This window comes from Sinohyriopsis cumingii, chromosome 11, assembly GCF_028554795.1.
Source record: "Sinohyriopsis cumingii isolate HCF-2022 chromosome 11, ASM2855479v2, whole genome shotgun sequence".
Taxonomy (NCBI): Eukaryota; Metazoa; Mollusca; class Bivalvia; order Unionida; family Unionidae; genus Sinohyriopsis; species Sinohyriopsis cumingii.
Window position 1 is genome coordinate 73,166,672 of NC_142971.1, and position 288,358 is coordinate 73,455,029.

At 37.0% G+C, this 288,358-nt stretch overlaps 2 protein-coding genes and 2 long non-coding RNA genes across 4 annotated transcripts; 2 read left to right on the forward strand and 2 right to left on the reverse strand.

Annotated features, from left to right (window-relative positions):
• Positions 1–10,866: 10,866 nt before the first annotated feature.
• Positions 10,867–44,479, reverse strand: LOC149788729 (uncharacterized). The gene is made up of 4 exons (XR_016424424.1): positions 44,161–44,479; positions 14,110–14,136; positions 13,505–13,531; positions 10,867–11,730 (listed from the first exon to the last, which is right to left on the reverse strand). It is a non-coding gene; the product is annotated as an uncharacterized LOC149788729 (long non-coding RNA).
• On the forward strand, positions 43,800–162,763 carry LOC149788730 (uncharacterized). The gene is made up of 3 exons (XR_016424425.1): positions 43,800–43,903; positions 150,380–150,436; positions 161,348–162,763. It is a non-coding gene; the product is annotated as an uncharacterized LOC149788730 (long non-coding RNA).
• Positions 100,222–101,200, forward strand: LOC149788731 (uncharacterized). Its single transcript, XM_089975758.1, has one exon. The coding sequence runs from the start codon at positions 100,386–100,388 to the stop codon at positions 101,094–101,096; it is 711 nt and encodes a 236-aa protein (XP_089831884.1). The 5' UTR covers positions 100,222–100,385; the 3' UTR covers positions 101,097–101,200.
• Positions 162,764–246,440: 83,677 nt separating the features above from the next.
• Positions 246,441–268,284, reverse strand: LOC149788732 (C-type lectin lectoxin-Lio3-like). The gene is made up of 4 exons (XM_089975759.1): positions 268,145–268,284; positions 255,950–256,198; positions 255,198–255,365; positions 246,441–249,587 (listed from the first exon to the last, which is right to left on the reverse strand). Exons 1-4 carry the CDS (start codon positions 268,224–268,226, stop codon positions 249,373–249,375), a joined length of 714 nt encoding a protein of 237 aa, XP_089831885.1. The 5' UTR covers positions 268,227–268,284; the 3' UTR covers positions 246,441–249,372.
• Positions 268,285–288,358: the final 20,074 nt, after the last annotated feature.

Sequence of the window (288,358 nt, forward strand, 5' to 3'; positions counted from 1 at the left end):
TAAAAATATACCGTCGAAAAATAACCGCCATCGACGCGGTCGTGTACTCGGTGTCAGGTATAGTAGCCGGTACCGGTGTTATTTTATCCACGGTGACCATGATGGCCCCGATCGCTGTTCCAATCGCTATCTCCGCGGCGACAACAATTGCTGGAGTCGCCAACGCAATCACTAGAAAGATATCATCGTGTTCTCAGAAAAAACTCAACGAGTATACAGTAAAACATCAAATAGTATCCGACGCGTACTCGAAATTATCCGGGTTGATCTCGTTGGCGATAGATAATTCGTTTATATCCGATGTTGAATTCTCCACGATGGTCCAGTTGTATGACTCCGCGATGTCAAAAATCGAGGATTTTCAACTGGAAGCTGGAAACCACGTCGCTGAAACCACTTCAATGGGCTTAAAACATTCTCCTGAAAACAAGCAGGTTGTTAATATTCGGTGTTGAAATTAAACACTAGAAACAGCGAATAATAATAATGTCGCTGAACCCCGAAGGGTTTCAATTACTTCAACGGATCGCGGAGAACACCACTCCGGTACAAACAAGTATGATATCGATAACATCAACGAAGCCAGAATTCAGTATAAACTTCCCTTCTCCGATTCCAGTGAAGGAAATAGCGCTGGCAAAATTGCGAATATATCACAGTTGGCCTAATATCCGAGCGGAAGCATTTAACGGACAACAACCTAATAACTAGCTGGTTTTTGCATGGACAAATAAACCCGATGGGACCCCAGACTGGAATGAGGTTACAATACCAACTGGGTCATACCAAGTAGAACAAATCAATAAAGAATTTCAACGCAGGATAAAATCGATCACAGGAAAAGAATCAAAAATCGCTATTACGGTTCATGAACCGACGTTATCGTCGACGATTGAAATAAGCACACCGGGGTATATGGTTGATATTTATAACAGTTCAATAAGAACCATACTAGGTTGGCCCATGAATCCACCTAATGAAATCCCCGCGGACTTGCACACAAATGCGCAATCGTATCATGACATTATTACCAGTTATCAAGATGATTTGTCTATTATGAAAAGCACGTTATTACCCAGTTGGTTTATATTTCAAGACAGGAATGCCATGCAGTGGTATTTTCAGTATAAGGAAACTCCTGAATCGTCCGCCGTGGTCACAGTTAATTTAAATGATACCGCTAATGCTTTTAGCGAGATTAATCATGATTACCAATTTCAACTAAAACAACTATGGAAAACAAAAGCACGAAAACACGTTGAGGTGTTAAATCAACTTATATCAGACATGGAATATATCAATGAACGAATCGTTAAAATAATATCCGCTAACAGCGATGGTAATAAACAAAAATTCCTAACCGAGTATAATATTACAGAAGCCGATTTACCGGATTTCAAGTTTCCAGGATACAACGCGCCAGAACTAAGAAAGTCTCTTAATGATTTTCTCGGTCCATCAATTATCCTCAGACACGATAACGGAGATGGTGGTAGGCATATTGCTCCATACAACGTAAATATCGCATCGGTGATAGCAATCAATCTAGTGTGTGATGTTATCGAAGGGAGTTACCAGGTAGATACCAAGCAACCAAATCAAGCTCAACAGGGGTATATCCTTTATTCATTTTCACCAACAGCCCCTCCCGGATTCTTAATCGTTGAGAGCCCAATTAATCCGGTCTATATGCGATGCCATAATCGGTTTTTAACGAGAATTAATTTCAGACTTACCGATCAGTCAAATAACCTAATTGATCTACAAGAGGAGGAGTTAGTAATCACTCTGTTTGTAAGATCATTGTAAATAACCACTTAGCAGCAGGGGGGAAAATGACATCGACGCGGTCGTCGCTGTGTTTACCGGACGCTGACGACGCTGGGATCGGCGCGCAGAAAGTGTATTAAACCAAATGACGTCACCGTCGTGTAGGATGGACCGTCGTCGTTTTTTTTTACCGGGCGCTGACGACACCGGATCCGCTGAGTGCAGAAAGTATTAATTAAGCAAAATAACGATTGGACAAAATGTCGGATTCGCCCCCCCCCCCCTTTGCTCTACTTCCTACCATAAACAAACAATGGACGCAGACGCCAACACGTTTTATTTGTAATCTAAACATGTACACTCGCGTAAGAGCGCTTTACGTTGTGGTTGTTTAAGGTTGTTTCTGAATGACTTAAATCAGAATTTTTGTGGACTGCTACATACCAGATGCTTCGAATTATTCCGCGTTGATACAATGTTTCGGATTAGCTAGCTACAGTATGCAACAAACACAGAAAATGCTTACAAATAACGTACAAGTGACAAGTCATATTCTGTCTTCTTTAGCTGGTGATAAGAATGTCAAAAAAAAAAAATAAATATACTTAGAGTTTTACATCCTGAATTTCCTCAATATATACTGTCTTAGTTATGCAAATCCGAATCATACGAGCCATTTCCTTGGTTCTCAATCTAGATTACACATTTCGAAATTGTACTGTTAAGTGCAATAACATCTTCCCTACTGCACTCAAAACGAAATAAGCATTAAATGCCATAGCGTCTTTGTTGATAATTGCAATTGAAAGACTTCATATTTATCCCACATTACGATTTGAAACATTTAATGACAGAAACAGAAACACATCTGCAGATGTCAACACGCTTTTCCCTATCTTCTTCAATCCCATGTATTTCATGTCGAATGGTCACATACAAATCCAGTTCATAATCACGAAATTTCGCAGAATCGAAAAAATACTATAATCCATTCATTCCAGATCAAATTAAAAAATTTCTGCAATTCGTACTCATTCACAATATGGCACCAAATCATAACTTTAACCACAGACGCCATTTTCTTTTGAAAGTTATGTCGAGCGCGCGACTAAGTCAAAATTTATCTGGGTGGAGTTATGTGCGCAGTAATAAAGTTGTTGTGCAATGATAAATAAGTGCTTGTGTATTTAGTTTGGAATACGGCATACATTCATTCACGTTGTTTCTTGTGGTGTATTTTGTTTTTATTATATTCTGATTTATTTCCCAGTTAACTTTGCATTGTCAGAATCGTTCAGTATTCCCCGATACTGAACTCGCGCGACAGAAACACATATAGCATTCACGTGCATAAAGGAACTACTTTATATTGTAAACAAACAATGGACGCAGTCACCAGCATTTTTGATTTGTAAACAAATCATGTACGCTAGCGTAGGAGGCTCTCTACGTTGTGGTTGGTTAAATTTGTTTCTGAATCAATTAAAATATGTTTTGTGGACTGCAAAAAGTAATGTTTTGGCAGATTCCGCGTTAATGCAATGTTACGGATTTAGGCTAGCTCCAATATATAACAGACGGAAGATAAGGTCCTTACAAATAACATACAAGTGACAAGGCATATATTGTCTTCTTTAGTTGGTGATAAGAATGGCAAAATAAAATATACAGAGTTTTACATCCTGAATTTCCTCAAAATGCATTTTCTTAATTCTGCAAATCCGAATTACATGAGCCATGTCATAAGTTTTCAATCTGGATTACACATTTCGAAATTGTGCTGTAATTTCGATGATAAGTGCAATTGCATCCTCTTTACTGCATACAAAATGAAATAAGCATTAAATTCCATAACGTCTTTTTGATAATTGCGATTGAAAGACTTCATATTTTCCTCCACATTATTATTTCAAACATTCAATGACAGAAACATAAACACATTTGAAGACGTAAACACGCTTCTCCCGCGCCACTTCAGTCAGATGTATTTCATGTATAATTTGCACAGATGAATCCAGCCCAAAATCACAAACTTTCGTCGAATCGAAACAAAATACGAAAATATATTCATTCCAGATCAAATGGAAATGTTGTTGCAATGAGCATTCATTGACAGTGTGACTGTAAATTTCAATTTGAACTAGACACGCCATTTTCTTTCGAAAGTTATGACGAGAGCGCGATTAAGCGGAGTTATGTGCGCATTAATAATGATGTCATTGTATAATGAAAAATCAGCGCTTGTGTATTTAGTCTGGAATACGGCATTCGTTCATTTACGTTGTTTCTTGTAGTATATTTTGTTTATATAATTAAGCCATTGGTAGGATAAAATAATGAGTATATAATCAAAAGGTTACTGCATTTGTATGAGCAAATATGAACTCGTTTTGTCGGAAGGATATACTGCACTCCCAAGGTCGTGCAGAATTCCATTCTCCCATGCAAATGCAGTAACCTATAAATATAATTAAGCCTTAGGTAGAATATGAAAAAAACATAATGAAAATGTTACTCATCTTTTTTATCAGTTAAATTTACATTTTCAGAATCGTTCAGTGTTTTCTGCTACTGAACACCTTAATATTGTACGACATGTGAGTCTCAAACTAGTATTGGGTATTAGGAACTACTTTGAAAATAAAGCATGTACACTCATGTAATAGACATATGTTTTAGTCCATTAAATTTGTTTGTGAATGAACTAAAGAAGCTGTTTCTCCTATTTGAAAAATGTGGACTAGTTTATTGAGTCACAGAAAAGAAACTTTCAAAGAATAAAACAAATAAACGTGATATTTGCAATGTCCACTACAAATGTCACAAAAGTAGTAACTGAAAATACCATTCGGATCATTTAAATAGTTATTTAGTAGAAATGTTCGTAAGCTTTCGTAAATGGAATGGTTCAGACTATGACTAGGGCTCTCTGGGCTACACACACGTAGCATCGAGAAGCATACTGAAGGCAAGGGCTATCGCATATTTATCACAAACGTATCACTGTATAATTCAATACTGAATTCGAGGAAAAATAATAACTTTTTGGTAGGAAAATAAGCGCCTCAGATCCAATAAGACAAGACAACGAAGAATTCTTATTTTCGCTGGCTGAATGTACTGTCACACACCATTTGCATTTGCAATTTTCTACGCTACAATATTTCGGATTTAGACTAGCGATAGACGCCATAGAGGTTATAACATATCTGGGGTCCCTACAAAGTGTATGCAAGTGATAAGGCATAAACATTTCTTTTTTACCTGGCAATAAGATTAGAAAAATATACTTACATGTTGCATCCTGAATTTCCTCAAAATGTACTTTCTTAGATATTACTACAAATCCGAGCTATATCATTGGTTTGAACGCATGATTACACACCACTAAATTGTACTGCCATTTAGATCGTAATTCCAACAGCAATAAATTCTCCATACTGCACTTAAAACGAAATGAGCGTTATATTCCTTAGAGTCATTTTGATAATTTCTCTTGAAAGAGTTCACGTTTCCCACATTGTGATTCCAAACATGCAACGACATAACAGACAAACACATGCAGCTGCGTCCTGACGCGTGTTTCCTTTCTCAAATCACATATTCTGTGTATGGAATTGACACAGCTAATAAATGCAGTCCATAAACAGCAGAATTCAGTAGAATCGACACCAAAAGAATCCATCCATTCGAGACCAGGATGGACCATTTCAATTTTAAGTATACCAAAACCACAAATCTTTTTTAAACGAAGGTCGGGCGTGCGTTGAAATTCAAAGGTTACTGGGCAGTGCTATGTGTTACTGTGTATTGATTAATCGACGGCTGTGCATTTATGATGGAATGCAGCATAAACTAAACTACTTTCTTTCTTGTACACATTTTTTTATAATTAAGCCTTAAGTAGAAAAGAAAGTGAATATATAATTAAAAGGTTACTACATTTGTATTGGAAAATAAGAACTCCTGTTCTCTAATTAATACTGCAATCTCAACGGACCTATCAACAGACAAGACTATACTGCAGGCCGCACAAATGTAACCTGACTGATTTGAACAGATCTACATTAATAATCCTGAGCAAACAAAATAGTATTTATTGATACAACAAGCCACCAATGAAGAACCACAAAGGGTTATAAGACCAAGCACAACCTTGAGCTTTCATTGTATGTAATTTTAAATATTCATTAACAATATAGCTTAAACGGACCCGTTTGCAAAGCGGCAATCATAAACATGTAGACATAAGACACGTTAATGAGAATTTTCAGGAACATTTACTCCAAATGGCATTATTTTGTTTATATTCCACTATATAACGCCTAACTTCATTTGTATGATCTGCAAGGACACCTACCCACACATTGTTTCTCTAATTTATAATATTTCCTCCTTATCTAAACTACTTGATTTTACCATCATGCGCTATATCTTGTCTATTTTGTTTATCAATTTTAAATAAATTAAAATCTTTTAATCTTTTTCTAAAGAAAAACTTTTTACAATGCTAAAAACTAGAAAAGTGTTCTGGTTTGCCACGTTATTAGATTTCGCATTGCCTTTGTAAAACAAGTATCATTAATAAGGAAAATTTATTTGAATTATGAAATTATTTTGTTGTGTTTGAATTGTATTACATTGTTGATATTTGTTGGAACTGTCTAACACCGCCGGTGTTTAGTTGACTGATATGTTTTGTATATTTGAATTAAATGTCTCTGTTAGTTTTATTTATTTTATTCCATTACATGCTATTGTAATGTAAAATTTTTTACTGGATTTGACATTGTCAAGAAATTTAGTTCCTGACCTTGTTTTGGTTGAAAATCAGTGATAGTTTTGGTAAACAACTTTATTTTTTATTCTAGTTATTCTCTCTGAAGTCAAGTCAATACCATATCTGGCTTATCAATTGTTACAAACTTTTTCTAGAAGACTGATCGTCATCCGGGAATATGTTTTGCGTCCTATTAGCGTTTAACTGTTGTTTCTGATAGAAGTTTGTTAGTCAGGCTTAAGGAACTTGATAGTTTATGCTGTATTATGCTGTGACCAGCTTGAGTTGAATTTTTATTTTCTACAAATTGTTTTGAATTCAAGTGTTTCATTCAATTGGAAATAAAAAGATGCTCTAAATTGATTCTTTGATAAAGACTTTCACTGGAATTTATACATAATTCTCAACTGGAATAGTATTTTCTGTGATTTAACAAGAGAAAACTGAAAAATCGGTACTTCACTGACTACAGCAGACGTCATCACCTTCCGTCTTGAATTTCATTTGGATTTAAACTAAGATTCACTTAGAACCTTTTTCACTATTACTTCTATTTTTAATTCTTGGGTTATTTTTTTAATATAAATTCATAAAACCTTAAGTTCATCTTTATCATTTTCGCTTTCGTTTTTGTTACTTATTTTAAGACCATATACTCGTAACATATCTATTATTGTTGGTGATTATTTGAATTGTCTAATAATATCCTTTCGTCTCTTAATATGCCGCCAAATACCAAATAGCAAAGGGGATAGAAGTAGGCTATACCATGCGTCACTACATTTTAAATTTTCAGACCAGACAGCATCATGCAACTGCAGATGAAAATGGAACATGGTCTCTTCCCAACAAGATTATTACCAAGTCTAGATAGCTAATAAGTAGGAAAGCTCAGACATCAGCTCAGCTGGTAGTGCATCCGCTTCTCATACGTTTGTAGCGAGATAATCCAGTATCGTACCAACGGAAGGAAGGGGCTGGTATGGGGTCTGACGCCACGGCGAAAGAGGTCTTGGCGTGCTAAAACCCTTTTGGACCTTCATCGTCGACACTGAGTGAACTTGGCAAGACCTATTATAACCACAAGGCTTATATGTTTACTTAGCGCGCAGGGAAGTGAGGTAAGGTGGTCACGGACGAAATCATAAATACCGGACAATCATTTTTTTTTTGTACACACGCAAAAATGATCTTGCCAAGGAGAAGACAGACCAGCTAAAAACCGGACAGGTGAGTTTGAAAGCAATAGAAGGACGACCAAAGGGATGAGGATTTTATTATTTCAGCTATGCTACAGTTACTCTGCAATTTTATTTCGCAGCATCAACCACTAGTCTTTGCAACATTACTATTTTTATATTTTAATATCCATCTTGGGAAACCTGTATAAAGTTTCTCAATGAAATCAAAACTTTCAATCTTCTAATTTCCGATTCAGATAGTTTAGCAGGTATTATGATACAACTGACTTGTTTCAGTTTGAAATGTCGTGGATAATGTATACCATTTAAAATAGAATCGGCACCAGAAAAACAAAAGGGAAAAAGCATGCTTCTACGTAGAAACAAACTACCATGTTAGTAGAAATGCTGGCAACAACGTTTGCACTCGACGAATAAGTCTATCAGCCCATTCTACGTTACAATTTTCCGATTCATTCCCCATCCTCTCTGTCCTCCGACCCCGTCCCACATTTCTTCCGGTCCTAATATTTCGTCCTGTAAATGAACATATATATTCAAATTGATGTATTTTGAGATTTATGTTGCAGATCAAGGGTTGCAGGTAAATTATTTCAGCGAATGGTTGACGAAGGTACTCGGTCTGATATCGTTAGAAATCTTGCAAGTTCTAATAAATGCATAATCATATAATTTTACGATACCATGAGTGACTTGATTTTAAAAAGCAGGCACATGCCCACTTCACAGCACGCTCTTCTAACTGCCACACACTTGAACAGGTAAGTACAGCAATTTACATTCAGAAAAAAAAGAGAGTATACTACACCGAAAAATATGCTTTCTTCTCATTTCCTTTGTTCACTTTCTTTCAAGATATAACCTTATAAAATAAAGCTTTTAAATTCTAGCAAAGCAGTCGTATGACAAAGGTAGTTCAATCAACTCAGATTGATTTGGCTTCTATAAGGCTCTTTACCATCACGTTGTCAAAGAGATCAAACAGTGCTGCTATTTAAATATTGTCGTAATAAGTGTATATGTAATAAGTGTATATATATATATACATATATATGTATATATATATATATATATATATATATATATATATATATATATATATATATATATATATATATATATATATATATATATATATATATATATATATATATACTTGAGTCTCGTTTGTTGTGTACCACGATAACCCGAGAGTGTTTTATGGCACTGTCAACGGACAAAAAGTTGCCGTTTTACGAGACATAGGGTGCACTAGTGTAGTCGTGAAACGGAGCCTCTTCCGCGATGACCAATTGCTTGTGTTTAAATCGCCTTGTTTGCTACTGGACCAAACAATTGACTACGTTCCTGTCGCAAGGATAGATAACGAAACATTTTTATTTTACATTTAAAGTAATTCATTGTCGACCTTGACCCGAACGATGTCATGGCAGTGCTTCAAGGGAAGTAAAACTGAATTTACTGCATTATGTGAAATGATATATTCCTTTATTATAAATGGTGTGGGTTTTTTCCGTTGCTTTAAAGGCACTTTTAACAACATACAAGGCTTTTATAACATTATTCAGTTGGATTCAGAAATATATCCATCTGTTTGCTTTCATATCGTTTGAATAGGTCTACTTTATATCTGCCAGACTGGAATTGGTTATGGTTTGGGGTGCTGTGGAGGAGTTTGTGTAGGTCCCATATAGTCAGCAAATTCGTGCGATATGAATGCAATAATCCACTACCCGAACCGTCTGCCCAAACACACTTTTGATACATATACGGACAGTCGTTGTTTCTCTCACTATTAACTCTTGGTTTATCTAATAAAGACGCATTCATAATCTTCCTCAAGGTGAAGTCATAATCAATAAGGAGTTGCATATTTGAAAGAATAATTATTGTTTGAAAGCATGTATTTCATTTATAGACATATCACACATATTAAACCACATTTAATAGATACCAACCAAAACAAACAGCAATACATTTCTCGGTAATAAAAACAAGAAGAGAACAATAAGAACAAGACTATTTGTTTGGTAATAAAAGTTTTTAAAGTGGGGAGTTTTTTTCCACCTTTCAGCTCTAATTCCTGTAATCTAAATTGGAATTCCTTTTCTCCTTCTGTCTGCTTCTGTATTTATCTGTATTTTCTTTGCATTTGCATTTACAAATGCCGATCATCTGTTATTTTTCTCTACTTTTTCTCTTTCTGCAATTGATTTTATCTTTCTGCAACTGCATTTATTTTTCTTTTTAACTTCCTGCAATTGCATTTGCATTTATTTCGCGTTTAGTCTTTCTACAGCTGCTTTTGTCTTTCTCCTTTCCGTAAATGTATTTGCTTCTGTCTTTCCTCTTTCTGCAACCGCATTATCTATCTTCTTTCTATTCTTCCAGTTGTATGTACCTCTCTTCTTTTCTTCCTAAATCTTAAGTTTTCTTAGATCTATTTCCATAACATGTTTCATTTTCAATTCCATTAATTTCATGTCAGAGTACAATATAATCTTACTTGTCAAACCCATAGCAATTTTGTACAAAATATGCTTTGAAATATTGAAGAAAAATAATATTTGTTTCTTGCTTCGTTATAGTAGCCCTCGCGTTAGAGAGACTATGTTGTTTGTCATAAATATAGCATCCCAACCGTTTCTAAGGACTCTAGCCGTTTCTGCGACTGATGCAAAAAGACTTTTGCCAATTTAGATGACATTGTGAAAGGTTGATGATTTCACAAATAAGTTCAAACTCCTGGTACTTATGCAATATTAAAACAAAGTCAATTTAAATTTACAAACCAAAGAATTCTGAAACTTGTTTCAGAAAATCGTATTCCTTTTACATAAGAAATTACGGCTCAACAATAGATCTAGGACGAGAAATAAAATATCAGTACTAGAAGAATCTAAATTGACAGCAAGATAAAGATTATTATTACAATTATAATAGGCAAAAGGGGCACAACAGGTAAACCCAGTTTTTATGGAGGAATACCAATGTCCTTGACTCACATTACGAAAAACATTATTGTGTTTACAAAAATCAATGCGTTTAGTCACGCACACCATCAACTTTATTTTAGGCTACGGTCAATTACCAAAGGCAAATATACGTTTCATGCAATCATGGAGAAAAGCGAAGAAACGTAACACATTAAATCTATATTTCAAAACGCATAACTGTTGGAATATCAAATGATTTGGGGACTATATAAGATTGAACTATATATTTTTGTAATGAATGATGCTTTACTACATTTCTACAAAACAGCATACATCTATCTGATCATGGCACACTAATGGCTGTGATCGCAGGCTCACTAATCGCTGTGATCGCTTGCACTCTAATCGCTGTGTCACTTTGCCTCCTCTCGGGTAGTTTTAGAGCATTAAATAATGCTCCCAGTTTAATATTAACAACCAATAATTCCATGTCATCTATAAACCGTGGTCCGAATTTCATGGTAGAGATGCAAGGGTCTTTCTCCATGGGCCGCTCCGTCTATATAATGTTTAGTTTCATTGTTTGTATAACTATAGTTTCAAGTTTTCACTTCTTCTGATACATCTTTTACTAAATAGCGTCGTACAACAAATAAACCAAAATGATCATCCATTATGAAAGGTAGCACCAGCATACCTTTGATCGATGAATTTAAATTTAATTTTCATGAATATATTTACATATTATGTTATGAATATAATTCTGAACATATACAGCGATTTGAAGTCCATACGTACTTTTGTCACTAATGACTTGTTTAAAATATTTTCACCAAAGAGCTTTTATAATACCAAACTATATTAGGTAACAATTGGAATTATAAAAACAATTAGAGAGCATTTGATATAAGATTAATAAATTGTGTTAGAAGAAAAATTGGAAACTATCCACGAATAGTTCAGGGTATAGAGTCTCTAAGATCATCAACGATATCCCAGTGTTCTTCTATCAACCATGGCCCTGTGGTCTTCTATCATATCTCTAGAATGAAAACAACAGAAAATCTATACAATCTACTGAGTCTGAAAATTTCAACTTGGAATGCAAATTTAAACCACGTTATCTTCAAATCACACTGTGAATTACATGTGAAATGTTTATTTCAGGTGAAATGCGCTATTTATTAGGAAAAGAGAAATGCTATCAAACGTAGGGCAAACATAAAAACATAAGACAGAAAAGATGAACAAATAAAAACAATACCAAACTAATAGCATTAAATAATGTGAATCCGTTATTAATTAATGACTATCGTTCACAATGGAATAGTGAACGATTCGTACATTTAGCACTGTTATCATGATAATACATCAATTTTGAAGCAAGACTAATCGAACACACCCAAATGCATGCTGAGAATGAATTAAAATCATATCCATTTCTATGTGTTTCATTTTGGCAGTGTTGATAAGAATACATATATTTCATGCAATGGAGTCTACATTTGAAACCTTTTAACAGTCACTCACGTACGTTTTAGTGCTCATGCTACCAAAACTGATTTTTACAGGAAAATCCTTTTCGCTGATTTCAACTTAATGCATTTAAAGGCTAAAGCATCAACTGCCCTACAAGATGAATCCAACTGGAATGTGATAAATAATGACATAAAGTAGCAACAATCGAATTTTACCATTTAATTCCTATTATAATTATGCTTTTCCCTTTTGTTGTGCATATATGTATCCATGGTAATGGATATTGCATTACATTGCTGTCGCTAATAACCAAAGGAGATCTAAAAAAGATGCAAACGTACCCTATCATACGGATCATCAAATATTTCGTTCACTACCTAAGAGAAAAATATTTAAATTTATATTCAAAAGGTAACTATATAGCAAGTAGACATAATTACACTCCACGTAATAGTAATGTTAACGTTCAAAGTAATTTAGACATAACGACACTTCACGTAATCGTCATGTTAACGTTCTATGTAATTTGCAGCCAATTGCTATAACTTTAAGTTTCAAGATTAAAATTAAGCTTGTTTGAAAGAAACCATAAAAAACAAATTTGGTTTCGTTTCAAAATATACAACATTTCCGTACCGCAAAAGGTACAAAAAGAATGATATTAATAAAATAACTGAAGTTTCATATATAAACAGATTAGTATAATGTACAATGAGACCTACATTGAAACATTGACTAGTTCATTGAGTCAACGATTTATCCCCTGACTCTACTAATGATTGATGATTGTTGTTTAGGGCAGAGCAGTGTGACGTTATCTTGTTCAAAATGATTTAAATGTAATTTCGTCACTTTCTTTGTAAATTATGTAAACTACTTTATATATATATATACATATATATATATATATATATATATATATATATAAACTGATTAAGAATCTATCCCATTTATCGGTGCATAGTGTTTCTAAATGTACTCATCCGTCTTGTAGCTCTTTCTACAACCTGTGAAAAGCAAATTATATATATATATATATATATATATATATATATATATATATATATATATATATATATATATATATATATATATATATATATATTCTGCGATTTATTCTCCTGCTGGTTGATTTATATCATTTCAACACAGGTGGTACAATTCTTGAAGACATATGTTATAACCTGATATTAGGAGAGGAAATCATGTTTCAGTGTCGAAACAACATGAAACAACACTTTATTTAGTTATTCTCTGATTCAAGAAATATTTTATATTTAATAACTGTTTTAACACTTGTATCGTTTATTTATGTGCATTGTTCCAAATGTACTCACAGCATCTGCCACCTGTACTGCAGCGGCCTGTAAAATAAGAATCTCAGTGTAGAAATGAATCTCTCTCTCTCTCTCTCTCTCTCTCTCTCTCTCTCTCTCTCTATATATATATATATATATATATATATATATATATATATATATATATATATATATATATATATGAATGTACATAAATACCGCATATACATAGAAACTCCAACACTCAGACTTAAAAACATTATATAACTATATATATGTGAGCGTGTGCGTATGTGCAGTACATTTTCTTGTAGTCTGAATCCTCTCTTATGATACCTATAGTCTGAAATTTTCAACAATGTATTAGTGTTGCGTGTAGTAGGTTCAAGCAAAAACGTCCTTAAAAAACGTATGAAAAAGTAAAACAAAATGCAACTAGAGGGAGAAGTGTGACAATTTTTAATTACATCTAACATTTGTTCCTATGTTTAAACTTTATTTTGTTTATGTAAGTAAACCAAACCTAAGGCAAACGCAACATAATGTTTCCCGCCTCGTTTTAATTCATTAGATATTTTATATTTCTCAACAGGTCTAGGTCTTTATCTCATTTTCTAATTTGCATTGTTTCGAAATATACTTACGTCAAGAATCACAGTCTCTATCCCTCCCTATGAAAAAGGAAAATAAATGTAGAGATGAGTCTGGCATTACTAAGATATCTACTCAGATATTGCAGGCTGTGGTATAATAACGAATATATATATATATATATATATATATATATATATATATATATATATATATATATATATATATATATATATATATATATATATATATATATATATATATATATATAGACAGAGAGAGATGTGTGTGTGAGTGTGTGTGCGTTTTCTTGTTTGTGACTGTGATTGATTTTCAGTTGTACTAATGTATTATGTGTTCGACAGGCTGTAACGCTGGATCTGATTTCGTGGCCTAGATCTTTCAACGATTGTGCACATGGTCAAAGCTTATATTTGACTTTAAATTCAACATTCTAATATTAAATCAATAATTTAAAACTTCAATAATGTATCATTGCTCTGTATTGTACGTTGAGAGAAGCTTTTTCGATGAGAAAGATCTGCTAAAATAAAGGTTAAATGTTTATCATTTTACATTGCTCCCATAACCTGGGTAGTCATGGTGTTATGTATATTTAATTTAATTTATATCTGATTTAATTGTTTGATGAATTTTTAAATCTTTTTTTTTAATTTCATTATATGTCAAAATAATGTAGTTTCGTTTAGCAGGAACTCGATACTTTCCAAGAAAATAGTTTGGCCTTGACTGTTCACTTTTTTAAACACATAAGGCTGACCTGATTCCCGACTTTAATGCAAAATTAGTAACAGTCACAGGGCAAGTTTAATTTTTTTTGTGGGAATAATAAGCCTGAGCTCGAGGCTGTGGTGAATAAGTGACCCTCGACTTGAAAGTAAACTTTTATTTATTCTGGGATTAAAATGTTTGGTTCTTATCAAGGACATACAGAGACTACGTGAATTTGTCATATGTAAACATGATCACGTGACCTTTATCCACGCATCTGTCCGACGCTGTATTCAAGTTTTAAACCATCGTTTTAGAGAAATAATCTAAGTTTGGATTCTAAACACTGGGACGTAAAGGTGTTTCTTTTATTGTGTCATTTTAGGAATAGCATTTTAGAGTTTATTTAGATTATTTGGATTAAAAAATATTAATTTGTTTCTCTGAAAATATTTTGAGTGCTTATACAAAATCATTGAACAAAGAAAATTTCGTTAATTTAAGCAATGGATTATTTCTTTTGTTTCCACAAGAAACTGTAGACAACATCATTGAATATGCTCCAGCATACGCCATCGCCTTCCATCTTGGATTCGTCGTCGGGACTCGAACTTGAAATCATTTGACCATTTTATTATTAGAACTTCTAAAATTTTATTCTTGGATTATTCTTGGATTACTTTTTATATTTGATTCGTAAAACCGTAAGTTCTTATTTTTTATTTTTACATTATTTTTCCAGGGAAATAAATAATTTGTTAAAACGTATTTCAAAGCTTGTTGTTTTCGCTCTTTCTTGTGTCGCTATTTATTCGAGCCTAAACACGTAACGTAAGAATGGGTACGTCACAGATGACCGCGACAATCTCCCTCCATTTAGAGCTGTTTTCTACTGTTCTTTATTAAAGAATATTAAATGTTAATGTAGGCAAACAATTAAACCACTAAAGGGAACCAAAAACCTGGTATGATGTTTGTTTATTATTATTACTATTGCAACTAAACATAATAATAATGTTATTAATGACACTAGTATTACTAATACTAATATCAATACCCTTGCTTCCAATAATAATAATAATAATAATAATATGGACTTATGACAACGCCTAGTCTTTAGAAGCCCTGCGCTTTACACTATCAGATTACACATACAAATACATAAAAACAAGATGACTAAAACAAACATTAATAAATTGCAAACGATGACCATTCTGACAATAATTAAGGAAGTAAGCATTACTACGATTTTAGGCCTAATCTTCTAATTGAAATAGGTGACCTTTAAAAGCAGTCAAGAATGAGATCTATGAGCAATTCGTAACACGTAGCCTGCTCCTGTGCACACAACAACGTTGTCTGTATGATTTGGTTTTAACAGTGCGAACAATGAGCATGCAGGGAGCGTATACATTGGTGGGATCAGATTGATGTATTAGATATTATAGACTGGACCTGTCAACGAAATGTAGGATAGTGGACAGATTTTTGTGTCTGATTCTTGGTCAAATTGGTAGCCATTGAAGGTCAAGAGATGGGAAGATGTGTGGTCACTTCTGCCTACTTTAAAGATAATCTGAGGATCCAAGTTTTCAACCTTTTCAAGTATTCGTTGTAGATACTGAAACGAATGGGATATAAATTAATTACAATAGTCCAGTCTAGATTGAGAATGGAACTGATGCGACGCAGCTCAAAATATGCAGCCGCGCTTTATGTTCAGTACATGTTGGTGTAATAGGAGTGTTAATTCCAAGGTGACAGTGTTCGTCGTGACGTGTAAATTTTATGTTTTATCATTATTTATCCACAACTTGTTCAGTGTCATGAGTTCACATCGGAAATGTGTATTTTGCTTGTCATAGCTGAGAGAAGTTACAATGATGCTTGAATGTCCACCAAGTAATAATAGATCGGAGTTACTTTGCTGTGATCGTCATTTTCTTTATTTCTATTCAGCTTGTTTGAGAAGATCCTAATGTGCCTGAAAGGTCGAATTACCTTATGCATGTCAACAACTGTCGTGATAGTCCATTCAAGCCAAAGTTATGCATGATTAGCTTTGACGCCAGTTTTCATCCGTCTTTACCTGTATTTCATACTTAGGCGATGAGTGATTATGCTTTAGCGTTAGTTTGATGGAGAGTGGCGGCTCCATTGATTCTGTATCAGATATATAATCATGTTTCTATATAAAAGATCAGACTGGTGGATGATTGTATTGGAGTGATCAGTTGTGGTGTATGACGATAAATATGATTTTTGCATGGGAACGAGTGATATTTCCAAGCCTGTTAAGTAATAAACGTATTGAATACGGCAGTAACGTTGCTGACGTCTCAGTGTATAGCTTTGTTATGTTGTGTTCATTATTTGTGATTATGGGAGTGGGCATTTTAAAGATATCTCTAAAGGTGAATGATTTAGCAGTTTCCAGAAATAGATGTCATAATGTTTAGTATTCACAATACTTTATGATATGAAGTACTGTGCTCTTTAAATTGACCACCTAGTTTTTAATATAGGGGATTCTCTGAAGGTAGTCTTGTAAGGGATTTAGCAATTTGAGAAGAAAATTATTAGAGTACATGCGCAGTCAAAAACCATTGTGTTGAAAGCGACAGATTTTCAAGTCTTTAGAAATAGGGGAAACAATGGCTTTCAGTCCGGGCAAATGAAAGTGTATTTTGCTTTACTTGGCCCTCTGTGAGAAACAACACAAATTTAGATAAGTTCTAATATCACATGATATATAATAGATGGGGGTTTATTATGATGCATGGGTGATAACGTAAATTTATTAGGAAATAATGAGAGAAAGAAATATGCAAATTTACCGCACATCCCATTCCCTGAAATAATAAGGTTGTAGTCTTGATTAATTTGCATTGTCAACAATGTGCAATGATTACCTTCCACAGAATCATATTCTAGCTTCTTTGAGAAACATTTTACCACGTTATGATGTGTTGTACAGACATGTTTTTTTATATCTGTATCTCTAATTTCATATGCTCTTGGATGATAAAAGAACATATATGGCCTTTAAAATAAGACATCTAAAACTTAATATAGCTATCATAATACTCATAAACTGACATAGAGTCAATTAAAAACAAACTGAAGCACATGTGTATGCTAATAACAAGTGAGAAATTATTTGATAGTATATAATCGAAGAAGAAGATGAAGATGATGTTGACTGGGATGAAATTAAGCACAAACAACATGCTTGTTTACATTTATCTCAGTTGCTATGTGTCTTTTTTCTATTCAGTACAGTGTGATAAAGTGATTTAAACTAAACATGTCAGAATGTGATTGTTGCTTCTTCCTTCTCAACATTTCTTGGGAATATATAATATAGGAAGAAGATCTTGAATTTGCATTCTAAGGATAAACAAGAGTAAATAGGTATCTAATATTGGGGGACATACTTTACAAATCTGAGATGACCACGTTATCGTACATTTGTGCTATGGGCATTGATATCTCCGATTATCAGTAGAATAAATCACTGACCGCCGCTGAGGAAATAATCATGTTCATTGCGACTCCAATACTAAAATCTGGCGCAATACTACGAAACCGTTCCGACATTCCTCAGCTGATTCCCAATCCAGTGGAATACAATACTAAGGATATATAATTATTGACAATGACAAACAGAGTGTCGTTAGCCAGATAAAGAATGACCTAAAACATACTAAACTAAGTCTGAATTGGGAAGTTACAAACGTTGCAGTAATTTACTGGTATAAAGAGAGGAATTGGGTAGAGTGCGATCGATTATTCGTTACAATTTAACCCAAGTTGAAAAGAGAAATGGAAACAGAATTAACAAACGGGAGTAAAGCTTTTCAAGAAATAATACGGATACCTGGGTTAGACAATGAACAATTGAATTAAAACATGGAAACTGAAAGCACTGAAAATATGAACTTGAAAGATGAACTCAATAAAGCTATGTATCTGGCATATAAGTCAATGAAGAAGGCAAGTCACAGTGAACAATATTTGAGACAACATAATGCGAAAATATCTAATAGGCCTCAGATAAAAAAAATGAAAATATGAGAAACAAGATTGCTTATTTGTGAAAGAAGCCGACGATAAAGACATGGACTAGATGGGCATACTTCCTCTATATTGATTTTCCGGCCCTACATTCATGAAATGCATAACATTCTGAAGCCATGATAGCCTTTATAAACAACAAAACGTGGGATCTGAAGTAAAAGCGCCGATTGAAGACATTAACTAACTAAGCATGGCTCTCATTAACAGGTTTCAACACATTCAAAAATAGGATGTGAATGTTAGTTAAATTGGCAAATTACCAGTTACAGATATTGCGCATGAAAAGATAATTTTTCAATTCTAGGGGATTGATGTAACCTAAAAAAGAATGAAAAGTGAAACCAGTCCCGGTTCTGGTCGATTTCCCGTCGAATTTTATATAATCATTACTTACAGAGCTAACGTCAGGTATGAATTTTACTTGGTGAGTCTTCTTCGACGGTAGACACTTTTATCACCTTCCTAGAAAATGTTGTTTGAAGCTAGCCGCGCGATGTTTTATAACGTCACTCGACTCATAACAACTATTCACATTTTGTAGGATCTGCTCAACATATTCTTTGTTGACAGCAATTTAAACGTCTTCATCTAAATATGGTCCTACTTGTACCGTTTACTTCTCTAACACTACTCTCACTTCTACGTCTGGTGCTACTACAAATACTACTGATGTTGCTATTGTTGCTGCTGCTGTTACTATACTAGTCCTGATGTTTATGTTTAAATTATTACCCGCTAGTCTTACTTCTGCTGTAACTGCTGACACAAATGTGTGTGTGTGTATGTGTGTGTGTGATTTTGGTTGTTACGATGTCTGCAGTGGCAGTTTATAGTAATGTTTAGCAATGGGCCATCATGCAGCAGACATGTAGCATCGTCACCCACCCAGCCACATTATCCTGATACCAGGCCTACTAGTCCTACGAAAAGCCTCTTATGCTCAGCACAAAGCGAGGTAGTTGCTGATAGTACATTATTTATAAAGTCGTTGGTATGACTCGACCAGGACTCGAACCTGCGACCTCCCGCTTACAGGGCGGACGCTCAAACTATTGTATGCCACCGGTGCTGTCTATATTACAAATTATTTCTTTATAATATGTGCATACTGATGCGAAATCATTTTCTTTTAGATTAGTTAAAAAATCTATTCGAAATGTGTTTTTATATATTCATACGTATGCAAATGACGAAGAATATAAAGCCGTACATTTAATACTTAATTTTGAATTTTACTAACAATGTTGTTAGATATTATTAAATATGTTACTGCATATAGTCTATCATAAAATCTAATAGCATGCATGTACATTTCTAATGTGTTTGATTTATATGAAATCAGTGTTACCCTAGAATGAATCTTGCTTTATGAAGGTGAAAATATAAATTATACCTTGGAAAATGTTTGAAGTAAATTCTAAAGTTTCAGAAATTCGTGCGCAAGTTATGTATGCCAATCAGAATTACTATTAGAACTATGTTGTTTTGCATAGTTAGTTTTTACTAAATAAATTCAACCTGAAATAAGTCTATGTTTTGTAAGGAATCAAATGAACTTCAGCACTTATGATAGAAGATTTGTGTAATAATGGCATGAAATTAAGAAATAAAGCGAAATACTTTAATTTCATCGACCTATGTTCATGTGTATCTGGCAATTTTATGGTGATTAGGAAATGAATTTAAATAAAATAAAAGCTCGAAACTCAGATTTTGCTACAAAGTTTCAAATATGTTATCGTTAGAGATATAAAACGGTTTGCCCGAAATATTCTGCTTCAATTATTTTTTCTCAGGACACATTTCCAAATTATATGTAATCTTTATTGCTAACGCAAAATTACAAGTTCTTGTGACCAAGTCTGCATATTCACTGTTTGACAGGTACCATGGAAACCTATCCAGAATGCTACACGTTACTACCTTAGGAGTTATCATATTTATACAAAAATTACATGCATAAAGTCAGGCGAAGAAAAGGATGTATATGTTGGCACACAGCGTTTATTAAATCATTCGGACAGATTGATTACAAATCAGAAATTAGTGTCACAATATTAGTCGCACTTCACAATAATAGGTATTATAATTGCCCAATTTGAATAGTGTACTGTGTACCGATATGGAAACAAATTATTTGTCGGACGCACATAATGGAGAGTTCTCTAAACAAGGCAATACAAAGAAAATTCCAACACACACAATCAAACACAAAATTGGGACAAAACCAGTTTAACTAGTAGTAGAGCTACATTTTACTACAGATATGGCATTGCCACTCCTCGTATTCCTTGTGTTAATGCTATTTAAGTTCATACTTGGAATACGATGACATTGATAGCAGGAGTAGACTAATGATTACAACAACCACACCTCTGTTGTAAACTGAAACAATGTGAACGACTGCATTATATATATATATATATATATATATATATATATATATATATATATATATATATATATATATATATATACTATGTGTCTGTGCCAAGAAAGTAATTGTTTTATAATACATATTCTCAATTTTCAGCATTGTAAGTCCGTTAGCAATGCTATAAAGCGTGATTTCATATTTTTGCAGCTACGTAGGTAGGTCGACTTTTTCTTGTCTTCAAATTGATGCTGGTGATTTACGAGTTTGATGAAAAGACGATGGTAAAATACGATAACAAGACCTGACAATAGACGCTTATTATAACGATACAATTCGATAGATTATAAAAATACAGCATATGGGAAAATCGTAAGAAAAAGCACCCCCAAAAATCTAAGTTTTCATTTAGGTCATTAGAATAATTGACATATGACCAAATTCAGTCATCAAAGCTTTGACATATGACAAACTCAGTCATCAAACTTCTAAAGACCGCGATGTGTCCACAACAGTCATCAAAACGTTTAAAGACTGAGGCAACATTAAGACTTATTCATTCCTTCATTACGCCTATATTAGTCTGTTCTCGGAATAAAGGCATTAATCTTATCGTTATAAGGTATTATTGCACTTAACTGATCACACGTGAGTGTGGAACGAGGTAGTACACAAGCAAATACTGCAAATGATTTGTCAAAAAACAATTTAATAAATACAACTTAATTTGCACGACAGGCACATAAGTTTTAACTACCAAATTGTCTTAATGAAATCATATAGCCTAACGTACCATACCCATGACAGAGAATTTTCGAACTTGGTCTTCATGGAAATATCAATAAATTTAAAATATCCATCTTCGCAAAAACAAATTATAGGCATGTTTTTATTTTAAATAATCTTTTAAAGAATATGCCAAGAACTATATACCTATATTTTCTTTGAACCATTATACATTAAACTTTATTTATTTGAACAAGGTTTATTCTTACAACGTGTACTAATCAGTTTCGACGGCGGCTCTGAATTCACGTACTGTGGTTTTTTGAGGTGGTGGAAACGGAAAGCAGTTGATAAACGTCGCGCCCGGATAGGAAACCAATTAATCCTCGCGCATGCTGGTACCAGGGAAAGAACCAAAGACCGCTGATTTGTGAAGTAAATGTGCTACCGCTGTGCTATGAATCGAGACTTATTGGAAAACTAATTTTCAAAACTTTTATTCCTATATGTTCACATGTGAAAAATGTATCGGCATATTTTCGCAAGTGAAAATATAAAAATACCCATCATGCCAGGCGAAGCTTGATTGTGTATGAAGACAAGTTGTACCTGCTGCAAAAAAACGTGTGGTGACTTAGAACAAATAAATAGAAACTGCCTTACATTTCTGACATGGAATTGTTTTTTGAAAAATAAATTAGACCAGACGCCGTTCGCGACTCTCTAAAGTTGTTTCGTTACTTCCTTGACAACAATGACAACCCAGCTGTGATTCATTGCTGAATCATACTTGCATTATCTTCACATAAGGTCCAATAGTTTACAAAACAACTATAATTTAGTGCGAGAGGTTTGATCAACCCAATCCTACCGCTTTCTTACGCCACGTATATTTTCTATGATCAACATTTGATAGTGAGGTGTACTTACGAAAACGGGGTGTGGTAAGATTGTTGTGCCGAAGAGTGAGCTTAATCTGTCTTCTAAACGTCGATTCTGGAACAACTTTGATATATAGTAGACAGAGAAGCTTCTTTACGTACGTTAATACCAGACATACTTCATCTTGAGGCAACAAAAGGATATATATTACATGGAGGCTTCTCCACTCGTTCATAATGTCAGGTTTTTAGTATCACAGGATGAAATATAGCCCGTGTTAACGTAGGAAAAGAAAAGTCCTATATACACCCTCCCAAAAAAGTACATAAATAATAATTTCATTTTCATGCCTTTTTCCATTTGTAGTCCAACATTTGACCATATCCATGTAATGGAACGGATTTTTTCTGGAATACTTTGCGGTTTTCCGTTCCGAATTAGGAATAAATATGAAAATGGTCCATATATTTCCAAAACCCTAATTTCACCTCAAAAATGTATCACTGTAAGTAAAGGTAAACGCAGTCATACAAATTGAATTTAAAGAACAAATATGTATTGCAGTGTAAATGTCTATGAAAATAATGACACCATTGGATAGCTAAACCCTATTGATACAGCTATGAAAAGATATATCCACATACTTTACAAACAGCAAAACATGTTAATTGCCCATACAAATGGAATATAATAAAGATCATTTGCTTCCAAATTTAACACTTAGGAAACTCCCAATTTCTTTCTGAGAATTTTACATAGGTCGGCCAATCAGGATGACATCAGACCGGCTATTGTGGTACATTCTTTCACTTGATTAACTTCTGATGCGTTATGTCAACAATTGGCATGTATTTAAATACACTTACAAGCCTTCAAATAGACCTTTAAAGGATACAAAGCCTTTCTCTCTCTCTCTCCCTCGCTCTCTTTCTCTCTCTCAATATATATATATAGCTCATTCTCAAAATGTTAAGATACCAAATTATGAGTATGTGTGTGAGCGATTTGGATTTGTAACGTAGCTTTAACAATTTTTCATCCATACCGTTACGATATCGGCAGTGTGGCAGTTTACAATGATGTCTAGCACTGGGGCATCATGCCGCAGACATGTAGAATGATGCTCCACCCAGTCACATTATCCTGACACCATACCGACCAGTCCTTACACTAACCTCTTAATAGTGAGCGCAGTTGTTAGTACCATTTTTGTAAGTCTTTGGTATCGAACCCACGACCTCCCGCATCCGAGGCGGATGCTCTAACCACGAGGCGACCGGAGCGGTTATCAAAATATGAAATGTATATATATATATATATATATATATATATATATATATATATACATAAGTGTATGTATGTATGTATGTATTGAAAGACAGTTAGTCCAAACCCAAACCCAAAAAGCCCTATTATTATCCAAAGGTATATCGCCTTCCTTGAACGAGATTCCTAGAAGATACAACATTTCAAATGAAATATAAAAATACCCCACCAAGCAATGTAACCAATAAACCATCTGTACGAGAACCCACCCAATAAATATCGCTTCCCGAATCACTGACCGTTAGAAATTCGAGTCCAAAAATAAAATATATTCAATATACATGGAGAGTCTCCAGCTGAGTTGATTACCTTTAGCATATAAATAAAACACGTTCAAGGCACATAGACATAACGAATAAATCCAATTGGAATTAAACTCAGCGAATTATTTTGATGCATATAACTTATTCCTTGGTATGCTTCTGGTAAATACTACTGACCTTGACATGCTTTACTTAAGGAAAGTCTGAAATGACATATGCAGTAAATATGACACTCACAGTAGCGGATGAACTTGACTAAACCATCCTGTATTATACTCATGTGACCTTGACATGCTTTACTGTCCTGTATTATACTCATGTGAACCAACGACCCGCATAACCACAGTCTTCTCTGGAGAACTGTTCAAATTCACAACAAACACTAAGGACTGAAGTACGTGTTAGAATTACAGTAAATTAAAAATGGGCCACGATATAAGTAAAGGAAATGAGAAGGCTAAAGAAAAGATACAGACTTATTCAAACAGCCATAACCTCTCTCTCTCTCTCTCTCTCTCTCTCTCTCTCTCTCTCTCTCTCTCCAGATAAGGAAGGGAGGGAGAGAGAAACCCATAAAAGGAAGTACTATAAAAAGTCCCATGTTTAGAAATTTAAATGGCATACTGTTTCGTGGGTTGAATTGAATTGAATACGTCTTTATAAATCATATCCAACTTTAGTGCCCTCTTGTGGGTTATCCGGTTTCCTATACTGTACCAAATCGTAGTACTTAAATATCTGAGTCATTGAACCCTCTTATTGTAGATTGTGACAATAATATAATAGAATAGAAAAGAATATAATATAGTATACTATAAACCGAAATATTGTAGGATAGACATAAGGTCGTATTAGCCATTACCCGTATTCAAAGAGGAACAATGAATAATAAGAATAAAAGTAAACTGGTATGGCTACCTGTTTGATATAGAATCAAGCACAACAGATGTTGTGTACCCTACATTTCGTTTACTGGCTCCAGTGCAATATACCTATCTGACCTCACTTATGTGTACACTCCATCTATAAATTTACGCTCCAGTTCCGACACTAGCATTCTCATTGATACAACTGTTAAAACGAAGTCTTATGGACAATGTTCTTTTGTGTACCAGGGTCAGCTACGTGGAAATAATTGCCCATCGATTTTAGGAACAGGGGCACTCTAATCTCGTTCACTAACAAAATATAAATATACAGCATGTACTCATGAAGGAAAATCTAACAAACAAAACAACTTTTATTGCTTAGTAGTACATATGTATGTATGTATGTATGTATGTATGTATGTATATGTATATGTATGTATGTATGTATGAATGTATACATGCATGTTTGTAAGCATGTATGTATGCATGCATGTATGTATGTATGTATGCATGTGCATGCGTGTATGTATGTATGTATGTATGTATGCATGTATACATGTATGTATGTATGTATGTATGTATGTATGTATGTATGTATGTGTATGCGTGTATTTATGAAAGTACGTCTGCTAATGTTGTTTTTGTTAAAATTATACCCGCATCGTTTTCATTTTCATTCCCAAACTATTCTGGTGACATCATGCTTGTAGCCTGCTGTTCAAGGTCGACCCAAACATCTAAATTATGAGCAGAGACCAATGGGTATTCTTTTACTTGTTTTTAAGCATGATAAAATCAGATGGTGTAAGAGTATTCATGCTTGCATGGATTTCAAACTTCAGCCAGATCCCAGGGATCCAAGGGAAGTGGCCCAAATGTAATGGCAAAAGATAAGAATCAGGATATCACATTATAATGTCGTTATTGGCACATAAATTAAAATCTTAGAAACATGTGTAACTGTTATCACATTTATCTTTTCATGATACGTCTTTTAAACTCAGTAAGTGAATCCCGACCACGATATAAATTGCCTGTAACACGCCCAATTCCTTACCAATACATGTTGTTCTCGATCCCCTCAGAACCACTGAAAAGGGTTATAGAGTCAAACTTGCCTTTCTGACCCTTTCTATGCTGCCTAAGTATTTTAACGTTCGTTTTGGTATTATTGCAATATACCTCAAGAAATATCTTGCATGTTATAAGCTCTATTGACCTTCCAGATTATGGGGTAGACTTTTGGGGATTAACACATATAATATGCAATCACGGTTGTCAAAGCCAAGGCATTCGTTCAACGTTCAATCCAGGGCATTCGTTCATTTGTTCAACGAATTCGTTCAAATGCGTCTTTATCTGATATATGGGTTAAGGTCACAATTATTACTTCTCGTTTAGTGCTCACGAAGGTATTTCCGGTCTAGTTAAAGAGCGTTATGTTCCATTGTCGTTTTGGTGGTGATAAAAGAGATTGATTTAGAAATTAATGTTATTGATTTCAAGGTCAATGTTTATTAATTATAATATGAGCGTTATGGTGTGGAGTTTTGTGTGTATTTTGGTGACAGTGTGTGTGTATGTGTGTGTGTTTGATTTGGAATTTTAAAGTAGCTTTAACAATGGTTCAGTCATATCGCTACGATATCTGCAGTGTCACAATTTATAGTGATGCGTAACACTGGAGCATCAAGCCGCATACATGTAGCATGATGTCCCACCCAGTCACATTATCCTGAGATCAAGCCGACCAGTCCTAACACTAACCTCTTAATGCTGAGAGCCATGCCAGGCAGCTGTTAGTACCATTTTTGTAAGTCTTTGGCATGACTAGGCCGGGGAGGTGACAGTGCACAGTAACTAATGAGACACAGATGCTGATCAGGATACAGTCAAAGAAGCGACCTACTGAACGTGTGCTTTGTTTACAGCCAAGATTCTCAAAAGAAGCCCTATAACCTATGACAAAGAACTTCACCGTGAATTGAACGTGGAAGGTACTTTAGAGTAACATATGATTTATTCGTGCTTTTACATAGTAACTTTCTTCACTAAACAAATGCAGACACGATGCTGGAAAACCAAAGTTGTGATCTTTGTCATTATGATTGAAAAAGGAAATATATTTCCTTAATGATATAGTATTGTTTTTTTCCCTTTCGAACAAACAATATAATTAATCATTTTATGTTCCTGTCACGCTTTCTTTGTAGTGCATCTTTTAACCATTTCTCGGTCTTTCCTTCCCCCTGTCTCTCTTGGACGCTTAGGGAAAGGGTTATCCGATAAAATCGAAAGTAATTATGACCTGAAGAGCGGCTAAACGGTTAGTTAAAATGACACATTTGAAATATTTTATAGATGCCCTAAAAATCATGCATAAGAAAACATTTTGATTCCAACGGTAAAGGCAAATTGTTATATTTTCAGATTTATAAGACTGTCACATATATGAGTCCTTTTTATAGCCAATATAAAATAAATATCAACACCCTTTATAAAACGGAAACATATATGAATGATGATTAGAGATCAATAGGTTTCAAATATATTAGCTATACCATTCCCATTTCGGTATGCGTTTTTCACATGTTTCAACATCCAGAATAACATCGGGAGGTATATTTGGATCTTTCTATATATTATTCAGTATGTTTAAGTTCAGCAGCGGGGGGGGGGGGGCGAATCCGACATTTTGTCCAATCGTTATTTTGCTTAATTAATATTTCTGCACTCAGCGGATCCGGTGTAGTCAGCGCCTGGTAAAAAAAAAACGACGACGGTCCATCCTACACGACGGTGACGTCATTTGGTTTAATACACTTTTCTGCGCGTCGATCCCAGCGTCATCAGCGTCCGGTAAACACAGCGACGACCGCGTCGATGTCATTGCCCCCCCCCCCCGCTGCTAAGAAGTTATTTACAATGATCTTACAAACAGAGTGATCACTAACTCCTCCTCTTGTAGATCAATTAGGTTATTTGACTGATCAGTAAGTCTAAAATTGATTCTCGTTAAAAACCGATTATGGCATCGCATATAGACCGGATTAATCGGGCTCTCAACGATTAAGAATCCGGGAGGGGCTGTTGGCGAAAATGAATAAAGGATATACCCCTGTTGAGCTTGATTTGATTGCTTGGTATCTACCTGGTAACTCCCTTCGATAACATCACACACTAGATTGATTGCTATCACCGATGCGATATTTACGTTGTATGGAGCAATATGCCTACCACCATCTCCGTTATCGTGTCTGAGGATAATTGATGGACCGAGAAAATCATTAAGAGACTTTCTTAGTTCTGGCGCGTTGTATCCTGGAAACTTGAAATCGGGTAAATCGGCTTCTGTGATATTATACTCGGTTAGGAATTTTTGTTTATTATCATCGCTGTTATCGGATATTATTTTAACGATTCGTTCATTGATATATTCCATGTCTGATATAAGTTGATTTAACACCTCAACGTGTTTTCGTGCTTTTGTTTTCCGTAGTTGTTCTAGTTGCAATTGGTAATTATGATTAATTTCGGTAAAAACACTAGCGATATCATTTAAATTAACTGTGAACACTGCGGACGATTCAGGAGTTTCCTTATACTGAAAAAACCACTGCATGACATTCCTGTTTTGAAATATAAACCAACTGGGTAATAACGTGCTTTTCATAATAGACAAACCATCTCGATACTCGGGATTAATCTCATGATACGATTGCGCATTCGTGTGCAAATCCGCGGAGATTTCATTAGGTGGATTCTCGGGCCAACCTAGTATGGTTCTTATTGAACTGTTATAAATATCAACCATATACCCCGGTGTGCTTATTTCAATCGTCGACGATAACGTCGGTTCATGAACCGTAATATCGATTTTTGATTCTTTTCCTGCAATCGATTTTATCCTGCGTTGAAATTCTTTATTGATTTGTTCTACTTGGTATGACCCAGTTGGTATTGTAACCTCCTTCCAGTCTGGGGTCCCATCGGGTTTATTTGTCCATGCAAAAACCAGCGAGTTATTAGGTTGTTGTCCGTTAAATGCTTCCGCTCGGATATTAGGCCAACTGTGATATACTCGCAATTTTGCCAGCGCTATTTCCTTTACTGGAATCGGAGAAGGGAAGTTTACACTGAATTCTGGCTTCGTTGATGTTATCGATATCATATTTGTTTGTACCGGAGTGGTGTTCTCCGCGATCCGTTGAAGTAATTGCAACCCTTCGGGGTTCAGCGACATTATTATTATTCGTCGTTTCTATTGTTTAATTTCAACACCGAATATTAACAACCTGCTTGTTTTCAGGAGGATGTTTTAAGCCCATTGAAGTGGTTTCAGGAGAGTGTTTTAAGCCCATTGAAGTGGTTTCAGGAGAGTGTTTTAAGCCCATTGAAGTGGTTTCAGCCACGTGGTTTCCAGCTTCCAGTTGAAAATCCTCGATTTTTGACATCGCGGAGTCATACAACTGGACCATCGTGGAGAATTCAACATCGGATATAAACGAATTATCTATCGCCAACGAGATAAACCCGGATAATTTCGAGTACGCGTCGGATACTATTTGATGTTTTACTGTATACTCGTTGAGTTTTTTCTGAGAACACGATGATATCTTTCTAGTGATTGCGTTGGCGACTCCAGCAATTGTTGTCGCCGCGGAGATAGCGATTGGAACAGCGATCGGGGCCATCATGGTCACCGTGGATAAAATAACACCGGTACCGGCTACTATACCTGACACCGAGTACACGACCGCGTCGATGGTGGTTATTTTTCGGCGGTATTTTTTTATTTTTACACGGTATTGTTCGGAAAGCGTTTTCAAATTCGCGGAGAATTCTTTTACGGTATTGAATCGATATTGATGTGACGTCGGTGATACCTCTGATTCAATTACCTTGGTGGTCATTTTTATTTTAAAAGAGCTAGTGTTTTTAATTACTTAGATCCGTTACAAATTCCACATACCATGTAATGTTTGCCTCGGTTAAATGTCTATCGACGGCATAAATTGTAAACTGTTCAGTTGCGTCCTTGTCTATAATTGTTGATATTGTATTGTTAAACCCGGATGAACTCGACGATAATATATTAAACTGCATCATTGAAACCAGTGTCAATCGATAAATACCCTTAACAATTGCGGTGATTTTTACTGTATTCTGTGTAGGAGTCCAAACGAATGATCCATGATGAATCGTGTATACTGTGTTGATGGTGTTTTCATGAGGGATTTTTATTTTTGTCACCTCCGGTAGTCTGTCTTTGATCGCTGTAACATCAGTTTTGATTGTTCCTATTTCCTGTGTATGCGCGTCTATACCCTTTTTGTTCGCTGCAACATCAGTTTTGATTGTTTCTATTATCCGTTTATGCGCGTCTACATTATTTATGTTCGTTGCAACATTAGAGCCGATTTTTTCTATTATCAGTTTATGCGCGTCTACATTATTTATGATCGTTGCAACATCAGTTTTGATTGTTCCTATTTCCTGTCCATACGCAGTGATATCATTTATAGTTATTGTAATTTCATCCGGTCTGGTATTTTTTTTACCAAAGAATTTATCAATGGTGTTATCAGCCCTGTTAAAATTTTTTCGTAACGTGTAAAATTGGCCCGACAGCGTTGTAAACTCCGAAATAGCATTTTTTATCCCCACAAGATTCGGTTCGGTTACCGTCGGGGTTCCAAAAAAACTAGCAGTAGTGAGTTGTATATCGGTGACAGACTTTTGTATCCCCTCGAACTGATTTGCTTGCGCGTTAAATTTATCATACAAATTTTTTAACGAATCCGACACGGATATATAATTGTCGCCAAGTGTACTTATTTTTCCATTTATCGTCAAGATGGATTCACCTGATTTAAGTCGTCCGTCATCGGTATACAACACGATATTGTTCTCGGCGGCATCACGCTGTCGTATTAAAACGTCATTCAGCGACACATTACTGGATTTCAGTTTACCCTGGCGGTCTTGAAATACAACTATTTCGCCCGGGTCAACACTGGTTAAATTTAACGTATCAGCGATTTCATCCTCAATTAGTTTTTTTATGTCATCGGTGGCGAGCGTTTCCGTGGATTCTTTCAGCGCCGAAACCGGTCGTCCCCAGATATCAATCATTATTATTGTAAAAAAAAACAGTGTTTTTAATTAACCCGCCGGGCCTCTACGACCCCACTAGTGTATTCGTTTACAACCACATGAGGTAGTTTCCGCGATGATGAAATCGTCGCGAGTACGTTCAATACCTCACGGCCGCATATCGGTGGGTCACTTAATTGTTGTGTTGGCAGCGTGGAATAAAAAACCGGGGCTGAACACGCCCGGATATACCGCATGAACTCGTTTGGCGGGGCTAACCCGTATGAATCAAAATAGACGATCGCACGCGGATCAATTGCGTATGCAACCCATTGAGTCCCCGCTCCGGAGGATTTATCGAGGTTAATTATACCGGTTTCAATATTCCTTGGTTTTGTCGGTAATTGATCCCTCATAAAAACACCTCTGAAGTTTTTTATCGCTAACGCGTTTGCGGCATCTATTAAATCAAAATTAGACATAGGAGTTAATAAACGGTTCCCGGTAGTCTTAGACCCTTCCCCGAGTACCATGAATACGGGGTTCCCGGTAGTCTTAGACCCTTTCCTGCTACGGGTCGTTTTTTTTTATAGCCTTTCCCGGTTGCCTTCTTCAATGCCATTCCCGCCGCGGTACCAACGGCTCCTAACGCCGCCGCCTTCGCCACTGCTGGGGCCGCCGCGGCAATCAACGCTGGAATCGCAGCTAACAACGGAAATATCCCACCGGTCTTTTCCATGTTTTTAATCGCTGCGGCTGAAAAATCTATTTGAACACCCTTTTTATTCTTCATCGCATCATTGAAATGTTTTATTTGACGCGCCGTCAACGATATCTTATGATTACCACCTGCCATCTGTGACGGCTTTAACGTTATTGTGGTTCCACATTGTTTAGCCGACTTTGATCGTAATTTCTTGACTTGACCATCGGTCAACTCTACACCGACAACATTATACGACATTTTAATTGTAAACGCGTTTATGTTTTCAATTACATGTTTTCCACTGGTGCATCAACGATTCTCATTCGTCCACCAACACCTTCCAACAGCATTGATTTATCGCTGAGAATGACAGCAACCGCTCTATAATCGGCAATAACGCCGCGAGTTACATTAGCTCGGAAGTGTATATCAACGACGGATTGTCTTGTTAAATCAAGATGTTCCAGCGAAAAGTAATAAATCGGATATAGTTCTTTGAAATCATGGTGTGATATTTGCAAACCAGTGTCGACGTTTTGATCACGACTCATATACGACAGCAACCGATGGTACACGCGTGCAATATGGTTTTGACCGTAATTAAGTTGTATATCCTCAGATGGTTCCTGCTGTCCGTTTATTCTCAGCGAGACGTAAGTAACGCCTAATCGATCAAATATCATATGGCTGGATAGTTGATTATCAACTCTCGTCATATCCTGCAACGCAACAAATATATGACGCGGAGCCGAAATGCCTTGTTGTGATGCCAGGTTCCATGTGAATATACCATTGATATTTGATTGCTTAGTATCTGTTGTTGTTGTTAGCCAACTTAGTAATGATTTTCCTCCTTGCTCCATAAAGGATAGCAATCGTGCCTCTGTGGTAATGGATGGAGTCATTACTGGCATCCACAATAATATTTTAGTTAAAACGACTTTACCAGAGTCATTATTTGGATTCGCAAGATCCGCTGAAATTCTCCAAATTGCATTTCTATCATCACCTTTTCGCACAAGCACCACGGTATGCTTTGCTCCGTAGATAACTTTTCGCACGTTCCTACAAAATCCAAATATATGATGCAGTGGAATCGCGCATGAGAAAGATCTACGCGGCCTTGTTAACATTGATATGCGTGTTGCAGCTCCGATGTTAAAATTAGGATCGCTGTTTATAATCATATTCTCAACATCAGCGTTAGCGCTATCAGCATTATTTCTTGGTCGTCTTACCACAAATTGCGAGTTTCCAGCAGTGTTTCTAGTATCCTTTGCAAACATCATAGATGGACCCGCTGATCTTGTACAATCGTCGGAATATCTTGCTAGCCCGATTATTGTTGTAGCAACATCAACATCACGTTCTATAGACTCGATCTCTCTTCCATCAATGAGATATTTTGCGCTCTCAAATAGCGCCATTACGCCGTTATTGACTAAGCCAACTTTGGTATCATCTGGATACGGTGCTGGTACAGCAGGAGTATCGGCCTCTGTTACAAGTTCTCCTTCGATTTCAATAAACGCTTCACACGGTAAAAAATATTTACTGGTATCATGGACTTGAAGTTCAATTCGCGATCGTATGTTGGGTTGTACTGCATGATAGGAATAAAATTGATAATTACGGACAGAATCATCCTTGTGCACTGGTGCGTCCATATCAAACGCCGGGTCAGCTGTTCGTTTAAACATTTTATTTAATAATACGCTGATGCATCTAAATCATCGTCGTCGTTTTAAATTCTTCGAATTTTGTCGTGGTTTTAAACCACTTCCCGCTATTATGTTTGCGATGTCATCTTGATTATTGTTTACCAACGACGCTAGTTTTTCTTCCACGGCGTTATTTATTACTTTACTGATATTTGCAGGCATCACTGTCGTTGATGGCATCACCGGTGGTTTCTGTTTTCTTTTTCTCACCAACGACATTAGTTTGTCCTTTGCTGCAGAAAACGCCCTTCCGGCGACATCTCCAATAGCGCTGATTCCCTTATCACGAATAACATCAATAGCCTTCATTCCTAATTGTTTGGCTAACGGCGCCACTTTTGGAGCCATTCTTGTAAATAACCCCGCAATGGTGCTACCGAGACCGTCTCCGTACCACGCGCGGTATACGGGCAATCGTGAGTTTACCACGTAGACGCTGACTGGTTTATCATGGTTGTAGTGTATAATCATCTTTATTATAAAAAACACCAGTGTTTTCCAATTAGTGGTTGATCACCCCCTTCCCACCACCGAATCATAAATTTTGTCAAAAACATCGATTTTCTCTAAATGATTTCCTGGGGTTTTCATCGGCGGTAAAAATCCGCGTTTTTTGTCAATTTTTGTCAATTTTTGTCGTTTTTTGTCAGTTTTTGGTCGGTTTTTGCCGGTTTTTGGTAAAAAATATCGATTTTCTCTAAATGATTTCCTGGGGTTTTCACCCGTAAAAACTAACCAAAAACGACCAAAAAACGACCAAAAACGACCAAAAACTGACAAAAAACGACAATTTTATAATTTTTTTAATCATCCACTAACTCGTCTATGAGCGTTCGATATGCATTAATGTCCATGATACCACCGGCAAATAACCGCCTGCAAATATCAGCGGCCTCATTGATTATTTCCGGAGAGTTATTTCCGGCTCGTTTTCCTCCGATTAGTATTTCTAGCCGTGATATATCACTGAGAACATTACCAGGACAAGTAACGTCTTTACCAACAGAGTATCCTTTTCCGTGCTTTGGTCTTTCACTTTTTACTTTATTGTGGAATATTATATAATTATTATCACGCGGTGGTATTTCATTTTTATATTTATTTGCCAAATACACTATTCTTGTCCAGTCCTTTAACGACCTTATATTTTTCTCGTAGCCGCTATTGATATGCTCATCTCGTGTGTCCTTAGTAAAATTTGTAACAGTAAAATTAACTAATTCTTCGTAGCCGAGATTTCTAATTGTGTCTATTGTGCTCTTTTTAAGCACATTACGGGGTATATTCCCCTCTTTCTCTATTTCTTCCGGTATTTCTTCCGGTATTTCTTCTTCTGGTTCTCTTGCGGTGGCGCCTAGTTCTTCTTCATCGGCTATTGTAACATAAGGTTCTTGTGGGTCCGTTATAGCGAGTGGCGGCGGCCTCCGTGTTGTAGCAACCGCTATTTTCGCAGGGAGTGTTTCCAGAGACTTTTTTGTTTGTTCGGTCTGAGCCGCTATCTTTTCAAGCGCACCGAGGACGGGCACAGTTGCCGCCGTAACATCTTTGGTCGCTTTAGTTACCGGAGCAAAGAGCTGTTCGCTTCCAACAGCAAAATCAGTTTGTAGTTGTTGCCGCGTTTGAAGTTGTTTTCGGACCCTGTCTCGTAACGGTATGAACTTTTTAAGCGCTACTAGCCGCTCTCTGGCTGGCCGAGTAGTAAGTGATTCGCCTAGCATTATTGCAATTGCTCCGTAGTTTCTAATTTCCCGCCGAGTGTGGCGGGGATATGTCCCAGGGGCTCCAGGGAGTTTTCGTCTATAATCCTTCTAATGTTTTTAATTTTATTAGAGATTTCTCGACGTCGTTCAAAAGCCTGTCCGAGTTTTTTTCGTACTGTCTCAACGGCAGTAAATAGTCCAATAAATGCATTTACGTCATTGCCATACAAGTTTTCATTGATCGTATATTGTAATCGCTTTATAAAAGAATACTCGCGTGGCAGGGTATATCGACCTTTCTTTGATTGCTCGTTAATAATTTCATAATCGGACAATATTTTTTGGTTATCAAGCTTATCAGATAATTCAATTCCTTGATTTTTTAATTTTAAAATCTCGGTTAATATATTATTGATGTCTTCGATATTCATATTCTTATAAAACATCTTATTTCTAATATCAAAAATAAAATTATTTTACAAAATGAACCCCGCGTATCAATCCCGAGGTGTGTTAACATTCGATGAAACATAAAACAGAATATTACAGTTGTTTGTAAAGACAATTTATTCCATCAGTTTTCTTCCGGAAGAAACAATTTATTAATTGTAATAGACTGTAGCGTTCACACTGTCGGTAACTTTGTCACTCGGTGATATACCATCACGAGTTATTCCCCTTTGATGTTACATATGAAAATCGAATTCTGCGCCCGGTCTTTTTTGAGATCGCTGAATTTTGTATTCCTTCTGCAACAAATTGTACTGCGGGCACACAAATATCAAAATATCTACTGGCTTCATTCATCGACTGAAAAGTTTTTTCTTCGTGCGTTATTGTATCAAATGACTTTACGGGTTTTGCTTTTTTTGAGTATTTACCGGTTCCGCCTTTTTTGGTATTCTGACTTTGCGAGATAGCTTGCAAGTTTATAAGAGAATTATCAGTCTTATTATTATTAATATGATCAATCACAAACTCATTCTCGATTAATCCGTTAAATACTTCAAATACAATCCTGTGAACATAATAGCTTTTTCCTCCCGCAGTAAACATCAAATACCCGCGATTATTTACGGTACCAACCGGCTTCTTCAGTCTGCGGTTTCTAACAACGCCATCGCGAGATGCCTCGTAATTAACGAGCACAGGATGCGGCTGAAATTCTTGGTTCATTTGTATAATAATACTACTTGTCTAATTCATTATTTGGTTTAATTATAAACCTTGCAATGTAGTCCTGAGGAGTTTTGATGACGAAGTCGGCGGTGGGGTCAATGACGGCGTTTTTAATTCGCTTGTCGTAATAACGTTTTAGTTCCCTGTATAATTGCCGCCACAATTGATACATAATTGCGATTTTCCTCTTACACCAACGTGGCAAACCAAGCACGGTAGGGGGCCATTTGAACCATTACGAACGCTTTGTAAATGATACCCGCAGAATTCACCTCTACATGATTTATTGCACGGGGTTATCGACCCAATCATCAACCATTTGCAGTGATTCATTATACTATATTCTTTTATTTAAATACTTGTTTTAATTATATGGAGGAGTTCGAGAGATTAGCAGCAATTAAGCCCTGGAAAAATATTAAGTTCAATCTCGATAGAGCCCTCAAGGACGCACCAAAAGCGTCAATAAACGATAGAACCCTGTTAAATAAAATACGCGATTGTATCAATGAATTCAAGCGTGATGGTGCATCTCATAGTTGGTCAACATTTCAAATTGATGGTATTGTTGATGCTACCATGAACGACAGCCGCGCGGCAACGATAATATCACAACTTGGCTCCAGCAAGTATTTCTTCAGAGTAAAATTCATTGTCCGGGTGGAATCAGATAATTGGATCATACGTGATAAATTTGAACCGGTTCTCAGCGACAAGAAAACAGTCATTGTTAGCCGCGACTCCAAGCCAGGGCTGTTAACCGGAATTGACAGACCATACTATGAACGAGCGTATCCTGAAACAGCAGTTGTCTATGGAATATACCCGTTAAATAAGAAACCTGATATCGGAAAACTAGCGCCGATGAAACAGTCAACGGGGATAAATTGTGTAGCAGAACGAGTAATAGAGCATTTTACAAATGCGTGTCGAGGAAATAAACTGACTGATTTACGACGTAGTAAAATAAACCAATGGGAGGAGACAGTGCGCGAGCGAGGAGCAACCATCAGCGACATAGCGAAATTAGAAACGTCGCTGAGATTTCCAATAACCGTTACAACAATAACCGGTGAAGTATTATATGAATCAAAGTATAAATCAAATGGAGCCCCAATCAAAATTATTGATCATAACGAACACGCGTGGACGCCCGCGGTCACAATATTTCCACGGGATAGAACAGTAAAGTATATCCCGGGGGAATTCCTGGGAGAGGATGGTTTTCTCGCGGAGAGGAAACTATTTGATGCTATTGCCTGCTTGTGTAAAAACGACCCTGTATCAGTGTGGTTACTTCGCAGCGCTGAAAACGACATGGATACCTTTGATCAGTTTGTAAGACCAAACGGTGAATTATATCGCACTGAAGCGTTTCACAACAAGATGAAAAAAACCGCCATGGAATTTGAAGAGCATGATGAACAACTGCTAACAAATTGTTTTACGATTCCATCGGTTGCGGCTCATGTTGCAGCAAGGAAAAATGCGTGGAGACCAACGCGCAAGGAATTTCTACCGGATGTACAATCCAGTTGTTTGGAATACTATCACGGTGGACTATGGAACACTGAATACAACCGCGACGCTATGATTTCCGTTGATATGGTTGCCTGTTATCCAGCGAGTTTTCTCGGGTATGGATCCGCCGCTGAGTACTTCAAACGATTTGGACACCCCAGACATGAAATGACTCGTGTTGCTATTAATGGACCACTGCCTGATTTTGATTTAACCGGATTCGCTCGCATAGTATCATTTGAATTCGCGGCAGGACTTCATCGCTGTTGTTATATTTGGATCGGTAGACACATGGCTGAAAAGAGATGGCTTCCAATAGAGCTGCTACGGTATATGACTGATTGTAGCATGCTTGTATCGTTGATTGTCAGTGACGCGATTATATTATACCGGGCGCAGACTGAAGTCTGGTTACCAGAACCAGAGCGTCTAGATAGCATAATTGACGAGTCCAGAAAACACATTGATGCCAACGAGGAATATATCATCGAATGGTCCAAAAAGATATTCAACCAACGAAACCGCGAGGCAAAAGATCTCGGTAGAAGAATAATCGGTAAGTTCACACAAGGTGGAAAAAACTGCGACTACAAACGATATTGCTCACGGCTGATTATAGATGACGCAGAATATGATTTCGTAATCAAGGACGCAGTGGCAAAAAATAGATACGTGAACTGCAAAACAGCTTTCTTGTCCAATGGAACAAAGTTGGGTACAGTTGTTACCTACTTCGATGGAGACAGCCCCGCGTATCCGCATTTGAGGGCGTCTATGCTGGGTTACGCCGCTATCAATTTATTCTCGATGATAAATAGATTTCCCGACACCGCGGTTAGAGTAGCCGTTGATTCATTTTATATAGACGTAAAGTACAAGGGAAACTTAGCCGAGTTTACTAGTCCGGACGAGAGTTGGGGTATATGGAGAATTAAAAATGAAATACGACGCGATTATTCCCCGTCAGCAAATGTCACCGTTGAAAACAATTACTTACGCGGTGATAATTTATCAGAATGGTCTAATGCACCACCGTGTTCTGATCCAATTTGTAGATATAAAACAGTTTATTTAAGCGGCTGTGGCGGGTCAGGAAAGACGACTCGGGCAATTGAATTATTTCGAACGCGGGCAAGTATAATCGTGCTTACACCGACCCATAGACTAGCGCGAGAGATAAAACAACGAAATGTTGACGCCGTTACTTATCACAGCTTTTTTCGATACAGCGGCGGTGAGTGGACTCCTGATCGAATGGGTGAAAAATTTATTCCTGAGGTTATCATCTGGGATGAGATATGTACTGTTTCGTTAGATGTTTTACAAATGTTTCTTGAGTGGTTGCTGCGCGCGAATACAGCGGTAATCATGTGTGGCGACCATGGCCAACCACCACCATTTGTCGGCGAGGGTCCACATGATTGGTTAAAGGGTTTTGTGGACTATTATGAAGAAACCAATACTGATTACCGAGCACTTGATGAACAACTGCGCGAGGTTAAAAAATTAATTAGATTACAGCCGGATAGAGTTCAATGTGAAATAATCCGCGAGGTGATTCCGGAAACGCCGTTAAATGAATTCTGGGAAACATGGAGACCAAACGATTTGATTGTAGCGAGTAGAAAGATAGTCAGAGACACACTTCAGCAAAAGTTGTTTACGTTGCATAAGGAAAAGTTTCCAACGCGCCCAGTGCCGTTATGTTATAAACCCGCGGACACACAGCGGCAGAACATTGAAGTTGAAATCCCGGGCCCGACAGCGTCAGGGATAAAAAAACAAATTCTTGTGCTGAATGATATTGTGCTCGTTGATATCAGCGTCGTCGAGGACGCGCTACGTGCTGATAAATCCCCGTGGACGCTAGGATACGCAACGACAATACATTCCTCGCAGGGATTAACCATCACGGATACAATTGTTTGGATGGTTGATAATCGCATCGAATGGTCAAATCTAGTCTATCTTGCAGTGTCCCGAGTACGGAGAATAAATCAGCTTCGAAGAATTGTTATTGACGAAGCCACCGACGAAGCCGGCGACAACGATGACATTATTGATGCTAGCGTCATTGATAGAAAACTCTCGGGTTACCGCCAACAGGATAAAAAAAAACAGCGGCGTTTTGATATTGATGCCGAATTAATAATTGCGTTACGACAACAACAGAATAATCACTGCGCGAGTTGCAATTGTGTAATGCGCTGGCGTGATTCTGATAAAGACGCTCGCCAATTTACCGTGGACAGGATCGATAACAGTCTCGGTCATGTCAAAAACAATGTGAGGTTGACCTGTCTTGAGTGCAATAGACGCAACGGCGCTAGTTAAGGCCACGTGGGGGCAATTGAGTATCGTCAGGTATCACTTGTAGTTGCTCGCGAGTAAATCCGCGCTGAGGAGCAGTTGAATCCAGTCTATAGATCGGTGGTCTACCAGTTGATCGTGTTATCGTTGATATGTTATGTGTGGTAACACTCCAAATAGGATCAGTAGCTCTTTTTTTACCGCCTTCAAGCTCTCCTGGTTCATACAGATATCTAACAGTGACATCGCCGAGAATCGGCTTGGAAACGCTATTTAATTTTGATCTTCCGGGTATGTACTCGTATTTAATCGCGTCGCTGGGCTTCATGTTGATTGCTCGGGTAATCTCGTTATTTAACGCTGCAATTACGCCTGGTAATCTTTTAACCCATTCACGAGATCGTTTTTCCTGGATGAATTCTTTCGCGTATTGATATCCAAATAACCGTTCAGCAAGAGTCCGATTGAATCGTTCAACAATTGCCTGATCACGATGTAGCGCAGTATGACCTCGTCGTATCGCGACGCTATGATGTTTCAGCGTTGATAAAACAGCGCCGCGAAATTCATTGCCAGGATCAACTTGTAATAGATTTGGCCAGCGCAGAGGACCCCTTCGGTAAATCCGCTCAAACGCATTGGCTACTTCAGTTGCTGACTTTGTTTTTAACGGCTCCGCTTGTTTGTATCGACTCGCAACATCAACTACAGTTAGCGCGTATTTGTAACCGTTGTCATGCGGCAGAAATAGTATATCAGCTTGATGAACTTCATTGGGTACGGTAACATCAAAGCGCGAAAAGTTGATTTGTTTAGGCGGTGGTAGATAAATTTGCCATATAGCCTGTTTGGATAACCAATTAGCCGCAACGGCCTTTGTTACCTTTGCAGCGCTTGCGAGTTTACCAATTGCGGCCTTCCCCTTCCAGTATCCTCTCGGAGAATAATAGATGGATTCCATGTTGTTATTATAAACGCTAGCGTTTTCAATTACCAGCGCGAGAAGCTCCGCTTCCAATCATTAATTTACCTTTCATAGCCGATTTTACCAACCATGAAGCCAATTTTTCTTTGAATGATTTATCAGGAATAGCATTTAACGCGTGAATTAATTTTACATCCGCGATATGACGCTGTTGCAAATCACCGCTACGATAAGCTATATCATGTATCCGACATGCTTCGTCGATAGCGTTTATTGGATACTCACCGGGTCGCGGCTGATTTTGATCATTGAGTCTGATATCTAATCGTGTTCCGGGGCCACAGTAGCTATATCCTGGGAGGTGTTTTTCTCCTGGATACTTTGCCCACGGTGTTCCGGGGAGTTTTGATAACTTGGCTGCAATATCACCTCCTCGCTTTTTTTTAAAGCATCCCCGGGTCTAGCAGAAATAAATCTAAATTTCTTTGTACCGCATTGTACACACTTACCAGTAAGGGCCGATCTGTTATTTCTTGTTGTAACGGTTGTCATATCATTTGTGCCAGTACGCACTCTACACTTCACACAATATAAATCCATAATTTATGTATAGAGATATGAATATAATTGATTTTTCGGCGACTAAAACAAGAGAACCAGTTAAGCATGATTCAGCGTTACCAAACTCGATCCGGATGATTATCATCGGACCATCTGGATCCGGCAAGACGCAATTGTTACTCAATTTAATAATGAGATGGATGAAGTGGGATAAGTTGTATTTAATCGCCCCTAGCGTAGATGATCAACGATGCTACGAGGTGTTGAAAGATTTTAACGAGAATGCATCAGCGATCGCTGAAAAAAATGTTATTGAGTTTATTACAGATATCAATGATGCACCAGGTATTGATGATATTGATAGCGACGTTAACAATCTAGTCGTGTACGATGATGTAATGTTAGACAATCAAAAAAACCCAGCTAGGATATTTTCCAGAGGCAGGCATAAAAACACCGACGTGATATATGTCACTCAACGATACACTCAGATTCCAAAAGTAATCAGAGACAACTGTAATATTCTTGCTGTATTCAACGGCGTTGATACACACACGCTACGAAATATCTGGCAAACTTGGTGTGGCGGTGACATGGACTTTAATGGTTTTCGAAACTTTTTTAGTCATGCTCAGTCGACCCCACATGGATTTGTAACGATAAATTTACATGATCCTCGGACACGATATCGTATCGGACTTGACCAAATATTCGGTTAAATTGTAACTAATTTTCATTGTAAATAACTTCTTAGCAGTAGGGGGGGAAATGACATCGACGCGGTCGTCGCTGTGTTTACCGGACGCTGACGACGCGGGATCGACGCGCAGAAAAGTGTATTAAACCAAATGACGTCACCGTCGTGTAGGATGGACCGTCGTCGTTTTTTTTTTTACCAGGCGCTGACTACACCGGATCCGCTGAGTGCAGAAATATTAATTAAGCAAAATAACGATTGGACAAAATGTAGGATTCGCCCCCCCTGCTGCTAGTTCAGAGATTATATCTTCTCAGATATTGCCCTACATTTAAATATCTTTCTTAGCCTTTATTTAACATAACTGTGAATTGTAAGCCATAGAAATATATAAAATCTTATAGTTGTTTTGTTATCTCTCTCTCTCTTTCTCTCTCTCTCTCTCTCTCTCTCTCTCTCTCTCTCTCTATATATATATATATATATATATATATATATATATATATATATATATATATATATATATATATATATACTAAGTCTCCACGGTCCATTCTGTTGTCTTTCTGTCCCTCTGTCTGTCTGTCTCTCTCTCTCTCTCTCTGTATATATATATATATATATATATATATATACCAAGTCTCCACGATCCATTCTTGACCTATTGTATATGGCCTTCTTTGAACTTGATTCCAATAAGATTTAACATTTCAAGCGAATTATATACTACCCACCAATTCATTCATTAATGTCTCACTAACAAATTTGTAACTAAAGAAAAAATATTCATATTTTAAATAAGAAACATGCCCTAACTTGACTCCGCTGAGCTATCTAACTTTTTGACATAATTAGAACATGATTTTGACACGTGGAAAGGACGAATAAATTAAATCGCAATCCCAAGGACCCAAGTAAGTGCTTTAGATAAGTAATGCATAATTTGGTATACTTTAATTAACGAAAGTCTGAAATGACATTGACAGTAATTGGATAATAGACACAGTGTGTGACACCCAATATTGAAAGCGCTGGACAAAAGCAGCTTTTAGTTCCTCCTATAAGATATCCGAGCGAACAACGACCCATTGAAATACGTATGATTTAAACCTTTGTTACGAAGATACGATAATATTGAAAACGAGTCAGGCTATAAGGAAAGGAGATGAGACGATTAAAGTAAGCATACGGATTCTTACAATGAGCATCTCTCTCTCTCTCTCTCTCTCTCTCTCTCTCTCTCTCTCTCTCTTCGATCTAATCAGAGAAAAAGAGAGAGATGTATAGAAAGAAGGACTAGGAAATAAAGTCTCATGTAAGTAATGTTAAACAAAATGCATCCTATTTGACACGAACGGTAGTAAACAATACTGGTTCGTGAATTATACATTTCTTTACGACCCATATAACAAAGTTACGCTTTACGTAAAAGGTACCTGAACATCGAAATGGTAGCACACTTGCTTCTCATCTCTACGGCCCGGGTTCTTTCTTCGGTTCCAGCATTTGCTTGGGTAACGTTGACTTTAAAACCAAAGTTGTTTGCTTCCTGTGTATTCTGAGGTTTCCAACATGAACATCTGAGTTGTCGACTATGCATGGCATAAATTATGGTACACTTCGTATTCTCTGATTTCTGACAAGAACATCTGAGATGTCGAATATGCTTCGTATAAATTATAGTTCTCGCAGATTCTCTGGTTTGTTGAACCACAAACGGTTTCAGTGCCACTATATCCATCCAAGCTATCGAGCTGGCTTTGCATAGGTTATTGTCTCTTGCGGATTCTCCTGTTTCATGCACTTCATAATATCGCAGTACTCCAATATCTAAGCCACTGCAGTGGCATTGCTTATGTTATGAGAACAAATCGAGGTAAGATAAATCATGTTTAAATTTTAAATACCGCCAAACCAGCGCAGCGTCACTGCCATTACTTTCTAAGGACAAGAAACTTCGTAGGATAGACATAAAGGCATATTATTCATTAGGCGTATTCATTAATATAAAACGCTAATAATAATACAAGAAATGTATGAATGTACAAACACACTTATCATCTAAACCAAACAAGTAAGTTCTTTAAAATAGAAATGTACAAGTATGTAATCACCTAATATGAAATTAGACCATGTGCTTAAGATAATATATGACCACCTAATTTCTTTGCTAAGAATTAAAGACCGTAGATAATTTGATCACATCTTTTAAGTTTGATATGTGTATAAAAGTTGAGATTTGCATGCGGAGCATATTTGCACCTGCCAATTCATTTTTGCTCTACATAACAAGTTGGTGCAAATTTTGAACATCGCAAAAATTTGGATAGCGTTTAAATTGGCATCTGTAAGAAAATATACAAATATGTGTGAATTTGTATACTGTAGTATATGTTATCTGATGCAGGGGTATAAGACAGTATAAACACGTTCCGTTGTTACGTAATGTGATATGGTGTATCATAGTGGATACACGAATGCCTTTGTACTGTGATATAATATATGGGTATCACAGAGGACGAACTCGTTTTGTACCATATTAATACATGGGGCATGAGATAGAATGAACAAGTCCCTTGGTACAGTACTAATACATGGGGTATCTTATTATATACTCATCTTTTTAATCCGTTAACTTTACATTTTCAGAATCTTTCAGTGTTTTCTGCTACTGAACACCTTAATACTGCAGGACATGTGAGTCTAAAAATAGTATTGGGTATTAGGAACTACTTTGCAAACAGAACATGTACACTTATGTAATATACAGATATGTTTTAGTTTATTGAATTTGTGATTGAACTAAAGAGGTTGTTTCGCGTATTTGAAAGTAGAGATGTTTCGGTGAATAATGTGGACAGTTATAATGAGTCACAAAAAATGAAACCTTCAAAGAATAAAACGAATGAACGTGATATTCGCAAGGTCCACAACAAACGGGTGAGAAGTAGTAATTCAAAATACCATTCTGATCATTTAAATAGTTATTTAGGAGAAATGTTCGTAAGCTTTCGTAAATAAAATAGTTCAGACAATGACCAGTGCTCTCTGTGTTATATACATATAGCATAGAGAAGCATAGTGAAGGCAAGGGCTATCGCATATTTATCAGAGACGTATCATTTTATTAGGCAATAGTGAAGTCGAGGGGAAAATATAACCGTTTGGCAGGAAAATAATGGCCGGAGATCCAATAAGACAAGACAACGAAAAATTATTTTTTCCGCTGGCTGAATGTACTTTCAAACACCATCTGCATTTGCAATTGTATACGCTAGCTATCGGATTTAGACTAGTGATATACGCCATACAGGTTATAACATATATGAGGTCCCTAAAAAGAGCATGCAAGCGATAAGGCATAGAGACGTCTTCCTTACCTGGTAATAAGAATAGCAAAAATATACTTACATTTTGCATTCTGAATTTCCTCAACATGTACTTTCTTAGTTATTTCTGCAAATCCGAGCTATGTCATTGGTTCGAACGCATGGTTACACACCACGAAATTGTACTGTTATTTAGATCGTTATTCCAACAGCAATAAATTACCCATACTACACTGAAAATGAAATGAACGTTATATTCCTTTGAGTCGTTTTGATAATTTCTGTTAAATAAGTTCTTGTTTCCCACATTATGATTCCAAACATTCAATTACAGAACAAACAAACTCATGCAGCTGCGTCGCGACGCGTCCTTCCTTGCTCAAATCACATATACTGTGTACGGAATTGACACAGCTAATAAATGCAGTCCATACACAGCAGAGGTGAGTAGAATCGACAAAACATCCACCAATTCAAGACCAGCTGGAAAGATTGATGCAATGCTCAATCGTTCACAATGTGGGGATACATTTCAATTTTAAATAGAGCAAAACAACAATTCTTTTTTAAACTAACGTCGGGCGTGCGTTGAAGTACAAAGGCTACTGGGCAGTGTTATGTGTTACTGCGTATTGATGAATCGACGGCTGTGTATTTATGTTGGAATAAAGCATAAACTAAATTACTTTATTTCTTGTAATTTATTTTTTATAATTAATCCTTAAGTAGAAAAAGAAAGTGAATATATAATTAAAAGTTTACTACATTTATATGGGAAAATATAAATCCATTTTCTGATTAATACTGCAATCTCAAAGGACCTATCAACTGACAAGACTATTCTGCGGGCCTCACAGCCATAACGTGACTCATGTGAACAGATCTACATAACTAATCCTGGGCCAAAAAGATAGTATTTATTGACCAAGAGCAACCTTGAGATTTCATTGCATGTATTTTTCAATGTTCGCTAACAATACAGCTTAAAGTGACCAATTTGCAAAGCGGCAATCATAAAAATGTCAGATTTAAGACGCATAATTGCATCTGTTTGTTCTCCAAAGAAGCCAAAGCATATATTGTTTCTGTAATTTATAATATTTCCTCCTTAATTAAACTACTTGATTTTACCATTTTGCGCTATTTTGTATATTTTGTTTATTAAATTCTAACTAAACTAAAAACCTTTAATCCTTTTCTAAAAAAACAATTTTACAAAACTAAAAACGAGAAAAATGTTATGTTTGCCACATCAGTATAATAGGTGATGCCTTTGTAAAACAAATATCATTGATATGGAAAATTTATTTGACTTATCAAATTCTTTTGTTGTGTTTGAATTGTCTTACATCCTTGATATGTGTGTGAACTGTCGAACACTGCTGGTGTTTATTTGACTGTTCTCTTACGTATATTTGAATTAAATGTCTTTCGGTTAGTTTTAATTTTTTATTCCATTACGTGCTATTGTAATGTAACTTTCTTTACTGGATTTGACATTGTCCAGAAATTTCTTTCAGTTCCGTATGACATGATTGTTATTTTTGTTTCATTGACAAACAACTAAAAAAATAAACATTGTATATAGTTCCTGACCTTGTTTAAAAATCAGTGATAGTTTTGGTAAACAACTTTTTTTTTCTTATTCTTTCTTACGTCAAGTCAAGGTCATATCTGGATTACATGACAAATAACACGTGTAATATTCGAAGAAAAAAATTCTAGAAGATTGACCCTAATCCGGGAATCTGTTTTGCGTCCTATTAGCGTCTAACTGTTCTTTTTGATAAAAGTTTGTCAGCCGGGCTTGAAACATTTGATATTTTAAGTTGCATTTTGTTGTGAACAGTTTGAGATCAATTTCAATTTTCGACAAATTGTTTTGAATTCAATTGTTTATTTTCATTGGAAATATAATGGTGCTCTCAATTGATTCTTTGACAAAGACGTTCACTGAAATTTATGCAGAATTCAAAACTGGAATAATATTATATGTGATGTAACAAGAGACTGCTGACACATCGGTACTTCGCTAACTACAGCAGACGTCATCGCCTTCTGTCTTGAATTTCATTTGGATTTGAACTGAGATTCACTTAGAACCTTTATTACAAGGACTTCTACTTTTAATTCTTTGGTTATTTTTTTTAGAAATTCATAAAACGGTAAGTTAATTTTTGTCTTTTTCACTTTCTTTTTTGTCACTTATTTTAAGACCATAGACTCGTAACATATCTATTATTGTTGGTGATTATTTGAATTGTCTAATAGCATTCTTTCGTCTCTTAATATTCCGCCAAACACTGAATAGCAAAGTGGATATTAGTAGGTTATACCTCTCGGCTTTAAAATTTAAATTTTCAGACCAGGCAGCATCATGAGACTGCAAATGGAAATGGAACATGGTCTCGTCCCAACAGGATTATTACCAAGTCTAGATAGCTAACAAGTATGAAAGCTCAGACATGAGCTCAACTGGTATTTCAACCTCTTCTCATACGTTTGCTGCGGATTTAAATATTGTCTTAATAAGTACAGGACAGGTGATATGAATGAAATGAATTGCGGTTATTTATAGTGGAAGTGCGGATCGAATGGTATTGAGTTTTTTCATCAATCCTGGCACGTGTTACAAACTGCTGTCCCAGTATGGAGTCTGTCTTCCAATTCAAAGAGAGCTGACTTTGACGTCACACTCCCTATATAGATACGCTAGCCTCTGTGCGCAGTATATCAAAGCGATAAAGGTTTCAAACATGACGGAAACTAAGAAGATGAATTTGGGAGCACCGGTAGTGGAAACGAGATAAAATGTTAATGCAGCGCCTACCAAAGTCGACATAATCTTACTTCCATAAGAGACGGATTTTAATTTTGATTTAGTCGATTTAGAAGATTTGTTCCGGTACCAGTACCGTCGCCACCTTCACATTTTGCCCCGCACGTCGTGGATTTTAAACAGAGACTGAAAGAAGAATTAAGAATTTTCTTACAACAGCAGAAATAAGCAGAATAAGCTTTTCACATTCAACAGCAACAACGAGAAGAATAAAAGGGAAGAAGGAAACGACAGATAGAAGCAGCAGAGAAGACACAAGGTCTAATAGAGAATAAGGACAGTGAACATCAAACGGTGGTGGTACTCGTTGATATATTGGCAGACTTAATGAGTCTGAAACAAATATATCAGACTTCTTTATTAGATCCAAGGGAGAAAGACCTTCCCAAGCCAAAGAACCCAACCCTGGTGCTACACCTGAGATACCACCGCTAGTGATTTCTACAAAATAATTGAAAGGAACAAGTCCAGAAGAAGGTTTTGGTCTTATCAAAGGATTAAGACAGTTAAAGAGGATTACGTCCCGTCGCGGTCCGTTTCATGGCCGCACACTTGCCCTATAATGTACGTGTGTGAATGCGTGAGTGTAGGTCCTTATTCCAAAACAATCAAAACCGAGAGATACTAACGTTTTCTGTCTGTTCTATTCTGATACAAGTTTGCAATCCGAGTCCAAACGCACCACTTTAAAATATTCATAGACTTCCGTTGCGACTTTCTCTCTCTCTCTCTCTCTCTCTCTTCTAATTTCTTTACGTTCAGGCGTTTTTCCCCGTCTTCTTCCTCACTTTCGTCTCGTTTTCTTTACTTCTCTTTTTTCTCTTTCTGGACTTGTATGTGTTCTCATTTTTGTGAGAATACCTCTTCTTCCTGTTCCGAACCCCTCTCTTCCTTATTCTCCTGTTGCTTTGTAGGGCATTCTGAAAACCAGTGTCTGTTCTTTTGACAATGATAACAGGTATCTTGACTTGTATCACTTCTGACACCTGTGCTGCATTTTTGTGTGACGGTCTGGACATTCTGGAGATCAATACCCAATGCCCAATGTCATTTCTTCTTACAGATATAGCAAGTACATTGACTTACTTTTATTTCGAAAAGAGGGGAGCAGTCCGTCGGCTTGTCTGATCAGAAGTTCACCCTGTGTGGGCTCTTCCTATCGTTCTGAGGGTGAAATGAAAACTGGGATTGAATATATTGACCTTTATATAGAGAAGACACTGTTCTGACCCAAAGCGTTCAAAACGTAGTCATTGAACATTTTGCAGTCAAGATAAAACGATCGCATCAATTCTCGGAGAAAGGAGGAGAAAGTAAAGGGCAGAATCGTGATTTATCCCTCACATAGTTGCTAAAGTCCATGCTCAAATTCATGCCAGCGATTTTGAACATGACATGAATAAGCCCGAATCCAGGCCAAGAGAGTCTACACAATTCCAAACTCCACCAGTATACCCGGAAAAGTACTACCACATTCGAGAAACGGAAAAGCGCTGCTCTAGAAAATTTAGAACCACGGACTAAGAGGTGCTTAGCCCGTGCCATCGTGGTGGGATGAACGTATGCCGACAATAACGACAAAGTAGAATGGAAAAGAGAGAAGAAAAGTATTCAAAAATCGGATCGAGCCAAACAACTAAGATAAGCAGAATTCATGTTACAGCAAGCGGATCTATATATAGACACACACTGAGGCATTCCTGAAATGCAAAAATTGCAAGACGTTTGGGGTGCTTGAAAGTGCATCCTCAAAATCCTTTTCTTTATTAAATACATCTGCTCGGGCTTCTGTTTTTTTGTGCAACGATACCCGAGAGTGATTGATTGCACTTTCAACGGACAAGAGGTGACCTTTTCACGAGACATGGGGTGCACTAGAGTAGTCATGAAACGGAGCCTCGTTCGCGATGACCAATTGGTTGGGTTTAAATCGCCTTGTTTGCTACTGGACCAAACAATTGACCGCATTCCTGTCGCAAGAATATATATCGAAGCACTTTTTTGACATTTAAAGTAATCCATTGTTGAACTTGACTCGAACGATGCCAGGCAGTGCTTCAAGGAGATTAAATTGAACTTACTACATCACTTGAAATTATATTTTCCTTTATTATAAATAGTGTGTTTTTGTTTTGTTGCTTTAAAGGCACTTTTAACAACACACTCGGCCTTTATAACACTGTTCAGTTGGATTCAGAAATATATTTATCTGTTTGCTTTCATATCATTTGAATAGGTCTACTTTATATTTGCCAGATTGGATTTTGTTATGGTTTGGGGTGCTGTGGAGGAGTTTGCATAGGTCCATATCGTCAGCAAATCCGTGCAATATGAATGCAATAATCCACTACCCGATACGTCCGCGCTAAAACGCTTTTGTTGCATATACGGACAGTCGTTGTTTCTCTCACTACTAAGTCTTGGTTTATCTAATAAAGACGCATTCATAATGTTCCATAAGCTGAAGCCACTAATTAATATAGGGATATATATTTGAAAGAATAAATAGTGTTTGTAAATATATATTTAATTTATACACACATCACACATAATAAACCAGATTTAACTGGCACCAAACAACACAAGTAGCAACACATATATCAGTAATAATAAAAAGAAGATAACAAAACTAAAAGGCTTTTTGTTTAGTAATAAACCTCGCGATTAGTCGGTTGAATTTTTAGGTCTTATACATTTTAAGCTAAGGGAGAAAAATAAATTACATAGGTTGTAACTCTTTACATCATTTTAGATCAGGAACAACAGTCTCATCATCATAATGTCTAGACATGAGTCATAAAGTATGGACGTAGTTGCAGTAAAGATAGAACAAATAGTGTAGGATACAATGGTTTGTTGCTCGACAAATATGTTGCAAGATTATTTCATTCACGATGTGACACTGGCACGGAGATTTCAAGTTTTACCGAGTCATGGTGATACGCAAAATATCCAACTAACTTTATAACTCCTGACCAGTAGCATCTATTTTACGAATTTTATGATACATATACCTTAAATAGCACCAGAATGCATGTAATATGTATTACATGTAGAAGGAAATTGAGGGAAAGTACTTAAATTTTGGACCAAGGAAGGCATCAACTGGCTCGAGAATATCACAATGTAACTTAGTAAACTAATTAATAAGAAAATTATTCAAATCAATCTATTAATAAAGCGGTTACTTCCAGTAAAGACACATATTATATGAATTTGTGCTTGACTTATATAACACACAAGGGTTTAACCCAACCAACAATACATGTAGAAAACTATTTTCAAAGACCTCAAGTCATCTTTCGTTTCCAGCTGAATGGTCCTTTTTGCGTCATTCTGGAATCAAGGTACAACTTGGACAGTGACAAACAAAAGAGTCTTTAATACATTTGTCACGATTGCAATGAACCACGCGTAAAGTATGGATGTGAAATGCAGTATTTTGTGAATACGCATAGCAAAATAAAAAAAGATAAAATTCACCTTCTTTTTTATTCTTATTCTGGCCGTCTCTTAATAGTTTTAGTGTGCATTGTCATATCTTTGAATGGAATAACTGAAGTCTATAACTTGGACACAAAGACACATTTTTGTTTCTGAACAAAAGTGTGACCTTTAGCTATTTAATGAAATTAGATGTCAACCGGTAATGTACATTATCAATAATTAGCAAGAACTGTTCTGTTCTTGGAATGGATATGTCGCTTATAGCAGGCTGGACTGAACAATGTTAGCTTGGAAGTTGATTAATGAACTAATTACTTTCCTTCTGAATCGCAGGGTCTGTAGCTTAAGTAGCCATGACATTACTTATATAAATCTTGTGAAATAACAATAAAAATATTTTGATGAAGATAAACGTAACTGTAGTTTCCATGCAGGAAATCTTGACCTTGAAGTACGTAAATGCATGGGAATCATCGGGATTACAGACGTTGACCTCAGTAAGGTAGTCACTACGGTTGCCAATGGGCCAAGTTAGCCTCACATTTAATTTAGAGTAAGAAAGAGGAGCAATAGAACAGCTAAGTCAGCTCAACATTGGAAAGTATTGTGTGTCGGTGCCGAAACTTTCTATGAAAGCGCATCCATAAATGGTGATGGAATGGATTACAGTGCAAAAACTGTATTCCTATACAGTTATGCCAATTTGACACGCATCACATACACAACTATTTTTTAAGGAAACCAACATTATATGTGAAAGGGAGTATAAGTTTATGGACAAGCTATAAGGATACGTTTGCGAAAATGAACTGCGATGTGATGCATGCGTCAAACATCTTTGATTAAATAACCCTAAGACCAGTTATGCGCCACCCAAATCTCCTCGAAAAACAAATACAACGTAAAATCTATTATATAACTCTTTTGTTTGATATATGTTATATGCTATCAGCAACATGTAGTGTGTGATAGTATGTTTAAGTGTATATACTGATAGCAAACGTATAAACGCTCCTACCATCTTGCTCGTGATAGTGTGCAATTTCAATCAACTTTTGTCACATCTTACCATTGTCATGTGGTAGTAGGTGATAAGGTTTTCTTCCTTTCAGATGGTGTGTAGGATAATAACAAATATTTGTTGGTGGACGATTGATAAACAAGTATTGCTCACAATGCGCGGAAAGTAAATGTTGGGTATTGGATAGAATATGTGGGATGGTGGGTAGCAAATCCAAAATACAGAGACAAAACAAGAGCACTCACCACAAAAAACTATGAAACATGAAATATGTATATCGCAAGAGACGAAGAACAATAGAATTCATAGAAATATGGTATCGATATACAATCAATAATCGTGATCATGAAAACAGCTGACATTTAAAAACGTTGGACGTTTCTGACGTTTCTGACGTGTCTGATATTTTTTGCCCTATCTCTATTTAGATTGCATTGTATCATCATTATACATGTTTTCACTAACTTCTTGTATCGAGTTTTTGTCGGATGAACATTTTATCTACTGTTAATTCAAACGACAAACATGAAATGATCTGTGTTTAAATCAATAACTATAAACGCATTCTTCCTAGTTAGTATAAATCTAACGTGTGACCTAGAAATACTATGTGTTTTATTCACCACTAGTCGTTATAAAAATTGTACCATTACCCACGAGACACTGCATTTGTTTATGAATACCATTCTCTTCACAGATAAAAAACGGAATATTAAATACTTTACCAATATGCTGTTATCTGTCTGTACATAAATGTCTTCGGTAGAGATGATACAATACATAATCTCTTACAACAATCAAAGTGGGTATTTTCATATGTAAACTAGTATTTTGCTTTGATCTTTGTGCAATACTAGTTTCTCGCAATGAACAGAGAAATAAGCATTGTAAGTTTCAAGCATATAGTGTTGCCATTGTTATTATCACGTGGTAAACCAAAAGGCACATATATGTTCGTTCTCCTTCACGTTCACAAAATCGCTTCTAAGCAATAATTTAAAACTAAACTCATCACTCTTAAGATATTTGGTTCTTATTATTTTTATCTTTAGTTAATCGTTCATTATGCTGCCTGTTTAGATGTGTTCTTACTAGCTTGCTTGTTTAAACGACACCTTTTACTGAAATATATGAGTCATTATTATAAAGTTCAAATCCACATAATAATACGAATGTGTCAGATTTAAGTGTCATTAGGAGAATATGTATTCCAAGAAGGAAACTCAATCCCTGGCGTTGATGAAATGTGACAACACATCTCTCTGGAGGTAAAGGAATAAAACCTCATTAGAAATATAGACTTTAAATAAACACGATAAATAGGAATGAATCAATTTAAAAAGGCGTCCAGTTACTACTTTGAATTTGCGTGTCATGTATCACGATACTCAGCAAGTGTCATTAATTGACATAATAGACACGATACATAAGAATGAATAAATTTATAAAGGCGTCCAGTTACTACTTTGAAATTGCCTTTTTCTTTGTAATCCTTCTTTCCTAGTTTTAAACATCATCAGACAGATTGTCATTGATTCATAAATCATTCTTTGCTAGCTTAAAACAATCATGAGAGAGTTTGCCTTTGTCTTGGTAATCCTTCTTTGCTATCGTAAAAAATCATCAGAGATTTAGAAATCCTTCTTTGCTAGCTTACAAAAATCATCAGAGAGATTGCTTTTGTCTTAGCAATCCTTCTTTGCTAACTAAAAACATCATCAAAGAGATTGCCTTTGATTTAGAAAGCCTTCTTTGCTGGCTTTAAAAATTCATCACAGATATTGCCTTTGTTTTAGTATTCCTTCTTTGCTAGCTTATACTAAATCATCAGAAATATTGCATTTGTCTTAGTAATCCTTCTTTGTGCTAGATTATACTAAATTATCAGAAATATTGCATTTGTCTTAGTAATCCTTCTTTGTGCCAGCATATACTAAATCATCAGAGAGATTGCCTTTGATTTGTAATAATCCTTCTTTAAACTGATATAAGTGCAATTGTTACTTGTACGTTCACTTAAATTATAACCACCTACCTATTATTTCGTTTTTTGCTCCTAGTATAACCATCTACTTATAAATTCGTATTTCTCTCCATGGATAACTATCTACTTACCAACTCCTATTTCCCTCCATTTATGACTAGCTACTTACCAATTCGTATTTCTCTCCATGTAATAAAGATCATACAGCACATTTGCACCAAGTAATAATTGTACATATACCTATCTATCAACTGACATCAGAGTTTTGTGTTCATTTATTTTCAACGAAAGGAAAATCGCTCGAGAAAGTATTCAAAGTTTTCTAAGAATCGGTTTACATGTTGTGTTCTTTATCATGATTATTGATTACTTTCTGAGTAGGATACAAGGATATTTTCAAAACCATCGTCAATCCAACCATTTGTCCTTCTGTATTTACATATGTATACCGTTGCCTCCATTCATCACGCCGTTTCTATTGTAATCATACATAATCACACATGACCTTTCCTGTTTTTATGTACCATTTGTCCACATGTACACACGGCTTTCCTGTTCTTGCTTACCGTTTGCCCACATATGCACAGGGAAAATATAATACTCTATAGCATTGTCATATACATGTCCATTCGACGCAAATTAAGTTTAAAAGGGAAACAGGTACAAGGATGAATTGAAACACTGTTAACTACGTCTAATTTTTGTTCAGCCAGTATAAAAATAAACAAGAACATATATTTGATGACAGACAGTGAACTACTGAAGCGTCTAAACAAAATTACTTATAATTCATTCTAGTGAATTACGACAAATAGTTTCAGTGACACGTTCATAACAGTATAGCCTTAAACTTCGAAGTTCCGTTTAGATACTTACGTCGCCGAATGGTAAATATAGCCGTCTCTACTATAGGACTACTCTGGTTGCAATACAATAAAGGGCGAATTATTTTGTGTAATGTGATATTTTACATTGACCTGGGAAGAAGAATTGTGTTGCTGTTTATATTTTCTGTGTGAATAATCACAAATCACAATAGAACATAAACTGTAAACAGCTGACATCGCGCGGGATCCGCTAAGAAATTCGCTACTCCAATCTGTTATACAGTACCTCTTGCTAGTGTGACCAAACGGATTGTAGTGCACGAAAAAGTGGAATCAACAGTTACCATTATCAGTTTTCAAATTGGCAACAAACAGGAAGAGATAATGTGGGAAACATATCAAAATCAGGGACAGTTGAAAATACATGTTTGTGGGATTCAGGAAGTCAACGACAAAACTGGGTAGCTTGGTCATATTCGTCTTAATTACTGGCTCAGGACCATGACAAATCTGGGATAACTAGGTCATTGTCTTCCTGATATTTGGTTTAGCATCATTTAGTATTTGTGTGGACTGTGGGACCTGTACTTAATTTTGTAAGGGTTAGGCAATCATATTCCGTATATAAGGGCAGTGGGTGTAGGTAGGTGATGTAGTAGATATAGATGCCTTGAGAAATAATAGAGGGAGATTTATGTGATGGAGGGAGGAATTATGGAAACAGTGGAAGAAGAAAGCGTATTAGACATGAGCGACATATCAGAAAACTATGTAGCTAAACTGTCGTCAAGATAAGTTGGAGTGATGAACAGGTTCAAGAATAATTACATCATCAAATATGAGTTATTTATAATGTTCCACTGAAGTCTCAACAGTATGACTCAATAAGATAATATGGGCAAGAGATATCGGGTCAGACGAAGAAAACCAATACGTTTGAGGAAAAACTAAAAGAAACAATTGTTACTTGCTATGAATGAATAACTAATATACTTTATGTAGTGAGTTATAAACGTGGTATTGTCACTCGTGTCATAGCGACTATTGGAAATACTGAGCTTGTAACCCACTCGATGTGGAAAACACTTCTGATTTGACACTCTGCATTTGGCTGCTGAGACATGTTTGTCAACTAATAAACTCTGGAACTTGTAAAATTGTACAGTAGTAAGAGATCATGAAGGTGCCAGGTTTGTTTGCATGTCATGCATTAGTTGGATTCTCTTTATCATACGGAGGATTCTCTTAGCAGCAAACATGGAATGAGAGTTGGTGGCACAATGTTGTAAGTTTAAAGCGGACGAAATACAGTAATATGTAGATTGACATACAAACACATAAAGCCTCTCACATTTTAAAATTTGTTATCGTTTCTCAGATAGTCAAATTTCAACTTTCAGGCTGGATAATCAGTAAGAGGAAATATTTGTAAAATCGATAATAGCGAGATCCAAATGGACATTAAGGTTGTCATATTTACCACATTGAAATAACAGTGTTTCGGTATCCTGGGGAAAAGTAACAATATATCAATATGCAAGGCAAATCTACATGTAACATTGATAATAATAATAATAATAATAATGATAATAACCATAATAATAATAATACTCCACGGTAAAAGGTATCGGTATCGGTACACTAATATGTCCTGCCTGTGTCTGTCTGGTCGTATGAGAGGGATCCTCGCTCAGAGCGAATCAATCAGTATGCGTTGCCGTCCTAAATATGTTTTAGACCAGCACGTGTACACGATGAATTAATTATTGTCGCAACCAATGTTCAACTACTTATCTGTTACAACATTATCAGACACGTGGATGATAGCAAGAGAAAAATCAACTGGCAGACAACGTCAAATTCATTTACCGAATATGTCCAACGGTTTTGCAGATGATACGGTCATGGAGGTCTTGGGACATCGATGATGTCATAAGCATTGATATAGCTAATTGTTTCCCAGCCATATTTATTGCACTTTGCACTGTATTGTCATATCACACGTGATTTTGTCAGAGGTTTAGTCAACGAACTTCTTACTCAGAAAGATTTTACGAGACTTGCTGAAATCGTACAGTTTACGTTTTCGACAGGTCATCTAGTGAGCGTCTGCAAATTGATTGTGGATGGGTCCCTATTACGTTGTTGCCTTTTATTTTAGAAGGTGTGGATATTGGTTCATCTTGTTTACTCTGTTGCCGCAATAACATGTTTGTTTCATACCCCATTATATCAGGCAACTCCGAAATAAATATCACATGAAAAATATAGAATGAAAAATAAAAAATAATTGTCAAATTTAGCGTCGTACCTGCAGATGATTGGATTTGTCTGTCTCGATGATTAGTCATAACCCTTGAAGAGTTAGATTTACTCGTTCGAGACTACTCGCGGGAGTAAAATTGTGTGAAATTTTCATGACGCACATTCAGATGATTTTAAACATAAATACACTCTACTGGGAACTTTGATACTCGCAAATTTAGAAATAATTTACTTTCGGGGAACAGATTTCATCACAATGCCGCTCTCGTCTAAATTGATTCAAACATTTATCGCTGCTTGAAAACATTATAGTGTTCTACATATTGATTAAACTGTGTTGTTTTCTTAAAATGTATAAGCACAGGTGTGAATCAAGATTGATATCAACGCCCAATACCATTCGGTAATGGTGTTGCGCGATATATCAAAAGAGCTATGTAAGGATCGTTTGGTTTTTTAAGGAATTCTTTTAAGTGTTTGAACAGCTCTTTCGGCGAGACCTTTGTTCAGAGGATATTTTGGAGTACTTGTAATATGCCTGAATCGAAAATTCTTTGAGTATTTTGCATGTTTATTGCTGATCATTATCTGAAACTAATAAATCTGGTATGCCGTGTCGCGCAAAGATTGATGATTGACAAATGCTTTTGGACATGTGCCTTATAATTTTGCTATTTCGATATGTCATGAAAAATATTCAATTACCAAGAGATATGTTTGGCCGTCACGTTTAAACAATTCCGAAGCCAAGGTCGACTTGGAAAGTCAGTTGGTATTATTGATTTATCTTAATCTCTCGATTTTTCGATGTAATTTACCAAGTGTTCTAGCTTATTGATTAGTCCTTTCCATACAACTGACCTTTTGGCGTGTTCTCTGATTTTTTTTTTTTTTTTTGTTACCATCATGAATTCTATTTAGACAACCTCTTTTATATGACTTTGGTACGACCAGGTGTGTACCTTTCATTACAAAAACATTTTGAATTGTAAATTCACCTTTATCTGCCCAGAACGATTGAAATTTTCTGTCAATAGTGGATTTCTCTGGCCTCCCCTTTTCACAGAATTGTACAAATGTTTGCAAATCAAATCGTTTGGATATTCTGAGTTTATTTGTTCAAGTCGAGAGTCTGATGCAGGCAAATTACTAAACATGAAATCAACATAGGCATTAGTTTCAGCCTGCAATTCTCTGTCACTCTCGGAGAGATAACCTAAAGGTGCTCTAGAAGGAGCATCATCAGTTAATAGATTTTTACCAACAACACAAAAGTTGAATCTCATCAAACGCATTCTAAAGCGATGAATTCTAGGAAGTAAATCTCCCAACGATTTGTGTGCCCATTAGTGATACTAATGGCTTACTGTCAGTTTCAAGTTTGAATTGTGACCCAATTAAAAAGCTACTGAAGCGATCACAAGCCCAAGTGATTGCAATGGCCTCTTTTTCTATCTGAGCATAGCTTCGCTCGGTTTTTGACATACCTCGTGATGCGAACACCGCCGGTCTCAGAGTGCTACCGTGCTTCTGTCGTAGTACAGCACCTAGTCCAAATGAAGATGCATCTGCAGATACAACTATTTCTCTATTTGGATCATAATGTGCTAAAGTTGGTGACGATATCATTTATTGTTTGATATCTCTAAAAGCTTGTTCTTCATCTGGACCCCAAGTCCACGAGGTTTTACCTTTCAAAAGCTCACATAATGGTTTTTATTTTCTGCAAATTTGGACTAAATTTGCCAAACTGATTTGCCATACCGTGAAATCGTCGTATCTCTGTTAGTCATTTCTGTGTTTCAATTCTGTTATAGCTTTGATATTTTCCGAATTAGGTCGGCAACGATTTTGGTTAACGATAATCCCAAGAAACCTAATGGATGGTCTCGAAAATTCAAAGTGATGCAGGCCTTTTGAATTGATTTTATGACCATTTCTAGTCTTTCGTGATGCTGTTTCTGCGTTTACCCAAAAACAAGACACCGTCCATGTGACAGAGTGTTCCCCCATGCCGCTCTAGAGTTTCCAACATTCTTTTCTGAAAAAATTCCGGCGCTGAACTGATTCCGAATTTAAGACGATTAAAATAAAACATGCAAAAGGAGTAACGAAAGTTGTAAGGCGGCGTGAATCTTTTGACAGGTTTATCTGCCAAAACATGAGTTTGCATCAAGTTTGGTGAAAACTTTGCATCTGTTATTTTTTAAAGGGATTCTTCAACTGATGATAGTGGGTGGTTCTCTCTTTTAACTGATTAATTCCATTTAGTTAGATCCACGCAAATTCTCACCGTACGGTTTGGTTTCGGAACGACAACTATTTCCGCGCAGCACTCATTGGTCTCGTCTACTTCTGAACTAACACCCGTTTCTTTTTTTCATTTCTTCTATCCAGCTCCTCTCGAACTTTATTCAATAAAGAGATCGAAACCTTTCTTGGTGTAGATAAGGCATACGGCTTGGCATTTTTGTCCAGAGTTTTGTTATGTAAGCAATTTCTTTTCCCTAGACCTTTACAAAAATTTGGGGAATTTCTCGTGATAATCCTTATCTACGTTTGTAGATTTATCGTGAATTTTGCTTGCAGTTTGTGAGATTTTATCTGAGGCATTTACTGAGGATATATTTACCTGTTCAATAATCTTGAGAGCCTGAATCTCGGACCTACCCAAGAGTGCCTGATTCAGTCCATTTAGAACAAATATGTCTTGTACACTGAAAACATTGTTTGATTGCAGTCCACAGGTAAATTTTCTCAGCACTTTTAGTTCAGAGTTTCAATGTCCATACAGCTTTCGATCAGACTTTGATAGTTAGTGGTCTCCGATTTTTCGTAAATCCCTCTCAGGAATTACAGTCACATCAGTTCCATTATCACTCTTGAATAAAACCGAAGTGTTGTTCACACGCGTTATCAACGGCTGACCTTTCTTTGTGCTAATAGTCCCTATAAATCAGGTTCCGCTCTCGATTATCTTGTGCGAAAGGCTGATTTTGACAGACAACATTTTGCATAGTGTCCCATTTTCTTACACTTGTGGCATTCTGCAAATGCTGAATCATATAAAACTTTTAGCCCTCTTTACAACTTGCACTGGTCCCTGTTTAAATTCACAGGGCATTGTTTGTTGACACTCAGTCGACATTTATTAAATGCGGAATTAACGCATTATCGTTTTAGACATCATAAGAAACAATACTTAAATTATAATACTTCTCATTTTATAATGTAGCTACTAACAGAGCCTTTTCAGACATTATATTTCGACATTTTCATTTCTTCTCATCCCCCGTACTGATGATGCCTAGTATCACATTAACAAGAATCGCTTTGAACACGTAATGAGGTCTCTTTGTTTCGAGTCATAATTTCCTGGGTGCTGCTTAATGATTAAACAAAGAGGCTGAGGAAGATCACGTGATCAAATGAGCCTCACTGTCAAATAGACATATTTTCTTTCTACTTACTTGCTGCTGATTGGTGCTTGAAAATAAGAGTTTATCACAATTTTTTGTTTCTTCTCTGCAAATGGGGGGGGGAGGGGGCGATTCACCATTTTCAAAAATTAGGTTAAAGACACAAAGTTAACTTTAATTTCCTTACAAAATGTATATGTAAAATAGTCTTTAAAATGATACACAGATTGGTAACCAATTGCGTCACACACTACTGATTTGATTTAGAATATACACGAATATTGAAAATGTTGTCCCGAAAACAATGTTTCCTTAATTCACAAATCTGCCTGTGTAAATTATGTCAGTAATGATTGTTACCATACTGTCTATAATGTCTATACATGCATTTTTGTAGCAGGACACTAGAAGTAATGTGTTCAAAACTTTGTTTACATCAATCACTATTCATTATATCTGCCAAATATCCTTCAGATATAACATCTCTACATTTTGGTTACACCTCAGCTCTGCAAACGGCAATGTCTAGCTGAGCGTGACAATGATAGATTTGGACCGATTGACCACAATGTTTGCACTTGGTGAAATCAAATGAACATACCATACATCATAATAATGATTCCTGGATGTTTCATGTTAATTAAATAATTAGCAAGAGAAAAATAAACGGAGTAAATACAAGTTGTGACATGGACCAGGGTCAAGCAACCGGAGGAAGTGGGCAACTAAGTTGGATCTTCAAATTGCTGTGTATGTCAAAAGCATCAGCCACTTACACATCGGGGTTGTGCTAATCTTGTTATTGCTAAATGGACACATTGTGACAATTGCCAACATTGGACACACCTTTCATTTTGTTGTGCAACATCAGTTGTGAGGCGACATAGCTCATTTCTTTGCCCATAATGCATTTAAAATGCATTCACAGAGAGTTAATTTTTGTAAAACAAAATGTAGTGTTTTTATTCGTGGATTTTAAGTTAAATTGCATTTATGTGTTCAATTTAATCATTGGATAGTAGTGATAGGGGACGGTTCAGCGTCAATGGGAATTAGCATGACAGAACCCCCTGGGACTGTTTAGCGTCAATGGAAATTTAACATTAACCACCCTGGAACTGTTTAGCGTCTATGTAAATTTAACATGGACGAAAAACCCTGGGACTGTTTAGCGTCAAGGGGAAATTAACATGGGAAATAGATTTTGGGACTGTTGAGCGTCAAGGGGAATTTAAACAGGGTGGGACAATATAGCGTCAAAGGAATTTCAACAGGGTGGGACTGCATAGCGTCAAGGGAAATTTAACATGGGATTTTTTTATTTTTTTTAAAAAATAAATAAAAAAAGAGGGTTGGCAATGAAAAGTCATTCTCTTTTCGAGACCTATGAGTGGCCCTGAAAAGGGCCTTTGGATTTATGTTAATATGCCCTTAACATAAAAGGCATCTGCGGCGTCTTCTTGTCCTCAAGCTGCGTCTTACTCGAGGGCCATAAATCAGTGTCCTCTTGAGGCAACCTTGTCTCTCCACGTACACTCTTCGTATCCACAGACTGGTGTCTGACTTGTGGACAACTGTCCACTTGGATCGGACATACATTAGCATGTCCGTCCTAAACATCATTGAAGAAACAACGGTGGATGATTCAACTGTGGTCCACATCTTGAGGCGCCGAGAACTGGTGAATCAATGCAGTGAACTGCGCTTATTTATAGGGGTAGGAAGGATTGAAATGGATTGAGTTCATTGACCAATCCAAACACGCGTTACAAAATTCAGTCAGTCCGCATCCAATACGAAGAGAACAGTCTGTGACGTCACGTGGTCTATATAGATTCGCTAGCGCCTGTGTGCAGTCAATCGATGCGAGACAGTGATTCAACATGACGGAAACTCAGAAAACGATCTATTGGGGTGCACCAGCAGTGGAGACCGCCCAAGGGAACCCGGACTTACTTTCAGAAGAGGTAAATTGTGATTTTGTGGATTTTCTTACCTCGCAAGAATTTGTTCCGGAACCTTCGTCTCCTTCTTCATTACCGCAAGTGGAGAATTTTAGACAGAGACAGAAAGAAGAATTGGAGAAATTTATACAACGACAAAAGGAAGCGGAACAAGCTTTTCTCCTACAGCAACAGCAGCAAGAAGAAGAGGTAAGAAAAAAACAACAATAACAAGAAGTAGCAGCAAAGAAACAAGAGGGTGAAAGTCAAACCGTCACGGTACTGTTGGACATTTTAGCGGAGTTAAGAAGTCTGAAACAAATGTATCAGACTTCTTTATCACGACCGAAGAGAATACGACCTTCCCGAGCTAAACACGCCAACCCTGTGACTAAGCTTACTGTACCACCCTTAGTGATTTCAACCAAATCATCATCATCAGAAGTAGGCCTCGGCCGTGGCAAAGGCTTAAGGCAGTTAAAGTTGATTGCTTAAACTCACCCCTACACCAAAAAAGGCCCTTTTCAGGGCCACCCACGTCTCTCGAAAAGAGATACACTTTCAATTGCCAATAACTCAAAAAAAAAACATTTTACCCCTATAGTACGTGTATATGAGTGCGTGAGTGTAGCTTCTTATTTTAAAATCAAAACTCAAAGACACTTACCTTATATAATTAATGTATTCTTTTCGCAATAGTTACAATCCAATTCACAATTCACAACAGAACACTTTAAAAAGTTCATAGACTTCTTCTATCTCATTGTTTACTCTCTCTGTTTTTTTAATTTCTTCACCTTCACAGTCTTTTCCTCTTCTTCCTCCTAACTTTCTTCCCTTCTTCTTTTCTTCTCCTGTTTCTTTTTCTTCACCTGGCTGCTTTCTTCCTCTGAAGAATCCCTCTCTTCTTCTGAAGAATCCCTCTCTTCTTCTGACTCCTCTTGTTTCTTTTTTGGGCAATCTGGATACCAATGTCCTTTTTCTTGACAATAATAACAGGTATCTTGACTTTTGTCTTTTCTAGCCCCTTTTTTTCTTTTTTGATGGTCTGGACACTCTCAAGACCAATGCCCTTTCTTCTGACAGATATAGCAAGTATCTTGACTTTTATCTCGAAAGGAAGGAGAGTAGTCCGTCGGCTGGTCTGAAGAGAATTTTCTAATGACCCCTCGCAAAGCTCTGATGAAACGTTCGATTTGGCTAGTCTCTTCCCTCGTTGTGCTCGGTTAGAGAGTGAAATGAATAGTGAAAGGACAAGACACACACCATTTTATATACGCTGGTCTGCCATGACTATAAATTAGCCCATGGTGTTTAAACTTTAGTCATTTGACGTTTTGCACTCAAGATGAAACGATCCTGTTCATTCGAGAAGAAAGAAGAAGAAAGTAAGAGGCATAAACGTGATCTATCGCCTCGTACCAGGGCTGAAGTCTTGGCACAAATTCATGCCAGTGATTTTGAAGAGGACATGAGTGAACCAGAATCCGAACCCTCTAAACAATGTTCACCACCCTTAGTTAACCCTGAAAAGTACTATTCCATTCGAGAGACGGAAAAGCGCTCCTCTAGAAAATTTAGAACCACGGTTTACAAATACACAGTGAAGTTTAAAGATTTCAAGTCCGAAGTACCGTTAGAGAAAGCAGAAGGGTTCATCACTGGGATGTGGGATTCTTTGCTCACCTCACTCAAGCGACAATGTCAACCCAAAGAAGACGATCGCTTGAGACTTTCCATACAACACGACGGTTTGAAATCCCCTGTTTGGATCGAGTTTAGCAGACCCGCAGAACTAACTGCTTCCAAAGTCATGGACAAGACTCAACACGTACAACAATCTAATGACCAGTTTGACATCACCGATGGAAAAGCCACACTGGACATGACCCACGTCTCTCCTCCTCAAGGGACCGGACAACGCAATAAGGTGTTACTGGTGAACGACCTTCGCAGCACCAAAAAGAGTCTCGTCCAAATTCATAATTCTCAAGACCAGATGTGTTTAGCCCGAGCCATCGTGGTGGGACGAACCTATGCCGACAAGAACGACACGGTAGAATGGAAAAGAACCTGGAAAACTATTCAACAATCCGACCGAGCCAAACAACGAAATGAAGCAGAACTCCTGTTACAACATGCCGGACTGTCCAAAGACACACCCTGTGGCATTCCTGAGATGCAAAAATTGCGAGATGTCCTAGCTCACGCTACACCTTGAAAGTGCACCCTCAAGAAGTGCGTGGGTCTCTGTTCTTTCGAGGCCAAGACTTTAAGGACGGAAAATACATTCATGTCTATTATCACGATGACCATTTCGATAGCATTACCAGTATCACTGCATTCCTGGGATACGGTTATTACTGTGAGAAATGTGACCATGGTTATAATAATCGAGAGCAACACAAACATTGCGGATTGAAATGCTCAGGGTGTTTGGCCTCTCCACGCTGTCTGAGCGAAGGACAAGAAAGAGTACATTGTCCTGCTTGTCTGCGCACGTTTGTCAGCCCTGCCTGTTACCAACAACATCTGAAGATGCAAGATTCACAGCAGAAATGTGCTTGTCAACTCCTGAGATTGTGCCCTACGTGTGGACAAGGCCTACGTACCAATAATGCCAAGGCACACGTATGTTCAGGAAAGAAAAATTGTCACATTTGTCACCACATCGTGGACTTGGAACACCAATGCTACGTGCAAAAATACCACCCCCCACCAGAGAAAGACGACGGTCACAAGAAGAAGAAAGGCAATTTCATCTTTTTCGATTTCGAATGCATGCAAGAGACCGGCATTCACATTCCTAATTTCTGCGTGGCTCATCGAGCGTGCGAGAAGTGCATTCAAGAACCTATCTTGAGTTATTGCCCTCACTGCAGCAAGATTCCTGGAGGCCGTGAAAGAATCTTTCGGGGACCGAACACGCTAGCCGATTTCGCTCGATGGGTCTTAGACCCCATCGACAAGACGTGGAGCCAAGAGGACATCGAACGTTACGGAGATTGTCATCGTCATGCCACGGTGATGGCTCACAATTTCTCCGGATACGATGGACAGTTTCTTCTCAGATACTATACGGAATATGGCACGGAACGTCCTAAAGTGACTTTGAACGGAGCCAAAATCATTTTCATGCAAGTGGGACAAGTACAGTTTAAAAATTCGATGACCTATTTGGCCATGCCATTGAGTCGAATGCCTAAAACGTTTGGAATGACAGAAATGGCTAAAGGGTACTTTCCACACTTTTTCAATACGGAAGCCAATCAACACGCCGTTCTAACCCATTTACCTGAGGCTCACTATTACGACCCTGACAACATGCGTACCGAACAACGAGAAGCTTTCTACTCTTGGTACCAGGCTCACGCCTCCGACCCCTTCGACTTTCAGGAAGAAATGCTAAAGTATTGTCGTTCCGACGTGGACATTTTACGACGTTGCTGTGGAAAATTTCGAGAACTGTTCATGGAACACGGAGGGGTCGATCCTTTGAAAGAAGCTTGCACCATTGCCAAAGCATGTTCCTTAGTGTACCGCCAACGATTCATGCCTGAAAACACCGTGGCTGTCATCAGTCCTCAAACGACCAACTATGTCAAACGTCAATACTTGGTCAAAGCCCCACGTTGGTTACATTACTTGTGCGACAAGGAAAACAAATGGATTCAGCATGCTCGCAACGAAAAGACCATCGGAACGCATTCGGTCGATGGCTGGGACTTAGAAAACCCCAAGATCGTGTACGAGTTTAACGGTTGCTTATTTCACGGATGTCCCGTCTGTTACCCTGACCGTGGCACTAAAAATAAGTTTTTACAACGAACCATGGAAGACTTGTACCAGGCCACTTGTCAGCGACGCCTAACGTTAGAACAGGAAGGATACCTAGTGGTGGAAATGTGGGAACACGAGTACGATCACCGTTTGAAAACCGATCCGGAGTTTAAACGCCTCGTGGAAAGTGACAGTTCATGGACCCCCTGAACCCGAGGGATAGTTTGTACGGAGGAAGAACCAATGCCACCTGTTTGCTGTACCAAGCCGACGAAGAGAAAGGAGAAGAAATCAAATACTTGGACGTGTGTTCGCTGTATCCCTACGTGTGCAAATATTGTCGCTTTCCTGCAAGGCACCCACAATTGCTGACGGAACACATCGACCTGAAAAACATTCGACAATACGAAGGCTTGATCAAGTGCAAAGTTTTGCCTCCCACGAACCTATACCATCCCGTCTTACCTCATCATTGCCAAGGCAAACTGATGTTTCATTTGTGCCGTACTTGTGCCGAAACGTGCAACCAAGATCAGCCTTGTCAGCACACCCAGGAAGAACGTGCTTTGACGGGAACCTGGGTCAGCGTGGAATTGTTCAAAGCTCTGGACATGGGATACCAACTGTTAGAAGTGTACGAAATTTGCCACTTTCCCAAGACACAACAATACCACAAGGGTGACCCCATTCAGAAAGGCATATTTGCCGACTACGTGGATGATGTTTTGAAACTGAAACAAGAAGCCAGCGGCTATCCTTCCTGGTGTCACATTCCCGAAGACGAAAAGACATTCAAAGAGAAATACTATGAACAAGAAGGCATCACTTTAGATCACATCGAGAAAAATGAAGGCAGGCGATCGTTTGCCAAAGTGATGTTAAATTGCTTGTGGGGGAAAAATGGGACAACGACCGTGTTTACCCAAGACGGAATATTTGACAGAACCTTCCCGCTACTTTCAGATGATTCACGACAAAACCAAATTCCTGAAACACGTGGACGTCGTTCGCGAGGATTTGATCTTGGTCAATTACGAAGAAGATCTGAACTTTGTACAAGACGACCCCTTTGGAAATGTCATCATTGTGGCTTACGTGACATCCCATGCTCGTTTAAAATTGTACGAAGCTTTAGAACTGTTAGGGGAACGCGTCCTGTACTTTGACACGGACAGTTGCATTTACATCCATCACCCGAGTCAACAGCACCCTGACATCGAAGGAGACCGTTTAGGAGCCTGGACAGACGAGCATCCCGACGACAAGATTCTAAGTTTCATCAGTGGCGGTCCCAAAAATTACGGCTACGAATACCGGGACAAACAAGGAGAAGTGCACACGACGTGCAAAGTGAAAGGACTGACTCTGAATTATCGTACCAGTCGTATGGTCAACTTTGGGGTATTGAAAGAAGCCTTGCAATCGGGAGAGGATGAACACTTTGAAGTGACCACCTATCAACCGAACAAGATTGTACGTTTACCCACTCACCACATCGTCAGTCGGCCCTTGGAAAAAGTCTATCAAATCGTGTACCAGAAGCGAGTGCGACTTCCCAATCATTTCACCTTGCCGTATGGACACGTCGGTATTGGTCTGTATATAAAAAGGAACCCTAGGCAAAATCTATAGTTCATTGTGACTACCAAGACCAAGCGAACAAGATGAATACTTTCAGAGAAACACAAAACAAGTTTAGAAAGGCACAATTCAAGTGTGGGGCTTCTGAAGTGGAATGCGATTGTGAGCCTTGCGATGGGTACGATGCTGTACATTTTGACCTTAGCGATGCCGTAAAGCATCATGGGAACTTTGTTCTCACTACCCCTATTATGGAAAGTGATGCTGTGCTTGTCAAACCTGAGGGATGCGAAAGCGATGCCACTCGTCCTCTTGGACATTTTACTGGGTTTCGTTTTAAAGGGGAATGTCGACATTCACGTTTACCTCCCTACGGATGTCATCCAGCCCTGAGCAAACTCCTGTTCATGTCACCCAACCCTCATCGAAACGAACCTGTGAAAGACGAATATTCGTTTCCTGTGCGTTTGTCGGAATACTGCTTCTTTGAAAATCGTCTTCAATCGTTCAAAGGAAAATGGCCTAAATATCTGGGAGGACCGACCCCCCAAGAATTAGCCAGAGCCGGATTTTTCTACTTGGGCGAAGGAGATAAAGTCAATTGCTTCAGTTGCGGTGTGTCACTTCACCACTGGGAACCGCAAGGTTCGGCCTACGTAGAACATGCTTGATGGTCACCGAATTGTTATTACTTACCCTTAGTGGGACCGAGACATTGAAGTAACTTACCATAATCTGTTCATGGATACTTTACAAGAGAACATTCGTGCTTTGCCTGTGGAGTTGAGAGAACGCATTTACCGAGAGCTGGTCAAAATACAAGTCAAACGTAAAGAACAGTTGGATCCGTTACGTCACCAGATCTTTAACCACTGGTACCTGAATGGTATAAGAGAACTGATTCGTCAGAAATTGTTTCAGTGGTCAGACCTTGTTCAATACTTCCAAGCCCCCGATGATGGAGAACGAAGATCTCTGGCTAGAAAGTACGTGTATTGTTTCCGAAACAAAGAGACTATAAAAACAGGCTGCCATGCCACGACTTTAATCGCATGTAATCCAACAGATTCCGTGGAATTAACTCAATGACCATATTAAAACCGTGGATCATTACCATCGATTATTACAAGAACTGTATCCATTCAATTTGGGACGACGCATAGTGTGTGTCTTAGTGACTTGTTTTCTGGGATTTCGTTTACCAGCCGATTCTTTGTGGACTCTTTACGAACAGTACTTACCACCTCAATGGCCTTAAATGGTCACGAGAGACTCCATTTGCTCAAAGCCATACGTTTTCATCTGGATACTTCTCGACCTCTACGAGAAAAAAAGATTCGTCAACTTTTAGCTACCCAAGACGTGTATGACGATGTGTGTGTAGCTTGTGACTTACACCCCCATTGGACAGATGTCCGTGCCTGGAAAGAATGGGATTTTGAGGCTTGGACCCAAGAAGTGGCCCAGTATGCACGAGAGTTGTTCAAGAAAAAAAGTTACTTTTCAACCTGTGTTAGTGACGGTGCCAGAAGAACCCGTCACCCAGGACAGGACTGTCGTGGACAGGCCTGAAAGATCCTTTCGGGAGGACACTTGTGTGACCTTACCCCCTATAGAACTGGTCAGAACTTTACATAAAACATGTTGTACAGACACTTGTTTTTATTCCACGTTAACGATTTTCATGTGCCCTTTATCGTTGTACTGAAGCTTTTGGCTTTAATGTATTTTTGTCTTTCGTATTGATGTTTAAAACATTCAATAAACGTGTTCTGAAAAAAAAGCATATAAACTCTGGTCTTGTTTGTTTTCGTGTCCCAAGTGACATTCCTGACACTATGGCTACTTCTGCTGTCTCTGCTCCGTCTTCCTCCACTGTCAAAGTCATCGACGAACACTTAGATCGTGCCAGTTGGGAGGCTTTGTATCTTAGCCATCCCTTTAACATGCTCATTGCTGGACCTAGCGGTTCAGGCAAAACCGAATTGTTAAACGTTTGATCCAACATAAACATCATTTGATCGATCGACCACCTCAGCGGATTATGTGGTGTTACAAAGAGTGGCAATCGGCGTACAGCCTCTTGCGAGAAAGTCAAGGCGATTCCATCGTGTTTGTGGAAGGCATTCCTAAAGAAGACGACGGCATCGTCTCTGACTCCCGTCAAACCCATTTGGTCATTTTCGACGACATGTTAGGAGAAGACGAAGAAGAAATTAAACTGTGGTTCACGCGCAAAGGGCATCACCGTAATGCCAGTGTCGTTTACATCACCCAAAATTTGTTTCAACAAAGTAAAGCCCATCGCACCATCAGTCTCAATACGCATTACGTGGTCTTGTTTAAAAGCCCTCGAGATAAATCGCAAGTGCAAGTCTTAGCCAAACAGTTAGGAACGCCTTGGCTGACTCAGGCGTACGACGATGCCACTCAAACGCCACACGCCTATTTACTCGTCGATTTGAAACCTACAACCCCCGAGGATTTGCGATTTCGTACCCACTTGTTTCACCACTGGTGCCAAGACGGAGGGCCTGTCCTGTACACGTCTCCGTCCTCGACTTGATTTCACTCCACAAAAATAAAATCTATAAAAACCTCAGACCCTTTTCGTCTGTCTCACACACATTTTGAACATGACCTCCCTTCATTCGCATCTTCCCGTCAGATTGATTCGTGCCTTGTATGGCATCAGTCGAGAATAAAATCCACAAATACGAGCTCGTGTCTTAGAAGCTAGTCTCAAAGAAGTCTTACGATGGTTCACGGTGACGGCACGTCAATTACTCCAAGGAATCATTCAGATTCCTCATCAAACCAAACACTCTTTTGATCGAAACAAAGTCGCTTTGACCCAACTGGCCGACCCCGCATCGACACTCAAACCATAAAACAAATCATTTTGAAACCTGGAGGGAGCGGTACTTTAGGAGGGGTCATCATTCGCTCTCTCTTAAGATGGGATCCTAATGCCCCCAAACTTCTCCCCAAGAAAAAAGTCAAACGAAGCTCCAAGAAGAAGAAAAAGACCAGGTCCCCAAGGAGAACTTCTCCAGTGGCAGGACCCTCCTCTTACCAGACACCACCCCGGAAAAAGAAAAGAAGCCCCCAGAAAAAGAAACAGAGAAAAAGTCCCCAGAAAAAGAAAAGTCCACAGAAGAAAACTAGTCGCAAGAGAGGCACTTCAGCCAGGACGCAACCTTACACTCGCAAACCACGACCTGCAACGGCGGTGACCGCGCCTCCGGCAGCCTCACGTTCATCCACTTCTCCGTTGATGGCACCAAGAACTGAAGAGTACTTGGAGACGTTGATCACACCAAGGACTTCTCCGTTGATGACCCCAAGAACTTCCCCAGTGTCAGGACCCTCCAATTTAGTGGCAGTGGCTGCTGCTCACAAAGTACTTTCTCCCAAAATCAAAGTCCAAGAAAGATCGGGCATGTTAAAAAGTTTACCGGATTTGTCCAAGCAAGAACTGGCTCGATTTAGTCCGTTGCGTACCCCTGCACGACGTGCCATGCCTGTCCTGAAGTTGATACGACGTAAAGACAATCAGTGGCGACGCCTTCCAGTATAAAAAAGGCCTGTAAAGAAGTAGGGTATCAGTGTTTTGGTGCTCCTGGAGATGTCACCCTCCAGAAAACATCCCTCTTCTAAACAACCCCAAGGAAAGAAAAGGAAAGGACTGCCTCCTCGTTTCGTCAAACATGTGGACATGTTATCTGTCCTGTCCAAAGCTTCTCCACCTCTACGAAAAAAACTCATTCAATCAGCCTCCAAAGAGGTCATCGATACCGTGTGCGAATGCTGTTTGAACGTCTTGAAAGGCACGATCCCTTTGTCCAAACACCAGAAACAATGCTTAGGCAAACATCGTCACGTTCTTCGCCAAATGGTTCAAAAGAAAATTCCCATTCGTCAAAAGAAGAAGATGTTGGTCCAACGTGGAGGTATTTTACCCCTCTTGTTAGGCCCCTTACTGAAAGGAGTCTTGGGAACCCTGTTGGGAGGACTGGTGGGAGCAAGATAAAAAGGGCCTCGGAAGTCCCAAGATCTCAGAATCGACCCCTGACAACCCCATGGAAGGACGAAAACTAGCTTTAATGCCTTACAAACGATGGATGGAATACCATCGGTGGCAAGAACAACGCACCCCGCATTTACCTCCCAATCCCAATTTGAGCGAGATGTCCCAGTATCGCCAAGATTTGTCCGAAACAGAAAAATTGCAAAAGTACGGTCAACTCTTGCAGCGACCGCAACTCTTTCACCAGAAAGCTTTAGACGAAACAGCTCTACCCACTCTGAAAGATTTTAAGACCTTGATGAAAAGTCCAGCACCATCATCACCACCAGTACCAGTACCAGTACCCGTGACCAAGACAGAAAAAGGAAAAGAAGAAGAAGAAGAAGGGTTTCAAACTCCACCAGAAAAAGTACGCAAGTTAACAACACCACCTACCTCCAGAATTGGATGGATTAAAAAGATGATGGTTACCCCTTCTTCATCACAAGAGAAAAAGAAAGTGAAGACAGAAGTGAAGACAGAAGTGAAACAAGAACCGATATCCCCTGTTCACACATCCTCCTCCACGACACCTATTGCCGGTCGCACACGCAAAGCATTGCAATCCAGGAAAATACCCCAAGAGACAAAGAGTAGCATCCTCCAAGAGTGGGTGTCTTATTAACACACCAACCAACAAATGGAAAAAGTGTTAGCCAGCATTTACTACGATCCCTCCCATCCTGCAGGTTACGCAGGAGTTCAAAAATTGTATCGTGCTGCCAAAATGCGACTGAAAAGTCTCCGTTTACCTCAAGTACAACGATGGTTATAAGAACAAGCTACCTACACTTTACACAAACCCATTCGACGCAAGTTTGCCAGAAGTCGCACCCGAGTGGAAGGCATCGATCATCAATGGCAAGCCGATTTAGCCGATGTCTCTCATTTGGCCAGCTACAATCGTGGCTACAAATATTTGTTTTGTGTCATCGACGTCTTTTCCAAATTTGCCTGGGTCGTGCCCTTGACTTCCAAATCGAGCAGCGAGTTAGTGCGAGCCCTGAAACGAGTGTTGAAACAAAGCGGTCGTCACCCTCTTCGATGGCAAACGGACCGGTTTCTGAACCAAGCTTTCCAAAAAGAATTAAAGAAACGTGACATTCATTTTTTTTACCACAGAGAATCCAGAAACCAAAGCCAGCATCGTGGAACGTTTTCAACGCACTTTGAAAGAACGCAAGTGGAAATATTTTACGCATCACCACACTCTGAAGTACATTGACATCTTACCGCACCTGGTGCAAGCGTACAACCAATCTTACCATCGAAGCATCGGACGTGCCCCGCAAGAAGTGACTCCCGAGAACGAAGTGTTGGTGATTGAGCGCCTGTTTGGTACGTCCCCGACGAGAGCTGTCCCCAAGAAAAGTGGAGAGTTGACCGTAGGAGATTGGGTGCGCATTGGCAAAACCAAACGCACTTTCGACAAAGGTTACTTACCTAACTGGACGACCGAATTGTTTCTTGTCACTGGACGAGTGCATGGCCGTCATCCCGCCGTCTATAAATTGGAAGACATGAACGGAGAAGTGCTCAAAGGAACGTTTTATTTGCCCGAGTTACAACGTGTCACCAAAAAAGAAGACGACGTGTACGACATCGAAAGCATTCTCGAACGCAGAACCCGTAAAGTGGGCAAACGACGTGTCAAAGAAGTCAAAGTACGTTGGAAAGGATATCCACCCAGTTTTGATTCTTGGATCGACGCTTCGCGAGTCATCGACTATAAAAAGAAGTGACCATCATGCCCTTTCACACAGACGCAGCTATGTCGACCACTCCTTCACCTAGTTCTTCTGTGCAAGATTTACAAAAACAACCCTTGTGGGTGTGGTGTGGAGAACGTGTGCCTAAAACGCAAATCGTCTTTTTCTGCCAAATCTTCGTGGTGTATTGTGTCATCGGGGCAGCCATCGCCAATTTGAGTTTGCAACAAGGAGACAAACAATTGTGGACCATTTTATTGAGCAGATGCATCGGTTACCTGCTTCCTAATCCCTCCCTGAAATTCACCTCGAACGGGAACCCCGGGAACCTTGTGTCCAGTGCCAGTGCCAGTCACCACTCCAACCACAACCAGAACCCCATTTTGATCGGAGACACGCCTCTGACGTCCAGTAACCCCTCGGACAGCCACAGAACTCTGGAATTATGAGTCACCAAAACCAATTTTACTTAACCTTACCCAGTGACAGTTCCATGGAGGTGTTTCCCCACAACACGTTGTGCTGTTACACGGCCAGATTACCTCTGGCCATCCAGTTAGATCACGAAGCCCATTGGGAAGTGGCTTTGGTAGAAATGATTTATCCAACACAAGTCAAAAACATCACTGAAACTCAAAACACTTTTGACATCGAAATTCTGGACCCAATAGTGCAGCAAACCATGACGAACACTCCTCAACATAGATCATTTCTTGCGAAGGACCCAATACCTCGCAGCAGCAGTGACACTTCTCCTCCTTTTTACGTTTATCACTTTAAAATTAACTCAGGCCATTATTTTAGTGGTCAACATCTGGTGGAGGCCATCGCTGACAAATTCTATGCAACATTTGACAAAGTTCTGACCGGACTAAAAAAAACGTTTCATCATTGAGTACCACAAACTGTCTCACCGTCTACTCAACAAAGTTGAAAGTGAGGAAAAAAGTATACGTATTAAATTTTGCCCTGAATTGTATGACATTTTGGGTGGAGACCTCAATTTGGTCACGGATAAAAAGACCAAAAAGATAGAGAAAGCAGAGATTGACAACAACGGGCATTTTGCGAGGTATTTTCGTTTCCTGGTAGAACTGAACCAGGGACTGAATTTGATGTTCGTGTACTCCGATGTGGTGGAGTACAACGTGGTGGGACACACCTCCGTGCCGTTACTGTGTGTCATTCCTTTCAAAGTGAATTCTGCCACGGTCACTGACGAGGAAGGTGGAAACACTTACCACGTCCGCCGCGAATTTGTACATCCTTATTATTTGCCTGTCAGCAAGTCGTATTTGGACACGGTCAACATTGCTGTAAAAGGAGATCTGGGACAAAATATTCCGTTCACTAAAGGAAAAGTCACGGTGAAACTCCATTTTCGAAAACGGTTCTCTCACGATTCGTAAGTCATGTATCCAGTGTACCGAGGGGTTGCTCGACAGCGAGGACACGGTTTAGGAGATATGTTAAAATCGGCCTTTCGTTCGGTGGCTCCGGTGTTGAAACCGATGGTGACACGCGGATTGCACGCCTTGAAAGATGCGGCACTGACTCAAGGCAAAGAATTTCTCCAAAATGTCATCATCGACAAACAGAACCCTAAAGAAGCCTTCATGAGGGCAGGCAAAAATGTCTTGCTACAAACGGGCAAAGACCTTTTGGGCCGACAAGACACACCTATAAATGCCCTGAACGCTACCGAATCAGGCATTCAACAAGGACAAGGCAGAAAGAGACGACGAAGAAAACACCCTTCACCAGACTTCACACGTCTAAAGCTAGAAAGACCAAGAGAAGAAGAACCGTTCGAGACTTAGACGTTTTCGATTATTGAGAAACAGCAACAAAAAAAATGATGCACCAAGAGACATGCACCTGTTCCAAGTCGGAACTGGATCTGTTTGCCATGCCCCCCACCATGATGACGATGCAAGAATCCCAATGGGTGGAATTTCACCCCGTCTCATCATTGACAGATTCCGCTCCCATCGAGTTTGAAATCAAGGGACAACCCGAAGATTACATCGATCTGAATAGCAGTTACTTGTACTTGAAAGTCAAAGTTCTAGATAAGGATGACGGTGCAGTAGAAGACACTGAGAATATAGCTCCCGTCAACAATTTCATGCATTCCTTGTTCAACTCAGTGGACTTGTACTTGAATAACAAACTGGTCAGCAGCAGCATGGTTTCTTACCCTTATCGTGCCTACCTGGAAAATCTCTTGACGTACGGAATAGATGCCAAGAATACTTATCTCAATGCTTGTGTGCTATGGGAACCTGACGAAGCGAGCAAGTTTGACATAATAAGTAAAGACAATGACGGCTTTCAGGAAAGACGAAACAAAATCATGGGTGGAAAGAGTTTAGAACTGATGGATCGTTTGCATTTGGACATGTGGTTGCAAAAGAAATATTTGCTGAACGGGGTAAATGTCCGCTTGAGACTGAATCGCAGCAGTGCCGCTTTCCATTTATTGGCTGATACTGCTGCTGGCAAACCTAAAAGCAAAATCGAGGAGGTCAAACTCTACGTACGACGTGTGGAAGTGTTACCCAAAGTGGGAAACGACATTAGTCAGACATTGAGCAGAACGACCGCCAAATATCCCATACGACGCGTGGAAGCGAAAACCTTCACCATTCCCACTGGACATCATTCCATGATCGAAGATCATCTGTTTCAAGGACAGTTACCCAAACGTTTAATCCTTGGTATGGTCAAGAATTCAGCCTTCAACGGAGACTTCACTAAAAATCCTTTTAAGTTTAAACACTTTAAGGTGAAGAAAATCGAAGTCAGTCGCGATGGCAAGACCTTGTGTACCAGACCTTTCGAACCTGATTTTGATCCCACGAAGTTGAATTACTTGAGATCGTACTTGTCCCTGTACGAAGCCACCGGACAGTTAGGGACCAACACCAGTCACGGTATTACGTACGAAGATTACGCAGGAGGCTATGCTTTGTGGGCTTTCGATTTCACTCCAGACCAAGGCAGCGACGAGGGACATTTCCACCCTATAAAATCGGGCCAGATTCGTGTGGAACTTCAGTTAGCAAAAGAGCTGGAAGAGACGGTGAACGTCATCCTGTACGCAGAATTCGATAATACGATAGAAATCAACAGTTTGAGAGAAGTCATTCTAGACTATTAGAAGCTATGGAAGACTGTTATCCCTCTTTACCTAGTGGAGAAACTTTGGAGATGGAATGTGAGACCGTGGAAGGAGAATCTCAAGACAAAGACGAAGAAGTTATCATGATGAAATCAAGATGGCCAGAACCAGAAGCGCATTTAGTCTCCTGTTTTGCCAAACACTTGGTCGAAAAAATGACGCAATTGATCAAGAAAGATTGCTATGGATGTCAAAACGATCATCCCAGTCAAATTCAACACGATAAATGCCTGATGTTGAGTCAAGAAGAAAAACTGGACGAAGCTTGGAGTCTCATCTCGGACGAAGTCGTGTTGCACCAGTGGTATAAAGACTTGCGTGAACATTCTTGTCCACCATTAACCACTCAAGAGATCCATCATGGTTGTTGTTGTGATTTGGATTTTTAACGTAACTTTAACAATCAGTCATATCGCTACGATGTCTGCAATGTGGCAGTTTATAGTGATGTCTAGCACTGGGGCATCATGCCGCAGACATGTAGCATGATGTCCCACCCAGTCACATTATCCTGACACCGGGCCGACCAGTCCTAACACTAACCTCTTAATGCTGAGCGCCAAGCGAGGCAGCTGTTAGTACCATTTTTGTAAGTCTTTGGTATGACTCGGCCGGAGATCGAACCCACGACCTTCCGCATCCGAGGCGGACGCTCTAACCACTAGGCCACCGGAGACGAAACGAAGAAACGGTTATTTGTCAGACATTTTCAAGCAAAAAGTCAGGATCGAATTGATGACTTATTACTACCTGCGAAGAAGAAAAAAACCCACACAAAACATGGATACCTGGGAACTTTATTACCTTTTGAACCACAGTTCGTACACGGCTTCTTGGAATCCTGTCGTCTGTGCTAAAGATGAACTCCCTCATCGCAAACCTCAAGACCATCTAGCTTATGTGATCAACACGGACGACAGTCACCTCCCAGGAACCCACTGGGTAGCCGTCTACTTTCCTCCAGAAGGATGTGTGGAATATTTCGATTCGTACGGATTGCCCCCTTTGGAAGACGATATCATTGACTTTATGAGAAGAAATGCTCAGACCACCCGATTCAATAATGTGAAATTACAAGGCACAGATTCCTTGGTGTGTGGACAATATTGTGTGTATTTTCTGCATCATCGCAGCCTGGGCTATTCCTTAGAACATTTAGTGACTCATTTTGATCCTCGTTCTTCTTCTAGGAACGATGTGAAAGTAGATCAATGGTTTTGTGACCATTATGCTTATCTTTTGTCTCAAGCTAGGAAACGTAGTGTCCATCCATGGCCTAATGACTTCCAACAATGGAAATCACAATTTCATTCACAACGTTGTCAGCCCTGTTTAAAGTAGAGTGTGAATTGAAAAAAATGTTTGTCATTTGAAAAAAATGTTTGATGTTATATTGTTGGATTATTGTTAAAAAATGTTAGAGTTGTTGTTGGTTAGTGTTAAGTGATTTTGAATAAAAAATGTTGTGTTTTGAAAAAAAATGCCTTTGTGGTTTGTTTGGCTATAAGAATTTTGATTCATGCTCTTTGACTTCTCTCGATCTCTCTCATGACACTCATTGAAAGTTCCGGCTCAAAATCCGTACAGGGATGTTTTCCTTCGCGTCCGCGCTTAGACTTTAAGAACCTGGGTAGCTTCCAGTCTAACCATCCATTGTCGACTCATCCTCCTACGAAGATGTGCTCCAAACTAGCTAAGCTAAACGAAGCCTATGTGAATTTGCATAGGGTCAGACACAGTCTGATACCGAAAGCTGAAGAGATAGAGAATGTGAGAATGAAAAAAGTCACTGAAGACCTGATAGAAGAGCTCTTCAGAGAAGAAGTGAACAGGGAGAAAGAAGAATGGACAGAGAAGTACAGACTTCAAAGACAGCAGCAGCAGCAGCAGCAGGAACCTGAACCTGACAGAGGCTTTGTCGATTGTCGTATCGACACCAAAGAGTTCTTCTTCTCTTTCCGAAGAAGCAGACTTATCGTCAGAAAGTCTATCCTCAGAGGACGTCGCATTCTTAGAAACTAAAAGATTGCCATAGCAAACAAAAAAAACAGCCCTTTTCAGGGCTACCCAATACTCTAGAAAAGAAATAACAATCGATTTGCCAATGTGTGTAGGTAGAGTAGAGTAGTGTGAATATAAACACTGACTCTTTTTTATTAGTGTGAGGGTATGTGTTTGTGTATAGGATTGTGTGTTTGTAAGTGCTCACGTACGTTGTTCAAGATCATGTTTTATTTGCTGTTTGACGTGTGGGGAGAGTAGATTTGGGGTTTGATTTGATTGCTTTGCGTATGTGAATAGTATATTATTTGTTTAATAAATTTTTTTAGAATAGTGATGGGCAGTATAAAAAAAAAGTGAGTGAGTGTTTCTTTTAGGTCCGCGCGTTGTTAGGTTATGATCTAGGTAAGATCAATTTTGTTTTAGGGGATGTTTTCCATCACGTCCGCGCTTTTAGTATAAATTGAAACTCGTTCGGCAGTCTAGCTACCCTTGTTGATTGATCAAGAGAATGAACACCAGACTAGCAAAACTGCTTGAACTTCATGTACACCTGGAATATGCCAGGCGTAAAGTGAATGAGCTGGTTGCAGAGACCCTAGTAGAAGAGGGAAGGATGAAAGAGGAGGAGAGAAGAAACAAAGAAGAGGGGGAGAGAAGAAACAAAGAAGAGGAGAGAGAAAATTTCAGAATCCCAGAGACAAAAAATTGGGATTCTGAAGCCACTTATCACGCCTCTGCTCTTCCCCCAAAAAAGTGAAAAGAGACTGGGGAAGAAGATGTATGTGTGGTGCCAGGCCTGGAAGGTGCCATCATTAACCAGGTGTCATGGAGTTCAAAAAAAAAAAAACCAGCCCTTTTCAGGACTACCCCAATCTCTAGAAAAGAAATAACAATCGATTTGCCAATGTGTGTAAGTAGAATAGTGTGAATATAAACACTGACTCTTTTTTTAATAGTGTTTGTGTTTGTGTTTGTAAGCGCTGACGTAGGTTTGTGTGGATAGTAGATTTGGGTTTCATTTTAATGCTTTGCGTGTGTAAATAGTAGATTAGGGGTTAGTTTATTGATGCTTCACGTATGTGGATAGTAGATCATATGAAAGGAGAAAAAAGTAGGGATGTTTTCCTTCACGTCCGCGCGTTGTTTAGTTATGATTTAGGTAATATCAATTTTGTCTTGGGGGATGTTTTCCATCACGTCCGCGCTTTCACTATAAGAACCCACAGTATTCGTCGTTCAAACCATTCTACAAAGAATAAAAAAGAAGATGGCTTCGAACCAGCTTAATAAAATGAAAACATTGCAAGACGTCCTGGAGAATTTGGGTATGATGGAGCAAATGTTAGTGAGGTTAAACGAGGATCACTATTCTTATAGTCCCAATCGAGTGAAGATGGAGATTAACAACTTAAGAAAAGTAAAGGAAATGATAAGTGCTGTGATGAAAGAAATAAAGGAGGAGAAGGAGGATGGAGAGGAAAGGATAAGGATAAGAGCATGGAATGAAAAAATTGAAAAAGAAGAAGAAAATGAGAAGAGGAAGAAAGAAGAGGAGGAGAAGAAGAAAGAAGAGAAAAAAGGAAGAAAAGAAAGAAAAGAAGAGAAAGAGTGTAGGACAGAAAATAAGAAGTTGGTGGAGAAATAGAAGAAATTAGAAGCAGAAGAAACCCAAAGGCCCTTTTCAGGGCCACTCATAGGTCTCGAAAAAAGAATGACTTTCCATTGCCAACCCTCTTTTTTTTTTTTAAAAAAACATTAAAAAAGAAAATAAAAATAAAAATCCCATGTTAAATTTCCCTTGACGCTATACAGTCCCACCCTGTTGAAATTCCCTTGACGCTATACAGTCCCACCCTGTTTAAATTCCCCTTGACGCTCAACAGTCCCAAAATCTATTTCCCATGTTAATTTCCCCTTGACGCTAAACAGTCCCAGGGTTTTTCGTCCATAGTAGTTAACTGGGCCACTTTACCGTCAAGGGGAATTAGCATTACAAGACCCCTTGGGCAACTCTAGGGACAATGGAAATTTAACATGGAGAAAAATCGTGGGTCAGATTAGCGTCAAGGGAAATTTAACATGGAGAAAAATCGTGGGTCACTCTAGCGACAAGGGGAATTTAACATGGAACTATAGTGTGGGTCTGTCTAGCGACAAGGGGAAATTAACATGGGAATAGAGTTTGGGTTTGTCTAGGGACAAGGGGAATTGAATATGGGATTTTTTTTTTTAAATTTAAATTTAAATTTAAATTTAAAAAAAGGGGTAGGCAATGGAAAGGCTATCTCTTTTCGAGAAATATGGCTGGCCCTGAAAAGGGCCTTTGGGTTTATGTTAATATTAATATTAACATAGATGGCATCTGTCACATCTTCTTCTTCTTCTTCTTAAACTCCTTCTAACTGCCGGTCCATACACAAGTACCCTCTTGAGACATCCTTGTCTTTCTATGTAAACTCTCCTCATCCATTGACTAGTATCTGTCCTATCAACAACAGTCCACTTGGACCTGACATACATGAGCATGTCCGTCCTAAACATCATGGAAGACACAAGGGTGGATGACTCAATGAGCGGGTACAAACACAAACACAAACACACAAACACAAACACACAAACACATACGCTAAGAAACAATAAACAAACCCATAATCTACTATCCACACAATCGTACGTGAGCGGGTACAAACACAAACACACAAACACAAACACACAAACACATACGCTAAGAAACAATAAAAAAATCCATAATCTACTATCCACACAATCGTACGTGAGCGGGTACAAAACCCAGACTATACTCTCCACATACGCTAAGAAACAATAAACAAATCCATAATCTACTATCCACACAATCGTACGTGAGCGCTTACAAAACCCAAACTATACTCTCCACATACGCTAAGAAACAATAAACAAATTCATAATCTACTATCCACACAATCGTACGTGAGCGGGTACAAACACAAACACACAAACACATACGCTAAGAAACAATAAACAAATCCATAATCTACTATCCACACAATCGTACGTGAGCGGGTACAAACACAAACACACAAACACAAACACACAAACACATACGCTAAGAAACAATAAACAAATCCATAATCTACTATCCACACAATCGTACGTGAGCGGGTACAAACACAAACACACAAACACAAACACACAAACACATACGCTAAGAAACAATAAACAAATCCATAATCTACTATCCACACAATCGTACGTGAGCGGTCACAAAACCCAAACTATACTCTCCACATACGCTAAGAAACAATAAACAAACCCATAATCTACTATCCACACAATCGTACGTGAGCGGTTACAAAACCCAAACTATACTCTCCACATACGCTAAGAAACAATAAACAAATCCATAATCTACTATCCACACAATCGTACGTGAGCGCTTACAAAACCCAAACTATACTCTTCACATACGCTAAGAAACAATAAACAAATCCATAATCTACTATCCACACAATCGTACGTGAGCGGGTACAAACACAAACACACAAACACAAACACACAAACACATACGCTAAGAAACAATAAACAAATCCATAATCTACTATCCACACAATCGTACGTGAGCGGTCACAAAACCCAAACTATACTCTCCACATACGCTAAGAAACAATAAACAAACCCATAATCTACTATCCACACAATCGTACGTGAGCGGTTACAAAACCCAAACTATACTCTCCACATACGCTAAGAAACAATAAACAAATCCATAATCTACTATCCACACAATCGTACGTGAGCGCTTACAAAACCCAAACTATACTCTTCACATACGCTAAGAAACAATAAACAAATCCATAATCTACTATCCACACAATCGTACGTGAGCGGGTACAAACACAAACACACAAACACAAACACACAAACACATACGCTAAGAAACAATAAACAAATCCATAATCTACTATCCACACAATCGTACGTGAGCGGTTACAAAACCCAAACTATACTCTCCACATACGCTAAGAAACAATAAACAAACCCATAATCTACTATCCACACAATCGTACGTGAGCGGTTACAAAACCCAAACTATACTCTCCACATACGCTAAGAAACAATAAACAAATCCATAATCTACTATCCACACAATCGTACGTGAGAGGGTACAAACACAAAAACACAAACACAAACACACAAACACATACGCTAAGAAACAATAAACAAAATCCATAATCTAATATCCACACAATCGTACGTGAGCGCTTACAAAACCCTAACTATACTCTTCACCTACGCTAAGAAACAATAAAGAAACCCATAATCTACTATTCACACAAACATACCTTAGCTAATACAAGCACCAACACACAAACACATACCCTCACATTTTTTTAAAAAAGAGTTAGTGTTTATTTTCACACTACTCTACCTACACACATTGGCAAATCGATGGTTATTTCTTTTCTAGAGTATTGGGTAGCCCTGAAAAAGGCTGTTTTTTGTTTGCTATGGCATTCTTTTTTTAGTTTCTAAGAATGCGACGTCCTCTGAGGATAGACTTTCTGGTGATAGGTCTGCTTCTTCGAAAAGAAAAGAAGAACTCGTTGGTGTCGATACGGCAATCGACAAAGCCTCTGTCAGGTTCAGGTTGCTGCTGCTGCTGCTGCTCTTGTTGTTGTTGTTATTGCTGCTGTCTCTGAAGTCTGTACTTCTCTGTCCATTCTTTTTTTTCCCTGTTCATTTCTTCTCTGAAGAGCTCTTCTATCAGGTCTTCAGTGATTTTTAACATTCTCACATTCTCTATTTCTTCTGGCTTCGGTATCAGACTGTGTCTGACCCTATGCAAATTCACGTAGGCTTCGTTGAGTTTAGCTAGTTTGGAGCACATCTTCTTAGGAGGATGAGTCGACAATGGATGGTTAGACTGGAAACAACCCGGTTCTTAAAGTCAAAGCGCGGACGTGAAGGAAAACATCCCCCACACGGTTTTTGAGTCGCAACGTTTAGTGAGTGTCATGAGAGGGATAGTAAGAAATGAAAGAGCATCAATCCAACATTCTTATAGCTAAACAAAAGACAAAGGCATTTTTTTTCAAAACACAACATTTTTTATTCAAAAATCACTTAACACTAAACAACAACTCTAACATTTTTAACAATAATCCAACAATATAACATCAAACAATTTTTTTCAAAACACAACATTTTTATTCAAAAATCACTTAACACTAAACAACAAGAACTCTAACATTTTTTAACAATAATCCAACACTAAACGTTTCTCCACTAGGTAAAGAGGGATAACAGTCTTCCATGGTTTCTAGTAATCTAGGATGACTTCTCTCAAACTGTTGATTTCTATGGTATTATCGAATTCTGCATACAGGATGACGTTCACCGTTTCATCCGGGTCTCGGTCTTTCAACTGAATTTCCACACGAATCTGGCCGGATTTTATAGGGTGGAAATGTCCCTCGTCGCTGCCTTGGTCTGGAGTGAAATCGAAAGCCCACAAAGCGTAGCCTCCTGCATAATCCTCGTACGTAATACCGTGACTGGTATTGGTTCCTAACTGTCCGGTGGCTTCGTACAGGGACAAGTACGACCTCAAGTAATTCTTCTTGGTAAAGTCAGGTTCGAAAGGTTGGGTACACAAGGTCTTGCCATCGCGACTGACTTCGATTTTGGACACGCCAAAGTGTTGAAAGTAGAAAGGATTTTTTTCGGCAGCTCCGTTGAAGGCTGTATTCTCGACGATACCAACGATCAAACGTTTGGGTAACTGTCCTTGGAACAGATGATCTTCGATCATGGATCGCTGTCCCTTGGGAATGGTGAAGGTTTTCACTTCCACGCGTCGTATGGGATACTTGGCGGTCGTTCTACTCAACGTCTGACTGATGTCGTTTCCCACTTTAGGTAACACTTCCACACGGCGTACGTAGAGTCTGGCTTCTAGGATTTTGGTTTTGTAACCGTCACTATCAGCCATCAGATGGAAAGCGGCACTGCTACGATTCAGTCTCAGGCGGACATCCACCCCGTTCAGCAAATACTTTTCTTGCAACCACATGTCCAAATGCAAACGATCCATCAGTTCTAAACTTGTGTCGGCTCCCGTGATTCTCTTTCTTCGTTCTACAAATCCATCATTGTTGTCTTTCTTTTCATCAGTTTCCAATATTTCAAACTTGGTAGGTTCGTCAGTTTCCCATACCACACAGGCATTGAGATGAGTGTTCTTGGCATCTATTCCGTACGTCAAGAGATTTTCCAGGTAGGCACGATAAGGGTAAGTGTCCATGCTGCTACTGACCAGTTTGTTATTCAAGTACAAGTCCACTCCACTGAACAAGGAATGCATGAAATTGTTGACGGGAGCTACTGCTTCATCGTCTATAGCACCTCCAGTCTTATCTAGAATTTTGACTTTCAGGTACAAGTAACTGCTATTCAGATCGATGTAATCTTCGGGCTGTCCTTTGATTTCAAACTCGATGGGAGCGGAATCCGTCAGTGAGGAAACGGGGTGAAATTCCACCCACTGGGATTCTTGCATGGTCATCATGGTAGGGGGCATGGCAAACAGATCCAGTTCCGTCTTGGAATAAGCGCAAGATTCTCGGTGCATCATTTTTTTGTCTCTTTTCTCAATAATCGAAAACGTCTAAGTCTCGAACGGTTCTTCTTTTCTTGGCCTTTCTCGCTTGAAGTCTGGTGAAAGGGTGTTTTCTTCGTCGTCTCTTTCTGCCTTGTCCTTGCTGAATGCCTGACTCGGTAGCGTGCAGGGCATTTATAGGTGTTTCTCGTTGGCCTAAAATGTCTTTACCCGTTTGCAGCAAGACATTTTTGCCTGCCCTCATGAAGGCTTCTTTAGGGTTTTGTTTGTCGATGATAACATTTTGGAGAAATTCTTTGCCTTGCGTCAGTGCCGCATCTTTCAAGGCGTGCAATCCGCTGTCACCATCGGTTTCAACACCGGGGCCACCGAACGAAAGGCCGATTTTAACATGTCTCCTAAACCGTGTCCTCGCTGTCGAGCAACCCCTCGGTACACTGGATACATGACTTACTTACTAGTCGTGAGAGAACCGTTTTCGAAAATGGAGTTTCACCGTGACTTTTCCTTTGGTGAATGGAATATTTTGTCCCAGATCTCCTTTCATAGCAATGTTGACCGTGTCCAAATACGACTTACTGACCGGCAAATAGTGAGGATGGACAAATTCGCGGTGGACGTGGTAAGTGTTTCCACCTTCCTCGTCAGTGTTCGTGGCAGAATCCACTTTGAAAGGAATGACACGCAGTAGCGGTACGGAGGTGTGTCCCACCACGTTGTACTCCACCACATCGGAATACACGAACATCAAATTCAGTCCTTGGTTCAGTTCTACCGGGGCACGAAATAACTTGCTAAAAGACTCGTTGTCGTAAACGATGGGTAATTCGTTTTTCTTGAGCATGGCCTTTCTCATGTCCATGTCTCCGCCCAACATGTCAAACAATTCAGGACAAAATAAAATGGACACGATTTTACTTCGTTCAAATTTCATCAAGAAGCGACGAGCTGCTTTGTGGTACTCCATGGTGACATTTTTGTTGACATGCTCCAAAGCTTTCAGAAACACGACATTAAACCTGGAGGTTATGGTGCTCACCAAATGTTGACCACTAAAATAATAGCCTGGGGGAATGAACAAGTGATAGGTGGTGTACTTTTGTGTACGGGTTTTCTTGTCATATTTGACATTGCTATCCATCCACTGTTGCATTTGCTCGTCATGAACTTCCACATCAAAAAAATTTTGATTGGGAAGGACATTGAGGACTTGGGTCGGGTGAATCATTTCTACTAAAGCCACTTCCCAATGGGCTTCGTGATCTAACTGGATGGCCTGAGGTAATTTGGCCGTGTAACAGCACAACGTGTTCTTGGGAAACACCTCCATGGAACTGTCACTGGGTAAAGTTAAGTAAAATTGGTTTTGGTGACTCATAATTCCAGAGTTCTGTGGCTGTCCGAGGGGTTACTGGACGTCAGAGGCGTGTCTCCGTCTAAAATGGGATTCTGGTTGTGATTGAAGTGGTGACTGGCACTGGCACTGGACACAAGGTTCCCGGGGTTCCCGTTCGAGGTGAATTTCAGGGAGGGATTAGGAAGCAGGTAACCGATGCAACTGCTCAATAAAATGGTCCACAATTGTTTGTCTCCTTGTTGCAAACTCAAATTGGCGATGGCTGCCCCGATGACACAATACACCACGAAGATTTGGCAGAAAAAGACGATTTGCGTTTTAGGCACACGTTCTCCACACCACACCTACAAGGGTTGTTTTTGTAAATCTTGCACAGAAGAACTAGGGGAAGGAGGAGTGGTCGACGTAGCTGCGTCTGCTGTGTGAAATGGCATGATGGTCACTTCTTTTTATAGTCGATGACTTGCGAAGCGTCGATCCAAGAATCGAAACTGGGTGGATATCCTTTCCAACGTACTTTGACTTCTTTGACACGTCGTTTGCCCACTTTACGGGTTCTGCGTTCGAGAATGCTTTCGATGTCGTACACGTCGTCTTCTTTCTTGGTGACACGTTGTAACTCGGGCAAATAAAACGTTCCTTTGAGCACTTCTCCGTTCATGTCTTCCAATTTATAGACGGCAGGATGACGGCCATGCACTCGTCCAGTGACGCGAAACAATTCGGTCGTCCAGTTAGGTAAGTAACCTTTGTCGAAAGTGCGTTTGGTTTTGCCAATGCGCACCCAATCTCCTACGGCCAACATTCCACTTTTCTCGGGGACAGCCCTCGTCGGGGACGTACCAAACAGACGCTCAAACACCAACACTTCGTTGTCGGGAGTCACGTCTTGCGGGGCACGTCCGATGCTTCGATGGTAAGCTTGGTTGTACGCTTGCACCAGGTGCGGTAAGATGTCGATGTACTTCAGAGTGTGGTATTGCGTAAAATATTTCCACATGCGTTCTTTCAAAGTGCGTTGAAAACGTTCCACGATGCTGGCTTTGGTTTCGGGATTCTCGGTGGTAAAAAAATGAATGTCACGTTTCTTTAATTCTTTTTGGAAAGCTTGGTTCAGAAGCTCGGTGCCTTTGTCCGTTTGCCATCGAAGAGGGTGACGACCGCTTTGTTTCAACACCCGTTGCAGGGCTCGCACTAACTCGCTGCTCGATTTGGAAGTCAAGGGCACGACCCAGGCAAATTTGGAAAAGACGTCGATGACACAAAACAAATATTTGTAGCCACGATTGTAGCTGGCCAAATGAGAGACATCGGCTAAATCGGCTTGCCATTGATGATCGATGCCTTCCACTCGGGTGCGACTTCTGGCAAACTTGCGTCGAATGGGTTTGTGTAAAGTGTAGGTAGCTTGTTCTTGTAACCATCGTTGCACTTGAGGTAAACGGAGACTTTTCAGTCGCGTTTTGGCAGCACGATACAATTTTTGAACTCCTGCGTAACCTGCAGGATGGGAGGGATCGTAGTAAATGCTGGCTAAGACTTTTTCCATTTTTTTGTGTTGGTTGGTGTGTTAATAAGACACCCACTCTTGGAGGATGCTACTCTTTTTCTCTTGGGGTATTTTCTTGGATTGCAATGCTTTGCGTGTGCGGCCAGCAATAGGTGTCGAAGAGGAGAAGGATGTCTGAGCGGGGGATATCGGTTCTTGTTTCACTTCTGTCTTCACTTCTGTCTTCACTTTCTTTTTCTCTTGTGAGGAAGAAGGGGTGGCCATCATCTTTTTAATCCATCCAATTCTGGAGGTAGGTGGTGTTGTTAACTTGCGTACTTTTTCTGGTGGAGTTTGAAACCCTTCCTCTTCTTCTCCTTTTTCTGTCTTGGTCACGGGTACTGGTGGTACTGGTACTGGTACTGGTACTGGTGATGGTGCTGGACTTTTCATCAAGGTCTTAAAATCTTTCAGAGTGGGTAGAGCTGTTTCGTCTAAAGCTTTCTGGTGAAAGAGTTGCAGTCGTTGCAAGAGTTGACCGTACTTTTGCGATTTTTCTGTTTCGGACAAATCTTGGCGATCCATCAAGGACTGCAATTCGTGTTGTAACTGGGACATCTCGCTCAAATGGGGATTGGGAGGTAAATGCGGGGTGTGTTGTTCTTGCCACCGATGGTATTCCATCCATCGTTTGTAAGGTACTAAAGCTAGTTTTCGTCCTTCCATGGGGTTGTCAGGGGTCGATTCTGAGATCTTGGAACTTCCGAGGCCTTTTTATCTTGCTCCCACCAGTCCTCCCAACATGGTTCCCAAGACTCCTTTCAGTATGGGGCCTAACAAGAGAGGTAAAATACCTCCACGTTGCACAAACATCTTCTTTTTTTGACGAATGGGAATTTTCTTTTGAACCATTTGGCGAAGAACGTGACGATGTTTGCCTAAGCATTGTTTCTGGTGTTTGGACAAAGGGATCGTGCCTTTCAAAACGTTCAAACAACATTCGCACACGGTATCGATGACCTCTTTGGAGGCTGTTTGAATGAGTTTTTTTCGTAGGGGTGGAGAAGCTTTGGACAGGACAGATAACATGTCCCCATCTTTGGCTAAACGTGGTGGCAGTCCTTTCCTTTTCTTTCCTTGGGGTTTTCTGGAGGGTGACATCTTTGAGTCTTCAGGAGCACCAAAAAAACACTGATACCCGACTTGGTCATAGGCCTTTTTTATACTGGAACGCGTCGCCACTGATTGTCTTTACGTCGTATTAGTTTGAGGACAGGCATGACACGTCGTACAGGGGTACGTAACGGACTAAATTGAGCCAGTTCTTGCTTGGACAAATCCAGCAAACTTTGTAACATGCCCGATCTTTCTTGAACTTTGATTTTGGGAGAAGGTACTTTGTGAGCAGCAGCCACTGCCACTAAATTGGAAGGTCCTGCCACTGGGGAAGTTCTTTTGGGGGTCATCAACGGAGAAGTTCTTGGTGTGATCAACGTCTCCAAGTACTCTTCAGTTCTGGGTGTCATTAACGGAGAAGTGGACAAACGTGAAGCTGCCGGAGACGCAGTCACCGCCGTGGCAGGTCGTGGTTTGCGAGTGTAAGGTTGCGTCCTGGCCGAAGTGCCTCTCTTGCGACTAGTTTTCTGTGGACTTTTCTTTTTCTGGGGGCTTCTTTTCTTTTTCCGGGGTGGTGGTGTCTTGTCAGAGGAGGGTCCTGCCACTGGAGAAGTTCTCCTTGGGGACCTGGTCTTTTTCTTCTTGGGGCTTCGTTGGACTTTTGTCTTGGGGATAACTTTGGGGGCATTAGGATCCCATCTTAAGAGTGAGCGAATGATGACCCCTCCTAGAGTACCGCTCCCCCCAGGTTTCAAAATGATTTGTTTTTTGGTTTGAGTGTCGATGCGGGGATCGGCCAGTTGGACCAAAGCGACTTTGTTTCGATCGAAAAAGCGTTTGGTTTGATGAGGAATCTGAATGATTCCTTGGAGTAATTGACGTGCCGTCACCGTGAACCATCGTAAGACTTCTTTGATACTAGCTTCTAAGACACGAGCTCGTGTTTGTGGATCTTTTTCTCGACTGATGCCATACAAGGCACGAATCAATTTGACGGGAAGATGCGACTGAAGGGACGTCATGTTTGCACTGAGAGTGAGACAGACGAAAAAGGGTCTGAGGTTTTTATAGATTTTTTTATGGGGAGTGAAATGAAGTCGAGGACGGAGACGTGTACAGGACAGGCCCTCCGTCTTGGCACCAGTGGTGAAACAAGTGGGTACGAAATCGCAAATCCTCGGGAGTCGTAGGTTTCAAATCGACGAGTAAATACGCGTGTGGCGTTTGAGTGGCATCGTCGTACGCCTGAGTCAGCCAAGGCGTTCCTAACTGTTTGGCTAAGACTTGCACTTGCGATTTATCTCGAGGGCTTTTAAACAAGACCACGTAATGCGCATTGAGACTGATGGTGCGATGGGCTTTACTTTGTTGAAACAAATTTTGGGTGATGTAAACGACACTGGCATTACGGTGATGCCCTTTACGCGTGAACCACAGTTTAATTTCTTCTTCGTCTTCTCCTAACATGTCGTCGAAAATGACCAAATGGGTTAGACGGGAGTCAGAGACGATGCTGTCGTCTTCTTTAGGAATGCCTTCCACAAACACGATGGAATCGCCTTGACTTTCTCGCAAGAGGCTGTACGCCGATTACCACTCTTTGTAACACCACACGATTCGTTGAGGGGGTCGATCGATCAAATGATGTTTATGTTCGATCAAACGTTTGACGAATTCGGTTTTGCCTGAACCGCTAGGTCCAGCAATGAGCATGTTAAAGGGATGGCGAAGATACAAAGCCTCCCAACTGGCACGATCTAAGTGTTCGTCGATGACTTTGACAGTAGAGGAAGAGGGAGCAGAGACAGCAGAGGTAGCCATGGTGTGAGAAATGTCACTTGTGACACGAAAAACAAACAAGACAAGAGTTTATATACTTTTTCAGAACACGTTTATTGAATGTTTCAAACATGAATACGAAAGACAAAAATGCATAAAAGCCAAAGGCTTAAGTACAAGAATAAAACGCACATGATAACCATGAACGTGGAATAAACACAAGTGTCTGTACAACATGTTTTGGGTAAAGTTCTAACCAGTTATATAGTAGGGGTAAGGTCACACAAGTGTCCTCCCGAAAGGGTCTTTCAGGCCTGTCCACGACAGTCCTGTCCTGGGTGACGGGTTCTTCTGGCACCGTCACTAACACAGGTTGAAAAGTAACTTTTTTCCTTGAATAACTCTCGTGCATACTGGGCCACCTCTTGTGTCCAAGCCTCAAAACCCTGGTCTCGGTGATGTCCAACATTTGACTCCTAACCAATCTGGTTTCTTCTTCGTCAACGACATGGTAAGTTACTTCAATGAACAATGAACTATCGATCTTGCCTAGGGTTCCTTTTCATATACAGACCAATACCAACGTGATCGTACGGTAAGGTGAAGTGATTGGGAAGTCACACTCGCTTCTGGTATACAATTTGATAGACTTTTTCCAAGGGTCGACTGACGATGTGGTGAGTGGGTAAACGTACAATCTTGTTCGGTTGATAGGTGGTCACTTTAAAGTTTCCATCCTCTCCCGATTGCAAGGCTTCTTTAAATACCACAAAGTTGACCACTCGACTGGTACGATGATTCAGAGTCACTCCTTTCACTTTGCACGTCGTGTGCACTTCTCCTTGTTTGTCCCGGTATTCGTAGCCGTAATTTTTGGGACCACCACTGACGAAACTTAGAATCTTGTCGTCGGGATGCTCGTCTGTCCAGGCTCCTAAACGGTCTCCTTCGATGTCAGGGTGCTGTTGAATCGGGTGATGGATGTAAATGCAACTGTCCGTGTCAAAGTACAGGACGCGTTCTTCTAACAGTTCTAAAGCTTCGTACAATTTTAAGCGAGCATGAGTTGTCACGTAAGCCGCAATGATGACATTTCCAAAAGGGTCGTCTTGTACAAAGTCCAGATCTTCTTCGTAATTGACCAAGATCAAATCCTCGCGAACGACGTCCACGTGTTTCATGTATTTGGTTTTGTCGTGAATCATCTGGAAGTAGCGGGAAGGTTCTGTCAAATATTCCGTCTTGGGTAAACACGGTCGTTGTGCCATTTTAGCCCACAAGCAATTTAACATCACTTTGGCAAACGATCGCCTGCCTTCGTTTTTTTCGATGTGGTCTAAAGAGATGCCTTCTTGTGCGTAGTATTTCTCTTTGAATTGTATCTGGTCTTCGGGAGTGTGACACCAGGAAGGATAGCCGCTGGCTTCTTGTTTCAGTTTCAAAAAGGCATCCACGTAGTCGGCGAAAATGCCTTTCTGAGTAGGGTCACCCTTGTGGTACTGTTGTGTCTTGGGAAAGTGGCAAATTTCGTACACTTCTAACAGTTGGTATCCCATGTCCAGAGCTTTGAACAATTCCACGCTGACCGAGGTTCCCGTCAAGGCACGTTCTTCCTGGCTGTGATGGCAAGGTTGGTCCTGGTTGCACGTTTCGGCACAAGTACGGCACAATGGAAACATCAGTTTGCCTTGACAATGGTGAGGTAAGACGGGATGGTATAGGTTCGTGGGAGGCAAAACTTTACACTTGATCAAGCCTTCGTATTGTCGAATGTTTTTCAGGTCGATGTGTTCCGTGAACAATTGTGGGTGCCCTACAGGAAAGCGACAATATTTGCACACGTAGGGATACAGCGAACACACGTCCAAGTATTTGATTTCTTCTCCTTTCTCTTCGTCGGCTTGGTACAGCAAACAGGTGGCATTGGTCCTTCCTCCGTACAAACTATCCCTCGGGTTCAGCGGGTCCATGAACTGGTAACTTTCTACGAGGAGTTTAAACTCGGGATCGGTTTTCAAACGGTGATCGTACTCGTGTTCCCACATTTCCACCACTTGGTATCCTTGCTGTTCTAACTTTAGGCGTCGCTGACAAGTGTCCTGGTACAAGTCTTCCATGGTTCGTTGCAAAAACTGATTTTTAGTGTCACGGTCAGGGTAACAGACGGGACATCCGTGAAATAAGCAACCGTTAAACTCGTACACGATCTTGGGGTTTTCTAAGTCCCAGCCATCTACCGAATATGTTCCGATGGTCTTTTCGCCTCCTCCGTTGCGGGCATGCTGAATCCATTTGTCTTCCTTGTCGCACAAGTAATGTAACCAACGTAGGGCTTTGACCGAGTATTGACGCTTGACATAGTGGGTCGTTTGAGGACTGATGACAGCCACGGTGTTTTCAGGCATGAATCGTTGGCGGTACACTAAGGAACACGCTTTGGCAATGGTGCAAGCTTCTTTCAAAGGATCGACCCCTCCGTATTCCATGAACAGTTCTCGAAATTTTCCACAGCAACTCCGTAAAATGTCCACGTCGGAACGACAATACTTTAACATTTCTTCCTGAAAGTCGAAAGGGTCCGAGGCGTGAGCTTGGTGCCAAGCGTAGAAAGCTTCTCGTTGTTCGGTACGCATGTTGTCGGGGTCGTAATAGTGAGCCTCAGGCAAATGGGGTAGAACAGCATGTTGATTGGCTTCCGTATTGAAAAAGTGTGGAAAGTACCCTTTAGCTATTTCTGTCATTCCAAACGTTTTAGGCATTGGGCTCAAAGGCATGGCCAAGTAACTCATCGAATCTTTAAACTGTACTTGTCCCACTTGCATGAAAATGATTTTGGCTCCGTTCAAAATCACTTTAGGACGTTCGGTGCCATGTTCCGTATAGTACCTCAAAAGAAACTGTCCATCGTATCCGGAGAAATTGTGAGCCATCACCGTGGCATGACGATGACAATCTCCGTAACGTTCGATGTCCTCTTGGCTCCACGTCTTGTCGATGGGGTCTAAGACCCATTGGGCAAAATCGGCTAACGTGTTTGGTCCCCGAAAGATTTTTTCACGTCCTCCAGGAATCTTACTGCAGTGAGGGCAATGACTGAAGATAGGTTCTTGAATGCACTTCTCGCACGCTCGATGAGCCACGCAGAAATTAGGAATGTGAATGCCAGTCTCTTGCATGCATTCGAAATCGAAAAAGATGAAATTCCCTTTCTTCTTGTGACCGTCCTCTTTCTCTGGTGGGGGTTGGTATTTTTGCACGTAGCATTGGTGTTCCAAGTCCACGATGTGGTGACAAATGTGACATTTTTTCTTTCCTCGACATACGTGTGCCTTGGCATTGTTGGTACGTATGCCTTGTCTACACGTAGGGCACAATCTCAGGAGTTGACAAGCACATTTCTTCTGTGAACCTTGTGTTTTCAAATGTTGTTGGTAACAGGTAGGGCTGACAAACGTGCGCAGACAAGTCGAACAAGGCACTGGTTCTTCGCTCAGACAGGGTGGAGAGGCCAAACATCCTGGGCATTTCCATCCACAATGTTTGTGTTGCTTTCGATTATTATAACCATAGTCACATTTCTCACAGTAATATCTGTATCCCAGGAATCCGGTGATACTGGTAATGGTATCGAAATGGTCATCGTGATGATAAACATGAATGTATTTTCCGTCCTTAAAGTCTTGGCCTCGAAACAACAGAGACCCGCGCATTTCTTGAGGGTGCACTTTCAAGGTGTAGCGTGGAGCTAGGGCATCTTGCAAATTTTGCATCTCAGGAATGCCACAGGGTGTGTCTTTGGACAGGCCAGCTTGTTGCAACAGGAGTTCTGCTTCATTTCGTTGTTTGGCTCGGTCGGATTGTTGAATAGTGTTCCAGGTTCTTTTCCATTCTACCGTGTCGTTCTTGTTGGCATAGGTTCGTCCCACCACGATGGCCCTGGCTAAACACATCTGGTCTTGAGTGTTGTTAATTCGAACGAGACTCTTTTTGGTGTTGCGAAGGTCGTCCACCAATAACATCTTTTTGCGTCCTGTCCCTTGAGGAGGAGAGACGTGGGCCCTTTTCAGTGTGGCTTTACCATCGGTGATGTCAAACTGGTCATTAGATTGTTGTACGTGTTGTATCTTGTCCATGACTTTGGAAGGGGTCAGTTCTGCGGCTCTGCTAAACTCGATCCAAACAGGGGATTTCAAACCGTCGTGATCTATGGATAGTGTCAAGCGATCGTCTTCTTTGGCTTGACATTGTCGCTTGAGTGCGGTGAGCAAAGAATCCCACATCTCGGTGATAAACCCTTCTGCTTTCTCCAAGGGTACGTAAGACTTGAAATCATTAAACTTCACCGTGTAGGTGTAAGCCGTGGTTCTAAATTTTCTAGAGGAGCGCTTTTCCGTCTCTCGAATGGAATAGTACTTTTCAGGGTTGACTAAGGGTGGTGAACTTGGTTTAGAGGGTTCGGATTCTGGTTCACTCATGTCCTCTTCAAAATCACTGGCATGAATTTGTGCCAAGATTTCAGCCCTGGTACGAGGCGATAGATCACGTTTCTGCCTCTTACTTTCTTCTTCTTCTTTCTTCTCGAATGAATGGGATCGTTTCATCTTGAGTGCAAAACGTCAAATGACTCAAGTTTAAACACCATAGACTAATTTATAGTCTTGGCAAACCAGCGTATATAAAAAGGGTGTGTGTCTTGTCCTTTCACTATTCATTTCACTCTCAAGCTGAGCACAACGATGGAAGAGACTACACAGATGGAACGTTTCGTCAGAGCTTTGCGAGGGGTCATTAGAAAATTCTCTTCAGACCAGCCGACGGACTACTCTCCTTCCTTTCGAGATAAAAGTCAAGATACTTGCTATATCTGTCAGAAGAAAGGGCATTGGTCTTCAGAGTGTCCAGACCGTCAAAAAAGAAGAAAAAACAGGGACTAAAAAAGACAAAAGTCAAGATACCTGTTATTATTGTAAAGAAAAAGGACATTGGTCTCCAGATTGCCCAAAAAAGAAACAAGAGGAGTCAGAAGAAAAGAAGGATTCTTCGGAAGAAGAGAGGGATTCTTCGAAAGAAGAGAGGGATTCTTCAGAGGAAGAAGAGGAAGAAAGAAGACAATTCTATTTAAAAGAGACAAAGAAACAGGAGAAGAAAAGAAGAAGGGAGGAAAATGAGGAAAAAACGGTGAAGAAATTCAAAAAACAGAGAGACTAAATAATGAGAAAGAAGAAGTGTACGAACTTTTTTAAAGTGTTCTGTGGTGAATTGTGAATTGGATTGTAAAAAATGGATAAAAGAATACATGAATGATATAAGGTAAGTGTCTTTGAGTTTTGATTTTAAAATAAGAAGCTACACTCAAGCACTCATACACAGACACGTACTATAAGGGTAAAATGGGTGGGGTTTATTTTTGAGTTATTGGCAAATTGAAATTGTATTTCTTTTCGAGAAATGTGGGTGGCCCTGAAAAGGGCCTTTTTATTTTGGTGTAGGGGTGAGTTTAACCAATCAACTTTAACTGCCTTAAGCCTTTGCTACGGCCAAGGCCTACTTCTGATGATTGGGTTGAAATCACTAAGGGTGGTACGATAGGCTTAGGCACAGGGTTGGCGTGTTTAGCTCGGGAAGGTCGTATTCTCTTCGGTCGTGATAAAGAAGTCTGATACATTTGTTTCAGACTTCTTAACTCCGCTAAAATGTCCAACAGTACCGTAGCCGTTTGATTTTCACCCTCTTGTTTCTTTGCTGCTACTTCTTCTTGCTGTTGTTGCTGTTGTTTTTTTCTTACCTCTTCTTGTTGCTGTTGCTGTTGCTGTAGGAGAAAAGCTTGTTCCGCTTCCTTTTGTCGTTGCATAAATTTCTCCAATTCTTCTTTCTGTCTCTGTCTAAAATTCTCCACTTGCGGTAATGAAGAAGGTAACGAAGGTTCCGGAACAAATTCTTGCGAGGTAAGAAAATCCACAAAATCCCAATGTACCTCTTCTGAAAGTAAGTCCGGGTTCCCTTGGGCAGTATCCCCTGCTGGTGCACCCCAATGGATCGTTTTCTGAGTTTCCGTCATGTTGAATCACTGTCGCATAGATTGACTGCACACAAGCGCTAACGAATCTATATAGACCACGTGACGTCACAGACTGCTCTCTTCGGATTGGATGCGAGCTGACTGAATTTTGTAACGCGTGTTCGGATTGGTGAATGAATTCAATCCGTTTCAATCCTTCCTGTACCTATAAATAAGCGCAGCATTGATTCACCTATTCTCGTCGCTTCAAGATGTGGACCACAGTTGAGTCATCCACCCTTGTGTCTTCCATGATGTTTAGGACGGACATGCTCATGTATGTCAGGTCCAAGTGGACTGTTGTTGATAGGACAGATACTAGTCAATGGATGAGGAGAGTCTACATAGAAAGACAAGGATGTCTCAAGAGGGTACTTGTGTATGGACCGGCAGTTAGAAGGAGTTTAAGAAGAAGAAGAAGAAGATGTGACAGATGCCATCTATGTTAATATTAATATTAACATAAACCCAAAGGCCCTTTTCAGGGCCAGCCATATTTCTCGAAAAGAGATAGCCTTTCCATTGCCTACCCCTTTTTTAAATTTAAATTTAAATTTAAATTTAAATTTAAAAAAAAAAAATCCCATATTCAATTCCCCTTGTCCCTAGACAAACCCAAACTCTATTCCCATGTTAATTTCCCCTTGTCGCTAGACAGACCCACACTATAGTTCCATGTTAAATTCCCCTTGTCGCTAGAGTGACCCACGATTTTTCTCCATGTTAAATTTCCCTTGACGCTAATCTGACCCACGATTTTTCTCCATGTTAAATTTCCATTGTCCCTAGAGTTGCCCAAGGGGTCTTGTAATGCTAATTCCCCTTGACGGTAAAGTGGCCCACTTAACTACTGTCCATGTTAAATTTACATAGACGCTAAACAGTCCCAGGGTGGTTAATGTTAAATTTCCATTGACGCTAAACAGTCCCAGGGGGTTCTGTCATGCTAATTCCCATTGACGCTGAACCGTCCCCTATCACTACTTTGGATCCTATCGTTTATGTGGAAATCTTCAGCCTTTGGAAGTGTGGACATTCTTTATCACATGCAAGTTACGATTTATATTTATTATAATACGTGCCTGCTACCAAACCTAACGTGGCAGGGTCCAGTTTCGAAAATTGGCCCCTGGCAAATTTCTTAACTTCAGGTTTTGGTGTGACTTTTTCAGCTATTAGTGTTTACTATTTAAAGATATGATATATTAGGTGTTTCGGGCTTATGTTGTTCTTGAAATTGATGGCAGGCATGTACACCTTCCATAGTTACTCTGCAGTATGTTGATAGTGAATACCAATAGCCTTCCATAGCAGTAAACACATGGGTTTGAGGGAAGGAGAATATCTCAAAAACGGCTTGGATAACAACTATTTTCAAATACGTCAGCCTGTTTAGTACACACTGTTTTGCAGAATTATCATCTAGGAAATTGTCATCAAGAAAAACTGGCCCCTGGCCCCTAAGTTAGGCGAGTAGCGAGATAATATAGAGTTATTCCCCATAGTACGTTAATCTGCGTCAGCCACCGTATGTGGTTTTGTTTACATTTACGCGTTTTGATTGAAAGATATTTTTGATGGGAACAGACAGAGGGAAAGTCATAGAAACTTCACAAATCGTAACTATGCAGTAACAGAAAGAAAAACGGTTTTAATATTTACCACTAACAACATTAAATACCGCGATAATCCAGTGTTCCGGGCTAATTCGCATCTTTTTAAAATATTGGCAAATTGCGCAGTTCTCCGGTTAATTTTCTAAATCGCGCAAATTGGTAGTTGTACATCAGCTGTAGCACATGTTTACGTAGTTAAAAAAAAAAAAAAATAGTTCATGGATTCTCAGTGGTTTGCGTTATTATAATGGCATTGGAACCTGCAAATTTAAATGGCTGTTTATCCATTATGTCTACTGCAATGCCTATAGTCCCCGTGCTCAGTAATCCTAACGATTCTAGATTTGTTGGAGACAGACTACAACTGACAGAAGGGAAACGATTCGAGTGTGAAGTGTGTTTCAAAATCTTTAATCGAAAAGGACACTTAAGCACCCACATGAGAATACATACTGGCGATAGACCATACAAATGTAAGGAATGCGGGAAAGAATTCACTGAAAAAGGATCGCTGAAGAGGCACGTCAGGATCCATTCAGGAGAAAAACCATACAAATGTGAAGCATGCGGTCATGCTTTCATTCACTCGGGCGGTTTAAAGACTCACATGAGAAAGCATACAGGTAGCAAACCATACACGTGTAAAATCTGTGATCAAACGTTCACTCAGCCTGGAAGCCTGAAGACCCACATGAGGCAACACACTGGGGAGAAACCATACAAATGTGAAGTTTGTGGGAAAATGTTTTACGATAACAGCCATTTAAAATTGCATTTCAGAATGCATTCTGGGGATAAACCATATGAATGTGAAATATGTATGAAGAGATTTAATGACAGTGGAAATCTAAAAATGCACAAGAGAGTTCACACAGGAGAAAAACCATACAAATGTGAAGTTTGTGGTCGCGTGTTTTGTCAGAATGGACAACTAAAAAGACATATGAAGCAGCATTAGGTGAATACCCCTTTTTGTGCATTTGATACAATAAATAAACCAGAATATAAAATGCAGAAAGAGCAACATTTCAGAATGAATATTAAAACCTATGTTATTTTGTATCATTTTGTTTTATTTTCTTTTTGTTAGGTGAGGGGGGAACGTTTGGCATTTCCTTCGATAAGTAGTCTTGCGTTCCCCTTTTGTTTAAAGCAGACAGCAAAAATTGCACCGATATCAATACCGATATCGTATGGACAAAACTCAAACATTGGAAACTCTGGTTCCAGTAAAATGGTGTTAATATTCCTTGAGTTGTCTCTCCGAATTTCGCGTTTATATATTTATTGAAAGTTAATGCATTTGAAAATATTTATAGGACCATTCTGCAGGAAAGAGGAGAAAATAATGAAGTCGTTTATTGTTATTTTGACACACCCAACTACTTTCAGAGAATTAAATAGTCTTTCTTGTATTTTTTTGACAATGATCATAAGACCAATATCCATTTAAATTCAGTCATAGAAGTGCTCAAAACTAATATGATAGCCATCAATTTAACAAGTTCTGCATGCTGATCTGTGGAATTCTAAATGATTGTTATGTACACCTCTACTCTGTCTGCACATCTTCCACCTTTCAATCCAGTAAACTATATCTATGTTGTATCATACAGAGTACACAACTGTTTTGGAATGCATTCATTTTCAGAACGCTGCAATGAAGTGTAAGTGGCATTGGTGTTTTCTTTTCAAACATCGATTAGTAAAAACAATAGCTTCTTTGTATCAATAGAATCAGAAGCCTCTAGCTTGACTGTGTAGAAAACATTCTGTATCAATAAAAGAGGTAGTCAGAGAGTTATGGTGTGTGTGTGTGTTTGTGTTTGGCTTTTTAACGTAGCTTTAACAAGTTTTTTTTTTCAGTCATATTGCTACGATGTCTGCAGTGTGACAGTTTATAGTGATGTCTAGCACATTAGGCATCATGCCGCAGACATGTAGCAGGATGTCCCACTCAGTCACATTATCCTGACACTAGGCTGACCAGTCATAACACTAACCTCTAAATGCTGAGCGCCAAGCGAGGCAGCTGTTAGTACCATTTTTGTAAGTCTTTGGTATGACTCGGCCAGGCCTAGAGTAATAGTACAGAAGACATTCATTCTATATCATTAGTCTTCCAATTCTTTGAACAATTTGAATCTTTTTTTAAAAATCATTTTTTAATTATCTCAGGTCCATTAAGGACAAAACATTACACCGGAGGTTTTGTTACTAATCCTTGAACTTACCTTAATTTTCATGCAATCTTGTAGGTACTATACCGCTCGATATAGTTGAAGATAGATGAACTACTAAGTTGGAGCAAGGGACAACTCATTCATATTCATTCAGGACAAGTATCCACCATTTATAGGTTACCAGTGAAATACATAGCACAGAAATACTTTTCTTTCCCATTCCCATTCAAAACAAACCCGAAAATCGACTTAAACCAGGAAATTCTACCAAAGGAAAACTCCGAAAATATTAGGCTGAAAATCGCATGCATCAAAGGTATTGATACTCCATACACATAATTGTGTGGAGGAGTTGCTTCCCTTAGATTCCAAATGCTCCTTCATTCTAGTTGCGCAATCAGATGTGCATTATAACATTTTTTAATATCTGCTAAAATTCAAGATGAGTCGAGGTTTCTGGCTGACTGGTTGATTTTGCCTTTTGATTAGACAATATTTGGATATAGGCCTATATATTTGCATTGATATGTTGTTTTGGATGAAGTATTAGCCTAAGCGGTGACATGAAAGAAGTTATCACTCTCTTCAGCCATAAATCCAATTTAAAGAATTAATATGCTTCTTTTAAATATATTATATCAAACGTTAGGACGTTATCCTCCTCACTTTTGAAGATTTTCAAGCTGTCTATATTTTCAATTTGAGGGAAGAATCAGCTCAAACATAAGCATGTGATGAGATATATGGGTACTTTTGGATGAGTGCAGTATACATAGACCCTGGTATGGCATAGAAGAAAAACAAAGATGAGTGGTTTAAACTCTGGAGTTCAAGACCAGATTTTTAAAAAATAGGTTAAGCTATGCTGGTTTCGAGTTTACAGCCTTGCAGCGTCAGAATATAACTCTCCCTCTCTCTCTGACTGTGTGTCTGTCATTCTCTCTCATTCGTCATATACATGGTTCTACAGAGGGTACATAATCACAAGCGTACATTTTTCCATGGATGATTTCTATCAAAAATATACAATGGTCTGATTTTGACGCGGCAACGGCGTTTAGCGACTCACGCTAAATCATTTTTGACAATATCAGGAATATCTGCATCACTTCTTCAAGTAATCACAAGTAGTGTCCCTGCTACAACCTTTGTCAAAATATATTTTCAGTCAGTTTTATCAACCAAATTCATTTTTATTTTGAATTCATCAATTCCCATATTGATGAAGTCCATAAACAATGTCATCTCTCTCTCTCTCTCTCTCTCACACACACACTCACACTCACACACACTCACACACACACACACACACATTGTTCTGACATCTTTATGAGACTGTAGAATATTTTTGAAGCTAACAAATAAAATTTCTTTTCTTCAATAGCAAATGATGTACACTAGCAAGAACTATTAGGCGCAACTCAAGAATTTGGCATCAGGGAAAGAAGGATGCCAATTATTAAAAAAATCAAAGATAATGTTCGAATTTAATCGTATCGGTTTTTGCCAGAGTGGATTTCACTTTGTGGCATGTGACTAGATAATCCAATAGCGAATGATTTTCACTAGCATGGACAATTAGGCGCTACTCGAGAATTTGGCATCAGGGAACGAAGGACGCAAATAATTAAATAAATCAAAGTTAATGTTGCAATTTAATCGTACAAGTTTTCACCACAGTGGATTTCACTTTGTAACATTTGACTATATAGTCCAATGGAGACTGCTCATACAATCATTTAAAGCCAAAAAAGAATCAATTTGTGATGTGTCGGGCAACTGCTTTCTGTCTCCTGGTTGGTTGTATGCAAATTGTGGACACTGTTCACTACGTTTGCATGTATACTTAATCCAATGCAGGTTGATACTATAATGATTTAATGGCTACTAGCATGTTATGTCATGTTGCGTGTTGCTAGGCAATTGTATTCGGTCTCCTCATTCTTTTGATTTAATTACAGACACTTTTCCCTTTATTTGCTTATCCATCACCATTTGGACGGTGTTGGAATGTTTTGTTTAACACACTTTTGAATAGAATTTTCATTATTTTGTCAGCTGACAGTGCAACCAATTACAACTTATCCCATCTCATCGACTTCATTATCAAATTAAGTAACAGCTGTGTCTTACCACTTCCAGATGGACGTATGATAATCATTTGGATAGAATTTGGTAGCACAGCATGATGTTTAACTGGTTCTCATTTTCTTACTGACGAAAAGACAGTGACCTCCATGTTGTAGAAATAAAATAAATAATATGGATGTATATTGTGTGTAATGCAGGGCACGTACTCCCAAGCAGCAGAGAGGGCGAATCCCACAAAGTATTTCGCTTAACAGAGCCTTATATCGAGCACATTTTAGATAGAGATATTATTTTTCACAAAATAAACCCTTCAAGTCAGCGGAGAAGACTTATTTTGCCATGTTTTTCTGACTAGAAGTGTTATCTCATGAAAATATCTACCTATACAACTATTTCTGTTATCACAGGTGTCTATCTTGCGAAAACACTCGGTGGCGTCGTCGCCCTCTCTGCTGATGTGTGAAAGTCCCTGGCAGAGTTTGCTTGTCGTCGCCGTTTCTGCTGCTGCGAATTAAAAATTTAAGTTAACACTAATGGCCAGCATTGGAGAAGCACATTCTGCTAGACTGGCTCGAGAGCGACTAGAAGCAATAAAAAAATTTCTTTCTGTACCAGATAGTGTAAGACAAAAATTACAAGAACGTCAGCAAGCACAAGTCGAATTTGCAACAGGTGCAGAAGAATTATTTAAACCCGTTACAACAGCTACTGAAAAAGCTGCGGTGGTCACAGAAAGAGCTTTACTGGGAGAACCTAAGGATGATATCAAAGAGGAAGAGGAACGAAGAAAGGGTATTCTTCCAGTGTTACAAAAAACCGCTAAACGAGCCAAACAAACAAAAACACTTTTACGAGATCTTCTAACTGATATAGCTGCAGCTCAACCTCCACCCGTCGGCGAAGAAATACTTGACGGTATTGGACAAATTCGTACTGAACTCGCGTCCAAACCAATAAAGGAAAATACTGGACTGATTGTAAAATTTAGGGAGGGTTTTGCTGAAGATATTAAAAATACTACAAGAGAAGAATTGCCCAGAAAAATATTAATTGGTATGTTTAATAAATCTAGCATCTTAAAACCCGGTTTTGAAAAAGTAAATGATGATAATTTTATTAAATGGATATATCGAATATATAAAAACAAAAAACAGGCCAGAGACGATGATTTAGAATACAGAGGTCTCCTTGATGAAGTAAGAAGAGTTTATGCCAAATATGCAACCCAACAAGAATCCCCCCAGCAGAAACCTTCTACACCTTTGCAACAACCACAGCGGAGGATAATAGATACTGACCTAGTCCCATTAGGTGAATATGAGGTTGCATTTGAACAAAGTCCACGTCGTCAAAAATCCGAGCCAACTAGGTCGCCGATAATTGGTTTAACAACATCTCCTGAAAGTTTACCGCAAGATGTTTAAGCCCCAAGAATTGTAAGACAACAACCAAAAACTGGAACGGGTCTAGCTGTTTGTCCTCATAATATCATCAATGATGTATCACGGTTAGAAGTTCTCATCGGAGGAAGGCGTGCCGGAAATAACTCACCAGATATAATTAATGAAGCAGCTGATATCTGTCAGCGATTATTTCGCGGCGGCATCATGGATACTCACATCTATCGAGAACTTATTGTTGAGCTCGCGGACGGTGATTACTACAGCGACTAGTTAAATAAATAACTAATTAAATAAAATGATTGTACACAATTCTCATCGTAGACCAGTCATGGTCAGGGTGGTAAATTCACGAGTACCCGTATACAGGATGACTTATGGAAACGGATTAGGCGATATTGTTCGGGGTTTATTTGCGAGGATGGCACCTAAAGCAATACCGATCGCAAAACAATTATCGATGAAAGCCATTGATGTTATTAAAGATAAAGCTACTGGCGCTGTTGGTAGCGCTGCCAGTAAAGCATTCTTGGCAATCAAGGACAGACTAGCACGATTAATACGCAGAACCCAAGGGGGTCCACCTCAAAGAGGTTCGCCGGTAAAATTACCAGCCACCGCAGACATGCCTGCAAATGTTAGTAAAGTAATAAATGAAGCCGCAAATCAAAAACTAGCAGCGCTGATAAATCCTGAACAAATAAACACAAGTTTGATGGCGGGAAGTGGTCTTCGTTTTAGACGATAACTTTTATAATAAAATGTTTAAACGGGAATCCGACCCAGCATTCGACATAGACGAACCGGTTCTTAAAAATGAATCAGTGCGTGATTATCAGTATTATTCTTATGACGCACGAGAACCAAATAAACGAGGACGAATTGAATTGCAGGTTCAAGATACAAGTAGATATTTCCTGCCCGCTGAAGCGTTTATTGAAGTAGAAGGAGAAATTATAAAAACAGATGGTACAGAGTATCTACCTGAGTTAAAATCGGTTTTGTCAATAACGGAATTATGGCCTTGTTTGATAGTGCTATCTACATGATTGATGGAAAAAATATTGAATCGATTCAGAAGGATGTCGATGTTGCTACAACAATAATTGGTCTAGCAAGATATTCTGATGATTATACAAGATCAGCTGGCCCACCAATGATGTTTGACAAGGACACTTCTGATTATCCTAACAGTGATCAGTACAATATTAGACGACCAAGAAACTTCGCCAATAACGCTGACGCTGATGTGACGCCGATGGTTCATGGTGCTAATACAGAATTTAATTTAGGTTTCGCTGCACGTAGACAAATGTTGAAAGGTAATCGTAGAAATTTTTCATGTGCCATTCCGCTGTCGCACATCTTTGGATTTTGCAGAGATGTCAGAAAGGTAATTTTTGGAGCAAAACATACGGTCGTGCTTGTTAGAAAAGCCAACGACAATGATGCGCTATGGCGACCTATGGGTGATGCTGGTAAAGTAGAAATAACAAAACTATCACTGTGGATGCCGGTAATGACTCCTGCAATTACTGAAGAACAGCGACTGCTTTCTTTTATGGATCAAGGTGGTAAAGTGTTGTTATCGTGGCTTACAACAACCACAGATAGTGCTCAAAGTACCAATAATGGCTTATTTACATGGCATATAGCATCACAGCAGGGGGTTTCCGCGCCGCGACATATTTTTATTGCTCTTCAGGATGTTGCACGAGTGGGTAATGAAACACCCAACTAAAACATTTCAATAAAGCGAAGCAAGCAACGACTGGAACTCAACTTGATTTCTCTCCTGCAGCTGTCAAAGATATGGTTAAAACCGGTGGTATATTTCCTCTTCTCGCGGCAATACCAGCACTGATAGCTGCTGCTGCTCCAGCTGTTGCAAAAGCCGCAGCGTTAGGAGCTGTTGGAACCGCTGCTTGAATGGCACTAAAGAAAGCCACAGGAAAAGGATACAAAAAAAGGGACGAGGGCTAAGACTCCCAGGAACTCCGCCATCATGGTACCCAAAACGGTTTTAAAAACACAAAGTTTTTTCACACCAATGTCAAATTTTGATTTGCTTGATGCTGTTAAACAATTAAATATGAAAAATTTCAGAGGCGTCTTTATGCGAGATCAATTACTACAACAACCAAATAATCCAGAAACCGGAATTATTAATCTTGATAACAGCAACGGTCCAGGAACTCACTGGGTTGCTTACGCGATCGATCCACGTGGAATTATCTATTTTGATTCGTATGGGTTAGCACCGCCAGTTGAATTTCTCCGATATACAAAAAACATCCCTGCGAAAGTTTGGTACTCAACGTTACCAACACAAACACTGACCGATCCTCCGATATGTGGCCGTGAAGTATTAAATGTTCTTGATGCGATCTCGAAAACAAAGATTTCGCCTCACAAAATCGTGCACGAGTACACTATGGGTCGATTTAAACAGTTTCCTATCAAATAATGGTTGATATTTACGGAAGATCTCTTATCGAAACAAAGACAAAAAACGCGCCGATGTGGATTTATCAAAATTTGCGACCAAAGATGAAATCGATAATCTTTTAAGTCTGACCAGGATAGACCCAGATGAGGTAGTTATTTTTCAGGACCGGCACGGAAAACTAAAACCAGCGATATCAAATGGCATGAAATAATTCGTAGGGTTCTTGGAGCTGTCCCGGGTAACCTTCCTGTGTTCACTGACAGCGGAAAAATCAGAGATTCGCTGATATCAATTGTGGCTCTTCGAGATGACACACAAAAAGCTGCAGGGGAACGTGTAGCAAAGACTGGTGATACAATGACAGGTGAACTCAATCTCAGTGGTAACAAAATAACAACGCTGGCAGATCCAACCTCGCCAACCGACGCCACTAACAAACAATACGTGGATGCGCAACATAGCATCGCTGCGTTGTTAATCGGACAGCAATTAATAAAATCCGTTGATACAATGCAGGGTGAACTCAATCTTAGCGGTAACAAAATAACCGGGTTAGCGGTTCCAACCTCGCCAACCGACGCCACTAACAAACAATATGTTGAAGCACGCGCTGGCGCCGTTGACGGTAAACTAACCACGTTGCGGGCAGAGTATGATGTTCATGTAAACGCGTTCACAAGACTTCGAAGAAACTTTCAAAAATCCGATGAGGCCACGGATAAGTTCTTTGGAACTCCTCCCGTCATCGACATGAAACTTTCTGATATGAAGACCAACATTGACACGATCAAAAAAACACAGCAGGATATCGTGGCGGGGATTCCTGATATCGTTACCAAAACCAGTTTGATTAAAGTCTCGCACCGCTCCCGTGGCCTAGTGGTTAGAGCGTCCGCCTCGGATGCGGGAGGTCGTGGGTTCGATCCCCGGCCGAGTCATACCAAAGACTTACAAAAACGGTACTAACAGCTGCCTCGCTTGGCGCTGAGCATTAAGAGGTTAGTGTTAGGACTGGTCGGCCTGGTGTCAGGATAATGTGACTGGGTGGGACATCATGCTACATGTCTGCGGCATGATGCCCCAGTGCAAGACATCACTATAAACTGCCACATTGCAGACATCGTAGCGATATGACTGAAAAATTGTTAAAGCTACGTTAAAAATCCAAATTACATAACAGAACATCACATTAAAGTCACCACTGGAGTTACTCCTGGGCATATCACCAACATAGTGTACACGGTATCATCTGGATTTTCAACATGGTCTCAACAAAATAATACGTTCAAATATACAGCAACAGTCACTGGCGTGTATAGGTTTTCTGTGTTTAGTGCCGCTAAATTTGAAATCTTCACAACATATCCCTGGAGACATTCCGCCGAAAAGTAAGTCGGGGTTGTGACTATCATATTAAACAAGGGAACCGAAGAAACATTTATACTGGAATCCGCCGACAAGAAATTAACCGCAACATCTTACTGGTGGTGTTTGGAATTTGTAGCTGAAACGCCTCAATTGGTTACTGCGTAAAATGATAAAATGGCGTTAAAAAATAAGTCAGCATCAACGACAACATTAGATGCGCAGCAATATAGATATGATCAAGTACGCGAATGGCATTCAGAGTTAAAAGATACTATTGACAAATGCACAACAAAGATAAAAAAATACAAACGGCCTGTAACCATGTTAGACACAATAGTGTATTCGGTATCCGCGGTAGTTGTATCCACAGGGGTGCTATTGTCTGCGTTAACAACGACGATTGCAGGAGTTGCTAATATAATTGCGAAAAAAATATCCTCGTGTGCGCTAAGAAAATTGCACGAATATGAAAAGTTAACCAGCGCGGCCACAAGCCCTACTCGAAATTGTCGTCGTTGATATCATCCAGCCTTGACGATACAACAATATCAGATTTCGAATTCGTGCAAATATCAGGGGTGTTCAACGATTACACAAAGAACTTCGATTTGAAACGACGGCAGATAAATAATGACGGAGTTACTTCAGCAGATAGTCGCAAATACAAGCCCGTCGCGAACATCTTTGTTAACAGTAACATCAACTAAGCCACAATTCAGTATTAATTTTCCAACTGCGATTCCAGTAAGCGAAATCGCGTTAGCGCAATTACGAGTATATCACAGTTGGCCCAATGTCAGATCAGCGTCGTTTGGTGGATTGCCAGCAAATAATTCGTGTGTGTTTGCATATAAAAATAAACCCGATGGCACCCCAGACTGGAACGTCATTGTGTTACCAACCGGGTCTTATCAAATCGAAGAAATCAATGAGGAATTGCAACGTCGAATAAAAAATATCACCGGGAAGGAATCCAAAATAGCAATAACTGCTCATGAGTCAACGATGTCGTCCGCGATCGAAATAAACACCCCAGACCACGTCGTGGATATATACAATAGTTCAATCCGAACAGTGTTAGGATGGCCTGAATAAGAACCACCTGGAATACCACTTCCACCTGAACCTAAAAAGTCCGATTATGTCACTAACACGCAGTCATATCATGAAATTACCCCGTTATATAAAAACCATCTGGATGTTATGAAAAACGCAATATTGATTGATTTTGGGTTTTTTAATGAAGATAGTATATCAAGGCGTTTTATTTATGTATCATCACCTGGAGAAGAAAGTACATCCCAGGTTATTCACCTATCTGTAATCATTAAGCATTTTGGAGAAATTAAGAAGTTACATAAAACACAACTAAACCGGCTACGGCAGAGTTTCCAAGAACATCTTTTTGATATAACAAGAGTCGTGAATACGGCCACCTTAGCCTCAATGGGAATTAGCATTACAGACCCCCCTTGGGCCACTTTAGCCTCAAGGGAAATTTAACATGGAGAAAAATCGTGGGCCACTTTAGCCTCAAGGGAATTTAACATGGGAAAAAAGTCTTGGGCCACTCTAGTCTCAAGGGGAATTGAACATGGGGGAATAAAGTGTGGGTCTATCTAGGGACAAGGGGAATTTAACATGGGAGAAAAAAAAAACTACTTTAGGGACAAGCGGAATTTAACATGGGATTTTTTTTTTTTAAATTTTTTAAAAAAAGGGGTAGGCAATGGAAAGTCATTCTCTTTTCGAGAAATATGGGTGGCCCTGAAAAGGGCTTTTGGTTTTTCTTCTTCTGCTTCTAATTTCCTCTTTTTCTCCACCAACTTCTTATTTTCTCTCCTACACTCTTTCTCTTCTTTTTTTTGTCCTCCTCTTCTTTCTTCTCCTCCTCTTCTTTCTTCCTCTTCTCATTTTCTTCTTCTTTTTCAATTTTTTCGTTCCATGCTCTTATCCTTATCCTTTCCTCTTCATCCTCCTTCTCCTCCTTTATTTCTTTCATCACACTACTTTTCATGTCCTTTACTTTTCTTAAGTTGTTAATCTCCATCTTTACTCTATGCGGACTATAAGAATAGTGGTCTTCATTTAGTCTCACTAGCATTTGTTCCATCATGCCCAAATTGTCAAGGACGTCTTGCAATGTTTGCAATTTATCGAGGTGGTTTGAAGCCATCTTCTGGGTAGAATGGTTTGAACGACAAATACTGTGGGTTCTTATATGAAAAGCGCGGACGTGATGGAAAACATCCCCCCTAAGACATAAAAATTGATCTTACCTAGATCATGACCAAACAACGCGCGGACGTGAAGGAAAACATCCCCCTACTTTTTCATTTCATGTAATAAAACCCAAACTATACTTTCTTATTTCATATAATAAAACCCAAACTATACTCTCCACATACGCTAAGAAACCCATAATCTACTATTCACACAAACATACCTGAGCTCTTACAAACACTAACACACAAACACATACCCTCACACTATAAAAAACAGAGTTAGTGTTTATATTCACACTACTCTACCTACACACATTGGCAAATTGATGGCTATTTCTTTTCTAGAGTATTGGGGTAGCCCTGAAAAGGGCTGTTGTTTTTTTTTTGAACTCCAGATGCACCTATCTAATGATGGCACCTTCCTGGCCTGGCGCCACACACGCATCTTCTTCCCCAGTCTCCTTTCACCTTTCTTCTTGGGAGTGCAGAGGCGGGACATGTGGCTTCAGAATCCCAATTTTCTGTCTCTGGGATTCTGAAATTTTCTCTCTCCTCTTTGTTTCTTCTCTCCTCCTCTTCTTTTCTTCTTCTTTCCTCCTCCTCCTCTTTCATTCTTGCTTCTTCTACAATGGCCTCCGCGGCCAGTTCATTTAGTATGCGCCTGGCGTATTCCAGGTGCATCTGGAGTTCTAGCAGTTTCACAATTCTGGTAGTCATTCTTTTGTCAACGAATGAACAGGGTAGCTAGACTGTCCAGCGAGTTTCATTTATAGTGAAAGCGCGGACGTGAAGGAAAACATCCCCCTAAAAACATAAAATTGATCTTACCTAGATCATCACCAAAACAACGCGCGGACCTAAAAGAAACACTCACTCACTTTTTTATACTACCCATTACTATTTTAAAAAATTTTCATTAATCACTTCAATAGACTATTCACATACGCAAAGCAATCCAATCTAACCCCAAATCTACACCTCAAACACCAAAAAAGACATCATTTTAATCTACTATCCTCACCAACGTACGTGAGCACTTACAAACACACAATCCTATACACAAACACATACCCTCACACTATAAAAAAAGAGTTAGTGTTTATATTCACACCACTCTACCTACACACATTGGCAAATTGATGGTTATTTATTTTCTAGAGTATTGGGGTAGCCCTGAAAAGGGCTGTTTTTTTTTGGGGGGGGGGGTTTGTTTGCTATGGCAATCTTTTAGTTTCTAAGAATGCGATGTCCTCTGAGGATAGACTTTCTGGCGATAGGTCTGCTTCTTCGGAAAGAGCAGAAGAACAATTTGGTGTCGATACGACAATCGACAAAGCCTCTGCCAGCTTCAGGTTGCTGCTGCTGCTGTTGTTGTTGTTGTTGTTGCTGTTGCTGCTGCTGTCTCTGAAATCTGTACTTCTCTGTCCATTTTTCTTTCTCCCTGTTCACTTCTTCTCTGAAGAGCTCTTCTATCAGGTCTTCAGTGACTTTTAACATTCTCACATTCTCTATCTCTTCTGGCTTCGGTATCAGACTGTGTCTGACCCTATGCAAATTCACGTAGGCTTCGTTTAGCTTAGCTAGTTTGGAGCACATCTTCGTAGGAGGATGAGTCGACAATGGATGGTTAGACTGGAAACAACCCGGTTCTTAAAGTCAAAGCGCGGACGTGAAGGAAAACATCCCTCCACGGTTTTCGAGCCGCAACGTTAAATGAGTGTCATGAGAGGGATAGTAAGAAATTAAAGAGCATGAATCAAACATTCTTATAGGCAAACAAAAGACAAAGGCATTTTTTTTTCAAAACACAACATTTTTTTATTCAAAAATCACTTAATCACCATTGATGGACACTATGTTTCCTAGCTTGAGACAAAAGATAAGCATAATGGTCACAAAACCATCGATCTACTTTCACATCGTTTCTTGAAGAAGAACGAGGATAAAATGAGTCACTAAATGTTCTAAGGAATAGCCCAGGCTGCGATGATGCAGAAAATACACACAGTACTGTCCACACACCAAGGAATCTGTGCCTTGTAATTTCACATTATTGAATCGGGCGGTCTGAGCATTTCTTCTCATAAAGTCAATGATATCGTCTTCCAAAGGGGGCAATCCGTACGAATCGAAATATTCCACAAATCCTTCTTGAGGAAAGTAGACGGCTACCCAGTGGGTTCCTGGGAGATGACTGTCGTCCGTGTTGATCACATAAGCTTGATGGTCTTGAGGTTTGCGATGAGGGAGTTCATCTTTAGCACAGACAACAGGATTCCAAGAAGCCGTGTACGAACTGTGGTTCAAAAGGTAACAAAGTTCCCAGGTATCCATTGTTTTGTGTGTTTTTTTCTTCTTCTTCACAGGTAATAATAAGTCATCAATTCGATTCTGACTTTTTGCTTGAAAATGTCTGACAAATAACCGTTTCTTCGTTTCGTCTCCTCACTCTGATTCAGGAGAGTTTCGATACGATCTCTTGAGTGGTTAATGGTGGACAAGAATGTTCACGCAAGTCTTTATACCACTGGTGCAACACGTCTTCGTCCGAGATGAGACTCCAAGCATCGTCCAGATACTCGTCAAATTTTTCTTCGTGACTCAACATCAGGCATTTATCGTGTTGAATTTGACTGGGATGATCGTTTTGACATCCATAGCAATTTTTCTTGATCAATTCCGTCATTTTTTCGACCAAGTGTTTGGCAAAACAGGAGACTAAATGGGCTTCTTGTTCTGGCCATCTCGACTTCATCATGACAACTTCTTCGTCTTTATCTTGGGATTCTCCTTTTTCCACGGTCTCCTCACATTCCATCTCCAAAGTTTCTCCACTAGGTAAAGAGGGATAACAGTCTTCCATGGCTTCTAATAATCTAGAATGACTTCTCTCAAACTGTTGATTTCTATGGTATTATCGAATTCTGCATACAGGATGATGTTCACTGTCTCTGACAGCTCTTTTGCAAACTGAAGTTCCACACGAATCTGGCCTGATTTTATAGGGTGGAAATGTCCCTCGTCGCTGCCTTGGTCTGGAGTGAAATCAAAAGCCCACAAAGCATAGCCTCCTGCATAATCCTCGTACGTAATGCCGTGACTGGTGTTGGTTCCAAACTGACAGGTGGCTTCGTACAAGGACAAGTACGATCTCAAGTAATTCATCTTAGTCTCGTCGTCATTAAAGACAGGTTCGAAAGGTCGGGTACACAAGGTCTTGCCATCGCGACAGACTTCGATTTTCTTCACGAAAAAGTGATGAAAGATGAAAGGATTTTCAGTGAAGGCTCCGTTAAAGGCTGAATTCGAGACCATGCCAAGGATTAAACGCTTGGGTAACTGTCCTTGAAACAGATGATCTTCGATCATGGAATGATGGCTAGCGGGAATGGTGAACGTTTTCACTTCCACGCGTCGTATGGGATACTTGGCGGTCGTTCTGCTCAACGTTTGACTGATGTCGTTTCCCACTTTAGGTAACACTTCCACACGGCGTACGTAGAGTTTGGCCTCCTCGATTTTGCTTTTGTAACCGTCACTATCAGTTATCAAATGGAAAGCGGCACTGCTACGATTCAGTCTCAAGCGGACATTGACCCCGTTCAGCAAATACTTTTCTTGCAACCACATGTCCAAATGCAAACGAGCCATCAGTTCTAAACTCTTTCCATTTAATATTTTCTGTCTTCGTTCTACAAATCCCCCATTGGTGGTTGTTTTTGATTTGGGGTCAGGTTCAAGACCTGTTTTATCAAATTCGCCCCCTTCGTCAGGTTCCCATAGCACGCAGGCATTGAGATGAGTGTTCTTGGCATCTATTCCGTACGTCTAAACATTTTCCAGGTAGGCACGATAAGGGTAAGTATCCATGCTGCTGCTGACCAGTTTGTTATTCAAGTACAAGTCCACTGAGCTGAACAAGGAATGCATGAAATTGTTGACGGGAGCTACTGGCTCAGTGTCTATAGGGCCTCCTGTCTTATCTAGAACTTTGACTTTCAGGTACAAGTAACTGCTATTCAGATCGATGTAATCTTTGGGCTGACCCTTGATTTCAAACTCGATGGGAGCGGAATTGGCCAGTGAGGAGACGGGGTGAAATTCCACCCATTGGGATTCTTGCATGGTCATCATCGTGGGGGGCATGGCAAACAGATCCAGTTCCGACTTGGAACAGGCGCAAGATTCTCGGTGCATCATTTTTTTGTTGCTGTGTCTCAATAATCGAAAACGTCTAAGTCTCGAACGGTTCTTCTTTCTCGCTTTAGACGTGGGAAGTCTGGTGAAAGGGTGTTTTCTTCGTCGTCTCTTTCTGCCTTGTCCTTGCTGAATGCCTGATTCGGTAGCGTGCAGGGCATTTATAGGTGTGTCTCGGCGGCCCAAAAGGTCTTTACCCGTTTGCAGCAAGACATTTTTGCCTGCCCTCATGAAAGCTTCTTTGGGGTTTTGTTTGTCGATGATGACATTTTGGAGAAATTCTTTGCCTTGTGTCAGTGCCGCATCTTTCAAGGCGTGCAATCCGCGTGTCACCATCGGTTTCAACACTGGGGCCACCGAACGAAAGGCCGATTTTAACATATCTCCTAAACCGTGTCCTCGCTGTCGTGCAACCCCTCCGTACACTGGATACATGACTTACGAGTCGTGAGAGAACCGTTTTCGAAAATGGAGTTTCACCGTGACTTTTCCTTTGGTGAATGGAATATTTTGTCCCAAATCTCCTTTTATAGCAATGTTGACCGTGTCCAAATACGACTTGCTGACGGGTAAATAGTGAGGATGGACAAATTCGCGGTGGACGTGGTAAGTGTTTCCACCTTCCTCGTTAGTGGTCGTGGCAGAATTTACTTTGAAAGGGATGACACGCAGTAATGGTACGGAGGTGTGTCCCACCACGTTGTACTCCACCACATCGGAGTACACGAAGATCAAATTGAGTCCCTGGTTCAGTTCTACCGGGTAACGAAAATACCTTGCAAAATGCTCGTTGTTGTCAATCTCTGCCATGTGAATCGTTTTGGTCTGCTTATCCTTGACCATTTTGAGGTCTCCACCCAAAATGTCATACAATCCAGGGCAAAATTTAATACGTATACTTTTTTCCTCACTATCAAATTTGATGAGTAGACGGTGAGACTGTTTGTGGTACTCAATGGTGACACGTTTTTTTAGAACTTTCTCAAACGTTGCATAGAATTTATCAGCGACGGCCTCCACCAGATGTTGATCACTAATGGCCTGAATTAATTTTAAAGTGATAAACGTAAAGAGGAGGAGAAGGGTCACTGCTGCTGCGGGGTATTTGGTCCTTCGCAAGATGTGATCTATGTTGAGAACTGTTCGTCATGGTTTGCTGCAGTGCTGGGTCCAGAATTTCGACGTCAAAAGTGTTTTGAGTTTCAGTGATGTTTTTGATTTGTGTTGGGTGAATCATTTCTACCAAAGCCACTTCCCAATGGGCTTCGTGATCTAAGGGGATGGCTTGAGGTATTTTGGCCGTGTAACAGCACAACGTGTTGTTGGGAAACACCTCCATGGAACTGTCACTGGGTAAGGTTAAGTAAAATTGGTGACTCACAATTCCAGAGTTCTGTGGCTGTCCGAGGGGTTATTACTGGACATCAGAGGCGCGTCTCCGCCCAAAATGGGGTTCTGGTTGTGATTGTTGTTGGAGTGGTGACTGGCACTGGCACTGGCACTGGACACAAGGTTCCCGTGGTTCCCGTTGGAAGAGAATTTCGGGGAGGGATTGGGAAGCAGGTAACCGATGCAACTGCTCAATAAAATGGTCCACAATTGTTTGTCTCCTTGTTGCAAACTCAGATTGGCAATGGCTGCCCCGATGACACAATACACCACGAAGATTTGGCAGAAAAAGACGATTTGCGTTTTAGGCACACGTTCTCCACACCACACCCACAAGGGCTGTTTTTGTAAATCTTGCACAGAAGAACTAGGCGAAGGAGGAGTGGTCGACGTAGCTGCGTCTGTGTGAAAGGGCATGATGGTCACTTCTTTTTATAGTCGATGACTTGCGAAGCGTCGATCCAAGAATCAAAACTGGGTGGATATCCTTTCCAACGTACTTTGACTTCTTTGACACGTCGTTTGCCCACTTTACGGGTTCTGCGTTCGAGAATGCTTTCGATGTCGTACACGTCGTCTTCTTTTTTGGTCACACGTTGTAGCTCGGGCAAATAAAACGTTCCTTTGAGCACTTCTCCGTTCATGTCTTCCAATTTATAGAGGGCAGGATGAGGGCCATGCACTCGTCCAGTGACACGAAACAATTCGGTCGTCCAGTTAGATAAGTAACCTTTGTCGAAAGTGCGTTTGGTTTTGACAATGCGCACCCAATCTCCTACGGCCAACTCTCCACTTTTCTTGGGGACAGCCCTCGTCGGGGACGTACCAAACAGACGCTCAAACACCAGCACTTCGTTGTCGGGAGTCACGTCTTGCGGGGCGCGTCCGCTGCTTCGATGGTAAGATTGGTTGTACGCTTGCACCAGGTGCGGTAAGATGTCGATGTATTTCAGAGTGTGATGATGCGTAAAATATTTCCACATGCGTTCTTTCAAAGTGCGTTGAAAACGTTCCACGATGCTGGCTTTGGTTTCGGGATTCTCGGTGGTAAAAAAATGAATGTCACGTTTCTTTAATTCTTTTTGGAGAGCTTGGTTCAGAAATTCGGTGCCTTTGTCCATTTGCCATCGAAGAGGGTGACGACCGCTTTGTTTCAACACCCGTTGCAGGGCTCGCACTAACTCGCTGCTGGATTTGGAAGTCAAGGGTACGACCTAGGCAAATTTGGAAAAGACGTCGATGACACAAAACAAATATTTGTAGCCACGATTGTAGCTGGCCAAATGAGAGACATCGGCTAAATCGGCTTGCCATTGATGATCGATGCCTTCCACTCCGGAGCGACTTCTGGCAAACTTGCGTCGAATAGGTTTGTGTAAAGTGTAGGTAGCTTGTTCTTGTAACCATCGTTGCACTTGAGTTAAACGGAGACTTTTCAATCGAGTTTTGGCAGCACGATACAATTTTTGAACTCCTGCGTAACCTGCAGGATGAGAGGGATCGTAACAAATGCTGGCTAAGACTTTTTCCATTTTTTGTGTTTGTGTGTTAATAAGACACCCACTCTTGGAGGATGCTACTCTTTTTCTCTTGGGGTACTTTCTTGGATTGCAATGCTTTGCGTGTGCGACCGGCAATAGGTGTTGAAGAGGAGGATGTCTGAGCGGGGGATATCGGTTCTTGTTTCACTTCTGTCTTCACTTCTGTCTTCACTTTCTTTTTCTCTTGTGATGAAGAAGGGGTGGCCATCATCTTTTTAATCCGTCCAATTCTGGAGGTAGGTGGTGTTGTTGACTTGCGTACTTTTTCTGGTGGAGTTTGAAACCCTTCTTCTCCTTCTTCTCCTTTTTCTGTCTTGGTCACTTGTAGTGATGGTACTGGTACTGGTACTGGTACTGGTGATGGTGCTGGACTTTTCATCAAGGTCTTAAAATCTTTCAGTGTGGGTAGACCTGTTTCGTCTAAAGCTTTCTGGTGAAAGAGTTGCAGAGTTGCAGTCGTTGCAAGAGTTGACCGTACTTTTGCGATTTTTCTGTTTCGGACAAATCTTGGCGATCCATTAAGGACTGCAATTCGTGTTGTAACTGGGACATCTCGCTCAAATTGGGATTGGGAGGTAAATGCGGGGTGCGTTGTTCTTGCCACCGATGGTATTCCATCGATCGTTTGTAAGGCACTAAAGCTAGATTTCGTCCTTCCATGGGGTTATCAGGGGTCGATTCTGACATCTTGGGACTTCCGAGGAATTTTTCTCTTGCTCCCACCAGTCCTCCCAGCATGGTTCCCAAGACTCCTTTCAGTATGGGACCTAGCAAGAGGGGTAAAATGCCTCTACGTTGGCCCAACATCTTCTTTTTTTGACGAATGGGAATTTTCTTTTGAACCATTTGGCGAGGAACGTGACGATGTTTGCCTAAGCATTGTTTCTGGTGTTTGGACAAAGGGATCGTGCCTTTCAAGACGTTCAAACAACATTCACACACGGTATCGATGACCTCTATGGACGCCGATTGAATGAGTTTTTTTCGTAGAGGTGGGGAAGCTTTGGACAGGACAGATAACATGTCCCCATGTTTGACTAAACGTGGTGGTAGTCCTTTCCTTTTCTTTCCTTGGGGTTTTCTGGAGGGTGACATCTTTGAGTCTTCAGGAACACCAAAAAACACTGATACCCCCGACTTGGTCACAGGCCTTTTTTATACTGGAACGCGTCGCCACTGATTGTCTTTACGTCGTATTAGTTTGAGGACAGGCATGACACGTCGTGCAGGGGTACGTAACGGACTAAATCGAGCCAGTTCTTGCTTGGACAAATCCATTAAACTTTGTAACATGCCCGATCTTTCTTAAACTTTGATTTTGGGAGAAGGTACTTTGTGAGCAGCAGCCACTGCCACTAAATTGGAGGGTCCTGCCACTGGGGAAGTTCTTTTTGGGGTCATCAATGGAGAAGTTCTTGGTGTGATCAACGTCTCCAAGTACTCTTCAGTTCTTGGTGTCATCAACGGAGAAGTGGATGAACGTGAGGATGCCGGAGACGCAGTCACCGCCGTGGCAGGTCGTGGTTTGCGAGTGTAAGGTTGCGTCCTGGCGAAGAAGAAGACGTGCCTCTCTTGCGACTAGTTTTCTTCTGTGGACTTTTCTTTTTCTGGGGACTTTTTCTCTGTTTCTTTTTCTGGGGGCTTCTTTTCTTTTTCCGGGGTGGTGGTGTCTGATCAGAGGAGGGTCCCGCCACTGGAGAAGGTCTTCTTCTTGGGGACCTGGTCTTTTTCTTCTTCTTAGAGCTTCGTTGGACTTTTTTCTTGGGTATAACTTTGGGGGCATTAGGATCCCATCTTAAGAGACAGCGAATGATGACCCCTCCTAGAGTACCACTCCCTCCAGGTTTCAAAATGATTTGTTTTTTGGTTTGAGTGTCGATGCGGGGATCGGCCAGTTGGACCAAAGTGACTTTGTTTCGATCGAAAAAGCGTTTGGTTTGATGAGGAATCTGAATGATTCCTTGGAGTATTTGACGTGCCGTCACCGTGAACCATCCTAAGACTTCTTTGCGACTAGCTTCTAAGACACGAGCTCGTATTTGTGGATTTTTTTTCTCGACTGATGCCATACAAGGCACGAATCAATTTGACGGGAAGATGCGACTGAAGGGACGTCATGTTCACACTGTGTGAGACAGACGAAAAGGGTCTGAGGTTTTTATAGATTTTTTTTTGTGGAGTGAAATTAGGTCGAGGACGGAGACGTGTACAGGACAGGCCCTCCGTCTTGGCACCAGTGGTGAAACAAGTGGGTACGAAATCGCAAATCCTCGGGAGTGGTATTTTTCAAATCGACGAGTAAATAGGCATGTGGCGTTTGAGTGGCATCCTCGTACGCCTGAGTCAGCCAAGGCGTTCCTAACTGTTTGGCTAAGACTTGCACTTGCGATTTATCTCGAGGACTTTTAAACAAGACCACGTAATGCGCATTGAGACTGATGGTGTGATGGGCTTTACTTTGTTGAAACAAATTTTGGGTGATGTAAACGACACAGGCATTACGGTGATGCCCTTTGCGCGTGAACCACAGTTTAATTTCTTCTTCGTCTTCTCCTAACATGTCGTCGAAAATAACCAAATGGGTTTGACGGGAGTCAGAGACGATGCCGTCGTCTTCTTTAGGAATGCCTTCCACAAACACGATGGAATCGCCTTGACTTTCTTGCAAGAGGCTGTACGCCGATTGCCACTCTTTGTAACACCACACGATCCGTTGAGGTGGCCGATCGATCAAATGATGTTTATGTTCGATCAAACGTTTGACGAATTCGGTTTTGCCTGAACCGCTAGGTCCAGCAATGAGCATGTTAAAGGGATGGCGAAGAAACAAAGCCTCCCAACTGGCACGATCTAAGTGTTCGTCGATGACTTTGACAGTAGAGGAAGAGGGAGCAGAGACAGCAGAGGTAGCCATAGTGTGAGGAATGTCACTTGTGACACGAAAACAAACAAGACAAGAGGTTATATACTTTTTTTCAGAACACGTTTATTGAATGTTTTTTTCAAACATGAATACGAAAGACAAAAATACATAAAAGCCAAAGGCTTAAGTACAAGGATAAAAGGCACATGATAACCATTAACGTGGAATAAACACAAGTGTCTGTACAACAACATGCTTTGGGTAATGTTCTAACCAGTTCTATAGAAGGGGGTAAGGTCACACAAGTGTCCTCCCGAAAGGGTCTTTCAGGCCTGTTCACGACAGTCCCGTCCTGGGTGACGGGTTCTTCTGGCACCGTCACTAACACAGGTTGAAAAGTAACTTTTTTCCTTGAACAACTCTCGTGCATACTGGGCCACTTCTTGGGTCCAAGCCTCAAAATCCTATTCTTTCCAGGCACGGACATCTGTCCAATGGGGATGTAAGTCACAAGCTACACACACATCGTCATACACGTCTTGGGTAGCTAAAAGCTGACGAATCTTTTGTTTCCCGTAGAGGTCGAGAAGTATCCAGATGAAACCGCAAGGCTTTGAGCAAAAGGAGTTTTTTGTGACCATTTAAGGGCATTGAGGTGGTAAGTACTGATCGTAAAGAGTCCACAAGGAATCGGCTGGTAAACGAAATCCCAGAAAACAAGTCACTAAGACACACCCCACTTGTCGACCCAAATTGAATGGATACAGTTCTTGTAATAATCGATGGTAATGATCCACGGTTTGAATATGGTCATTGAGTTCCTTCCACAGAATCTGTTCAATAATATGTGACATAATCCGTGGCATGGCAACTTGATTTTATAGTGTCTTTGTTTCGGAAGCAATAAAGGTAATTTCTAAATGGACATGTTCGTTCTCCAGTAGGGAATTTAAATGTTACATACTGTAACTGAAACCTCAGAGTTTGTCTAGATGTTTCGTCTTTTTCTAAGCAGATTCCATGTAACAAATGTTGGTAATCCTTTAACTCGTCTTCCTCAATACGTTGCAGTAAGTGAATCTCGAAGTAACCAAAATTACGAACGTCTAGTTCATCATCATTCACAAATTGAAAGTGTTCAACAAGGTCTGACCGCTGAAAAAATTTCTGACGAATCAGTCCTCTTATACCATTCAGGTACCAGTGGTTAAAGATCTGGTGACGTAACGGATGCAATTGTTCTTTACGTTTCACTTGTATTTTGACCAGTTCTCGGTAAATCCTTTCTCTCAACTCCTCAGGCAAGCCCAAAATGTTCTCTTGTAAAGTATCCATAAGTATATACACTGTTTTTGGAATCCTTGGGTGGTGGCCAATAGCCTCGTTTACATTTGTGCCTGATGTAATATCCACTCAAAATCAGTCTTCTTATACTTTGGAACAGAGCATAATTTAAAAACGGTTCAATAACTTTGCGTTTGCGTTTCACTTGTATTTTGATCAGTTCTCGGTAAATGCGTTCTCTCAACTCCAGAGGCAAAGCACGAATATTCTCTAGCAAAGTATCCATGAATAGGTCATACTAAATCCTCTTTGGTCTGACACAAGAAATGTACTCTTTGCACAAACATGGTTTTACTTCAGTGCCGAATTTAAATCGTTTAGTCACTAATCTACACATTACAATTCGTTCAGAAGTTTCCTCTTTCACTAAGTTGACATTTTGTTCAAGATGTTGGTAATTTGTTAACTCTTCCTCTGGAATTCGATGCAGTACGTTTACAATGATGTAGTAGATAGAATCGTCCATAACAAACCAATCCTTTTTAAAACTAGGGAATCGTTGATCAATGTCTGTCCAGTGGAACACTTTCAATTGAATCAGTCCTTGTATAGCCTTCAGGTACCAGTGGTTCAAACACCGGTGACGTAACGGATGCAATTGTTCTTTACGTTTCACTTGTATTTTGACCAGTTCTCGGTAAATGCGTTCTCTCAACTCCACAGGCAAAGCACGAATGTTCTCTTGTAAAGTATCCATGAACAGATTATGGTAAGTTACTTCAATGTCTCGGTCCCACTAAGGGTAAGTAATGACAATTCGGTGACCATCGAGCATGTTCTACGTAGGCCGAATCCTGCGGTTCCCAGTAATGAAGTGACACACCGCAACTGAAGCACTTGACTTTATCTCCTTCGCTCAAGTAGAAAAATCCGGCTCTGGCTAATTCTTCGGGGATCGGTCCTCCCAGATACTTAGGCCATTTTCCTTTGAAAGATTGAAGACGATTTTCAAAGTCGCAGTATTCCGACAAACGCACAGGAACATTCCCCTTTAAAACGAAACCCAGTAAAATGTCCAAGAGGACGAGCGGCATCACTTTCGCATCCCTCAGGTTGGACACGCACAGCATCCCTTTGCATAATAGGGGTAGTGACACTAAAGTTCCCATGATGCTTTACGGCATCGCTAAGGTCACAACGTACAGCATCGTACCCATCGCAAGGCTCACAATCGCATTCCACTTCCGAAGCCTCACACTTGAATTGTGCCTTTCTAAACAACTTGTTCTGTGTTTCTCTGAAAGTATTCATCTTGTTCGCTCGGTCTTGGTAGTCCCAATGAACTATCGATCTTGACCATAGCCGCCTTTTTATACTAGGCGCAATGCAGTCTCCAGCTTGTACATCTTTCCTTTTTTATGTTTTTTATGTCTTGTTCTGGAAGGTACCGTCTAAGGTACCGTCAACATTGTACAGTAGTGTGATGGGTGGAAAGGCCATAGAAAGGTAAGGGCAGTGCGGAGACCATCGAGTATGTTCCAGAATAGCTGAATCTTTATAGATACATAGATTCATTCATGACTTCAGTCCGCAAGCGAAACACTGTACCTCGTATCCCAATCCTGACTCAGGTCCCAAGTAGACAAATCCTGTTCTAGCTAAAACAGGCGAAGAAGGTAATCCTTCCCTATCCGTAGGCCATTTCTGAAACGTGTCCAATCGACGGGCACAATCACAATAGTCAGGTAAGAAGACTGGAAAATGGTAGGGTTTGAACTTGGAGTTCTCATCGGGTTTCAAACTCGATTCTTGCTGTGGCGAAGTCATCTTTCCGGTGGGTGACTATCCTCTTAAAACCAATGTTTTATACCAACGTGTCCATACGGCAAAGTAAAGTGGTTGGGTAGTCGCACTCGCTTCTGGTACACGATTTGATAGACTTTTTCCAAGGGTCGACTAACGATGTGGTGAGTGGGTAAACGTACAATCTTGTTCGGTTGATAGGTGGTCACTTTAAAGTTTCCATCCTCTCCCGGTTGCAAGGCTTCTTTCAATACCCCGAAATTGACCACACGACTGGTACGATAATTCAGAGTCAGTCCTTTCACTTTGCACGTCGTGTGCACTTCTCCTTGTTTGTCCCGGTATTCGTAGCCGTAATTTTTTGGACCGCCACTGACGAAACTTAGAATGTTGTTGTCGGGATGCTCGTCTGTCCAGGCTCCTAAACGGTCTCCTTCGATGTCAGGGTGCTGTTGACTCGGATGATGGATGTAAATGCAACTGTCCGTGTCAAAGTACAGGACGCGTTCCCCTAACAGTTCTAAAGCTTCATACAATTTTAAGCGAGCATGAGCTGTCACGTAAGCCGCAATGATGACTTTTCCAAAAGGGTTGTCTTGTACAAAGTCCAGATCTTCTTCGTCATTGACCAAGATCAAATCCTCGCGAACGACGTCCACGTGTTTCATGTATTTGGTTTTGTCGTGAATCATCTGAAAGTAGCGGGAAAGTTCTGTCAAATATTCCGTCTTGGGTAAACACGGTCGTTGTGCCATTTTACCCCACAAGCAATTTAACATCACTTTGGCAAACGACCGCCTCCCTTCGTTTTTCTCGATGTGGTCTAAAGTGATGCCTTCTTGTTCATAGTATTTCTCTTTGAATTGTATTTGGTCTTCGGGAGTGTGACACCAGGACGGATAGCCGCTGGCTTCTTGTTTCAGTTTCAAAAAGGCATCCACGTAGTCGGCGAAAATGCCTTTCTGACTGGGATCACCCTTGTGGTATTGTTGTGTCTTGGGAAAGTGGCAAATTTCGTACACTTCTAACAGTTGGTATCCCATGTCCAGAGCTTTGAACAATTCTACGCTGACCCAGGTTCCCGTCAAGGCACGTTCTTCCTGGGTGTGCTGACAAGGTTGGTCTTGGTTGCACGTTTCGGCACAAGTACGGCACAATGGAAACATCAGTTTGCCTTGACAATGGTGAGGTAAGACGGGATGGTATAGGTTCGTGGGAGGCAAAACTTTGCACTTGATCAAGCCTTCGTATTGTCGAATGTTTTCAGGCATGAATCGTTGCCGGTACACTATGGAACACGCTTTGGCAATGGTGCAAGCTTCTTTCAAAGGATCGACCCCTCCGTGTTCCATGAACAGTTCTCGAAATTTTCCACAGCAACGCCGTAAAATGTCCACGTCGGAACGATAATACTTCCTGAAAGTCGAAAGGGTCCGAGTCGTGAGCCTGGCACCAAGCGTAGAAAGCTTCTCGTTGTTCGGTACGCATGTTGTCGGGGTCGTAATAGTGAGCCTCAGGTAAATGGGGTAGAACGGCGTGTTGATTGGCTTCCGTATTGAAAAAGTGTGGAAAGTACCCTTTAGCCATTTCTGTCATTCCAAACGTTTTAGGCATTCGACTCAAAGGCATGGCCAAATAGCTCATCGAATCTTTAAACTGTACTTGTCCCACTTGCATGAAAATGATTTTGGCTCAGTTCAAAGTCACTTTAGGACGCTCGGTGCCTTGTTCCGTATAGTATCTCAAAAGAAACTGTCCATCGTATCCGGAGAAATTGTGAGCCATCACCGTGGCATGACGATGACAATCTCCGTAACGTTCGATGTCCTCTTGGCTCCACGTCTTGTCGATGGGGTCTAAGACCCATTGTGCAAAATCGGCTAACATGTTCGGTCCCGGAAAGATTTTTTCACGCCCTCCAGGAATCCTGCTGCAGTGAGGGCAATGACTGAAAATAGGTTCTTGAATGCACTTCTCGCACGCTCGATGAGCCACGCAGAAATTAGGAATTTGAATGCCGGTCTCTTGCATGCATTCGAAATCGAAAAAGATGAAATTGCCTATCTTCTTGTGACCGTCCTCTTTCTCTGGTGGGGGTTGGTATTTTTGCACGTAGCATTGGTGTTCCAAGTCCACGATGTGGGGACAAATGTGACATTTTTTCTTTCCTCGACATACGTGTGCCTTGGCAGTATTGGTACATATGCCTTGTCCACACGTAGGGCACAATCTCAGGAGTTGACAAGCATTTCTTCTGTGAACCTTGCGTCTTCAAATGTTGTTGGTAACAGGTAGGGCTGACAAACGTGCGCAGACAAGTTGAACAAGGCACTGGTCCTTCGCTCAGACAGGGTGGAGAGGCCAAACATCCTGGGCATTTCATTCCACAATGTTTGTGTTGCTCTCGATTATTATAACCACGGTCACATTTCTCACAGTAATATCTGTATCCCAGGAATCCAGTAATAGTGGTAATGGTATCGAAATGGTCATCGTGATAATAAACATGAATGTATTTTCCGTCCTTAAAATCTTGGTCTCGAAACAACAGAGGCCCGCGCATTTCTTGAGGGTGCACTTTCAAGGTGTAGCGTGGAGCTAGGACATCTTGCAATTTTTGCAGTTCAGGAATGCCACAGTGTCTTTGGACAGGCCAGCTTGTTGTAACAGGAGTTCTGCTTCGTTTCGTTGTTTGGCTCGGTCCGATTGTCGAATAGTTTTCCAGGCTCTTTTCCATTCTACCGTATCGTTCTTGTTGGCATAGGTTCGTCCCACCACGATGGCACGGGCTAAACACATTTGGTCTTGAGGGTTGTTAATTTGGACGAGACTCTTTTTGGTGCTGCGAAGGTCGTCCACCAATAACATCATTTTGCGTCCAGCCCCTTGAGAAGGAGAGACGTGGGTCATGCCCAGTGTGGCTTTTCCATCGGTGATGTCAAACTGGTCATTAGATTGTTGTACGTGTTGAATCTTGTCCATGACTTTGGAAGCGGTCAATTCTGCAGGGGTGCTAAACTCGATCCAAACAGGGGATTTCAAACCGTCGTGTTGTATGGAAAGTCTCAAGCGATCGTCTTCTTTGGGTTGACATTGTCGCTTGAGTGCGGTGAGCAAAGAATCCCACACCCCAGTGACGAACACTTCTGCTTTCTCTAACGGTACTTCAGCCTTGAAATCTTTAAACTTCACCGTGTATTTGTAAGCCGTGGTTCTAAATTTTCTAGAGGAGCGCTTTTCCGTCTCTCGAATGGAATAGTATTTTTCAGGGTTGACTAAGGGTGGTGAACTTGGTTTAGAGGTTTCAATTTCTGGTTCACTCATGTCCTCTTCAAAATCACTGGCATGAATTTGTGCCAAGATTTCAGCCCTGGTAGGAGGCGATAGATCACGTTTCTGTCTCTTACTTTCTTCTTCTTCTTTCTTCTCGAATGAATAGGATCGTTTCATCTTGAGTGCAAAACGTCAAATGACTCAAGTTTAAACACCATAGACTAATTTATAGTCCTGGCAGACCAGCGTATATAAAAGCGTGTGTGTCTTGTCCTTTCACTACTCATTTCACTCTCAAGCCGAGCACAACGATGGAAGAGACTAGCCAAATCGAACGTTTCGTCATAGCTTTGCGAGGGGTCATTAGAAAATTCTCTTCAGACCACCCCACGGACTACTCTCCATCCTTTCGAGATAAAAGTCAAGATACTTGCTATATCTGTCAGAAGAAAGGGCATTGGTCTTCAGAGTGTCCAGACCGTCAAAAAAGAAAAAAAAACAGGGGCTAAAAAAGACAGAAGTCAAGATACCTGTTATTATTGTCAAGAAAAAGGACATTGGTCTCCAGATTGCCCACAAAAGAAAAACAAGAGGAGTCAGAAGAAAAGAGGAATTCTTCAGAAGAAGAGAGGGATTCTTCAGAGGAAGAGAGGGATTCTTCAGAGGAAGAAAGCAGACAGGTGAAGAAAAAGAAACAGGAGAAGAAAAGAAGAAGGGAAGAAAGTGAGAAGGAAGAAGAGGAAAAGCCTGTGAAGGTGAAGAAATTTAAAAAACAGAGAGACTAAACAAGGAGACAGAAGAAGTCTATGAACTTTTTAAAGTGCTCAGTTGTGAATTGTGATTTGGATTGTAACTAGGGATTAAAGAATAAATTAATGATATAAGGTATGTGTCTTTGAGTTTTGATTTTAAAATAAGAACGTACACTCACGCACTCATACACAGACACGTACTATAGGGGGTAAAATGGGTTGGTTTTTTTTTGTTGTTTTTTTGAGTTATTGGCAAAATGAAAGGCTATCTCTTTTCGAGAAATCTGGGTGGCCCTGAAAAGGGCCTTTTTTATTGGTGCAGGGGTGAGTTTAAGCAATCAACTTTAACTGCCTTAAGCCTTTGCCACGGCCAAGACCTACTTCTGGACTGCATAATGTTGATGATGATGATTGGGTTGAAATCACTAATGGTGGTACGGTAGGCTTAGTCACAGGGTTGACGTGTTTAGCTCGGGAAGGTCGTATTCTCTTCGGTCGTAATAAAGAAGTCTGATACATTTGTTTCAGACTTCTTAACTCCGCTAAAATGTCCAACAGTACCGTGACCGTTTGATTTTCACCCTCTTGTTTCTTTGCTGCTACTTCTTCTTGCTGTTGTTGCTGTTATTTTTTTCTTACCTCTTCTTCTTGCTGCTGTTGTAGGAGAAAAGCTTGTTCCGCTTCCTTTTGTCGTTGTATAAATTTCTCCAATTCTTCTTTCTGTCTCTGTCTAAAATTCTCCACTTGTGGTAAAAAAGAAGGTAACGAAGGTTCCGGAACAAATTCTTGCGAGGTAAGAAAATCCACAAAATCCCAATTTACCTCTTCTGAAAGTAAGTCCGGGTCCCCTTGGTCAGTCTCCCCTGCTGGTGCACCCCAATGGATCGTTTTCTGAGTTTCCGTCATGTTGAATCGCTGTCGCATAGACTGACTGCACACAGGCGCTAGCGAATCTATATAGACCACGTGACGTCACAGACTGCTCTCTTCGGATTGGATGCGGGCTGACTGAATTTTGTGACGCGTTTTCGGATTGGTGAATGAACTCAATCCGTTTCAATCCTTCCTCTACCTATAAATAAGCGCAGTTCACTGCATTGATTCACCTGTTCTCGTCGCTTCAAGATGTGGACCACAGTCGAATCATCCACCCTTGTGTCTTCCATGATGTTTAGGACGGACATGCTCATGTATGTCCGGTCCAAGTGGACCGTTGTCGACAAATTAGACACCAGTCTGTGGATACGAAGAATGTACGTAGAAAGACAAGGTTGCCTCAAGAGGACACTGATTTATGGCCCTCGAGTAAGACGCAGCTTGAGGACAAGAAGATGCCGCAGATGCCCTTTATGTTAATGGATACATCAACATAAACCCAAAGGCCCTTTTCAGGGCCACCCATATTTCTCGAAAAGAGAATGACTTTCCATTACCTACCCCTTTTTTAAAAAAATTTAAAAAAAAAAAATCCCATGTTAAATTCCGCTTGTCCCTAAAGTAGTTTTTTTTCTCCCATGTTAAATTCCCCTTGTCCCTAGATAGACCCACACTTTATTCCCCCATGTTCAATTCCCCTTGAGGCTAGAGTGGCCCAAGACTTTTTCCCATGTTCAATTCCCCTTGAGGCTAGAGTGGCCCAAGACTTTTTTCCCATGTTAAATTCCCTTGAGGCTAAAGTGGCCCACGATTTTTCTCCATGTTAAATTTCCCTTGAGGCTAAAGTGGCCCAAGTGGGGGTCTGTAATGCTAATTCCCATTGAGGCTAAGGTGGCCCTATTCACTACTAACAAGTTCACGCAGCGAAATCATTTCACGAATCGAAATATTAAATCAGCTTGCCACAGACATGGAATATATTAACCAGCGAGTAATTCAGATAATAACTAACGATACCGATAGCAGAATTATTCACAATAAACAACAATTTCTGGACCATTACTCGCTGACAGATTTCCCGGATATAAAGTGCCCGAGTTAAGAAAATCCGTCACCGACCTCATCAATGAGTCCTTCGATGACATACTTGCCGTGTACGGAAAAACACTGCCGGAGCCAACTGTCCTCAGGCACAACAATAGCCCCGAAGGGCAAGGCAGGCATGTTTCACCGGGCATCGTAAATATAACTTCAGTAGTCGCGGTCAATCTTGTGTGTGATGTTATCGATGGCAGTTACAGCACAGACACGACAGTACCAAATCAAGCCCAGCAAGGATTTATTCTTTATTCATTTACTCTGAAAGAACCACCTGGATTTCTGATTGTGCAAGATCCAATCAATCCGGTCTATCTACGATGTCATAATCCATGGCTGACCAGAATAAATTTCACGCTGACAGACCAGTCTGGGAATCCCCTTGATTTGCGAAATGAAACACTACATATTAATCTCCTTGTGAAGTCGTAAACGATTTTTAGTCTTAGGACTTTCAATCGTAAAACGACATTCAATTAATAATATTATATTATAATAATGTCCTTGAAGAAAAAATGTGATGATGATTTCATTGATGATAGCAGTGATGTCACTGACAACGATGATGATAGCAGTGATGTCACTGACGACGATGATGATACCAGTAATGTCACCGTCAACATAAAAAATGTTTCAATAAATTATTTTAAACAATAAAAAAATATAACATGACTCGTGCATTTCACTTTACTAGTAAAAATCACAGAAATCGTTCAATTTGCTAATTTCATAACGGTGTTTACTAGTAAAAATCACAGAAATTAGTATAAAAAATATATTGAAAAATCACAGGAGATTTCCACAATTAATCAAGCAAGTATCATATAATGTATCACCGCGTGAAATGTTTCATACATGATAAGGAACTTCTAGATAAAGCTGTCAAAACCGGAAAAGTTACCCCGGAAAAAATAATTGTTGATATATACGGTCATGACGATTTTATACTGACTGATGCACAACTGCAAGTATTGATAAAAGATCATGTTGTGATCGCGCATTGCGATATACATCAAATCCTCGAGTATATACGCGTATTTAGATCGTAGATTAGATTTATATAAATCTTAAATATGTATCACCACACAGATGTTTTCGTGTATGACAAACAAGCACTCGAGCAAGCAGTTAGGGCTGCATTTGCACAAGAAGAAATTAACGTTAAATTGCTTATTGATGAATACGGAGATGAAGATTTCTTACTAACACAGCAACAGTTAGATAGTCTCAGACGCGAGCATATTACCGCAATAGTATGTAACAGAGATCAAATTCTCAATTATGCACACTCCTGCATTGAACCCGACCAACTAAGGACACTACTATCACCTTGACGCAGTCGCCGTGACTTTGTTGTCCAGGACCTTGTTTTCCAGGGACTTTGTTGTCGCGCTGGCTCTGTCAAGGAAGTAAAAAAAATGTAATATATTTTTTTTACTTTCGATTTCATTTCCAAGTACTTGACTTCCAAGTAAAATCAAGGTGAGGTATTTACTTCCTTGATTTCGTCGTTGACTTTGTCAGTGGACATACAATTTTTTAATTTTCTAACGCGAGTATTTATTATCTTTTTCATTTCATACTCGCCCGCCAGCGCCAACCTAATCTTTTCAATTGCACGAGATAGCGAAACAAATTCATTTATTTGTGTTTCTTCTACTGTGGCCAGCGATTTATACAAATTATATTGAATTTTTTTATGAATCGATATTGAGCAGGAATAATATAACGTCCTGCGCATTTAGCTTCATATAATGATTCAAAATAAGACAGAATTGTTTCAGGATTTAGTGATATATTAAATCCTTATTCTTCTAATTGTTTAATAGCAGAATCACATTATTGATATTTTCGTAATTAAAAGAAAAAAAACAGACATCACATCTCCTTGAGCCTCTAGGGTGTCTTATGACATCCTACCAAACTCAGGAGCGGAAACACGACCTCCATGTGAGCCCCTAAATAAATAACAAATAACAGTCTAGAGAGCCCAGAGGGTGTGTTTGCGAGCGACGACACATTCCCCGTATTGAACCTCTAGCTTATCAAATGATATGCTAGCAGGTTCATATAGGGACAACACAACATGTAGTATTTACACTATTATACATAATATTTACATCTGTAAAGCTCCTAAATTGCCACCACATTTCAGCAAGCTCACAGTAGGACAGTACAACATGTAGTATTTGCATCTGTAAAGCTTCTAAACTGCCACCGCATTTTAGCAAGCTTACAGTAGTATTGTATTTTTACACTATATAACTTAATTCTAACTTATCCTAGGACGGTACAAACATATAGTAGTAACTAAGGACAGCACAGACATATACGGGGTTATATTCTACGCCCAACAAAGTTGCACTCCCTCCCCCGAAATCAATCCGCGGAGTGGTAAAAGACCACCCCGTCAGGGGCGATAACGGGGAAAGTTGTGCAACTTTGTTGGGTTTCGAAACCCCGTACATAATTCGGACGCTATAGTATATAAACCGACTGATACTTGGAAGTTCAAAAATAGCTCACGCGATGGGCGTGACTTGTTTAAAATGTTTTATTTGTTTTTTTCTTAAATATGATCGTGTGGAAAATACAGATGAACCATAACCCCGAACAAGTGTAATAAAATATAGATTTCATCTGCAAAAAAAAGATAAATAGACAATTACGCCTTTATCTACGATAAAATCATTCTTGACTTTGTTAAGGAATAAAGGGAAATTATTTACTTCCTTGTGCACAGAAAACCGTCTGCTCGCTGTGTTACCTGTAAATAATATACCGCTAAGTCGAGCTCGATAAATTGACCTGTAATGACATTGCACAAAGGGAGGGAACTAATTGCATGAGATATGCCTAACGGAGTTATATCCGTTTGAAAATACTCGGATTTTAGTGATAATGAAAAATAATCTTTTGCCCACATGTTTTTGAGAGGGTAGATTTGATTATATTTTCTGCGACTCTTCGTACTGATGGTACGCAAATATCAAAATACTTACCAGCTGAGTTCATAGATGGAAATATTATTTCTTCATTCGTATCTAAGTTTAGAGATACAACTGCCCTAGACTCTCTCTTCCCCCAGTATTACCAGCCCTACAATTTTGGCTTTGCGTCACAGCTCTTAAATTGGATAAATTATTATTAAGTTTCTATCCATCAATGTGATCAGTTACAAGACCATCTTTGATCTCTCCGTTAAATACCTCAAACACAAGCCTGTGATTGTGATATTTTTTCTTTCCAATTTTGAATCGTAGATAACCAGCATTACTAACAGCGCCAACTGGTCTTTTCAGCCTGCAATTTCTGACTCTTCTCTCGCGAGATGCTTCGTAATTTTTAATGACAGGATGTGAGACAAATTCTTGGCTCATTTATATAATAATATATTTGTCTAAATTATAATTTGTCTGAAAACTTAGTTAAATAATCGCTCTCGGATTTCAGCGCATCTCCATTATTTTTTTATTGTAATATCGCTTGAGTTCACGGTATCGCTTTCCTCCGAACATTGCACACAACTGCGTTTTAACTCTGACCCCAATACCACATCGCAGGCATGATATAGGTCCTGTGCTTCCTCGTTTGATGCTTAGGAAATGTTGTCCACAGAATTCCTTCCTGCAGGACTTATTAAAAGGATTTGATGATTTTGTACCAAGCCACTTGCACCGGTTCATGTTATGTGTAATATTTCTTATTTTAATATTTGTCTTAAATATAATATGGAGGAGTTTTCGAGGTTATCTGCAGTTGGCGCCGGGAGATTCGATCTTGACAGACTAACCCGGGACTTACGACGACAATCCCTGACTGATCTATTTAATATTATCAGGAATGCCAAAAAAGAATTCCGCGACGACGGCGCATCTCACGTGTGGTCGTCATTTAAAATTATCCGCGACGATTCTGTCAATGTCGTTGACAAAGTCATCGATGCTACAATGAATGATGCACGAGCAAAAACAATTATAGATTATCTCACCGCTGATGAGGGTGGTCGGAAATATTTTTTCAGAATAAAATTTATTGTGCAAGCAGATTCTGATACATGGATTATCCGTGACAAACTCGACCCTGTTCTTGCTAGCGGAAAGACCATTCTGTTAAGTAAAGATTCCAAACCAGGTATGCTGACCGGGATTGATAAACCATATTACGCTCGAGCTTATCCTGTGACCACAGTCATTTATGGAATCTATCGAATAAAAAAATAAAAAATTGATAAACTCACCCCGATGAGAACGTCGTTGGCGCTGAATTGTGTAGCCGAGCGAGTAATGGAACATTTTAAAAATGCGATGCGCGGAAACGGTTTGACTGCGTTAAGACAGTCCAAGATAGCAGCGTGGGCTGAGCGGGTCAAACACACAGGAGCGTCAATAAACGATGTTGCCAAGCTAGAAAGCTCATTAAGATTTCCCATAACCGTAACAACGATAACAAAGGAAGTATTATACAAATCGAAATATAATCGATACGGGGCTTCAATAAATATCATTGATCATAACGCTCATGCTTGGACTAATGCGGTTATGATATTTCCGCGGGATCATGTTGTGAAATATTATTCGGGAAATATATTTGATGCTATCAAACAGATAAGCACAACCGACCCTGTGTCGATGTGGTTGTTTAAAAGCTCCGAAGATTCCGAGTATGATCAATTTGTAAAACCCAACGGTGAATTATACCGGACGGAGTCGTTGCAACAACAAATGAAAAAGCTCGCAGAGAAATATTCAGAAAACACTGAGCAGTTATTGGTTAATTGTTTTACAATTCCGAGTGTTGCCGCTTACACCGCAAGAGAAAGAAATTCATGGAGACCAACCCGAAGTCAGTTTCTCTCGGATATACAATTAAGTTGTGTCGAGTATGGACATGGCGGGCTGTGGAATACCCGGTATGACTACCGGGATATGATTTCCGTGGATATGATTGCGTGTTATCCGGGAAGCTTTCTCGGGATGGGCGAGTGTCGCGAATACTTTAAGCGATTTGGACATCCCACGAACTCGATGACACGAGATGCTATAAACGGTCCTTTACCTGATTTTGATTTGACAGGATTTGCTCGTGTGACTTCGTTTGAATTCGCTGCGAGACTTCATCCGTGCTGTTATGTTTGGTTTGGCAGACACTTCAGTGAAAAGCGCTGGGTACCAATAGTGTTATTGCGATATATGCTTGACAGCCGAATACTGGTATTGTTGACTGTCAGTGAAGCAATCATATCATATCGACCGCAGACCTCAGTTTGGTTATCAACACCGGAGAGTATCAGTCTCGATGAAGTTATTAGCGAGTATGCACGAAAGAGTCCAAATACTCCCATGGATGTCATTATCGGCGAGGCTCCTAAAGTTCTCAAGATCAAACTTAGCAATAGTGAAAAAATAGCAAAAGATCTCGGACGAAGAATAATCGGTAAATTTACTCAAGGTGGTACATATGATCATAAACTACATCACTCGCGACTGATTATCGATGATGCTGAATTGGATTTTATAATTGCTGATGCCATTGCGAGAAATATATTTTGTAATCGGGAGGACGCGCTCTTGTCCGACGGGAAATTGTTGGGCACAATTGTAAGTTATATCGACGGAGAATCGCCTCAATAAACACATCTAAGATCTTCGATGCTGGCTTATGTTTCTATAAATTTGCTATCAATGATAAATCGATTTCCTGACACCGCCGTTAGAGTTGCAACATATTCATTTTATATCAGTAAAAGATATTTAGAATCACTGGCTCGTCTTACAAAGAGCGTCGAAGACTTTTGCGATGAATCATGGAGTTCGTGGAGAATAAAAGCGGTGATGTTACATGAATATTGTGAACCCGCTGATGTTGCAATTAAGGATAATTATTGGAAATCAGAATTATCAGAAATGTCGAACGCACCATCTGTATGATCCAATCACCAGACACAAAACTGTTTATTTAAACGGAGCGGGTGGTTCTGGTAAGACAACTCGAGCGATTGAATTATTTCGAAATTCAGATATGATTGTGCTAACACCTACACACAGGCTTGCCATGGAGATGAAACAACGAGGAGTCAATTCTTGTACTTATCACAGCTTTTTCAAATACAGCGGCGGTGTATGGACGTCAAACCGAATGGGAACAAAATATATTCCCGAGAAAATAATTTGGGATGAGATATGTACGGTGCCGTTGGAAACGTTAAAAACGTTTCTTGATTGGCTGCTAACAGCGAATACTACAGTGATAATGTGCGGCGATCACGGTCAACCACCTCAGTTTGTCGGCGTATCCCCGCATTCGTGGTTAAAGGATTTTGTTGATTATTATGAAGAAGTGTCTGATGATCATAGAGCACTTGATGCAACCTTGAAGGAATTTAAAACATTAATCAGATTACAACCGAATAAAATTCAATGCGAAATTATGCCCGAGATGATTCCTGAAACTTCAATGAGCGACTTTTGGAGCGCGTGGAAACCAAACGATTTGATAGTGGCAAGTAGAAAGATAGTCAGAGACACACTTCAACAACAGCTATTTCAATTACAACAAGAAAAGTTTCCAATGCTGCCAGTGCCTTTATGTTATAGACCAGCTGATACGCGGTTACAGAATATAGATGTTGATATTCCTGGGACAGAGTCAAGGAAACAGAATTTAGTATTGAATGATATTGTGTTAGTTGATATTAATGCTGTCAAAGATTCACTAAAAATGAACAAATCCCCGTGGACGCTAGGATACGCAATGACAATTCATTCATCTCAAGGACTAACTATCAGTGATACAACTGTCTAGATTGTTGATGATCGAATCGAATGGTCAAACCTGGTCTACTTGGCTGTGTCCAGAGTCAGAAGAATATCTCAGCTGCGAAGAACTGTCTTGGAAGATTCAATAGCTGATAAAATTAATAATGAAAACAACAGCGACATAATAAGAAAAAAAACTCGCCGGTTACAAACAGTGACAAAAGAAATAATCGCGATTTCGACCTCGACGATGACTTCGTTGTTGAGCTGAAACAACAGCAGAATAATCACTGCGCGAGCTGTAATTGTTTAATGCTATGGCAGTATTCGAGTAATAATCCAAGACAATTCACCGTAGATAGAAAAGATAACAGTCGCGGTCATACACGCGATAATATCATGTTGACCTGTCTTGAGTGTAATCGACGTAGAGGCGCTAGTGCTAGTTAAGTGATCGGGGTGGTAATTGTGTGTCATCGGGAATGACTTGTAATTGCTCACGTGTGAATCCACGTTAAGGAGCAGTTGAATCCAACATGTAGATTGTTGGTCTGCCTGACGATCTTGTCACGGTGGATATCTTGTGTGTGGTAACACTCCAAATAGGATCAGTAGCTCTTCGTTTACCACCTTCAAGTTCACCTGGTTCATATAAATATCTTACAGTGACATTACCCAGTATTGGTTGTGCTGAAGAATCGCGTCGTACGGGTATATGTTTTTTTTTGTGATCGCGATGGCAGGTTTCATGTTGGTTGTTCGAGTAATTTCATTATTTAGCGTAGCTATCACGCTTGGTAATCTTGCAACCCATTCGCGCGATCTGGTATCCTGAATGAATTCATTCGCGTATTGATATCCAAATAACCGCTCAGCAAGTGTTCGATTGAATCGCTCAACAATTGCCTGATCACGATGAATTTCAGTATGCCCTCGTCTGATGGTGATGATATGTTGCTTCATCAACGATGATATTGCACCCTGAAATTCTTTGCCAGGATCAACTTGTAATAAATTTGGCCATCGCAGACCACTCTGTGGTCCACCACCTCGTTGATAAATTCGGTCAAACGCAGAAGCAACCTCAGATGCTGTTTTAGTCGTTAAAGGCTCAGCATCTTTGTATCAACTTGCAACATCAACTACAGTTAATGCGTACTTGTATGTTCGGCGACGAATGGTATCGTGTGGCAGAAATAATATATCAGCCTGATGAACCTCTTTTGGCACACTAACATTGAAATGCTCAAGGTGAATTTGTTTAGGACGCCGCAGATAAATTTGCCATATTGCCTGTCGGGATAACCAATTTTTAGCAGTAACTCTCGTAACTTTTGCTGCTTCAGCTAGTTTACTAATTGCTGCGCTACCTCTCCAATATCCGCTTGGGGAATAATAAATCGACTCCATTATATACCAGCACCTAGCGCTAATTTACCTTTCATTACAGATTTTATTAACCAGCTAGCTTACTTTTCTTTGAAAGATTTATCAGTGATGGCATTTAACGCATGAATTAATTTCACATCCGCGAGATGGCTCTGTTGCAAATCCTTACTTCGATAAGCTACATCATAAGCATGACACGCCTTATCAACAGCATTGATCGGATACTCACCTGGATTGGGCTGATTCTGGTCATTAAGTCTGATATCAAGTCGGGTTCCAGGACCACAGTAATTATATCCTGGAACATGATTTTCTCCTGGGTATTTAGCCCACGGAGCTCCTGGCAGCGCTGTTAACTTGGCTGCGATATCACCTCCTTTTTTTATAATAAATTTAAACTTTTTTGTACCGCATCGTTCACACTTGCCTGTAAGCGCAGATCGATTATTTTTTGTTGCAGTGGTTGTTAAATCTGCAGTTGGGGTACGTGTTCTACATTTCACACAATATAAATCCATATTATTTTATGATATATCTAATGGAGATCACTGACTTTTCTGCTACAAAATGATGAGAGCCAATCAAACATAACTCAGTGCTACCAAATTCTGTCCGAATGATTATTATAGGACCATCTGGGTCGGGTAAGACGCAGTTGTTACTTAATTTAATAATGAAGTGGATGAAGTGGGATAAGTTGTATCTGATTGCTCCATCTGTGGACGATCAGCGATGCTACAGCGTGTTAAAAGATTTTAATGAGAATGCAGCGTCGATAAATGACGGTGATAATATTATTGAATTTATTACTGACATCGATGAGTCGCCGGGTATCGATGATATTGACGGGAGCATCAATAATTTAGTCGTGTACGACGATGTGACGTTGGACAAACAAACAAACCCTGCCAGGATATTTTCACGCGGCAGACATTAAAACGTGGATGTGATTTATGTAACTCAACGATATACACAAATTCCGAAAGTGATCAGAGATGACTGTAACATTCTTGCGCTGTTCAACGGCGTTGACACACACACGTTACGAAATATACATCAGACTTGGTGCAGCGGCGACATGGACATAAATAAATTCAGAAATTTCTTTAGTCGTGCTGAGGCAAAACAACACGGATTTGTAACAATAAATTTACATGATCCTCGAACACGTTATCGAGTTGGGTTAGATACAATTTTTAACTAGACAGCAGAAGCAGAAACGGCGACGACAAGCAAACTCTGCCAGGGACTTTCACACAGCAGCAGAGAGGGCGACGACGCCACCGAGTGTTTTCGCAAGATAGACACCTGTGATAACAGAAATAGTTGTATAGGTAGATATTTTCATGAGATAACACTTCTAGTCAGAAAAACATGGCAAAATAAGTCTTCTCCGCTGACTTGAAGGGTTTATTTTGTGAAAAATAATATCTCTATCTAAAATGTGCTCGATATAAGGCTCTGTTAAGCGAAATACTTTGTGGGATTCGCCCTCTCTGCTGCTTCCCACAAGTACACTGACAACTATTACAACGACAAAAAAACAGATCACCAGTTACAGGTACATGTAACTGTGAACAATGCGGTACAAATAAATTTAAATTTGTTTCTAATCCAAACAATATAAAACAAAGAGGAGGTGATATTGCCGCCCAGTTAGCCAAACTACCAAGAACACCATGGGCTAAGTACCCAGGAGAAAAACACCTCCCAGGATATAATTACTGTGGCCCTGGAACTCGACTTGATATCAAACTTGATAACCAAGATCAACCAAAAGCAGGTGAATATCAAATAAATGACATTGATAAAGCGTGTCATGCTCATGATGTAGTTTATTAATATTAAAGCAAAGAATTTCAGCAGCGGCATATCGCAGATGCAAAATTAATTCACGCGTTAAATTCCATAAAAAATAAAACTTTCAAAGAATCATTAGCTAATTGGTCGGTGAAATCTGCAATGAAGGGTAAGCTTGTATTGGGAAACGGTAATTGATCAACCGATTATTATAATAATGGAGTCTATTTATTATTCCCCAAGAGGATACTGGAGGGGTAGAGCAGCGATTTGCAAACACGCTTTGGCGGGAGGTGTCGAACGTTCTACTGCTGAAATAAGGTTAGCCCGACAGGCAATATGGCAAATAATATATACCACCGCATTAAACAATACAATACGCGCAATTTAATGTCAGCGTTTCTAATGAAGTTCATCAGGCTGATATTTTATTTTTACCACATGATACTAGACGTCGAGTAACAGACAAATACGCGTTAACAGTCCTTGATTCTGCAAGTATATATAAAGAAGCAGAGCCGTTATCAACAAAGACAGCTGCTGAAGTAGCTTCTGCGTTTAAACGAATTTATCAATGAGGACTCCTAAAATGGCCACAGCTGTTACTGGTTGATCCTGGCAAAGACTTTCAGGGCGCAGAATCATCGCTGATGAAGCAACATCATGTCAAAATACGACGAGGACATACTGCAATTCACGGTAATCAGGCAATTGTTGAGCGATTTAATCGAATACTTACTGAAAGGTTATTTTGACATCAACACACGAAGGAAATCATTCAAGATACTAGATCTCGCGAATGGGTTGCAAGATTACCAAATGTGATAGCTGCGTTAAATAATGAGTATCAGCTGGTCTATAACACAATGGTACACGTAACGCTGAGAATGTTTCTTTGTAATTTCAGATAACCTCCGTTGAAGTGTATCCATCAAATCAGCTGGTCTCCACACTTGTCGAAATTCGTTCATTGAGGTTTCTGAAATTATTTTACGCATTATTGCACACTGAATTTTATTCGGTTGTAGTTTGATTATTTTTTTAGCTCCCTTAATTCTGCATCAAGAGATATGTGATCATCAGTTATCTCCTCGTAATAATCTACAAATTCTTTAGCCAATCATGTGGATATGGTCCAACAAACGGTGGTGCTTGATCGTGATCGCCGCACATTATCACAGCTGTATTTTTCAATAACAGCCAATCGAGAAACCTTTTTAATATGCCTTTAGATACTGTGCACACTTCATCCCAAATAATAAATTTTGGAATACATTTCGCTCTCAGTTGGTCAGGAGTCCATGTGTCACCCTTGTATAAATAAAAGTTGTGATAAGTACATGATTGCAATCCTGGTTGTTTCATTTCACTTGCGAGTCTGTGTGTAGATGTTAGCACAATCATATCATCTGAATCCTGTCGAAATAATTCGATCACCCAAGCTGTCTTATCAGCCCCCCCCCCCCGGCCCGTTTAGATAAACAGTCTTGTGTCTGAATACTGTATCATACACGGACGGCGCAGACGATAATTCTGATGTCTGATTGCTGCGATAAATATCTTTAATCGTAACATCCGCGGATTCAGCATAATTATATCACATTTCTTGTTTTATTCTCCACGAACCCCATGATGCATCAGTGTATGTAAAATGAGTTACCAATTATGTATATAAAATGAATCTGTTGCAACTCAGACTGCAGTGTCAGGGAATCTATTTATCATCGATAATATATTTATAGACACATAAGCAAGCATCGAGGATTTTAAATGAGTAAACTGAGGTGACTCATCATCAGTATAACGAACAATTGTACCTAATCGTGTTCCGTCAGATAAGTTAGCGTTTTGTCGACTTACAAATATATTTTTCGTTGTTGCATCAGCGATTATAAAATTATATTCGGCATCATCTAGAATTAATCGTGCATAATGTCGTTTATAATTATATACCCCACCCTGAATAAATTTGCTAATTATTCTTCTACCGAGAACCTTTGCGGTTTTATCACCATCAGCTGATGATAACCACACTTCGGTCTGCTTCCGATAATGTAATTGCCTCAGTTGCAATCAACGATATTAATATTTTACAATCAGTCATATATCGTAATGAAACTATTGGTGCCCAGCGTTTTTCTGAAAAGTGTCTACCAAACCAAACATAACAGATCGGATGAAGATCTTTAACTATTTTGAATGATAAAATACGAAAAAACCCTGGCAGGTCAAAATTAGGTAACGGTCCATTAATCGCCACTCTGGTCATCTCATGTGTGGGGTGTCCAAATCTTGTAAAATATCCAGACCACTCGCCCAATCAAACAAAACTTCCCAGATAACACGCGACCATTTTAACCGATATAAGGTCATTGTGGTCATATTCGGTATTCCACAATCCGCCGTGTCCGTATTCACAGCAACTAAGCTGCACGTCTTCGAGAAATTCAAATCGTGTTGGCTTCCACGAATTGTTCTCTCTTGCAAAGTGACCTGGAATAGATGGAATTGTAAAACATTTATTTAGTAATTGCTTAGTATTCTGTGTTGAAATTTTCTGCGCAAGGTTTTTCATTTCTTCATGAAGAGATTCTTTACGATCTATTTCACCATTAGGTCGTACATATTTATCATATTTCGCATCATCTGAACTTGTAGATAACAATACTGACACATGATTGTTTTTACTTATTTGGGGAATACATTTAAACATGTTTCTTCCAGAGTCTAAGTAAAATCTTACAGTTCGATCTCGTGGAAATATTGTGACTGCTCTGGTCCACGCGTGAGCATTGTGATCAACGATATTTATTGAAGCCCCCCTTTTTTATAATGTTTCAAATCGTGTAAAATCTCTCCTATTATCGTTGCTACGATTATTGGGAATTTTAGTGTTTTCTCTAACTTTGTGACATAATGTATTGTAGCAACGGTATCCATGACCGATTCAGCGCGTTTGTTTATTCGCTCAGGTCGTATATTTGTTAACCCATTTCCACGCATCGCATTTGTAAAATGTTCCATTACTCACTCGGCTACACAATTCAACTTTGAAAATCTCATTGGTGCATGGTCATTAATCTTGGATTTATCATTTAGCTGATAAATTCAATAAACAATCGCTGTTATAGAATGCGCGTGTTCGTAATATGGTCTGTCAATAACAGTCAGTAATCCTGGTTTGGAATTTTTACTTCACACAGCGGTTTTTCCATTAGCAAGGACAGGGTCACGTTTGTTACGGATAATCCACACAGTGGAAGCTGTTTCTGCTAGCACAATAAACTTTATTCTGAAAAAATATTTCTGATCGTTGATATAATCGATAATCTTTTTCGCCCGGTTATCATTCATTGTACCATCAATGACATTGTCGATGAATTTGTCACTGCGTATACGTTTGAATGTCGACCTTGTGCGAGATCCCCCATCATCACGAAATTCTTTTTTAGCATCTCTGATAATATTAATCAGACTAATCGTCAGATCAGTCAGACCTCGCCTCCGTAAGTCAGGTGTTATTCTGTCAAGACCGAATCTTGAAGTGTTCCAAGTCTGGATTGTAGATAATCTCTCAAACTCTTCCATATTATATTTCAGACACGTATTTAAATGAAAAATATTATATATAAGATGGTTCAAATAAGAAATCAGTGGAAGTGGTTGATGGTAGGGTATTCAACACCTTGCAACAAATCCCACGAGTAGGAATTCTGCGGTCAACATTTGCAAAGTATAAGGAGAGGGAGTCTTGGTCCACAATTGTGTTTACGGTGTGGTGCTGGAGGTAGAAGGAAAACACAGCTGTGTGCGTGTTGTGGTGGTAAAAATATAGAGTTAAAACGATATTATAATAAAAAATAACAACCCTGTCATGATAAGGTTATAAGATCCCCTGAAGACTATATAGAATGATTTGAAGATAAGTTATACTTTAGACGAATAATATTAAGTATGACTAGAATAAAAATAATTTATGAAGCATCTTATGATGGTGTAGTAAGATACTGCCAATGGAAAAGACCAGTTTGCACTGTTGATATTAATGGTTATCTTAGATTTACTGTTGGGAAGAAAAGGTATTATCACAATCATATATTTATATTCGATGTTTATTCACGGGGAGATCAAAAATGTCCTTGTGATCGATCATATTAACGGACAGAAACTTATTAATTCTCTTGAAAATGTACAGGCTATCACACAGAGCGAGAATTCTGCACGGGGGTACTGGCCGGTTTAAGACGATTGGAAAGAGAGCGATTAAATCTTTTAATATTGAAACGGTTGAAATAATTATATTTCAGTCAATGTCCGCTGCCGGTAAGTATTTCGGTATTCAGCCGGACCGAGTACGAAAAGTCGCAAATAAAATATACATATCATAGTTTTCTCAGACGTATAAACAGCGGATCTAATTTTGTTATATTTAGATACAGGTAGTGAAGAGATATAACTCTACCGTGGATATGTAACGCGGTTGATAGAGTTATTGTTTTTTCCTGTACTGATTGACCGCCTCCTAGATTCATTACCATATAGTTGTATACACATTGTACCAACTCAATTGGACTATTACATTTTTGAATGTATCATAAATGTACATGCTGTCTGAAATAGACTCAAATTTAAATTATCATTCTTTCCTCGCTTAGTCAGTATCTTTATTTTTTCTATGTCCATGATTTCAGAATACCTGTAAGAAATATTTTACTGTGGTAACGGTTAACATGAAAGTAAAATAACTACGGTCTATCTTGTATGAGTTCTATTTCAAGCCCTAACAGTTATCTCCGATTACTTCCCGTATATATTTATCAAGGACTGTCAACACGGGCAGGTGAATTGATTAGTTTTGATAAATAATATTTTTTTCCACAGACAGTATATAATTTGTACTGAATCCTTTCTGTTTTTGGTTCATCTACATTATTTTTTTTTAATTATAATTAAGAAAAAATAAGAACATAAACAACAAATAAGACAGGCCTATCGCGTGAGCTATGTTTGAATTTCCAAGTATCAGTCAGCTTATGTACTACAGGTAAATACATCTTCCCGCCATGTCAACATGTGACGGGTATTTTTGCGATCTCTAGGGGTTGATTTTGGGGCGGAGGGTGTGCAAAATCGGTTGAGCATAGAAAATGACCCCGTATCTGTCTGTAGCATCCTATACTTTTATTGTGCTGTCCTTAATGTAAATAGTGCAAATACCTTACTGTAAATATATCTTCTTGAACCTACTAGACTGTTATTTGACAATCTAGAGGTTTCATGGGAGATTGTGCCGTCCTTACTGTAAATAGTGTAAATAATATGTGTTGTGCCGTCCTTAATTAAGGTTTACTGTAGTATCCTTCTGGACTTGCTAAGATGCGGTGGCACCCTAGAAGTTCACATAGGTAGATTGTGGCATCCTTAATCAAGATTTATGTGTTTTGACGTCCTCAGAAACACGCCCTCTTGAGTCTGCTAGACGAAGATTCGTGAACATACTCTTATGAACGTCATACTCGTCCCGTAACGTGGATAAGTTATTATATACGGTGCTGTAGTTAACGTCCACATAAGTATTTGTTTCCGCGTCTGCGTCAGATGTTGGGTTACCGCGCACTACTATTTTATTTCCTCTCATGCTGAGTTCACCTGTCATTGTGTCACCGGTATTCCTCAAACGATTAGCTGCGCTTCTTGTAATTTCATCTCTGATGTTTGTAAAAAAAATATACTTGAGTCTATGATTCTACCGGTGTCAATAAACACAGGGATGGTATCCGTGACCGCACCGAGTACTCGTCGAACTATATCATTCCATTTGATGTTGCAGGTTTTTAAAACACCGTATCTGTCCTGTAAAACAACAACTTCATCTCGGTCAAGCCCAGCCAGGTTCATGAGATCATCTTTTGTCACGTATTTTGATAATTCTATGTCAGTTCTTTTACTCGCACCGCGGAATCTTCCGTAAATATCTAATATTATTCTTTTCTTCTTTTTTCCAAATGGGGATCTAAATCAATGATTTTTCAAACTCTTTACTTGTATAATTGTGCACAACTTTGTGAGGTGGTATTTATAGTTTTGATACAGACCCGAACACAGCAATTGCTTCGCGGCCGCATATTGGCGGATCGGTTAATTTTTGTGTTGATAACGTCGAATACCAAACTGATATTTGCAGGGTGTAGCATATTTCATAAGTTCCTGCGGTGGAGCTAACCCGTACGAGTCAAAATAAATAATCCCACAAAGGTCAATCGAGTATGATACCTATTGAGCTCCGGGTCCAGTGCTATTATCGAGGTTAATAATACCAGTTTCAGAGCTGTTTGGATGTTTTCGTAATAAACTCGCATAAAAAACACCTCTGAAGTTTTTTTATCTTCAGTTGTTTAGCCGCATCAAGTAAATCATAATTTGACATCAGTGTAAAACCCCACTGTGGGTTTAACATATATAAATTCCTGAAAGTCTAAGAACTTTTACTTGAACGGATCGTCCTAGATAAGTTCCCGGATGTATCAGACCTTTTCCTAGATAAGTTCCCGGAGGTCTTAAGCCGTTTCCCGTTGCTTTTTTAATGTCATTCCAGCGGCAGTTCCAACAGCACCTAATGCAGCCGCCTTTCCAACAGCTGGTGCGGCTACGGCTATCAACGCTGATATTGCTACGAGAAGTGTAAATATTCCTCCGTTCTTAACCATGTTATTGATAGCACCAGTTGAGAGTTTAAGTCGTACTCCGGTTGTAGATTGTGTAGCATCATTGAGATGTTTAAGTTGACGTTCTGTCAACGACAGATTATTTTCACCGCCTATGATTTGATTGTGCTTTAGCGTCATTGTTGTTCCGTATTTTGTTGCTGATGCTGACTATAATTTCTTAATATGACCAGGAGTCAGACTGACGCTAACGTGATGGTAGGACATTTTATAAAATACTCGTGTTTTCAAATCGTTACATATTTTTCACTGGCCCTTCAACGAATTCAGTCGGCCACCATCATCTTCTAGTAACATCGCCTTGTCGCTTAGTATATCCATGATTGCTCTGGCGCCTGCAGGAATAACCGGTGGATCATCTGCTCCTGCTGGTGCTCGGGAATTTATATCAACGACTGATTGCCTAAATAAATCAAGATGTTCTATCGAGAAGTAATAGATCGGATACAGCGTAGTAAAATCGCGTTGTGATATTTGTAATCCATTATCGATGTTTTGAACACGCCCGATATACGACATTAATCGATGATATACACGCGCAACATGATTGTGCTAAAACTTCAGTAGTATTTCTTTATGTCTGTTTATCCTCAAAGCAACTTCAGAAACATCTAATAGGTCAAATACTATCGGATTTCCTTTTTATCGGTCTACTCTGAGGTTTGCCTGAAGCGCAACAAATATATGTCGTGGTGCTGACACTCCCTCTTGTGATGCTATTTGCCACGTGAACAACCGAGTAGCGTTAATGGCGGTACTATCTGTGGTCATTGTGAGCCATGATATCATTAATTTACCACCTGTGTTCATAAAAGAAAGTTATCACTATTCTTCATGTCGCATCGTTCTAGTTAGATTTTTTAACAAGTACTATTGTGTGCTTGGCGCCAAATATAACTTGTATGACATACACGAAGAATCCAAAAATATGAGATAATGGAATCACACATGACAACTCTTTGTTGTCGTTTAACATTCTTTGGTGTGTGGCAAAACCGAGATTATAATCTTCATTCATTGATCCAATTTCGGTTCAAGCTGCTGCATTCATTATCATGTTTCTGTGCTCTGGATGATCATTTGTCTCTTTTGCAAACATCATGGATGGACCACCCGATCTTGTATAGTCGTCGAGTATCTTGCAAGAACAAGTATCGTCGTGACAACATTGACATTTTCAAAACACGATTCAATATCCTTTCCGTCAATCGAACATGTAGCTCAGTTAAATAACGCCATTATGCCGTTGTTTACAAAATCAATTCGATGGCCAATTCCTTATCCTGCATTATCTTCTTTTGTGAGTCTACCTTCAACTTCAATAAATGCTTCAGCGGGTAAGAAATATCTGCCTGTATCTTGAACTTGTAGCTCAATTCTTCCTCGTACGTTGGGTGTGCGCGCATGATAAGAATAATACTGACAATCACGCATAGATTCGTCTTTGCGGATTGGGGCATCCAAATCAAATGCTGGGTCGGATATGCGCTTGAACATTTTTATTATACTTGTTATCGTCTAACACGAAGACCACTCCCTGCTATCAAATGTGCAGTTATATATTTTTCTATTTATTTTACTGACATTCGCGGGCGTTTCCACGGTTCTTGGTATTTTTTTCTTGTTGAAACGGTTTTCGTCGTCGTATTAGTCGTGCTATTCTGTCCTTGATTGCCCTGAACGCGCTACCAGCAGCACCACTGATTGCACAAGGAGCCTTTTCACGAATGACATCCATGGTTTTCACGGATAATTGTTTTGCGATCGGGGTTACTTTGGGAGCTATTCTTGTAACTAAACCCAGAACAACATCATCAAGTCCATCTCCGTAATGCGCACTATAAACAGGTAATCGTGAATTTACTGCTCTGACCATTCTAGACCCATGATGGGATTTGTGTATAATCATCGTATTTGTTAGTTTTTCGTTTAATCGCTGTAATTTCCATCAACTAGTTCATCAATAAGTTCCCGATAGACATTAATATCCATGATACCGCCATGAAATAATCGCCGACAGATATCAGCCGATTCATTGATTATTTCCGGGGAATTATTACCAGCCCGCGTTCCTCCTATAACAACTTCTAACCGTTGCACGCCATTGAGGATATTGTTAGGACAAGTAACAAGACCACTTCCTGTAAAATCACTTCCGGTCGCTCCTTCTTCCTCAGTTGTTTCCGCCTTTTTCTCAAAGAGTCTTAATGGTGATCTTTCTACTTTTGCTTTTTTTAAGTTCCGACATCAACATTTGCTGCGGTGAAGAAGATTGTTGTTGTTCTATCTGTTGCTGTGGTGGAGGAAGTTGATATGAAGGTTCCTGTTGGAGGGGTTGTAGTCGATGCTGTTGTTCTATTTTTTTCAGTGTCTTTCTATAAAATCTTCGTAGTTTTTCACCAAGACTTCTGTATTCCAAATCATCATTTCTGGCTTGTGTTTTGTTTCCATTTAATAAGATTATCATTATTTACATCTTCATAAGCGGGTTTTAAAATATTAAATATAGTAATTCATATTTGTTTCAAGTAATATTTCACTTTTAACGTTTCTAATATCATCGACAAAACCTTCCTCACATTTTTTAATCAATTCAATATTTTCTTTTATTGGTTTAGGTTTAAGCGCAAGTTCTTTTTTCACGCCGGCGTCTTCAGTACGAATTTTGCCATTACCTTCAAGTATTTCTTTACCTTCCGGTTGAACTGCAGGTATTCACTTGGAAGTGCTCGTAAAATCTTTTTTGTTTGTTTAGTTCTCGCTCTCATTTTTTCCAGTTTGTTCAGCAGTTTGTTTGACTGATGGAAGAAGACCTTCAGTAACTGTTGTAACAGGTATAAATAAATGTTCTGTACCTTCTGCAAATTCAACTTGGGATTCTTGTAGCGCTTGTAACTTTTCTTTAACAGCTTTTTTTTTATGGTATATCCTTTTTCATTATTTCCTCTCGCTCCCGAGTCAATCTAGTTGTGTAAGCTTCTCCTAGGTTTGCCATTATTTGATATAACTTTTCTTAATTGATAGAATTAAAGGGGGCGCGACCTGAAACGGCGTCATCGTAATAAAACAAACGTATATGTTTTTTCGAAAACGATGACTCGACAAAAATAACAGAAAAACTAACTCCGTAGAGAGACTCACTCTCGGAATGTTAGAGGCCTCGGTTTCATGTTATCAGCGCATTTTTTCGTTTTTGTAATAATGGTTAGTTTACCAAAGTAACGCTTATAAAATGAGGTTGGTTCGCCCCCTCTGCTGCTCATAAGAAGTGAATCATACTGACGAGGAATTTAAGGCTCCTGTCATTGGTAAACACAGAGGCGTGGCTGTCCACAATAGGGAAATTAAGTCAATGTATTTGTATTAGTCCAATATCCCATGTAACGGTTTGTATTTGTATCAAAATTTCTGACTCACCAAAAATATAATAGTTGTAAAAAAAATGAGAAAACTGAATTTGAATTGATAAATGGAATTTTATGCTGAAATAATACCGTCGTTTCACCCAATATAATACTTTGGCCATTTACAGTGTAATTAGTTCTAGTCAAACGTGTTGATTTCTAAATGACCGATTATAAAGGTCTCGTACAAGCTGCCTGTTTACACATGTATGCCTGGATCATTATTACCTATGGCATTCTTAACACATTTTTGATTATTGATATTTGCACAAGAAACATAGTCTCAGATAGTTTCTGCTGAAGTGCAAACTTTATTATTAAGAAGTATTTATATATAATTGATGATAGAGTGTTGGTAACTGGCCTATTTTGTTTTTCAGCATGTTTGAAGAAATCGAGCTCAGACATACCAAAATAAATGGACATTTACAACGTCCCGGTATAGACGTATTACTGTGGGTGACATATATTGCCAACAGCTAAATTACATACAAATGAATTGTAAAATCTGTTTACCTAAATTTCTAAATTTAAAGCATCGACAAAATATATAATGTTACGGTAGATAATTTCAAAACCGTGTCTTTAGTTACTGGAAATTGTCTTCTTTCTTCTCCCTCTGCCATATGCATTTAATTTCCTTCAGCAAAGAGTGAGCATCGTGTAATAATTTGATTGTAACATTTGCTGCGTGTTGTTAAATGTTCTAAGTCTTGCATGATCAGTGAACATGATATAATTTAGATATGTTTTTAACAATGTTTGCCCCATAGTTTGTTCCGTGCCAAAACAGACAATTCCGTCTCTTTATTGTCTTCTCTGCTGACAAAATACAACGTGCCTTTACATATAGTCCTTAGCCGACACACATAATTCTACCCTCACGCTGTATTCTGTGCCGACCAAAACAAATCTGCCCTTTTGTGTAGACAGGCGCGAATTAAGATAAGTACCAAAACCATTTGCAATAGGAATGAGTTCAAAATCTGAAACAATTTAATATGTTATTTTATCATAGCCCGTTGTCCAAGTTATCGAACAATTACGACTCGCCTAGGTTTCATGTTCATTATCATTGTGTGATATAAAGCAAAAAATCATCCAAACAGAGCGTTAAACAGCAAAGGCACTACTGGATATGCATTCAACGGAGCGTTAAATAGCAAAGGCACTACTGGATATGCATTCAACAGAGCGTTAACTAGCAAAGGCACTACTGGATATGCATTCAACAGAGCGTTAAATAGCAAAGGCACTACTGGATATGCATTCAATAGAGTTCATTGGGGATTATATCCAAACGTTAGGAAATAATCCAGTTATTATACCTGGATTCATTTTTCTTTTGTAATGGACGAATTTATCTTAAGAAGCAATGCATTTGCACTGAGCAAATCTGGCCTAGACACATACAGTTGCAACCAGTAATGAATAATAAAAACATTATTAATGAGTACAAATGAGGCTATATTAAAATATGCCATCTCATGTATCTGTTTCAATCAAAAATCATTTCATCCTCCACTAGGGTTCTATTTAACATGCAAGTATCATGATGACTACTTTCATCTGAACGCGATCCAAAATAGGTCACACAACAGTCTTTTAAATGAAATAAAAGTAAAATCATAATTTGAGTTCCAAAACGTTTTACAGTCTAACTTAAAAAGTACAACTCCTCTGGGAATAAGTTCGAACGTCTTAACTGAACAGATTTATAAGAATATAACCAGCTGTTTCTACTTCTAGGAAGTACCCACCAGTATCAAAATAATGATAAAGCATAGAACAAACAATTTTTGTTTTAGTACATATTAAAATACCTATTTTGTCGTATAAGTAGAAGTTAAAAAGCACGTTGATCAAATAACACGATTATTTCCTTTTATTCAAATCTCCTATAATCTAATGTTAAAATTACATTCATTTATTTAGCATTAGTCTAAAAAAAACATACCTCTCTATTTCATTGCTTTTCAGCAAAGATTGCAACGGTATTATTCGGTATACCAGCCCTACAAAACTATTTTGAAGTCATTGTATCCTAGAAGATGGCATCCATACTTGATCGAGTTCTCTTATAAAGCGAAATAATTCTAGCCAACGGACAAATTAGCGACGAAGTCTATTCTTACAAGTCTTAAAATGGTATTATATCTCATTATTTGGCACGTAGTTCAATATTGTAAAAGTATTCAAACTGGCTGACGATGATCGTGTTTATAGATCATTTAATGAGGTCACCTGACATTTGCTTCTTATAAAAAGCGACATATTTGTCTTAGATATTCCTGAAACTTATTGGGTATTATGAATATAGAAATGATTATGCTTAATGTTTGGCTTGATCTAAATAGCCTCGGATTTCTTTGCTGTTTTTCATGACATATGTGTTTGTTGACAGTATTCACATCAATTTGAAAACTCGACCATTAGTTTGGTAAACTTAGTTCTAATTTCACTTAAATCTTCAACCTTGAAGATGAATCAACACTGCGCATTAAATTATTCAGGGCACAATCAGTAGGACAAGATGAAAGTCGCACAAAAATAGTAAACTTCAGCGATGTTAGTCATGTAGTGACTATGTCTAATCCTTTTACTTCAGTCTATTTTGCTAAAGAGAGTTAATATGTCAAAACCACGACCATAACATTATGCATGGGTCTCCCAGTGCTATCTCTCTTTTTTGTTTCAATATTTGCGTGAAATTGACGCCTATATCTCCAAAAACCATCAATCCTTGAAAAAAGCAGCTTTATCGTTATGACTAAAGACGTCGAGATGTTATCTACATAGATGAGAGTAAGTTCTCATTTTAATCGGGAAAGAAAAACATAATGATTGAAAATTATAACATATAGACCAATTCAATTACCTAAGTTAGACACTGTACATGGTTTGCACATAACTTTGCAATATGATCGGAAATCTTAGGCGGTCAGATGTTGCAAAGAACAAACCGCGCCTAAAGCAGTTTTAATCCTTGTACAATAGTTCCTGTAAAATGTACTCTGACCAACTTTTTATCTGAAGTAATGCATTTAACAAAAGTGCTTTCCTTAACGTATTACCAAAAACAATGTATGAAAAAACTTGATTTAAGACTCACAGAAAATAAAAGTATAAGGAGCTACATTATATTTGGTATAAAGGTTAAGGCAGACAAAAGTTCGGAAACACCCCGTCTTAAACTTCATACAGCTTGTCACTCAAATGTCATGCAAACATTTACCTAATGTTCAAATTCTTTGTCTCTGGAATCGACCATCATGCCATACATATGGGCATTTTTAACATGGAAAAATGGAAGCTTAAAGTTAATTTATCCTTGTTCCAAGAATCCCATAAAAAATAACCTAATGTTAAGTTCCCGTTGTCCCCCAAGTCCTATAAAATGGCGGCCTAATGCTTAATTGTCTGGTTTTCTCTAAAATTCTTAATGCTTTTTAACATAGGATTCCCGTTTGGCTCTCATGTGCTATTTTTCTGTCTGGTGTACCATACTTGCAACCAAATATTTTAGCATCAGTGACAAATCCGATTACTTTTCCGGCCAAAATATAGCATGTTACACTGTTACCATTTCTATCTAGATAGACTCTCCACATATGATCGACCTAACCACGCAATATTCATTTAAGTTAGATTACATTTCCGACAGAACAGATATAGCCTGTTACACTGTTACCAGTTCAAGCCAGACTGATATTACACATGATATATGAACAATTTTTCAGATGAAATTCCATTGAGAATCTTTAAAAATAAAACCACTGTGGGATATAGTGTGGAACACAGACACACGAAACGTAGAAGGTATCTCTGAAATCTCAGTGCCTATAAATAAAGAATAAAATATTCAGTTTTTGTGCATGACTGGATATTATGGGAAATTTTTTTAAAATGTAACTATAATTGTCTAATCTCTTTTCAAATTAATTGAGTAAGGAAATATTGTTTCTATGGTCTGATAAATGTCAGGATGCTTTTGTTAAATTAAAGGTTATACTTAGGAGTGCACCTGTTTTTACAGCTACAGATTTCAATTATTGATAATGTCTGTTTGTGTAAGTGATGTAAGGGTTGGTGTGGTATTGATTAAAGAAGACACATATGGTGTGGATTATTCAGTGTGCTATTTGACTAAAATACAAACAAGGACGAGAGAAATTTTTGGACAACCGATAAGTAATGCTTGACTTTAATATTTAATTTGCAGCATACGTGTATATTAGTTCACATCCTTCTCCGATTATTGCAGTACAACTCCTTACTTTCATTAAGAAATACAAATGACAAATCAGATTGTTGAGATAGAATGTGATGCAGTAGAGTGGGACAACTGTTGTGGAATCAAATTTTCTAGTGGTAACGTAAACATATAAATAAATAAAGGTACATGCCTAATAGTGTGGTTCTCATGCCTTAAAAGACACACAGAAGGCAAATATAAACACGAAACTCGTCAACAACTTAAAAATTGCAGAGCTTTTCGTCATTGCTAATAAGCTTAACATCCCTTCAAATATCGATCGTTCAAACAGTGCATGTATTAAGAAACATAATAAATCTGATTTAGTTTTTTCTCTCAGATTCATACAAAAACTGATGAATATTTAATACAAGGCTGTTAAATATTTGATACAAATCTGATGCATTTTAATTTGACTGGCTTTGTACCTAAAACAACATTCTAACAGTAATGTCCACAACCCAATAGGATCATATTTTTCAGTTCTACTGAATTAACGACATCTTCTCACATACATTCCAAACCCTTCATAGAGAACCTCCACACTGGAGCGATTGTTATATGAGAATGTAAATTGATGCAAGCAAATACAGTTCTTGTTAAGTTCTTTATATATTGATATTATTTTGAGTCATTTTGGGAAAAACTGTTCAAATCGAATGTCATGCTTTGGAGGAAACCACATTAACGCAGATCGGGCGAAAGTTGCACCCATGATCTCTGGAACCATTTTGAGATGAAAACTTTTATACATGCTTAAAGAATACAATTAATATGCAAATAGCTCATACTGAGATATGAAGTTGCAACTATTTATAACATAAGGTTGGATTGAAATCGTTAAACATATCCATATCTTTATTTCACGTTCTACCATCCCTTTCCTAACTCCAGAACATCATCCAGAATCAGGAACCGTTATTGTCGAGTCAGCTTCCGCAAGCATCATACCAAAATAGGAACATCCTCTGCCAAGATGCGTACACGAATTTCAGTTTAGAAGCATGATTGAATAATCCATATAGAATTATCTTATCCCTGTCTTGGGATGTGAAGCCTGAGGTGCCGTTTAATAGCCTTGGGTAACACCATTCAAGATGTCGAATTCTCCATCTATTCTTTTAGATGTAGTCCATATGCAATTAGGATCTCACATCACAAAGAGAAATCACATTTGACCTTCTCACCGTGCATGATGTTTATGTCAACCATGGTTATGTTTCAGCAAGATGATTCCAGCAACGACGACAGTAAAAACGGAAGCAAATAATTACCTGCGCAGTGTTGTCATCTGATAACACTACGGTTTAGAGTTCAGATCTTGCGTCGTATGAAATTTAAAATTTATGTTAATGTTTTCCTGGTAAACACAAATTCATTAATCAAGATGTCTTCAAGACACCTTGCATTGCTGTCCAATGTATATTCTGTGAAAACGTATTTATATCATTCGTCAGAATATGTTTCGTTCTATAACCTCCATTCGTAGATACTAAAACTAACTTTAACTTATTCTCTGATCTCTACTCGCTTATATTATCGTTTACGCGGTCTTATTCTTTAATTTCCAACTGTATATACTAATGGTTACTCTATGTAACTCTAACAAAAGTTGGACATATCTTTATGAACAGCAAAAGTTGAAAATTTTAATGGCAATGGTATGCAACGTTATTGCAAATGTAATGGATGTCTGCCATAAGTCGCATGCCTGCCAATTAGTTTGGTCTTTGTTCAGCGATAGTTGTTCGGCTTGTGGTAAAGACTAAATATGTTTTAACTGTATATAGGGTTTTGTGACTGAAGTTATTGGACCCACCGTTAACAACTGTAAGTAAATATAAATATGAAATATACACTGTGTTGTATTTCTTCAATGTAATTGTATGTTTGTTTTAATTAGTTTTAATTTCTATTTCATTACATGTTATTGCAATGTGACACTGCATGCTGGACTTGACGTTGTCCAAAACTGAGTTCATTTCTGCTTGACCTGTTTGACTTTAAAAAAAATAATTTGTAAACAACTAATACATAGCTAAATTATTCACTATGTGTATGGGCTTAATATCAGGATCATTATCAATAGAATTAGTAAACATGTTTATTTGGGTCTAAGTTTTATCCAGGTTATGGTCTTGATTTTGTAAACATTAGTATCATTTTAGAATGTTTTGGATTAGTTAGTAGTATTTTAGACAATGCTAACTGTGACCGAAGGTCAAGAAGATAATTATGTAATCTTGTAATTGTGAGGACTTCGTCATTCGTGCTTCAACATCTAACACTTTCAAGTTATATTATGTTGTGTCCAGTTGGGATAAAGTTTTGCTTCAAATTGTTGAATTCAAGTTATTATTTTCTCTGAAAATACAAACGTGCTCTGATAAAACTCTTGGATAGAGGCATTCCCTGGAATTTATACTGAATTCAGACCTTGAATTATATCTCTGTGATTCAACAAAAGATTGTTGCTAAATAATCACTCTATAATCTATACCAGACACGTCATCATCGTCAACAAAAGCCGAACGTTATTGCAAAATGATGTTGCCTGTGTCCCATATTCTATTTATTTGGTTGGACAGTGGCATTGAATTATAACATGTTGAAACTACACTAGTAAATATTATTGGTTATATTAAGTTAGCTGAGACTATTTCGTTTACACGGAACGAATAAAAGCTACATCACCTGAGCCTGATTGAACACAATTATTCATTTGTTCTAAGCCATATCTATTTTTTTTAAAACTATTTGATAAACCGAATGTCAACTCGGTAATCAGTTAGTATTTTATTATGAAAGTTGTTGAATAATGCAAAGCTCGCAAAAGCCCGACATTATTCAACTCGTTTCATAAATTCGATATTAAATCATTACCTATTTGATATCATTTCAGATACCAAAACATGTTCCTTATCAAAGCAAATAATCGTTGATATTTCATGACTTTCCTTACATGTTTCGTCTCTGGCAGTGTACGTCGAATCGAATCTGTTTGACAGCCATAACATCAAACGATATGTCAATGAATAAGGCGAATGCGGCTTAGCACACTTGTATGAATAATTTTGTCCTTAATACCATGTTAAAATCTTACACTGTCCCTCCTCAAAAAATAAGACTCGAATGTACTACCATAACGATAATCTGAATGTGAATAACAGGTCATTATGAAATGATATTGGACGACAGCTAGATTACAACTTGTTAAGTTAGCTTTCGCTGATTAATACTCTTAATTTCTTAACGTTTTCTGTTAATACTATGTTTTTTCCGTTCCGTTTTGTTTTCATCTTTAATAGTACAAGAAGGGGAGGATACCTACCTACCTACACCTATGAGATTCAGTGAGAAGATGTCTTCCTCTATCATGGTGGTTCTATCTCATAGGATAGCTTCTAGTGTGATTGCAATGCATCTTATAATATCATTAGTCGAAATCAGTAAATAGTAATGTAAATAATGTTGCATTACGCTTTTGTCCTTTTAGGGCAAACGAAACGATTGTTTTCTCTTCGTTTTCTCCCAAAAGGTGATAAAGAATGAAGAGATGTATCTGACTCAGTTGCGTAAAATAATGTACAAGCACGTTCATAATTCTTAGAGGCTACTATCAAAGATGTGTTAGGATGGTTTACTTTGGTAGTACATCAATCAACACAATATATCATTCACATTTAATATGATACAAAAACAGTCTTTTCAATATAAAAGAAAATAAAGTTTTGATGCAATTTTCTTATCCAAATATCGACGAATAGATACTCAAAGAAAACAATAAATTATTCTGTAGGGATCATGACTAATTTGGTAATGGCAAACAGTTGAACAAATATCAGTTGAACTAAGATGGCTGAAAAAACCGGTTCTAATATTAAGCAAAACTGAGTGGATTATATCTTCACTAACTTTTCAGTTATTGTCCAACCATCAAAAGGCAGTGTAATCAATATATTATGTAATTTTGTACTTTCCCAGATAAATACAAATTAAATTGAATCATTAAAACAAAAGAAATAAAACTAGAAATACGTCTAAACTAATTACTTTTATACGCCCCCAAAAATGTAAACATCACCTTCTTCGCCCTGTGATTTTCAGATATGCACCTATTATTAGTACTTTATGAGTTTCGTGATGCTCCCTTGACCCATCCAAATAGTTAAAGTGAAATTATCCTAGGTAAAATGTATTACAAAGCCAAAGCTAAAAAAGGAAATAGTCATTGCAAAATAGCTATAATCACACACTGGATACTTTGCAAATATATAGACCCTTTTAAAGAATTTAGATCAAAGATGGCTACAGACAAAATGTTAGTTATAAAGATATTGTTCTTCTTATTAAAACACAAATACAAACGATATTGACACCAGTTAAAGAAAATAATATAAATTTGTTAGAATGTAAAACAGTAATTTGTATTCTTTCAACTTTAGTCTAGGTACTTTACTATTACTGTTTGAAGTTACACAGCAAGATCTTTTATTCTTTTATCCTTTAAATACATTCACATCAGGATATTTTACAGATATATCAAGATAACAGAGGAAAGGTATATTACAGATATCAAATAAAGAACATGTTGTACATGTATTACATTAGAAAACTGCAATTATATTTTTTCAACTGTTGTCTTCGCATTCGAATGTTTAAATATAAATTTGAAATTTTGTACTGAAATAAGATTTTGTCACCATTTATGCATTCATCATATGTCTCTTAAACTAATTCACAAGACTTCAAAAATGACTTTCAAAAAATTAGCGCTAACGCACAGTGGTAATTTTTTTAATGCACATAGGGTTGCCAGCATGTATCATACTTTACTGGTCAAAGATGTACAAACAATACAAAAAAGTAATATGTTAAACCATATAGATTCAAATTGGCGTTAATATGAATGAAAATACACTAACACTTCCACTGACCTGTTTTGAATTGCCTTATCCGTTTATATCTGATTTAGTCTCATCTAACTTGGAAATGCCTCGTAAAGCCACTAGGACTGGAGATAGGGTTTTGAAAATTAGTACCTTTCAAACCTGCTGTTGTAATGTATGGTAAAATGCCACAAGCCTGTCTACATTCTGATTCGATATATATTCTCACATATAGTGGATACATGTAAATGCTAAAGAAACAATAGGAGTAATCCTTCCCGAATATTGACCTTCTAATATTTCTCATGATCCTAAAATATATCACGCTTTTCTTGGGATTATTTGTTTGATACAGCAATACTTGGATTTTAATGTTGCATGTTTCTAATATATACTAAATGAAATCTGAACTTTAAATTTAGCGTAAACAAGCGAATATATCTAGGTGGGGCTAAGATTTATTTATTTTCATTACAACTAATGAAGAAAGATGAAGGGTACATCTTAATTAAAAACTCAAATGTGGATTACACTGAATGATTTACTTAGGTTCCGGTTTCATTGTGCTAAAACAGTAATGTGACTCTAAACAAAATGTGAATGATCAGTTCTTACTTGATTCGTTTGTTTTAACTGGAATGCTTACAGATATCTATCAACAATCTTTTATTTCTTTAAATGATAATGATAATATCATTTAATTCATTTACGGTAGAAATATCTATAATGTGTATTTTCGTTTTGTCTGTGATTATAGAGTGTAATAGTTACGTATAAACAACAATTACATAGCTGATTTTTGTCCATGAATGTAGATTATAATTTCAGATAATGACGTTTATAAATAGGTTTTTAGATTAGCTTTTAAGTTTTAGCCGCAGCCTTCATAATGAATCAGTTTACTGTTTCAGGTAACTTTCCATTGATATAATTGAGTATTGAGACATTTTAGGTGGGATGAATTGGGACGTAGAGTCATACTAGGATCGTGAAGATGTATATATAAGAAGATAAGTGAACATTTATTTTAATTCCCATTTCCGTTCTTCTTTAATTTCAGCATGAATAGATATTTCCTGCTGTGTTTAGATTTTATTTGAGAGGAACCATTTGTTTAGCAATTATTTATTAAAATGATAAAGTATCATCATCATTGTACTAAACCTGATTTTGTGATTATTTTTAATTCATTTAAAGACGTTCCGGAAAATGCCGCTATAATGCATCAAGACGGATGGTACATCACCATAATGAAGATATGTGAATCATTCCGGACAGTATTATTTTGGACTTGTGATAGAACGTTTACTATTATTTTGGATATGATTCACAATACTGTAATTTCCTCCAAACAAAAAAGAAAATGAAATAATTTGTTATGTTGTAGAAACTTGGTTGTTTTTGCTTTTTTCTCGTACATAGTTTAAGAATATAGAGTCGTAAAAATATGTCATGAGCAACGGAGATCTGGAAGTACTAAAGTAATCTCTGGCAAACAAAATATCTCGAAGAAGAGCACGGAATGTCATTATATACATTATAAACTATTTCCACACAACTCTCAATACCACCATAATTGTCTGGCTGACCGCTACCCCACATTAAAGATGATGCGGCTTGGCCGTTCCACCACTTCCATTCTCTGTTTGCACCCACGGCTCGAAGTCCGATGAAAATTGAAGATGCTAATTCTTTCTTCATAACTGTGTGAATAGAATTTGTTTATATATTAAATGTTACATTTAATGATTTTGTATATATGAGTCTAGGTGTTTGTAAAACCTCTTTGATATGATATATATATAAAGAGAGAGAGAGAGAGAGGAGATAGAAAGTGAGATGGAGACAGTCCACCGATAAACAAAAAAGTTTGAATGATCAAAATAAGAATAATATTGAAACCTACTATAAATTACTTCCCTGTTCATCTGCAAGCGGTTGTATTGTTTTTTCAGTTAGTTTATACAAAGTTTGGGTTTATACTGGCTTACTTCATGGATAGAAGCTAGCTTTATAATTTAATGACTGATATAAATATTTTCCAAGCCATGACATAATTGAAAGTAATCGTCATGAAAATGCTTCAGCCTCAGTTTGACGGTACATTAACTGTGTTACATTACAAATGAAAACCAAGAAACAATAAAAAGGTTTGTTCTAGACCTATTCTAACATTATAACGGCAGGAGTTGTTCAAGTGCATGCAAACCTCAACGATTTGATTCTGAAATGGGATACTATATTATGTGCCAATTATTTGATTATAACTATAACTTGTGAAATCATTGCATATAATACCTTCTTGGATGAATCTGAATTCAGCCTCATTCCTGATTGTCATCAACTTCGCTCCCTCCGCTTCACATGTAATCATGGCGTTGCTGAAACTTCTGGAAACTGAATAAAACTTGTAGCACAGACCCAGTGACTGGTTGAAAATATATCCTTCGCCGCAGTGTTGTTTTTCTGTAAATAAGCATGTCATGAAAATTGTGACATAAACAATATTATATGAATGTTCCCTGCATATTGTTATTTGTTTTAAATGTGGAAGTAGTGTCTCTTTTTACGTGATATAGCTTGTATTTATGCATCACTTGTAGGTGTACCTTCAGTACCAATGTTATCTCACGATAGAGAATGCTCTCTCTCTCTCTCTCTCTCTCTCTCGTCATCAATGGAATTAGATAACTTTCTTATGGAAAATTAAAGATTGATCGATTCACTGACTGATCACTTGATTGAGCTGTTGATTTATATTTTGATTGATTTATTTATTTATTTCAAACTGTATCCCTCACTACTGAGTGAAGCACGCTGAAGAGCGTTTACAAATTTAAAATTATAATCTGTTGGACAGAACTCTTAAATGAACATTTAATTATTATATATTTTACTGACAAACTTTCGTAAATATTGTCATAGAGTCAGTTCTTCCGTTTGCATGTCAATATTCTATAATATCCTTTAACTTCCCCGACAGTTTTGTACAACCAGGAACTTGAACATTCGGTGCATTTGTATTATCCTTGTAAACAGTCTCAACAATTTGGAAGCTTTGATCTACTAGCTATCGGCTGACTTACAATAGATGGAACTTCATAAGGTCGTGTCATGCAAACTTGTGAAACCTCGTCCAAAGAACATAACTCCAATTCAAATGCATGAACAATATCTCAATGGACACGAAAGTATTTTTTCAGGCAGTTACTTTAAAGGCAAACATGAGCCTATCCATATAACCTCAGGTTTTATAAATTCGTAATACACGAGAAACCTTTTGCAATCGTCTCCGTACAACATCGGTTGTAATTATATATTATGACCACGAACGATAAATCGGATCTGAGAAGGAAATGTCTTGATTAGATATCAGCTTGAGTAAATATTCTCATACATTTATAGCTGCTAAGCCCGAATAGATCTGTCTTAAATTTGTTATTTTAATGGCGCTATTTCAATTACATATTTTATTATTAAGTCGTCCAAAAGAGTTTTATCACAACGAACAAATCTGAAATCCATTTAGATGATAGTGCCACATCCTGCACAGATCTTAGTAATTACTAATGTAATATAGTACTGTTATCATGAACAGTTATTATATCAGTTTAGTTAAAAAATATACGTACTGCATATATTGTATTATTCATTGGTCTAATAGAGTCTTCGAATCATGATACGAATCTTAAATCCGTCTAGGTAATGGTGACAGGTCCTCAACAAATTTTGTTAGACAGTCATCTAGTACAATTGTTTCGTAATGATGGAAAACATTTGTAACATTCAATATCTACTATAAAATGAATCGTGAAACATTTTCAATGGAAACAAGTTTGTGTTGGATATATATATCTGTAATTAACATACTAGTGTAGTACGTCCATCCTTGCTGCATTGCTTTATCTGTAAATAACATACTAGTTTAGTAATTCCATCCTTGCTGTACTGCTTTATCTGTAATTATTACTAGTGTAGTAATTCCATCCATGCTGTCCTGCTTTATCTGAAATTAAAATACTAACGTAGTACTTCCATCCTTGCTGCATTGGTTTATCTGTAATTCACACGCTTGTGTAGTAATTCCATTCTTGCTGCATTGCTTTATCAGTAATGAACTTACTATTGTACTAATTCCATCCTTGCTGTCCTGTTTTATCTGTAATTAACATACTAGTGTAGTAATTCCATCCTTGCTGTCCTGTTTTATCTGTAATTAACATACTAGTGTAGTAATTCCATCCTTGCTGTCCTGCTTTTTCTGAAATTAACATACTAGTGTTGTAATTCCTTCCTTGCTGCATTCGCTAGTGTAATAATTCCATCCTTGTTGCATTGATTTATCTGTAATTTACTTATCGGTGTAGTCATTCCATCCTTGTTGCATTTCTTTATATGTCATTAACATACTAGTGTAGTAATTCTATCCATGCTGTCCTACTTTATCTGTAATTAACTTACCAGTGTAATAATTCCATCCTTGCTGCATTGCTTTATTTGTAATTCACTTACTAGTGTAGGAATTTAATCCTGGCTGTCCTGATTTATCTGTAATTAACCTACTAGTGTAGTAATTCCATCCTTGCTGCATTGCTTTATCTGTAATTAACATACTAGTGTAGTAATTCCATCCTTGCTGTCCTACTTGATCTGCAATTAACTTATTAGTGTAGTAATTCCATCCTTCCTGCATTGCTTTATCTGTAATTAACATACTAGTGTAGTAATTCCATCCTTGCTGTCCTACTTGATCTGCAATTAACTTACTAGTGTAGTAATTCCATCCTTGCTGCATTGCTTTATCTGTAATTAACTTAGTAGTTTAGTAATTCCATCCTTGCTGCATTGCTTTATCTGTAATTAACATACTAGTGTAGTAATTCCATCCTTGCTGCATTGCTTTATCTGTAATTAACTTACTAGTTTAGTAATTCCATCCTTGCTGTCCTGCTTTATCTGTAATTAACCTACTAGTGTAGTAATCCCATCCTTGCTGCATTGATTTATCTGTAATTAACTTACTATGTAGTAATTCCATCCTTGCTGTCCTGCTTTATCTGTAATTAACTTACTAGTGTAGTAATTCTATTCTTGTTGTATTGCTTTATCTGTAATGAAATTACTAGTGTAGTAATTATATCCTTGCTGCATTGTTTTATCTGTAATTAACTTACTAGTGTAATAAATTCATCCTTCCTGCATTGCTTTATCTGTAATTAACTTACTAGTTTAGTAATTCCATCCTTGCTGTCCTGCTTTATCTGTAATTAACATACTAGTGTTGTAATTCCATCCTTGCTGCATTGCTTTATCTGTAATTAACTTACTAATGTAGGAATTCAATCTTTGCTATCCTGCTTTATCTGTAATTAAACTACTAATGTAGTAATTCCATCTTTGCTATCCTGCTTTATCTGTAATTAAACTACTAATATAGTAATTCCATCTTTGCTATCCTGCTTTATCTGTAATTAAACTACTAGTGTAGTAATTCCATCTTTGCTATCCTGCTTTATCTGTAATTAAACTACTAATGTAGTAATTCCATCTTTGCTATCCTGCTTTATCTGTAATTAAACTACTAATGTAGTAATTCCATCTTTGCTGTCCTGCTTTATCTGTAATTAAACTACTAATGTAGTAATTCCATCCATGCTGTCCTGCTTTATCTGTAATTAAACTACTAATGTAGTAATTCCATCTTTGCTATCCTGCTTTATCTGTAATTAAAATACTAATGTAGGAATTCCATCTTTGCTATCCTGCTTTATCTGTAATTAAACTACTAATGTAGTAATTCCATCTTTGCTATCCTGCTTTATCTGTAATTAAAATACTAATGTAGGAATTCCATCTTTGCTATCCTGCTTTATCTGTAATTAAACTACTAATGTAGTAATTCCATCTTTGCTATCCTGCTTTATCTGTAATTATACTACCAATGTAGTAATTCCATCCTTGCTATCCTGCTTTATCTGTAATTAAACTACTAATGTAGTAATTCCAAACTTGCTGCATTGTTTTATCTGTAATTAACTTACTAGTGTAATAAATTCATCCTTCCTGCATTGATTTATCTGTAATTTACTTACCAGTCTAGTAATTCCATCCTTGTTGCTTTTCTTTATCTGTAACTGATTTATTAGTGTAGTAATTACATCCTTGCTTCATGGTTTTATCTTTAATTAACTTATAAGTGTAGTAATTCCATCCTTGCTGCATTGCTTTATCTGTAATTAACTTACTAGTATAGTAATTCCATCCTTGCTGCATTGCTTTATCTGTAGGGAGTCCACGTTTGTATGATGTGGATGCCAGACACTTTTCCAGAGAAGGGTGGTGGAAGAAGGACCTGCACGATCGATCCCTGTCGCATAGTATGGCACAATCAATATTCGGGCAGTCATTTCTCTCCCACAAGGAAACAGATGCATCCAGATTATTCACTGAGTCTTTGTCCAAATCCCAGCTACTACAGCTGCTCATCGGATTATCTGTATAAAAGTGTAAGATGTCATATATCTCTATCTCTAATAAGTATATTTGCAATTATATTTCATCTTATCTTCAGAAGATAAGCGTTTCTTAAAACACCTCGGTCTGAGACACTTTTGCTGCAATATAGAAGGAAGAAAGATTCCCAAGGATCCTTTTTTGAGGAATTTAAAATGGTTTATGGTAATGTATTATATTAGAAAATACCAACATTACATGTCTTATTTTGTTTTAACAGGAGTAATATTTCTGCGGAAACAAAACGGGTTTTGCACGATCCAGAGAATTCGATGGTATCTTCGGAAATTATTGTATTTTACTTCGACAACATGTTACATCAGCGGTTATTAAAGGTCAGGGTCATAATGTCAACCAAGGGATGACACTAAAAATGGACACGATTTTGCTTTTGAAAGATCGACATGAGTAGAAACTAACAACGACATTGCTATGACAACACGTGCCATACTCAAGCGTAATTTAAAAAAAGAATATTCCTAGTTTAACAGTAACACCCATTTTTTATATATTAAAATAATGATCATAACAGTATATCACTCACATGGCCCGCTTTGACATTCAAACCAGTATCACTGGAAAGAATCGACGAATCTTGGCTAGCGAAGATAGGGCTATGTATTCCATTGCAGTTGAGAGGCTAATGAAAGAAAACTGTGTTGTTCATAATCGTGAATTTTTTTTTGGTTAAAACTACTGTTCTGATGTTACGAAGGAAAAAAATTCCAATTATAAGAATTAAATGATCATGGTTGCTATTTATCGATGTGTAAATTGTTACCTAAAAATCACTCAAAAAGTTTACATAAGGTCCTTCGGACTTTATTTACTTTGTGAGTGATTAGGTAAATTTTACACATCGACAAATACCCAACCACGATCATTTAATCCTGTAATGTATTATTCCTATAGGAATTACAGAATCCTGAATATTAAAAAAAAAATTATAAATATCAACAAAAATATTGCATTCGTCCATTACTGAGTCATCTTATATATACGAAAAGCAAAGTTTACATTGAAAGACATAACACTATGGGCTAAAACATACTATTTGAAGCTATATTTCAATAAGTCTTAATATCATTGTTATAAGCACTAATATCTTCATTAAGAGGAATCATAAAAAACATAATTACTGATCTTGTGTAAGCCGATTATTTGAATTAAGTCCCCTTTAGTTTTGGGAAAACGTTTCCCTTAGAAGAGAAACTCTTCTCATCCAAATAAAGATATTTTTTCTGTGTATCTTCATAGGCAAATAAATGTAGGTGACTTCTGTTGTTAACGACTAAGTTACAAAGGAACTGTCAGAACTCTTTTCCTAAATTTTTCAATTACAGATATCGGCAAAATATTTATTTTGTTAAGGTTAATAATTTTTAAAACATGTTTGTAGGAGCTGGAAATTATATTCTTCCTAGAAATTTATATTTCTTCCTTTTCGCTAATCTGCTATTTCCCGCTAACTAAAAACTGGGATTCCTTGTTCCTGATTGTGGGCGATATAGAACACTGCATGTACTATTTACAACTAGTAAATGTAAATAGTGTATATATTTTGGAAAGACTCTAAACGTAGATTTTTAGATATTGTAACCTAACATTTACAAATGCGCTAGCGAGAGTACCAGGACAATGTTTTTATGAACTAGACTATTTTAACCCCGTATGACACATACAGAAATATAGCGTATTCTTTAGTCGATATAACGTAACAGTAGATGGGACGAAATCATCAATAATGCAAAGATTTCATTTTCCTTAAGTGTTACGAGGTCTTTTTGGATCGCATTGAGAGAGAAGTAGACGTCATGTTATTAGCCTATTAAAATGATACACAGATTTGGAGATGATACAATAAATGGTATGACATAAAATTGCCTCATTCATAGATAGTACTAATTAACAACGAATACCAATTGAACTAATTTTCGCAATGTATTAGGTAAATACGTCAAATATTTTAATGATTCCAAACATTAGTGGCTCAAGGGAAATACGTTGTGTCCCTGCCGGATTGTAGTATGAATCTTTAATGCAGCATTGACATAAATCGGTATGCCATATAAAGTCAAACACTATCAACAGTATCGAATTGCAAACTGGAAAGCCCCTGGGAACAATCTCCAAGTTTTTAACACAATATGCTCTGTACGAATGTCTCCTGTCTGCTCTATCGGTAGGATGCTTCTTTTTATTTTAAAATAATGATTAAACATAGTGTCAACATTTGTTTTGTTTAAACATTCCAAATATAGTTATTTTTCGTATAGGTAAAGTCAATAGCACATTAATAAAACAATATGATTATCTCCAATAATCAAATCTTCACTATAAAAAAATGTAAAAGAGCACTTATTGGTTACCTTTCGTCAAAGCTACAATATGTCATATTATCGTTAGCTTTCGCGCAAAGATCACAAACCTATAATCAGCGTATCATAACCATTTAAAAACTTGTTGTTAGCATATTTTTTCTCTCTCTCACAGACACACAAACACATACAAACGCACACACAAACACACACACACAAACACACACATCAACGCACATATTTACATGACTTTTTCTGCTGTGTTAGGATTTTTGAGATGTTACTTAAACAGTGTTTTACATTTCAAAAGCTAAGGAATAAAAAATATTTTCTTTAATATCTAATGATATGCATTAGCGAGGACAATCAGGCACTCCTCCAAGTACTGACTTCGGAGAAGTAAGACCAGAGGATTTTAAAGAAATGGAAAATGGATGTTGTATTATATTAATGCGCGTTTAATGCAACAGGGGATTTCACTATGGTTCATGTGATACAAAGGCCATTGCAGTGGCTGTTATAATGAATTAATGCCTAAATACCTGTTTGGGTAATGTTGCCTGGCAACAGCTTCCCCTGTCCTCATTCGTTGGATGCATTTACGGATTTTGTTCGATTTGCTTTTATGTATTCATCCCATTTGGACAAGGATAAAATGTTTTGTTTTAACACACTTTTAATAGAACTGTCATCATTTTGTCATTATGATATCTAAACTTGTATTATACGGGTTGACCTGCTCTTTATCTTAATGGAACCATGGGCTGGAAATGAAAGTCATTCTTAACCATGATCTGCTTAGTTTAAACAACATATTATTTCGGTTAATATTTAAATATGTAACACTAACCGATCATAGTTTATGAAACAGCAAGTTAATGACAAGAACATCAGGATCAGGTGCGCTAAATATGTCTAAGATATTTGTGAAAATGTTTTCAAATCTGTCCATACTGTTTTAATAATAATGACATAATGACTTGAAAAGAAGCATATATATATATATATATATATATATATATATATATATATATATATATATATATATATATATATATATATATATATATATATATATATATATATATATCTCTGTGTGTGTGTGTGTGTGTGTGTGTGTGTGTGTGCGTGTGTGTGTGTGTCCTTAAGTTTGGAGATGGAAATAACACCCAATTGCACCTACAAAAACTGATTCCGCGAGACATTGCAAGCTTAAAAACAGATAGTCATCTGCGAAATAGATCACTGTCTTCGAGTTCAAACTTTAATTATAATATGGAAACATGATAAAATTTCAAACTGACATATCACACAACGTCTCTCTCAACACTTGACTGAAATAATGGTCGACGTCACAATGTAAAGTCATCCTGATAACTTGCTATGGTCAAAAGAGCAAACAGAAAACCTAGATATTGCCCAAAATGAATGCTTTTTTTTCTCCGCGCAGCATAAAAGGACGGGTAATATCTGTGTGTTAGAATGAAACTATAATTGATTGTATGTTCACGTCTTCAGCAGTTTTGTTTCGTTCTTGAATAAACGAATAATCTTCACATTGTGTCAACAATATAAATCATTAACCGTTTGTGTCACAGAATTCCACTATTTCACGTCCTAGCATATATATATATATATATATATATATATATATATATATATATATATATATATATATATATATATATATATATATATATATATGTGTGTGTGTGTGTGTGTGTGTGTGTGTGTGTGTGTGTGTGTGTGTGTGTGTGTTTCTGCTTGAGAAGATACGTGAAGGAAGTTCTTTAATGTTGCGAAGATACCAAATAGAAATACATAGAACTAATGTTGTGTGTGTTTAAATGCATTATAAACTCTGTGTAAGATAGTGTTTAAGGTAAAACTACTTAACGTACAAACTGTACTAGCAATCGATAGTCTCTCCAAACATTGGTATTACCAAATTAAACTGTTAGACCAGTAAATAGTGTTGTTAGTAGAAATGACCTTCGTAATCACCAGCTATTTTAGTTGTGCAAATATTAATTTGTAAAAATCTGTCAGAAACATCGTTCGTTAGGTTCGCTGTCTATTAGATTCGTACTTTATTAATGTCGCGTTATGAAAACATCTTTACTAATTATATTTGGCAATAATACATTAAAATTCAATATTGGATAATAACACTATCATATAACATAACAGGAGTATTGCATTTTTTCAAATCTTATTTGTAGTTATTTAACTGTTGCGTCATGTTTTTGTAACATCCCGACAGATTCGTTAATTTGTTTGCAGTCCTTCCCCAGGCAGTTTTAATTAGAGGTTTTGCTGTCTGCTTTTCTTTTTCCAACAAATCCAACAAATCCGTTACATCTCATTTTAGTTGATAAACTTCCCCTTCATTATAGCGCAAATAAAATATATTAAGCGATATTGCATTATATCACTCAATTCAACATCAATTTCTTCACTTGGAGGAATCACGAATTAAAAGTTCAATTTTTTAACATAATTTTTAATGTTGACGTTTCCTTTACAAAATAAAAATCTCTTCACATGCATGTATAAACTTAAATATTATTATGCATACTAATTAACATTTTTAAGAAACTGATCGCAGAGAGATATGCCTTTCCTAAATACTGCATTTGTTTTATGTTACATGTATGATTGAGGAATCAGCAGTAACCTAAACAAATTACATTACCGTCATAATTCATATTTTTCTGTCAGTTGTTTATTATCCTATATATATATATATATATATATATATATATATATATATATATATATATATATATATATATATATATACATACATACATACATACATACATACTCACCGACAGCCAACGAATTCCTTGTCAAGAGAACCATGCAGGGAAGGAAATTGAAGACTCTTGTCATCTGGAGACTTAGAAACATTACAAATAGTCAAAATAAGGCAATGTATTTGTATCTGTCCAATATTTCACGTACCGGTTAGTATTAGTATGAACGTCTCTGATGATTGAATTCAAATGTAGTCGTTGTGGGTGAGATAAGAATCTTCGATTTCGATCGATAATTGGGATGGCACCAATATAATGGGTTCAACAATATAATAGTGTGGCCATTTGAAATGTATTTCATTGTAGTCAACGTATTGATTTGTAAATGACAGATTGATTATAAACGTCTTGTGGAAGCTTGGATTTACACATATATGCCTGGATCCATATTTTATTTAAATTTGGCATCCTTAACACATTTGTGAACATTGACAGTTGTGCAAGAAACATAGTCTCACATTGCTTCGACTGCAAAATGTATGATTAAGAAGTATTGAGACATAATTGTTAATTGAATGCTCATAACTTTGTTTATCAATATATGTGACGAACCAAACAAAATGAATATTTACAACGTCTCCAGGTGGACTTATAACTGTCGGTGATGTACATTACATGCAAACGAATTGTAAAAGAAATTGTGTACCTAAATTTCAAAATCCAAACCACCGAGAAAAAATATAATGTTAAAGCTTATATTTCAAAACTGTGTCTTAGGTTTGGAAAATATATTGTGCTTTTTTTCTCCCTATCTCACGTGCATTTGAGTTCCTTCTACAAAGAGTGAACTTTGTGTAACACTGTTCAAAGAATTTTCTGCTTCTGAGCAAAGGTTCTTTTACTATACTCGATGATCAGCGAACGTTTTTCATCATATTATTTATATAATTTTTAACATTGCCTTCATATAATGTTCCGTGACAAAACAAATAAAACCGTCCTTATAATACGTTCCTTATTGGCAAATAAAATGTGCCTTTACTGCGTGTCATAAGAATACACTTGTAATTCTGCCTTTATTCTATGTACTGTGCCGACAAATACAAATCTGATCTCCTGTGTACTGTAGACAGACATAAATACAGATAGCACTTAAAGTATTTGCAATATATTTGACTTATAAATCTAATATAATGGAATATATATTATTTGATCATAACTCGTTGTCCAATAACGATGACTTGTCCACGTTTCATGTTCATTGTCATTTTGTGATATAAAATATATAAATGCATTAAATTGTAAAGGTAAATAGTAAAGCCCATAATGGATATGCATTCAGCATAGTTCATTAGAGGTTATATCCGAACATGTTGAAATACCACCGCGATTATAATTGGATTATTTTTATATGGACGAATTTATCTTCGGAAGCGATTCATTTGGACTGTGATAATCTGGTCTTGACACACACTTGCCACCAATAAAACCATAGTTGCCGGAATACAATAGTACTGACTGTAAATGAGATATTGAATACGAAATAAAAGAAATATCATAATTTTAGTTCCAACAAGTTTTACAGTCTCTCTTCTCAAGGATACGTTATATTTATTTGTGTGGAATACGAAGATAAATTGGGGATTTTAGAGCACAACTCTCTTGGGAATAAATTCAAACTTGTTACGAAAACAGACTTAATATGAATGTTACCTGCAGTTTCTATTTGTTTGATATTCCTACTATATAGAAATAATGATAAAGCACAGAGCAAGCAATTTTTTATCGTACATATTAAAATATCTCTTTGTTGTGTAAGTAGCAGTTAAGCGGCACGTTAATAAAATAACACGCTTATTTCCTTTAATCCAAATCTCCTAAATTCTAATGTTCCGTTGTATTCAATTATTCAGTATTCGTCAAATTCAAAATATATCCATTTCATTGCAAAGATTCAACTTTATTAATGTGTTCTCACCTGCCTTAGAAAAATGTTTTGATGTCATTTTGTCATAGAAGCTAGCACGCATTCATGATCGAGTTTTCTTATAAGGTAAAATATTTCTAGTCAAAAGTTCAATCAGCGGAGACATCCAGTTTAACAAGTCTTAAGATAGTATTATAGGCTCATTCTTTGCCAAATAGTTTGACATTGGTAAGTTTGTCAAACTGGAAGACCATGAGCATATTTAGAGATCATTAAATAAGGATTAGCGGAACATTGCTTCAGAAGAAAAGCAACATATTTGCAATATGTACTACTGTAACGTATGGGACCTTATAAATTCATTGCAAATCGTGATATTGTTCAATTTCAAACCCGAAATCGCCGCTCCCGAAATTGAAACGCGTCTTACTTAAATGACTAGAGGACGGAGTTACCGAAGCTATGGCAAAAGGACTTCTTGATATTAATCAGGACATTAGTCCTTAAGCTGACCCATTTATTAGTCACTGTTTTGATTAGATTCGATGTGTCCTTGTGTTGACCAATCAACAGTGGTAGCTGATACTGATCGTCGTTTCACTGCTCATTATATATATCTTAAACTGGACGAAAACGGACAATCACTCGTTGTCGAACAGGAACAAGATCCTGATATACGCCGAACGCTTTCGGAGCGTAATGGTGAAAACGAAGATACAAAAGTCCCAGTTTCCTATTTTGTGAAATTTCTAGTAGTTATGAAAAATGCAGACCAACCAAAAAAAGCCGCTGAGACGAGAGCTCAGAGAGCTATCAAATTTGTATTCCGAAGTCATATTGACAGGAAGCACTTATCTACCCTTTCAAATTTCCTTAGGTGGTGATTTAGGAGTGTAAAAGACTTATCGCAACATGTTGAATCATTTGTATTGGCTGGTGCTAAACAATGTTACTGTAGATTTTGTTAAGCTTGTCAAAGGTATGAAAACTCAATCAGAAAATATAAAAGTCTCATACGCAACCTTTTCTTGTATTTGATGAACTTTAGCATAATTATTGCAGCTTGTATAGGTCCCTTATTTGACACCAAGTCAGGAATCAAACACTGGAAAAGCTTTGATAGAGTTCTTTTACATTTGGTGTCCTTACCTGAGCCGTCCAGCCTGATCTTATGTCAAATTTTCGTAAAGTGTTGCGTTATTTAGAAATCCCCAATATTTAAAATAGTCTGCCTATAGACCTTCATTTCAAGCGAGATTGAGAAGATTTCATCAAACGTTTCACATCTTCAACCAAAATATAATAAGTGAACTGAAACAGTTGGTGTGTGAAAATGGTCACTTGTTTCATGGTGTTCCTAAACAAAGGCATAAGGCCTATCATAACGTTAATATTGCAGATTGTATACCTATGGAACAGAATCTTTATAGGATAAATTGTCTCAAGCAGAAAAGGATTATAACAGAAAGTTTGAATAAAGAAAGTTTATATGTTATGGTGTTGTATTTCACACAATCAAGAAAGATTAACTGGAGTTCACCTAAAGCAGATATTACATTGTGCACTATAACATCGGGGCAAGATAATTATGACACATAAAACGATGAAACAGTACCTATAAATATCACTTGAAAATCGTTCGTAAATTATTTGATGGACTCGGTAATGAAGATTGACTGTTAATTTAGGCAGAAATGAGACTTGAAGTGCTTGTGTCACATGTGAAGAATGTATTGTGTCGAACGTTTATCACACGAATATCGCAATATGATTACAGGAGTTATAACGCACAGATTTTAATGAGTATTCATTGCATTTAGATACGCAAAGGAAGATATTAAACCATGTAAATTTGTTTACGATTTGTGTTTGAATACAACATTTCTATTTTGTTTATTAATTCATTACAGCCTTAAATTTATTATCGTTTTATTATGTATTTCATGATGCAAAATTATGGAAACGACCTCACAGGACGTGTCCACTTTCTACTGTTGGCATTATTTCATTACGTCTTCTTTCTTAACCCATTGAATAAATCCTATATTATGGGTTGTCATTGCTGTAATCATAAATAGATAGATGATATATATCTGTACGCGTGTCTCTAATTACTTACATGCCTCTTTCATATTTGCAGCGTATAAAACATACTGAATTGAATTAACAGCAATCCAGAAAATTCAACTTAAAGCAACTCAGAAAATATCAATCTGAATATTGGTAGATCACGCATATAGATAATTTACACAGGGTAGGAGACACAAGGCCCTGAGATTCCCAAGTCTCCTCCAAGGTACTTAGTTACGTGGTAATATCAGATGAGTCGATTATTTGGGAAGGACGGACCCGTTGATTTCGGGTAAGGATTAAGCATATTCCGATATGAGCTTATATATTAGCATTTTTATACTGTGAAAAGACGCATTGGAGTCACATCAAGAAAAATGTTATCACTCTCCTCAATTTTAATTCTGAAACAAGTAAGTAATGAACTTATTTATAGATTTCAAAAGTTATGTCGTTACATCCTCACTCTTGTAAACGATCAAGCTGTTAATATTGTCTTATTCCTCAAAGTTTTGGGAAATGAATGAGATGGAAAAGAAGCTATTTTATATTTACAGAGTCTATATGCGTATGTTTGGAAGGAATAAACTATAGCTAGACCCTGCTACCGCAACAAAAGAAACTTGAGTTGGCTGGAGCGAAATAGTGAGGTTCATCATCATCATCAGAGTTTTCAGAAAATATGCGCTTATACTGATTTCTTCTTGGCGTACTTATTCGATATGATCTCTCTCTCTCTCGGTCGGCGGGTCTCCATTCATACATAGTATGACCAATCTTTAAACTCTGCACAGGATATATATATATATATATATATATATATATATATATATATATATATATATATATATATATATATATATATATATATATATATATATTTATATATATGTGTGTGTGTGTGTGTGTGTGTGGTAGGAATGATTTCTTTATATATATATATATATATATATATATATATATATATATATATATATATATATATCATTCGTTACATAATAACGTTTTAAAACACAATATGATGACTAAAAGGCAAACAACACATGCATCTCAAAAACGTCGCAATGTTACATTATTTTAAATTATGCCTATGGTGGAACGTGCAAAATGTCTATATAGCCCAAAGTAAATACATCCTTTTCTCCCTTCATTTTCGAGTGAGATGTAAGGTCGCTGGAATAGGATAAAAAAATTATTATAATCATATTCATATTTTCACAAATTTTATTTCATCATGGAATAAATACATATCTTCGCTTTTTTCTTCACCACTATATATGCATTTGCCGTTTGTATCACAAATTTCCTTTTTATGTGTAACCTTACATACACGCTTCTGCCTAAGGCAGAATGTAAATTATTTTATTACTAAATCCTAAATTATAACAAACAAAGGACATGCACATTTTGCACATAAACGATTGCTTAAATTTATCATAGTTTTACAATGCACCTTTTCTGCCAATAAACATGTTTCTATATAATCTAAATACATCTCGTTATCACATATTCCAATCGTATAACAAATGAATAACAAAGTAGATTTCAATCAGGGACATCTTTGTTATACTTGGCTAGCAATGTCATGATCCCTACTTTACTAATGTGGCAAAAACTCACTTCTTCACTTATCAGCCACGCTATTTCGATTTAGGGTAAAAACATTATCATATAATATGACCTGAGTAGTCAATTATTTTCAATTCCTTATTTCGATTGTTTTCATATTCGTGTCATTTGGGAGCAATATACCGACAGAATCGTTAATAGTTTTTTCGACCATTTCCAGGCCTATCTTATTAAGCAGCTGTACCATTGAATTCACGTTTTTGCTTAGATTATACCCAACCTCATTTTATTTAATCCCATTCTCTCTTCTATCTGGTATATCATAGATTATAAAGTATTTTCAATGTAACAAAGAATTAAAGGTATCTTAATTATTAAAAATAGGTCTAGGGACTCGACGGACTTGTCGTTAAAAAAGACGTGTCGCTTGTACGGACTTGTTCCTTGTAGCTTCAAACATACATGTAATTATCTATAAATGAATCTAATTTCCTCACAAAAAATGCCTCAAACAACAAATCTGAAAGAATCACAAAGGATAGTATTCTGTTATCATGCAGTTATTCTCATCATGGTAGTTTGAACAGCTGAGTAAGCAAAATGTTACGACACATTACAAATATAAGACAAATTATTATAAAGTTTCATTTTCAAATATACCGACAAATTTATATTGGTTAAAAACAGAACAACAATCAAATGTAATGAGAGAACACTTCGGGTAGAAACCATTAATACATAAAGTGATATTTCACGATGTCATAATATAATGCCTACTACAATAATTTTCTTCACTTTGAGGTAGCGCAATAAAAATATCATTGCTCATCCTGTGAAACCAGATTTTTTAAACAAGCTCATATTGTGTCGACAAAACATTTCCCTTTCCAAGTTGTCTCAGAATATATATATATATATATATATATATATATATATATATATATATATATATATATATATATATATATATATATATATATATATATATATATGTTCGTGGTGTGTGAGTGTGTGTATGCTCACCGACAGCCATCATTGAAAAGAATCCCAAAGGTGAGGAAATTAAACACTCCTGTCATTTGCAGACTTGAAAATGTGGCTGGCCAAAATAGTAAAATTAAGGCAATATAATTGTATTTGTCGAATATTCGGTATGCTAAAGAAGCCAAAGCACCTAACATATTTTCATAAATTTATATTCGGGCGATAATGCATAACGCCCACGTTCTCGAAACATTTTATCCTCAGTTTTATATTTTAAATATACATGTACATATAAATATCGGCAATGCAGTATTTGATACAGAAATACATGTCCGAGTCCACTCTAGACGGAAGACAATTAGTTTCAATGCACGTCTTGCTGCGTAATAGAAGTGCAATACGAGCACCGACTAAGTATCTGAAAAGGCTTGTGTAAAGTGAAAGATATACCATTTATAAACAGTCATAAATGCCCGAGTAGTATTGTCGAATACGGGTTACAACATAGAAACGTTTTACACCAATGTGTGCTAGCAAATGGGCCCGTGATTATTTTCCTGGTTCAGTGGTGATGGCGACAAGTTATTTGTGTCATGTACACGCGTATTGTCAAATAATTTTCTTGCTTTAATTATGTCGAAGCTGTCCAACTCGGCTAACACGATGCTGTATTCGTCTGCGGCAACGGCGGCGTCATCAATGGCTTTCGAATATAGTTCATGCGGCCTTCCTGGTCTCAATATGATTACTTATTCTAGTATGAATACGCATTGTTATATTTTTCCAGCAAGCATTAAATGCACCGGGGACAATTTATACAACACTGACGGCTGTTCTAACGGGGGGATTCCAGATTGTCATTGAGGTGGATATTCCAGACACACCAAGGCCCAATGATGCGTCATTTGCCATACCATATCCTACAAAAATGACAGAACTCACACGTTTGTATCAATACAGTATACTCTGTCGTAGGCCTTCTCAAATCGTTCCAATCGGATAAAGGATTAAATTGTAGTTCTTAAAGTTTATTTTTATTCATGAAGTAAGAGTTCGCCATCTTCAATGTTATGCATATCAGCTTGAAGGTAAATCAGTTTTGTAAAGACGTTTTTAAACTTTTTCAAATATAGGTTTCGAAAGGCTTGTTAAATAGCAACAAACAATCTTGACTCTACTCAGTCTAAAACATGCAATTATGCAATGACAACAATACAAAGGAACGGGCTTCAGCCTGGCGATATAATATTGGCTCTCCTGCTCATGCCTTAAAATTATCTTTGCGCTACGTTTTATGGTTCTTATACGATTGAAAAATTGTAAATTACTTACATTGAATCATTAAACTTCTTTGTAGGCTGGAACATAAGTACCTCTGTGATATAAATATGCTAAAGGAGTGTCTTGTTAGATATAACCCTGTTAATTATTATTCAAAAATGTTAAAAATCCTGGACCTGAAACTTTCACATCAACAAACAGAGGAAAAGGGTGACCTAAAACAGCTATTACGTAAAAATTACCACTGGATTCCTTCCTGATCTTCCAACAGAAACAAATAAAATCTACGATGAGATTGTATATTCGATACATGTGGAAAAGCATTCTTACAGGGCGAATCTTTTCACACAAAACGTTTGAAAACAGAAATAATCATTTATTGGAGAATGATTTCATAGTACTAAGTGACAGTAATTGGAGTTCACCGTGTATTATTGTGCATAAACGAAGGAATATGTCATCAATACGGATTAACTTCTAATGACACGAATCGACGACTTCATTGGCAAAATTGGAAATGCAAAATATGTCAACAAGTTTGACCATTTGAAAATACTGTAGCACATTTAACTCACTGAAAAGCAAACAAATTTTCGGCATTTGCGAATCCGATAGCTAGTTTAGGTAAATGTTAGTTTCGCCCCGTTAGCATCATTTTTTAGGATATGTTGTGGGACACGGTCAAGCTAAACCTGAAAACGTTATAGTCAAATCTATCTCTTAATGTCATGTACCTACCAATAAGTGAATTGAATTTCGCTTAAAGTGTTGGTTTCACTTCTATTCGGTTTTCATAGTTTAAGACCATAGAAGATAGATAGATAGATAGATAGATAGATAGATAGAGATATAGATAGATTGACATGTCTGTATTCCTCTGTGTGGTGATCGTCCAGTGGAAAGAGAGAGAGAAAGAGTCAGATAGAGAGAGAGAGTATAACTTTAAGGAAAACATTTTCCAGTCGTATCTTAAAAACATAAACATGTAAACGCAAATGCTTGATACTACTGTTGTCATGAATTACAAAGTCCCCGAGGAGTTAAATGCAAACATGAATGGAGCCAGCAAGTAAAGAAATTGCAGATCGGAAGCTCTAGAAATATCATCGATTGTTCAAACAATGAAAGTGTATAAAGTTCTGAACTCAGGCTAATATTTGCCAAATTCATTAAAGGCTAATAAATGTTTAATTTGACGGGCTTTGTAGCTTAAGCATCGTTCTAACAATTTATGTCAGGACAAATATTCCTTTCAATCGATTTATCAATTTGACTGGATGCACGAAATGTTATCACATAAATTATACAGTCGATAGTGAAACTTACACTCTCCAGCCATTTTTCTGACGAAAAAAGACGATCGAAACTGATATAAGCAATGAATATTGTTGTAAAGTCTTTTATATGTTGATATTTTCGAGAAATTTTGGTAAAACGTGTTCACATCGAATGTCGTGTATTTTTGGTACAAACATTTTAACTCTGTCATGAGTCAAAGTATGTATTTATGTCGCTACTTTTGAACCTATCACAGGCGAATTATAGGTAGCGTTACATTGTTACAAGCGAATTATAGCCAATATTATTCCTTAGCAATTTGTACAAGTTCGCAAAAGTACTTTAGTATCTTCTAAATATAATGTTTGTATCTTTGCTCAGAAAATTATGCAAAAACAATATCAAATATTGGACAACACAATACAAAGCATCAAATGTAAAGTAAATGAATATGTATTTTTATATATAGTCTGTTCATTGTCCGTGTCGTGAAATATACAGAAACATTACGTGATTTGATAAAATTTTGCACACAACTTGTCATGTGGTTGGAGAAAATCACACTTGTCATTAAGATTCTTGCTTATTTCATGAAACAAACCAATTTTTGTTCATGGTGTAAACCATGTTTGTTACTACGATTATTGCCTATTTCGTACAGAAAACCAAGGAACGAGAGTGGAGTAAATCCTGCCAGTCACTACAACTGTTGTAAGTTTCATGAAACAAGCCAAGTGGATATTATTATAATAAATACTCAGGCTTACTTCAGCTTGGTTATTTGCTGTGAATTTAGTGAATATGTGTGAAGATAGTGGCTATATTTAGTATGTATTGATGGAGCTTGATACGCATAACAAATGGAGGTCAGAAAACAACAAACTCGTATATGGGTAACCATTTCACCTTATATTGGCTACAAAAAACAAAAAAACATTACGGATACAGCCAGCCTGTCAAAATAAGACTTAGTCAAACTTACCTAGAGATACCTATTAGACGTATTACGTTACTTTAGTATATTTACAGCGTCAAAGTATATTAAGTCCGTATGAAATTCTCATCTAAATGAGGTTCAATATTTTCGTATTAGATCTTTTACTAACTTTCTACTGATGTAAGACTTTCTTTCATTTTCATTTATGCACCTAATCGAAACTTGCTTTAAACGAAAGACAAATGCAATAAAGCTACTATAAAATATAAAATAAGGACCCAAAGTATATCAAGAGCAACTACAAACTAGGTGAAACCATTATACATTTATCCACATGTTGAGTTCTATAAAACAGAAAATATGAAGTTCATCTAGCGACACTTCTGGTATTAATCTATTTAACACGCTGGGGGAACCTGTATTATAAACGTTTTGTAGAGGGGCAGGGTGGACGAATATTCTGTATAAAAAAATAGCATACAATTTCAACATTCGAAAACAAATAGCGATCATTATAAAGATTTGATTACAGTCCTTGAGTCCTCTAAAAAAATAAGTCCAAAGTTGTTTGATTCGACGCACCAGTTTAATAATTCATCGGAAATATGTTACCTCCCTGCCCCGCCCATTGTTTGATGAATTCTGAAAAAGCGTAATGAGTATGTGTGATAAACTAGAATCAAACAATGGAATAATAATTTCGGTTCATGGACTTAAAAACACAAAGAAGTAGTTGTATACAAAATCACGTTATTTGAGTAGTCATTCAAAATATTGCGAATGTAGTAGGTGTCATTCATGGCGTGGTTCTCAATGGCAAACCATTGTCAATCACTCTCATCATCTTTGTCTTTCGCAATTAAAATTCATGTGCATTAAAACAAATTCCATAATTTAATTTCGTGATGGAGCAGAGATACATAGATAAGGCATATGAACCATTGAACCATGGAATATCAAACCACGGGTACAAGCGTATCTGCACCAGCTCGGAGTTTACACTTGCCAATCAGCACTGAGATGTAATGAAAACGAGTTCAAGATTATCCTCGATGAAATCTACAACATACAACCATGAAAAGGAACTATGGTTTAATATGGATAAAACATACAGCTCGAGAGTCGCTTTAAAATTTATAATATTGTTTCAACAAGACTATTTCTAACCTATTATAAACTTTTGTTCACTGTATGCTATCAGACTAGAAAAAAGTTTTAAGAAAATGTCTAAATGAAAATTTGCTTACCGTATGCAAAAACGCAACTGCTTGAAAGTAAAGCAGGCAAGTATGTCACGATATTAAGTTTGGATATCTTGAGAGTGAATTTTCTGCAAACGTACCATACATATGTCAATGTATGTATGTATGTATGTATGTATTTAGGTATGTATGTATGTGGTATATAATTTTGAACATTCCACTGTTACATAGCCAGACGCAACTAGTGAGCACTTATAGAAACAAAGAAGTATTGCGGTGATATTACACAGATTTTGCGAAAACTTTCCTACTGCTTCAATAAATCGTCAACTAAAATGGCCTGTGGTGAATGCATGTATAACACATGTCAATCAAATCCACAAATATTGACCAATGGGATAAGAGCGTCTGGTGCTATGGTAACATCCGCCATGTTTTACCCACAAACAAACGTTTGGTGAGAATACAGCTGCATTACAGTGTTTCTTGATTTTTGCGATATTTTGACAAAATAGCGCTTTGATTCGCAGTTGAGAGATGTCAGTAAAGCATGGAACGAAGCAGTTTTATATGAGTTCAGACTCCAAAATGTGATTTGGAAACGGTGAAACGATGGATCAAAGAGTGTGGTCGACCACGCGAACAGCTTAATATCGCCAGAATAACCCAACACATGGCCGTTTGCTCAAATTTAGATTTCACTTCGACAAATATGTATTTGTCGTATTCTAGAAAGTAATGTGAAATGGAAAATGTATAATACTCATTTCGTAAGGCTGGTTTATGTAATTATTGTTGTTGTTGTTGTCATGGGTTAATCAGTACATCATAGGCTATACATGGCCGTCAGATTTATATGGTGGATGAAAAACCCAGGAAGAACCACAAACTGATGGGAAGCTACTAAGGGGCCTTACATTTAGTACGTACAGATGGAAGGGGGAGTAGGGGTTAACTCAAATGCATTCGCTTGCGTGGGGGGGGGGGTCTAATGAAAATATACGTACGCATCGGAAATCGGGGTGGGAGGTGAAACCTTGATATAAATTTATCTAATACATAACTGTTCGACTGGATTATGTCGGCGTTCGAATTTTAGGGGACACTATACACGTATTTATTTATAGCTGCCAGACATTCAGCGTCGTTGGCTATCTGTTGAATTAAACACGTTAATATTATTAATCCTTCATCGTTTTGCGTGAATTAAATATAGGCTGTTGTATAGAATTCGTTGGGGGTTGCGGCAGGTGTAGGTACGCAGATGGAGGGGTGTAAAAAAGTACGCATGTGCACAGAGAGGGTGGAAGTGTCAAGCCTTACCAAAATTTAGTATACGTACTAAATGGATGACCCCCCAAAAAGCTTGTTGTCATTACCTCAGTGGCCAAGCCCGAGATCGGAACCTATGTTGACGTAGGTGAGATGGCAGTGACCAGTCAAGTGAGAGCCTTTGACTACTCGTGCATCCACCTCACCATGTAATATAAGCACTTTAATAATATGTATAAATGTATCACATACCAGCCATCTTGATGTTCGTAACTTGTATTCAATGAATCAAAAACAGGTTAATACATCCGGTTATTGTCAGTTACCAGGTCATGAATAATAATTTTTTATTTCAGACTATAATGTCCATACATCCAAATTGATAAAATGTTTCTTTGCTGATCTTAATATTAAATGTCAGATTTGCTTTGTTTTGTCGATGTCATACAAGGCTGAGCAATTTGATTTTTTAACCACTAGTCCAGGACAAGTGGTTTCAGAAAAGTCACCAGTCCCACCGTTCTCTTCACTCGTCCCACCTTACTCTTCACTAGTCCTACCTTACTTTTCACTGGTCCCAAAATGGTAATCACTTGCCGAGATTTGATGAGACGTGTGTACTTAATCAACAGATAAAACAAACGAAATAATATTAAACATAATTATTTCTTAAAATAATTTAATTTTTTAAAACATTGGTTGTTATACATTTGGCTTCTTCAGGTTCATGTATATATGTTTTAGCTCATGGATTTAAAAATATGTCCATGTGTATGTCTGCCACCTTCCTAGCCATATATTCATGACAGGGATAACAAGCACACTCAGTATTCGTCTTACGTTTTAACCCTAATTTTCAAGCAAATTTACCTTCTCCGAATCGCCGTTATTACCTTCCTTGCGCAAATAATTTAGCAAACTCATTTTATCCACAGAGTAACTATCAGTTTGCTTGACAACTAGTTCTAAAGTGATCATAAGATCAAATTTCTCTTTTAAATACGAACAGAAACAGCTCATTAATTAACGTAATTGATTCGATTCAAACACAATATCGCACGTGGAAGTTAATCATCTGTATAATCAATTATAAATTAAAGACTCATTACTGTCATTTAATCAGTTCACAAAGGAAACCAACACTGATGTCGGTAAAGTACCTTTCATTAATTTAATTACGTTGACTCGTTGGATAAAAATCATAGTGAGCCGCTAGTTATGGTCTAGATTGAGGAAACCCACTGCAACAAAAGCGCTAAAAACACTGTTAATTGATAATACTGGCTTTATTTTGTTTGATGTGCTTTGATTTGCCGATAATTTGGCGCTTAGCCCAATATGCAGTCAATCGGTAACAGGATGTAAATGTGTACATATATACCTATAGATACATATGTGTGTATATATATATATATATATATATATATATATATATATATATATATATATATATATATATATATATATATATAGATACATATGTGTATCTAGATATATATAGATACATATATGTGTAGATAGATACATATAACTACCTGTGTGTGTATAAAGATACCTATAGATACACATGTGTTTATATAGATGCCTATGGATGCCTATGTGTGTACATGTATGTGCTTATGCGTGTTTTATTTAAAGTTTTTTTGTAACATATTGGCAAGTCTTAACAAAAGCTATCAGGCAACATGATTACTATTAGATCACACCATTCCCGACAAAAAACTAATCACTTAATAGCAAGGCAAAGCCGAAGGATCCTAGATAAAAGGCAATCTTTATGTCGATCACAGATCGCTGTTCGCAGATTTTTGTAGTAAGAACGTTGATTAGTATTAGTAATATAATGTTAAAATCATGATACCAGTCTTAATCTAGTTTAGGTAATGTTGCTACATCCACAATTAATCAGTCGTCTAATAGTATTCTTAACATGATGCAAGTTTTCAATCCATTTATGTTGTGGTGCTGATTCTCGACGTAATTTACTAACCAGTCGTGTAATATAGTGTCCCTATACAAGTCTTAATAACCAGTCGTGTAATATAGTGTCTCGATACAAGTCTTAATAACCAGTCGTGTAATATAGTGTCCCTATACAAGTCTTATTAACCAGTCGTGTAATATAGTGTCTCGATACAAGTCTTAATAACCAGTCATGTAATATAGTGTCTCGATACAAGTCTTAAACCCTTTTAGGTAATGGTGCCACATCTCTACTGGTTTTATTAATCAGTCGTCTAGCAGTAAGTAATCGTGATGAAATATAAGATTTGTATTACTCAATGTTTATAATGAAATGTATTCTACAATTGTATTAGTCGCCACAAATATGTCATTATTTTTATATTTCTGTAATACACACACTATTCCACGCTTGTAATATGAACATGCTGTTGCATTGTCAAGATCTACAGCGAAAAGCTGATTGAAGGATTTTTATTTTTAACAAAAGTCACAGATAACATATTATATATGAAAAACCACCATAAGCGATATTATGCTTAAACTATCGAAATAAATAAACTTTTGAAAGATCCATACAATGGGATGATATAAATTATAAAAACCTGTAATTGGAGGCTCTCATATGTTATGGTACATCATCATTTCAAGCAAAGAAAATATGCCGTACGTGAATATAGTATATATAGTACTTTTGGCATAAATGACATACATTAAAAAGAGCACGGATATGACTGACTTCCTTATTATTTTCTCTCTCTCTCTCTCTCTCTCTCTCTCTCTCTCTCTCTCTCTCTCTTAGCATGTATGCGAGCCTCAACGCTTTTCATCAACGTATACATTGTTAACACTGCGCACGTTTTTCCCAAGTGTGACACACGTCATCTCGCATATAGCTAATTAGAGTAATGACTCTTTCGAATTTCATCCTTAATGAACCTGCCTGTCTGATACGTCAATAGTATCTATTTAGCTTGCTTGAGTGGGGAGTGATTAATGCTACTTTGCAAGTAGGGTTATAGTTCGACAGCCATACAGTATGCTTCGTTGACGTTAAAAATATAACTTTACAGCACTGTTTCGATTTTTCTACACAAAACACTTTACCTATTCAAATCTCATTTCCAGAGCGTTTTATGAATTATAAGATATATACGTTTGTATGTTTGTAACAAGGAGTCGTTAGACATATTTGGTTTGTTCATGACAGTATCTTACAGGTAACGCTTATTGTAGAAAATATAAATGTGTTATTATTGTTTCCATTACAAACAAAAGTAATGATTTTGATACTGTGATGAAAATTATCCTGAATTGTTCTACCAAATCTTCACATAATTTTGTCTCTGCGAGTTCAAATATACTTGTAGATATGTAGTAAGATGGCGTGTACATTTTTGGGATTCTGGTCAAATTAACTTAAAACCACTAAAAAGTCAGATATTAAAGTCTCAGGAACTTATGAATGAGTATTTACAGCCAGTGTCCAAGTCAATTTGTCACACAAATAACGTCTTCTGATTACAGTGGCGACAGAAGAACTCGTAAGTATGGTTTTTCTTATTATTAAATACGCAAAGTAAGACATTAAACCTAAAACAAAATGCACAATCTGCATTTAAAGTTTTATTTTGATTCTTTTATTTACTGTCCTAAAATACTGTTTTGTATTTATTTCATCATAAAATCAATAATGGCAACAACTTGAGGGCACCTGCCCACTTCCACAGAATGGATTGTTTTATTACGTCATCTTCTTTAAGTCATTACATAAGTCTCCTATTTTTTATCTGAAAGGCCCTGCCAATGGCGTGATCATATACAGTGTTACGAGTCGATGCTCATGAAATAAGTAACATAAAAAGTGAAGACAACAAGCTTTGTAAAATTTAACAAATAGTTTATTTTGCCAAGTTAAAAATGAGAAAAAAGAACTTACTGTAATGCGAATTAAATTCATAAATAATCCAAGATTAAATAATAAAAGACTTGGTAATAAAAAGTCCTGAATAAATCTCATTTCAAGTCCCGAAGAGATCCAAACTTGAAGGCGATGACGTGTCTATTATGATCTACGAAGTACTGATGTGTCACCAGTCGATCACAGAAATATTATTCCAGGTATGATTTCAGTATAAATTCCAATGAATGTCTTTATACAAGAGCACTGTTGAATTTCAAGAGAAAATGATCAGTTGAACTTAATAATTTGAAGAAAATAAAAATCAGACCAAACAGGTCACAACATAACACACAACTTAAAGTGCTAGATATTAAAGCACAAGTAGTAAAATCCTCACAGCCCCAAGATAATATAGATATCTGCTAGACCACGGCATTTTCTAAAACAACCATTACCTAATGGAAAATAAACTTCTAGAATCGTTTTATGAATCTTATTTTGTTTACAACACAAGAGCAAACAAAATTCACTTACTAATCCCCAAAACCTTGACCCAAATCAACGTGTTTACCTGAAACACATTTCAATTAATAAACTCATACACATAGAGGATAATGAAGCTATTATTAGAATTGTCAACAAATTCAATTAAACAAAACAAAAGGTTAGTCAGATCAAGCAAAAATGAGGTCTAACAAATAATGTTACATTGCAAAAACTTACAACGAAATACAAAATATTAAAACGATCAAACAAAATCTTAATCTAATTATACATAACACGTCCCTCATAATGAGAAAAAAATATTTACACAGTAAAGCTTTCATTTTGCGATAAGTCAAATATACATGTGGTAAAGAATGATAATGTGAAATATTATGAATGACACAAAGTATACATGAAGAAATACATTTATAAACACGTGAAAATGCATCTGATATTAAACTGTCTTTACCCTGGATGTGCCTGATGTCAATATTACATACCTGTAACAGCACACTCTACCTTAATAATCTCTGGTTTTAGTTTTTCATCTTGACAATGAAAGTAAGCAGATTGTAATCACTAACCGCAATTAATTGGAACAGGAGCTGAACTGATGTAAATTTCAAGGTGTTGTAATGTCAGTATCAGTTCGGTGTGCACGTTGTCGGGGTAGTAGTAGTCAGCCTCATACAAATGGGGCAGAACGGCGTGTTGGTTGGCTTCTGTATTGAAACAGTGAGGAAAATAGCCGTTAGCTATTTTTGTCATTCCTAACGTTTTAAGCATTCGACTAAACGTCATGGCCAAGTAATTCATCGAATCTTTAAACTGCACTTGTCTCACTTGCATTTAAATTATTTTGGCTTCATTAAAAGTGACTACCGGAAATGTGGTAATTTGTTCCGTATAGTATGTCAAAAGATACTGTCCATTGTACCCAGAGGAATAGTGAACCATCACCGTGGCATGGCGATGGCAATCTCCGTAGCCTTCGATGTCCTCTTGGCCCCACGTATCGTCGATGGGGTTTAAGATCCGTTGGATGTAATTGGATAATGTGTTCGGTCCCCGGAAGATTTCTTCACATCTTCCAGGAATCTTCCTGTAGTGAGGACTATAATTTAAGCTAGGTTATTTGACGCACTTAGATGCACGCTTGATGAGCCATGTAGAAATTAAGAATGTGAATGCCATTCTCTTCCATGCATTCGAAATCGAGAAAGATGAAATTGCCTTTCTTCTGGCCATCTTGCTCCTCCTGTTTTGAATGGTATTTTTTAATGTAGCATTCGTGTTCTAAGTCTACAATTTAGTGCTAATGGTACGTATGACTTGTCCACAAGTACGTTACAATCTCAGGAGTTGACAAACATTTTGCGTCTTCAGATGTTGTTGGTAACAGGGAGGACTGACAAAAGTGCGCTGACAAGCAGGGCAATATACTCGTTCTTGTACTTCGACAAGACAGGGTAGGGAAGCTAAATATCCTGAACATTTCGATCCACAATGCCTGTGTTGCTCTCGATTGTTATAGTCATATTAAGATTTCTCACAGTAACAACCGTATCCCAGGAATGCGGTGACACTGGTGATGACATCGGAATGTTCATCGCGATAATAGACGTGAATGTAATTTACGTCTTTGAACCGTTTGCCTAAAAACAATAGAAGTTTGCACACTTCTTGATGGTGTACTTTCAAGGTGTAGCGTGGAACCAAAACGTCTTGTAATGTTTTCATTTCAGGAATGATGCAAGGCGTGTCTTTGGATAGCCCCAGTTGTTGTAACTGAAGTTCTGTTTCTCTTTGTTGTTTTTATCGTCGAATGTTCTCCCAGGCCCTTTTCTATTATGCCGTTCTTTCCTGCATAGGATCATCCCACTAGGATAAAAAGGGTTAAACACGTCTGGTCTTGAGTGTTGTCAATTTGAACGAGGCTTGGTTTGGTGCTGAGAAGGTCGTCCACCAATAGCACCTTTTTGTGTTTATCCATTCCGGAAGAGAAACGTCGGTCAGACAAAGTGTCGCTTTTCCATCAGTGATATAAAATGTGTCGTTGGATTGTTGCAGGTGTTGAATCTTGTCGATGACTTTAGATCGTGTCAATTCTGCTGGGATGCTAAACTCGTTCTAAACGGGAAACGTCAAACGGTCGTGATGAATGGAAACTCTCAAGAGATCGTCTTCTTTGGCTTCACATTGCCGTTTCAGTTTAATAAGCAATGAATAAGAATTCCACACATCGATGATGAACCCATCTGCTTTCTCCAATGGTACTTCTGACTCGAAATCTTTAATCTTCACAAAGAAAGTGTAAGCCGCAGTTCTAAATTTTTTAGAGGAACGCGTTTTCGTCTCTCTAATATGGTAGTACACTTGAGGGTTTACAAGTGGTGGCGGCGAACCTTGGTTGAGTCTGGATTCTGGCTCACTCATGTCATCTTCAAAATCGATGGCATGAATTTGAGCCAAGACTTCAGCTACTGTATGAGGTGATAAGTCACGTTTCTGCATCTGACTTAAATCTTCTTTCTCGACAAAATGATGAGATGACTACATTTGAAACGGCGTGGGTTCCTTTATATCCATGTCAGACCAAGTGTATATATAAAGGGTCAGTGTCGTCCCCTCCAGTATTAATTTCACTCTCAAACCGACCAGAACGATGGAAGAACCAATACAGATCGAACTTCTAATCAGAGCTTTGCGAGGTGTCATCCTTTCGAGATAAAAGTCAAGATACTTGTGCTATCTATAAGAAGAAAAGCAACTGGACTACAGATCGTCCAGACCTTTAAAAAAGCAAAACAGATATCAGATGAGACAAAAGTCAAGATATGTAGTGGTTTTATTTCTTGGATTCCAAGTTAAATTGCATTTATGTGTTCATTATAGTCATTGAATCCTATCCTTTAGGTGGAAACTTCAGCTTTGCAAGCGTGGACGTTCCTTATTATAGATAACCTGCAATTTATATTTTTATAATACGTGCTTGAGACCATCCCTAAGTTAGACAAATACCGCGATAATATAGAATTGTTCCCCATAGTACGTTTATCTGGGTCACACACAATATGTGCTTTTATAATATACTCATTTTTTCTCCGTTAACATTGTCATTGAATTGTCAGAATCGTTCAGTATTTTACTCAACTCGAGCTCAACTTCATATTGCACTCATTAAGGAAATACTTGGTATTGTAAACAAACTATGGAAGCAGATGGCCAGCACTTTTGATTTGCAAACTAGTCATGCACATTCACATAATAGGCGGTTTACCTTTTGGTTGATTAAATATTTTTTTCTGAATGAACTAAAGCAGATGTTTCTAGGACTGCCACAAACCAGCTGCTTTGCTACATACCGCGTTAACTTGTTTGATACAATGTTGTCACAGAATAAAGCAAGAAATAACTTGGTTTTGCCTTAGAACGATTTGAACATGTTCTCGTTGTATATGCGTACAGTGTTACCTAGGGTGAATAATTGTTTTTCCTGGTAAGCGACTGTACTAGCATTTATCTCGTCAAAAATTACTCGCGGCGAAAGACACCAATATCACGGTACACACGGGTATTTTACCCTGACTATTATTCATTCTCCTATCGATTTAAGGTAGATTCCATTTCTAACCGGCAATGGTCGTTTTTGGATCTTGTGGAGGAGTGAATGTTCTCCATTGTGTTCTCCAGCCATATGGTTGAGTGTTAAATTCATATTTTATTTGATATGTGAAGCTTATTCAGGTTTTAATGACATATCGTGTAATAATGCATTTACTTCTTCGCAAATATGACACATTGTGAACTTTGAATTACAAGTTGTTATTAGAGTTTAATTTATTAGCATATATCAAAACATTTTGCAGAACCCATTAGTATGACCAGTTTGATCCACTGTAGTTGTTCATGGCTGTTTAGATCTGACTGAAGATGTTCAAGGCTGTTTAGAGCTGTCTGATGATGTTTAGGGCTGACGGTAGCTATTGAGGGCAGACTGTAGCTGTGTATGGCTGTCTGTAGATGTTTAGTGTTGCTTGCTGTCTATACGTATTTGCATACGTATGACTGTACCAATATAAGGATGCTGTCTGCACATGTGGTGGATAGGTGAAGGGTGGGCCAACCCAAGGATTCTGTGAAACTGTACGGTTCATAATTTTATGAATCATACGACTCTACAAGTGTCAAGAGATTGTTGCAATTGATGTTTCAACTGAGTATATTTCACTTACATGAGATTATTTTGAATCGTATTTGTAATGTAGGAGATAAGTGAAATTTCACTTACACTGCATAATATAGATGATGTGAATCTCACTTACAGCGCATAATATTATTTGAAACATATTTGAATTCCTTGAGATTGTTTGAATCTTAATCGTATTCCATACATGAGAATATGTTAATCTCTTTTGCATTGCATAATATTATTTAATATTATTTGAACCTTATTTGCATCCCATGAGGTCATTTGAATACCACTTTCCATACGTAAGGTCACATGAATCATATTTTCGTTTTTCAATTTGTGAATGTTTGTGTAGAGTGAATGGATCAATCATATGTTGAGAGCTTGAGAGAATCATTCTGATTATAATATATATATATATATATATATATATATATATATATATATATATATATATATATATATATATATATATATATATATATATATATATATATATATATATATATATATATATATATATATATATATATATGATATTAATTCATTTTATATATTCCCATCGTCCATCGCATTGTGTTTGCGTTATTCATTTAATCCAAAACCCACTCGGTTACAGTTATGTTACAAATGTGTCGGAATTAGGCTGTTTTATGGGGGCGTTCGAATATTTTTAGTGGTATTATTATGAGTCCAAGTAATAATATATGCAATGCCATTTAAATCGCCCATTACAAATATTTCACATGTATATTCTATTCGGAAAATACATTAACATCCAGGCTGCATCATAGGTTGTCAATCGCAAGGTACAACACAAATAACGGTAAATGTATTACCTGCTATTCGTTATTCTTTCCGATGTTGACTTCTACAACGACTCGCAAAGTCCAGGGTGGAAAACCACATTAGCGCAGATGGGGCGAAAGTTGCACGCATGATCTGTGGAACCATTGTGAGACGAAAACCAAACAGCCTGTCTCGTAAAACCGACGTCCCGTCAGTGCACGAGACGGCTAATTTTATAAGTACTTATTTCTTTCTTGTAAAAGCGGCAAAATATTTCAAATAGTACATTGGATGGATAAGTGTATGCCTATCTGAATAGATAAGCTTAGACACATAGATATGACAGATAAAAAAAATAGTTTTCATTTTTTGCAAACGACTTCTGGTAAAATGGAGCAAGGTCAGAACGTAAAATCCGATATCGACCCGTCGAGAAAACACATTGTTATCTCAAGGAGTAGATAGGTGTGTGTGATGTGAGAAGACGGGAAATGTTATTATCTTTCTAACGGTATCAGTGCATTACAGTTGCTAGTATAGTTTTGAAAATATTCATAAAAACGCTGAAACCGATACATAAGCCGTGTAGGGCATGGGGGGGGGGGGGATATTCAGGCGATATTGGTGTCAAATTGAGGGAAATTAAAAGATATACCGGGACATACTGATTTATTTTTCTACCTGCAAGGATAAATGATTTTTTTTTTTTTCATTAAAAGATCCGAAAAACGGAACATGACATTGACGTTTCATTTTGTTAAAAAATAAAAGATAAATAGGTAAATTGACCTGATTATTAATTTTTTAAAATATAGGTTCAATATATTCTGTGTAAATAATGTTACTTGAATATCTGTCGGTAAATTATTTTAAACACGATTTGAAAACCAGTTGCAAAAGTGTGGAACTTTAATATTTAATTCTCAAACTTTAAACGCGCAATATACGGTAATTCCTTAGTATAGTATAATGATTGAATCGAAAGCGACGACATTCTGTTGGTAACACTTTTATATTGCAAAATTAAGAAACATATTTAATTCGAAATAACAAATATATTCAAATTATGGCAAAAGGAGGCCGGTTTGATATGGATGAATTCATTTAGTTATCATTGATATCATAGGCAGTTTCATTTTAAAACAAAAGTAGTATTATGCACGTTTAGAAGAAGGTTTAATAGCAACCAAGACCGAAAAAAATATATACCTTCAAATTGATTCGAAATTTGGATCTCTGGACAGAGATGAATTTAAAAAGAAGATGTGTTTGGAACTGGATGTACAGAGTTTAAAAGATATCAGACTATCACTACACGACCTGGCTAAATTGGAAAATGTCAATTATCCTGTGACTCGTATAGTTGAGTAGACAGTAAGATGTGATAGTGCACCTCTAGAGGAGAGATTAGCTGAGGATATATTTATTCTATACCATTTCTTAACAGGAGATAACAACTTATCTGAATTGAAAAGCCTTACGTCCAGACAGAAACCGAGCACGGGTATGATGGATATCAGTACATGCGTGAGTCAAGCATCAAAAGGAAAAGGATCTACCAAACAGTCTCAGCGATCTTAGCCAAAACCAGAACAGGTGATAAAATTATCAGATCACAATTCAGTATCATCACTATCAAATGATAAAAATGAGAGTTCAATAACACCAGAGAACTTATACAAGATAATAGACCTAAAACATTTTAAACAAAGCAGTATTCAACAAATGAAAGATGACATTAGAAATGAATTGAAAACTGAGCTTGACAAGATACGTAAAGAACTGCTCAGTAGAGATGTCAACTCGACTAGGCTACAATCGTAATTAGGAAGATGCAACGAGGAAGAGAAGAAGTTATCACAAGACAATCTGGCCTTGAGAATATCACTCAGGGAGAAGAATAACCAGATGGAAAATATAAATGCTCACCAGCTGTTTTTACACCAATTGCTCGGTGATAAAGTATATAATAAGGATAAAGAAAATGTAACTTCAAAATGTAAGGCACAAACTCAGACATTACTAGCTGATACAGTGCGTATGGGCAAACATTCAAATGAAACACAAACGGAACAGAGGGCTAATGCGATAAATGCTCTTGACTCTGATTATATCAAACGGCGGAAGCATTTATCGGACCAAGCGGAATATACGGCCAAGTCAACTGACTCAAGGGAAGGAGTTACGTTGACAATGTCCACCATACTCAACACCTCCAACGAAGAACCTACATTAATTAAAGATAACGGTGTACGTAATTATCACCACGATCAGAAATACTCGGCACGAGTACACACAAGGAACAACGACAGGGAGAGAAGGTCACCATTAGCAAATAATCCGGGCACCTCATCGAAGGACACTGATAAAGTAAGCAAAACGATTGATGCTATCACAACCAACAGAAACTACAGACCACATAAACGTATGAGGAACTCTTATGAATGTCGAGTTCTAATGTCAAGAATACCGGTTGACAGAATAAGAGAGGAGATGAGAACCTGTATAAAAACACGCTAAAATAAAAGTGATAGAAGTAATAGGCTCTCAAAAATTAAAACATTAACGAGTAAGAGGAGGAAAGGACACTTTAACTGCTTTAATTACGGTAGATAAGTTAGACTTTGAGAAAGTTTTAGAGGAAGGTTTTTGGCCAAATTTTGTATAGGCAAGATAATGGTATGACGATTATGGAGATAAGGACACCAAGCAGTACTGGCGCAAATAAATAAAGGAGCATTACGTAAAATAGATATATTATAATAAATTCATATATAGTCATTGCAATAATTGTGTTAAAAGTCTATTTTTCGTTAAGTCATCAAATGTCTAGCCATACATTTCGTCTGATGACGTGGAACATAAAAGGAGTTATGTATGGGTCACCTTACTTGCAATCTTTGCTAAATAAGGTAGATGTTGCTGTACATAGTGATCATTGGCTTCTCCCGAAGCAGCTCAATTTCCTAGATAATATACATCCAGAGTTTAAATCATTCTCACGGTCTTACAAAAGGCTAGCAGTAAATTTCGAAGAAAGGCTAAGGCATACGGGATTCGGGGGAATAGCAATCCTTTATAGGAAATCACTCCGCGTTAATTACTTGGCAAGCGCTGGCAGTGACAGAGTTTTAGGGACAGAGGTAAAATGTAACGATAGACTTAAATATTTTTTATTCGGGGCACTTTTGCCATCAGCTAATTTACCTATTGCAAGTTACTCCGAAACAATAGAAGAACTAAAGGATCAGTTTGATATTTTCTGCAAAGAAGGCATTCCCATACTTGCCGGAGACTTCAATGATCAGTTAAGTTCGCTGTTTAGCTCCAAAGCAAATTGTCTAACATCAAACGCTAGAGCCACTATTCTGGAAACGTTTCTGAGCGATAGGCATTTAGTATCTGTTAATAGTCATTCCATTTGTGAAGGGCCAGATTTTACTTTTTTCTCAACCGATGGCAAATCAAAATCTTTGAAAGACTATAGACTATTGAGAAAAAAAAGTAAATTCGATTTAGTGGTTAAGGCAGAAATAATAGATGATCATGCTTTGAACATTTCAGATCATCTTCCTGTAAAAATAGAGTTGGTCACACCGTTAGTACATAATGCAACAACGGCTGACGAGCATATCATTCATTCCATAAATTGGAAGAAAGCCTCAGATATAAGGAAGCAACACGCAATGAATTGTTAGCGCAAATGCATAAAGCAGAACTAGCGACGAATGTCGATATTGAAATTATTATTCAAGACACCGTAAAGATTTTACATGAAGCAGCTTCTAGGTTTCTCCCCACAAAGAGGTTTTGCGCATACGCTAACCCCTATTAGAAACTACTAAACGTAAAAAAGTTTCACACGGAAATGCGGCTGAAACGCAGGGTATGGATTTCTAATGGTAGGCCAAGAGGCTGGGAACATATGTCATACACGAACTATAAGAATGCGAAGAAATTGTTTGCAAAAGAATTATTGAAAGCTAAAGAAATATACGATAGAGAACAATTTATTGAATGACATTTCTGCTATCTATAAGTTTATACGGAATAAAAGCAATTACGAAATCAAATCAAACGGAAAAATTGTACGCGATCACGACTGTTTTAGAGAGTTATAAGGCAAATCATTTTTCCAATTTATCACTGCCTGACAATACTTATCTGTACGAGGATGGTCTTAGCAGAGGTTAGAAAACAGACTAAAGAAACCTATTCACACTTTGATGAGGTTGTTGATAAAATTCCCACTTGAGACAAAATCAGTAGTGCAATTAGCTCTCTCAATAAAGATAAGGCATGTGGCCACGACGGTATTGTTGCTGAGCATTTATTGTTTGTGGACCCTCCAAGCAGTGTACAATTTCTAGAAATTATATTCACAAAAGTGTACGAGGTCGAGCAGTACCCGTGACACTTTAAACAAGGTCTGTTAATACCAATATTCAAAGGAGGAGGAAAGAACAAATTAGATATGAATAATTACCGCGATATAACTATAATTCCAGTGCTTCAGAAAATTCTAGAACAAATTATATATAGTAGACTACTTATATTTTTTAAGCAGATTTGTTTTCCAAATCCATTGCAACAGGGGTTTAGAAATAATTGCGGTAGTATCACTGCAGCGTTCTGTATTAAAGAATCTATATGCTACTATTTGGATAAAAATACTCCTGTCTATGCTACATTTCTTGATAATGCTAAAGCCTTCAACACAGTGTGGCACAACGGGTTATTCTACACGTTGTACAGACTTATCATCAAAGGGAAGACCTGGCGCATCACAAAAGACTCGTTTGAGAGAGTAGCAAGCTCTGTTTTATTTGTGGGCAAGCTGTCCAAATGCTTCGATATTAGGCAGGGTCTAGGACAGGGCCGTATCTTGTCTGCCTGGTTCTTTCTTGTAATGACAGATGATTTGATCACGGAATTAGATCACACTTTGCGAGGTCTAAATCTTGTCGATCTCCACCTGCCTTGTGTCTTATTAGCAGATGACACAACTGCAATGTCTAACTCGCATCATTCAATGCAACAGCTGCTTGATACAATTTCCGACTATGCGAAAAGGTGGACGTTAATACATAATGCAGACAAAAGTTGCACCATCTTGTTTACTAACAAAAGAACGACTGGTATACCTTCTTTTATGCTCGACAAATCTCCAATTCTGGCAGTCTAAAGTAAGAAGTATGCCGGCATACCTTTAAAATACAACTTAAAACCAAACGACGCGATAAAAGAAGCATGCGATAAAGGCAAACACTTGATAAACTATTTATATTTTATTAGTATCAGAGATGGAGGAATGCACCCTCTAACAAGTCTGAAGATTTGGAAAAGAATTATTCTACCCTCGGTCCTATATGGATGTGAACTATGGTCAGGTATCACAAACTCGAATATAGAAAAACTTGAGTTATGCCAGAGATATGCAGCACGACGTATGCAAGCTTTCGATAAATATTCGCCTACGGAGGCAACGAGTAGTACCTTAGGATTCTGGTCAATGGATGCATGCATAGATAGGATGAAATTGCTCTTTTTCAACCGATTGTGTAAGGGTGATTGGACTTTTATCTGGAAAAAGATTTTTATTGTGCGATTATGTCAGTATCTGATCAACCCGCTAAAACAGACAGGATTTATACCAGATATTGACAGAGTAACTAAGAAATATAGTATGGGAAGTGTTCTTTTAGACTATGCAGCAAGAGTACAAACAGAAGAAAACTTCGTCTCGAATCGACATATTATTGATATTATTAAACACCATGAAGAAACCACCTGGAGAGCAAATATGGAACTAAGGGGTGATTTAATTCACTTCAGAAACATTCATTTGGACTTAAAACCAAGTAGTATATGGTTTCTTGGGCATAAATTTCCATCCATATTATGGCCTCTCTCTGAAGTAATGAAGTAATGAAACTGTATATCATGCCTGTTGGTAAAGTTATGGTAAGCAAACTCTGTGCAAAAGAGACTGACGACAGAGCGACACATCTTATTTTAGGTTGCGAAATGCTGCTTGAGGAAAGAAACGTTTTCTTTGAGAGAGTGATTGACTCTTTAGAAGTGAGAGACGGGGTAAACGTATTCAATCAAGAAGAAGATATATTGTTGGAGACACTTCTTGGAAGCAGGGTTGACTGATGTCGTCTATTGACGATGATGTATCAGATAGGCTCGTGTTGGTGACCGCAAACAGCATAGCTTCATTCTACAATAAAATGTGTGCCCTACTATCAACTAACAAGTTCTAACATAATATAAAATGTAAGTAGTAAATTAACATTAAAAATAAACAATTAAAAGCCAAAGTCTTCTTGTCAAATCCGCAAATTGTGTTGTATGACAGCTCTGTGTGTGTGTGTTTATGTATTTGTTTATGTATTTGCTTATGTATATTTCCTAGAGATTTCTATATGCTTTTCTGTATTTATACATCTCATTTTGTAAATGCATTAGTTGACGATGTATATATCATGCTGGCGTTCTCATCTATAATGTGTCTCATAATCTTAGGATATGTATAATTTGTATCTTAGTCACCTGATATACTCTTTGTTAAAGAGGTAACTGTCATTTAGACAGTCAGTCATAGATAAATGCATGCACGCACGCATACGCGCAAACAAGTATATAAATGCATGAATACATGCGTCATATGAAGAAAAAAACTAGAATTACACTGTTGATATCTCAAACTTAATGTTAAGCACATAACACTATAGACTATTAACTTTTCGAAATATTATCATCATCAAGCAACTTTCAAAAGATCAGTGCCATGCTCAGCCAAATGATTGCAGATTTGCATAATTGCAGGCATTGGGATATTTAGTTTTGTCAATACGGTAGCTGACACAGTATTACTATTGTATTTTTGTCAATTTTCTGTTCTATTTTATGATCTTGTATTATCCTGATTTGTTTAATCTGATGTAATCTCTTTTGAAGAGGAAATAAAGTCAGTCAGTCAGTAGGTCAGTCATACATACATACATACATGTAAACAAACATGTTACAAACATAAACACTTATATCCATACATACATATATACATGCATATAAAACATGGTTAACTTTCGTATAGGACTGCACATACATGCATACATACATCGTTAACCTTCGTATAGGAATGCACTAGTCGCACAGATAGACAGCTAAACACTTATTTAATAAGATAATTACATATAGTATTTTCTGTTGTATAGCTTCAATTCTAAGCTTCACATCTATGGTAGAAGCATTGATATTCGTGTTACCATCGCAAAACAGCATCGGTAGAAGAATATGCAATAATATGAAGATAGCTAACCTTCATATAGGAGAGACACATATAGACTTATTTAATAAGATAACAACATATCGTATATAATGTTCTATAGCTTGATTTATAGTTCTGACATGGAAATATGTTGTACCGTCAGAGAAAGGCATGGGTAAACGCATGCAGTTTGGATGTGAACATCTGTAACTTCGCAATTCTTTTATTAGAATCAATGGGTTTCAAGGACAGAAGGATGGAGATGCATGTAATAACATACCTAGACATGTTATATACTGATGTATAGCATGAAGCCTAAGCTTTAAATATATAGTTGTGGCATGGATATACGTGTTTTTATCTATAGTAACAATATGAAATACAGCGAATTTCGTATGCACAGACTATACCATTGAGTAGGGCAATTACTCTTACATAATACTGGAAAATACTATTACAATAACTTAAGCAATTAATGCAAGTAATGTATATATTTATATTCGCATATATCGATTTATACTGCTTTTACATCCATATATACTTACATGGTTAACTTTCGTTTTGAATGCACTAGTCGCACCGACAGACAACTAGACATTTATTTAATAAGATAATTACATGTAGTATTTCCTGTTGTAAAGCCTGAATTCCAAGCTTCACAGCTAAACTGTATATATTATATAATGTACATCTTGATTTCTAAGCTTCACATCTATAGCTGTGACATTGAAATATGTTGTACCATTACAAAATGGCATGGGTAGACGCACGCAGCTTGGATGTGAAAATATGTAACTTCAAATGTTTTTATCAGTGTGAATGAGTCGCACGGACATAAAGTTGGAGATGTACTTAATAACATACAAGGACATTTAATACAGTTTTGTATATCATGACTCCAGGCATTCAAATATATAATTGTTGCATGGATATGCATGCTACCATCCCAAAACAGCATGGGTAGAAGCATATAGTAATGATATGAAGTACAGCGACTTTCGTATAGGAGAGAAATTTTCGCATGCACATACTATACCATTTAGTATAGCAGTTTCACTTATATAATACTGGAAAATACTATTACAATAATGCAAGCAATTAATACAAGTTTTGTACAGAACTATAGTGGTATATATCGATTTAGACTGCTTAGCGTTGGTTGGCTAACGTAGTCGAAATGAAACAAATTTAATAGCAAACACAATTAATAACTAAATCTAAAGACCACGAATTTAAATTTATTACGACCATATGTTTCGCCAGTTTTTAAACGAACAATAATAATTATAATAATAGTAATAATAATAAATTAATGACAAACACGAGATATCGTGACCATGGCAGCCACAGATGGCGCAATCGTGTCCGAGTAATAGCGGGGCCAATGGATGGGAACAGGGCGGTACCTTTTACCTCAAATCGATGTTAACATTGTTTTGATATTTTCCTAGCTCAATAACAATTTATTCAATAATACGTTATTTGTTTTACTAATGAAAATTACATTCTCAATTAGGCAAGGGAAGAGACATGGCATGCATTTTTTCAGGATTGTATTGAAAATAGGTCAATCTAGTCTGCCGAGAAATATATGCATTGATATTAGATTTGTGAGAATCGGTGATTATATGTGATTAGCATGAATTTTTTACCCACACATAAAACGTTTGAATAAAACAAATAGGTCAGCGCACTCTCCATCATCATACATGCAAACTCACGGTCAGTATAGCAGACTTAGTATACCCGTGATTTGTTATAATACTATTGCTTCTAATGTTATATTATATAGGATAAATTGTATCTGAAAATCGACTCTATTCATTTAGGGAGACATGGTGATAGTATACAAAGGGATACTAATAGCATATATGAACAAACATCATAGATCATAATGGGATGTCATTATATGTCGATATTTTACATCAACATTCCGAATTAATTGATCATCCAATCTTAGTGTGTAAGATACCATTGAGTAGTGCGTTTTCACTTATATATTGCTGGGAAAAATTGTTACAATATCTTAAACAGTTCATATAAATAAAGTCGTCGGAATACGACTAGTTATTAGTTATGAGCAGTAAGAGTCACGTTCTTTTTTTAAACTATAAAAATGCAAGCGACATATTATAGTGAAAAACATAGACACACTGGCCTCGATGAAACGTATCTGGCAGTGAAAATGCCATGGAATGTGCCCTCTCTGTTCGTCAGTAAGAATCCTTTGGCAGTCAAATGAAATGCATCAAGAACAACAAGAAGCGATGTTTAATCCTGTCGAAACAGCTGGAGCGATCAGTATGTGCAATATACTGGTAAATCGAGCTTGATGAGAAGCGTCTGAGAAAAAAATAAAACTCCATTCGTCTTGTCCGTTCGTCCGTAATATTAAGAAAACCATTTTTCTAATTTAAAAAAAAAAACTCCAACATTAAAATGAAAACGTCGAATAATATTTTTTCTCTCCACGAAGGCTGGAGTTAATGGATAGTGTCATATGTGAAAAGAATGGGCTTGACGAGGCGCGTCTGCCAATGTTATTTCTGTTCTATTCGCTATGTCCGTTCGCCTGTGAGGTCCAGAAAATCATTTCTAGCAGCGCTGGGTCATATAAGTGTGAAGTTTGCTTAAATCGAGTTATCTTCAAAGCTGTCGTATCCGTTTCGCTATACTAAATAAACACGTATCGACCTTGACAAGACACGTCTGATGGTTCAACTGCATCGAATTCGTCCTGTCCGTTGGTCTGTGCGAGGAAGAAAAGTAATTTGTTAATGTCCATATCAGAAGTGCGCGACAAAGGATTAAAGCGAGTTTTCTCATCGAAACTTACGTTCATAGTTGTCTTGCCATATGTCTGCAGATCGGCCTTGAAGAGGAGCGTATGGCAGTGAATCCCATGAAAATTTGATGGGGCATTCGTCCGTAACCGGACAAAATCATTCTTTTGAAGGCGTGACCGGAAGCGTGTGAAAGTATCGCTTGAATGGAGATTGCTAAAAGGAACGGATAAAGCGATTGGAATCATGTTTCCAAAACAAATACGTGTTTCGTCGACCCTGATCTTTTGGTACATGGCTGAGGAAAATCTGTAGACGGGTTGCAGAGAAAGGTGTTGATTTGTGATATTGGTTAATGATAATGGGGTGGGGGTGAAATATCACTTTTCTTTGGATTGTAGAGGACCAAGCGATTGGAACGGGATTTTCACAGAAATACGTGTTTCGTCGAGCCCGATTTATTGCCACCCTGCAGCTAAATACAGTCGTAGCGATAGAGGAGGGAAACAGATTCATGTGATTTCCCTATAGATCAATCATAAGCGACATTTTCTGGCCATAACGTAAGAACGGACAAAACTATCGGCATGCGTTTTATTTTGTGGGATAGATCTCTTGAACAACAAGAAACAGGCAACTAGATGATAAACATCGTTCTGTAGGTATTGTAGAAAAATGTATGTTTGTCATTTCCCATAGTGATATCATAGGTCTGCTGGAATGGCTTTATCTTAATAACGACTGAAGTTATTAAGTTGCTGTATATTTTGACGCATGCGCCGGAGATAGACCTGTACAGGATTTTTCGGATCTGAAGATTGCATGATAGATGTCTAAGTTAGACATATTCTAGTGAGGGCCGTTGAACAATGTCAGACAAATGTAATTGTTGCCGTTTGTGCACTATTACGACATCATTGCTCAAATACATATAGCTTTAGAATGCTTGCAGATATTTGGATGCGGCTATCAGTGGCTGCTGTGTCGGAGAATGTGCTATGCATACATGACTAGCTGAGGAAGATAGGTTCACCGATAACAAAGCTATGATCATTGTAGCGAGAGGCCAACATGACGGACCCATACATACATACAAACATACGTACATACATATAAGTTAATTATACCATTTTCTGACACAGTGAAAGAAGACTAAGTCAAGCTAATTAACAATGCAAGGAAATCAAATCTTGGAAAAAGTTGGACATAGTCATTTATCACAGATATTTGTACCGTTATTTTTCGGAGACATAACAAGGGAGGCTAATTTGGGAAAATATGACGCACCAGTTTCTGATACAGACTGAGCAAAATACTAAGTCAAACTAATTCATGATGCAAGGGAAACAAATCTTGGAAAAAGTTGAACTTTCCGATTTTAAGTTAGGTAAGTAATACATTGACACCATTCATACATACAGAGTCATTTATCACAGACATTTGTAACGTTATTTTTCAGAGAGGCTAAAAACCGAGGCTAATCTAATGGAGAGATGGACTTTGTCAATCATGGTAATATAGTGTTGATATTAAGTGAAACAATCTCAGAAAATCTGACGCACCAGTTTCTAGTTCATAACACAGAGTGAAAAAGATTAAGTCAAACTAATTCACAATGCAACAGAAACAAATCATTGAAAAAGTTGGACCGTGATTTTAAATTAGCCTTGCATACGTTAATAGTCATTGAGAAATAAAAAATATGAATATAATCATATTTAATATCGTTGTTAAATTAATGCATACATACATACATACATACATACATATATATAAGTTAAGTAATACATAGATTCCATTCGTATATATTGTTGGACATAGTCACAATGCAAGGGAAACAAATCTTGGAAAAAGTTGGACCTTGCCATTTTAACTTAGGTAAGTAAATACAAGTCCAACACCTACTGAAAAAAATTAAGTCGAAATTATTCACCAGTTTCTCTAGCCATGATCCCCCACCCGAAAAAGATTTAAAACGCCTCTTTAAAGAATACAAACAAGAACTCCAGACATTTAAATACAAGATGTGGCTAACAAGAGGAATCGAAAACGCCTTAATACAATCAAGAACCTTAGCAGACTCAATGCAAGGTGCCCGAAGAAACAATAAAATACCTTAAACGCCTAAATACAAGGCGTTACAGATATAGAGACGACCATTGGAAAATGTGCCAGAAGTCAATGACCAAATGAATTGTACTGCCAGGACACGTGGTGGAAACAAGTGGCTGTCCTGTTAGCCAACCACACTTTGTTCTTACAAAATGTGGTTGTTACACCTCTCCGCGACGATGACGCCGACAGCCATGGGAGAGGGCAGACAAGCATATACAACTTCCATTGTTAAAATTACATTCATAATGATCTCAGTTCATTGAAATTTTATACATAAGAATTATTCTTTTTTTCAGTTTGATAAATATCCATCAAAATGATCTAATTTCATTGCAACACTTGCATTCACGTAATGTTAATTTGATAATTATCCATAATAAACGTATAATCCGTGTTAATATGCATGAAATGACCAATGCCTAATAACTGACGCATCTAGATTCGCTTTGAACATTTACACATATGCAATATATTTCTTTTGTAATTTTGATAAATATCCATCAAAATGATCTCACTTCACTGCAAACCTTTCATGTACGTATTTATACGCTATAAAATCCAATGCGTATGAACTTACGCATACAACTTCGCTCTAAAACTTTACACATATGCACTATTTATTTGTTAAAAATTGATAAATATCCATCAAAAGTTTCTCATTTCATTGCATAACTTGCATGTACGTATCGAAAATTATATAAATATCCATAACAAACGCCCAATTCGTCTTAATATGCATGAAATAACCCATGCGTGATAAATATCCATCAAAATGATCTCATTTCATTGCAAAACTTGTATATACGTATTGAAAATTTCAAAAATATCTACATAAAAAACTACAATCCGTGTTAATATGCATGAAATAACCAATGCGTAATAAATATCCATCAAAATGATCTCATTTCATTGCAAAACTTGAATGTATGTATTGAAAATTTCATAAATATCCATATAGAAAACCTACAATCAGTGTTAATATGCATGAAATAACCAATGCGTAATAACTGACGCATCTAGATTAGCGATAAAATTAAACGCTTAAAAACTGACGCATTCAGCATCTCTCTAAACTCCGATGCGTAGAATAATACGCATCTCACAGGGCCAAAATCCTATACCAAAAGCTCAATGCCATGCATATCTACGCATACAATCCGTGGCTTTGATCAAAATCCGACAAAGAAAGTGGCGAGACTACCCCTTAACTTTTATACTTGATTAAATAATACAATTACTATGTAAATAGCTCATACTGATATATGAAATTGCAATTACTTATAACATAATTTGAGATTGAAATCGTAAAACATATCCATATTTTTATATCACGCTCTACCATCACTCTCCTTACTCCAGAACTTCATCCATAATCAGGAACCGTTATTGTCGAGTCAGCTTCCGCAAGCATCATACATAAATAGGTATATCCTCTGTCTAGATGCATATTTGCAGTTCACTTTCGAAGCATAATTGAATAATCCATACAGAAATACCCGGAGACCCGCCTTGAGATGTGAGACATGAGGCGCCGTTTAATAGCAGTGGAGTAGCACCAGTCAAGATGTCGACATTTCCCATCTATTCTTTTAGATGTAGTCCAGATGCAGTTTTGATAGCACATCACAAAGGTAAATAGCATTTGACCTTCGCACTGTGTTTGATGTTTCTTTTCTACGATGCTGATGTTTCAACAAGATGATACCAGCAATGAGGACAGTAAATGATTACATGCGCCGTGTTGTAATCTGGTGAGACTACGGTTTTTACCTCAGATCTTGCGTTGTAGGAAATTTAAACTTTATGTTAATGTCCCGTAAACACTAACTCCTTAATAAAATAGTCTTTAAGACACATTGCAGTGCTGTCCGGTGTATATCCTTTACAAAGTTATGTATATCATTCGTCCGAATGTTTTATTTTATAACCTCCATTCGTTGATACTAACACTAACTTAAACTTATTCTCTGATCTCAACTCATTTATAATATCGCTTACGCGGTCTCATTCTTTAAATTCCAACCGTAAATACAAATGGCTACTCAGTTTAACAGCATGAACAGCAAAAGTTGAAAATAGTACATGGGAACGGCAAGCGATGTTATTGCGAATGTAATGGATGTCTGCCATAAGTCGGATGCCTGCCAATCAGTTTGGTCTTTCTTCATCAATGGTTGTTGAGCTTGTGTTCAAGACTATGTATGTTTCGGGTTTGTGATTGAAGTCATTGGACCCATCGATAACAATTATAAGAAAATATAAATATGAAATCTTTGTTGCCTTACCTCAATACCATACTTGTTTTCTTTTTATCAAACATTAATTTAAAGTGTTTGAATATGACCGAGACGGGTTGATATTTTATCTGATTCCCTCTCTTGAGGCCAGATCTCAGATGTGATAATACGCAATGATCTGGCTTTTTATTGAGCAACTGATTGGCAATAAAGACCACATCTCTTATGAGACTTTGGAAAGGCTTGAAATATAGGCTTATATGGATACGATTAAGAAACGGTTTGGTAATTACAGAGGTCAATGGATACCAATGATGTTTCCTTACATCTGCTTTTCTAAATGTGTTGCTACATTCGTGGCCTTATTATTGGTGCTGTTATAAGTAAACTTGGTAACATAGCTTTTTCATGATCAAGATCTGAGCATATTAGTTACATTTCATCACGGATACATATAGTTAGATATAGTTCTCAAAATGAATGCAATCTAATATTAATAAATTTCGGCATCGAAATAGAATGCAAGTCGTATGCATTTAACATTAATAAATTGGGCATAGTTTAATACATTATTCACATCGTATGCAATGGAATATTTTCATGTTGAAATGAGTGCCATCTACCTTTTAAGGAAACAAAAGCGAGAAAACCGCGACATGGTATATTTGGGATCTTTCCTCTTTTTTTGCATAGACTTCTTACCCGTGCACAATTATGCAAGCCAGAAATAAAATGCTGGAATATAAATTGCATTATTTTTAATTGAACAATTTATAAAAGTTAGTACGATATTGAGCTTGAGAGATTACAATGAACATTTTGTAATTTATGGCCGAATGATAGTTTTCTCTAATAACAAAATAACCGTATTGTAAAAGAAGATATATCCAAGCTTATACAAATTTACTTGAAAAACAACTTTCTCTAAAAAGCCTGCCAACTTTAAGATTCGAAATTTTTGGAATTAAGCCAAATATACTTATGTTGGACATATATGTCTCTAATTAACATCGTAGTGTAGTAATTCCATCGTTGCTGCATTGCTTTATCTGTACTTAACTTACTAGTGTAGTAATCCCACACTTGCTGCATTGCGTTATCTATAATTAACTTACCTGTGTAGTAATCCCATCCTTTCTGTATTGCTTTATCTGTAATTAACTAACTAGTGTAGTAATCCCATCCTTTTTGCTTTGCTTTATCTCTAATTAACTTACTAGTGTAGTAATCCCATTCTTGCTGCATTGCTTTATCTGTAATTAACGTACTAGTTTAGTAATCCCATCATTGTTTCATTGCTTTATCTATAATTAACTTACCAGTGTAGTAATTCCATCCTTGCTGCATAGCTTTCACGTTTGTATGATGAGGATGCCAGACACTTTTTCTGAGAAGAGTGGTGGCAGAAGTACCTGCACAATGGATCCCTGTCGCATAGTTTGGCACAATCGATATATGGGGAGTCATTCCTCTCCCACAAGGAAACAGATGCATCGAGATGATTCGCTGAGTCATGCTCCAAATCCCAAGTGCTACAGCTGCTCATCGGGATATCTGTAGAAAAGTGTAAGATGTCATTTATAGCGTATATATATATCTCTAGTAAATATGTTTGCAATTATATTTCATTTTATCTTCAGAAGGTAAACGTTTTTGAAAAACCTCGGTCTGAGACACTGTTGCTGCAATGTAGAAGGTAGAAAGATGCCCAAGGATCTTTTTTGAGGAATTTATTATGGTTTATGGTAATGTATTATATTAGAAAATGTCAACAGTGTATGTCTTTTTTGTTTCAACAGAAGTAATACTTCTGAGGAAACAAAACAGGTTTTGCGAGATCCAGAAAAAATGATGGTCTATATGCCAGGCTGTGATAATTTACCGTCAGTTCAAACTGAGGAAGTTTAGCATTTATGACTGCATAATCACTTATAAAATAAATTCCAAACATTTCAACGAGTGATTGAATGCTTTTCTAAATAAATTGCATATAGTAACAGAAGTAAACATTAACACAATCACTGCTTAGAAATACTTAAACGGTATATGCCACGCTACCACAAATACACGTCCTCACTCTCTCTCTCTCTCTCTCACACATTCTATCTCTCTGTCTGTCTGTCTCTCTCTCTCTCTCTCTCTCTCTCTCTCTCTCTATCTCAGCAAGTATGTGAGCCTCAACGCGTATTGCCACATAATAGTTCATTAACAATGCACAAAAGTCGTTCGCATATGTCACATACAACATCTCAAACACAATTCATGAGTCTTGCAAAATACAACCATAACTTTTGAAACGATGATTTATATGCGCATGAGTCAAATGCGTATTCGGTTAGATTGATTGAGGCAATGATTATAATCATGTGATTCTACTTCTTTAGAACATTGTGCGATATTTGCCATTAACAATGTTTCAGATAATTATAATGTTCCATTTCAGTCTTAGTTTCCATAAGATAGACCTTTCCAATCAGTTATCTCCCTTTGAATTTTGATAAAAAGAGACAGCTTCATCATGTTTCTTGTCCATGGCAACATCTTATGGGTAAAACTTGTGGCAGAAGAGAAAAATAAAATAGTTGACAAATTTGATCAGTAATTTATCCATTTAAAACAAATAATAATTTGACATTGAAATTAAAGTAATTACGAATTTTGCAGCCACATCATGACATAATTTTGTCTCTACAACAAATATTTAAATATACTTCCAGCTGCGTAGTGACATAGCCCAGAAATGTGTGTCTTACATAAAGATATAAACGGATGCGTAAACAATAGGTATTTCGATAGATACGAGATAGATGGGTGGATTTATAGCTAGATATCAAAGTGATATCGAGAAGCGTTTATCTGTGAGCGTGTTTATAATTCCCGACCTTTTTAATAATTAACCGTATAATAATAAATGCTGCTGGATTTTAAAAACGAACCCGACAGCATGATATTCTGTTAAAACAAAACTCTGAAATGACATCGGGTGGGGAGGAGTTGCGTCTTTCCATATGCCACGCTACCACAAATACACGTCCTCTCTCTGTATATCTTTCTATGTCTCTCTGTCTCTATCTCTCTCTCTGCAAGTAAGTGAGCTTCAGCGCGTATTGCCACATAATATTTCATTAAAAATGCACACCTCATTCGCAGCTGTGACATTCGACATCTCTAAAACAATTTAGTGCGCAGTGAGATGGCGCAGAAATGTGTATCTTATAAAAAGAGAGATAAGGATGCGTGTTAGATATAGTAAGATAGATAGATAGATAGATAGATAGATAGATAGATAGATACGTGAGAAGATGGATGGATTTATAGATAATACAAAATCTGAACGTTGGATGGATAAAAAATATAGATAATCCTCCAACATAGGGGTGGGGAGGAGTTGCGTCATTGAGATTCCAAAGCCGTCTCCAAGGTGTTAATATCATTGTTATAAACACTAATATCTTCACTAAGAGGAATCATAAAATACATCATTATTGATCTTGTGAAATCCGATTATCGAATTAAATCCCTTTTAGTGTTCGAAAACATTTCCCTTAGAAGAGAAACTCTTCACATACAAGAAAAAGAGATTTTTACTGTTTATCTTCGTAGACAAATAAATAAAGGTGACTTCTGTTGTTAACGACTAAGTTCCAAAGGAATGGTCAGAACTCTATTCCTAAATTTCTCAATTGAAAATATCGGCAAATTCTTTATTTTGCAAAGGTTCATAATTTTTAAATCATGTTTGTAGGAGTTGGAGATTATATTCTTCGAACGATTTTATATTCTATTTCCTTTTTGCTAATCTGCCATTTCCTACGAACTAAAAACTGGGGTTCCTAGTTCCTGATTTTGGGGTATATAGAACACTACATGTAATATTTACAACTAGTACACGTAAATAGTGCAGTTCTTTTGGAAAGACTTTAAACGTAGATTTTTAGATATTGTAACCAAAAGTTTACAAATGCGCTAGCGATAATACCAGGACAATTTTTATGAACTATACTATTTTAACCCCGTATGACAGATAAAGAAATATAGCGTATTCTTTAGTCGATACAACATAACACTAGATGGGACGAAATCATCATTTATGCAAAGATTTCATTTTCGTAAAGTCTTACGCGGCCTATTTCGGATCGCACTGAGAGAGAAAGTAGACGTCATGTTATTAGCCTATTAAAATTACACAATGATGGGAGATGAAACGAGTTTTATTGAAACATATTCAGTATAAGGTATGACATAAAATTGCCTCTTTCATAGCCAGTCCTAATTAACAACGAATACCAACTGAACTAATTCTTGCAATTTAGTTGGTAAATAAGTTAAATATGTGAATGTTTCCGAACATTAGTGGCTCAAGGGAAATGCGTTGTGTCCCAGACCGATTGCAATATGAATCTTTAATGAAGCATTAAGAGATATCGGTATGAAATATAAAGCCAAACACTACCAACAGTAACCAAATGTAAATTGGAAAACCCCTTGGAACAATCTCCAACGTGTTAACACAATATGTTAAATACGAGTGTCAACATTTGTTTTGTTCAAACATTCCATGTATCGTTTTCTCGTACAGATAAAGTCAATATCACATTAATAAAACAATCTGTCTATCTCCAGTAATCAAGTATCCACTATCATAAATGAAAAACACTCATTATATAGCTTTCGTCAAAGCACCAATTCTTCGTTTTATCGTTGCTTTTTGCGCAAAGATCGCAAGCCTATAATCAGCGTATCATAGCCATTAACAAACTTGTTGCTAGCATTTTTCTTTCTCTCACTCACTCAGTCACACACACACACACAAACGCACATATATACAAGATTTCTTCTGCTGTGTAAGGATCTTTGAGATCTTAATTAAACAAATATTATATTTTAAAAGGTGAGGAATACAAACTATTTTCTTTAATAGCTAATGATATGCATTAGCGAGGACAATCAGGCACTTCTCCAAGTACTGACTTCGGAGAAGTAAGACCAGAGGATTTTAAAGAAATTGAAATTGAATGCTGTAATATATTAATGTGCGTTTAATGCAACAGTTGATTTCGCCGTGGGTCATATGATACAGAGGCCATTGCAGTTACTGTTATAACGATTTAATGCCTAAACGTGTGTTTGCGTAATGTTGCCAGGCAACGGCTTCCCCAATCATCACTGGTTTGATGTTATCACGGATTTATTTCGATTTGTTTGTATTTCTTCATCCCCATTTGTACAAGGATAAAATGTTTTGTTTTAACGCACTTTCATTATTTGGTCATTTTTTATCCAGACTTGTATTATACGGGTTTACCTGCCTTTTATCTTAATTGAAGTATGGGCTGAGGGAAAATCATACTTAAGCATGATATGCTTAGTTTACACAACATTTTTTCGGTTATTGTAAAACTAACTGATCAGAGTCTGTTAAACAACAATTTAATGACAAAGGCATCAAGATCAAGTGCGTTAAATCTGTCTAAGAGAAATATGAAAATGTTCTCAAATTTCTCCTGACGGTATGAATATATATCTGTGTGAGTTTGTGTGTGTGTGTGTGTCCTCTTAATGTTGGAGCTGGAAATGATATCCGATTTCGCATACACAAACGGATTCCACGAGACATCGCATGCTTCAAAACAGATATTTGTCTGTCGAAATAAATCACTGTCTTCGAACTCTAACTTTGATATTATTCCACTATTTTACATCATAACGTATATATATATATATATATATATATATATATATATATATATATATATATATATATATATATATATATGTGTGTGTGTGTGTGTGTGTGTGTGTGTGTGTGTGTGTGTGTGTGTGTGTGTGGTGTGTGTGTGTTTCTTCTTGAGAAGAAACGTGTAGGAAGTTCCTTATTGTTGTGAAAATATCAGATAGTAATAAATATAATTAATATTGTCTGTGTTGAAATGCACTTTAAACTCTGTGTGTAAAATATTGTTTCAGGCAAGACTATTTTTGTACAAACTGTACTAGCAATTGATATTCTATCCGAACATTGGTATTAACCAATGGAGCTGTTCGACCAGTAAATATTGTTATCAGAAAAAATGACCTTCGTAATCACCAGCTATTTAAGTTGTACGAATATTAATTTGTAAATGTCTGTCAGAAACATCGTTCGTTAGGTTTGCTGTCTAAATATTAGATTCGTACTTTAAAGAAATTGTTTACCTAAATTTTAAAATCAAAACCACTGACGAAATAATGTTAAAGCTGATATTTCAAAATCGTGTCCTTAGGTTTGGAAAATATCTTGGGTTTTTTTTCTCCCTCTTCCACATGCATTTAATTTCTTTCATATTAAAATTTACTGCGTTTGACTAAAAGTTATTTTGCTATACTCGATGATCAGCGAATGTTTTCCATGATATTATTTATATAATTTATAACAAAAATTGCCTTCATATAATGTTCCGTGACAAAGCAGACAAAACCATCCTGATAGAGCGGTCTCTACTGGCAAACTAAAACGTGCCTTTATTGCTTGTCTTAAGACGACACACATAATTCTGCCCTTGTTCTATGTCCTGTGCCGACAAATACAAATCTGCTCTCCTGTGTACTGTAGAGAGACATAAATAAAGATAGTACTAAAATTATTTGCAATGGATATGACTTCCAAATCTGATATAATATAATATCTACTATTTTATCATAACTCGTTCTCCAATAGCTATGACTTGTCCACGTTTCATGTTCATTGCAATTTTTTGATATCAAATATTTAAATTTATTAAATGGGAAAAGTAAATAATAATGGCGCTACCGGATATACATTCAACGGAGTTTATTAGAGGTTATATCCGAACATTTTGAAATAACCCAGCGATTATACCTGGATTAGATTTATATTGACGAATTTATCTTCGGAAACAATTCATTTGGACTGTGATAATCTGGTCTTGACACACACTTGCCACCAATAAAACCATAGTTGCCGGAGTGTAATAGTACTGACTGTAAATGAGACCTTGAATATGAAATAAAAGACGTGTCATAATTCTAGTTCCAACAAGTTTTACAGTCGCTCTTCTCAAGGATACATTATATTTTTTGTGTGGAATCCGAAGATAAATTGGTGATTTTAGAGTACAACTCCCTTGGGAATAAATTCAGATGTTTTACGAGAACAGACTTAATATAACTGTTACCTGCAGTTTCCATTTGTTGGACATTCTTACCAGATAGAAATAATGATAAAGCCCAGAACAAGCAATTTGTATCGTAAATATAAAAATACCTCTTTCTCATTTAATTAAAAGTTAAATAGCACATTAATAAAAAAAGCATGCTTATTTCCTTCAATACAGACCTCCTGAATTCTAATGCTACGTTCCATTATTAAGTATTCGTCGAATTAAAAATATCTCTATTTCATTGAGAAGATTCCAACTGTATTAACGTGCCCTTAACTGCCTTAGAAAAATGTTTTGATGTCATTTTGTCATAGAAGCTAGCATGCATTCTTGATCGAGTCTTCTTATAAGAGGAACTATTTCTAGTCAAAGTTCAATCAGCGAAGACATCCATTTTTACGAGTCTTAAGATAGTATTATTGGATCATTATTTGCCAAGCAGTTTAATATTGTTAAGTTAGTCAAGCTGGAAGACTATGAGCATATTTAGAGATCATTAAATGAGGTCAGTGGATCATTGCTTGTGAAGAAAAGCACCATCTTTGTAATAGAGTACTACTGAAACGTAAGGGACGTTATGACTATGGAAATGTTTATGTTTCATGTTACTGTTTGGCTTGATCTAAATGTCAACAAGTCTAAAAGTAGTATTCCCGGTTTTGTACCGTTTTTCATGGAATATGTGCTTTTCTACAGTATTCATAGCAATTTGAAAACTCGACCGTCAGTTCGGAAAATTTATTTCGAATTTCTCTTAAATCGTCAACTTTGAAAAACTGCGAATTAAATTATTCACCCTTCAATCAGTAGGACCACATGCACATGAAAAGCGCTCAAAAACAGTTAACTTTATCAATGGTCAGGATATTGGCGTCTTTTCCTAACAGAAACATGGATAACAAAATCAGGCGATGAACCAAAGTGTGTGGATTTAACACCCCTCGGTGTATCCATAGATTGTTCCCACGCCACTTTTGCGGAAGTATAATTGCTGCCACTGCAATGAACACTTTAATTCACAGCCTTATCTACACTATAACTTTCATATTCAAGCACATATAATTTGAACTGGTTGAAACATCAATTAAAATGGAACAAAGGTCATCCCTTATTTCTGCCTCTAGTTGACTTAATATCTTTTTTGAAGCAATTCCTTACCCTCTTGTAGTATGGAAACTCGATTACTGGTGACCTGATTATTCTGGGAGATTTAAGCTTTTACTTTGACTGTCCGTGAAATCCATATACATCAAACATTCTATTCAAAGTTTCAACTTCAAAAGGCAATTAATTATCATACCCAGAATCATCGTCACCGCTTAGACAACAAATTTGTATTAGATCAACTTTGCATCCTATGCTATATCAACGTGTCATTTCCTAACCCTCCATCTCCGTTTGCTACTAAAACAAATAATCCAAAGGCCTGACATCCAAGCAAACCTAACAACGATTCTTTGCCTCATACAGCAGCACAACTCGACAAGTGCTTATGTTTATTGTTTAACAAACATATCCCAGCAATGAAGTGCAAGTTATCAATGCAAAAGTGTTGTATCCATAAAACTCTTTATTCACCAGAACCTTAGCTACCTTGATGATAGCAAAATGACACGAAATCATTGAATCTGTCTTGTCATCTTTATCTTTGAGTCAGACATGCAGCTAACATAACATGGGATTAGGGGAAGTTTAATAACATGTATGATAAATTATAAATTCATTGCAAAAATTGTAGCATTTTTCAATTTCGAACCCCAAATCGCCGCTCACGAAATTGAAACGCATTTTGCTTAAATAACTAGAGGACGGTGTTACCGGATCTATGGCAAAAGGACTTCTTGAGAATGATATTGGTCTGGAAATTATTCCTTAAGCTGACACATTTATTAGTCAGTCTTGTGATCAAACTGGATGTGTCCTTGTATTGACCAATCAATAGTGTTAGGTGATACATATCATTTTACTACTCATTCTATCTATCTTAAACAAGATGTAAAGGAACAATCACTCATTGTGGAACAGAAACAAGATCCTGATATACGCCGCACGCGTCCGGGGCGTATTGGTGAAAACGAAGATACACAAGTCCCAGTTTTCTATTTTGTGAAATTTCTAGTTGCTATGAGAAAATGTAGGCCACCAGAAATAGCCGCTGGGACGAGAGCTCAGAGAGCTATCAAATTTTTGTTCCGAAGTCATATTGACAAGAAAACCTTAATCTACCCCTTCAAATTCCCTTACCTGGTAAGATAGGAGTGTATAAGACTTATCGCAAGATCTTGAATCATTTGTACTGGCTGGAGCTAAACAATGTCACCGTAGATACTGTTAAGCTTGTCAAAGGTAGGAAAACTCAATCAGGAAAATACAAAAGTCTGATATGCAACCTTTTCTTGTATTTGATGAACAAGTTTAGCATAATAATTGCAGACTGTATAGGTCCCTTACGTAACACAGCTCAGGCATCAAACACTAGAAAAGCTTTGATAAAGTTCTTCTACATTTGGTGGCCTTGCCTGAGCCGTCCAGTCTGATCAAAAATCAAATTTCCAAAAGGTGTTTCATTATTTAGAACTCCCCAACATTTAAAATAGTCAACCTATTAACCTGCAATTCAAGTGGGATTTAGATTTCATCACACGTTGACGTATAGGAGTCGGTGAGCAAGTTTTGATGCAGGAAATGATTATGATTTGGCTATTAATTTGCTTTTAATTTCTGTTAGGGAATCAATTAAAGAATAACTCGACTTTCGTACTTTTCAAATAGGTTTTGAACATAAAATCTCTGGATCACTGAGGTGTTAACAGAAATTTCTTTCAAATTCCAAGATTAAACTTGTTCACAATGCCTCTGATTTCGGAACTTGTCAAGGGGTATAGCAGGAATTATCAATCTCGTCAGCATTATTTTGGCAGATTAGACATGTTACTTATTCAAACAATTTAGCTGCACCTGTCCAACACAGCAAAGATGTAAACGATAGAATGTGATATAACTATGATGACTTTAGTATAACCAATAGTCGAAATTTGGACCCGATATTTTCACATCTACAATCAAAAGAAGATAAGTGAACTGAAACAGCTGGTGTGTGAAAAGGTCACTTGTTTCATGGTGTTCCTAAACAAATACATAAGATCTATCATACCGTTAATATTGCAGATTGTATACCTATGAAACAGAATCCGGCTCAAGCAGAAAAGGATGATAACAGAAAGTTTGAATGAAGAAAGTCAATATTTTACTGTGACTTATTTCACACAACCAATTAAAAGTAACTGGAGTTCACCTAAAGCAGAGATTACGTTAAAGATAATTTGGACGCATAAAACGAAGTATCTAAAACTGTAACTAGAAATATCACTTGAAAATCGTTCGTAATTTCTTTGATGGACTTGCTCTAACAATAAATAGCAACTGATTCGATTTTTGCATATGACTGGATATTGTCGGAAATTTTGTTTAAATGTATCCATAATTGCCGAACTGCTTACAAATTAGTTGAGTAAGGACATTTTTGCTAAATTAATGGTCATATTTATGAGTGATCCAGTTCTTTCAGTTCCAGGTTTCAGTCAATCATTTAAGATGTCGTGTCTGTTGATGCAAGTGATGTATGAGTTGATCTGGCATTGATTAAAAAAGACTAAGATGGTGTGGATTATTCAGCGTGCTTTTACATTCAAAAGCAAACAGGTACCAGAGCAAATTTTTCACACTCGAGAAGAAATATTTGGCTTTAATATTAGTTTTACAGCATCCGTTTATATTAGTACAAATCCTTCTCTTTAGTGATCAAAACCCGTTACTTTAATTGAAGAAAGAAAATGAAAAGTCAGCAATTGTTGAGATGGAATTTGAAGCAGGAGAGTGAGACAGGCTTGTCAATCAAATTTTCCAGTGGTACCCTGAAAACATAAATAAGTAAAAGTAATAGCCTATTAGTCCGGTTGTCATCACTTAAACGGACAAAGAGAAGGAAAATGTAAATTTGAAGACGCGTTAGGGTCATCGCTAATAACCTGAAAAGATCTGGAAATATCATCGATCGTTCAACAAATGTAAGCCTATTATAAATCTTGCTCAGGTTTTCGTCAGATTCATACAAAGCTAATAAATATTTAATTAGTCTCACTTCGTACCTTAAACAAATTTCTGCCAATAAATATCAGCAACACAATCAGTAGGATCAATTTTTCGATTTGGCTGGATTCGTGAAATATTATCACGTACGTTAGAAAACCGTTAATGAGAACCTCCGCACTCCAAAGATTCTCACATGTAAATTATATGTAAATTGGAACGTGCAATTAATGTTTCTATCAAGTCCTTATATCTGAAATTTGTTTCGAGTGATTTTGGGACAAACTTTCCATAATGAATGTCGTGTGGCGACTGTTGTTTTATTTTTTTAGGGAGGGGGGAAATGCTGAGTAGTTTTACCTGTGTTAAAAGTTCACATACTACTATATGCAATGACTTTTATATCGCTCATTTCAAACAGTTTACAGGCATACTATATTCCCTAAAATAAATTAGTATCTTTCAAGTAAAATTATTTCTGCCTTTGTCTACGAAAATCATGCGACAACATTAGTACACAATTAAGACACTAATACGGTATCTAATATAATATATAACAAAATGTATCAAATATAATATTTTGTGAATTATCCATTTCATCAAGCAGACAACAATTGTACTTATTTTATAACTTCTGTACATCAGTTGTACATTTCAAGAAGTAATCCATATCCGTGGGTGTTGTCATTCCTTCATGACACTGTGACTTTTATCCATTTCGTTTAAGCAAACCGAGTCCTCTAGGTCAGGTGCATCCTGTATGCGAACGGATTCTTCTCCATTTTATAAGTACTGCCTAAATATATTCTGCATCCAGGCTGCATCGTGGGTTGTCAGAGATAAGGACAATCTCGAGGATTATTTTCCTATAATAAGATTGCGCGTATCAGGCAGCCCAAAGAAGAGTGCATCGACATCGATATTCTCTAAATTAACTTCAAATAATTACAGCTCCAATGATGGCGAAAACAGTACCTGTTGAACGGTATGCTAGCAGATGGAACGAGGATGCTCGTAACGGCTAGTGCGGAAAGCCTGTTCGACGCAGATTAGACGATTGTGGCATTCATGAGATCTCGAGCCTTTTCGGAGAACAAAACCTATTTGTCAGTTGCTTGGGTGCATTATCACACTTGAAATAAGTCATTCGTGTTTAGACGACACACCCGCTTTACGTCTATGTGGTCCTTGCTTCTTTGGCGACGGCACTGTGAAATATTATGGGTCATCGTCCCCCGTTTTATCCCAAAGGCTTTAATATCCGCCCGCAAGGTGGTCGTCCTTAGCACGGCCAGAATGGATACGAATGCCACCTTAAAGGATTTTTAGTCTAAAGTCGACCTAAACCCGCCAGTTAATTTGGTTACTGTTATAAATACATTTGATAGCTGACTTTCAAAATGTTGGTGGTTTTAAATTCAGAAACGACAAGGACAGTATCAGCGGTGCTAGTGTCTATTTCTTTAACTTCTATGGAATTCGCGAAAAAAGCTAGGCGTAGCTTTCAATCCTTGTCAATGGGACCTTAATAGCACATAATTGCAACACTGCCATTCTAGCTCATGTCTGACACAAATGCCTTATAAATGGCTTAGAGTCCATGTTTGTCGCCACAGGTATCATTCGCCAAACAAATTCCAAAGTTCCAAACAGAACCCGCCAGGCATAGAAAAGCCACAAGACACATTAAACCAGGAAATACAAAACCACGAGTGTAAGAGCATTTACGCCAAATGGGAGTCCACACCGTTTACACTAGGGTCAAACCATGAAGAGTAAAAGAGCATTCTCGATGAAATCGACAAATATACAACCATCCAGAAATACAATCTAACATGCAGAAGGCATGCACTTTGGTTATAATTGACGACGGGACAAGATCTGAATTAACAGACCCTGGATGGAACGCATCTGGCAAAAATATCATAACGTGCCTCGCTGTAAATTAACAAAAAACGTTTGCTTCGGCCGTCGAAAGAACTTGAATCCAGAAAGAAACAATACCACCGGAAGAACATCTCTTAAACTCTAGGCTTATCTCCGTCACTTGTCTTTTAATAACTCGCGAACATAAAGATGCGATGGCAAAGCGACCTACTTTTTTTGTTTTTGCTAGCTGTTTCAGCACATTTAAAAGAACCGTTGAAATATCTTCTAAACATGGTGTGTGTATCTTCGTCAGCTAAAGGTGTATAGTATAATGAATAAACAAACAAACCGATCTAAATATAAAATATTTCAATGTGTATGTTAGATCCCGTTTGTGATATTGTCCGTATCCTAAAATAGGCAGCAATATGACTTGTTTTCATAAAATTTACACAAAACCTGTCCGTTTCATGAAGTAAATTCTGTCTGTCAGTACAACTCATTCACATTGTGTGAAACACAATTTATGTGGGTGTGGCTAAACCTGCCTGTCATTAAGACATTTCAGGAAGCAAACTACGTTCAGTGTCTTACAATAAGCATATGGTAACCGTCGCAACTAAATTACTGCAGTTTGGTAAACTATTAGAAAATTAATAAAGGGCATACAGTCCTCACGATAAAACACTTATCCACAAACTGGTAATCGCTATAGCATTGATTCTCACCGCGCTGGGTTTCGTCATAAACAAACATGTTTTGGTCGTCATAGGAGGAGGTTGAACTACACAGGGCCATCTCATGCCCCAAGAAGTAAATCATAATTTAGCAGTGTTGAAGAATAGGTGAAAACAATCTAGAGCGGATGATGGGAATGCTGGAAACGATGGCAAAAATATCTGGCTGGGGTTGTGCCTGGAAATATCGAGTCAGTTATGTCGGTCTTACTGAGATTCGCAAGAAATATAATTGGTTCGCTAATCGAAAACGCATTGGTTCTTTTCATTACGAGAGCGTTCGTGTTCTTTGCCGTTCTTTGCTTTCACTCTAGTCGCACACTGGGGAAACCAGAGTGCTAAACATTACACTGCGATGAGGCCAACTTATAGCTCCTTTTCATTTGATTCATTGTGTTTTTCTTCTTTCGATGGCTGAACAACGCGTATGGTGCTGGCCTGACAGGCTTTTGCTGTTACGAAATAATCCATATTAAACCTCATAGTAGGAGGCTTATGTATGACCATTGTGTACTCTGCCCAAGCCACTTGTGAGGGCATTAATTCCTAATAAAATTCGATATTGGCGCCAGACGCCATATATTCGTACGTTACGGCAAGCTTTGTTGATGTACCCCTCACATTTTGCTGATCTAATATTCATGTAGGAAGGGATCGGTATCTATGGCTCCCATTTGGGTAATTAGCTTGATGTTAACGTGCAAGATGAAATCTTGATAGTCTTTTACAATTTCGGTAGGGTACTCTGTGTGGACAATCTTACCTTTCCCGTTTGCGATAAACGTTCATAGCACTTTGGTATTGCTTACATCCACGATTGAACTACGCATATCAGCTCGTGAGTCTAAATTGTGTATTAGAGATTAGAAGATAATGTTTGGAAAGTATTATTAATGATGCCATTAGGGTAATTTCTATTTAACAAATGCTGACCTAACTCTTGTCAAATATGATTTAAAAACATAGTCGTCCTAAATAAGTCTTATGTATCATTTTGCTTGACTATGCGGTATCCCGTTTTTGCATGATTTAGGATGGCGTGAAGGATATTCAACCTATTGTTCAATATTCGTGTTTTTATGTTTTGGTAGTGATGTCATTACTTTCATTTTTTAAGACCTCTACGTCCATCAATGATATTTTAGTTTTAGACACGTTGAACGTAAATTGCTATGTGACTTGCCATGCGCGTAACTATTATTTTTATTCGGTGTTAAAATTAATGGAGACATGTTTTTAACTTAGGAAAATGGCATATCAAATGGTTATGCTGAATTTCAATTGATTAGTGTCTTACAAAATAACATTATTGGTGATCATTGTATTGAAACATGTGCACTTAATAACGTATAATTTCAAAATACCTTTATTTCACTTGCATCTTGTATGTTTTCATTATGTAATTTTGAAATAGGCAATATATGTTACTGCAGCAAAACATAAAAAGGTTATAGCATTGTATGCTTTATCCATATCGTGAGTTCGATACTTTAATATCAAATATCAAATAACTAATATACTGCTCAATTCACAACATAGTATGTAGCGCTTGTCTATATATATATATATATATATATATATATATATATATATATATATATATATATATATATATATATATATATATATATATATATATATATATATGAGTATCCGCCTCGGATGCGTGCGGTCGTGGGTTATATCCCCGGCCGAGTAATACCAAAGACTTACGAAAAGGGAACTAACAGCTGCCTCGCTTGGCCTTCAGAATTAAGAGGTTAGTGTTAGGAAGGGTCGGCCTTTTGTCAGGATAATGTGACTGGATGGGACATCATACTACATGTCTGCGGCATGATGTCCCTGTCCTAGACATCACTATTAACTGTCACACTGCAGACGTCGTAGCGATATGACTAAAAAGTTGTTAAAGTTGTTAAAGCTACGTGAAAAATCCTAACTATACACATATAAATATATTTATACTATGTACGCTGTATAAATGATATACCACGATATGTAAAAAAAAATCATTAAAAGGAAACGAAGCTTGTCGAGTTTACTGTTAATGAAACATTTATACAACGAGTGGTATATCATTGATACGGCGTACATACTATACATATATTTTATGAAAATCACATACAAAAACCTATAGTTGCCCTTTGAAAGGAGTTAAGATTTACTACAGGCAGCTGTGTACCGACCGAGAGCATGAACTCACATCCCCGAGTGTGTCCGCTACAAAATGTTGTTCTAAGCCTTTTCTGACTATTCAAAATGACCTTTGCATATTGATAAGTTGATTGTTTTCTTTTCTTACTTTATATTTTTTTTCACGTTGATTAAATTAATATAATACACAGTTATGATTTAAACATGAAAGTTGATTTTAAGCATAAAACTAGAGCTCTAACACTTGGTCAGCTACGCCATTCACGTGAACGATTAGCCATTCACGTAGCGGATCATGCAACATAATGTGAAATAGAAGTTAAGCGACATGAGGAAACGAAAAGAGGTAAGTAAAATATTTTAATATATTTACAGCTAATCTAAGTCATTATTCTATTTAAGTAACAGTATCATAAACCCTCTCTCTCTCTCTCTCTCTCTCTCTCTCTCTCTCTCTCTCTCGCATCCTTTGGTCAGTTCGGCTTAATTTTTACCATCATTCATAAGTTCAGAGACATGGTGGGATTACACAAAACAAACTCCTCTACACTCATCATTTCATAGATTTTAACCCGAATATTCAAACGATGGTCGAGAGAGAGAGAGAGAGAGAGAGAGAGAGAGAGAGTCAGACAGAGAAAGAGACACAGAGAGAGAGAGAGAGAGAGAGTCCATTTTAGATATTTTCATATTTAATTAATAATAATAGATTTTGTAGAACATTATATCATGTTTCAGACAATAACAACAACAACAAAACATTAAATACATCACAGCATGTGCACCATGTAACCGAGAAATTTCCCATATAATGTCGACATGGTTTGCAACTTTGGATCATTGATAAACACCGCAGATAAATCAAAAGAAAAGTGCACACATATCGTTACGATGAACCATAGTCTTGTGGTTACTTGGTGTAAGTTCTACTTCAATCTTTAAATTCATCCCGGATTCCTTTTCTGTGTCACTCCACATTTCTAAGTAATTTGTCAGTTATATGACAGAGAGGAGGGGGAATTGGATTACGGTTGCCAAGCAGATAACACGGCTCAGCAACCTGTACTACAAAAACTTAACACTATCCAGAGAAAAGCCTTACTATTATGCACAGGAACACTCCCCTCAACATCATTAGAAGAACTACAAACACCAACAGGAGAACTACCCTTAAAATTACATAGGCAAGAACTGTTCCTCCGATACTCCATTCGATTAGATACCCACCCAGACAACCATCCCACAAAAATAGCTATAAATAAGTGTAAAGTTGTCTTCAAACCCAAAATCATACCCAACACACCAAGTGGCAAAGTAATCCTTGAACTAAGAGAAAAGATACCTCTACTAAAAAGCAGGTAACAAACAATACAGACCAGAACAAATCACCATGGTTACAAAAACCTCCAAGGATTAACATTGAAGCTACCAAATTAGGCAATAAAGATGGACAAGAAAGCTTAATAAAACCTGTACTGGTAAACGAAATCAACCAAAAATACCCGGACTATGTTAAAATATATACCGATGGATCAAAAACAAACAACCCACCAAGAACAGCAGCAGCAATACTCATCCCTGAATTCAATATACAAACGAGATCCAGATTACCTGACTATTGCTCCTTTTACACCATTGAATTCTGGGCTATACTTGAATAACTAAAATGGATCAAAGACAACCAAATACCTAAAGCAGTCATTATAAGCGATTCCCTAAGTGTTATCAAATCGATCCAAAATCGCAATACACATTCTAGGGAACAATTCCTCGACAGAGCATGCCAATTAATCGACGGTATCACCACAGCACATCAGTTAGTCGAGCTCATGTTCATACCTTCGCACATTGGAATCTCTGGCAAAGAAACAGCAGACAAAGTTGCACAAACCAAACTAGGAGATCAAAACTCTATCAAGCTTAATTATAGCTCTGCTGAAGCACTAAGCTTCGCACAAACATATATAGACCAAACATGGCAAGATTTTTGGAGCTCCTGCACAAAAGGTAAAAGGCACGATGAAACCCAAAAAACCGTAGATATGAACATACAGCTACCTAAGGGTACCTATTTAGAACAGAAAACCATAAACAGGATAATAACTGGAAAAACTAAACTAGCAAGCAGTTTTAGAAGGTTTATAGGACCCAAACCAGCAACCATTAACTGTTTTAACTGCCACACCACCGAAGATCTACACCACGTATTCAATATATGCCCAAAATATCAACCCGCTCGGAAAATATTTATCAAAAACCAAAAAGAGATTGGATCACCACACACATACCCAGAGTTACTTATGGACTCTAATAAAAATGAACAATCAGCATATAAAAATATAAATCAATTAATAGACTCAGCGAGACTTAGGAACGAAATATAATTACTATCCCCACAAAACCAAAATACCCAGTAACCAGCTAAATAAATTTAGAAGCCACCACATAAAAACCCATAACATATCATTCAATTTTATAAAAGTATTAATAAATAATTCACTTACGAAGCACCTATAAAAAATAAGGAAACCGCAAAATCGAATGTCCTAGATGTACTTAACGAACCGAGTAATCAGCTAGGACTCCGGTCCTAGATGTCCTTAACGAACCGTGTAATCGGCTTGGACTCTAGTCTCTTGCTAAATAAAGTATAAATAACATTCAATCTCTAAAAACATTAATAAATAAATAAATTAAAGAGGCAATATCTAAAAACTTATAAATAACATATCGTAGGAAGCACACCCTAAACACCTCGACTAGTAGTACCATAATAACCTTGAAAATCTCTCTTCACACATGATTTCTACTAAGAACCTCTATAAACAGCATAGAACATCCCCCCCCCCCCCGCCTTAGAACATTTTGAAGAAGAAAACAAATTGAAAAAGAAAATTGCAAGAAACACCAGGACCGTTCCCGAGCTCTCATTCCCACTAATGACAGCCAACCATTCAACTGTAAGGGACCTTTATGGACCCACAGATTGAGGCCAAACTATCAGGGTTCCTGGAATCCATAAACGTCTGGTGGAGGTGGCACCATTCCCTTCCCCAGGAACAACTAGCAGGCTGCGGTGCAGTCAGAAAAAGGTGGCACATGCACAATTGTGCGCACGCCACTATAATTAAATTCAACAAAAACAAGGGGGAACAGAAAGCAGAACGGATTGTCATAAAAATGTACACCATATTCAATTCCTTTAGAAAACGGAGATTCTTAAAACTTTTTATAGTTATTTTCATACGTCACTAATGATTAATGTGTGGAAATTTACCATAGAATCAACTGCAGACGGTCGCATTCCAACACCTTAAATGGCAAGATAAGATATTTTTAATATATATATATATATATATATATATATATATATATATATATATATATATGGATATGTTATTGACTTACGTCCAGATGAATAGACTTCGCTCGTGACCAGAGAGCAGCATTCCAGTAAAATTTTATCTCTCATATAAATAGAACTCAAGACAATATGGAGAACACAACTGACAGAAACGGAAAGACAATCGGAAAGCATTACTAATCTATGAAGCGCGAAATGGCTGGGGAATACAAACATCAAATTTTCATGAGTGCAAACTGAAAATTGGAGGATTCAGAATAAATCAATATTTGTTTTGTCAGAAAATTACACGACTACAGCGATCGTACTTTCGATATCCATAACATTCGTCAGACAACCATTCAATGCCCTTTTGGCACGTTTGGTTTATAGATACTTGGAGGGAAACAAAAATATTCAAGAGCAGCTGAATAAGAATAACAGCTGACATCAATTTAATTTTACAAATAATAAAACGCTACGAATAATTAGCCAGAAAGCAACATTTTCTTCATTTATCTCCGTTTTTACTTCTAGCAGAAACATTTTGTCCAGATGCAATGTAAAAGAAAGACTTAAGTTTATACATAACACCGACATAATTGCAAACTAGCCATTTTTATCGTTTTCTGTTGCAATTAATCAGAACTAGTAGATGTATCTTCAATAGCACAGTTATCTCTCTTTACATCATTCCTTGTTTCTGTCTCTCTCTCTTTAATCATCAATGGAAATATATACATTTCCATCTTTCTGATCTATTATTTCTATATCGTCTATTGAACGTTCTATAGCAGGCTTGATTCATTCATTCATTCATTCATTCATTCATTGAGTGATTGATTGATTGAGTGATTGATTGAGTGATTGGAACAAATATACCCCAATAAAGAGGGAAGCATAATTGCAGGGGTGGGTTTCTCTGCTTCTGGTGGTGTGGTATTGTAAAAATGTACGTTGATTCTCTGTTTATTTTAAAAGGGGAAATATTTCCACTGACGTATACAGTTACGTTTTCACTGAAGTATCTATTTAAGTATCCATCTACCCACACAAAGTTTGATTGAGTGATTAAAGTAATTGCCTTTTACAACATCATAACCTGTGCATTCCAGTGCGCTCCATCTTCACTATGGTGATTCCTCCAGGTCCTTTCGCTTTTGCCCTTTTTCCGATCTCCCTACTGTCTCGCCTCTTTCGGCCCTCAAACTTTGTGTGGGTAGGTCGACACCTAAGTAAATACTTCAGTGGATACGTCACTGTTTGCGTCAGTGTAACTATTTCCCCTTTTGAAAAAGTAAAGAAGCAACCTAAACATTCTGTCGGCTATTCTACTGGGAATCGATCGCATCTCCCCTCTCGCTATGGTCAGATACCGTTCCATCGGAATTCAGACAGAAACCAAAGCTGTCTGGTCAGCTATACATGGCATACCATGAAAAAAACTTGTATCATAAGATTAATGTACCTCCTAATAACTATTTAATCCTGACTCACATTAACAGCACACGAGACATAGCAGTCTCATTCATGTGTCAATTACACAAATAAATGAATGAAATTCATTATATGCCTTAACTACGCTATTGTCAGCGAATGCACACATTCAAGTCTTTATTATACGTGAAATCGTCTAAGATCAGTGAATACAAACGGATTCTCGTAACTCATTTCAACTAAAGTAATGCATGAACTCTTAGAATACCCAATTCCTATACAAACAAGACGAAAAATTTAAACGATTTGTCAAACTTCTATAAAGAAGATCATAGTACGGATTCAGATAGATTAATTCAACACAGTTACACTCATTTCTAGAAAATTGATTTACAGATTTAAACAAATAAATGCTTACAGATATAGGCATATAAATTCATGTAAGTTATAATATTGGCATCAACAAAGTACATACAAGTTACGCAAATACCTCTTGCTTCAAACTTTGTTCGCTTATACCGCCAGATATGTGTTGACTTTCCAGATTTCCGGCCCCTTTGATAAATGTTTTACTAGAGAATTTCGTCCAAATTCAGTCTCGGAGTCCCTTGAATTTTCACTTTTGCAGGAAAACGCAGATTAACTAGATCTTTTGATGGAGCAACATTTAAAATCCAAGGAATTTCGTGTGGGAAACACGCCCCTTGTTTAGCGTAACCAATCAGGATGAAACATATTTTCAGCCTTTTACAACAAGGCGCCAAGATTGGGGTCCCCCTGACCTCTACTTTCCCGAATAACTGTTCTGGAGAATTTCAATTCTGAAAGGTCAGATATGAAATCGAAGGTAAAAGTCTCCTTTCTAGTCGTCTACGGCTAAGTAAAAGAAGGCTTGATTAATAATCACTTCCTCTCCCGACACAGACATTAGAAATCATTGCATTATAACGATTTAGCAAGTACCTGTCCTCATAAATCTAATCAATTGTTCTCTGGCCCAAAGTAATGAGCTTTCCATAGATCGACAGAAATATGCACCCTCACAATAATTGTAGGATGTTATTTATTCAAAATTATATTTTAGGGAGTTTGACAGAACTATTGAATAATCATTTCAATTATTACCTCTCTTTTACAAAAGTACTTGCGTGGAGTGTTACACGGTCATTTCGTCCTTATGCATGCCATTGTTCTATATCGTCCTTTAACTTATCCAACACTATTTAAACCAAACTTTAAAATTATTGCATTAGGAGAGTAGATTGTTGTAGTATATGATCAAACTTCTTATCCCTTTGGTCATATCCTAGAAACCGTTGTACATCGTCTAAGTACAACCATATTTTTAATTATACTAAATGACAACAATCGGATAATCGTATCCTAAAAACACTTTCTTGATTCATTTATCCTTGACAGTTTATTGCTATCATTTTCTTTTTTCTAAACCTGACAAGACACAAGTCATAAATAAATTTAGCCAATAGTGCTAAATCGTTCACAGATTGTACTAACCAATCTTTTAACAGTATTTTATAGCAAGGATACAAGTCTTACATCTAGTTAGGTAACCGTGCTAAGTTATTCTCAGATGTTATTAACCAGGTGTCTAATTGTTTTCTCATCAAGATACAAGACGTTATCAATTTAGACTATGATGCTACGTCCGACAAAGATTTTATTAAAGAGTAGTCTAATAAAGCTGTCATAAAGATACAAGTCTTAAAATCCGTTTATATAACTGCGATACGTCTTATACAGACTGCATTGATTTAGTCGTGTAATAGAGTGGTGTCATCATGATACAAGACTTAAATCCGTTTAAGTAACTGTGCTACGTCCTATACAAACTGTGTTGATCAGTCGTGTAATAGAGTGGTGTCATCATGATACAAGACTTAAATCTGTTTAAGTAACTGTGCTACGTCCTATACAAACTGTGTTGATTAGTCGTGTAATAGAGTGGTGTCATCATGATACAAGACTTAAATCCGTTTAAGTAACTGTGCTACGTCCTATACAGACTGTGTTGATTAGTCGTGTAATAGAGTGGTGTCATCATGTTACAAGACTTAAAATCCGTTTAAGTAACTGTGCTACGTCCTATACAGACTGTGTTGATTAGTCGTGTAATAGAGTGGTGTCATCATGTTACAAGACTTAAATCCGTTTAAGTAACTGTGTTACGTCCTATACGTATTGTTTTGATTTGTCGTGTAATAGAGTGGTGTCATCAGGTTAAAAGACTTAAATCCGTTTAAGTAAAGGTGTTACGTTCTCCATAGTGTGTATTAACCACTAATCCAGTAGTATTTATATAATGGTGCTACGTCTCCCATGTACTTCATTAGTCACTTGTCTAATATAATGACATCGTGATGAAATATATGATTTGTAACATTCAATATTTAGGATGGGATGTTTCGAAACGGTTTTATTGCAAAACAAAAATATATATTTTGTCAGTCCTGCCTTAGTTGAATGCAAATACTAGTGGAGTTCACCATCCTTGCTGAATTGTCTGACCAGTAGGGAGTTTACATTTGCATGATGATTATGCTAGACACTTTTCCAGAAAAGGGTGGTGGCAGAAGGATCTGCACGATAGATCCCTGTCACGCTGTATGGCACAATCGATATTCGGGCGTCATTACTCTCCGACAAGGTAACAAATGCATTGAGGTTGTTTACTTAATCGTGGTTCAGATTACAAGTACTACAGCTACTCTTCCTTATCCTATGAAAACAAAATAAAACAATAGTATATGAGATAAGTAGTTTTCAGTTCTGTTTCTTATGTAGACCAGCGGTGAAAAAGACGTTTTTTGTCAAAAGTAATCGTATACACTATGGCAATGTGAACATTTACAGAGAAAAGTTGCACGAAGGACTAAAAAATATTCAGATATAAATTAACGTACCATATTAGACAGTGGCAACCTTGTAAGTCTTCTTATGCAAATATTCAGACAAACTAAATTACTTTACAAGATCTAATCTGTGGTGGTATTTGTTATAATAAGCTCTCTGTCTGTTTTGTCTGTAATCCAATATGCATTGTTGATTCAATTATATACGTTACAGCAATGTATTCGATGTTCGCATTAACAGCTTCAAAACATTTTAAAGTTCATTTTTCATCTCTGTTTCCATACACTGGGCCTTTTCGGAGAATCAACTGTTTGTGTGTGGGGGTTTGGTGATTTGGATTTAACCATAACTTTAAAAACAAATATGTCATATATCTGAAGTGTGGAAGTTTATGTTGATGTCTAGCATTGAAGCATCATGCCGCAGTCATGTAGCATCATGTCCCACCCAGTCACATTCTACTGTGACATTTGTATAAGTCTTTGGTATGACTCGGTTGTGATTCCTGCATCCGATGAGTACTTTCCAACCACTTAGGCCACCGGAGCGGTCCTGTATTTTTGTAAGCGGGAGATCATATTGTAGCGGGAGAGAACAATGAAACAATTGCAAATTATCTTAAGCGTTGTTTCAAGTTAAATGAAAAATAATAGGCTTGATGTTATATTGACAATTATTCGGAATATTTCAACTAACAATTGACATAAGATTGTATATACAAGAGATACTCGAAGCTACGTTGTGAGATGTCGTAGAAAAGTGTGGTACATCGGTCAGTCTAACTTAAAAATCATACTGAAGTCAAAGGCCTGAGTTACACAAGAACGTAAGACTTTAAGAGTATTTAAGGTTAGTGCCTAAATCAGTTCATCACACGAATATTGCGATCTGATTGCAGGTGTTATAAGGAACTGATTTTAATGATTATTCATTGCATTTAGATACTCAAAGGAAGATATTAAACCAAGTAAACCAGTTTAAGATATACGTTTGAATACAGCATTTCTAACTTATCGTTTTATTATCGTTGTAGTTCATGAAAAATAATGGAAACTAATTTACAGTGCATGTCTACTTTCTACTGATGGTATTATTTCATTATGTCCTTTTCCTTAAACCATAGAACAAATCACATATTATTTCTGCCAGTTTTGTAATCATAAATAGATAGACGATATATATGTGTACGTGTGTGTCTAATGACTTACATGCCTCTTTCATATTTGCGGTGTATAAAACATACTGTATTGAATTAACAGTAATCCAGAAAATTCAACTTAAATCAGCTCAGAAAATATCAAACTGAGTACTGGATGGATCACACATATAGATAATCCACACAGGGTAGGAGACACAAGACCCTGAGTTCCCCAAGTCTCCTCCGAGATACGTAGTTACGTGTACATTGGTAATATCAAATGAGTCGATTATTTGGGAAGGACTAACCCGTTGATTTCGCTTAAGGATTAAACAGTATTCCGATGTGAACTTATAGATTTGCATTTTTAGGTTGTAAAAAGAAGCAGTGGAGTAAATGGCATCAAGGAACATGGTATAACTCTCTTCATTTTCAATTCTTAAATAAGTAAGTAATGTTCTAATTTATAGATTTCCAAAGTTAGGTCGTTACACCCCTCACTCTTGTAAACGATCAAGCTATCAATACTGTCTAATTCGTCAAAGTTTTGGGAAATGAATGAGATGGGAAAGAACTTATTTTATATTTACAGAGTCTATATGCGTGCATTTGGAAAGAATAAACTATAACTAGACCTTGCTACCGCAAAGAAAAAAACTTGAGCTGGCTGGAGCGAAAAAGTGAGAATCAACATCGGAGTTTTCAGAAAATATGAGCTTTGCGCATTTCTTTTTGGCGTACTTATTATCTCTCTCTCTCTCTCTCTCTCTCTCTCTCTCTCTCTCTGCGGTTTTTCATTCATACTTCAGTATGGTGCGCTTAGCTTGCACAGCATTTTCCGATTCATACTGAAATGGACATTAAAATAAATGACCAATCTTTAAACTCTGCACAGGATATATATATATATATATATATATATATATATATATATATATATATATATATATATATATATATATATATATATATATATATATATATCATTCGTTAAACTATAACGCTTTAAATCAAAACCTTATTATATCACAATATGATGACTTAAAGCAAAGCAACACGTCCATCTCAAAGACGTCGCAGTGTTACATCATTTTAAACTATGCCTATGGTGGAAACTGCAAAATGTCTATACTGCCCAAAATAAATACTTCCTTTTCTCCCTGCACTTTCAAAGGAGATTTAAGGTCGTTGTATTAGGATGAAAATTTATTTTATTTATATTCATATTTTCACAAATTTTATTTCATCATGGAATAAATACATATCTTCGCGTTTTGTCACCCTTATATATGCATTTGCCGTTTGTATCACAAATTTCTCTTTTATGTGTAACATAACATACATGCTTCTGCTTGGGACGATGCGTGAATGTTTTGTTTTTTTTTATTGCTAAATCCTAAATAGTAATAAATAAAGTACATGCACATTTTGCATATAAATGACTGCTTAACTTTATACGAACATAGTTTTACCCATGAAACTTTTCTGCCAATAAACATGTTTCTACATAATCTAAATACATCTCGTTATCACCAATTCCAATCGTATAACACATGAATAACAAAGTAGATTTCAATCAGGGACATCTTTGTTATCCTTGGCTAGCCAATGTCAAGATCCCTACTTTACTAATGTGGCATAAACTCATAACCTCAATCAATACAAAAACGCTATTTCGATTGTGGGTAAAAACATTATCATATAACAATACCTGAGTAATCAATTATTTTCAATTCCTTATTTCGATTGTTTTCAGATTCGTATAACCTGAGAGGAATATACCGACAGAGTCGTTAATAGCTTTTTTTCAGTCATTTCCAGGCCTGTTTTATTTAGCAGTTGTACCATCAAATTCACCTCGATTCCAGAGATTATACCCAACCTCATTTTATTTAATCCGCTTATTTCTTCTATCTGGAATAGAATAGATGATAAAGTACGGACTTGTCGTTAGTACGGACTTGTAACTCGTATGGACTTGTACCCTGTAATTACAAACATGTATTTATCTATAAATGGATCTAATTTCCTGACAACAAAAATATGTCTCATACAACAAATCTGAAAGAAGCAGGAAGGATAGTATTCTCTTATCATGCAGTTATAATCATCATGGCAGTATGAACAGCTGAGTAAGCAAAAAGTTACGACACATTACGAATATAAGACAAATTATCACAATATTTCATTTCCAAATATCCCGACAAATTTATATTGTTTAAAAACAAAATAATCAAATTTAATGAGGGAACACTTCGGGTCGAAACCATTAACACCTGAAGTGATATTTCACGATGTCATAATATAATGACTACTACAATTATTTTCTTCACTTTGAGGTAGCGCAATCTAAATATCATTGCTCATCCTGTGAAACCAGATTATTTGAGACAAGTGGCTATTGTGCAGTCAAAACATTTCCCTTCCAAAGTAAAAAAAAAGAAATTGGTTTTCTTAGTATATATATATATATATAATCGTGGTGTGTGTGTGTGTGTGTGTGTGTGTGTGTGTGCTCACCGACAGCCAGTGAGCCATCATTGAAAAGAATCCCAAAGGTGAGGAGATTAAACACTCCTGTCATTTGCAGACTTGAAAATGTGCCAAATAGCAAAATTAAGGCAATGTAATTGTATTTGTCGAATATTCGGTATGCTAAAGAAGCCAAAGCACCGAACATATTTTGATAAATTTATATTCAGGCTATAACACATTACGCCCACGTTCTCAAAACATTTTTTCCTCAGTTTTATATTTTGAATATGCATGTAGATATAATTATTGGCAATGCAGTATTTGCTACAGAAATACATGTCCGAGTCTACCATGGACGGAAGACAATTAGTTTCAGTGTACGTCTTGTTGAGTAAGCCTGGGTGGGAATGGAAGTGCAATACGAGCAACGACTAAGGATCTGAAAAGGCTTGTGTAAAGTAAAAGATATACCCTTTATAGACAGTCAAAAATGCCCTAGTAGTAGTGTTGAAGACGGGTTACATCATAAAAACCTTTTACACCAATGTGTGCTAGCACATGCGCCCGTGATTGTTTTCCTGGATCAATGGTAATGGAGAAAGGTTACTTTTGTCATGGACTCGAATGTTGTCAGAGAGTTTTATTGCTTTAATTATGTTGAAGCTGTCCAACTCGGCTATCACGATGGTGTATTCATCTGCGGTGACGGTGGCGATATCAGTGGCTTCCGAATATAGCTCCTGCGGCATTCCTGGTCTCAAGATGATGACTATTCTAGTATGAATACCCGTTGTTATATTTTTCCCACAAGAATTAATTGCACCAGTCACGAGTTACACATCACTGATGGCTATTCTAACTGGGGGATTCCAGACTGTCATCGAGGTGGCTATTCTAGACACACCAAGGCCCACTGATGAGTCGCTTGCCATACCATATGCCACATCAATGACAGAACTCAGAACGTTTGTATAAATGCAGTATACTCTAGAGTGTGATCACGGCAAGCCATAGTGTCTCTGTGTCGTTGGCTTTATTACGTCGATATTGCTGAGCTTCTTTATTCGAGACCTCGTATTCTAATTACCATTCAATAATTACAGGGTCGCTTACGTGATTATGTATAGCAGTTAAATACCAAAACAATTATCTGCTAGTACTAGCTTTTTGTCATCCTGGACTAATTTCAAAACAGTATTTAACCAACTTCTTCCTCCGTAGGAACATATCCAGAGGCCTTGTTCATTTTTAATAACACTCCATTGGACTCAAAGGGTGTGCATGGTTCGCCGGGTGGGAATTGTTGGACACTAACGAGCCTCACTGTGTATTGACACTCGATAAATAGTATTATGTTCATTTAGAAAAGTAAATTACGAATATTGTCATTTTCCATTCCACGCGCCCGTATCAGATGCTGCTATACGGGAATGTCTTTGTTCAAGTTCATTAATTATCTCAGTGAATAACTGTATTCTTCCGGACACATCATTCAACGTTCTTGTAGCCGAGTTGAGTCTGGTCCTGAGTTTTGCAATTTTTCAGTCAATGCCATGCCACCACTAACCTGATCATCAAATATATTAATGTACCAACTATGTGTGTGGACATTTACGTCATCAGAGATGGGTTTGTCTTCTTTTTTCCTCTTTTTTTAACTCACGAAGGAAGAATTCACGAACAAGGGTTTGAGCTAGATCAGTCTGTAACGTTTAACATTTATCCAGTGTTAAGCGTCAACGTGAATGCTTCCCAACTCAGTTAGTTCGTGACAATATCAGCAAGTTGATCAGTTATTGGACGATCTTCACCAACGGCTATAAATCGGTACAAAATCGCGTTGAAATTAGATATTTGGTTCCGTTTGCAGCGATTTAATGTTATCATGCGTCGATATCAACGTCGTTGTGTCCAGCGCAGTTAATTTTGTAGCAATAACAGTAGTAAAGTGGGTCGATATAGCCTCAGTGGGAAAATACATTACAGACCCCCATAGGACGATATAGCCTCAAGATGTATAGCCTCAATGGGAACTAGCATTATAGACCCCCCTGGGATGATATAATCTCAAGACTTTTAGCTACACACTGGGCCGATATATCCAACAAGGGGAATTGAACATGGGAAATATTAGGTCTGTTGGGAGTTTGTATAGCGTCTGACGACACGGCAGGGGAGATTGGTAACAATGGGACAACTAGGAGAGGTGACATCACAGTACTGAGCAAAGGAATGGGTGTAAGGAGATAGCACAGACAAGAGACAAGCACTTATACAACATTTTTAAAAACAATTTGGAGGCAAACAATTTCTTTTTGAGGCATATGAGTCGCCCTGAAAAGGTCCTTTGGGTTTAGGTTAACATTATTCCGTTAACATAGAGGGCATCGTATAGGTCTTCTTCTTTTCCTCAAACTTTGTCTGACTTCTGGTCCGTAAATTAGAATCCTCTCCAAACAGTCTTGTCTCTCCACATAAATTCTTCTTTTGCAAACGCTTGTATCCGTCATCCTCACAATGGTCCACGATGAGCTGACATACATGGGTAAGTCCGTACGGAACAACATTGACGATACGTGAGTAGAGGATTCCATGTTGGTCCACGTCTTGTTACAAAATTCAGATACAACACGGAGACATTCGTCCAATCCGAAGAGAGTAGTCTGTGACGTCACATTCTCTATATAGAGGCGCTAGCGTCTGTGCACAGTCAATCCATGCGACACAGTTTTCAATAATAACGGAAACTAAGAAGACGATGAATTGGGGTGCACCGGCTGTGGAGTCGAAAAGCGATGGAATAACATCGACTACCCAATTCAACACAGACATACTTCCAGAAGAGGTTAATTTTAAATGCGATTTCTCGATTTTCTATCGCAAGAATTTGTTCCTGAACCAGTACCTTCGCCACCTTCTCCTTCTTTACCACACGTGGAAAATTGTAAACAAAAACAGAAAGAAGAATTGGAGAATTGTTTACAGCAGCAACATGAAGCAGAAACAGCTTATCTCCATCATTAACAACAGGAAGAAGAAGAGGCAAGAAGGAAACAACCGGAAGAAGGGGCTAAGAAACTTGGTGGTGAAAGTCAAAACGGTCAATGTACTTTTAGACATTTTAGCAGAGTTAAGAAGTCTCAAACAAATGTATCAGACTTCTTTATTGCGACCGAAGAGAAAAAGACCTTCCCGACCTAAACAACCCAACCCTGTGGTTACGTCAGCCGTACCACCATTAGTGATTTTTACCAAATCATCATCGACAGGAGTCAGTTCAGAAGTAGGCTTTGGCTGTGGAAAAGGCTTAAGGCAGTTAAAGTTGATTGCTTCCCACTTTTGTTGTTTAAACAAACAAATACTTAAGGGCCCTTTTCAGGGCCACCCATTTCTCTCGAAAAGAGATAGTATTTCAAATGCCAAGATCATTTAAAACTCAAAAAGTCCTTTTCACCCATATTGTATGTGTGAATGTATGAGTGCATGGGTGTAGGTTCTTATTCTAAAAATCAAAACCAAGAGACACTTACGTTTTATGCCTGGTCTATTCTGGTACAAATTGTACAATCCAATTCACAACATAACACTTTAAAAAGTTCTTAAGCTTCTTCTGTATCTGTCTTCACTATCCCTGTTTTTTAAATTTCTTCACTTTCACAATTTTTTCCTCCATTTCTTCCTCACATTCTCCCTTTCTCCTTCTCTTCTCATGTTTCTCTTTCTGCACGTGTCTGGGTTCTTCTTTGAGTGAGGGTACCTATTCTTCCTCTTGAGAATCCCTCTCTTCTTCTTGCTCCTGTTGTTTCTTAGGGCAATCCGAAGACCAATGTCCTTTTTCTTGACAATGATAACAGGTATCTTGACTTTTGTCTCTTCTAGCACCTATTTTTCTTTTTGGACGGTCTGGACATTCTGAAAACCAATGACCTTTATACTTACAGATATAGCAAGTATCTTGACTTTTATCTCGAAAGGAAAGTGAGTAGTCCGTCGGCTTGTCTGAAGAAAAATTTCTGATGACACCTCGCAAAGCTCTGATCAAAAGTTCGATCTGTGGAGGATTTTCATAGTTCTGCTCGGTTTGAGAGTGAAATAAATATTGAAAGGCAAAACACATGCCCTTTATATATACGCTGGTCTGCCATGGATATCAAGTAATCCATGGTGTATAAAATGTAGTCATTTGACTTGTTGCAGTCAAGATAAAACAATCGCATCAATTCGTGGAGAAAGAAGAAGAATGTACGAGGCAGAAACGTGATTTATTACCTCGTACAGTAGCTGAAGTTTTGCCACAAATTCATGCCAGTGATTTTGAAGATGACATGATTGAACCAGAATACAGACCCAGAGAGTCTTCACCTAACCAAAGTTCACCAGTTAACCCTGAAAAGTACTATCACATTCGAGAGATAGAAAAGCGCTCCTCTAGAAAATGTAGAACCACAGCTTACACCTACACGGTGCAGTTTAAAGATTTCAAGTCCGACGTACCGTTGGAGAAAGCAAAACGGACCATCACCGAGGTGTGGAATTCTATGTTAACCACACTGAAGAGACAACGTCAAGCCAAAGTAGACGATCGCCTGAGACTTTCCATACATCACGACAGTTTAAAGTCCCCTGTTTGGATCGAGTTTAGCAGCCCAGACGAATTGACACCTTCCAAAGTCATCTACAACACGTGAAGCAATCCAATGACCAGTTTCACATCACCGACGGACAAGCGACGCTGTTTATGACTCACGTCACTCCCCCAAGGGACCGGACAACGCAGAAAAGTGTTTTTGGTGGACGCCCTTCGCAGCACCAAAAGGAGCCTCATCCAGATTAGCAACCCTCAAGACCAGATGTGTTTAGCCTGAGCCATCGTGGTGGGACGAACGCATGCCGACAAGAACGACACGGCATAATGGAAAATAGCCTGGAAAACTATTCGACAATCGGACCGAGCCAAACATCGAAGTGAAGCAGAACTCCGGTTACAACAAGCTGGCGTGTCCAAACACACACACTGTGGCATTCCTGAAATGCAAAAATTGCAAGATGTCCTAGCTCCACTCTACACCTTGACAGTGCACCCACAACAAGTGCGCGAGCCTCTGTTGTTTCTAGGCAAAGATTTCCAAGATGGAAAATAAATCACGTCCTTCATCACGATGAACATTTCGATGCCATTACCGGTATCACCAGATTCCTGGGATACGGATATTACTGTGAGAAATGTGACCATGTCTATAACAATCGAGAGCAACACAAGCATTGTGGATCGAAATGCTCAGGATGTTTGACCTCTCAACCATGTCTGGACGAATGACAACCACGAGTGCATTGTTCAGCTTGTCAGCGCACTTTTGTCAGCCCTGACTGTTACCAACATCTGAAGACACAAGGTTCACAGCACAAAAGTTATTGTCAACTGCTGAGATTGTGTCCTACGTGTGGACAAGACATATTTACCAATAATGCCAAGGCACACGTATGTTCAGGAAAGAAGCGATTATCACCAAATCGTAAACTTGGAACACCAGTGCTACATTGAAAAATACCAACCCCAACAGGAAGATGATGAGAACAAGAAGAAAGGCAGTTTCATCTTTTTCTATTTCGAAATTATGGAAGAGACCGGCATTTACATTGCTAATTGATGCGTGGCTCATGAAGCGTGCGAGAAGTGCATCCAAGAGCCCATCTTTAGTTAATGACCTCACTGCAGCAAGATTCCTGGAAGACGTGAAAAAATCTTTCGGGGACCGAACACGCTGACCGATTTTGCCCGATGGATCTTAGACCCCAGAAAGGCATTTTCGCAGACTACGTGAATGCCTTTTTGAAACTGCAACAAGAAGCCAGTGGCTATCCTTCCTGGTGTCACAAAGGACATTCAAAGAGAAATACTGGGAGCAGGAAGGTATCACTTTAGACCTCATCGACAAAAACGAAGGCAGGCGATCGTTTGCCAAACTGATGTTACATTGCTTGTGGGGCACAATGGCACAACGACCATGTTTACCCAAGACGGAGTATTTGACAGAACCTTCCCGTTACTTCCAGATGATTCACGACAAAACCAAATACATGAAACACGTGGACGTCGTTCGTGAGGATTTGATGTTAGTCAATTACGAAGAAGATCTGAACTTTGTACAAACCGACGATTTTGGAAATGTCATCATTGCTGCTTATGTAACAGACCATGCTCGCTTAAAATTGTACGAAGCTTTAGAACTGTTAGGTCATTGTATGCTGTACTTTGACACGGACAGTTGCATCTACATCGATCACCCGGGTCAACGTCACCCTGACATCGAAGGAGACCGTTTACGAGCCTGGACACCCTTACGAGAAGATTTTAAGTTTTGCTAGTGGCGGTCTTACAAATTACGGCTACGAATACCGGGACAAAGAAGACGAAGTGCACACGGAGTGTAAAGTGAAAGGATTGACTCTCAATTACTGCACCAATCAAGTGGTATACTTTGGCGTAATGAAAGAAGCCTTGCAGTCTGGAGACGATGGAAACTTTAAAGTGACCACCTACCAATCGAACAAGATTGTTTATTTACCCACTCACCAAATCGTCTGTCAACCCTTGGAAAAAGGCTATCAAATCGTGTACCAGAAGGGAGTGAGGCATCTCAACCACTTCACTTTGCCATACGATCACGTCGATATTGGGCAGCATATAAAAAGGGACAATGTCCAAGATCGATACTTCATTGTGACTACCTTGACCAAGAAAACAAGATAAATACCGTCAGAGAAACCAAAAACATGTTCAGAAAGGCACAGTTCAAGTTCGGTTGTTCTCAAGTGGAGTGCGATGCTGTACCTTGCAATGAGCGCGATGCAGTAAAGCATCATGGGAACTTTGTTCTCACTGGAATGCGCACAATTGAAGAAATACATCGCTGTATTAATGACAGTCTAGTACTAGTCCCATAATAATACTGACATTTCTTCAGTCTTACTGGAGATAGGAGGAAGGTGTTGCTGCCGTTGATAGACACAGACAAGTTGTGGATCTAATGAAGCAGAATACCGACACATACAAGGCAATTGCCACACTACAAAATCTGATAGACTACACTAAAGGAACCTGGTTGGAAAATGAAGGTCACTTAGTCATCTGTCCCTCTTGGAATACAACTTGTGAGTGAATAATTCATGTCATTTTGTCTAATATATAGGAGAAAAACATCATCCCCTCATTGAATCACTCCAAGAAAAGGTATAATACAATTACTAATGTTCTTCCTGCACAAAACGGTCTTCATTAATGCGAACATAATAGTCAATTGTGGAGCTGAAAAGTCCCTGTCAAAGCTGGTTTTCAAGTGCAGAAATCACACACACACACACACACACACACACACACACACAATGTTCGTCCCATAATGTGTTATGACAACTACACGACAGTGATCATATATTTCTTGATTTTGAAACCTGTCGCTAACTTGAGGTTGACGCTCAGCTCCAAGGTGTAGAATGAGTGATACATGTGCATTAGTTATCCATATTAGATTTATTTGGACATATATTTACAAAGGGTGATATGTAGAATAAAGTACACCTTTCAGTCAATTATGTAATAAACCCTAGATGATACGAGCTGCTAACAATGAAACGTTCTAGGACTTTAATGAATAATTGCGGAATATATTAGGAGTCATATTTTGTTTGCCTTTGTCAGAATTCGTACGTTTTTATTTCTTTTGATGATTATTTTCACAATTTATATCCTTTTCACCAAGCACTACGTGTGCATTGCTCCATCAATAGCGTTCTTTGCAATGGTGCATGTGGATATCTATGCACATTATCTCTCTTATAAACTTTGTTGATGAAGTGCGTATTACTTTTGAGTTCCCATAAGAACCAGCACATAAGTGAGCATAACATACTTTGATTTATTGTATTTTTGCAAACGAATGATGTATGTTTGGCTACCGAAATTGTATTGTTATGTTGTCCATTTATAGCACTCGTTTCTGCATACAATCTAAAATAGAATTTAGAAATCCACAACTGCAATCTCCACTATGGCTTTTGTTTTACCTACAGAAACATTTAATTTGCTTATATTTGAAATACCATGTGATGTACTGCACATTATTTCCAGACCTTTCTGCTTGATGATGGTGTTGAACACAATAAATCTTGTAGATTTTTCTTTCTCAATTTTAGAACTAACATGGCTGTTGAATTGATATTATTGTTCTTCTTAAAGTCCTCTTTGCTTGGTTCTTTGCAGGAAATTACTACATTATTTCTGATGTGTTAAGTATTTTTCTGGCAAACTTCTTCATCTAACTAGTGACCTCAAAATGTGACCTATTGCCTTTAACAATAAATCCTGCTCTACAATGATTATATGTTGAACTGTTTCTTATTCTTGTAATGGATATTAGTCATTTTTGTCCTACACAAACAATTTCCTTTCATTGAACAACTGTAGTCAGTTGGAAAGTAACCGTAACCGTTTATTCATACTTCGGTTATAATACACACAGACAGATATATATATATATATATATATATATATATATATATATATATATATATATATATATATATATATATATATATATATATATATATATATATATATATATATATATATATATATATATATCTTTGTATGTTTTTTTAAAATCTTTAAATCGATCTATTTTCTATCTATCGGACCGATTTTTTCTTTTACGTATTATCAACTCCTTTTCTTTATGAGCTTGCTCTATATTTCTAACACGTTTTATCGACTCCTTCTTCATATATTATTTTTATTTTTTTCTGATATGTTTAATCAACTCTTTGTTCAGAAAGATTTTCTCTTTTTCCGGTGCGTTTGAAAAACTCCTTATGGGTGTACCTGTTCCCTTTTGATTGTGCATTTAATCAACACCTTTAGTATACATGTGTTCCTTTTTCTGGTACGTTTAATCAACTGTATCCTCTTTAACGTCTGATGCAATATGTTTTATTGCTTAGTTCCATTTTGAAATGAATTGTTTATATATTCCATTAAGTATCGTGTGTACATTGAAGACTTTATTGGTTACTCTAGGTATTATTTTTTTACTTTCGTATATTTTTAGCAACATTTCACTGATATGTAAGAATGTGGCAAGGCTGTGTGAATGTACCAATTCTTGATGAGCGATCTGTGACATCGTGTCGCTAGCTAGGTCTATTTATTTTGTATATTTAGCTTGTTGGGTGTAGTGTAATATCTCCGTTTGAACATTTCTTAAATGTAAGATATTACACTTAATAATATTCGGGAAAGCAAGCAAACATATATTCTGTTCTGGATTATTAATGGAGAGATGACGTACTCTATGTATGTTTTAAAACATTTCCAAAACGATTAAGTTGTACTGAGAACATCATGCATATGCTTATGTAATCAGTATTCCACAAGGGTAAATTGCAAGGTTCCAGTACAACAATGGTGTTAACCTGGCTACTTCGTAGAATCTTTAGAATATTTTGTTTCAATACCTCTAATATGGATATTACCATTAAGTTTGTTCCATAGAACTTAATATTATTATAAGTAAACAACAATGCAAGAGCTCTGCATTCGATTGATATCGAATCCAGGTATGATTCCATGTATTGGAGATATACATATTCGTTTCATTCTTACTATTAAGACATATCAGGCATCGTATTTAACTTTGTACTGTCACACTCTGCGTGAAAATGTTTGCACCTAATCCCAAAGTATCACAAGAATAGTTCATATGAAACTTTCTTTGGACGAAATAAGATACAGATTTTCGAAATAAAAACAACTATTTGTTGTCATAAAATTGTTATGCTCTGAGAACCTCTTATTCCAATTATGCATAATGCTAAATTCGGTGATTTCTATTTGACAACAAAATCTATAAAACTAAATTTTAATAATCAATACTTAAGAAACGCAGACAGACAATAAGAATAAATGATGCTTTTGAAGATATGTGCACAATGTTCATACATTATAGCTGAAATTTGATACCTATAATATGTCTAATTCGACCCATAGCATTCTTGCACCAGATATTCAAAAGTGTTTAGGCCAACGAACAATTTTATTTGCTTTTGTTGCTTGTTACAAGACAGATGTTTGAATGTTACGGTCTCAAATATGAAGTCCAAAGTAATCTAACCAAACCGTGATTTTGTCCTAGTTCTTCTTAATATAGCGCATACTATTACGCTTGCAATGCCAAATCGATGCTGCAGTCACACTTTGAATGCAAGTGAACAATTAGAAACATGTAAAATCTATGAAATCTGCCAGGTGAAGTGAAAACCCAAACCAAAGGTTTAACTTTGGAAGGAGACTTCTTCACCTCAAAAGCTAGAGATATTTCTCAACACAATCTTGTTGAAAATGAGAAAACTCATAGAGACACAATATGCAAACATTTTCTATTTGACAACAAAATAGGTTCACGACGTAGTTGAATACAGGTTCCTAGGTTTGATTAACATCAAATATTTGTAGACAAAGATATAGAAAGAAATCCATCCTTTTTCAATATAGCAAACAAGCTTGTTTTGCTTCTGTTTTGTTTTGTGAGTATGTGTGTGTCAGTGTATGTGTCAGCGTGTGTGTGTGCAAGTGTGTGTATGTCAGTATTTGTGTGTCAATGTGAGTGTGTGTCTGTGTGTCAGTATATGTGTGTGTCTTTTTTTAACGTAGCTTTAACATTTTTCAGTCGCATCGCTACGATGTCCGCTACTATGTCGCAGACATGAAGCGTGATTGATGTCCCACCCAATCACATCATCCTGACACGAGGCCCAGCAGTATATTTATATATATATATATATATATATATATATATATATATATATATATATATATATATATATATATATATATATATATATATATATATATATATATATATATGTGTGTGTGTGTGTGTGTGTGTGTGTGTGTGTGTTATGATATGATCTGCATCATAACCTTCTTCTTATCTCTTACTGTGAGAAGGGATTACTCATTAGTTAAGAAATGTCTTTGTCCATGGTTAGGGAGATAGAGAGAAGAAGGAGTTCATGCTCTCTAAAATGGTTGTCTCCAATAACCGTGGAGATACGGCTACATCTTGGGGAATGAGGTACGGAATCGCTGTAAGGAAAAGACAGCTGTTCTGACTCGAGGAACGAACTATTTTATTGTTATATATAATGTTAAATTCTACAGATACATGTATAAAGCCTTTATATTTAAAATATATGAAATACATATAGCATTATACTTTCCCATCGAGCTTACCAACTTCATTTATAATTTCTGCCTTTAAGAATGTAATACGGATAGTTAATTCTCGATTACTTCATTATATCCAATGAGTATAAAATTCAATAGTTGCGATTAATGCAAATATCATTTTTAAGAGATATATTTTACTAAATTTAAAATAGAATACTAATTTATAATAGGTTACTAAACATTACCCAATATTACTTAAAGAATCTTTTATTTCGAAATTAAATCTAAACATGAAGTTGGTAGCGAATTCACCTTATCCAATAATACATACCACAAATACAATTAAACATTCTATTAAATTATAATATAAATTATAAAGAACTCACAAAAATGTAGGGAAAATATGAATTTTACCGTTAAGGTCTCAAATATTAAAAAGTGTCAATTCTTTAAAGAAGTTTGCGAACAAAGACGATTCTTACCTGTAAGGAAAAGACAGAGCGATTCTGACTCGAGGAACGAACTAACCCTTTGTAAGCTCGCTTCTCTATTCAGTTTTTGCGTCCGCTCAGTCTAGTCGGAACATGAATTTTGAATTTTTCCCAGGGCGATCGTGTGAAACATCTGCGTAACGCATCCATTATTTATATAATAATTTGTCTGTTCAATAGCTTCCCCCAAATCAAAATACCTGACATTTAGATACGAGCGAAATGTATTTTATGCCGACAACTGTTGACCCTTTTGATACAAGAGCAAAGCAATTTATGCTGACAACTGTTGCATTTAGCTACGAGCGAAAAGAATTTTATGGATTTCTGCACCTGCTCGTAAAGCGCGATTTTTATAAAATAGCATACAGTTATATTACACAAATAGATAACATTTATCTCAATATATTTTAGTGGAAAATTACTTTCAATATAATTTAATGAAACATTAATTTTAATACAATTTAGAGCTCAATTCAATCCTGATACTTTTATTTAAAAGTTCTGTCCTTATATACATTTAACAGATACATACAAAGATATTTAGTTGTTTATAATGATAGCTGTAGTTGTTTCTCTTTTGTAAAGGAAGCGGAGCTGCTACAATTGTGTAAAAACTTATATTTTAAGATTTGACAGACTATTATAAAATATGTGTTTAAGAAAATGGCAAGAAAAATAAAAAATGCGAACAATAAAAAATTAATGTTTTGAATAATGATACACGTATAAATTTTGAATAATGAGAACTCGTATAAATTCAGCTACAACAGAAAGCTCGAATACATGATATATAACTGTAGTAGGCAAAACTTTTTATGTTAAAAAGATATTGCTTAAAAGACTATTTCAAGGGCTTTCTATATGATGTGATTTTTATAATGGATATATATTTGTTTATTTGTTTATTTAATTTTTTAATATTTGACCATTTTAATTAACACACTGTGCTCTTATTAACATATAGATGAAAAGCAAACTGTTTAGAATTCATATGAATATATATATATATATATATATATATATATATATATATATATATATATATATATATATATATATATATATATATATATATATATATATATATATATATATATATAATTTGTATTTACACTTTAAATCCAAAGCAAAAGCCAAAAAGTACATCATGGCTAAATTACTAGTAAATAGACTCCTATACGGAATTTAGTGTAGTGGTGGGTACTGACAAAAATATTACTTTTAAAGATTTTTCTTGTTATTATATAAAATACATTTCTTACAATATAAATCTGCAATTTGGTTTCTTTCTACTTCAATATTAATGTTAAAAGTTACATATAAGAAGGTGAAGTTATTTCTCTACAAAATTATTTGTCTTTTAAATTCATTCACCGTGGGATCTTTAGAGATATATTGAGCATAGCACAAATACAACTACAAAAGTATACTATAGTTCGAATATATATATATATATATATATATATATATATATATATATATATATATATATATATATATATATATATTGAAACAAGAGTTTCTTAATTTGTTTCTTCAAACGCGATTGTTCACAAGATTTATAAATTGAATTTCTTCAAAACTAGTCTTCGGGTGCAGTGGTGATTGTTAAATGCATAAAACATTACAAGCTTGTGTCATACTATATCAGTCACACACACACACACACACACACACACACACATATATATATATATATATATATATATATATATATATATATATATATATATATATATATATATATATATATATATATATATATCAAAATAATAAGCTAAACCATATAGTTTATATTGGTACTAATATATCTGAAAAACCAAACAGACCTCATCTGAACTGTCTTGAATTACCTTATATGTTCATATCGGAACCAGTCTCATCTTATTTAAAGCTACTGGGTCAGGAAAGATGGTTTTGAGATTTGATACCATTCAACCGTTTTCTTGTAATTCAATGCATGTATAATATCATAACCATGTCTACATTACCGATTCGACATCTACTTTCACTTATAGTGAACACCGATAAAGCTAAAGAAACGATTTCCGTGATCCTGTCCGATTATAGCTACTTTGCTTCTTCTGACAAAACTTCAAGATACCATGCTTGTTTGGGCTTAACTGTTTGATAAACCAACATATAAAGTTTGTAAGGTTTACTAAGTTTTAAACAATTACAGGATAAATGCCTCAACATGTTAGCCAATCAACGTGTTTGCATGATTTAAATATCTTCTGCATGTAATCTAAATTTTACATTCACTGGAAACACGTGAATACATTCAGATATGTCTATACGCTTTCTTTAAACAAAGTAAGTAATATGTATGTAAATATTGTATCAATTGCATGATACGAACATCCATAGACTTCTGACATCTAAATAGACTTCTGACAAATATGGTATACCTTGGCAGAGGACGACAAGTCAGAGTACTGATTGAACATTGCAACATAATTCTCTGTACCGCCAAAGTTATCTGGCTGAAATTTGTTCCAGACAATATATGATGCTATTTGGCCGTTCCACCACTTCCATTCTCTGTTTACACCCATGGCTCGAAGTCCGATAAAAGTAAGTTCTCCATTCGTAACTGCAGTAATAGAATTTAATTACATATCAATACTACAATAAAGGATTGTGTGTATGTATGATTGTGTGTGCGTCCTCGTACCTGTGTGTGTGTGTGAAATCAACAGGATATCAGTTATATTTATATTTGTTGATGAGAAAATGTAATTACACCTATTGTGTCAATAGCAGATGAACAAAACATATTATATTGTTGGAATTTACTAATGTGTTTCCTTGGATTATATATCTGTATTGTCTTTACCTTTTGTCCATGATTGTAGGTTATTCGTTAAAATAATCATCATTTGTAAATAGCATGTTTACTTGAATCTAAGTTTAGGATATTGGTTTTTCCCTTGGAAATTATATGGTCTATCAGATATGTGTCTGGTTGTTTTATAAAATTAAGTCAATAGATCCAAACTTATATACGAATTTGATGGTCATTTCCTTTCGAAATGACATATATCCTGGTCATCTTATTTTGTCTTACATTTATAAAAGGTGATGAAGCAAAAATTATTCATTCTTATTCTTTATTTAGTCTCTATAATCATTGTAAGTTGTGTTCAGATATAGTTTGAGAGAAACCGTATACTTAAAATTTATTCATTGAAATTACAATATGTTCATTGACGTTTTGGACTAAATCAATAGTTTGGAATTATTGCGAATCCATTCAAATATATTCTGGATTATATCACTTTGACTCTTGGCACAGGAACTTTATGACGGCTATTTGTACAAATACACATTCAAGCTTGGAATCCATTTAGAATGCAACTGTAATTCATTCAGAAAACTCTATTGGACTTCTGAGGTAACTTTTAAAATTACATGGGTGTCAATTCAAAATACAGAAGTATATTTTACATTTCCACTTTGTATTCTAGAAAAGTAAGTTATTTATTAAACTCTACTTAACTAGAAGGATTTTATTTTAGTTTAAGACCATAGCGTCCTAACTACTGTATGAACCAACACATGGACATGTACACATTTTCAACTCTCTCTCTCTCTCTCTCTCTCTCTCTCTCTCTCATTTATATGTTCAGTACTTACAATGCACTCTGATGGGCCTCCGCCTTTTAGCATGTGGGAGTGGGTTATATAGGTATGACCAATTCTGATTCTTGCAATGACTACCTTGTCCATACGGATGGTTCTGTATGAAGGAAACCATTCTCCTAGGGTTGGTTTGATTGTATAATTTTGTTAATCTTTGTAATTCAGTGGTGCCTGACAACTCGGACGTAACGACTCTTTGATACTAGTTTTAAAATCAGTATACGGTATTTTAAAATCAGATGGTTCTAGGGATAGGGTCATTTTAGCAGCGCGATCTGCTTTTTCATTACCTTTAATACCAATATGACTGGTTAACCAATAGTATACTATATTGTGGAAGGTGCTCAGCTCAGCATTTTGTATCAGAATTTTGGTCAGGAATGAGTTTTCCAGTTTTCTATTGTGTAGTGACTGAGGATAGTCAGTCGGAGAAGATGATGCTGTTTCAGATACGTTTGCCTTCCATATATTGCAGAGCAAGGTCTATTGCTCTTATTTTGGCCGGAAACATCGATGCACCATTTAGTAAGCGAACTTTTGTTGTGTTTTCCACCAATGAATGCTGCAGCAGCCTTTTCCTCGTGCCTTGATCCATCCGTATAAATTATTGTGTAGTTTTTAAATTCGTTGAGGAGTATGTGATATGAGTTGTGGAAGAAGGATGGGTTTGTCTCAAAAGAATTTCCATAAAGTAGCGTACCCTTGATTGCTCTAGTAGTCAGGGAGGTGTTTCGGAACTGGGTGTTTTTTTTTAATTTTAGAAAGATCAATTTTTGTACTGTCAAGGCTGGATTATATTCTAATGCCAAAGGAAGGTATGGCATTTGGTTTGTTTTGGTATAATGTTTTATATTTGGGTTGAAATGCAGCGCAAAAGCATGGTATAGAGGGTTTTATACTAATTTCAGAGCATATGTGCGGAAAGCATTTCTCTACGATGTAATAAAGGTGGTTCTTTCGCTTCAGCAAGGAGCCTTTCGCATAAGGATGTCTTAAATGTTCCCAGTTCGAGTTTTACTTGATGATGAACTGGGTCAAGCATCTTCAAATATGACTTTCTGGCTGAACCATAAACATAGTCCATTATGGAGCGAATAATCGTTCTATATAAATTGAGGATGACTCTTCTATCAGCACACAGTGTGCACTACTACTTTAAGTATATCCAGATATTTCAAGCCTTTAACTTTCATGTTCTTTATGTGTGGAATGAAGGTCAGTTTTCTGTCAAAGATAATGTCTAGAATTTTTGTTTCTTCAACAACTGGTATCGGTGTAATGCTCAGCGCGAGTTTGGGTTCGTCATCGTGTCTTCGTAACTGACGGAAATGCATGCATACTGTTTTTGACTTTGAAGATTTGAAACCGTTGGCATTGGCTCTTTTTTATAGTTTGTTGTTGTTGTCTTTCAACTGTATGCGTGTGCTTTGGTCGATAACTAATTAATAAATCATCAACTCATAGAGAAAGAGAACAAGCCACACCAGAAACTAAACACTTGGTGATGCTATTAATTGTGTTGAAAAGCGTTTCAGATAGAATGCTGCCCTAAGGCAGACCCATCTCTACCTCGTACATACCTGAAAGGGTAGAACCCACTCGTACTTTGAATTTGCTATTTGAGAGAAAGTTTGATATAAAAGAGGGCACACCGTCTATTAGACCCAGATCGTGCAGGTCATACAGTGTCCTGTACTTCCATGTCGTGTCATGGGCCTTTCCTAAATCAAAGAAAACCGCTACTAAATGTTCCTTCTTGACATAAAGCGTTGCAAATAAATGTTTTCAATCTAACTAAATGATAGCTTGTGCTGTGCTCATATCGAAAACCACTTTTTAAAGGAGATATTAAATTATTGGTCTCCACGTACCATGCAAGCCGAGAATTGATCATTCGTTCCATTGATAAGCACACACAACTGTGCAACGGGGCGATAGTTGGTAGCATCTGTGATATCTTTACCTGGTTTAGGAACAGGTATTACTGTTGTTTCATTGCAAACCTTAGGTACATTACCAGTAATCCATAAAGCATTAAAGGTTTTCAAACGAGATGTTATTTATGGCTCTGAAAAGTGTTTCAAAACTGGTAATGTATTTCGTCAGTCCCAGCAGATGTATCATGGGCCTTGTTTAAAGCCTCCATAAGCTACGATAGTGAAAACAGCTTTTATAACTTTCCGAGTTGTTGGATATGAATTTTAAGCGCGACTTTTCTTTTTGATTGTTTGTTCTTCACAAGGCTTCTGAATAAATAGATGATGAGAAATTTGTGGAGAAACGGTCAGCAATTATAGTTGCTATGTCATGTTTTGAACCAAATTATATTGTTCAATTTCAGATGTCGAAAAGAATTGTGCTTTCTTTTTCCATTTATTTTGCGGATCATGTCCTATGCTTTCTTTATAGAGGGTCGAGAGTTAAAGAAGAAACATATTTCTTCCGTGATGTTCGTTTTCTTTCTCTGATCGTGCGGCCTGCTTTGGCCCGGAGAATACGGCACTTACTTAAACTTCGGTAGTCAGACGATTATTAAATTTTCTCAGTGCTTCTCGGCGGTGTCTAACGGCTTCTTTACATTCTTTAGTGACCCAACGATTTGGGGTTCTTTTACAGTTCGGCGAGGACATGGCAATGGCTTCTTCTGCAATTGCAATTAAAATAGAAGTAAAATGCTGAATAGGGTCATTAACGTTATGACGTGTATCCCTGTTGACCTTAGTTTTATAGTGTTTCAGAATTGGCCCAGTCGGTCTTGTTTAAATCCCATTGTAGAATTGTGTCAGCAATTGTAGAGTTTTCATTTTCAAGGGGGACTGGAAAGTTATCACTGCTGTGAAGGTCACCAGTGACCTTCCAATCATAGTCCAAAGCAGTGAAAGAGAACAAATAGTCAAATTGATACACGTGTATGCACCCGTTCCTGGATGTACGTACGTCGGAGATTTAGTGTTATATGGAAACAAATCGTGTCTAGAAATGAAGTGTTCTACTTTTTGGCCTCTGTCACTTATATGGTTTGACCCCCCAAAAATATTATGGCCATTAGAATACCAGAGTAGAACAAATGACGTGGGCAGTTGTTGAACAAGGTTGTCTAATTCATATGATAGTAGGTTGGTGTTTGGCGTTATGTAAATATAACAAATGGTAATCACTCGATGTAGAGTGAGTTTGCAGCAATGGCTCGCAATTTTTTGTTCAAAGAAATGACGCAGTGGTGGGCCCTATCGGTCATTACAACGGAAACTCCTCCTGAGGCCATGTCAATATTTTTAAAGTAGTTGCTAAAAATGGAGTAGTGTTGAAGTGTTTTCGTATCTTTCAATAATGTTTCCTGAAGGCAGAGTACTGCGGGATCGTGTTCATTGAAAAGCAGAAGAATATCATTGTAGTTAGACTAAGTCCATTATATGATGGTGTTCTTAATTATAAGTTTAAGGTTGAGATTGTGGAGCAAGGTTAGACCCTTCGCTGGGGCAATCTATGTGATTATTTCTCTGGAGGAAGTACAGGATTAATTTGTTGGTGGTAGGCCTGGATTCACCTTGAGCACATGGTGCAGTTTATTCTGCATCCATGTATTCAATGTCTCCAAACCTATTATATAGTTTTATGGAGTCATCTGACCCTATTTGATGCCTAGTTCCTTGAGATCTTTTTTCTTCGTTTGGTGATTTCGGTGGAGGGGTATTATTGAATATTGTTTGAGTTGATACCGTGTCTTTCTGTGTTATGTAATTTGGTGCTTGATGGTGAATCAGGTAGGTTTGTCTGCATGTCTGTCTGGCTCTCCTTCCTCTCTTCCTCGATATATAGGAGAGAGAGGAGGGAGAGCCAGACAGACATGCAGACTGAAACAGAGAGTGTAATGAGAAAGATATATCTTTTAGAACTATAGGAATGAGAATATTATTTTAAACTTTTATATTCACTCGAAATGCGTTTTGTTTTGTCAACACGTTTTTGTTGGACTTTGGTACCATGATATGCCAGACTCCAAACAAAAGACATGATATGCAAAAGTAACCAAGGTGTTAGCATTTCTTACAAATTTCCAATTCCCGATATAACTCAGTGCACTGACTGGCTATATACTTACAGTCTTTAACGTTCGTAAACATTCGTATCGTATTATAAATTATAACGCACATAATAGTACAAACCTAATGTGCAAGCGTATCAATACGAACATTAAACCAGTCCGATCTTTACATGTTTATGGAGAATGTCTCACTCGGGTGTAGTTCCTTGTAAGTAATTTGCTTTATAATTTAATGCCTGATCTAACCATTTTCCAAGCCATAAAAGTGTTGTAATAATATATATGAATATATGTCAGCCTCAATTTAACGATCAATACGTTTTGTTATAGTATCCATTAACGAAACAAATCAACAAAAACATTGTTGCAGAGTTGAAAAACTCATTAGTAGATGTGATTGGCTGGAGTTGCTTGAGTGAGTGTGAAACTAAACGATTTGAATCAGAATTGGGATATTATATTACCTAAAAATCATTTGACTATCAATATAATTTGTGAGTTTACTTAGTAGAATACCTTGCTGGATGAGTCTGAATTCAGCCTCATTCCGGATGATCATCAACTTGGCTCCGTCCGCTTCACATGTCGTCATGGCATCGTCGAATGTTTTATTAACTTTGTAAAATTTGTAGCATAGACTCAGTGACTGGTTGAAAACGTAGCCGTTGTCACAGTGCTGTGGTTCTGTACATAAACAAGTCCAGAAGTGGTAAATTAAACAATTATACCTGAATGTAAGCTGTATAATTGTAGGATATGTTAGTTATTTAGACAGAACCCCTGAATAGATATTTCAATTATTACCTGTTTTACAATAGTACTTGCGTGGATAGTGTTGTACAGTCATTTTGTAACTATTCGTGTCATTATTCTATAATGTCCTTTAACGTATCCAACACTCTTTAAGCCAAACTTCAAAATTCGTCCAATTAATGTATTATGAGTGTATTCTGTGCCAGGTAATGATGTGACGTTCTCCAGAGACTGTACTAATCACTCGTCCTGTAGCGTTATCTAGATAATTCAAGTCGTAAATTCGTTTCGATAATGCTGCTACATCTTGTATGTATTTTATTAGTCAGTTGTCTAATATAATGGCATTGTGATGAAAAATAAGATTTGTAACATTTAATATTTAGAATGAATTTTTAGGAACAGTTGTATTACTTGACACAAATATATATTTTTGTCAATCCTATCTCAATGGAATGCACATACTAGTGTAGTAATTCCATCCTTGTTGTCTTGCTTTATCTGTAATAACTTACTAGTGTAGTAATTCCATCCTTGCTGCATTGCTTTATCTGTAGGGAGTCCACGTTTGTACGACGAGGATGCCAGACACTTTTTAAGAGAAGGGTGGTGGAAGTAGGACATGCACGATGGAGCCCTCTCACACAGTAAGGCACAATTGATATTCGAGCAGTCATTCTTTTCCCACAATAAAACAGATGCATCGAGATTATTCACTGAATCGTGGTCCAAATTCCAAGTACTACAAATACCTATCTGAGTATCTGGAGACAAATAAAAACAATAGTTTATAAGCACCTATCTTTGATAAGTATGTTTTCAATTCTGTTTCATATGTCTACCAGCGGTGAAACAATGTTTTTTTAACAAATGTGATCACAGACACTATTGCAATGTGAAACATGAGCAGAGAAATGTTGTACGACGGACATTTAATCATTTATAACGTATGGAATATGTGAATATCAGATGTCTTATAAAAGAAATACCAAATAGTTTGAATACATATCTTCTCTCTCTCTCTCTCTCTCTCTCTCTCTCTCTCTCTCTCTCAAATGTTCGAGCTAAACAAGCTATACCTCAGAGGTATAAAACATTTTACATATACAGAATAAAAACGAAACACAAAGTCTACGAAACATTCTGTACTCCTACATGTTACAGTCAATACGGACAATTTAAAACAAAACATATAACAATGCACAATTGTGCACAAATAATAGACGAGCGGGCTCTTGTGTCTATCAGTATGTTTTGACCTAAATTGGCTGTGAGAATAAAAATGGAATTGCTTGCTTGTCCTTTTTAAATTAATATTTTATTAGTAACAATACTAAATGGTTAATTCCAGACCATGTAGTAACATTTCTCTATTTCCAAGAACAGAAGTTTTTTGATCTCCAAAACTTTATGTAGCAACAATACTACATAGCATATCCCCAAACACTTATAGTAATATTAAACTATCTCCAGGCAATGATTTTGTAGTCTCCAAAACCTGATGCATTAACAATACTACAACTGATTTAGTAACAATACGACATAGCTCTCCTGCTATCCCCCAAACCCATTTAGTAACATAACCCTATTTACAAGTGCTGATTTGTGATGTCTGAAACCTGACGTAGTATCAATACTACATATCTCTCCTGCTATCCCACTAACCCATGTAGCAACATCACACTATTTCAATTTGATTTGTGACCTCCAATACTATACTACATAGCCATCCCCCAAAACCCATGTAGTAGCATTACCCTGTTTCCAAGCACTGATTTATGATATCTAAAACCTTATGTAGTAACAATATTACAACTGGTGCAGTAACAATGCTGCATAGATATCCCCCAAAACCCATATAGTAACATTACCCTATTTCCAGGCACTGGTTTTATGATCTATAAAACCTGATACAGTAACAATACTACATTGTATATCACCAAACCCATGTACCAGTAGTAACATTGCTCTTTTTCAAGGTAACTGGTGATTGTATTAATACTACATTGATCCATAAACCCATATAGTAATAATACCCTATTTCCAGATGACAGTGTAAAACCAAAACCTGATGTAGTAACAATGCTACATAGCAATCCTCCAAATACATGCAGTAATATTGCCCAGATTCCAGGTGGCATTGTAAAACTGCTTTTGCGACCACCAAAACCTGATGTAATAAAACATACTTAGCTACCCACCCACCCCAAACCCATGTAGTAATTTTAGGCCATTTCCAGGTGATATTGAAACTATCATTTGCAATCACCAAAAGCTGTTTCAGTAGCAATAGAGTATTGTTATCTCCCAAACCCATGTTGTAATTTTACTCTATTTCTAAATGACAGTGTAAAACTGCTTTTGTGATCACCCAAACCTGATGTAGTAACAATACTAGATTGCTAATTACCAGACCCAAAACAAATTCCTCTATTCCCAGGAAACAGTGCTGCATTGAGCTTGTGATCTCCAAACTCTGTTGTAGTAAGAATACTACACACTGGTAAACACCAAAATCATGTAGTAATATTTCCTTATTGCCATGTGAAAGTGTACCAGTCATTATGTGACCTCCGAATCCCTGATATAGTAACAACACTACTTTGGTAATCACAGAACACATGTAGTAATATTACCGTTTCCCAGGTAACAGTGTATCGCTGATTATGCGATCTCCAAACCTGATATAGTAATAATAATGCATTGCCTGAAATCCATGTAGTAGCATGACACTATAATTTGCCTGGCGAGAGTGGAACACTGTTTTTCTCTTCTCAAAAACCTGATGGAGTAATTTTGTTGACGTTTAATGATATGCTTTAATGAGTTTGTTAATATAATAACATGATGACATTGTTACTCCTGAAACCCATCTTGTAGCGATATTTCTTGCTGATGATGCTTTACTACTTTGTTAATATCTAACACTTGCAATAATATTACCCTATTATCAATGTAATAGTTCAGTACCATTGTTTTGATCTTCAAAACCATTAGTTGTTACCGCATGAATTACTACAAGTCCAAAATGTACTGCTCTGCCATAATATTACCTGTTAATGTAGCATTTCTACATTGTTAATCTCAACACAAGAACTTAATGTAACAATGCTCTGTTTTCAGAGGAAAATACTAGAAAATTAAAATTTGGTTTTACACCTTATATGACACAGAAACAATGAACGAACACCACCACATCCATTCCCCCCCAAAAAAAAAATAACAAAAAAATAAAAAAATAAAAAAAAACAATTCCTGCCACTACAAATTATCAAAGCTTCGTATTAACAATACTTATCAAAATGAAGTTATGGACAAAGGTTTTATATACATCATGATTATGTCAAGGAATAAATGTACACCACTTTCAACAACCTTCTCTCTTGTCGACCTTCAGGACATGTTGGCACAAAGTTCAATTCATTGGAGATACGCTTAACAACACAATTTCAATTGACTCATTATCACCATATATTTGTGACACAGAATATAAACAGCCGCCTTTAACAGCATTTGAATCTGTCTCTATGGAGTTGGTACATACATTTGAGCCAAAAAGACATATGTTTCCTACTGCACTGTTTTAAAAATCAAAGTAGGTAGGTAGTTTCTATATATACACTAATGGTCAGTATCTATAATGTACAAAGCGCTTCAAATACTTCGCTAACCCACAACCACTTCAATTAGATACGCAAATCAGTTTTATGAATTATTTTCTTTTTTGCAATTCTTTGATGTATTTAAACATTATAAATATTATAATGATTAGTATATATAATACTCTTAGCCCTTCATGTACTGGGCTAAACCAGCTTAATTAGATAATTAGAAGCACGAATGATTATATGGATTTTTGGGGGGATATTTAAATTGTTTTTCTTATGCATTATATATATATATATATATATATATATATATATATATATATATATATATATATATATATATATATATATATATATAGCGTAATGGTTAGTATATGTAATGTACTAATCACTTCAAATACTGGGACAAACAAGTTTAATTAGCTGCACTAATCAATTTTGGGAAACTTTCTTTTTACCCCAGTGGAGGGGAGGAAGTGCTAGTGTCAGCAATGAATAACATGAACAGTCACCCGACCGGAAACATATTTTTATTTCTTGGCCTTGCGATGAAGAGCATCCCAAAGCCTTGTGATGAAGAGTACCCCAAAGTCATGTTAACTCATTCATACTCTGACATTACTGATGCTTCAGTGCTTAGATTTAAAATTGCCTTCACTAACTGCTGTTATCAATACTTCTCTCTCATCTGGGAAATTCACATCAGTTTTCAAAACTCCCACTGTAAAACCTCTGTTTAAAACTTGGCACTTGACCATACTGATTTAAAGAACCACCCCCGTGTTTCTAACCTCTCATTCATTTAAAAAATCTCAGAAAACAGTTTTTCTATTCCAGCATGTATCTCATTTCAATTACCATAATCAGTTATGATATTATCATTATACCAGAGTGACTCGGACAGTACTTGAGATTAATGTATTCTTGTCACAATGAAGAATTTTAGACCAAGCCATTAAACTTTTGCAAAATGTTATTTTTAAAATATTCTTGCCAGGTCAATGTTTTATAAGTTCTATCCCAACTTGTATCTCTTATGAATGCAACCAGTCTTTTTAGCAATGTACAGTCTGCATATTGCGTTCAGCATAGTACTAAAAGTTATGTGACCTCTCAGAGTGGTTTAATGATCTTCTCTCTGCTCTGGATAGTGGAAAGATTACTATGAGTCCTCATTCTCCTTGACTTGTCTGCAGCACAATAGACTATGGTATATTACTTCACCATCACCAGCGTGTCTTGGTATTCACAACACAGCCTTACTGTAGTTCAAGTCCTAATTAGTCAGCAGGACACAATTTGTGTCTGTAAATGGAAAACATTCCAGACCATTTGATCTATGTTTTGGTATTACACAAGGCTCTCTTTCTCTGCACTGTTCTCTTCATTCTATACACTCATCCTCTCTCAATTATCATGAATCTACTTCTGGTGTTGCATCATTTGTAAACTGATGTCTGTCAAATATACAAATCTACCTTCCCAAATGAAGTCAAGGCTACTATCCAAGGCATAGAGAGGTGCATTTCTGATGTGAAGTCATGGATGACATATAACAAACTGCATACGAATGATAAGACTGAAACCATTGTGATCAACACACAAACAAAAAACATTCTCATTCACATCCTTTACCTCAACCATTAAGCATCAGCAATACCAACATTAAATTAACACAATCAGTATGAAACCTAGATGTCACTATTGACATGACGCTCTCATTATACCAACATATAATGGACATATGCAAGGTTCTATTTACAGATTTCTTTAATCTGATGCCGCTAAATCACTTTTGTTTTCCTTAGAACTTTCAGGAATGGACTATTGCAATTCATTTCTATGTGATTCATCTTAGTGTCTACTTCAGAAACTTGAAAATATTCAAAACATGGCTGATCGGATCATCGTAAGAATACAACAAAAAAACTGAGCACACCTCCCCGTGCTCTGTAGCCTTCACTAGCTATCCATTCAATCCAGAATCGAAAACAAAATATGTTCACTATACTACATATCATTTACTAGCTCCAGTTCAATATACGTATCTGACCTCACCTCACCTAAGTATACTCCACATCTAGAAACTTTCACTCGTCTTCTGACACTTGCTGTTTTTGTTGTTGTAGGGTTCAATTCTCTTTTTCAGCAGAAGATAGGCTATACATGGCAGCCAGAATAAATGGTCGAAGAACCCGGGAAAACCCCGGAATGAACCACCAGTCCACGAGAAGCTACCGGCATGCTTTCTCACACACCCACATTGGCCGAGCCCGAGACTCGAACCCACGCAGACAGAGGTGGGATGTCAATGATCCGTAACGGTGAATGGTTTAGACAACTCGGCTACTTGGGGCCAGCTTCCGACACTTGTATTATTATTGTTTCCCTCCTCTAAAATGAAGTGACATGGACAACGTTCTTTTGTGTACCTGGTCCCAGCTACGTGAAATGAATTGCCCATAAATCTTAGACACAAGGACAATGTGTTCTCATTCATAAGTGCTCATAAAACTCACCAATTATAACTACAAGAACATACTTGAAGACTTAATATTTTCCTCCTCAATTATTGTTAGCATGTGTTTGATTCGTAAATTTATGGTATTTATTTTTGTACGCTGCTTGTTGTTGTATATAGTTTTATGTCTCATCTAATACTCTAGAGCATACAGATATAAAGCATTCGAAGTCCAAATTATTATTATTAATTATTATTGTTGTTAATCATAATTAGTATTATTTCTTATCATTATTATTATTATTATTATTATTATTATTATTATTATTAATTAGCATTATTAATTATTAGTTGTAGTAGTAGTAATATTATTATTAGTTGTAGTATTATAAATTAGTATTATAAATTGTTATTATTAATTATCATTATAGTTAATTGTAATTATTAATTAGTATTATTGTTAATTGTTATTATTAATTATTCTTATTATTAATTATAATTAGTATTATTTGCTATCATTTTTATTATTGTTATTATTATTACTATTATTATTATTATTAATTAGTATTATTAATCATATTATTATTAATTATTATTATTGTTAATTGTATTTGTTAATTATTATTATTGTTAATTGTTAATATTAATATTAATTATTATTATTATTATTATTATTATTATTATTATTATTTTATTATTATTATTAATTATAATTATTATTATTTATTATCATTATTGTTATTATTAATTATTATTATTATTATTATACTTTCATCTAGCCTTTTAAGTATGGCTACTGCAGGAACTACACAAAGAAATTATTGATATCTGTTAATATATCAACAATAGCTGACATCATAAGTTTTTATATGATGATGAAAAGAACAGTTACATTCATAAATCTATCATGAACATTAAGCTGTGCACACATTCCTCATTTTTTAGACTTTAAATTCATGCTAGAACTGAAAACTACAAACTGATTTTTAAAAATCTGATTTGTTTTTAAGTGAGTGTGCTAATAGGTGAACAAAATATTGACACAAAAAAGAACCCTAAAATATATACACATATCAAGATCTACAAAACGTGAACTTTTGCTTCATTATGTAGCAAATGATAACATATTTGAATCAGAAGCATTGTAGAGTCATGTACAAAAAATATTGCTTCAGCTGAAATCAAGTATGACAGATATTACAATTAGTTAAAAGTAGAAAAGACATAATTCTCAAAATGCATGGCATTAAGGTTTAGCTATATTTTGGTACACTACATTTAAGATACTATGTATCATATATTTTCACTTATGAGTCCAAATGTTCCTTTTTAATCGATGGCAAGGTTTTCATCTGTATTGGACTGCTTTGGTGGCCTAGTAGTTAGAACATCCACTTCGGATGCGGGAGGTCGCGGGTTCGAACCCTGGCCAAGTTATATACACAGGAGTACAGCACCAGGGATGAGTAAGCTTCCTATCAGCTGACTAAAGAGGGGAGAATGCAGTAAACTCGAACTCTTGATTTCTTTTCAACCATAATAAAAAAATGATTCATTTGTTAAGAAGCCTTGAATAAAACCAGTTCATAACCATGACAGTCTTGTTATTTGTATACCAGGCTAAAGTACTATCATTGTCTTGAGGTACAGTTTTGTATATGATAATTTCACCTAAGGTCAGGGTACACATTAGCACTATACTCTTAGTTCATTATATTATTACTCCTTTAGATGAATGAAAATTTTATAAGATTTAGCATCTTTGGATTTAGTCGTAATAAAGTTTACTAAAGAAGAGAAAATATGACATAATTGTAATATGTAAAATGTAAAATCTGCAAGGAAAGCACTTGCTTGACTTGACACTTCAACTATAGCTTAATACTTATTTGAAGCGAATTGATAAAGATGTAAGAAAATTGGCTGTCAGGTCGGTGAGGAAAACACTCACAATGACTTAGACATTTTATTTCCTAAAAGAACATCATTGAACCTATAATTTAAGACAGGAATTATATGTTTGTAGTGTAAAGAAACTTCTCCTCTGCCTTTAGCTTCATAAAACTAATTAAATAAAGAAAATAAATGAATAAATAAAAGTATTGATCTGTGAGGACAGCACTCACTTGACCATATAACTGAGTTTCAGATAACAAATGATAAAACAATATTTAGTCTGCTTGTAAAAATAAATTAGAAATTACTAGAATGCCTATATTTTTGGAAGAGAGCAATAATTTATAATAAAAAAAATCCTTAAATAAATATTGATTTGTGCTTAAATAAAACTTTTTTACAAACAATTACTGTCCAAATTGTTCCAAAAAGTTACATAACAGACTAAGCAAAAAAGTATAAAAAAATAAGCAAATAAAACTCAATAACTGTGATGTACCTAGTTTGATTGCTGCTAGCTGACCGAACCCCACACGCAGCCTCCAAAGCCTTATATACTCCTAACAAAACCCTTATGTCCAATAAAACCCGCAACGCCTACAAAACCCACAGTTCTAACAAATCCCACAACCATCAAAGCCCACAAAACCCACAATTTTTGTTGTTCAACTGAGTTTGGAGATTTACATTTTAGAAATGTTATTGTGAGTCAGATAAAAGTCTAGTTCATTTCATATGCCTTATAAACTCAATTTATTAAAAACAAATACAAACATCTATAAATAAATGTTTCATACATGCCATGTGAGACAAATAAAGACTACATGAGTATACTAACTTATTTCTCAATTCAACTCTGTTAATGATAACAAATGTCAGATGTACCACTAAGTCATTAAGCACACTCTAACACACACACAAGCAAACACACACACACACACACACACATATATATATATATATATATATATATATATATATATATATATATATATATATATATATATATATATATATATATATATATATATATATATATACATACATACATACATACATACATACATACAGTAACTTCACTACTTAAATAACATTTTGTCTCTCTCCATATAGGGGTTACACGTGAGCTTGAATATGAATGTAACACTGTACTGGATTATGATGATTTATATTTCTATACAATAATGATCCCAGCATTAGAGTGTATTCTGGGCTGATCGCAGCTTATATATGCCAGGCTGATCCCAACATGAAGAAAGTAATCCGATTTTAAATTTCATGCATCCTGATCACTTGAACTGACCCCATCTAGACAATATAGTAATATTCTCACATTCATAGGTGAATGGTTGTATTTTCCACTTTAGAAACCCAGAGCAAGTTTGCTTGCTCTTGCTTCACACCAGACCTTTATCGTGACTTCTGAATATATTGGCAATTTACTGGGAGCACAGTGCACACAAAATATCAAACACTTGTTTGCATCAGCACATTCATTTTTTCCCAATAATCAAATTAACCATTATTTGCAAAATATTTACTTATTAAATTGATCAGTGGTTTAAGTCCCACAAAGATGTTTCACACTGATCAATCTAGCTACATGAACAGTATCTATAAAAAGATGTTGTAATTGATTTTTGTTTAAAATATGTAAATTCTCAGTATTTTTTCTGAAGTTTCAATCAGTTCTTGCTCAAAGTTGAATCGAGAACTATGTTGTTATTATTTTTCTTGATTAATCGTATCATTAAAAGTGGACTTCATCTTCTTGCATTGTCATACTAATGGGTGGCATGGAAAACAGATCCAGTTTACATGGTAGGTGTAGTGGTAGTAGCAGTAGTTATAACAAAGTTCCCATGATGCTTTACTTACATTAAGTATGTTTGTTTAAAAGGATTTGTCTTTCTCGCTTGGTCTGGGTAGTGAAAATGAACTATAGATCTTCGACGTTGTCCCTTTATATGTTAGCCGTAACGAAGTCTCGAGCATGGACATCTTTCCTTTTTATGTCTAGTTTTGGAAGCCTTCCTTTTTTTCTCCTGGACAACGGTATTACCTTTTCTAAGGTACCGTCATAAATGTACGCAGTGTGATAGGTGAAAAAGCCATAGAAACTTAAGGACAGTGCGGAGACCATCGAGCATGTTCCAGAATAGCTGAATCTATATAGATACATAGATCCATTCGTAACTTCGGGTCACAACTGAAACACTGTACTTCGTATCCCAATCAGGTCCCAGATCCCAAATAAGCAAATCCTATTCTAGCTAAAACATTCAAAGTAGGTAATCCTTCCCTATCCGTAAGCTATTTTTCGATCAAATCCTCAGGAAAGACGTCCACGTGTTTCATATATATATATATATATATATATATATATATATATATATATATATATCGTTCTCTCCCTCTCTCTCTCTCTCTCTCTCTCTCTCACACACACACACACACACACACACACACACACACACAGACACACAATTATGTACACTCATAAATTGTCCCGCTAAGTAGGCATTTTTGTCATTTTCTTTAAATTTTGGACTATATTTTAAAAGCTGAGTAAAACCGCCTTTCTTCAATAGCGAATGGAATATACCACCTGGTACGATTAGAGGCTACTCCTAAATGTTAACATCGGGATAGAAGGGTATAAATACATAAGTAATTAAACAAATCGAAATTAATGTTGCAATATAATCATGTGCATTTTGAGCCACAATGGATTTCCCATTGGGTCATGTGACTATATGGTCTGACTGAGGCTGCTTATACAATCACACAATGACCAAGAATTATTTTGTGCCTTGTTGCCAGACAACTGCTTCCTTTATCCTGATTGGCTGTATGCAAATTGCGGATGCTATTCGCTGTGTTTACATATGTTCACGCCCAGTTAGACACAGATTGGTCTGTTTAACGTACTCTTACAAAGAGTTTTTATTACTTTGTCTTTATAATAATAATAATAATAATAATAATAATATAAATAATATAAATAATGTGTACAGCGCCTAATCTTTAGACGATCGAAGCCCTTTGCAATATTAGAAAACACATAAACACATACAACGACAAGGTAAAAATAACATGCTGAATTTAATTACAAAACAAAACATGCATAATTAAGAAAACAAGCATTGTTACGTATAAAGTCTGTTAATTATTAGACACAGCATTTGATTGCAATGATGGATAAGATTATTTCTTTCAGTAAGGGAAACATGAAACGACAAAAGCTGTTCGCAATTCAGTATGACCGATAAATGGCGTTTTTCAATTCAATCTTCAATATGATCCGCTTCATTTGCAAAACATATCTCGATTTATACTTAAATGAGCGCAAAAATATATTAATTAATTAATTCATTCATTAATTAAATGCAGTTAGATCGGCTTAATGGTAGACTCAATTAATGTGGACCATTAAATATTAATTATGAAAAAGGTTCTTTAAACTCCGCTCAGGACACGCTCTCTCTCTCTCTCTCTCTCTCTCTCTCTCTCTCTCTCTCTCTCTCTCTATATATATATATATATATATATATATATATATATATATATATATATATATATATATATATATTATCCCTGCTTTTTAAAAAGAAATGTATATGCATTTACCGATTGTATCACAAATCTCTCCTTTTTATGTAATATAGCATAGATGTTTCTGATTAAGACAATACGTGTAGGAATTTCTATTGTGGCTAGACCCCAAATAGCAATAAATAAAATAAATGAAGTGTTTGTTGAAATCTATTGCAAATTTTGCATATAAATTATTGATTAAGACAACGCTTTATTTACAGTTGTATTCCCAATCCACACTTTACGAACTTAATAATGTTTATGCAATGAAACTGTTCGACGGACACAAATTGTTCTTCCATGTTCAAATGCATTTCGTTAACACCATGTACAATAGTATAACAAACGAATGCTTTTAATTGTCTTACCCGTGTCTAACTTACCCTCAGATATGTACTCTAATGATGTGTCATTATAAACACTTCATCACTATTACTGCTTTTGAATAAAATATGCTAATTCAATAGTAGGTAAAAGAAATATTATCTCTAACAGAATAGGAATAATGAATTATTTTCAATTCCGTATTTCGTAAATGCTTTCCGCGTCGTGCGGTTTAAGAGGAATTCTCCAACAGAGTCCATAACAGTTTGTTCAGTCATTCCCAGAACAGATTTAAGTATAAGTTCTATCATCAAATTCCTCTCTTCCAGAGATTCCACCCAAACTGCTATACTTTTTTTTATATAATTCGTTCTCTTTTCTAACTGCAAGGGTAAGAATAACAGCAGTCAAATTGAAAGAGAGAACACTTCAGGCCATAAAAAAGATATTTAACGCGATATTAAATTATAGCATGACACGATTCTTATTTACATTATTGTTTTCGCTCAGACAAATCGTAAAATAAATATATGTGTTGATCGTGTGAAACCAGATTCCTTCAAACAAATTGCTACTGCACCGAAAAAATAATTATCTTTCCAGCAAAATTCTTCCCATCCAAGATCTAGAATATAATTAAACTATTTAGTTGATCAAAAATAGATTAAAGACATTCATTAGGTTTTGTAGTACCGTATTAATGTTCGTTATCATAAAGACATTGGTGAATCTTCATTAACCTAACTAGATGTGTATATGTATATATATATATATATATATATATATATATATATATATATATATATATATATATATATACTCACCGATAATCAGTGTCCCATCCACGAAGAGAATCACAAACGTGAAGAAATTAAAGACTCCTGCCATTTGCAGAATTGGAAACATGTCTGGTCAAAATAGCGTAATTAGCGCAAAATATATCTGCGTTCGTCGAATATTCATGGGGCCGATTTGTATTGGTATCAATGTATGTAATGAACCACAACAAATATAATCGTCGTGTTGGAGATGAGAAAACTCCGATATCAATCGATAAATGGGAGGCCAGCTAAAAAAAAATGCCTCCGTATTACCCAATGACATTGTTTTGCAATTTAATATAAACCGAACGTATTGCTTTTCAAATGACTCATGCAAAATTTCTTGTTTAAGTAGGATCCTTACACCTGTATGCATTGATTCATCCTCTATTCATTTCGCATTCATAGCATTTTTCCGCAATGGTATTTATGCAAAACTAGTCTCAAATGCGTTCTCCTGACATATAAAACGTATTATTAGCCAATATATTTAGATATATCAGATGATGGTTTGTTTTTCAACACATTATATTAGCATAATTATAGCACATGGGTTTGGACAAGCTTTCACTATTTACCAGCAGCCCTCCCCAAATACATAAATAGACCCATGAAAGGTGGCCATGACGACTATATGGATTACCACTAACGTTTGTAATGTACGACCAAAATTTTATCGTCCTGCCGGAAATTAGAAGATTCAATTTTGATCGATAAATGAGGTGGCATACTAATACTTTTGCGGATAAAATTCTTTATTATTCCTTGATTTTAATTTTCCTAACACTTGCATGACCTATTTCGAATCGCGTTCTGAAACAAGTAGTCGCCTTGTTGTTTGCATATTAAATTGATTCCCCGGTGGAAGATTACATGAATTTTGATTCAAATAAATAAATCACATGACATATAATAAGATGATCTCCTTTACTATTGATGAACGTATAGAAATTTAACTGTGTTTGACAGCACATGTGGTGGATAACAACGTATAACTAGGCAGTGACTTTGGTGCTTGTTTTTGAATCGTCCATGTGCCCAGATTGATTGACAGGTCGGAACTATGCATTTATCCAGTGAACATTGGTGCCAATGCATAGCGATTGGGTTCATTCATCACGTACATTCCGTATACCAGTGGTCACTGTATATGCATTCTTGTATTAAACATCATCGATACCCGTCAACAACCAGGGGAGAAACGCGATATCAGGGTAATAACAGACTGACTACGTTTGCGGAATTAAAGTATTCGATCACTTTTACCTCCTATCACCCTTTCGTGGCTGACGCAAGTAATACATTTAATTTTGAGAAAGTATCAAGAGTGACAAGGCAGCAGACCAATAATACCCTCATATCGTCCATGTAAGCATCGCAGATAGTACTTGTCTTCATATCCAATGTACCACGCTGAATGCGCGTATGAACCGCCATCAATTTAAAACTCGTCTTTTGCATCACCAAGACATTGAAGCAGCTCTGAAAATTATTTGGAATTTTTACACTGTCTTTATCCTCTTTGTCAATATCAAAAACATGTTCAATAACAGGCTTGATTTGTGATAATCTTTGGAATTCTTTCTCTGTCAAAAGTTGCCAATTTCCTGATCACAAAGAATCTTTCCCAATCGCTGATTAAGCTCATTTAGCTCTAAATTTAGACACCAATATGACTAAAACAAGTGTTGTGCCCCACGAGCAACTATTTGACGTTTTCATTTATTTCTTTATATATATATATATATATATATATATATATATATATATATATATATATATATATATATATATATATATATATATATATATATATATATATATATATTTATATTTATATATATATATATATATATATATATATATATATATATATATATATATATATATATATATATATATATATGTTGATTATATTTATTATCTGCTATAAGTTATGTAAAACTGTAACTTCTAGCTGACCTTGTCTGAAATCAAGTTTATTTTCTACTGACCAGAATCATTGATACGGCTTTATTCTTTAAACAACTAATACAGAGCTAATGTTTTCTCTCTGAATGTGGGTTTAATATTAGGATCATTATCAATTGAAGTAAATATATTGATCTTGGTCTGAGTCAAGGACATTGCTTTCAGCATTTTCTTTCGTCAGGTCATGGGTACATTAATACATCTGAGACTACTATTACAGGCACATCAGCACCTTCGGCGTTGGAAATTTTTTGGAATACCAGTAAAGTTAAATCAGATCTTTTTCATTAGGGCTTGTACTAGGAATTCTAGGATTATTTGGGACTTAATTCGCAATACCTTAAGTTATTTTTTATTTTCAACTTTGCATTCTAAGGAAATAAATTATTTGTTGAATTGTACAAACATGCAGGTTTTTACTAATTCTGTTACATGATTTAGGTCTCTATGAGATTATATCTCTAACAGGATCTCTCCACATGGAATAGAACCACTATCCCGTCGTACACAATTGACATGTACCCAACAATATTCACTGACACACTGCAAGCCAAATTTCATGCTCTTCGCAATGAACATCCATCTGTTTTGATTCTTTCCGATCATCTGTATTAATATTATAATGTTTCTAATTAATATCGGCGTGGAGGAAAAGCAACAAGTGAGGGAAAAACTGAAAGGGGTGGTTCCCTCAGTGGTTAGTTCATTGTTTGATTGAGAGGGAACGGATCCTACTGGAAAACATTTACTTGTGGTCGCGGTGCTTAGTGTTTTTATACCTTTCATGTAAATCACGGTATACAGTTTACCAGGAAATACATCTTTTTCAGTACGATCCGTTGTTTTATCAATCAGACTGTAAAATACTATTCTGAAGGTTTCCCAATCCCTGCTTACCCTTGATTGGTAATTTTTGACACAATAATAACGATCAGATGAGCTTCAATCATTTTTATTGGCCGAAAATTGAATGTGTTTTTTTTTTAATACAGTAGATCTTGTGATGCTTGTATGAAGTCCCAATCAAAGCATACATAAGACTCATATGCAGCCTATTTCTGCATTTGATGAACCATTTACAGGAATACCAGTGGATTGTCTCTGCCCATTACCTAAGACCAAGCGAGGCCATCAATAACTGTTGGTCATAATGTGTGCGTCCACACTATTTCAAGATGCATGTCATTTGAGAAATCGAAACTAAAACCACAGTAAAAGCTTTGACAAAGTTTTTTACACTTATATGTCTTCTCAAATCTATCCCGTCTGATAAACGCTGAGAATGTATGCCTGGAATTTGCAACAGGTTATTAATGAATTAGGAATCTAAAACATTTAATATTCTGGCTGTCACCCTGAAAGTAAATGGGCTTTTGAAAGATTTCATCAAATTTTGAAGAATATGATTCTGTCATATTTCTTTGATCCAGTAAAAGATTGGGATGACGGTCTTCATTTGCTGTTGTTTGCTGGAATAGAATCAGTTCAAGAGTCATTCGTTGGGATTTAGTCCGTTTTAATCCCTTTGAACAAGTTTATGACATAATGTAAGTAAACCATTGAAATTATTAAAAGATAAATTTCATTAAAATATAGACTCCATGTTTAATCGTCTTGAAAATTTCCCTGATTCCAAATACAGGTTTTCAAAGGCTTGTGAAGTAGCAAGATACAATCTTGACTCTACTCAGTCAAAATTGAATTTAAGAATGATCGAAATACAAAGGAAAAACCATTTCAGCTTGGGGATACAGATTTAGCTGTCTTGTCCATATCTCGAAATCCTCTTCGGGCTAAATTGTATGGTCCTTATACAATTCAAAAGAATATAAACTAGTTAAATCATGCCATTAACGCCCTTAAGAGTGGGTAACATACACAACTTTCTTATATAAAAATAATAAAGGAGTATTTTGGGAGAGATAGTCCTGTTAATTATTCAATCAATTTTGTTTTACCTGTCCCACACAGTGAGGAAAAAGACAATATAATGTAATCTGGCTGTAGTGACTTTGTTTTAACCGATCTTCAAGAACCTTGACCAGAATCTTTAACATCGACAACCACAGGATTACAGTGACCTAAAACAGCTAGTATTTGAATATGAGCACTTGTTTCTTGACATTCCAATAGGAACAAATAAAATCTATCATGATTTTGAGATTGTAGATTCTACACCTGTTCAACAGCATACTTACAGTACTAATCCTCTCAAGCAGGAAAGTTTGAAAAAAAGAAATTAAATATTTCTTTGAGAATGATTTCATAGAACCAAGTAAAAATAACTGGAGCTCACCATGAACCCTTGTGCCTAATCGAGATAATGCATTTGGCATGTACATCGACTGTAGCAAGTCAGCAATGTCAGCAAAACAGATTAATTTCCAATGCCAAGAATCGATTACTGCACTGAAAACATTGGAAATGCAAGCTATGTCACCAAGTTCAATCTGCATATTAGTAAAGAGTAAATGATGCGCTTTTCGGATATGGCTGGATACCTCTCATCCATTTTTGAGTGTAAGAAATAAAATTTTCATTGGGATGACACGTGTGGGGAATATTTTGACAAAATAAAAGTGCAGCAGTTCCAAGTTTCATTTAATTATTTAGAAATATTCTTATGCAAGTGATGTTGGAGTTAGTGGAACATTAATTCAATATGTAAATGTTGTGGAAGATCAAGTGTTCTATGTAATGTAGGGGTTAGTGGAGTATTGATTCAAGATGCAAATGGTATGGAAGATTAAGAGAGATATGCTTCTTAAAAATTAAACGAGCATTTTGAGAAATTTTTCCAGTCTAGAAATTATTCCACAGTCTAGAAATTATTCCACAGTCGAGAAAAGAACGTTTGGCTTTGATATTAGTACATATTAGTACAGCTCCTTCTCCGATTACTATATTCACTGACTATAACCCTCTTATCTTCATTAACAGAATGGAACGCAAAAGTCAGATATTGTTGGACTATAGTTTGATATTGATATTGCACGCATCAGAGGAAATGATCACGTGATTGCAGATGCCATCTCTAGTACGCAGAGATATTATATTGCCTTAGGTACATTTGTGCCATTCATACGATATCGTCCTATGTAAACTTAATCATTACAGTATCATATGTATATTTAACTAGTAAGAGACGAGGTGTTATTTATACTTAATTTATACCTGACAATTTTTGCTGTAACTCCAACCTAAATTTTTGTAATGATTCTAAGAGGCAAGAAACGTTTGCTTGAATTTAGGTTCAAGACCAGACCTTGTGTACGACTTAGTGACTTTTGACATTTGGAATGATCATTTTCCCATAACACTCTGGTTCCACTTTGTAGGAAAACAGAGGTTTTGTAGGCAAGATCTTGCTGTTTTTCGTCAGTTTGTGGAATCACTTATAGTTGTGAAACAGATATCGTTTGAGACCAATTATTTATTTAAATTAAGCATCTGAATTGCAAAGTAATCATTGAGTTTTTGAACTTACACCTTACCTCATGATTACTCAGGACTCATTGAAAGAAATTTTGGACTATTTTTATGTGACACATCAGGACATTCAAGACTAATATAATTCATTTGGAAAAGTCTATACTTCTGGACGGGTATTTCTGTATTAATTCACAGTATTGTGTTTCTTGAAGTTTTATTTTGTATTCTAGGTAAATACGATATTTCTTAAATTTTGCTTAATTGCTGATTTCACTTCTCTTCAGTTACAAAGCTTAAGGCCATAGAGTGTCGACATGATACATGTGTGTGTGTGAGTGTGTGTGTGTGTGTGTGTGTGTGTGTGTTTGTGCGCGTGTGTGTGAGTGTGTGTGGTGATCGTTCATACAGAGGAGAGAGAGGGAGAGATTCAAACATATTGGAAAATATTTTTCAGTGGTATTTTAAAAAGATAAACAGCTAAAAGTTCATGACTAATATTACGGTTTTCATAATTTACAACTTTCCTGAGAAAATAAATGTAAATATAAAAAGCGTCAACAAGTTTTTTTTAACATTGTAGAGTATGCGGGTCATTGATAACATGCTCGCAAAATCTAGAAATGTCATCGATTGTTTAAACAATGAAAATATATCAAGTTCTTAATTCTGGTTTACTGTTGTCAACTTAATAAAAAGCTAATAAATATTTAATTTGACTGGCTTTGTACCGAAATTATTGTTCTAACATGCCAGCAACAAAATCCTTTCGATCACTTTTTCCATTTGACTGGAAGCATGAAACGTTATGTCATAAATTATACAGTCAATATCCTGAACTTTCACACTCCATCCATTCTTGCTCTCACAATGTGCAGATCTAAAGCCAGACAAGCAATAAATGTCGTTATAAAGGCCTACAGGCAATGAATGTAATTATAAAGTCCTACAAGCAATGAATGTAGTTTTAAAGTCCTAAAAGCAATGAATGTTGTTACAAAGTCCTACAAGCAATGAATGTTGCTATAAAGTCCTACATGCAATGAATGTTGTTATAAAGTCATACAGGCAATGAATGTCGTTATAAAGTCCAACAAGCAATGAATGGCGTTATAAAGTCCTACAAGCAATTAATGTCGTTATAAAGTCCTACAAGCAATGAATGTTGTCATAAAATGCTACAAGCAATGAATGTTGTTATAAAGTCCGTCATATCTGGCTTTTTCGAGCCCTTTTGGTAAAAGTGTCTAAAGTGAATGTCGTGTATTTTTGGTACAGAAATGTTAACATTGGTATGAGCTACACGCATTGCTATTTATGTTGTTAATTTCATACATTTTACAGACGAATTCTAGCTACTGGTGCTAATATCATAGACTGGTGCTAATACCACAGACGAATTCACAGATGAACAACTACTGGTGGTAATATCACAGACTGGTGCTAATATCACAGACGAATTCACAGACGAACAGCTACTGGTGCTAATATCACAGACTGGTTCTAATATCACAGACGAATTCACATACTTCTAGATACTGGTGCTAATATCACAGACTGGTGTTAATATCACAGAGGAATTCACAGACGAACAACTACTGGTGCTGATATATGTATCACTATTAGGACTGAAAGTAAAACTACGTGTAATGCCATTTATGTCGCTTATTCAAAACTTTTCACATGAGATTTTGTATCCCTTCACGATCACTACAAGTTCGCTAAAATACTTATGTATCTTTCAAAACATAATGCTATTATCTTTGCCGCGACAAACATGCGAAAAGGAGTATAACACAATGAAAACATTAATGAAAACAATATAATGTGTATGAATGTGTATTTTTCACCCCGTTTGTTTTATTGTCCATGCTTTCAAAAAGGCGGCAACTTTACGTATTTTGGCAACATTTGCACACTACTTGCTAATTTTATGTAGCAGTCCAAGTCCTATGGGTGAAGAAAATCAAAATTTCACTTCTAAAAGAATCGTTATTTCTGTATACTACTACTACTTGTCAAATTATTATTTAGTTAACATTGCTTAGAGATACCAGTAAAGTTAGTACACGCAAGACGATGCATCGCTTTACTTTGGCAGATATAAGCCATTCAGTACTTTATTGAATTTAGGGCCCCGAGTGGCCGAGTGGTCTAAAGCGCCCACCGTTACGGATCATAATTGGAACATTATTCACTTAGTCCATTAGTAAGTATGACTTCGGAAGATAGTCAGTTTCTTAGTAATAATGATAGTTAGTACAGTTCTACAGGTCTGGGCTGAAACATTCTTACAGGGAACTACGATATTCATTAGACTTTGATTTACTAACTTTGGAAGACTTTGCATAATATGAGAATAAACAACTTTATCTACAGTATATGCACTCACCCTTGCCAAGATATTGATGTTATCGGCGACAAGACTGCCCAATTACAAAAGAGGTCAGCTCTTATATGTGGAACAGTGCAGCAGAATGAATTGCATATACTTCTTAAGAACAATGCTATATATGTTCGCACATTGATAATTACTGTATATAATAAAAGATAAGAAACCGTCTGTGCTATATTTGCAATTCTGACACCTCGCTTCCAGTAAGTCACATTTATAGAAATCTCAAGATACGGCCATTTAAATTCCGACAATTTTAATGACGCCTGTTCAATTTCGTTAAATTCTTCCCGTTCCTTCTTTATAAAAAGTAGACAACTGTAATAAAGTTATTATAAGAGACATAAACCGTCGACTGCATTTTCCATGATCATGGATTGATTGGTTATTTTGCAATTCCCAATGTCTGCATTCTACAATTATCCTCTTTTTCCTGCAATGACTAGCCTCCCCCGTAATGTACTATAAAGCATCAATCCGCAAGTGAATTTTAAATCTACATAAACATAGAGAACATAATTTTAAATGATGACTATTGTCTGCTATCAACGGAGATAGTACATATGTTATTTGCAACAAACCTGTTATGATCAGGGGAGTAAATCATCGATAGAAAGGAAAACAACTTTTAGGGTACCAAAATAGTCAATCAAGCGCTCTACCATGATGTAAGTAAATACAAAACCCGTTCGGCATTATTATTGTACTCAAAGTGACGAGTCGCAAGTAAAGCTAAAAATTTTGGTCTTCCTACTATTTCTCGAGACATGAATTGAATATATACACCCTAACAAAAAATACAATCAGTTATTTCCTTTCATTTTTTTTTTTCCTGCTATATTCCCAACTTCCCCATCTGAACTACATTGTTTGCACCACAAAGTTGCAAAAGGCAAAGGCATACATTGCTTATGTAACTTGATAAATATATTACTCCTGATTACTAATATACCTGCATGCAAAGAGTAAAGTTAGCATCAATGATGCATATACAATAATATGATTTCATATTATTTTTAGTAAAGCCATCTTCAGCTTCCTTGATCCTTCCATGAGCTTGAATCATTATAATGGTGGCATCCTTTAGCAGAAGCTGCCATCCATCCATGATAGAATTTCTCATGACGTATCATTAATGAAACAAAATTATTTCCATAGGACTAAGTCTGAACTAAAATTAACTACTAAGGAAAAACATTTTGTTTCGAGTCTTATTTTATCATCTCAACATCGTTTATTGACTAACGAGTTCATTACTGCAAAAATTGAATTCAATTTTCTCATGGAGATTTTATCATATTTACATATTAAATGACATCTTTTCCAATGTATCAGCGCACAGGATGATGAGAAATTATGAATTCGAAGAACTTGGTCCATAATATATATACATGTTCTAATATTGCAAACAGCACTTATGTTTTGGTTGCAAAGTAGATTTGCATCTTATTAGCTCGTACATTCAAGCTTTAGAAGGCCATTGTTTAGATTAAACAAATGAAAAATCAAAGTAAAGACATTAAGGTATAGAACACGTGACTGACTGTGAACAGTTGCTGCTCACACTTTTAAAAAACTCATTATTGGCAGTTTCCTCTTTCAAAGGAATATAATAAATTGCCTTTAGAATCAATAACGGTTGCGCGTAGAGGAATTGTTGTTGTTGTTGTTGTGGGGTTTAACGCCATTTTTCAGCACAACAGAAGCTGTACATGGCGGCCAGTATAAATGGTAGAGGAAAAACCCGGGAGAACCCCAGAAAGAACCATCGACCCACGAGAAGCTCCTGTCAAGCTTTCTCACATACCCACATTGGCTGATCCCGAGACTCGAGGAGAAGACAATGATCCGTAATGGTGAGCGCTTTAGACCACTCGGTCACTCGCCCCCCACCCCCATAGAGGAGTCTTCGACCTAATGACATCACTTTTGAGTCTAAAGTTTGGTACAAAAGAAACATGAGAGAGAGAGAGAGAGAGATATGACCAAATCAACTTATTGTCCTGTCCATAACACACTTAATCATGTAAACTAGTTTTCCATGCTGTTGTCTCTTCTGGTATATACAGATAAAATAACGTGTGGTCCTGTCTACAATAAGACATAGAGAACTAACTTTGCATATGGTATATGCAAATAGAATAGCTTGTTGTCTGGTCCATAACACATTCAATCATTAGAACTATCTTTCCACGTGTGACTCAAATTAGAACGTACTACAACCAGAGCGGTTTTTAATCAAATTAATAACACACTTAACCATTAGGGCTAGATCTCCACGCTTACGTCTCCTTTGGTATCTACCTCTGGTTTAGCTTATAATATGTTGGTGGTGGTTTTGTTTGGAGGGGTAGCTGCCTTTTTATCTCTCTGTCTGCATATCTGTCATTTTGTCTCTGAAAAGTTTGTTCCCAAGTCTACTTCATATTTAGATCAGCAGGGAAACATCATTTGCATAACAGTGACTCCAGACACTTTCCATCGACTGAAGGCTAAACTGGAGTTTCTCGGACGAATTATAATATTTTAATACAGCCAGAGTTAATGTACAGTTTTAGAAACTATTTTCTGTCCAACACAAAGATGGAGACCTCGGATGCACTATATAAATAGTACATATTCATTCGCTATTTTAACACCCGCTGTTTCATTGCTCGCTGTATTGCTGAGAATCTATAAGGCTTGCAGATTCCCTGCTCTTTTTTCCGCAACTTATTTTAAATACTACAATAAGAACCATTTACTACGAAGGTGTTCCTGAAATCCACATCTTCATATTGGGGCTTTTAGAAAATACACAATATCATTATAAATTATGGATTAAAAATGGATGATAAAAAACAATATTTAATAAGTATTTTTAAGAACCATGGCAAGAAATGAGAAGTTAATAGTTTGTTTTTTTTTATATACAAAACACCGCTTGTTTATTATCTTGTCTTTCTCAATGAATACAAATTAAATAGGCAATAAATACATTTGAAAATACTTTGTGATTAGTCGCTGTTTCTTTATTAAACTAATATGCTGCAGCAAAAGATCCATCGAAGATGAATATATTATCCAGTGTTGTATCCACCTAGTACTAGTTTCGTATGCTATTGTATATCTACATACCAGACAAGATTTATATTAGTTTGGCTTTATAAAACACCGTCTCCCTTATGTTCTTAAACAACAAAGTGAAGGTGGTGTAATAGTACAAAGCTCAACTAGCCGACAGTTCAGAAATCTTTCTGTGGTGAATTTGCGTCCATTAAACTTTATTCTGAATATTAACTGTCATTTGACAGGTTTACATACCATAACGTTTTACATATGTCGACCCACCCCCATTACTCTAGTTCTAAGGTTCAATGCATTAATGCATTTATCACATCTAAGGACGGCATTTATTAATTTGCCGAAATCGGTTTGGGTCAGTACATACCATTTATTCAATTTTGTTTTCATTTCATGCCATATTTTGTTGATGAGTTTAATTATAGTGGCGTGCGCACAATTGTGCATGTGCCACTTTTTTCTGACAGCACCGCAGCCTGCTAGTTGTTCCTGGGGAAGAGAATGGTGCCGTCTCCCCCATGCTTTTATGGGTTCAAGGAAACCTGATAGTTTAGCCTCAACATGTGGGTCCATAAAGGTCCCTTACAGTTGAATGGTTGGCTGTCATTAGTGGGAAGAAGAATTCGGGAACGGTCCTGCTTGATTTACATCGCTGGTTTCTTGTTGCATTTGCCTGGTGTTTCTTGCGATTTTTTTTTCGATTTTTGTTTCCTTCTTTAAAATGTTTTAAAAAGGTGGTGGGGGGGATTTATATGCTCTTTATAGAGGTTCTTAGTAGAAATCACGTATGGAGAGAGATTTTCAAGGTTATTATGGTATTACTATTCGAGGTGTTTAGGGTGTGCTTACTGAGTTATGTTATTTATAAGTTATTAGATAATGCCTCTTTTAGTTATTTATTTAATAATGTTTTTAGATATTGAATGTTATTTGTACTTTAGTTAGCCGGAGACCTGAGTCCTAGCCGATTACACGATTCGCTAAGAACATCTAGGACCGGAGTCCTAGCTGATTACTCGGTTCGTTAAGGACATCTAGGACATCCGATTTTGCGGTTTCCTTAGTTTTTTATAGGTGCTAATACTTTTATAAAATTGAATGATATGTTATGGGTTTTGATGTGGTGGCTTCTAAATTTGTTTAGCTAGTTACTGGATATTTTGGTTTTGTGGGGATAGTAATTATATTTTGTTCCTAAGTCCTGCTGAGTCAATGAATTGATTTATACTTTTATATGCTGATTGTTCATTTTTATTAGAGTTCATAAGTAACTCTGGGTATGTGTGTGGTGATCCAATTTCTTTTTGGTTTTTGATAAATATTTTCCGAGCGGGTTGATATTTAGGGCATATATTGAATACGTGGTGTAGATCTTCGGTGGTGTGGCAGTTATAGAAGTTAATGGTTGCTGGTTTGGGTCCTATAAACCTTCCAAAACTGCTTGCTAGTTTAGTTTTTCCAGTTATTATCCTGTTTATTGTTTTCTGTTCTAAATAGGTACCCTTAGGTAGCTGTATGTTCCTATCTACGGTTTTTGGAGTTTCATGGTGCTTTTTACCTTTTGTGGAGGAGTTCCAAAAATCTTGCCATGTTTGGTCTATATATGTTTGTGCGAAGCTTAGTGCTTCTATAGAGCTATAGTTACGCTTGATATAGTTGTGATCTCCTAGTTTGGTTTGTCAACTTTGTCTGCTGTATCCTAGCCAGAGATTCCAATGTACGAAGGTATCCACATGAGCTCGACTAATTCATGTGATGTGGTTATATCGTCGATTAATTGACATGCTCTGTCGAGGAATTGTTCCCTAGAGTGTGTATTGCGATTTTGGATCTATTTGATAACGCTTAGGGAATCGCTTATAATGACTGCTTTAGGTATTTGGTTGTCTTTGATCCATTGTAGTGATTCAAATATAGACCAGAATTCAGTGGTGTAAATGGAGCAATAGTCAGGTAATCTGGATCCCGTTTGTGTATTGAATTCAGCGATGACTATTGCTGCTGCTGTTCTTGGTGGGTTGTTTGTTTTTGATCCATCGGTATACATTTTAACGTAGTCCGGGTATTTTTGGTTGATTTCGTTTACCAGTACAGGTTTTAGTAAGTTTTCTTGTCCTTCTTTATTGCCTAATTTGGTAGATTCAATGTTAATCCTTGGTGGTTTTTGTAACCATGGTGATTTGTTCTGGTCTGTATTGTTTGTTACCTGTTTTTTTAGTAGAGGTATCTTTTCTCTTAGTTCAAGGATTATTTTGCCACTTGGTGTGGTGGGTATGATTTTGGGTTTGAAGACAACTTTACACTTATTTATAGCTATTTTGGTGGAATGGTTGTCTGGGTGGGTATCTAATAGAATGGAGTATCGGAGGAGCAGTTCTTGCCTACGTAATTTTAAAGGTAGTTCTCCTGTTAGTGTTTGTAGTTCTTCTAATGATGTTGAGGGAAGTGTTCCTCTGCATAATAGTAAGGCTTTTCTCTGGATAGTGTCAAGTTTTTGTAGTACTGGTTGTTTAGCCGAGTTATATGCTTGGCAACCGTAATCCAGTTTTGATCTAATTAGGGTTTTATATATCGTGAGGAGGGTTTCCTGGTTGGATCCCCAGACAGTCCCTGTGATGTTCCTGAGTAAATTGAGATCTTTGTTCATGCCTTAGTTTAACAAAGCGCATATTAAGCGCTGTTTTGTCATCCCTTTTTTGACGGCGTGACTTGTGTGCTTTTGTAGGTTTCAAAAATCTGAATGACGTTTGAGATTATCAATCGCACCTGATATAATAAGCTCAATAAGTGATTGTCAGTTTGATTGGCATGAAGATGCATGACATATACAAATGATATATTAAATATTTCAGCAATATTTGAACCAAAAATATGTAAGCTGTCCTAGACAACTGTTTTCTAACAATATAAGATGAAAGAGAAGAATCTATTTTTAAACTAAGAGATACACTTCATATAACATTTTAACAAAACATGTTAACATATATTGGAATATCTATAAAACAAGTTTCAGTTCATGCATGCATAAACATAGTCGTTCACACAAATCACAGCAAAAACATCAAGACATTATATATATATATATATATATATATATATATATATATATATATATATATATATATATATATATATATATATTCTTTCTTTGCCCGCCTTAATATCGCAGAAACTTTGTCTAATTTGCACACTCTCGTTTTCCTAATGTTATTTCATCTCAAATGTGAAGAAAATGTATCAGAATATAGCAACCTTTTTTAATTCACATAAAAATGATACGGATCCGAAGTGTCCTAGCAGTGTCTGACATGTAGTCAACATTTGAAAACATGTTTGCTTGAAAACGTGACGAAAAAAATATATATTACTTTGACACAGACCAGACCTTGACTTATTTGGACACAGACAAGGCCTTGACTTACTTTGACACAGACCAGGCCTTGACTTTCAATTGAAAATTTGCCTAGCCAAGTATAGCATTTTTCAATTCGTGAATAGGTATCGAAGAAACATTGTCAAAATATACAGCTTCAATATTAGGATGTTCATTGGCCTCAAATATCAAGAAAACAATCTCATTTATTCATAATATAGCAAAATATGTGATGCAAAATCGTATTGAAAATATCACCGATCGCAAGTATAACTTTCAAAGGTCCGATAAAGAGTAAATTAAATACTCTATTTTACCTGTTCGTACAAAACCCAGCTATTATCAAACTTTTTAAATGTTTTGTTTCTATAAGCGCTTCATATTTCGACATAAACATTAAAAGCAGCAATATGTTTGAACTGATAAATCATGGGACTGTCTCTATTCAGTTTGAATGTATAAATAATTTATGTTTTGCGTATACAGTTATTTGAAAAAATCATCAGCCTGAGTTCTGTTGATATTTCAAATGTATTTTTTTGTGTGTGAATTATAACTTGTTTCTGCAAGCTCGCTTGCCTTGTATCCACTGTAAATGATTTTTATTTTAAATTATTAATGTGATATTGTATCTGCATGTAACAGAAAATATAAACAGACCTTTCTAAAAATAATTCTAATTACTTTGAGAAGTACATTCGTAGTCAAAATTCTACGTAATATTTAAAGCCGCAACTATCTGAAATGTTGACATTTCGTATATATATATATATATATATATATATATATATATATATATATATAGATATATATATATATATATATATATATATATATATATATATATATATATATATATATATATATTACCTATGAATGATGGCGAAGTTTAGTCAAACCATCCAAAGGAGAGAGAGAGAGAGAGAATTGTATAGTCCTTAAAAAAGTTAATTAATGCAGAATAATGACGTAGACGAACTGTCAATATATTAAAATATTTTAATTACCTCTTGTTGGTTCGTCATTTCGCTTAGTTTCTATTCCATGTTAATTTCTATAGTCCAGTACGTCAATGCCTGACAGCTCAGGTTCAGTGTACAAGACGCTAACCGTGTTTGTAGTGCACTACTCTCTTCATAAAAACCATATTTCATGTTTAAATCATTGTGTGACTTATATTGATTTAATAAATGTGAATAAAAACAGAAACTCAAAAAGAAAACAATCAACTTATTAAGTTGCATATGTGATCGTGAATAACAAGAAAAATCGTACAAATACATTTTGTAGCGGAAACAATCGCAGGGATGTGAGGAGTTCATTCACTCGGTCAATCCACATTTGCCCGGAGCATATCGTAACTCCATTCAAAGTGCAAATATGTGTATTTGTATCTGATATAAATAAAATATATGTAAAATATATACTAGTTGTAAGATTTTTAATTAAAAGAAAACTCGGCCAGCCTCGTTTCCTTTTAATGAAAAATTTTTGCATAATTGATAACAGCGTACATACTATATATATATATATATATATATATATATATATATATATATATATTATGTAACTTTTAACGTAATTTGCTGTGCATTTGAATGTGGTGAAATTCGGAGTCCAATTATTCTTTCTTTTAAAGCCATACCACTTTACTCAGAAATAAAATTTATATGATAGCCAGCTACCGTAGAGGACTACTGAGAACTGCTATTACACGCGGAACCAACCATTTAATGCGGAGGAGGGTGGCTGGAAATCGCTTAAAAACACATTTTTTGGAGTGGTATGGCACATGTATTCGTCCTGTAGGTAAGCTTTGAAAACAACAGTCACGTTGGTCCAGGAACTGTTTTACCCACAATGCACAGTTTGCACGGTTGTTTAGATTAAGATGGAAATGAAATAATGATTACCTCCAAAGCATTTTTTGTTGATAATGAAGGCCGACGCTAAAAAATGCGATAAAATGAGTGCCCAAGTTGATGCTTGTGATGAAGAACATAGTGATCATGTCGTTGATACTGAATGTTTAAATAGAAATAATGAAAAACAATACAATCGTGAAGTATGCGATAAAGCGTTCTATGCAAACAAACGTCTTCAAGCACATCTGAGAGTACACAATGGAGAAAAATCGTACGTATCTGGAGTTTGTAGGAAACCTTTCACACTGCGTGGAAATTTGGGAAAACACATGAGAAGACACACTAGGCCATACAAATACGAAGTGTGTGGAGAAAGATTTGACCAAAGAGACCACTTAAAGGAACACATTGGAATACATACAAAGAGGACTGGAACTACAATGCCGGGCGAAGATAACGACCAGACAGGCCACATGCAAAATCACTCTGAAGAAATGCCATTCAAGTGTGAAATATGTGGCAGATTGTTTAGTCACCAGAGTAGCTTGATTAGACACAAGAGAGTTCATGCCGACAGAAAAACATACCCATGTGAAAAATGTTTTGATTTTTAAAGAAAACAGGTATCTACAACAGCATATAAAAACTCATACTGAAGGCAAACAGTTCAAATGTGACAGCTTTGGTCACAAATTCATATTGAATGGAACTCTAAAACAGCATATGACGATTCACACTGGCGATCTACCTTATAAATGGGAAATATGTGGGGAAATGTTCAGTCAGTATTTAAGTTTAAAAGAACACGTAAGAACGCACAATGGAGACAAACCATACAAATGTGATTTATGTGACAAAATATTCATTTATTACATAAGACTTACTAGGCATATGATTTTACACACTGGAGAGAAACTATACAAATGTGACTCCTGTGATAAAATTTACTAAATCAATTGGCAACAATATATTTTATAAATTTTTGTAAGATTGGTTAACAACATAACTGGAAGCACATCTGATTTATCAGATATCACACATAAATGTATATCATATATCACACACAATTGGAATTATCAATGACTCCAGGAGGTAGGCTACCAGGCAAATTGGGCAACTAAGTTGTCTAAAAATGCAAACTTTGCTTTTTTCTCTTAGGAAAGTGAAAGTTTCTTTCCCCTGTGATTTTGAAACATACAATAAGTAACAGTTGTTATGAAATTTTAGATGCTCCTCAATGTAGGCAAGTTTTTAGGTTAGTTCTGACAGTGCTGTATTGTAGCCCAAGGCAAAATGTATATGGTGTTTGTAACAATTGTGTCTGCAATCTTCTGCATATTCACAGGCAAGTGTTTTAATAGCTGACTGACCATCAACTTTTACTGGGCATGATATCACTGTCCAATTTCTACAAGTTCACATTTAGGCCTACCGTTTGATGATGAAAATATACAAACTTCTGTTTTGAAACCTAAACATCAATATGCAAATGGTAATTTTGTGTTTAAGAGTAGATAAGCAAAGAGTGCTTCAAATTTTAACGTTAAAAAAATGAAGATTTTAACTGCCATGTTTGCATTATTTTCTTTATAAAATCATTTTGAAATCACTAAGTGAAACTAGGCCTAATGGTTGCATCGTTGTATCTTGCAAATACTGCTTCATTAGATTGTCTCTTTTCGTAAATAATTGGGTAGATAGATTAAGTAAAATATAAAATTCATTGAAAGCAAATTCTAAATTTTGAGAGAAGATTAAGCCTTCAGAAACAATAATGTGATGTACAATTTGAAAAGCGTCGTTAGTAAGGTCATGGTTGCTTTCTGACATCACTCATTTTTGTGTAAAAGCAATGATGCAACAACTGTTTAACTAATGCATGACTTTGCTACATGTACATTGGCAAATAATGAAAACATAAATTTGCAATCCTATCAGTGGATTATTGTAAAAAAGCTAGAAAGTGGTTATATCAAGAAAATTCCTCTTTCTAAAAATAGATACACTTGTTATGTATGGCACGATATGTGATTATGGTTGTGTCGATTGGGTTGGTCAAGTTCATTCATATATTGAATATATTGCTTCAGTCTGTGTATGTGTGTTTGTGTATGTTTGTAATATTTACAGTAATGTGTTATCGGAAACAATAAAATTTGAGCAAACAGTATGTACCAAGTAATTTGTTCATTTGCTGCTATGTACATGTTTCAGGGGATGTTTCAAATCAATTTAGACATCATTTGTCAGTTATAGTGAACTTGCAGAAAGTAAAAATAAAAACTTATTTTAGAGACTGTTAATTAAGCAATCTTTCCTGTTGTAATTACAATAATGTAATCTCATTAGTCCTATCAGTTATAATTAATTAGTGTATAGTTTCAGCTGTGCTTTTTTATAATGATTTGGTCAAAATACGGTGTATTTATCTCTCCATCCAAACACACACCGTCAAGTACAATGAGAAATATAATAAGTTTTACGCACGTACAAAATGTGTTAATAATGAACATATAACACAGATTTTTCAAGTTGAAATATATATAACTTTTCTTCCATTTCTCCAAAGGCAAGAACCCTTTACCACTCCACCACCTAGTGCCCCCAGAAGTTGTTAACTGGCTTATATAATTTCATAGTATTACAGTTAGTTGAATAACAAATACTCTTCTTACAGCTATGATTTTTAAAATAAGTGGATAAAAAGGTTTAAATAGATTACAGTTTAGAGCCTTTATCTATCACCTGACCAACTGCCACTGTATATCATATAAAAAAATTTGACAAAAATTTTTCATCAGTTTTACAGCATACCGGATACACTAAAATATGAACACTAATTCACTTGAGGTAAGCGACATCATAAAGTACTCTAATTGTATGTGATGTTACTTAACATTAACCATGGTCGCCTCTGCTCCCCCAATAGGTTAATTATGTAATGCCTGACACCTTTTGCTAGTGGTAACATCGGTAGCCAATACATAGGTGGTGGTAGGAGTTTAATTAAATTACTTTGATATTTTATCGGTTAGTGAGCCACTGCCAACTCATTGGTTCATGACATTGATATTGCGATGTGAAACTGTGGTGCGACAATTTGTGGTACAGAGTTAGGGTTGTTCTCCATGGCAGGTAATATTACTTCACAGGGTTATACCTATAGTAGAGTTCTTCTAAACATTAGTCAGTTTGAGCTCTTACAACTTTGAACAGTAGAATGTATCCACTTATTTGGGGGGGTGGAGAATCCCATTCTGTGCAAGATATCAGTATGTAGTGATAGGGAGATCTGTAGTACTAAGGGTACACAACCACCAACTCCCCACCCTCCACATCCCCGATAAAAAGTAGTACCACTACTGTCTGCTGTGAAGACCTAAGGAAGACATTACAGATTGTATAACTTGTTACTGTGGAAGTGAAATTACTGGCAAGGAAGATTACTTCAAAAATACATTTTGTCAAAGCATGCACAAAGAAACCAATGCAACCATTATGACGAGAAAATCAAATACATGTATAGGTTTCAAACCCAAATGCTATGGAAACCAGAACAATGATAAGTAAGTCAACCTGCATCGTGTTCAGAAAGCATGCCCTAGGGATAAGTCTTACCAAGTTTATTCAATAGGTCAGCTGTTGAAGAGAAAATACAGCCAGTTTTTGAGGGTTGCAAAAATGGACCATGCAGTTAGATAATAATTTTGAGCAGTATATAAATCAAGACACAAAACAAAAAAAAAATTGCACTGAAAGCACATAGTTTATTCACCATTTTCTACATTATTAAATTACAAGCTACATTACTGGGATGTCTAAAATTTCTATTAGAGTACATAGTGGTGGACGTTTTTCAGACAAATACATACTGTCAAACGATGTAGATTGTTTGTCTACATTTATTTCACAGTTTTGCTATAACAAAAATATATCTGATGGACGGACTAGTATTTACATCAATATATGAATCATATGAACTTTTGATAAAGTGAAAACTGCTAGCAGCAAAAGTGTTTTTTCAAATACAAAAGCAAAAAATGCATTATTTAACTTGAACTAATCTGTAGTTCTTGAGTATATATCTGTAGCAATATGAAGGTAATTTTAGTCACAAGGCA

Bases quoted from the DNA above. Each gene is read 5' to 3' on its own strand.
- LOC149788732 (XM_089975759.1), bottom strand. From the start codon at position 268,226: ATGTTTCCAATTCTGCAAATGGCAGGAGTCTTTAATTTCTTCACGTTT. The intron at 256,199-268,144 runs GTGAGTATATAT...ATTTGTCTCCAG, and splicing joins GGATGGGACACTGATTATCG to ATACTCAGATAGGTATTTGT. The intron at 255,366-255,949 runs GTAAGTTATTAC...GTTTATGTACAG, and splicing joins AGGATGGAATTACTACACTA to AACCACAGCACTGTGACAAC.
- LOC149788731 (XM_089975758.1), top strand. From the start codon at position 100,386: ATGGCATTGGAACCTGCAAATTTAAATGGCTGTTTATCCATTATGTCT.